Source organism: Hirundo rustica, chromosome 26 (genome assembly GCF_015227805.2).
Source record: "Hirundo rustica isolate bHirRus1 chromosome 26, bHirRus1.pri.v3, whole genome shotgun sequence".
NCBI lineage: Eukaryota > Metazoa > Chordata > Aves > Passeriformes > Hirundinidae > Hirundo > Hirundo rustica.
Window position 1 is genome coordinate 4,543,123 of NC_053475.1, and position 271,675 is coordinate 4,814,797.

Consider the following 271,675-nt stretch of genomic DNA (forward strand, 5'->3'; position numbering starts at 1 on the left):
GCACCCTCCCTCACCCCACACTCGTGTCCTGCTGTGCACACATGACCCCACAGCCCTCATGGCAGGGGCTCTGTGACAACCCATCCAGGGTGCACACACAGACCTGTGTGTGCAGGCACAGGGAATGGAGGGGGGGGGCATGGAGCCCCTCTGCTCTGGAGCCCGGCTGGGAGAACTGGGGGTGTTCATGTGGAGAAGAGAAGGATCCAGGGAGAGCTCCGAACCCCTGGCAGGGCCTGAAGGGGCTCCAGGAGAGCTGCAGAGGGACTGGGGACAAGGGCTGGAGGGACAGGACACAGGGAATGGCTCCCAGTGCCAGAGGGCAGGGCTGGATGGGAGATTGGGCAGGAATTGTTGGCTGTGAGGGTGTTGAGGCCCTAGCACAGGGTGCCCAGAGCAGCTGTGGCTGCCCCTGGATCCCTGGCAGTGCCCAAGGCCAGGCTGGACAGGGCTTGGAGCAGCCTGGGACAGTGGAAGGTGTCGCTGCCCATGATGCACTTTGAGGTCCCTCCCAACCCAAACCATTCCATGGGTTATGCACACACCCCCCAGCACCTGCCCGCGTGCAACTCGTGTGCACACAGCACATCCCTGCACACGTGTGGGTACGCATCAGTACACAAACACATGACCATGTACGTGTCATCTGTGGACACATACACGTTCACACACATATCGACACATGCAGAGCACACACACATCACACACACACACAGAGAGCACATATATACATACACATGTGGGGACACACACAGGGTCACACACACACACAGGATCTCACAAACACACATGATCACACACACTGGGTCACACAGAGTCACACACGTACACAGGGTCACACACACACAGGGTCACACACACACAGGATCTCACAAACACACATGATCACACACACTGGGTCACACAGAGTCACACACGTACACAGGGTCACACACACACAGGGTCACACACACACAGGATCTCACAAACACACATGATCACACACACGGTCACACAGAGTCACACACATACACATGGTGTCACACTCACAGACTCACACACACACTCACAGACTCACATACACACACAGGGTCACACACACACTCACAGACTCACATACACACACAGGGTCACTCACACACAAAGGGTCACACACACGGTCACTCACACACACACACAGGGTCACGGTCACACACACACACACACACACACACTCACACACACACACACGCACAATTTTTCTCTCTCTCTCTCCCCCCACACCTCCCTGAGCCCCACCCCCGCCGCGCAAGGCCCGCTCCCATTGGCTGTCCTGTCTAGGGGCACGGCGCACGGACCAATCATTTGCCTGCACCGCCGCTCGGCGGCCCCGCTCCCATTGGCTGTCCTGTCTCGGGGCACCGCGCACGGACCAATCATTTGCCTGCAGCGCCGCTCGGCGGCTCCGCTCCCATTGGCTGTCCTGTCTCGGGGCACCGCGCACGGACCAATCATTTGCCTGCAGCGCCGCTCGGCGGTCCCGCTCCGGGCGCGGCGCCGCCATGGCCGGTGATGGCGGCCGTTCCTGTGCTCCCGGCTCTCAGGACGCCTCTCCGGGAGAACGGGCGGGAGCAGCACTGGGCACCCCCGAACCCCCAAACCTGCTCCAGCCTCAGCTGTGGCGTCCCGCACCCCACAGCGGAGCCCACCCGCATCCCAGTGCCATCAGCGCTGCGGTTAGGTTTTTTCTCTCCTTTTTCTCCTCCTTTATAAAGTGCCGTTTGTACGTATTGACCTTACAAAAGCAGGTTAAAACCTCGGGCCGGGCGCCCCCTTCTCCTGGGGCCGCCCCGGTCTGGCCTAGGCCCTTCTAGTGTTCGTTGTGCAGGTGAGAGGTGACAGGTGACCCTGCACCAGTCACACCACACCATGGACAGCCTTCATCGGCCCGCTGGGGCCTGCGACACCAGAGTCCAGGAAGGGGACGTGAATCCAGCGTGGGAATACGAGTCCAGTGCAAGGAGACAGGGTGGGGGCCACTCCCCTCCCCGGAGCCCAGTGGTCCCCAGTGTGGGGGACCCTCCAGACTCAGAGTGTGGCACTGTCGTGGCCAAGGACACGGTGGCTTAGGACACAGTGGCCAAGGACACAACCCCAGTCAGTTGATGGTGCTGCTCTGGCTCTCTCCCTCAGCGCTCCCAGTGCCACTTTCAGGGGTGGTAATGCTGCTCAGCCCCTGCAGGCCCACAGCACCTGGAGGAAGAGGAGGAAGGGACAGGTCAGGAGAGATGGCAGCATGGGGTGACCCACATGTGCTAGCCTGGCCCTCCTGGACTCTTCTGCTAGAACCAGGAGCCTGACCCAACAGGGCCCCAGGCAGCACAAGGGGGGTCTGTCCTGTTCCCCTACCCCACAGCGAGGTGCTGGCACCCAGAGAGGCAGAGCAGGCACTGAGCAAGTGTGTTGGCTCCCCAGCCTGGCAAAGGTCACCCCACTGCCCCCCATGTTTGCTGCCAGTACATGGAGCTTCCCCTGACACCCTTCGGAGCCCCAGGGCCAGTGTGGCCATGACCACGCCAGGGGAGTGTTGCCCCTCAGAAGGGCACAGCAAGCAGACACAGCCCCTCTCTGGGGGCAGCAGTGGAGGCAGGACAATGGCCCTGCCCCATGTCCTATCAAGAGGGTTCCCCTGCAAGCGTGGCCACTGCCAGCCCAGCAACAACACTGCTGCCCCACTGGGGCCAGTGTTGACACTGTGGCTTTAGCCGAGGCTGGCACTTGACCACAGGGCTCCCAGTGCCCCCAGCCCCACACTGGGCCGCCCCCAAGCCCTCAGCCCCACTCACGGTAGCGGATCCGGATGGGCCACACCATGATGCAGCACAGCGTGGTGACAGCGGCAATGGCGATGCCGCCCGTGACCAGCACCATCACCCAGCGGTAGAAGTTGACACAGGCAGGGCAGCACAATTCAGTCCTGTGAGGACAGGCAGGAATGTGCTTGGAGGCCGGGACTGGAGTCCCAGGCTGCAGACAGTGGTCCCATGTCCTCACATCAGAGTCAGGACTGGTTTCCACTGGGATGCAAGGGAAAGGCCCAGAGCAAGGATATCCCCAGGGGATGGCTTGGGCCACCCTCATCCAAGTTCAGAAGAGAAGGTGAAGAAAGGTTTAAGACAAATCACAGCCAGAGAAGAGAAGGCTCCAGGGAGAGCTTACAGCCCCTTCCAGTGCCTATAGAAGCTTTAGGAGAGCTGGACATGGACTTTGGACAAGGGTCTGGAGGGACAGGACAAGGGGGAAAGGCTTCCAACTACCAGAGGGCAGGGTTAGATGGGATATTTGGAAGGAATTCCTCCCTGGGAGGGTGGTGAGGCCCTGGCACAGGTTGCTCAGAGCAGCTGTGGCTGCCCCTGGATCCTTGGAAGTGTTCCAGTCCAGGCTGGACACGGCTTGGAGCAACCTGGTGTAGTGGAAGGTGTTCCCTGCCCATGGCAGAGGGTGGAAGGAGATGAGCTTTACAGTCCCTTCCAACCCAAACCTTTCTGTCAGATTCTACCAATCTGAGCTGGTTCCCTCACGTACTCTTGCTCCAACCCTGGAATATTTCCTTATGGCCCCCAAGCTGTGGGGGCCCCAGCTCTGCAGAGATACTTACGGGCAGGGGTGCAGGCTCTGGATCATCATCACAGCCAGGCCATTGGCCATCTTGTCCGTGAAGCTCATGGCACCATAGACAAAGGCACTGCTGTGCTGCAGAAGGAGAGCGAATGGCGCTGTTGTGCCATGCTGGGCCACACAGCCGTGTGTGCCCTCTCATGGGCAGAGCCCTCACTGCAGCAGAGCAGCAGAGCACAGGGCACAGCACTCACAGGGCACAGCACACGGGGGCTGCCCAGCAGAGCCCCCTCTCAGCGTCTCCATCCCCTAACCCTAACCAGTGCCCACCCCAGACTGGGTTCTGTGCCTGCCATCACCCCCCAGTCCATCCCACCAGGAGCAGTGGCCGTACCGTGTTGGTGCCAATGAGATCTGCAGTCATAGACAGGGAGGTGACCAGGATGGTGGCTGAGCCGGCCCCAAGCAGCACTGCCAGCCCGTAGATCTCATCTCCCATTGGCCTGGCCACGGCCACCCAGGAGGCAAAGGCCAGGACCACCAGGATGCCCACAAAGTACGTCAGCTGTGATGGGGATGGGCAGAGGGAGAAGAGGGAGTTCAGACATCAGCTGGCACTCAGTGAGGGAGAAGCAAGTAAGGAGGGCACAGGGCCAGCATTGCCCAGGAACCATGGACAGCCCTGGCTCTGTCCCAGCTGTATTTAAACAAGGAGACCCCAAAAGCAGATCCTTGCTGTGCTCCAGGCTGTTCTGCAACCCAAGGGTTGAGCCCCGGGCAGAGTTGTGGGAATGTGTCTGTGAGGGCAGGGGACATTCCACTGGCACCCAACAGCGTGGAGGAGGCACACTGCGGGGGCAGGTCCTGCTGGCATTGCAGGCCTTGTGACCGCATTGCAGGCCAGTGTAGCCAGACCCCCCCTGTGCCCCTGATGGGCACCACAAGCCCAGTCAGGCCTGCATGGGACATGGTAACTCTGGGCCAGCATTGCCTTCCCCAGCCCCAGAGATGTACAAGACCCTGCCCCCATCCTTGCCCACAATCCGCAGACCCAGCAGGACTCAGATCCCTATCGGTGCCCCCCACCCCTAGTCCCAGAAGGACCCACACCCCCACTCCATACCCACCACTCCCAGTCCCAGTGGGACCCATGCTGCAGTTGCTTGCTGGCAGAAGGTCCATGAGGGGTCCCAGCCCTCCAGCTGAGGTGTGCCAGGAGCTTTGCTCACAGCCAGGATTTGGCCCCTGGGCCTCTCCTGGGGTCAAAATCCAACCTCTCCAGCACCCTGGACTCACATTCCGACCAATCCACTTGTTCACAGGCTTCATGAGGAATGAGGAGAGGAACCCACTGACGTACATCACTAGGGGAATGGTGGCAATGTACTTCTGCAAGGGACAAGGACAGGGAGGAGATGAGCCCCAGGCCATATCAGGACACCCTCCCACACGCCCCCAGGGCCTGCCCTGCGCCCACCTTGGAGAGCAGCAGCGAGTTGGTCAGGTACATGGCGATGTAGGTCTGGGACAGGTTGACAATGAGGCGGGTGGCCATGTAGAGCACTGCGACCTGGGAGGGGATAGGGCCAGGGCATCACCGCTCAGCCTCTGGGAAGGACCTTCCCTGCCCAGCTGTCATGGCACAGGTGCCCAGCAGGAAGGCGATGGCCCCTCAGAGATGGTGGATGGATGCCCAGAACAGCCTCTCTCTCCATCCCCACCTGCACTGGGGCAAGTCCTGTGGCTGCAGGACACGCAGGGTGCCCAGGCAGGGCAGCAGCCCAGGCAGGGGCGTTCTGCCCAGCCGTACCTGGTAGAAGGAGGGCTCCAGCAGCCAGTCCTTCCAGAGCAACAGTGGGAGCGTGGGGCCGGGGGGCTCCTTGTGCAGCAGCGGGGTGCTCTCCTCTGGCTCAGGCAGCACCCCTGGTGCGTATGGCTTCTCCTTGGTGCCCAGGTGGAAGATGAGGGAGAACACGGCCCCCAGCCCCACCACGATGAGGGCCAAGTTCTGGTGAGGCAGTGGGGGTGAGCACAGCAGTGGGGGCAGCCCCCATCAGCCCCCCAGCAGTCTGGAGGGTAAGGAGGGGTGCCCAAACCCCAGGGAGGGCTCAGTGTGGCTCTTGCCCAGTTGGTAAGGTTTTAGGGCACTGCCTCCAGCACCTCCCCAGCTGAGCCATGGGAAGAGGGAACCCCAGGGACTGTGCGTTGCCACTCACCCGAAATACAGGAATGTCCTGTGGGCCCAGGTGCTCCATGCGGTCAGGCTGATCCGTCTGGAAGTTCAGCAGGAGCCAGGTCAGGCCGTACACAGTGATGTTGGCCATGACAGTGAAGGCATACCTGAGCAGAAGGAAACCTTGGGGTGATGAGGACGAACATGGGGACAGCACAGCAGGACACCTCTGCCCACAGCTGCCCTCCGAGCCAGATGTGCTACAGCCTCTGCACCACAGTGTCATGGTTGAGGTGATAGCTCCGAGGGCACAAGGCACCTGGCCAGGCATCAGCCTTACTGCTGCAACTCCCAGTGTGCCCAGTCCAAGCCTTGGGGCATGACTGGGAGCAAACCAAGATCCCTACAGGTCAGTCCGTTCCCCCTCGAGGCACAGCTCACCTCTGCTTCAAGGATGCCATGAGCTGCCTGCCCCAGTACCCCAGAGTGGGACCACTTGGACCCATGGTTACCCCACATCTTCCCTGCTTACCCTGCTCCACAGGATAAACATCCCATCCCACATCTTGATCCTGACAGAGATGAGTCAAGTGCACTGCCCACCTGGCCCTGGGGACACCTCACCTCCAGAACAGTCCCCAGAGCCATGTCCAGCTTTCCTTCAGGGCATCTGGGAGGGACAGTCCCTCCCCTAAATGCCACCGTCCATTCCCAAAGGAGAAGTGTCCCCAGCTCAGGGAAGTGTCCCACAGGCTGTATCACTGACACCCTTGGCATCAAAACATTGCCTCCTGGCAGCAAAGGCTTTGGGCCACCAACGCAGGACCAGTGTCCTTTGGTACATCCCACATGGCGCAGTCCTTCTCCTGCCATGCAGAGGTCTCCAGCGCCCAGGGACCTTCTGTCACAGAGTGACGGGACCCAGCATGGGCAGGGCGGCTCCCCCAGGCCCAGGGGACTTCAGTTGTGCCTGTGCTCACCTGAAAGCCGTGAGCTCCACCTTCCCATGGTCACTGCTCACCAGCTCGGGAATGAGGGCCAGGTGGGACACCTGTGTGGCTGCCCAGCCAAACTGGAAGATGATGATGAAGGGGAGGTAGTAGATGAAGGCTGCCCACTGTGGAGTGCTCTCCCTGCAGGCCAGGCAGGGGCTGAAGACAAAGGGAAAGGACACAAGGACACAGGTGGTGCCTGGGGAGAGAGGGGAGCAGTGAGAGGCTGCACACCTGGCTGGGACTCCAATGTGACACTGACAGCCCTCTCCAGAACAGGTTCTACCCCAGGGCTGGGGAGGGAGGTGGGTCCCTTCCCCAGCCAGATGAGACACGTGGAGCTCCAGACACCCCCTCAGCCTGCCCTGCACAGGGAATGTCCTTCCCTCTGGCACCCAGCACAGACAGACACTCCCCAGTCTGTCCCCAGCACAGCGCTGCCACTGCTCTGTCCCCTCAAGACATCATGACAGACTCTCAGTGTCACACCCACAGACACCAAGAGGTTCTCACTGTCCCCAGGTGCAGATAACCCCTGCCTGCTGCCTGCCCGTGGTGATATGGCACTCCTAGGCTGGGAGGGCTCTGGCTGTCCCACGAGCACTGGCACCCCGTCTGTTTCCATGTCCCCTCTCCCGTGGGGCTGGCAGAGAGAGTCATGCTTCCACCACGCTCACAGACACCACCTGCAGCATGACAGGGTGACACAGAGCCATGGGGGGCTCTGGGAAGGCCCTGCTGAGTCAGGGACACCAGAGCCGGGCTCCTCCCTCTGCTGTGGCAGGACAGCACAGGGACGCAGCCTGGGGACGCTGCGTGTAGGAACCCTGTGTGGGGCAGGCAGGCCAGCCTGGCCTCTCCCTCCCCTTTCCCTGAGTTACAGACTTTATCTGCCAAGCGGCTCCACAGACCCCCAGGCCCCAACACACAGCCTCTGCCCTGTCCCACATGCTCCCCTGTACTGTCCTACATGCTCCCAGCCTCACTTTGTGCTGATGAACAGCTCTTCCTACAGCTGAGGGGAACCTGCTTTGCCAGGTCCCCAAGGTACCCTCTCCACTTTGCAAGAACCCCTCTTCCTGACTTCTCTTCCTCCCACCCATGAAGGGGAATTTCTCCTTGTCCTTGCTCCCACACAGCACAGCCACGCAGGCCAAGGCAAAGCCAAGGGCAAAGCCAAGGGCAGCGCCAAGGGCAGCAGTGACAATCCCAGCGCAGCCCCATCCATCCCACCAAGGGGTGCTCACCAGTGTGATCGCCACACTGGATCGCCGTCAGCCTTGGTGCTCCGGGGGTTCTGAAGGACAGGGAGCTCAGGCACACGTGGTGTCTGTGCCCCGGACAAAACACGGGCGTGGGAAGGTCCGTGAAGGCTCAAACCAGCCCAGATCTTTGTTCCTTGGGTTTTAACTGGGCCCAGATGAGGGGTGAGGGTCCCAGGACACCACAGGGTCAGGCACTACAACCCTGTGAGGGCTGTGAAGGCTCCCAGGGGAGCACTGGGGCAGGAGCTGTGGGACCCTGCTGCAGCCTCCAGGGCTGCTCCTGTGCCCACCCATGAGCCATCTCCACCAGCACAAGCACAGGAGTGTCACCTGCTCCTCGTGGCCCCCTAGGACAGGCAGTGTCCACCACCAGGGTCACCCCACTGTCCACCCCGTGGAGCTGTGCCCATCTGGCACGGGGCTGCACCCCAAAACCCTTGTACCCCACGTGCCCAGGATTGGCTGCACTGAGTCAGACGGGTCCTGGGGACCCCCTGCTCTCCCAAGCGGGGCCATGGGAGCCCCCCCAGACCATTCTGCCCCTGCAGCACCTCTGTGCAGGCAAAGGCTCAGGTTTTAATCTCCGGTCCCGAAGGGGCAGGATCACGAGAATGACAGGCTGCTGCCCAGGCGCCTGGGGCAGGGATTTTGGGACAGCACTGCCAGACAGGCAGAGACAGGCATCAAAGAGACGCTTACCCTTCCTCCCCACTGCCTCGGGAAGCTGGACCCCATAAAAGAGCTGGCGAGCAGGCAGAGATACCCGGGACCGCCTGTGGGAACACCCGGCACTGCGGCCGCGGTGGGAAGATGCCACTGATAGCAACTCGTGGTGTCTCCCCCGCCCCGAGGCTGCGGTTTCACAACATTTCCTCTGATCTGAGCACGGGTTCGCCACCGGACGGAACACCCTGCCCCCACACAACACCCCTGGCGTGGTCGAGGGAGCCGAGCGGCCCCGGCACAGCCAGCTCCCGTGGCTTTGCCACCACCACTGGTCACTCTGTGGTCAGCCAAGGTGGGCGCTGGGGAAGTCTTGGGAATAACCCATGCTCCAGCCTGGGAAACAGCTTGCATCCAGCCTGCCCTGGGCTGTGCTCTGCTCCCTGCAGCTCCCATGCAAAGCCTGAGTTAGGACTTCCCCTCTGTGCTGGCAGGGCAGCAGCCGGCTGGAGCAGGGGAGAAAACAGCTCGGGTCACTTCCCTAAATCCAGGGCGCCTGTGCAGCTGACAGTGAGGCAGGGGTGAAGCTGCCCCTTCAGCACTCCCTGACCCACCAAGCCAAGCTCCGGCGAGGTCAGACGCTTTATCAGGCTGCCGTCGGGTTGCATGAAGCAGTTGGTCGAGATAAATTTGGGATCAAGATAAGAGGACCCACACTGCAACTGTCCTCCCTCCACACGGGTCTGCTGTGCGTGAGGCAGTGCCCGGTTGTTACCGAGGGTTGTTATCAATGGCCATTTCTTGCACCAACTGCCCCGTTCCCAGTGCCAGCTAAGCAGGATGTGCAGGCTCCTGCACCACTCACAGCACCCACACCTCCATAGACGGGTCCCCACCAGCCCCTGCACTCCGTTGCATTTTTTGACCCAGGGCACAATGCAAGACAAACCTGTCAATAATTCCTGTGAGCGAGAGCCTCCTGTGCATCCCACGGCTATACCCCACTACTGGACCCCGGGGTGCACATCCCCAGCACAGCCAAGGGCCCCACGCCATAGGCTCCCTCCCTGGGGACACCGAGAGGTGCACAGGAAGCAGCTGGGCTTTTGGGAAAGCCCAGATTTTACTGCTGGTCTGGTTTTGCTGCAGCTCCAAGCTCTGAGCACGTGGCTCTCACCTCAGCTCACTGCCTCCCACACACACAAAGCCCGAGGGACAGCGGGGAGTCCCCCGGGGTGGGATGGTGCCCAGGCGGGACAGGTGCCCCTTCTCCATCCAGGCTCAGCATCCCACTGTCCCCCACACATGGAGCAGCTCTGTCCCCACCTCGCTGCTGGAGGGGATCCCAGAAAGGCATCTCCCAAGCTATCCTCTCCTCACAAGGCACCCCAGACCCATCTCCTGTCACCCACGGCACGGCACGGCAGAGCCCCTTCATCCTCACAGGGCACCCAAAAAGCCCCCAGGGCAACGCCCTGTTCCATGGAGGAGCTGCTCCCTTCCATCCCAGAGTACACAATTCTGCTCACCCCTGGGGCTGCCCTTCTCCAGCTAGGGGGACCCTGTCCCCACCTCACTGCCACATGATGGTCTCCCTCCCCAGAAAGGCTCCCACACCTTCAGGAAGACCTCCATGCCAAAAGGCACCCCGGCTCCTCCTTGCCCCAGCCTTGGGAACCCCCAAGGCTGATCCCCCAACCCAGAAAGGTGCTTTTGGTCTTGTTACTCCTCTTCCAGGGTGCCTCAGAAAGGTACCCTGGGGCTGATCCTGTACCCGAGAGAGGCTCCTCCAGGAGCGTCACCCATGTCCCCCAGCAGAGTGTCCCCCACCCACGTCCCCCAGCAGAGCTGCTTGGGGTTAATCTCCTCCACCCAGCATCCCCCACTGTCCCCCACTCTGGGCATCCTAGCAGGGTTCACCCAGGGTCATTCCTTTCTTCTCATGGCATCCCAGAAAGATTCCCCTGGGTATCTCCACTCAGGGCACCTTCAGAAGGGCTCCTTGGGGCCACCCTTCTCCCTTCTGGCCACCCCAGCAGGGTGTCTCCCACCCCTGGCATCCCAGAAAAGCTCCCCCAGGGTCACCCATTTTTACACATCACCTTGGATAGCCACCCTCGGTCCCCTCCCTCAGGGCACCCCACAAAGGCCCCCCTAGAGCCATCCTCTCCACCCAGAGCACCCCAGAAAGGCTACCCCAGGCGACCCCCGACCCAGAGCACCCCAGAAAGTCTCCCTCACAGCCACACTCCTTCCCTCTTCTCCCTTCCCCTAAAAGCCCCTTGGGGTTACCCATCTGTTATCTCTGGCAGCCCAGCAGTGTGTCCCACCCATGGCAGCCCAGAAAGGCTCCCCATGGCCATTCATCTCCACCACAGAAAGGCTACTCTGGGGCCGCCCATGTTCACCCCAGACACCTTGGATAGGTACCCTTGGGCCACCCCCTTCCGGGCATCCCAGAAAGGTTCTTCTGTGTCCTTCAACACAGAACAACACTGTAGGGTCCCCTGGGGCCACCCCTCCCCACTCAGAGCACCTTAGAAGGGCTCCGGATGTCCCCCAACACAGACACACAGAAAAGCTCTCCCGGCGTTCGGAGCATCTCAAAAAGGCTCCCCCGGGTGTCCTTCACCCAAAACATCCGAGCAAGGCCTCTCAGGGTCACCGCCCTCCACTCCGGGCACCCCAGAAAGGCTCTCCCGGCGTCAGCCCTCTCCACCCAGCTCCCCCCATCAAATCTCCCCGTCCCCCGCGCCCCCCGGCCAGGTGTCCCCGGTCCCTCCGGCCGCCCGCACCCACCGGCCAGGTGCCAGCCCTTCCTGCGTCCGCAGCGGCCGCAGCCGTGGGCCCGGTCGGCCTCGAAGCCGAGCAGCGGCGTGCAGAGCCCGTCGGCCGCCTGCCCGGCGAGGAGCAGCGCTCCGGCCGCGCCGTGCCCGTAGCCCAGCACGGCGTGCAGGAAGGGCAGCAGGTACGTGAACCACAGCGCCGAGCACGCGTCGTTCAGGAAGTGCCCGCACGCGAAGCTGAGCCGCGCCCGCAGCGGCAGCTCCGGGGCCGCCGGGGACTGCGGGGGCTCCGCCATGGCCCGGCCGGAGCCCGCGGGGACAGCGGCGGGACGGGCCCGGAGAGAGCGACCGGCGGGGAATGGGAGGGAGGGAATGGGAGGGGACAGGCCGGGAGGAGGGAGGAGATGGCAGGGACAGGGAGGGACCGGCCGGGAGCGGTGATGTCCCGCATCCCCCGGGGCCGCCGCGTCCTGGGCGGGGAGAGCGGCGGTGACTCGGGAGGGGGTGAGCGCCCAGTTACACCAGTGCCGTCCCCACACCGATCCCAGGGGCTGCGCTGCTGTCCCCACGCTGCTCTCAGACACATCGCAGCTGCCCCCACACCGTTCCCAGTCACGGCAGCAGTGGCCTCGTACTGCTCCCAGTCACACCAGTGCTGCCCCGCACTGCTCCCAGTCACATCGGTGCTGTCTCCATACTGCTCCCGGTCACACTAATAATGTCCCCAAAGTGCTCCCAGTCATACCAGTGCTGTCTCTGTACTGCTCACAGTCACACCAGTGCTCCCAGTGATCCCAGTATTACTCCCACACTTCCAGTCACTCCTGCCCTACCCATAACTGTCCCACAGACCCCAGTAACCCCACGCTGCTCCCAGTGACCTCAGTACCCACCCTAGCAAGGGAAAGGTCCCCATACTGCCAGCAGACACCCCAGAATTCCAGTGACACCAGTACACCCTCAGTGCTCCCAGCAACTCCAGTGTTCAAGTGAGGGGTCCCCATGATACCCACAGCTGCCCGAGTTCCAGTGATCTCAGTACACCATCACACTGCTCCCAGTCCCCCCAGTATCCCCTGTGAGGGAGTCAGACTGGGGAGTCTGACTACAGGAGTGAGGGTACGGGGCTGTGCACACTGGAACCAGTCAGATGGGAGTCACTGGGATGCTGGGATGACTACAGATGTCATGGACCCCCTGCTTGGATGGGCACTGGGATTAGTAGGAATCATGTGGAGTAGTGGGGTACTAGTGCCATTATGGGCACTACTGGGGTGGCTGGCGTGGGTGTGGGGGGAGTACTGGGGTCCCTGGGACTCTGGGGCAGCCACTGGAGTCATGGGACACCCCCTCTTGGGTGAATACTAGTGTCACTGAGAGAAGTGTGGGCTTACTTGGGCAACTGGGACCTCCTCTTGAGCAGGTACTGGTGTGACTGAGACCAGTATGAGCAGTTCTGGGGACACCGAGACCCTCTAGAGAGGTGTATTAGGGTCACTGGGACTCTGGTGACTACAGGCATCATGGAGATCCCCAGCTATGTGAATACTGGAGACACTGGGAGCAGACTGGAGGTCGTGGGGACCTCCCCTTGTGTATTTATTAATGGAGTCACTGGGACCAGTATGGCCTATGCTGGGGTGACAGGAAGCAGTGTTGGGGGAGTTCTGGGATCACTGGGACTCTGGGATAAGCACTGGTGTCATGGGTACCCTCTGCTGGGTGGTACTGGGGCTGCTGGGAGCGGTGGGGGAGGGTAGCTGAATCAGTGGATCAGCCCTGAGGTGGGCCCTGAGGTAACTGGGAGCGATGGGAAGATACTGGGGTCATTGGAATGGGGCGGTGCTGGTGGGACGCCGCCATGACGTTGCCCCTTTAAGGCGCTACCCACGGAGGGCCGCTGGACGTGCCCGCTGTCGTTGCCCCTTTAAGGCGCTGCCCTCTCCACAACACTTCCTCGTCCCCACGCTGGCTGCTGATTGGTCGGGTCCCAGCCGCGCGCGCGCGCCGCTCCCGCCAGCTCCGCCCCTCCTTCCGCCGCTTCCATCGACGTCATCGCCTCCAGCCAATCCGCGTGGGGCTGCGCTCATCGAGTCGGCACGGAGCGGCCAATCAGGGGCGGTGCGGCGGGAGCCTTATTTGCATAATAATAGAGGGGCGTGGTCAGGTGAGCGGCAGCAGCGGCGGCGGGTCCGGCCGGGGGATTCCATGGGGGTCCTATGGGGGATCCTGGGGGGGCCCGCGGTCCTGGGGGGCCGGGAATCGCGGGTAGAGGGCGGGTTCCGAGGGAGAGCTTGCTGGGGCCCGCGATGGGACCCCGAGAGGGGGGGCGAGACGGGGAGGGCCGGTGAGGGGGTGCCAGGGGGGCGCTGCGGTTGCGAGGGGGCGCGGAGTGTTCTGCGGATGAACCCGTGGGGCTGCGATGGGTCTCGGGGCGGGAGGGTTTCTGCAGGGGAGGGCTCAGGGGACGCTGGGGGTCGCGAGTGGGAGGGGGCCAGGGGGATGAGCCCGTGGGGGCTGAGATGGCACTCCCAGAAAGGGGGGGTGGGATCAGTGGGAGCGGGCTGGGAGGCTGGAACCGGGATCCTGGGGGCTTGGGGCGGTGGAGGGGCCGGTAGGAGGCTGGTTGGGGAGGAGATGCTATTCGGGGAGGCGTCCTGTGATTTCCCCAGGAGGGAGACACCTCCGAGGCGGGGTTCGGTAGGGAGACCCCGGTGGGCACCAGCGGCCTGATGCCAATGCCGGCTCTGCTCTGTCCGCAGGGCGCTCACCGAGACCCCGCTCATGGCCCACAGCACCAAGCCCGCTGCCCTGCTGTAAGTGCCACCACCTCCTCCAGCCACCCTGCGCTGTGCCAGTGCCCCTGGTGAAAGAGCAGCACAAACTCAGACCCTTCCAAGCCTTTCGGGTGGTCTGTGTGTGCTGGGGAGGGATTGTCCTGCTCTGCTCTGTGCTGGGGCAGCCTCACCTCCAGTGCTGGGGGCACTTTGGGCACCCCAAGATCAGAAGGATCCAAAGCTGTTGGAAAGCGTCCAAAGGAGGGACACGGAGCTGGGGAAGGGTCTGAGATGGGGCTGAGGGCGCTTGGCTCGTTCAGCTGGAGCGGAGGAGACTGAGGGGAGGCTCCTCGGGGGCTGCAGCTCCTCCCGAGGGGAGGCGGAGGGGCAGGGGCTGAGCTCTGCTCTGGGACAGGGACAGGAGCCCAGCAAGGGCTGGAGCTGTGCCAGGCCTTGGGATGGAGCTCAGGGAAAGGTTCTTCCCCCCGAGGGTGCTGGGCACTGCCCAGGCTCCCCAGGGAATGGTCCCAGCCCCGAGGCTGCCAGAGCTCCAGGGTGGGATTGTTGGGGTGTCTGTTCAGGGACAGGGGCTGGATCAGTGATCCTTGTGGGTCCCTTCCAGCTCTGGATATGTCAAGATTCTGTGATTCTAAGCATCTTGGGAGATCAGAACCAGCAAAGGCTGAATTCCCATGAGATTCATGCTGTCCTGAGCTGACCTTGGCCCTCCTGGCACAGAGGCTGGCGGATGGGGAAGCAACTCAGAGGCGGAGGGAGGTGGATGTCAGAGTGAACTGGCTGAGGAGAAATCTTGCCTGAGATAACTTTACTTTTTAAACCATCCTAAGGCATTCAAGGAATTCAAGTCACAAGGGGGGGGAGGGTGTCCCATCTGGTGCTGGAGGGTGTTGGTGTTCCTGGTGAACATGATGAACAGACATCACTGGCAACATTGCTCTTGGAGCTGGTAAAGACAAAGGCTGGCCATGACCCTGCGCAGCCTCGGGGGGTTCTTTTCCCCCTGGAGCTGGAAGAAGAGGTGGTCTCACACCTTCTTGTAGGATTTTTTGTGAGTGTGGCGGTGTAGGGCACTGATTGGCCTCCGATCCTGGTGCAGGGACTTGTCCCACTTTGTCTTCGAGGGTCGGTGCAGTGGCAGGCTCTGTGCTGGGGACTCACTAAATGAGCTGCAAGGATGGCTTGTCTGGGTGATAAATGGATGGCAATAGCTTGGGGTCCCTGCAGGGATTGGGGTTTGCTCCAGGTACATGATGTGGCAAACACAAGGAAATTCCAAGGTGCATCCGGAGCAGGTTGGGATCGCTGTGGCTTTTGGCACATGTCTCTGCCAGGGCTGCTTTTGGCCCTGGGCTGGTTCCCAAGTCTGGGGACCTGGTTGGAACCCAAGCAGGCATCATTTGGTGATACTCAGGAGTCCTTTGTGGTTCCCCCGATGTGGTGAGGACATTTCCAGCAGAACAGGGCTGGGGGATGAAGCCAGCTGGAGGAGGTGCCAGGGAGGCTTTGGGAGCTGCAGTGTGATGCTGTGGTGGGACATGGAGGCTCTGCATCCCCAGTGTGGGACCTGTGGGTGCTCAGTGGGGCGGGGAGGCTCTGCCCGAAGCGGCTGCTGCTCTGTAAAGCTGTGGCAGTGCCTGGGGAGTGGGGCTGGGCCGGGTGGTGCAGCCGCTCGAGGTGTCGGGGAGGTATCACAGCACAAACCTGCCGGGGTGGTTGTGGCTGGAGCAGGTCAAGCCAGTGCCCTGCCCTCACCCTCTGCCTCCAGGGTTCCTTGGGTGTGGGTGATGCTTCCAGGTGGTGCCCCTGGTGCCTGGATCCAAGCCCCTGTGGCTCCTCCTCCCTTGCAGAGTCCCCTGGGACTCCCAACCAAGGTGTGTCCCCAGCTCAGGTGACCGGCAGTGACCGTCAGTGTTGTCTGACCCCAAGAGCCAACCCTCATCCAAATGTCCCTGACGAGTCTCAAGGCAGCTTTAGTGTGCAGGGCTGCCCTGCTCACCCGGTGCTGGGCTCTGCTTCAGTGCCATCGCTCTGCTGTAGCCTCCCCTCACGGGAGCGAGGTCTCCATGGCCAGTGCCGGGTTTGGGGCTGTTTGAGCCAGGGGATTGGGGGAATCGGGTGAGCGTGTGGTCATACTGCTGGGGGATGTGTCACTGTGGTCCCCATGGTGTCCCAGCCCTCTCTGATGGTGCTCTCTGGCTGCAGACACGCCACGGGCAAGGCTCAGCATGGCAACTTCCTGGTGGCCATCAAACAGGAGAAGGGGGAGTCGGCGCGGGTGGGCGGCGAGAAGCCGGAGGAGGAGGTGAGTCCCAGAGCCCGTGTCCCTTCTCACATAGTACCTGAGAGTGGGGCCCAAGGTGCCCGGCCCCCACGTGAGTCTGTGGCTGTGGCCATGGGCCGAGGAAGGGCTGAGGCTTTTCCTTGAGGGCTGGGTGGGCCTGGGGGCTGCTCCCGTGTCCCGCTGATGCAACGGCTCTGATCCCTGACGGGCTGTCCCTTCCCCGTGGCTGCCAGCCAGTGAAGAAGAGGGGCTGGCCCAAGGGTAAGAAGAGGAAGAAGATCCTTCCCAACGGCCCCAAAGCCCCTGTGACGGGCTACGTGCGCTTCCTGAATGAGCGGCGCGAGCAGATCCGCACGCAGCATCCCGACCTGCCCTTCCCGGAGATCACGAAGATGTTGGGAGCAGAGTGGAGCAAACTGCAGCTCTCGGAGAAGCAGGTACTGCCCCCCAGGGGAGACCCCCCCAGGCTGGGCAGCTCCAGAGCCTGCTCCCCAGATCCCTGAGCTTACTTCAGGAAAGGTGCTGAGCCCGGTGCTGGGGAGTGGGAGCTGGGCAGGGAAGGATCAGCAGCTCCCAGGAGCCTGGGTTGGGTCAGGCTGAGGCCCCTCTGTGACCCACCACAGCGGTACCTGGACGAGGCGGAGCGGGAGAAGCAGCAGTACATGAAGGAGTTGCGGGAGTACCAGCAGTCAGAGGCCTACAAAATGTGCACAGAGAAGATCCAGGAGAAGAAGATCAAAAAAGGTGAGCTGTGGGAGCAGTGGCTGCCAGGATCCAGCCAGGGGCTGCCAGGATCCAGCCAGGGGCTGCCAGAGCCTTTGGGGGCTATGAGGCTGGCCCCTGGGGTGACCTCCTTCCTCCCCTGCAGAGGACGTGGGCACGGTGGCTGTGAACACCCTACTCAACGGGCACCCGCACAAGGTACGGCCCTGTCAGGTGTGTGGGGAAACTGAGGCACATCCCACTGCTGGGCAGGTGTGGGTGAGCAGAGGGAACTCTGGGGCTGTGAGTCCCAGGTTCCTGGAGGGGTGGGAAGCAGAGCATAGCTGTCCTCCCTCCCTGTTTGCCGGCCAGGGCCAGCCCTCACGCTGTCCTAGTGCCCTCCTCAGCCTGGCCCCAAGGTGCTGGGGTCCCCTCTGGTGGGCTCAGCCCTGCCCAACCCCTCCCTCTTGTCCCTCAGGCTGGCGAGTGCAGCGACACCTTCTCCACCTTTGACGTGCCCATCTTCACTGAGGAATTCTTGGACCAAAACAAGGGTAGGGGCTGTGGAAGGTCCTGCATGGAGGGACCCGCTCCTGGCTGGAGCCTGGGTGTTGGTGACACAGAGCTGCTTGGGAGAGCCGTGTGTGGGTCGGGGTTTGGGTTTGGAATGGGGGGGCCAGGGTCTGTCCCCACGGACACGGTGCTGTCCCGGCAGCCCGGGAGGCCGAGCTGCGGCGCCTGCGCAAGATGAACACGGAGTTCGAGGAGCAGAATGCCATCCTGCAGAAGCACACGGAGAGCATGAACTGTGCCAAGGAGAAGCTGGAGCAGGAGCTGGCGCAGGAGGAGCGGCAGACCCTGGCCCTGCAGCAGCAGCTCCAGTCCGTGCGGCAGGCCCTCACCGCCAGCTTCGCCTCGCTGCCCATCCCCGGTGAGTTGGGGGCAGCCATGGGCCCTGGAGCTCCAGCCTGGGCAGAGAGGCACTGGGGGGTCGCCCCATCCCATGCTGGGGAGCACTCTGGGGCAGTGGGGTGGTGGTGAGTGCCCATCTGCTGCTGGGATGGGATCCTGCAGCACTTGGGGAGCTTTCCAGGAAGCCCAGGGATGTGTCCTGTGTCCTGGGACAGGGCAGGCTGGGATCCCTCCTTCTTTGGAGCCACACTCACAGCTGCACCCCAGATTGACCCAAATCCATGTGTTCCTGGGCTTGTGCCACTGCAGGAGGTGGCATCTGGTGCTGGGGTCCCTTCTGCAGTCCCCAGCGCACGGGCAGGGCTGGGTGGGGACCTGCTGGCCCTGCTCACTGGGCTGTCACATCACAGGGACTGGGGAGACCCCCACGCTGAGCACCCTGGACTTCTACATGGCCAAACTGCACAGTGCCATCGAGAGCAACCCCCTGCAGCACGAGCCGCTGGTGCTGCGTGTCAAGGAGATCCTGTCCCGGATTGCCAGGTGAGTGCAGGGCTGGGACCGTGGCACAGGTGTCCCCATGGGGCTGCAGGGTTGAGCTGGAGCTGATGGTGATGGGAGCTGGGCAGGGAAGATGTGGACAGAGAGGTGTGGGCGAGGGAAGCCCAGTCCCTGAAGTCAGGAGGTCCCCATGTCCAAAGATGCTGATCTGCTGGAGCAAGTCCAGGGAAGGCCATGGAGCTGCTGCAAGGGCTGGAGCCCCTCTGCTCTGGGGACAGGCTGGCAGAGCTGGGGTTGCTCACCTGGAGAGGAGAAGGCTCCAGGGAGAGCTCCGAGCCCCTGGCAGGGCCTGAAGGGGCTCCAGGAGAGCTGCAGAGGGACTGGGGACAAGGGCTGGAGGGACAGGACACAGGGAATGGCTCCCAGTGCCAGAGGGCAGGGCTGGATGGGAGATTGGGCAGGAATTGTTGGCTGTGAGGGTGTTGAGGCCCTGGCACAGGGTGCCCAGAGCAGCTGTGGCTGCCCCTGGATCGCTGGATGTATGAAAGGCCAGACTGGATGGGGCTTGGAGCAGCCTGGGACAGTGGAAGCTGTCCCTGCCCATGGCACGGGGAGGAGCTGGATGAACTTGAGGACCCCTTCCAATCCAAACCTTTGTGGGTTTCTGTGACTCAGTTGTGCTTTTCTCCCTCCTCAGTGAACACTTGTGAGAGGACCAGTCCTTCCAGATCCCGGGCCTGGCTGGACCCTGGGCCTGTCCCTTGGAGCTCACTCAAGGGACAGTCTCTGGCTGCTCCCCCTGCCCCTTGCACCTTCCTGCAGCCGGGACCCCCCAGCCTGGACCGGCCAACGACCGCTGCACCAGCTCCAGGGACCTTGAGCTTCAGGGGCCAAGCGGTGCCAGGGCTGAGAGCCCAGCTGGGGCGGCGCTGGGAGAGGATCAGCATTGGTGTGAGCACCCCTGGCTCTCCCCTGCGCCCCCCAGCCCTGCCTCGCCAACCAGGGTTTCCCTGAAGCCTGGCTGGGGCAGGGGGGGCACTGGTGGGGTTGAGCCTGGAGTGAACACACCCCTTTAGGGTAACTGGGGCTGGGGGGCACGAGGGGGTGACCGGGACCCCCTTGGTGCCATCCCAGCAAGGGCACGAGGGCAGCTCCTTCCCACCGCCTGCCTCAGCTTTTATTGAATGGGTGCCTTCAGCCCCTGCCCCTGTCACCCTGCTTGGCTTCCCTCCTTCCCCTCCATAGCTGGGACCAGGCAGCAAGCTCCTTAAAGCAATAAAACTCTTCAGGCTAGAGGGGAGCTGGAACTGACCTCCTCCTGGGGCAGGGGGCAGGGGAGAGCTGGGACTGACCCCCTCCCATGGTGGGGACCCCTGGAAGAGGGGACCCGGGCCCCACCTTGTCCTGGGGTGGGGTCCCCTGTAGCGGAGGAGCTGTGACCGACTCCCTCCTGCTCGCAGGGACCCTGGGTGTGCTGCGCCGGCTTTTGCCTCCTGCCCCTTTTGCCTGAGCCACCCTGCTCTTGTGGGACCACTGTGCTGGCAACCGGGGTCGGGGCTGGTGTCCCCGGGGCTGCCTGTCATTAATCTCAGACTGTGTAATTAGAGAGTGTCTTATTTTCTTACTTAGCACTACATGGGCCTGGCCCTGGCTCGGACCGGGACCGGGGTGTTCCCACCCCTCCCTCGCTTGCCGGGCCTGCGCTGTGCATCTGCCCTTTGCCGTCTCCTGGTGCCGCTGGGCTGGGGATGGAGATGGGAGCAAATAAATGTGGGAGAAAACCACTCTGGTCCCCGTGTGTCTGTGCTCAGCGGGAGCTCTGGAGCCGATCCTGGGGTGGTTGGGGTGGGTCTGCGGGTGACAGCCCCGAGCCCAGCGCTGCAGCACCCAGCCTCAGCTGGGGAGGGTGGGACGGTGCCGGCTGCTCTCCCACCTCCGGCCCGGCAGGGTCTCTTCCTACGTGGCAGAGCTCACCCGATCCCCGCGGGTGACCTGCGCCACGGGCTCGGGTTTCCGGGCTCGGGCATCACCTTACGGCCGGCGGGGAGCCAGCCCCATCCATAATTCAGCAGCGGCGCAGGGATGCAGCGGGCGGGCAGGCACGGCCGGCAGCCCCCCGAGGGCGGCCCCATGGAGAACGGCGTGGGGCAGGAGCCGGGGACCCCCGAGCCGCCCGCAGCCCCCCGCGCTCCCCGCACCCGCCCCAGGCTGGTGTTCCACACGCAGCTGGCCCACGGCAGCCCCACGGGGCGCATCGAGGGCTTCACCAACGTCAAGGAGCTCTACGCCAAAATCGCCGAGGTCTTCGACATCTCGCCCACTGAGGTGAGGGGCTGCGGCCTGGGGAGGGGTCTTCGTGCCCCAGCAGGGAAACCCACCCTGTGGCACTGTCTGTGCTCACACACGCCCCCAGATGCTTGCAAATGTACTCCCCAAAATTTTCTGGAACGGTGTTAGGGCCTCAGGGTTGTTATCAGCTCCTCTGGGGAGGGCTGGGGGGCTCTGGGCCTCAGTTTCCCCCCTGTACGTGGGCAGGGAGCTGTCGCTTCCAGTTTCGTGGCTAATTCCAGCTGTCTGGAGCTGTGGAAAGGTGCACGGGGATGGGGCAGTGCAGGGTCCCCAGGCAGGCTGGGGGTCCCTGAGCCCCTCTGTTCCAGCAGTGTCCAGATCAAACCGAATCCCCCTGAACTGGCCGTGGCTCCCCTGACACCTCCTGCCCTACTGGGGCATCCCCAGTCCCTCCTGACGGGGTTCCCCGGGGCAGATCCTCTTCTGCACGCTCAACACGCACAAAGTGGACATGCAGAAGCTGCTGGGGGGGCAGATTGGCCTGGAGGATTTCATCTTCGCCCACGTCCGCGGTGAGACCAAGGAGGTGGAGGTGACCAAGACGGAGGACGCGCTCGGCCTCACCATCACAGACAATGGGGCTGGCTACGCCTTCATCAAGGTGAACCCCCGGGGACCCTGCTGCTCCCTGAGCCCCCACATCAGCCCTTCCCTGGGTGCACCCTGACCCTGGGGGTCTCCCCTGCCGTGGGGAGGTTTGGGAAGGCTTCCCTGCCTGACCTGGCTACCGAAGGGCGCGGGGCCGCTGAGGGGCTGCGTGTGGGTCGGGATGGGGGATGTGTCTGTCTGTCCCATTGTGCCGTGTGGCCGCTGTGTCCTTGTCCCACCGCGATCCCCAGAGGATCAAGGAGGGGAGCATCATCAACCGGCTGCAGACAGTGAGTGTGGGGGACAGCATCGAAGCCATCAATGACCACACCATCGTGGGCTGCCGGCACTACGAGGTGGCCCGGATGCTGCGGGAGCTGCCGCGGGCTCAGCCCTTCACCCTCCGCCTGGTCCAGCCCAAAAAGGCCTTTGGTGAGTTGGGAAGGCGCCCTGCTCTTGCCCTGAGGACCCTGGGATCTTCCCCAGCCCCCTGTGGCCCTGCAGCCCCTCCCCGGTGACCGAGTGCCTCCCGGGGTTCGCTGCCCCCTGTGTGCACCCCTCTGCACCCCGGCTGTGGGTGCGTGTACCCCACAGCCCTGGGGCACCCACACGGGGGTCCCCACGCCTGCTCGTGTCCCCCACGGGCACCCCCTTGCTCTGTGTGCGTTGTCCCGAGCATCTGCGAGTGCCCCACAACCGCGGGCATCCCCACCCTGCACCCCTGGGTGTCCCTGACACGCCGCCCCTGAACCCGGGGGGGACTGGGGGATGGCCGGGCAGCGAGCAGCGAGGGGCTGGGGATGCCAGGTCCTGCCTGTGCCCTCATCCCCCCACCCCGGGGCACAGACATGATCGGGCAGCGCACACGGACAGGCAAATCCCCGGGAGAAGGAAGAGTGGCCAGCGGGAAGGAAACGCTGCGGCTGCGGACACAGGGTCCGGCCGTGCTGGAGGAGGGGGTAAGGCCCACCCCGAGCCCCCCACGCCGAGCCTGTGGCTGCTCGCACTGTGCCAGGGTCGGGATAAGCATCCCCGCGCCCGTGGGTGCCCCCGGTGCTGCCCGGCGCTCACCCGCGGGCGCCTCGCCCCCAGCCCAGCCCCTCCGAGGAAGAAGCCGCCCGGCGGGTGGACGATCTGCTGGAGAGTTACATGGGCATCCGCGACAGCGAGCTGGGTGAGGAGAGAGCCTAGACCCTGTCCCGGAGCTGCCCTGTCCTGACCCTTACCCCTACCCCAACCCTGCCCTAGGCCCAGCCCCTGCTCTGACCCAGCTCCTGCCTCTTCCCCTGCTCCCGTCCCAAATCCTGACTCAGCCCCTGCTCCTGTCCCAGCCCCTCACACTGGCCCCGACCTCCCTCTTCTCCTCAACAGCCTCGACGATGGTGGAGGTGGCCAAGGACAGCCCCAGCGTGGCCCAGCTTGCCCAAGGGCTGGACTCAGTGCTGGGCGAGTTCGCCTTCCCCCCGGAGTTTGTGGCCGAGGTGTGGGCAGCCGTCTGCCACCCCAAGGGGGATAAGGAATAGCGGGGGGCAGGTGTTGCCCCTCATTCCGTCCCCTCCCCATGTCCCCAACTCAGCCCCACCCCATCTGGGGCTGAGGTGTTGGTGGGGGTCCCCACACTGCCCCCGAACACTCCTGAGCAGCAGTCCCTTGGTTTAGGGGGCAGAAAGCACCCAACCCACCCACCTTACTGAGGACCCCCCTTCCACACCCCCCAAATGCGGTTGGCAGCGGCTGTGGCGCATTAAAGGACAAACTGGAGGAGAAGGGCTGTTGCTCTGATTGTCCTGGGTTCCCCCAGGGTGGTTATCCCCAGCGGGCACCAGGAGCTTCACGAGCTGTGCTTTATTGGGGACGGGCAGGGGGAAGCGGCCCTGTGCCCCCAACAGCCCCTCGGGTATCGAGCTGGCAGTGGGGGGCAAACCCCTGGATCAGGTGATGAGGATCCACTGCAGGGTGGGATGGGGGGATGGCCACGTCCCCCCGCTCAGTGCCCGTCCCCGGGGCTGCTACTGCAGGACAGAGCCAGCCGTGAGCTTGCGGGGCAGGGAGGGCGCGAGGGAGACGATGGAGGGCCGGGGGTGCAGCCGGGGGTACACACGCTGCAGCACGGCCCGGCGGAACAGGATGTACACCCAGGGGTCCAGGATCTGGTTCCAAGTGACCATGCGGATGTAGATCAGAAGCATCTCCTGCGTGTCCGTGGGCAGCACCTGGGCCTGGCCAGGCAGGTGCTGCAGGGCCATCTGGACAATGAAGATCTGCGGGGAGAAGGGGGCAAAGTGTCAGCGGAGGGTCCATGAGATGCTCCAGGGTGGGGAAGTGTTGAAGGTCGAGGCACTGAGCGCCTTGGAGGAGTCCTGGTGGTGGGGCGTGGGGAGCACCTGCTCTGCCTGTCACCAGGGGCCAGCTTGGGGTGCAGAGAGGTGGCAGGGGGACACCAGCAGGGGAGGTCTTACCAAAGCAACACCTCCAGACCTGGGACCTCACTAGCAGGGACGTGGAGGGGACACAATGAAAGCTGGGACCTCGCTGTGAAGGGTGGGGGACACCAAGCCCCAGCAGGGACATGGAGGGAGGTGAGGGGAGCACCCCAAGACTGAGGCCCCACAAGGAGGAACGGGGGGACACGAAGACTCAGGAGGGACGTGGAGGGGTGGTGATGGGGCACACCAGGACAGGGGCCTCACCAGGAGGGGCATCCAGCAGATGGTGGCGATAATCATGATGCCCACGAGCTGCACCATCATCTCCACCTCGCTGTCTCGGCGCCGCTGCACCGACTCGCGGTCGTGGTAGACGCGGCAGAGCGTGACCACGCTGATGGTGTTGAGGACGAAGGAGAGCAGCACGGAGAGGATGCCCAGCAGTGCAAAGAGCAGGCAGAAGACGACATCACCAGTGTCAGGCAGGAGGGTGAGGAAGCACCAGGAGCCGGGGAACTGCAGCGTGTACCGCCCCAGCCCGAGCACCGGCAGCAGTCCCAGCAAGCAGGAGAAGCCCCACACCAGCCCCACGATGGCCCAGGCGCGGCGCTTGGAGAGGCTGGTGGAGCGGGAGAAGGGACGGTTGATGCCCAGGAACCTCTCCCCGGCCATGGTGGCCCCCAGCAGCAGCGGGCACTGCCCGAAGAAGACCATGGAAAAGCCGAGGAAGTTGCAGAGATGGCAGCCAGGGTCCACCTCGACCCAGGAGAACTTGGTGAAGTGGTAGGGGATGATGACCGAGGCCGTCACCAACAGTCCCATGAAGTCTGTGACCACCAGCCCACAGAGGAAGATGAGGAAGGAGGAGCGGGCCTGGCTGGAGAGCTTGCGGGAGGAGCTGACCAGGACGCAGAGGGCAAAGAGGTTGGAACAGAGGCCGATGAGGCCAAAGGCCGTGGAGAACCAGGGCGAGGCGATGCTGTTCCGTGCACTGGCACGGCCGTCGCTGGCATTGAACACCCCGAAGCACGAGTCCGCCTGCCTGGCCGTGCTGCTGTTGGGGGGCTCCATGTCCTGCACCCCCTCCTGCTCCTTCCAGCAGCCTCAGGCACTGTCCTGGCTCTGCTCCATGGCTGGAGCCCCCCCGCCGCTTCTGACACCAATCCTGTCTTGCCCTGCAGGGGAAACAGAGGAAATTTAAGGCTGTTGCCCATGGCCAAGCCCACCCATCATCCATCCTGAGCCTGCAGATATGGGGTCCTGCAGGGGCTGTGGAAGGCGACACCATGGTGGGGACACCAGGGCAGGACCCGGCTTGTGCCAGCCCCAGGCCAAGGGCTGCAGCCCTGCAGCTGCTGGGATTAACTGTTCCCGGCCATGAGCCACATGGAGCTGCAGCCATGAGGCTGAATCCCAGCACAGCGGGTGCTGCAGGAAATTCTTCATTGACAGCCTGGCTCCCTACTGCCCTGGGGTGGGGAGCATAGCCAGAGATCCCTGGGCCATCACCCTCCATCACGGTGAGGGACACACTCTGAAGGATTGCAGGCACAGAGTGGCTGCACCAGGGCATGATCCTGACACACTCTGCCTATCCCTGAGCATAAACCCCTGGCTCATGGGGAAGATTCTCCATTCCTTCAAAGTGCTGGGGGAACCTGAGGTACAGGTTTGAGGCTGTGCTGCAGCCCTGGAACCATTGCCAAACCCCAGCCAGTGTGGGTGACAGACCTGCTCTGCCCTCTCAGCATCCCTCACAGTGGGAGCTGTGTTTTGTCACCAGGACAGTGGCTGTGACAGGGTGTGACAGAGATGGCTGTGGTGGTGGACAGTCTGGTCAGTGCCACTCTGCCTCACTTGGGCCGGGAAGAAACTGGAAATCATAGAATCATGGGATATCCTGAGTTGGAAGGGACCCACATGGTTCTTCAACTCCATGGTCCTACATGGTCCTGTATTGCAAATTAGCCCAGGCTGCAAATGGGATGATGTGGGACAGGACAGAGACGTGGCAATAGTGGGGACTGGACAACCTGGGGACACAAGACCCCTGCAGGGACCAAACCCCTCCTCTCCTCCTGGGACCCATTTCTCCAGGCTGTGGATGTTCTCACCACCCCACCTGCCCCAGCCCACCCTCCTGACTGACACGATCCTCAGCCCAGGGGCCCCAGTAGAGCGCCCAGTGGGATGCCCAGCCCTACCCTAATACGCCACCCCTGCAAAGCGCCCTCCGTGGCGCCCCTCCTTTGTGCAGGGTGGCACTGCCACCTGTCTTCTGTCCCCGAGTTAACCTCACACCAACTCCGATCACTGCCAACCCCTCTCCAGCCCCTGCTGTGGGGGCGGTCACAGGGCTGGGAGCAGCTGCGCACACCCGAGGCGCGCTCGGATCCCTCAGCCCGGCCGGGCTGGGATGGGGCCAGGCATTGATTGCAACATCCTCTGGGGCCTGATCCCGGCAATGCGTGGGGTGAGGGTGCCAGCACCCCCCAGGGTGGCAGCGCCCCGGCCGTGTCATGGGATCTGCAGCCCTGGGGAGTGGGGAAGGGGCCAGCGATGGTGGTGGTGGCTTGTCCCCATCTCTCTCCTGTCCTGGTGCGGGGAGCTGGCAGAGCATGGTGGTGAATCACTGCAAGGGTGGGCCCAGCTTTTTCCATGAGCCCAGAGTGAAAACTTGCTGCTGTTTGTTCTCACTGGTCCCCGAGGGACTGCGTCAGCCCCAGAGGCGCTGGCCCTGCAGACACATGCTGAGGCCTCAGCGTGACATTCTAAGACCCTGAGGAGTGACCAGCCTTTCCCACGTCCTCTGAGACGTGACAAAGTCACCCCTGCCCCACAGTGATGCCACACGAGCGCCTGGTGTGCCAGTTCCACTCCAGCTGCCCCTTGTACCTGCCCACACTGTCAGGGTGCTGTCCCCAAACATGTCCTCCTTGTCCCAGGGGGCTCTCTCTGCTCACTGGGGCTCATGGGGCGATGCTGCCTCAGTGTCCCTGTTACCTGGCTACTCACAGCCACAGGACGCTCTTGGCTGCTCGCTGGCTCAGGGTGTGACCCCTCCCTACAGTATCCAGTGGGGGGATCTTCCCTGCTGTGGTACCTTGGCCAAGCAAGGAGGCAGCAGCCCCAGAAGCTCCAAATCCACCATCACCTGCATCCCCTCCCTGTCCTCCCTTCAACTCCTGCCCTGACACAGCCACAACCTGTTCCCTCATCCACTGGGCCTGGACAGGGACCCCGGGGGCTCGGAGGACTCTGAGTTGGGCTCAGGGGCTGAGCAGCTGGGAACCCCCTGTGCAGATCTGCCCCAGCTGGGCACAGCACTTAGAAGGAATCAAATATTTACAAGGGGCCACTTAGCAGCTGCAGGGCTGGGAGAGAGGGAACCCCTGCTGTACCAGAACACACCAGTGGTGCCTCCGGGATGGGGCTCATGTAGGGGTGCAGGGTCCCCACTTGCTATTTCCCCCCCATCACGGGCAGCCATTGCAGGAGGATGCATGTGGAGACAGCAGGTCCTGCAGAAGAGAAATCCTGAGCCCAGCTGACACTCTGCGCTCAGGTTTGGGGTTCTGGACCCAGCAAAATGGAAATGCCATGGGGAGCAAGGGTTTGGCGAGGTGTGCTGGGGTAAAATCCGGGAGGAGAAGAGCTAGATCTGAAATGTTCTGTTGGAGGCTGTGAGGCACTAATGGGGCTCCTGGCAGCCCCTGAGCCCGCGGTTTTGTGTCCTGCTGCAGATGCACCAAGGCTGCCCTGCCTCTGCTGGGCACTGCTTCCTGCCCTGGCCACATCCGTGGGGAGTGAGGGAAAGGCAGATGGGGAGTGTGGGAGGCTGCTCCTTATCAGCTTCTTCCCCAGCCCGTTGCTTCTCCAGGCTTCCCCAGGCAGGACTGAGCGTGGGGCCTGGACAGGGCTGGCAAGATCAGGCCAGGGTGGGGGCTGGAAGGGGAGAGGCACCACACACCTGCAAAGGGGCCCCCAAACCAGACAGCAGCGACTCCCCCCACGCCCCATGCCTACCCTTGACCAGGGGTCTGCCACTGGTTGTGGTGATTAGACACAGGGCAGCTGTGCACAAGCTGCAGGGCGTTTGTATTTATCCCTTGCATGGCCAGTTTCTGCTTGCTGGACCTCTCCAGGACGATGACTTTCCCTGCATGATCCCTTCTGTCTCCACAGCCTGACACCCCTGGTGCAGGTGGTCCCACGGGACACTGTGTCACTGTCAGGGATGGATGTGGTCCCACTGCCACCTCCCTCCAGGATGGGGCTCTGGGGTATCAGATCAGGTCGAGGCCATCAGCTGGGACAGGAAAGGCTGTGGGGATGAGGACTTAGCAGGGCATCAGTGTTCCTCCCTGGACCTACAAACACCACAGAGACCTGCTCCTGAGGAACTTGGCCTGGCCTAGAGCAGGGACATCCCTAGGACACCCAGGACAGAGGACATTCCTGGAAAGCAGTGACACACAGGATGGCTCCTGCCAGGCATGGTAACTGTCCTCGCCTGTCCCTGCTGTGGCCCAGGGCAGAGGTCCACAACCTCTCTGCTGACTGGGAAACAGCTGGCACCATTCCCATTCCAATCTCCAGGGCCCCGGAGCCGGCCAGGCGGTGGCTGGAGGACCAAACCCGGGTGCCCTGGAGTGCAGAAGCTGGGGCTCGGCAGCTCTGTGGGGCACCAGGGCCCCCGCCCCGCGCCTGCCCCCGCCCGCAGCGTCGTGACATCTCGAGGGCTTCGAGGCTGCTGGGCCGCCCACTGCGACAGCTCAAAATAGACCCTTCCTTTCCCGGCCCTTTCCTGAGCCTTTCCTAGTCTTTCTCCGGCTCTTCCCGGAGGAGCCAGCGGCACTCGGGGGCGGGGAGGACCCGTCCCGGCGGGAGAGACCCGAAAGCAAATTCTGGTTCCGACGGGAAGCCCCTGGTGACCCCAGGTCCCGGGGACAGACAGACAGTGGGGGGAGCAGGGACAACATGTGTCCGTCCCCCTCTATGGGGTCTCTGCTTCCCCTCCCCGAAACGCAGCCGATCCTTGGGGCTGTGCGCGAACCCGGCGGCTGAGCGCCCCGAGAGCCTTGGGAGCCCCCGGAGCCCCGGCCGTCCGCACAGCCCCGAGAGCCTCGCACAGCCTCTCCGTTCATCCCAACCCTGCGGTCTGCCCGCCCATCCCAGCCTCTGTCCGTCCATCCCAGCCTTCTGGGCTCTTTGTCCTTCACAGCCCCCTTGCCCCGTACCTCTGCCCTCCTCCAACGCCTCCCTCCCCGCGCAGATCCGAGCCCTACCTCGCTGCCGGAGGGACCCACCCGGCTCGGCTCTGCTCAGCCCGGCTCTGCTCAGCTCTGCTCAGCCCAGCCCGGCTGAGCTCTGCTCTGCTCGGCTCTGCTCAGCCCGGCTGAGCCCGGCTCTGCTCTGCTCGGCTCTGCTCAGCCCGGCTCACTCAGCTCTGCTCAACCCAGCCCAGCTCAGCTCTGCTCAGCCCAGCCCGGCTCAGCCCTGCTCAGCTCTGCTCAGCTAGGCTCTGCTCAGCCCGGCTCGGCTCAGCTCCGCGGCGGGGCGGGGGAAGGGCCGGGCTCGCCGCGCCCACCGGAACCGGCCCCGTCCCTCTCCGCTCCCTCCCTGCTCGGGACGTGCCTCCAGGAGGGGGTCGCCCCCCGGCCCCATGGCCCCCGGCCCGGGCAGCGCCCCGACCATCCGACACCGTCCCTAGGGCGCAGCCCCCCCGGTGCCGGCGCCCAAAGCCCCCCCGGCGGAGGCACCCGCGGCTGGGTCCGTGTCGGGACTGTGCCCCCGCCCCGTTACTCACTTGTTTACTCCAGCGAGTCCCTGCCCGGGCGCGCTTGAGGCGGGGGGGTCCGAGCGTAGCGCCCCTCCAGCGGGACCCGCACGGCGCTGGGGTCCAGAAGAGGGGGCGTCCCCGCCGAGCCCCGCAGCGACCCCGGGACCCGAGGACGGAGAGGCCGCTGCGGCGGCCGAGGGCCAGGGACTCTGTGTGCTCCCGCAGCCCCGGCCGTCTCTGCCCTGGAGGGATTCGCCTCTCGGGGGTTTTCCCAGCCCGGCAGCTCCGAGCTCGGGATGCCGCTACGCTGTCCAAAGCCCAGACCCGCGGGGGTGACACGTACCCAGGCACTGTTCCCTCCCGTGGTCTCAACCTCCGTTGCTGCTTCTTGTGCTCCGCCGAGGAGGGCACAGCTCGGCTCTGGCCGCGGCGTCTCCCTCATCTCCGAAGAGCTGGAAGCGCCTGAGCCCACGGGGGAGGAGGGGACATCCCGTCAAAGGCAAGCAAGGGCCATAGCGGCTCGGCGCTCACAGGCGGACACCCAGGCAGGTTTTCCTGGCACCGGCTCGGCAGTGAGGGGCTGCAGAGCCAATCATCCCGCCATCCCTCTGTTTGGAGCGAAGATTATCGCAGCGAAAGCCCGGGCGGAAGGCAGGGCCGGTCCGCAGAGCTGGATCGCGGCTGGCGCCGTGTGCTGGGAGCAGGAGCGGCCCCACCGCCAGCGAAACGCGCGGGGCTCGGCAGCCGCTGCTGTCCCGGGTGGGGCCGGGCTGTGCCCGGGAGCAGCTGCGCTCACGGACGATGGGACACGGGGCAGCTCCACCGACTGTGTCCCCCTGCACAGCTCAGGGCTGCGTCGTGACAGCTTTCCCCGAAACGTAGGGGAGATGTGGACAGGGAGCACTGAGAGCAGCCAGGTCAGGGAAAAGCCGTCAGGGGCTTCAGCCGGACCCAGCCCGACCTGACCCCGGCACACGCCCGGAGGTTGCAGCAGCTGTCGGGGCTCAGGCTCCTGCTCGGTGACACCATCCAGGGCCTGGAGTCAGGCGTGCAGCGAAACGCAGCGCCTCGGAGAGGACATGGACCCTGTTCCAGCTGGAGATACAGTGGGATGCTTTTGGGGGAGTTCCCCCACCTGTGTGTGTCCAGGAAGGAAAGGGATGGGCTATGGGAGAGAGGCTCTGCCTGGCAGCTGAGCAGGGAGGGCACCAACCACCAGCTTTAGGGTTTGGGTTTCTTTCTCGTTTCCTCCTCCCTGGCCAGGCCTTCACTCATTTCCTGCGCTGAGCCCTGAAACCCCCCTGCACAGGCAGCAGCTGGAAATAACACAGGAAGGAGAGGCCAGGGAATACGTCCGGTGCAGCTGCCGGCCCTGGGGATGTCTGGTGGGATGGGGAGGGGGTACCCATGTGCAGGACCAAGGCAGCTGAGGTCCCCCACCCCAATCTGCAGGCCTAGCCCCACAAGTGTGGGTGGCAGGGCAAGCACGGGAGCCTCCTCAACACCAGCTCCCACAAGGACTCTGGGGCTGGGTCCTGCCAGCAGAGTCAGTGAAGCCAGGAGCAGGACAAGACAACTTCCCTGAGCCATGGGGCAGCCCCCAAGGCCTTGGAGGCCTTTGCAAAGCAGGGTTGCCTCTGCCCTAGTGCTGGGGGACTTGGGCAGCCCCCTAAGTCCCTGCACCAGAGGCCTGTACTGGGGAGAGGGGGGATGCAGGTAGGAAATGGCCTCTCCGTGAAGCCAGGGCAGAGGTTTCCTGCACCCCTGGGCACTACTCACCAGCCCCCATCCTGCCTGCCTGAGCAGGCATACCCTGGGGTGTGGGGGCTCGTGGGGATGGCGCCACGTGGGGTGACCCCAGAGGAGTGTGGCTGTACCCATGGTCATCATCTGGTGGGACCAACACAGGCAAGTCCCAGCTCAACCCTGAAGTGCCCCTAAGATGCCCAAAACCCATCTGAACATCACTAGAGCCCCTCTGGAACCCCCATCTCCTCAAGAGGATACTGGGGAGTGCAGCTGCTTCTTGCCCAGGGCAGGGAGAGCCTCACAGGCATGGTGTGGGAGGGACTGCAGGCTCTGGAATCCGGATTTTCCCCTGTAAGGAAATATCTCCCAACCAGCATCTCTCTCCTCTGCTCCACCAGAGCAGGCGCCTGGCAGCACTAAAGCCTCCCATGCCACTGCCACGACTGAAGGATGTGGCAGTGCTCCCAGGCTGGGGAAGCCAGATCCCAGGGGAGGACATGCCAGGAATGGGGCCCAGGGCAGGGTGAGGGGCCCCTCGAGGAAGCAAGACACAGGGCAGTGCTGGGCTGGTGAAGTTAACGGGGCTGTGGCTCCAGCTGGGGAGCAGCAGCTGGACTGGTCCGGCACTGGGATTAGGAGGGGGCTGGAGTGGGACAAGGAGCACAGGGAGACTCTGTGGAGATGGGGTAACAAACCCCAGAGACACAGGGGTGAGAACCCCAAGCACTACCTAGTCCCCAGGGGAGCTCCCAGTGCGGTACTGGCTGGTGATGTCATGCAGGAGCCCTGGGGGTGCCCATGCCCAGGATCTCATGGCTAAAACAACCCTTATTTTATTTATCCCTAAGTCTCAGAGTCCTTCATGATAAATGCAAGGACAGAAAACAGCCTCAGGAGCATGTCCAACGCTGGGCCAGGCCTTGGGGCATTCATGGAACAGTGTCTGTGCTGTGGGATGAGACCCCCCACCCACCCCTGACAGGGGTCTGAGGGCGCTGAATAGCCCCTCACCGGCGGTAACGGTAACGCTTGAAGTGGAACCAGAGCTGGAAGATGCCATTGGCAAACTGGCAGCGGAAGCCGTGGCGGTGGGAATACTCCCACTCCCTGTTGACGATCTTGAAGGCGATGTCCTCATAGGGTGGCCCGGCGTGGAAGCGCAGGATGGCAAAGTCCTTGTTGTCCTGGCAGGCCTCCAGGAAGTATTCAGGCGTCGAGCGCTTGTCAATGAGGTCAGGGTAGAAGATGTTGAACTTATATCCCTGCACGATCTTGGGCGGGGGGTTGTCAAAGTCGTAGTGAGTCTGGTTGTACTTGTTCCACTCGAAGCCCGTGTGCACACGGTTGAAGAAGCGGGGCTTGCGTGGCCGGTACTTGTCAGCCCACAGATAGGCCTTGCCCGTGAGCGGCATCTCCACGCTGAACTGCGCCTCGTCCGCGCCCATGCCCTCCTTGGCCTTACGGAAGAAGATGTCATCGGTGCTCTCAGAAGCATCACCTATAGGGGAGGAGAGGTGACATCAGGGTTTGCAGCGTCAGCCAGGCCTGGGCCATGCCACACTGCTCCGAGGCATGCCGAGAGAAGGAGCTGCTGTGTGGAGGATGTAGAACTGGACATGGCAATACACAGGCTGCCCTGTGGCCTCTGAGCGGGCACCAGGCTGAGTTGTGCTGAAAACTCAACCAAAACACTCCTCCTGCTTGTCTGCACCCAAACACCTCGGTGGTAGTGAGGCAGGTCCCCCAGCGAGCACCAGCAGCCCGAACCTCCCTGCTCCTGCCCAGGTCACTGTGCCCTTTGCTCCAGTGGCACCCCTCTGCCAGGTCAGCTCTGGGTGCCTGCCCCAGATCCAGCTCTTGCCCTTTCCTGGGGACAGCGTTCCCTCCAGCCCTGCACCCCCCAATCACTGCACACCCTCCACGCCAGGCAGGCTGCAAAACTGGCACCTCACCTGTCACCTGGAGCTGCTGGCGCAGGAGCAGCAGCCGGTGCGTGTCCTCCTCGGCCTCCAGCACGTGGGCATCGAAGGGTAGCTCGTTGGGGCCCAGCAGCCGGGGGCTGTACTTGCCCGCATCATAGTCATCCAGGCTCTGCTGGATCAGATCCTCCTCCATCAGCACGGCCTCCCCCTCTGCCTCTCCCTTGGCCTCCGTGTCCTGCTCTGCCTCTGCCTCTGAGGATGGCCCTGGCTGTGCCTCAAGGCTCTCCTCGGGATCCAGCCTGCATGTAAGGGACAAGAGAGGACTGGGACGGGGATGGTACCCTCGTTTGCTGCTCACCTCAGCTCTGCCTTGGGAAGGGTGAGGGCACAAAACTACCTTTGTGCCTGGGGACAGGTTCCAGGTGTTTGCTCACCTGTCACTGGGGGAAGCTGGCTCCTGCTTGATGATGGGGAAGAGTGGTTCACTCTCCACACCCTGCTCCTGCTTCAGCTTGTACAGCTTCTGACGCAGCACGTCCTGATGCCGCTCCCGTAACCTGAGAGAGGAAAGGAGCCGTTGGGTCCTGCCCAGCAGAACCACCTCACTCCCACTGCCCAGAGCTGTGACATCCAGAAACCTGCTGGGCTTGGATGGCTTTGGGCTGAGCAAGGCCCAGTTCAGTTCCCTCTTGGAGACATCACTAAACATCACCACTGCAGAAGGGACTGGGGGTCCAGCCCTGCTCCCCTCTTGAAAATCAGCCATCCCAGATAAGGTAGAACATCCTCCTCCATTCCCTCCACCAACTGGGTTAATGCCTCCCCGGCTCTGCCCACAGCAGGGCCTGCAGTGCCCCCACTCCCTGCTCTCACCTGGCCCGAGCCATGTAAGCCTTCAGCTGCTGCAGCAGGCTCTCCCAGTACCCAATGTCCAGGTTGGGCCCTCCCGCCCGGATCTTGCTCTCGATGCCTTGGTACAGAGCTTGCAGCTGGTTGTATGTCTTCCCCTTGAACACAGACTGCACATCTGAGCTGACTGAGGCGTTGACACCATCCCGACGCTCCCCTGGACAGGTGAGGGCAGACGGTCACTTTCCAGGCACTCAGCTGCACTTGAATTCCAGTTCTGCCGACAGCAGGAGGCTGCATCCCAGCCAGGGACAGCTGCCAGATCCACAGCCTCCATCCAGCAGGTCCAAGAGAGCCCCTCTGAGCCTGAGCACACACGGCAGACCCTGAGCCCTACGGGACCCACCACTCACAGTCCCCAACTAGCACACCAGGCTCTGCTCTCCTGCTCACCTGGTCCTCCTTTCCCAGAGGCCTCCAGCTTGCGGAGCTTGGCTATCTCATCCTCTGTGATGATGGTCATGTCTCTCCAGAAGTCCACGTTCTTCCCCTGCTCCAGCTCCATATACACCTGCAGGCAGGAGACACATCAGACACCTGCTCCACACCATGGGCAGAAAAGCAGAGCTGGTAGAGAAGCCCTGAGCCCAGGCAAAGGGGCAGCAGAGCAGGCACCTGGATGTCCTCCACCAGGTCCTCCATGTCGGAGACAGTTAAGCCATTTAGGAAGGTGTAGGGCTCGTGCATCTCCACGGCCAGGTCATCGTCCTCTGCGCTGATGTACTTGGCCAGAAGATCAATGGGTTTTGCCCTCCCATCCCGAATTCGGATCTTAGACCTGGTGAAAGGACAGGAACAGAGGAACAGTGGAGGATACTGAGCAGTGCCATCCTCTGCCCCCTGCCAGGCCCAGCTCTGAGCAGATGCACACCTACCGCAGCTTGGCCTGCTGCAGGTGGAAGTTGTCCTCCTGCTCTTCCCAGGTTTTGAAGTGCTCTGCCTCCTTCTCCCGCTGCAGCATCTCCAGCTCCTGCTCCCGCATGGCTTTTTCCCGCTCCCGCTCCAGGCGCAGCTGCTTCACCTGCCCAGGGTGACAGAGCTGTGAGGCCACTGTGGATGGGCCACTGTGTAGACACCACAGACACCTGCTTGAGAACACAGCCATGTCAGACAGTGACATGGAAAAGACATCTTATCCCACCTTCTGCAGCTCCAGGCGATTGTCCTCCTGGATTCGCTTGTTCCTCTCCTTCAGGTCCTTCTCGTCCAGATGGCTGATCCCTTTCTTTTCCAGTGCCTTAAACAGAATGGCCAAGGGAAGCTGTGGAACCTAAGGAACTTCACAGCCTCTCAGTAGCCAGAAAATGCTACTCCATTCACCCATTTCTGCTGCTCCAATGAAGTCTGATCCTGCTGAAGGTCCCTAAATCACTCAAATGCTGCTCCTGAAGCCCCTCAGCAAACCCAGGCTCAGCCCACATAGCCCACTTGGCCTTGTGAGGTGAGTGCCAGCACAACAGTATCATGGAATCATGAGAGAAAGGACCCATCTTGTTCTACCTTCTGCCATGGCAGGGACACCTTCCACTATCCCAGGCTGCTCCAAGTCCCATCCAAGCTGGCCTTGGGCACTTCCAGGGATCCAGGGGCAGCCACAGCTGCTCTGGGCACCCTGTGCCAGGGCCTCCCCACCCTCCCAGGGAACAATTCCATCCCAACATCCCATCTAGCCCTACCCTCTGGCAGTGGGAAGCTGTTGCCTTTGTCCTGCCCCTCCAGGTCCTTGTAAAGTTCCTCTCCAGCCCTCCTTTGTAGCCACTGAAAGGAGCTCTGAGGTCTCCCCAGAGCCTTCTCTTCTCCAGAGAGCCTTCACTTCTCCCTAACCATGAGCACCTCTAGCTCCCTGACATTCCTATAGCAGAAATGCTGCATTCCCATGAACATCTCCATGTGCCTGACCCAGTAAATGCTGCCTAGCACTCAGCCTGGAGCTCACAGCAGCTCCAAGACCCTCTCCTACCCTCGACCCATCTTATCTCACCGCCCTGGATACCAGCCCCACCTAAAGCACAGATCCCCCTGACTCCTTCTGCCTGTTCCATTTGGCTGCAGGGACAGGGCAGAACTCACCTTGCTCCAGATGAATGTGCCTAGCAGGTTGTTGTCCCCAAAGGGATTGTCGGTGTTGGTGTAGCCCATGTACTCCTCACCCCAGCCCATTTTCTCCCGCTTCTTTCTCTCCTTGGCCTCCTTCTTGGCCAACCTCCGTGCTCGCTTCTCCTCGGGAGTCTCCAGGGCTTTCAGCAGAGCCGCCTGTTTCTTCTTCTCCTCCCTCAGCCTAAGCCGCTCCTGCAGACTCAGCTGCTGCCCCGGCTCCTCCCGGCCCCGGGATCGCGGCGGGGACGGGGAGCTGACGGAGGACACGGAGGATTTGGATCCATCCCTCCTGCGGCGCCGCTCCCGGCTCTGTGCCGCCCTGTCCCGCCTGTGCTCCGGGCTGGAGCCAGAGGAGCGACCCCGGGACCGTGAGCGCTGTTTCCTCCGGTCCTTACGGTGCCGGTCCCGACTGCTGCTTCTTTTCTTCTTTTTCCATTTCTGTCTCTCATCGCCGGAGTCCGAGCTAGCGGGGAGCACAGCCGGGCTTCAGAGAGGCGTGCACGGCCGTGACGGACACGGAGCGTCTCCGTGCCGCAGGTGAGGCCGGCCCAGCACCGGCGGCACCGGCGCCACCGGCACCGCCGAGACAGCGAAGTGTACCTGCACCCCCCACCCCTGATCGCCCCGGTGCCACAAGTAGCGCTTGGGACCGACCGCTCCCCCCAGCCCTCGGCGCCCGAGGCCGGCGGAACCGAGCACCGTCTCCCGTCCCCCGCCGGGCCCGGGGTGGAGACAGCGGCCGGTTCGGGCCGCGCGGGCCCCGGCACACCAGCCCCGCTTGCCCGGGCCCGCTTCCCCACAGACACGGCGCGGCCGCTCCGGGCCAGGGATCCACTCACCCCGAGCTCGGCTCCCGGCGTCGGCCCCGACTCCGGCTCTTGCTCCGGCTGCGGTGCCGCCGCCCGCGGCTCCCGGACCGCGAACGCCCCCGATCCCGATCCCGATCCCGATCCCGATCCCGATCCCGATCCCGATCCCGATCCCGATCCCGATCCCGGTCCCGGTCCCGGTCCCGCTCCCGGTCCTTTTCCCGCTCCGAGCGGCCTCCCCGGGCCGGGCTACGCGATCCGGAGCCCATCGGCAGCGGCGGCTCCGCCCAGGGGCCTCGCGGGGCCTCAGTGCACGGGGCTGCCCGCCGTCCGCCTGCGCCCACCCCGCCCCAGCAGCGGCCCCGGCGCAGGCAGGCGGGCGCGGGGCAGCCCCTGCCGGGGCGGAGCGCGGCAGCTCCCGCCCGTCCCGGGCCGTGCCCCTTTCCCCACGGCGGGCCGCGCCCCTTTCCCCACGGCGGGCCGTGCCCCTTTCCCCACGGCGGGCCGTGCCCCTGTCCCCACGGCGGGCCGCGCCCCTTTCCCCACGGCGGGCCGTGCCCCTTTCCCCACAGCGGGCCGTGCCCGCGCGGCGCCCACAGACGAGGCGGACACCCTGGAGAGCACAGCACAGACTGCAGAACGCTTTATCAGAGCGCGGTACAGACCTCTGGAAAAGGGGCTCCTTGGAGAAGGAGGAGGAAAACCCCTCAAAATAACCGAGAAGAGAAAAAAAGCGCCCGGGCCTCGAGTCCCCGGAACAGAGACGGGGTAACACCCCAGCATCGGCGTCCCCGTCCGGTCGCAGCGTCCGCGCCCCCTCTGCCGTACGTTCGCTCACGGTGCACGCGCAGTGCGGACACGGTTTGTGTGGGAACAGCGACATCCACGGGGACATCCACCGGGACACGCGTTGGGATAGGGCCAGCCACCAGGACAGACTGCGTGGGAACAGGGACAGCCACCAGGACAGACTTGGCGCGTGTAGACACGGACAGAAAAAACCCCTCAGACATGTCCCAAGACGCCTCAGCCCTGGCTTTCTCCTTGTCCATTCGGGAAGCGCTGGAGCAGTGGCTGGGAATGAGAAGGGGAACGCGGGGAGTGATGGAGCCCTGCGAACACCTCTGCCTGCCTTTGACCAAGGCCTGTGAGTGCTCTGGCTTCACTAAAAAGTCCCCAAAGTGCAATTTTGGTACACGTGGCCAGAGAGGCAGTGGCAACCAAAAGCTGCATCCCCCCTGTGTATGTTGAGGGTCTCTATGAGCTCCTGGGTTTTTTCCAGAGCCTTTAGAGGAGCCTGACTGCAAACTCGGACAGAGATGCCATTTTCTTCTGCCAGTCTCTTGCCTGGCAGGGAGAGCTCACTGCAGCCCCAGCAGCAGGCAATGGTCATGGCATGTCCCACAGTCTGAGATCCCAGCTGGGGACAATGGGGATGAAGGACTGCAGTGGCACACAGACATGTGTGGGAAGGGGCTGCCCTGCAGGGTTAAATCTCAGAGTACAGGACTCATGGTGCCTCCTTTAATGATGGAGAACCCGGACAGCACCTGCTGGGTCATTCAAGACAGTCCGGCAGAGAACAGCAACTCTGTCCAGAATGAGCTGAAGTGCAGATGGAGGAAAACTCAGACCAAGGATGCAATCTTTCCCATGGGCAAGTATTCCCCCTGCCCGGGTAGCACTGGCAGTACTTGTGGCGTGCTCCAGAGCTTTGGCTGCTCCCCTGCAGTGCCATGCAGAGGGAGCCAAGAGTGAGCTCTAAAATCCAAGGTCCTTTCAGCCTCCATGGGAAGCAGAGGCCGAACAGTTCCCCAGCAGAGAGCTGCTGGGACAGAAGGTGACACAGCAGGGACTGTGCCAGCCTGAACAGGGGCAGTTTCCATTCCAGATCAACATCTGCCTACAGGAAGGTTCCTCCTTTGTCCCCTTGACAAAGCTGTTCTAAGCCTTTGCCTGTGCTCTTACAGGACCACCCCACCCCATCCAGACCTGCTCCAAAGGGTCCAGCATTACAGAACTGCACAAGGATCATCTCAAAAAGGGAAGACAATTCTTTGAATGAACATGCTACAGGAGCTCTGGGTTCACCCCCTCTCTCAGGACCCAAGCCCAGCTCCAGCTCACAAAGCTCATTCTCTGCAACACTCCCTGCACAGAGGCCAAGCTTTAGAGACGCGTAGAAATGAGGGGAAGGAATAAAATTTCCATCAATGATACTTAAACCATCTCAAAAAAGATGCTCGATTTCAGGTGGCTGGAAAGTCCTGATGAGCCCAAACCCTCCAGCCCCTGAATGAGGTGGTCCCAGGGCAGGGGCCTGGGTCAGAACAGCTCAAGCCCACTCCAGTTTCCCTGTAAAGCCCCCTCCTCCAGCATAGCACCCAGCAGCAGGGATGTGTCTCTCTCTGGCTGTTCTACACACAGTGCTGGAAGAAAATTTTGAATTTTCAGCTTTTTGAAGCCCCTTCCCTTGAGCCCAAATGCAGGTGAGGCTATAGGTATTGCACAGCTCCCATTCCCCTCCACCAGTCCCCGAGCTCCCCCAGCCTGCAGAGCCCCCCAGATGGCACAGGAAGGAGAGATGGGGCAGGAGCTGCAGCTGGGAGAACAATCTGCCAAGCAGCAACAGAAATGGGAGATTTTCTTGAGAGACTTTTGATAGACTGTTTGGTAAATACATGGATACATGAACAGCAGCAACTTGCACAATCCCCGGACTGTGCTCCCAAGAAGCACAACTCACAGCCTTCTGCATCTACAGGCAGGGAAGGGAAGTCCAGGTCCTGTATTCCGTGCAAGAAAAAAACCATCAATTCATGAAGATTCTTACTAAGTTCAGTACAATACAGAAGGAAGAGCTTCTCATCAGCCCAGCTACCTTCTGGGACCCAACATAACTGCTCCTGAGTGCTACTGTGAAGACAGAGGGGGCTGAGGCCTGAGAGAGCAGGGTCCCTCTTCCCCACCCCTCTACATGGAATCCCAAGGACAGTGTAGATTGTAAAGGGAATAAAGAGATTTCAACCCTCTTAAGCGAGGTTCATAAAGCACACGAACAAGACCTGTCTCCCTCTGGTCTAAAGGATTTCCTGTTTTCTCTCAGGGAGATGAGGATGGGATTGCTGGATTCCAGACTATGCTGTGTGTCCTGCTGATGGATGAGCCTGAACACTACCCCGTGACGTCAAATTCTCTCACTTAGAGCCCGTAGCCTTCGCAAAGCAAACCCTCTCAGACACCCACAGCAGGGATTTCCACAATCAGTCGTGACCCCAGGCAACACCCCAGCCACCCAGCTTTTTGTCCAAGAGTCCATGAGCACAGCACTGCTGGCACAATTCCGTGGCAGAGCCAGGCTCCCATTCCTGCCTCCAGGTGTGGATGTGCCCTGGTCTCCCTGCTTGCCCTGAGGGGCAGAGGGGATGTGTGAATCCAGTGTCCGTGACCCCAGAGTACACCCATGAGCACGTGAGGGGCTGGGTGGCTCCAGAAGGATGCAGGGTGTGGACAAGCCCCATGTGGGCTGGGCAGAGTCAGGAACTCGCCCTCCAACGTGGCCGGGCTTGGGAGGAGCCCAGTTCCCATGTGTCCGCGACCGCGGGTCTGGAGCAGGCGGCAGCCGGTCGGATGAAGTGCTGACTCCAAGCACGGAGGGAGGGGCGCAGCAGTGCAGCACAGGGTGAAGGTGGAACCCATCGTGGCTTTGGGGAGAGCTGAGGAGTCCATGTCACTGTCACCAGGAACTGTGTGCTGCCCCGCACAGTGTTACAGACAGGAGAAGTCACTAGAGAATTTGGATCCTAGTGAATTGGCATGGTTACTTTGGACTATGGTAACATGGGAGCAATTCTATTCCATGGCCTTTAATACATTTCATTTTCATAGCACCTTTCATCCCAGGGTTTAAGTGCTGTAACAGAAGCAGGTACTGTGTACCCATTAGCATGGGGAAACCGAGGCACAGAGTGGTTTAGTGACTTGCCTTGGGCCACTTGGAAAAAACATGGCAGAGTCTGGACAGCCTTAAACTTCCTGACTCCCCCAGTTGATCAGACCACACTGCTGCCTCACATGAAGCCACTCCGCTCCCTGCCCTCCCCAGCAATGTGCTCCTACCCATTCTTCAGTGAAGTCTCATGCTTGTTTTTGATGCACAAATATATGAAAAAAAAAAAAAAAAAAAAAAAAAAAAAAAAAAAAGGAAAAAAAAAGAAAAAAAAAAAGAAAAAAAAAGTGCAGTAAACTAAATGTTTTAAAAAGCACATTTGTGCTGTCTCTGTGCAAAGATAAAAGAAATAAATACATGATTAAAAAATTAAAAAGGTTCACAGTATCACACATGGATAGGTAGCTGCGGTAGTGCACGTCTGGAAAACACTGTGTTACTACCCAGGATTCTCTACACCCAGCTGGAATTCTCTGCTGGGAGCTGCGGGTGAGTGGGTGGTTTCTTTGCTGCCCACATCTGGGGTAAGTAGAAATACATGGTTATAGTTTTGCTCCATTCTGAAACGCAGTGCCCGGAATCCTGCAGTGCAGCAATACTGGTGTCAGCAAGCTCTTCCCCATCCCACCGGAATGGCTGCATCAACGAAAAGGGAACACATCGACCTGCAGAGGGAATCACTGCTCTCTGGGACTTCTGTGTCTGCATAGAGATTACTGCAAGAGGCAGAGAGAAGAGAGTCACAGAATCATGGAATCATAAAGGTGGGAAAATACCTCCAAGAATACCAAGTTCAGCCATCAGCCCAGCACCACCATTATGTTCACCACTAACCCACGTCCTCAAGTGCCACAGCCACACATCATTTGAACACTTCCAGGACAGTCATGCCACCACTGCCCTGGGCAGCTTGTTCCAATACCTGATGACACCCTTCCAATCAAGAAATTTTACCCAATATCCAACCCAAACCATCCCTAGCACAGCTTGAGGCCATTTCCTCTTGTCCTGTCCCTTGTTCCCTGGGAGCAGAACCCAACCCCCACCTGGCTGCATCCTCCTGTTAGGGACTTGTGGAGAGCAAGGTTTCCCCTGAGCCTCCTTTTCTCCAGCTGAGCCCCTGCAGCTGCTCCTCATCACATTTGTACTCCAGCCCCTTCCCCAGATCCACTCCCTTCTCTGGACATGCTCCAGCCCCTCAATGTCTTTCTGGTCGTGAGGGGAAAGAGGATTAACTCCTGAGCACCAGTGCCCACATCAGTCAGGTCTGTGTCCCACCAACTTCCCAGCACAGCCAGAGACGCTGTTGTACATCCTCCAGAAATGGCAACACGTCTGGAAAACCTGAGCTCCCCAAAGCTTTCCCTGCACCAAACAGTAAGCCACAGCCCTTGCTGAGCAGGCCGAGGCTCTACCAGCACAGAGCTGACCCGAGAGGCAGCCGGGCTCTGCCGCAGCCATGCAGGAGCCCCATGCTGCCAGAGGCCAAGCTGACCTAGCAGAGGGAGCACAAACTCCAACCTCGACCCACCGGGCACACGGCTGTTGGACACTTACTGTATCGCTCTCCTCATCGGAGACAGAGTGGAGCTGAGCGCTATAGTGGAGCGGGGAGTAAACCCAACTCCTCTCGTCTGTCGGCTGCCAGAGTGGCCAGAGACGGCAGGGAGAATGCAGGGAGAGCAGCAGCAGAGCAAGGAGCAAAGGAGAGAAGAGGAAAAAATAAAAGGAGAAAATAAAAAGAGTAGGAAACAATACAGTAAGAACAGCTGTCCACCTGGAGGGAGACCACTGAGGCCAGAGCCAGCTCTCAGCAGAAGGGCCCTCCTCCTCCTCAGCACATACCTGCTCGCTGCCAACCGGGACACGCGACCTGTGCCAGATGCAGTGGGGGTGGCACAACCTCTCCTCTTGTGGGGACAGAGTTTTAGAGCTTTTGAGATGTGAGGGAAACCTCAGTTCCCTGCCATGGCATCACCTGGCTCCAGAGAAACTGAGAGATTGGGGAAGTGACTTACCTAAGAGCAGTGAGAGCCCTGGGTTCCTGCTACCCACTACCAGCTCTTACCCTCCCATTTCCAGAGCCCTGTGCATGCTATAAATTGATGTCCAGGAGGGCTTTTACAGGGAAACTGGATTGGTTTGCTGTGCCTTCCTCCTTCTCTGCAGAAGGCAGCAGAGCTGGGGTGAGACCATGGTGGATGGTGGCCACAGAAAGGAAACAGTTATTGGTGAGATTTTGGGGACAGTGGGGTGATGGGAACAAGTACAACACAGAAGGCAAAACACAACTGGACCCTGGAAAGAATGAGGGGAAGGAGGTGTGCCTTGAGGGACAGTTATCACAGCACTGGGCATTGGTGTGACACAGCACAGATCTAAGGGCTGGTCTCTGCTTCCAGGGTTCCCGGGGGCCATTTACATTGCAAACAGGCTCTTTTGTCTCCAGGGGAGCTCCCACAGAGAAGAAACTGCCCCCTTTGATCCAGCCTGGCATTTGCAAAGGAAGAGAAGCAGAACTGGGTGCTTGGAAGAAGCCTGTGGTGTTCCCAGCCCAGGAACTGAGCGTGACAGTCTACAATGTACAAGGAACTACAAGAAGCCAGAGAAGCTTTGAAGCACTGGGCTCCACATGCTGAACCCTTCAGTAACTGCAGCTCCATCTGTAGAGACTGCTGGGAGAAAGGAAGGTTGAGAAACCCCTGTCTGGAGCTTCTCAAAGGGCTCTGTCAGAGGTACAGGAAAGCTCCCCACCACATCAAGCTTGTCCCACATCCTCTTTCTCATCCATGATGGTTCATCCATCCTGACTGAACCACATGCTCCAGGCAGTCTCTTTCAGAGCCTTTTAAGAGCTTCAATGTGTGTGGGGAGCTGCAGGAGATAAAGGAGCATCCAGTGCTTGGCATTACCCCTCTCAGTGCCAGAGCAGCCAAACCCAGCTGAGGGGAAGGAGGAGCTGCAGAAGGAGTTCCCTATTTGCCCACAGAAGTGCAGCACCTTCCTCATGTCATCAGCCATGGCCAAGGGCATTCCTGCCCCTGCTTCCCCATGCACCCTGCCTGTAACCCAAATGGGAGCACCAGGCTGCACCATGGAGGCTCTGGCAGCACTGCCACCACCACTCCCTGGGAACAGCAGCTCTCCCAAAGCCTGAAAAGGTAAATGCTAAACCCCAGAACTATCTCAACTCTAGATTCAGCCCCTAAAAGCTCAAATGCCTCCCTGCACCTTTTGGAGAGGAAAATCCCCCCTGCTCAAAGAAGACCTTCAGTGAGGAGAGAGCACACTGGTGATGCTGAGAAGAGCTGGAGAGCTGAAACCAGCCCTAACTCAGCACCAGCTCCTGCCTCATTTGGTTTATGAGCTGCTCCCCACAAGCCAAAACAGTTCTGTTAGCAACTGGAGTTTTAGAAACTTCAAAACATCTTCATGGTGTCTTTAAATCCCTCTTCCTGGGCTGAGGGAGCTGAGCCTGACATCACCTATAGAGGCCCTGGTGCCTCTCTGGCTAGATCTGGTACTTAGAATCACAAAACAGTTTGGGTTGGAAGATCACCCAGTATCCCCCCTTGCCATGGGCAGGGACACCTTCCACTATCCCAGACTGCTTCAAGCCCATCCAATCTGACCTTGGACATCTCCAGGGAGAGGGCAACCATAGGTTCTCCGCACAACCTGTGCCAGGACCTCACTGCTCTCACTTTTCCTAAGGGCTGGGTGACACTACCGCCCATCCCAGGGCAGGAGCTGTGTCACCAGTCTGCAGAAAAGCAGGACAGAGCTCATGATTCTCTCAGATCCTACAAGGTGTCCCCTGGTGTCACTTCAATAAGCTTCCCCCATTTCTGCTCGGCTGGTTTCTAATGCCCATTCAATCCAGAGCCCCAAGTGTTGAGAGAAATGGGGTGCTGGCCCCAGTGTTTCAAAGCTGCAGCTCTGCTCCCCTACATGCTGTGCTGGCATGGTCACTTACAATCCCAGAGGAACGCGAGGTAGTTCGGAGTCTGCGCTGGCGGGGAGAGTAAATCCAGTACCTCCCATCTGTGAACTGGGTGGCCCCAGGACAAGTGAGGTGAGAAAGGAAACAGAGGAAAAAAAGGAGATGTGAAAGAGAGGATGAAGGAGAAAGCAAAAAACAAGGGGTTGGGAAACTCCAGGCCTGAATGGATGAGCAGGTGGGAAAGCCGTGCAGGGGAGAGCAGCACCCATGCCCTGCCACACTCTGCACTCTTATTCCCTGGGGATGAACAGGACAATGAAGTGCTCTCCACGAGCAGACTTCCAGTGATCAGATCACAGCCCCCTGAGACTGGCCAAATCCTCCTCTGCACACACCACCCCTTCAGCCACCATTGCCCCTCAGCACTCCTGTAGGAGTGGTGCTACTCGAGTGCACGTGTGCAGTCTCACCTGAGCTCCAGCTCAAGTGGCTTTCCAAGGAGAGCGCCCATGGGAACTCAAATCAGGTTCTCCCTTCATCCCAGCAGTGACAAACACTCCACAGCACACGACACACATTTAATGCAAGACTCAGATGAAGTATGAAATGCTGATGAGCAGTCAGTCACACTCTCTATGAACATACTCTGCAGAATTTTCTCTTGGATAGAGGTGCCCCTCAAGCTGGGAGGAGTCTCTGTGCCCAGGGCCAGGGAGGAAGAGCAGCTGACCCTCACTAGAAGACACTTCCCAGGGAAGCAGGCAGCATCTGCCTGCACACAGCTGCCATCCACAGACGAGGAGGGGGCAGCGGTGTTAGAGGAGCCGTTTGCATTTTGAACAGCATGCATCCAACACCAAACAAGCTGTAAATCAGGGCTGATTCCTTCCACAGCTCCCACGAGCCTCAGGGTGACTCAGCAATGAGTGAGCAGCTCTGCAGCAGAGTCACAAGAGCCCAGGGAAAGGCCAGTGCTGCATTTTAGTTTAGCCTGAAGGAGCTCATTGCATGGGCTCAGGTCACCTCCAGCACCAGAGAACCAACAGCAACAAGTCGGAGCAGGGAGAAGCCGGGCACCTCTTTTAATGAGGGTTCCAGTGCCCAGGCACAAGAGAGAACTCAGCTCTCATGGGACAGGCACTTGGCTCTGCTCTGGGAATCCATAGGACACGTATGTGTTGCTAAAAAATCTCTTCTCTGGTCTGCAGAAGTTGTTCAGCCATTGTGGGAGCTGAGTGAGGACCAGTGCCAGGCTCCACGGCACTCTGCTGCCAACCACCAACTTACTCCCTGGCTCAGCACTAGACTCCCACTGCATCACCTAATGCAGCCTGCAGGGAAAGGAAAAGCCGGAGATCACCAGAGCCCAAGGTCACCCTCTGCAACCACCTCCCTTTGGGTCTAGGCCATGTTTGTGTCAGGAAAGCAGCCAAGATCTCTGGCTGAGGAAGGAAGAACCTCTCTGTTGCACCCACATCACCTTGGCTTGTCCCAGGAGCAAATGTGCTGGCCTAGATAAGCATTTGTGCTTGGAAATAGAGCAGCACAGCTACAGCTACATCCACAGGAGGAGTGCCACCTGTGTGAGCCCCAGTAGATGCTGTTTTGAGTTCTCCAAGTTTAATCCAGCTCCCTGCATTCAAAAACCCACCCAGCACCGAGGTCTCAAGGTGCTCCACACTAAGATGGTCCAGGGCAGCCACTGCCCAGCACCCAATTGCCTGGAACGGATACTGACAGCCTCGTCCAACCCTTCCCATCACATCCCAAGGGCCAGGTGGAGAAGGTCTCTTACAAAGTAGATGTCTGTGACTGGCACGTCGTCTTCATCTGAGGCCTGGCTGGCTGGTTCCGAGGCCTGGCTGGCCGTCTCCACCTCTACGGTGGCTGTGGATGTGACAATGGCACAGGCTGAAGAAGCTGCCTCTCTGCAGAGGGGAAAGAAATGACAGTCTGGTCACTGCAGTCAGGACAGGAGCAAGCAAAACTGATTTATTACAGAGAAGCTGAAGATGCTATGCTGTCACATCCTGAAAGGTCACATCAGGGCAGGTCAGGTCAGAACCGTGCTCACTGAACACCCATGACTCCAGCAGAGCTGGAGCCCAGCAAACCCTCCAGCACAAGCAGCTACAGCTTAAAACCCACTGTGTGGGCTCTGCACGACACTCTAAAACACTCACTCTTTGACTTCTTCTTCTTCTTCAGGAGCTAGAATCTCAACATCACACTTGGGCTCCAGCTCGACACTGATCTGCTGAACCTCCTCCTCAACCCGCACCTCCTCGTGTGACCTGGAAACCAAAGAGACAGGCCCAAAGACTCAGCTGGGCATGAGTTATGCATAGCCCTCAATTTTAGGTCAGCCTGAATCAGTCCAGAGCCAGCTAAGCCTCTTGTGCAGCTCTGCCCCAGCATGCAGCTGCTGCTGCCTCCGTGGCACTGGGCTCCCAACACACACTCAGTGCCTGATTTCAGCTCAGAGGGAGCACTCAGACCTCCCAGGATTGAGGGTTTGGATAACCAAAACTCCGTGGAGAAAGAGTCAGTCCTGGAAGATTGCAGCACTCAGGAATAACAACGTGGGAAAAAGAGAAGAGCAAAGGAGTTAAACAGCCAGTGCTGCAGGGAAGATGGGCAGCATCAGATGGAGCATGGGAGCAAAGACAACTGGCCTCCAGGGAAAACTTGTGTCCAGAGTTAGCTGGCACCAAGCCAGAGCCTCTGACCTCTTCCAAGTCTCCCACCACACCAAAGCTGCTCCAGGATTGAGATCAGATTTATCTCCACACTCTGGAACTGTTTCTGACAATCTTCACTTTAATACCTCATGCTACTGAAGTAATGACTTGTGCCAGCAGGGCTGGCTCCACTGCCCCCATGGGAAGGAGGAGCAGGAACCTCTCAAGCCAAGAGGCAGCTGTCAGAGAGCAGCTGAGCTCTGGGTTCACTGACAGCACTGCCCTGCTCTGGGCTGGCTCTGACCACAGCTGGGGCCAGTGGGCAGCACTTCTGTCCAGCTCCAAGCAAGGAACTCACTACACTCTTCCTCACAGGGCTGGACCTCAAACCAGGAGTGAATTCCCCAGCAGACCAGAATAACCAGAGGTGTGACACATTCTAGGGCAAATTGGGTGAGGTTTTTTTCCATCTCAGCTCATGAATGTAAATTCTTGCTTTAATAAATTAGTGTCTGCACTGGTTTTCACCAGGGGATCCCAGAGAGCTCCACAAGTGCACAGGCCCCAGCTCTCCCAGGAATGACACATGGAGGCACCAGGGACAAATTAGGCAAAAACCAGCAAAGGTGGCCACACCTGCAGAGGGTCAGTATAGCTCTGGCAAATCTGTGACAGACCTATTCTGACCAAGCCACTGAACCCCCTGAATGCTCCCAGGTCACTCTGATCCACCTGACCTATTTCTGGATGAGCAGTCACTTCCTACAGCAGCTCCCCCACTCCAGAGGTACTGAACTATTTTGGATGAAGTCACTGCATTTGCCACATGGGCCCCACCACTGGGGCCTGGGTTTAAGTCTCAAATTTTCAGCAATTTCTAACACTGGATTCTGCAGGATATGAGGTGCTTCACAAGTCCCTGACACCTCACACAGTGAACAGGTCCCTGCCGTCCAGGGACAGGAATTTACCAGGATTCAGCAACATACAGCATCCAGAGGTATTTTCATAAGGAAATACCACAGAAAGGGATTTTTTCACAGTGCACGTCATCCAAACTCAGCAAATCACTCAAAGCTCAGAACAAGGGCAGATGCCTGCAACATGGGGCAAACCCTCATCTTCCAAAGACCTCTCCTTCCAAGCACCAAACACTGACTGCAGGGAGAGAGGACATCAGCCTGTCAGGCTTCTCTGGCTATGGCACATCCCAGGACTGAGTCTCTGATGTCATTTCAAAGCCTACTACACCTACACAATGTCCTGGAAAGTGAGAGCAGAGCCAGCAGCATCTGCTGGCTCCTCGTGCAGATCCTGCTGACACAGGCAATGGAGTAATTTTTACTGGTGCAAAATAATTCCACAATAATGCACAATAATTTCATGATATGAGCCTCCGAAATCAGACACCCCTCTGCAGCATAGCATTTCTGTCCTACCTTGCCCTTGGCCCTGAGACACCACAGGAGGGAAAAAGCCTCACAGATTTCTGAAAACACTGGAAGCTACTTCTGTAGTTTCTGTGGGGACTGAGGGTCATCAGTGCCTCACAAAGTCAAAGCCCTTTCACTTTGCCCAGGCCACAAGCAGATGCTCAGAGGAGGAATGTTCCTGCTGTCAGGGCTCACTTACTTGCTCAAAGGGACTTAAATGACCTTCCTTGACTCTGGTGTTGGGTGGGTGGGTAAATTTGGACAACATTGTTGTCCCCTTTCCCGTCAAATAACTGTGGTATTTTCCAAGCACTAAGAGATCTGCTTTGCAAGGAAAATTCTGTGTAAGAAATGGGGATAGTCTGACTGCAGGAGCAGCTCAGCAACCATGCCAAGATCTTGGAGCTACTGAAATTCCCACTCAGCCCTCTAAGAGACTTTTGCATGGGGAGAAATGTAAGGTCTCTGTGCAGCAGAGAGAAGATGAGATAAGAAGACAGGAGACCCATTTCTCACCTGCCATCCTGCCCTGAGGAGTGTGTACGCCTCCTGTGGAAAGAAAACAGAAGAGTTTGGAGGAGCAATTTAAGCCAGAAATCCTGCACTGTCCCCAAATCTACCTCTGCATCCCATAAGGGAGATGTTCTACTTAACAACTGACACTTCTTCCAGCAATAATTAATCCCATCAAAGCTGTGTCTGCTTGCTCCCAGGAGAGATTTAATTAAAATCGGTCATTAGCATTCCAGAGTGCAGGGCAGCCTGCCGGGATCTGCGGCACGGAGAGGAACAGCAGCCACTGGCTGCCAGTGGGAGCAGGGGAAGTGTCCTCACCTGTACCTGGGCTGCTCAGAGGTCTCCGAGGGGGATCGCTCGGGAACAGAGAGAGATGTTGATGATAGTGTCGTGGCTATGGAGGCCGTGGTAGCTTCTTCAAAGGAAGGAGGAGTGCAAGGGAGCAGGTCTGGCCTGCCTGCTGGCCCAGAGCAGGGGCAGGGGAGAGGCAGGAAGAAGAGATGAGTAAGTCAAACACCAACAGTTCACCTACACCAGCCCTTTGTGAGGCTGTACCACCATGAACCTGCACACCTGCACTGGGACTGGGCACTCAAACCACAGACAGGCAGGAAGTTTAGCTGGGTCCATGAGTGTGACAGCCTCTCCCAAGGCGTCCTCTGGAGAGAGCCAGTCAGCACCCCTTCTAGCACAACAGGCAGGGAGCAGAATGCCAGTGAAGACTTCTCAGTGATGACCAAAGCTGGATTAAAGGCTTGGATCACCAGGGATAGATATCCAAATTAATTAAGAGATGAACTGAGTGTCCAGTGCTTTGCACAGGGAGCAATCCAACACCAATGGAGGACTGAAGCTTGTCCTCCAGCATTCAGCTGTAAATGCAGCCAGATGGAAGTGAAGGAAAGGCAGCACAGAACCAGCCCATTCCCGTTTTCTAATGGCAAGATCCTGCCTGTTATAACTGCCCAAACACTGTCATTGGAGTGCTGCAGTTCCCAGTCACACACAGCCCCCCCAGCCCCCATTTTGTTTAAAGGGTAGAAAATGCAACTTTCTGTTGGCTTTTGGGCTATGACTTATGGTGCCCCTTGGAAGCATCTGTCTTGCAGCAGTGATGCAGGCGACCGTTTTTACTGCAGAACCCCACAGTGCTGCAAAGAAGGGATTTGGTCTCCTTTGATGTAGAGGTGTTGCATCAAGTACCTGCTGGTGCTGCGACAAAACAATGCACTCTTACCTTCTTCCCTGTCCTGGTTAGGTTTAGCACCTGCAAAGCACAGCAAGACATGCAATGAAGAGCTATCCATGAGGAAAGATCTGCAGTCGGTGCACAGCGGGGAACTTGATGAGAACAAGGGAGGATCCTAAGGAACTGCTAGGAAAGAGAGGCTAACCACAGAGCCAATACCCTGAGTGGGGCTGTCACCTTCATCGTCGAGCGTGGGGTAACTCCTGGCCGCCCGCAGGTCGTACTGGGTGTCATCCTTCTCGGAGGCCAGCTGGCTGGCCGAGAACGCCGCCGTGGGACCCGCTGTCTTCACGGCCAGCAAGGCACTGCGCCCTTTCTTCGAGGGGGATGACTTCAGAGCTGGAGGAGGGAGGGACACAGAAGGTACCACCACCAGCTACGGTCACACCAAAGGCATTTTTCCCCTCAAAAGGAGAGGCTCTGCCCTCACACACATCCCTCCCTCCTCGACTGAACTCAGGTCAGGTGCAAGAACTGGGTGGGAGCCTGAGCAGACCAAGGCAAGCTGTGACAATCTGAGGGCTCTGCAGTTCTTACTTCTGCTCTGTATCATGGAATGTTTTGGGTTGGAAGGGACCTTAAAAACCCATCTCATTCTACCCCCTGCATGGGCAGGGACATGGGCACTAGAGCAGGTTGCTGCAAACCCTGTCCAGCCTGGCCTTGGACCCTTCCAGGGATGGGGCAGCCACAGCTGCTCTGGGCACCCTGTGCCAGGGCCTGACTACCCCTCTGATTTCCTAACTTCTGCTCTAACCCTGCCACTCAAAACCATTGCCCCTTGCCTGTCACTATCTGCCTGTATAAGAAGTCCTTCCCCCTCCTTTTTCTAAGCCCTCTTTAAGTACTGGAAGGGACTCTAAAATCTCCCAAGGGCCTTTTTCAGGCTGAACACCCTCAGCTCTCTCAGCTGTACCACAGGAAAAAACCCTGCTCAGGCTCCAGCCCAGACTCCTTGTGAAGGCTGCAACAGCAAGGCCAAGATAAAGCCTCACAGCACAGCAGCCCCTGACCTTGGTACTTACAGGAATTCTTTCGAAACACCGTGTTGGTCATGAATTTGAAGAATCTCTCTGCATAAAAGCTGGGTCTGTGTACTGACACCGTGTCCTACAACAGCAAGAAGCAATTGTTTAATTTTAAAATGATCCCTCAAGGCAGAATTTCAGTAACAACCAACAGAGTCTTCTTTATTCCAGCATTTAGCACTGACAGAGCCTTAAAATGGAAAGGCTTAACTGAAACACTCTAATTAATGCTATAAATAACCCTGAAGCATTGCCTCTGATTGCATTTGATTATATTCTTGCTGTGATTTTATAATGAATTTTGGTGATTTTATTCCTTTCTAGACTTTCTGGATTTTTTTTAAACACTGGCCTGATTGCATACATGAAATTTCTTCTGGCTTTGCTGGCTGCCATTCCAAGCACACCTGGATACCTTTGCATGTCCCACAGATATCCAAATTTAACCAAGGGTCTCCATACATTTCAATTGTTTTGTTTAAAACAGTAAAACTGAAACTCTTTCTGCTTCTGACGTTTGATTGCGCTCCTGTGACTTGGCATCTCCACATTTCCTTTGCCACTTTAAGGGAAGCCAGGAAATGCAAGGCTGAAAAAGGGTTTCCACATCCAAGGTTGTTCTTTCAGAAACAAACACCTGGCTCCTGCAGGAATGAAGCCAGCAGGGAAACATGGAAAGGGATTTGCTGGCAGAGAGCTTGCTGACGTGGAAACAGCCAGTTACCAAAGAGAACAGCACGGGGCTCCTGCCAGCCCAGGAACACACACACCTGCGTGCACGCTCCTGGTGTCACGGGAGGAGGAGAGGAAAGCTGTGAGCACAGCAGCTCAACATGTGAGGAGCTGGACTGAGCAAGGACCCTGGCTGGGAACAAGTGGCACCACCCTGCTGTGAAGGAATGAGAGACAAGAACTGCTCCTTTCAGCTGCAGCTGTGCCAGGTCAGGCTCTATAAATAGCCACCAGGTAATCCTGCTAGGCTTGGACAACTCCTGCCTCTGCACAGGCACTCACCCCATCATGGACAAGGGCCTTCCAGGTGTGTTCTAACTTCTTGATGAACCTAATTCCAAGGAGAAATGGAGAGAAAAATAAAGATAAAGATTCAGGCATGCAACTCTGTAGCAAGCCCCCTTTCATACCAGATCCCTGAGCTGCCAATGTCACCAGGTCTGAGCTTTCTGCAGCATCTCCCCAGCCAGGTCAGGACTGCCTGGCAACACCACAGGGAAGGAGCAGCTGGGCTGGAAGAGGTGCACCTTCACCCCTGGAGAAATGCTTCCCACACTGAGGTGGGAAACTGCTTCTTTAGGAGCAGCTCATCATCCTGGACAAAGGGCTGTGTGTCCTCAGCTGTTCTAAGGACATGATGGAAGCAGCCATATCTCCTCATCCTCACAGTCTCCAGGAGAGGACATTCTCCCTGCTTTCGTTTGGTACTAGAAGAGATGCTATCAGCTAGAAAAGACACGCTGCCAGGTTACCTACCTGTATGATTGCAGGATATCTATGATGCCTACGTGCAGCAGGAGACGCTCTCCTTTGCCGTTCACTGCGGGGATCCCTCCCATCCTGCAGGTAAAGCAGAACTTCAGCAGGTGCAGCTTCAGCCAGAGCTCCTGTAACACCCAAGCTCTGGGGAAGGGCAACAGCAGCCACGCCAAGGGGCTCTGGTGTGGTGCCAGACACATTCTAAAATCAGTATAGTCACTTTGTGCACAGCCATGGGAGTCACCTGGCCTGACCCTAGGTGTCCCAGGGTCACTGCCTGCATGGCCAATCACCACTACAGTGACAGAATCTGCATATGTGGCACAGCTCTGCCTGGGCCAGAAAGCACGGTGGAGTTTTTTCCTGCCTGCTTCTGGGAATCAGGTTGTTTATTGGGTCAGTGAGGGCTGTCTGCCCTTAGGGCAGTAAATCCTTAAGGACAGCGTATTCCCAGTCCTGTCCACACTAACACCACCCTACCAAAGGTGCAGCAGCCATCGGCACCAGCACACAACCAAAGCACAGGAGCACCAGACACCCCTTCAAGCAGCCACTGCAATTATTGATGCTGCCTGAAGGACTGGAAACACCATGGTATTATCTGAGCTCTCAGCACTGACCCTCCATCAAACCTCCAGCAGCTGGTTTCAGATAGCAGCAAGCAGCAAACTCCACCATTCCCTGGCCCAAGAGCCAGGCAGAACCCCAGATCAAGCACAGCACAGGCTTGGGGCAACCCTCAGCCTCCAGCTCCAGCAGTGACTCCAGCACTTGGCTACACTGCTGTCTGCTAACCCCACTGGGATGGCCTGAGGGAACTGCCAGGGATTCCAAAGATGGAAGCTCCTAGGGACAGGCTGATCCCTACTTCTGCTCCAGTATCTGGGTGCTGAGCTAGAGTTTCCTCCCCAGGGCATGGGTGGATGTTTAGAGGCTATTACACAAGCTGACAACCTACAGCCTGGCCTAAGAAGAGAGACTGCTGTGAGGCCAGAGCCTTACAGAACTACTTCCCACCCTGCCATCCCTCTTCCCCACCACAACAGCAGCACTACCAAAACCCCAGGAGAGCTGCTGCCTTGAATGGTTCCTGTGGGCCTCACTAGGGATTTCCCACTCCAGCCTGCACCTCTGCCCCTCCCAGCAGCACAAGCAAGCCCAGGTTTCACCTACGTGTCGTCAGTGTCGATGGCCTCCCCCCGGGCAGCCCCTCCCTGGATGGACTCCATGGCTGTGGAGTACAGGGCCTTCTGCCCCACGGGACGCTTCTCATCCGACGTGCTGTGGGCTCCCTCTGACAGCTGCTCCCGCTCGTGCTGGTCTATGTTATGAACTCCAAGCAGGAGGCTGTAGTCCATGATTTTAAAACTTTCCAATACCTACAGGTTAGTATTGAGTTCAAGAACAAAGACAAAATATCAAGCCAGCAGCAGACATACAGAAGCATGGAATCAAAGCAATCAAAGCATCCCATCCACATCCCCACTAACATCTCCTTTGACAGAGCCTGAAAGTTTCTGAACCAACAGTCAGCTCTGGGTTTGACTGCACAGAGTTTGACCATCCCACAATCATGCCAAAAGCCTGAAGGCTTGCAAACAACACCATTGTATCTGCTGCACAGCGATTGGGAAAATGCTCCAGCAGAGCAGCTACAAGTGGAGCAGGCTGCCAAAGTGTGATGCACCAGGCAAAGGAGCACAGCCTCAGTCCTCAGAGGTTGCCATGAGATCCAACTCTACTGCTTGGCTTTCAAGGAAAAGGGCAGGAGAAAGGATTGATCCTACTCTGGGATCAGCAGATTAGCAAGGTTCTCAATCAATTACTCTTCCTCATGCTTGAGAGCCACAGAGTTTCCTTATCCTGTCCCTGAGCTGCCCCCTTCTTACCAGACAGTCTCGCTGCAACGTCTTCACCAAAGCACTGAAGGTGTCTGCATCCAACATCAGGCCCTCAGGCATGTCTTGGATGAAGTCCAGATCCTTGTACGTGGGGCTGGACTTTTCTTTTTCCTTCTTGGATGCCCGGCGTTTGTAGGTTGAACCTTTGAGGTCAAACTTCAGGTGCATTTTCACCACTCGAGGCAGGATGTTGTTCATTACGACCACGCGGATGTTTTTGCCCCCGGACTGCACACAGTACAGTCCATAAAACTTGGGCAGCAGCGTCCGGGGGTTTTGGTTCAGATTCTGTAGCAAGGGTGGAAAAAAGCATGGGGAAAGGTCACTTGAGCAGAAAATTCCGGCTGTGTTCACCATAAAGCACGTCAACAGTTGGATTAGGGATTCTTTGCTGAGAGGTTTTCTGAACCTAACAGGAGCTCAGTGTACACATTTGACAAAGTCCTGCATTTCAGTGGCTTTAGGACCTGAAAACACAAGGACTGAGATGTTCCCCACTCTCTGGGCAAATAACCAAGTCCGGAAATCCCCTGCTTTCCCCAAGTACAGCAGCTAAAAAAAGGAAACCAAACTGGGAGAGAAATAAACACAATAAGTGGGAACTTCAAGCTTAAAAATAACAGCTCTCTTTATCTCTCCACAAGTGTCAGAATCAAGAGCCATTCTCTGGCCCAGAATAAACCAGGGACAGGGTTATTTTTTAAACAAAACAACATAAATGTTCTCCTCCTGTTGCAGAGTTGCTTTATGAAGCAGTCAACCAGAGAGCACGGATATCCTGTTCTGCTGTCATCTCCTTTTTTTAGGCAGCAGAATAATTAGGAATGACATGACAGGCAGGATTTGCTTGTTCAGCTTTGGGTATGTTTGGGAAGGAAACAGAACTTCTCTGCACGCTGTGGCAGGAAGGACAGGCCTGACAGGTTCTGACAGACAGCAGAAATGTGACTGCATTAAAATTTCGTTCCCCTCAGCTCACCCACCTGGGCACAGCAGTGAGCCCCTCTTGGAGAGTGCCAAAAGTAATAGAGGCAGGTGAATGGAAACAGCTTTAAAGTAACTCAGGATGAAACCACCCTGCTTCCTTTGATATGGGTGGTTTCCCAGGAGCAGCAGAACTCTGCATCAGACAGGTAAATTCAGTTTAATTCACTGACTGATGATGGCAGGATTAACAGTGCAACTCCATTCCCACTCAAAACCTCACACCTGATTTACTACACGCATTAGGCAACAGGCAGTGCTTTCCAAGAAAATTCATCCTGTCCAGGAATGTGTGTCACCTGCAAAAGCAAGTGATTCACAGACTCTCAGGATGGTTTGGATTGGAAGGGACTGTAAAAACCATTTTGTTTCACCCCCTGCCATGGGCAGGGACACCTTCCACTGTCCCAGGTTGCTCCAAGCCCCATCCAACCTGGCCTGGAACATTCCCAGGGATGAGGCAGCCACAGAGCTGCTCTGAGCAACCTGTGCTCCATTTTCATAGGGAAGAATTTCTTCCCGGCTTGGCTTGGCTGCCGGTAACACACAGACATCCCATAACCTGCCTCTCTTGGGTAAATTTTCCCCAGTAAATATTGAGCAATGTAAGGATTTTCACAGAACCAGTGTAGGATCACATAAACCCACTGCAGCAGGCACAGATGGGGCAGCAGCGTTGCTTCTCACCATCTTCTCCTTGGCATCTTCACAGCAAACAAATCCCTGGTCACTGTAACTGAATGTCAGGAGTCCTCATCCACAAAGCTGGAGCCTCCAGCGCAGTTGTGCAGGGAGACCAGCCCCTAGTTTTTACACCAAAACAGAAGGTTTGGGTCCAATTTACTTGACCCAATGCAGGTCTCTGGATCTCCATATCCTGCCTTGCCAGACTAATGTGCAAAGCTGGCTGGTACCATGGGGGCCTCCAGCTTGGGATTGCAGCCAGGGGGAGGCAGGACAATCCTCGGAGTAACAGTCAAACAGCAGGAATGGGAGACATTCAGGGACAGCAGTGCTTTACCCACAAAACCGCAGTGGTTGTGATATTGCCTAGAGAAAAGGAGGCTCAAGGGGGACCTTTTGCCCTCCCCAAGTCCCTGCCAGGAATCCCCTCTCAAGGAGCAAGGGACAGAATGAGAGGAAATAGCCTCAAGTTGTACCAGGGGAAGTTTAGGTTGGTATTAGGGGAAATTTCTTCATGGAAAGGGTTGTAAAGGATTAGAACAAGCTGCTCAGGGCAGTGGTGGAGTCACCATTCCCGGAAGCATTCGAATAATGTGTGGCTGTGGCATTTGAGGACAAGGTTTAGTGGTGAACATAGTGATGGTGCTGAGCTGAAGGTCGGACCTAATGATCTTGGTGGTCTTTTCCAACATTAAGAGTTTTACTATTCTATGACTGCAATCAGCAGCCGTCCCCAAATGCAGGCTCAGGCAAATGCACGCTGCCAAGTGAAGAGGAATGAACTAGCTCTGGGAAAAGGACACTCAAAAACACACATCTGGGCAGCCATTCTGAGGCCAAAACATGCCTCCAGACTATGGCACAATCCTATGCCTCATGTGTACCCACAGAGTTTGCAAATAATCAGTAGAATTTGTGCTTCTGGGACTAATTCATGACATGCTGTTAACGCTGTCCCTGGCATGGGGGCAGCCCACAAGACAGCCAGGTGGAGGACATGCCCTGTGAGATGCTCTGCCATGACAAAGAGCTGGGTCTGAGCTCCTGGCTGATACACACCATGTAGTATCCAGGAAGGAGCTTCTGCAGGAATTCAGCTTCCTTGTGCATCACAGTTTTTATGATGAATTCATCGTCGCTGGTGACATAGAAGAGGGAGCCGCTGGCCCCAGGGTTGGACAGCTCGATCAGAGGCTCGTTACATAACGAATACTGGTGAGAAAAAGAAAAGAAGGTGATGTTTTATCCCCCATTTATTGCAGATTTGAGTTCTATGGCCTCAAGGAGTTCCCCCTAGTGTCACCTCCCTGGGAGATTAAGGGGTAGCAAAGCTCAGGTAAGAACTATTTTCATTATAGGTCAGGTCTGAGCAGCCAGACTGATGGACAATTTATAATTAGAGGCTAAAATTACAGTTCAGGGCATCCCAACTGCTCAGTATCCAACTAATCATCTGCTTTCAGGAACATCCAGCCTTCGTAATGACATCTTATCTGTTCCCATTGTGCCTGCACGCACGTATCGCACTCAGGCTCTTTGAGCGCAGCCCAGCACACGCTGATGGACACTGAGGATTTCAGGAGACACCACAGCCTGCTCAGGGAACCACATATCACCGTGCTGGAGGGAACACAATGCACTGGCTGTTCTCAGCAGCCTCCCCTGCCTTGTGCTCCCCTGTTCCCTGCAAAAGCCAGTGCCTGATTCACAGAATCCGAGGTTTGGGCTGGAAATGACCTTAAAGCTCATCTCATTCTGTACATGGGCAGGGACACCTTCCACTAGACTAGGCTGCTCCAAGCTCCATTCAACTTGGCTGTATTTTTACAGTCACACTTCATTCCATCAATCCTGCTGAAAACATGTGACAAGTCTTATCCCAGGTGTGCAGTCAAAAGGGATGAGCCCTGCTCAAGCACAGCAAAGAGTTCTGCCCTGGGGCCTGAACGGGGAGAACATGTCTGATCATCAGGATGCCAACAGCAGGTCCTCAAATAAGGACCTGCCCAGCAGCAGAGGAAAAAAAAACCAACCAAAAACCGAAGAAAGCAAAGCAGGCAGATGCACTTTTTAGCTCCGTGCCCACCCAGGTACTGCAGGGGTCAGGGGGGTTCAGGGCAGGATCACAGAACTGCCCAGTGAGAGGAGAGATGGGGAGAGTGAGGTGGGGCATGGGAGGGAGGTGATCAGAACAATAAACTAAATGCTCATCATTATGTAATGAAAACAGCTTTCAGCTCTGTGCAGATTAACAACCCCAGACTTGATCAACTTAATCATCTCATGCATAATTAAAGGCATTTGCTGCTGTGGTAGGCAAGAGACAATCAGGAGAAGCAGAAACAACATATCAGAGCCATTACCTTTGCAACTGAGGCAAACTCCTTGCCTGTCCTCAGTTCTGAACACTCATCCATCAGGCAGCATTGCCTTGGTGGCACAGGAGGGGATCATTGTTACCCTCCCACCAGGTACTGGCACAGGTTTGTTTCACTGGCAGGTGTTCAGCTGCAATCACCCCCATCTACAGGTGAAGTCGCACAAAAAGGGCTGTTCCAAAAGGGGAGGGTGTGCACTCATGGATGTGTTTCCTTCCCCAGTTCACATAGAACAGGATGTCACATAAAGGCAAGGACCCAAATTCAACCACAGTGCACTTTAAGCCCCAACAGCTTGTACTCCAAGGTATTTGAAAACCTGCCTTTCCAGCTCTGAGGAGCTTTTGAAGCACAAGAACAAGCTGTGGTTTATTCAGTCTTTTTAAGATGATTAAAATAACTACACTCACATAGCTCTCCAGTGAGTACACAAGAAAAAATTCCCATCTTTGTCCTTAGAGCCGCAGGGGACATCACAGGGTCGCACCCAGAAGAACACAACTCCTTTGGCTTGTAAACACAGCAAGTTGTTACTACAAGGACCAGAGAGGGAAGCCCATTGCAGGGCTTACACAGCTCCCACTGTGTGCAGGTCATGGCCCCCCTCCAGTACAGGCAGGCAGCTGCCGTTCTGCAAACTCACACTTGGAATCATGGAATGTTCTGGGTTGGAATGGATCTTAAAGCCCATCTCATTCCACCCCCTGCCATGGGCAGGGACACCTTCCACTACACCAGGCTGCCCAAGCCCCGTCCAACCTGTCTTGGAACACTCCCAGGGATGGGGCAGACAGAGCTTCTCTGGGCAGCTTGTGCCAGGGCCTGCCCACCCTCCTGGTAAAGGGAAATAAAGGAGGAAAAGATGGAGAAATCTGAAAATATATCCATACCAAATAATCATCTGGACGAATCCCAAAGAGCTCTCGGAAGTACCGGAAAGCCACTGGGGCATAGGTCTTGAACCTGAAGTCAGCGTAGTGGTGAGCCGGGGTGAGGTTACTGCCCTCGCTGCACAGAACAACACATGGGCAGGGCCTGTTAGCATTCACCAGACATGGACAGTCACACCAAAGCTACTGGGTACTTCAGATGCACTGAGCCTTGCAAAAAGACATCTTGGGAACAACAACCTTCACCTTTCTTCTGCGGTAGGTAAAAGGTTTCAAACTATCTGCCGAAATCTATTTCCAGAGATTAAAGGAACAACCACTTGCCAAGCAGAATATATTTACACAGAGAACGTAACTTTTATGAGCTTTGTTTATTCACAGTTAGAGAGCTCCCAGAAGGAGTTTCTACCATCTAAAACATGGTATGATTTTGTGGAAGAAATTCTAGATGGACAGCTAGAAAGACAAGCATGTAGGAAGGGTAACAAACTGGAGTGTACAGTACTGCATCTTGCACTGTGCCTCCCTGCAGGCTAATGCACTGCAGATTCCAACACTTCCCACTGTTCTGTTTGTATATCACAGAGCAGATTTAAAACATTCAGAGCATGCAACGCTGATCTAAAGACAGATGGAAGCTCTCTTGAAAAGTCACTGAGAGGAAAAGAAATAATTCATGCATTCATTCTTTTCCCCTTCTCCCTTACCTTGGGAAAAAAATGCTCTCCACCACGTAGAAGTCCTGCATCAGGACATCTCTTTCTGGCTTGGAGCTCAGATTGCCCACAGTATATCCAATCCCCAGCTGGATGGCCCCCTTCAGAGTGGATGAGGTGGTCTGGCAAAAGGAAAAGAGCAGTCAGTGAGCAACTGACAGCAGATATATCACAATAACATCCCCTGCAATACAACACAGTCATGTCTGGGACTTTTGTGGGCTCATCTCAGGCACCATGCACTGCTAACCAAGTTTACCCAGGTGCTGAAAGGTTGAATTAAAGCTTCAGATTTGCTGTTTGCAGGATTGCGCTGTCCAAGAGTGCTACATAAAAATCTCGACCAGATTAATAACTACTGAGCTGTATCTTCTCTGAGCCCATCACCCACACTTGGGTGCCACCCACCACTCCCCAAACTCAAACCTTTTTGTAGGTGGTTTCCCCAGAAGCATCCACGCCTCGATGGCCAATCTTCTTTCCTTGGCCTGGCTGTCCTGGCAGTGATGGGCCCTGCAAGGAGAGCACAAGGACAGTCAGGGCACAGGCTGAGCTGCCATCGGAGCAGCACAGCCACTCTCTCACACTGTACTGCACACAGGGATCGTGGTACTGCTGGAGAAAACCCTGCAGAGCTCCAACAGGTGAAATGGAAGCTCTTTGAATTATACTTCCACCCCTCAAGATGAGTTAGAATAGCAACACTCCACCTGACACCCCCACTGCTCACTGGCAGAGCCCTCAGCAAGGATGTCGAGCTTGGAAAAGATCCAGCTGCCAAGATTCCCCTGGTGCTTGACTGCAGTTTCCCATTGATTTAAACCAGTGATGTATTAAATCAAACAGCCACAGAGATTTATTCTTAAAATCTCATGCCCTCAGGTGTCACACTGACACCTTGGGTTTTGCTGGAGAGATCAGGGCCAGCTGATGGGGACAGCCCAGCCCTACTCTCATTGAGATAATCTATTTAAGCAAGATCTCATCTGTTTACAATTCCAAGGCTGAGCCCACACAGGGTGAGCCACAGGAATGCCTGTTCCATTTTGAAGTTGTTTTTTTTTCTCTTCCACTTGCAAGTTTTGAAGTTTACAGAAATGCTATAACTGCCAGAACTTCAGGGTGACAACAAACCTGCTCCTGCCCCCTTCTCTCCTACCTCTGAGTCTGCCCAGGCCTTTCTTTGCCAGCCCAGGAGGTAGCAGACTGCTCCTTTAACAGCATGATGTAACCAGGTGTTGAGAAGTTCCCTGCAGCTCCTTTTGCAGCCCTAGGGACTCTGTACTCCACCACCGATCAACACTGCACCCACAGCCAAGCTCTCTGCCAGCTGATCCCCATGGATCCTGGAGCCCACCAGCCAGCCAGGAATGCTGGTGAGAGACCAGCACCATTTCAGGGTTTGCTACACTGCAGAACAGCTTCGGATGTTCCTTTGAGCAGCATGCAGAGAGATCCAAGGTCACTTCCCAAGTGACACTGTTCTATCCCTGTCCCTCGAGTGCTGCACAGCCCCAGATCCAAACCAACGGCTCCGGCAGACAATGAATAATTTTGCCCAGACTATGAAGTTTTTTGTACTTTAGCTTTTGATCAAGAGCTTGCAGTTATTTCTGGTCAATCTGCTTGTACTTCTCGTACTAAGGCGTAGTCTGAGTTCTTCAAAAATCCCATTTCCCATCCTATTTTATTAGCAGGGCCAGCCTTGCTTCTGAGCACTCCTCCAGCAGCTGTGAGCAGCAGCAAAGCTCAGCCTCTCCTTCTGCTAACCCATTGGATCTGACTCCATGCAAGCCCAAGCTGTGCTGTGCTGCTTTGCCAGTGGCTCACCATCATCCTCCCAACATGATGAGCAGACACAGGCACGGGGAAGGGGCTGCACTGACAAAAGTCTCTTCCAGCCTCCTGCTCTGCCTGTGGCTGTTTCCAGGGCAAGAGAAAGTGGCCCAATTTCTGCATTGAACAATGCAAACCAACTTCCACAGAAGCTGAGCTTCCCACTACACATATTCCAGTACAAAAGAATCAAGTGGCACATTCCAGGCAATTTTATGGGAAGATTTTGCTTTTCATGAATACAAATGTCATCATCCCAGGTGAGGAATGGGAAGGGGCATATAAAAAAATTTGATCAAACAAAAATAATTTGAACATGATGCCCTAAACCATGAGTGTGCGTTTCAGGGAACAGCTTTCAGGCACAGAGCCTCCTACTAGATTCCCTGCTGCCAACTGTGGAGAGTTTTGCTCCAGAAGGTAACAATGACTCAGAACCTGTGACCTGGAGTATCTACATGAGAAGATGAGTCCCTGGAGATGTTCCCCTGTTTTAGGGCTTCACAAATCACAGCCTCCCTGACTTGTTCCCACCAGTGGTTAAGACCCACCAGAGAAGCCTGGAGATGCCCAGTAGATGCATTCTCCAGTTACCACCTCCAGGTGCTGGAAGAGGTGTCCACAGCCACTGATGGAGAGGCACCATGGATCACACACCCAAAGCAGCCACATGATGGGCACAATCCCTCCACAACCCTTCTGTAGCTGCAGTGATGCCAATGAAGGGACCCCACAGACCTGCCACTCATTTTATTTCTCCCAAGTAATCTCATAAATATTTTGAAATGCAGTTTGGTTCAAAAAAAGCAGGTGGAAGAGTTTCCTAGAGCTCTGTGTTCTCATCTCTCAACACAGGATTGTCAAACCCAGCTTTACCCATCTCACCTCAGTGATGGCAGTCTTCTTCAGGCCCAGACCTGCAGACAAAAGGGAAGAGCATCAGGAAAAGTAAGGACATCAAATAAAAACCCCCAACCCAACCACCAAAACCGAGAACACAGCTCAATGCTGTACTTTTCAAGTACAGCAGCCAGCCTCAAGAGCAGCTGGTTTTATTCAGTTTTCAGCTTCACTAGAGCAGGAATCTGATGGTACAGGTGTCACCCGAACGATTTCCTATTCAGAAGCACAAAAATGCACATTTTTTTTCCCAGGAATAGTATTTCCTAAAGGCTTCAGCAGAGAGGTCTTGCAAATCCCTGCTGCCCCATTAAGCAGTGGGTCCACATTATACTGAAGCCTGGAGAGACACTCCTGAAGCTGTTTTCTAGCCACTCAGAAGGCACTTGAAAAACTACATTGATAACTGAATATATTTATAGAATCCAGTGTCCAAATATATCACACAAATGAACGCATCATTTATCTTTATTGCTGCCTCAGGAGAAGCCACTGCTGCTCCATTACAGCCAGCGCTGGAAATCAGGCTTTGCCTCATGCTTTTAGGTTCATAATCAGAGCTGGAAACATAGGCCCAAACCCTCTGACATGAGGCCATCTCCCATTTCCTAGCCTGAGTTTGTTTTTCTGAGTTTTCCCAAACCTAAGTTTGCAAGAAGCCCCTTAATTTCAGACAGCAGGAAGCACAGGCTCCTGTGTGGAACGTGGGACCATGAGATCCAGCCCAGCTGGCTCCCAAGAGCTACCAGGGAGGATCAAGAGCTGCTGGAGAGGAGCTCCCCATGCCAGCCCAGCACCTCTGTGTGCACAGGCCAGTTCTCATGGGGGAGTCTCCTGCACACAACACAAACTCAAGGGACAGGTTTAAGGCCTTACTTCCACGTGTTCCTCCAGGCACAGATCCTTATCAACACATAATCCTGCAGAAAAGGCTTAATTTTGCAGGAGACCATCGAGTGCAGTTTTGAGTTCATTTGCACTCAAATGAGGGGGTGATCTTCTCTGGGGGGAGTGGATGTCCTCTGTTCCTCCTGGCTGGAGAGCAGGAAAAGCCCCAGAGCACCCCACTCAACTTCTGCTCCAGCACCTCCCCCATTCAGCAAAGGAAGAACTTCGATGGTTTACCCATAGCACCTGTTCAACTCCTTCCAAGAGAAGCAGTGATGCTGCTCCAGGGCTTGTTTGAGAAGGAGCCTGAGCAAGAACATGGGCATCAGTATCTGAAGGGGCTCCAAGTGAGCTGGAAAGGGACTTTGGACAAGGGCCTGGAGGGACAGAACACAGGGAATGGCTTCCAACTGCCACAGGGCAGGATTAGATGGGATACTGCGAAGAAATTCTCCCCTGTGAGGATGGTGAGGCCTCAGCACAGGGTGCCCAGAGCAGCTGCGGCTGCCCCTGGATCCCTGGAAGTGTCCAAGGCCAGGCTGGACAGGGCTTGGAGTAACCTGGTGTAATGGAAGGTGTCCCTTCCACAGCAGGGGGTGGAACAAGATGAGCTTTAAGGTCCCTTCCAACCCAAAACATTCCAAGATTCCATGATAATGGGATGACAACACCACGGAAGCGTGTGACTCAGTTAAATTTTGGAAAACGTTTCAGACTCTGGGAAGCAAATAAACAACAAGCCCAACAAAAAACCCTTGCTGATCACAGGGGAGATGAAGCTGCTCTGACTCAGAAGTGCTGCAGGTGTCTCACCACCCTGATCTCCACAAACCGGGCAGTCCCTCATGGGAAACAGGTCTTGTCACATTTGTCACGTGGCCTTTTGAGCTGCCTGCAGAGCACCCCTGGGCCTTCAGCCCGGCCTGAGGGGCAGAGCCAGGGTGGCACGGGAGAGTCACTTCTTGTTATTCTCTTTTAAACAGTTCCCAACTCCTGCCTCAGGAACAGTCCCTGAAATGCCTCTGTGTCGCACAATCCCATCACAGACAGGCCCAGGAAGTGAGCAGAGCGGGAAGCTGAGGGGGACAGAGCGGGAAGCTGAGGGGGACAGAGCGGGAAGCTGAGGGGGAAGCTGAGGGGGCAGAGCGGGAAACTGAGGGGGGCAGAGCGGGAAGCTGAGGGGGGGCAGAGCGGGAAACTGAGGGGGCAGAGTGGGAAGCTGAGGGGGGCAGAGTGGGAAGCTGAGGGGGAAGCTGAGGGGGAAGCTGAGGGGGGGCAGAGCGGGAAGCTGAGGGGGCAGAGCGGGAAGCTGAGGGGGGCAGAGCGGGAAACTGAGGGGGGCAGAGTGGGAAGCTGAGGGGGGGCAGAGCGGGAAGCTGAGGGGGCAGAGCGGGAAGCTGAGGGGGAAGCTGAGGGGGCAGAGCGGGAAGCTGAGGGGGGGCAGAGCGGGAAACTGAGGGGACAGAGTGGGAAACTGAGTGGGAAGCTGAGGGGCGCAGAGCGGGAAGCTGAGGGGGGGCAGAGTGGGAAACTGAGGGGGGCAGAGCGGGAAGCTGAAGGGACAGAGTGGGAAACTGAGTAGGAAGCTGAGGGGGCAGAGTGGGAAGCTGAGGGGCACAGAGTGGGAAGCTGAGGGGGCAGAGTGGGAAGCTGAGGGGCACAGAGTGGGAAGCTGAGGGGCGCAGAGCGGGAAGCTGAGGGGCGCAGAGCGGGAAGCTGAGGGGTGCAGAGTGGGAAGCTGAGGGGGGCAGAGTGGGAAGCTGAGGGGCGCAGAGCGGGAAGCTGAGGGGCGCAGAGCGGGAAGCTGAGAGGGGCAGAGCGGGAAGCTGAGAGGGGCAGAGCGGGAAGCTGAGGGGGGCAGAGCGGGAAGCTGAGGGGGGGCAGAGCGGGAAGCTGAGGGGGGGCAGAGCGGGAAGCTGAGGGGCACAGAGTGGGAAGCTGAGGGGCGCAGAGCAGGAAGCTGAGGGGGCAGAGTGGGAAGCTGAGGGGGCAGAGTGGGAAGCTGAGGGGCGCAGAGCGGGAAGCTGAGGGGCGCAGAGCGGGAAGCTGAGAGGGGCAGAGCGGGAAGCTGAGAGGGGCAGAGCGGGAAGCTGAGGGGGGCAGAGTGGGAAGCTGAGGGGGGGCAGAGCGGGAAGCTGAGGGGGGGCAGAGCGGGAAGCTGAGGGGGGGCAGAGCGGGAAGCTGAGGGGCACAGAGTGGGAAGCTGAGGGGCGCAGAGCAGGAAGCTGAGGGGGCAGAGCGGGAAGCTGAGGGGGGCTGAGTAGGAAGCCGAGGGGGGCTGAGTAGGAAGCTGAGGGGGGCAGAGCGGGAAGCTGAGGGGGCAGAGCGGGAAGCTGAGGGGGCAGAGCGGGAAGCTGAGTGGGAAGCTGAGGGGGGCAGAGCGGGATGCTGAGGGGCACAGAGTGGGAAGCTGAGGGGCGCAGAGTGGGAAGCTGAGGGGCGCAGAGCGGGAAGCTGAGGGGCGCAGAGCGGGAAGCTGAGGGGGGGCTGAGTAGGAAGCTGAGGGGGGCAGAGTGGGAAGCTGAGGGGGGCAGAGTGGGAAGCTGAGGGGGCAGAGTGGGAAGCTGAGCGGTGCAGAGTGGGAAGCTGAGGGGCGCAGAGTGGGAAGCTGAGGGGGGCTGAGTGGGAAGCTGAGGGGCGCAGAGCAGCTCCCCTCTGGCACACATCCAGGCCGGGTCCCCTCACTGACACTGGGCAGGTGACACCAGGAGTGACACGAATCCAGTCACTCCAGCGCTCAGACTGCAGCAGCACACGGCTCAGGACCACTGTGAGCGCAAACTGTGCTGAAAAATCCGTTCTTTGGCCTAAGCCAACACAATTTTGTGCTCGTTGAACAAAACAGCCTGCGATGGCCCAGAGAGCAGGAAATAAGACTCTGAGTGAGCATTCAGCTGATGAACTTCCAGAGCACAAACTGAAGCAGCACTTCCAGATCGTGGGGGGATCCAAAGGAGCTAATGCTGCTCCAGATTGAGCACTGGAAATCGCTGGGAACACAGCACAGCTGAGAGCCCTGGCCCGGGGGAATGCGCTCTCCCTGCACGGCTGCCACTGCTCTCCTGCTGCACTAATCTCGTTTCTGCACTTTGTCACAATTCCAGAGCAGGAGATTATCTTTAATTTTGTGATAATTACCACAAGCCACTTTCATTCCCAGCTTTTAAGTGTCTGCTGCTGTACACGTACCAAATGTGGAATCAATACCAACCGTCCGCACAAAGGAAAGATCTCAGAGGCAAGGAACCACAGATCTCTGGGAGAAATGATGCCCGATGTGGGCAAGAGCAAGCCCAACAAAACTTCCCCCTGCCCCCACCACTAATAAAAAGTAATCAGGTTTATAAAATCAACTTGTCTTGTCAGAAAATGTAAAAATCTTCCAGTGGCTCCTCCGTGCATGGCACACGGCTGGGCTCAGCTTAAACGAGGTGACAGATGGTCTGGCAAAATCTGATTTAACTCCAGCTCCAGGGGTTATTGAGCCACGAGGCAGCACTGGGGCTTGCAGGAGTGGGAGCACTGCTGCGGGAAGTTTTGACACTTACCATGCTAATTGAAATGATTCTTATCCTATTTGGTGTGGCTGATGAGGCTGTGCTCAGAAATGTGATGAGCGGCTCTGGAGGGGAAACGCAGAGATGAAACCCCAACTTTCTGCCCTGCCTCCAATCTGTGCCTGGGCTCTGCCAGGCACTTTATGCATGCCTGACCTGCTGCCTTCAGTTCTGTTCTCATCTGTGCATGGCTCTGAGTGACCCTGTCCCAATGCCTGAACTTCTGTGGAGCCTCTGAAATAAACACTTCAGTTGTGGCATTCAGTGATTCCCATCTTCATTTGTGTTTTTTTTCCATATTCACAGTCACATCGGCCATCTCCACCACTAAGCTGATGCCCTGCAGGCCAGGCAGGAATTTTCCTCCTGGAAAGCCTCTGCACAGGAAAGGGCTCAAGTTTCAGCTCTACCAGCCAGAGGAGCAAAACCCCGGCAAGGTGAGAGTGGGGAGGCCCTGGCACAGGTTGCCCAGAGAAGCTGTGGCTGCCCATCCCTGGAAGTGTTCCAGGCCAGGTTGGACGAGGCTTGGAGCAACACGGTCTCGTGGAATGTGTCCCTTCCACTCGCTCCAAACCAGCTGAGGCCGGCTGACTTGCCAAAACCCTTCATCATCAAAACAGGCATTAGAGGCTTCTGTCCACCAGAAAGGAATTTCTTAAAAGGTTTAAGAAAATCCAGCAGAAGCCTAATTTAAGATCACAGAATCCTAGAATATCCTGAGTAGGAAGGGACCCACAAGGACCATTGAGTCCAACCCCTGTCCCTGCACAGACACCCCAACAATCCCACCCTGAGCATCCCTGAGAGCGGTGTCCAAACGTTCCTGGAGCTCTGGCAGCCTTGGGGCTGGGACCATTCCCTGGGGAGCCTGGGCAGTGCCCACATGATCTAATAACTAAGTTTTCTTTATAAGACAGGTCTGTACACACACACACACACACATGTATTTATAAATTGCAAGTATTTGATGCTTTATGATGACCTAGAAATCAAAACAAATCTGAATAACCAGTGGACTCCCTTCTCTGATCACAACTGCTGCTGCATCTTTACTAAGAGCTTCACTTTATTTAAGGGTTTATAAGGATATACAATGTGACTGGAACCAAAAATACATGAAAATATAAATGCCATGTAAGCTCCTTGGCTGCAGGCTGCAATGGCATGACTCCCCCAGCAATCCAGCACACCAGAGACCTGCAGTTTTCCACTCACACCCAGCCTGGTCTAGTGGGAGGTGTTCCTGCCCATGGCAAAGGGCTGGAACTACACGAGCTTTAAGGTCCCTTTCAACCCAAACCATTCCAGGATTCTATGAAATGCTGACAAGTTACACACACCCCAAAGGAGTGTGTCTATCTCATTTTTTACTTTCTCCATTCAGAACAAGACAATGTGACACACGTGAGCAGCCCATTTGGACAATAAGGGGATGTGGAGACTGTAACCAGGACATGATTCCCTGTTCCATCAGACCCCTGACATTGACTCTCTGGGGCAATGCCTTACAAGCAAAGGCAGAAACAAGAATGCCAAGACAGGAGCTGCGGAAGTTAAAGCCCCTACACATGTATTGCTGTCAAAATACAGGCAGAAAGGATGGAAATTAAACACATCCATCAAAAGAGATGGCTGTTACTGCCTGTAAAGGACTGGTGGTAAAAACAAATCAAAATTAAGGGGGAGTGGGGGAAGGCGATTCAGCAAATCATGGAATGGTTTGGGTTGGAAGGGACCTTAATGCTCATCTCATTCCACCCCCTGCCACAGGCAGAGAAACCTTTCACTAGACCAGGGTGCCCTGAACCCCCTCCTTGGACACTTGCAGGGATCCAGGGGCACCACAGCTGCTCTGGGCACCCTGTGCCAGGGCCTCAGCACCCTCACAGGGAAGAATTTTTTTGCAATATCCCATCTAACTCTGCCCTCTGACAGGGCATTCCCCTTTTTCTATCCCTCCAGGCCTTTGTCCAGAGCACCTCTCCAGCTCTCCTGTAAGCCAGAAAACACTCCTGGGCTGGGAAGCAGCCCCTGAGCCAGAGCAGCAGCCAGCTGGGCTTCCCAAGGAACCAGCAGAAGCATCAGGCTGTTTCTCAAGGAACAGGCAAAAACAATCCCTGAATTTCTTCTTGCACTCCACTCGTGTGGCTTCAGCTCCCAGCAGACAGAACAACAACACAGGGCAGTCCTGGGAAGGGAGGGGACACCACAGGGAGCAGAAGCTGGCTTAGCCATCCCCCAGGGAAGGCAGCTGAATACAACCTGTCCTTCCCAGGCACCCACTTCTGGTCATTAAATGTATTTTCTTCCCAATAATTCAACACAATTTGATTCAGATGAGAATCATCAAGTAAGGCACAAAATTAAATTAAAATTTTGGGATTTTTTCCCCCTTAAATATGCCATCTCTTGGCAGAAAGAGCTGTGGCTGTTCTGCACCCTGGGCATGGATCACTGCTCCTGCCATCTGAGAGCTTGGAGAAACAATACAGAAATAAACAATCTGAGGTAAAATCTGCTTGTTATGTAGAACCTATGTAAAGATTTACATCTAAATGTATCTCTTTTTCGCTGGAGTACTGCCTGACTGGGATTATACACACAAAACTGGTGCTGGTCAAACCCAGCTGACCCTCTCCACGACCTGGTTCACCCCATTATTCATCGCAGTGCCCAGGCAAGGCCGGCTCCATCCCTATGGGCCAGCATACAGGGGAGGAGAGACCTGGCTCTGATGCACCTGCAGCACAGGTAGCTCAACATTCCTCAAGACACTTTAGCCAGCATCTGAAGTCCAGCAGCTATTTGCAGCAGAAATGCTGGCAGCACCAGGCAGCATCCAAACTGGGCTGCCAGGAGCAGCCAGATAAATAATCCTGTTTAATCCCACCTCAGCCACCCTGACCTCCTCCCTGCTCCTTCTCGTCACCCGCACGGGCTCCATGCCTCGACTGAAGCACACAGGAGCCACCTTCACATAAAATGATATTTGCACCCCAGCATCTGCTGCCCCAGCTCCATGTGCTGCGCTTTTCCCATGGCCTTTGCCTTGTTTTTCTCAGCAGAAATGCTGGGGATGGGAACAGCAAGGCTTGTACAAATAAATGGCTTGTACAAATGAAGGGAAGGAGATTAATGCACAGGCTGGGCCTTGGGGCACTGCTGTGGTACCTGCTGAGAGCAGTGACACAGCTGACCCCTCCTTTCCAGCCCAGGCATGGACATGCTCTTCCATTAAGTGGAGGTAGGCAGGCATGGGGAGCCCCAGTCCTGTCCCAGCCACCCCCTCAGGTTTCTGACCCCAGGCTCCAGAAGCTGCTGTCCTGATAGCTCCCAGAGATCAGCACTGAACCTGTATTTTACAGCCCAGCTCGGCTGATCAAAGCAGACTTCCAGCTTATGGACCATTGCCAGGGACTGCCACAAAAGGATGTTCTGCAGTAAAGGCATCTACCAGCCTGGTTTATTTTTGGGTTTATGCAGAAACTCTTTCTGCCTCAAAAATAAATCCATTTATCCCAGCTCAAGAGGCAGGGCAGAAGCTGAAGACGCAAGCAGGGAGTTAACACGTCCCTCATCATCAGCTGCAGGTGCCACCACATCCGGGGTGCAGCATCCCGGGTGCAGCCCTCCTCGGGGAGCTGAGCCAGGACATCACCAAGCTGGAACGTTTCCTTAACAACTCCCCGGAAAAGCACTTACAGCGCCAAAGCCCAATTACAGTGAGGAACGAGCAGGACAAGACCAGGGAAATGAAATTCAAAAAGAACTGATTTGTTTTCTTGTTTTGGATCAGCTGCATGTAGAAAAAGGACAATTTTGGAGTGCCGAGCCCGAAGCGTGTGACACAGTGACAAAAAAGCAAAAAAAAAAAAAAAACCTCATCAAAAGCAGCAGACAATAGCTGCCACCCAGCAGCAGAACAGGCTGCAGCCGCTCAGCTCAGTAATTATGCAATCCAGTGGGATGTTTGGGCAAACATCTGCTCCATGGGAAAGGTGCAGCCTTATCTGAACACGGTGTTCCTGCTCCCTTCCACGCGCTGCTCACAGGAGGATTGCGGAGTGGAAGCACACGCTCCCCAGCACGTCCCTGGCGGGCAGAGGGGGCAGGAAGGCGAGAGGCTCCCAAGGTCAGGCACCCAGCAGCGGCGCTGGAGACGCTGGCCTCTTCCCAGCTTCTGGCTTCTCTGTTTATTACAACCTGCAAGTCCAATCTGCCTACCAGCACTCACAGCAAAGCTTGAGCAGGATGAGAGACAGCAAACATGGGGCAAGGAGCGTCACCTCTGCCGGAGTGAGCCAGGTCGGTGCCTGTGAGGACACCCAGGCACAGAGGTGCCACGCTAAAACCACAACGCCAATTTAGAGCAGGGCCATAAAAGGCTGAAGGACTTTGAAGCCACATTCCTCACAATCATCCCGAAGAGCCAGAGCAACACTCAGCTGCCCTTACCTTTGTTCAAGGGTAGGATAAGCTTCAAATCCCCTCCTAGCAGGTTCCAACACACCGACTCCGCTCACTCAAGCATCTCCTGCCTGCCCAGAGCTTTGGTTTGGCAGCGAGAGGACACAGAACCTCCTGCTGCCTTTCTAGTTGTGTTGCAAAACCACTGGGAACCTGAATGTAGCACATGACCCCAGGCAGCCCCTGGGACTCTATTCTGTGTGTTCAGATGGAGTTTCCAGCTGCCACAAGGTCCCCGAGAGCCACTTCTCAAACCCAGGTCAGAGAAGCACAAGGCAGTGAAAGAATTCATTTCCCTCCTTCATTGTCCAAGCACCCCCATCCCTCTGTCTGCAGACTCCTGCCGAGAAGCACGTTCCAGGACCTTTAACATGTCCTACCTATGTGCAGGGAAGGAGGCTCACCTCCATCCTCCCATATGCTGCTCTCCAATATGCTTTATTAGTGCCACTAATAAAGAGGGAGAAGCTCGACCTGACTAATCCCAGGTTACACCCTATCTGCCGCAGCCAGAACAGTTGTTCTGTCCCAAATACCCAGGGTTTCCATCGTGGCACAGCTCAGGGCTTTGGCTGCTTGGGGTTTAGTGTCAGCCCATAGCACCTCCTAAGCAGTGATTAGTGTTGCTGGGGCCTCTTCACCAGCCAAGCTCCTTTTGGAACTGTTGGCTTTGTGAGGACACTTGCAAGATAGATGCCAGGCAAAAGGCAGAGAACCTGCTAGCTGGAAAATGGATATATTCACTGTGGTCAATCCCAAAATTTCTTATGCTGATAAACAGCACAGGATATATTGTTACTGAGAGGACAAACTCTGTTTAACTGGAGCAGGAGGATGCCTTTGCACATCAGCTTGGCTCCCTTTCCAATATTCCTTCTCTGAGTATCCTGCAAAGGATCTCAGCTTGTCTGGGAAGAGCACTGGCAATGCAAAGGAACCATTCCAGCTGCTTGCAGGAGCAGCAGCACAGCAGATACCAAGACAGCTGGACTGCAGGCTGCATGAGCCAGTAACAAACTCTTCCCCTGACTGTACCTCTCAGCCCTGTCTCACAGAGGGTTTTGCACCTCTGATCCAGGAGGGATCGGCCTGATAATTCATAACTTCCACTGTTCAAAAGTTTTTTCCTCAAACCAGACTGCCCCCCTTGCTCACTCACCAGCAGGAATTATTCTCATCTAATTCAGTCTGAGAATACAAGAATGCAACCTACAAAAGATATCCACCATTTTCTGACAGTCTAAAAAACATGTTGAAGTCCAATTACTACAGTCAAAGTTGAAGTTTCCCAATAACCACCTACCACAACACCAGGACACAGAGACATCACCACAGTCAGCACAGCTTTAAACCCTTGGGATCCCAACCAAGAGCAGCTTCCAAAGGGAAAACAGCTGCTCTGTCTGCAGGCCACCCTTCACAAGACATCCCAAAGATGCACCTGGATTTTTACCTAGTGGGGCATTTCCTGATTTATTCTGCAGCCAAAGCTGCTTGGCTAAATCCTGTAAGATTTAATTCCACTCCAGCTAATGTCACCTGACAGAGATTTTCTGAGAGTGCTCAAGCACTGGAGACCTGAAAGGGGATTTCAGAGCAAGGTTACATACAACATGCGTCACTGGAGATAAAGTCCTCGTATCCAGCCTGATGGGAGCAGCCAACAAACTCCTTCACCAAACACTTCCAGGTTGCCACAGGTGCTGCTGACAGCACTGCAATGTAGAGCTTTGCATCCCAAAACTGAGGACAAGGCCTGGGTGGGAAAGGAGGCAGGGACATCTCTAACTGCTACCTGTCTCAAAAACAGACGTCCAGGCAAAAAGCATTAAGTTGCACTTCCAATTTTTAGAGCGTGAGTTTGTGATACAGCCCTCCAAGAGCACGTCCTTTGCACAACTCAAACATGGTTTTCAAGGTAATCAGGTACTAGTGAAAACACACAGTTAAGAAAACATGCTCAGAAAAGCAGAGCAGTGACACATCCTTGTTTGAGAAACCAAAGGTTTGACTTGATAATCTTGCAGGTCTTTTCCAACCTTAACTGTTTCATGATTCTGTGACCTACTTCTAAATAAACCTGGGTCTTTGCTGATGTAAAAAGAAGAAACCCAAGCTCCCCTGGCTGCAGATACAGCTCATCTGAGCTGGTTTCTTGGCCTCATCCAAAAGTCAACTCTTCCAACTCTACTGCTTCCCATCAGCATGTCCTGTGCCTGCCTGGCACATCACCATCCTTGCTGCCTGTGCCTCTCCTGCACCAACCATCCAAACCCAAAGCACAAAAAAGTGAGGGCTTGTCAGCTCCTCAAGAGCAAACTCAAATCCAAATCCATCCCATCCAATCTCAAATCCATCCCACCTACTGCAAATTCTTTCTTGGAGGGAGATCCAGATGGATCCTGGGCTGCATAGAAAGAATTGTGACCAGCAGGTTGAGAAAGGGGATTCTGCCCCTCCACCCCAGTCGGGTGAGATCCCACCTGCAGAGCTGCCTCCAGGTCTGGGGTCCAACATCAACAGGATATGGAGCTGCTGGAGCAAGTCCAGAGGAAGCCATGGAGGCCCTCTGCTCTGAAGCTGAGGGTGTTCACCTGGACAAGGCTCCTGGGAGACTTCAGAGCCTCTTCCAGTGCCTAAAGGAGCACCAAGAGAGCCAGAGAGGAACTTTGCACAAGGGTTTAGAAGGACAGGACGAGGGGGAATGGCTTCCCTCTGCCAGAGGACAGGGTTAGATGGGATATTGGGAAGAAATTCTTAGCTGTGAAGGTGGTGAGGTCCTGGCACAGGTTGTCCACAGGAGCTGTGGCTGTCACAGCCCTGACAGTCTTCAAGCTCAAGTTGGATGGGTCTTGGAGCAACCTGGAGTAGTGGAAGGTGTCCCTGCCCACGGCAGGCGGTGGAACAAGATGAGCATTAAGGTCCCTTCCAGCCCAAACCGTTCTGTGATTCTATGATCCCTCCCCTCCCTGGACATGCCAACACCTCCTCTCTTCCCTAGACTGAGGGGCCTGGTACCCAGGAGGGGTCCTGAGCCTCCAGTCTCCTCCTCAAGTAGGGCCCCGTGTGCAAACATCCCCCAGAGCCACAGCAACTCTGGACAGACAGATCCCTGTGCTGTCAGACTCAGGAATGATCTCCAGAGCAAAAAGCTACTGACACAAAGTGTGGGGAGTTAGAGGTTAAGAATAAATTTACATTATTGCTCATTACCATGTTCTTTTCTCACTGGTCTAGCTAAGGTCTTCTGCTGTCTGTGACTCAAATGTCTTGGTTGGGTGCTCCTGCTCTGCTCTCACAAAGGCACCTGAACAGATGGAAGAAAACAAGCCACAGCAGAACAAGATGGAGTGGTGCTGCCAAAAATCATAACTCAAAGTTTCAGCAAGAAGTCTCTACTCTCCCTAGGATCCTGGCTGTAGCATGGCAGCCAGTGACTCAGCTAGCAGCTGAAAAGAAGGTACCTAAAAAACAATGACAGTTCAAAAAATACTTCTAGAGCTCTTACTAGGAAATTCAGACAGGTGGAGACACACAAAGAGGGCATAAAGAGATAACTTGTGCCCATGCTGGGCTACAGGGATGTCTCAGTTGTGTTACCCCAGCAATCAGGGACAGCCTCCTACAGCGCAGGCAGCCACAAGATGAAGGACAGGCTGGTTCTGGCACAGACCTACAGCCTGCTCAAAGCTGGGGCACAAAAGCAGCTTCTCCAGCTTGGCCTAGAAGACTTCCACTTAAGAGGCTGAGCCAGGAATTTATTACTTCTATTTAACCAAGTGCAACAATGCCCATTTATTTACTCATTTGGGAACCAGACCTCCAGACTCTGCACAGGGATGTGCCCAAACACAGATGCAAAAGAAGAAAGAGCAAAATCCAAAAGAGCATCCAGGCTGCCAAGGTGCTGCTCAGGCAGAACTGAGGCTGTTGCTGAGCTTGTTCTCCCAAAGCCCTGCAGGTCCCCAGGTGCTGAGGACCCTGCAGATTGCTGGCGCTGTTTTCCCCGAGGCTGAGCACACATTTATACCCAGCACAGCCACAAACCCCTCTGGGAGCAGCACCAGTTTGGGCTGAGCTTGCACGGGACATGAGATGTGCCTCACCCTTGGTATTCCTGCACTTGCACAGAGGAGTGGTCGAGGTCTCTCTGAAGTGATGTTGTGGTTTCTAGGATGTGTCTGATAGAAGACTCTTAATAGGTGAAAGACAAGAATTTACCTTGGAGTGAAGCCCCAGCCAGCTGGGTCAGCTCTCTTCCCAGCTTTCCAGAGCCTCCAGATCTTGAGCTGTGGATTTCAGAACAGCCCTTCTCCAGTGAGGGAGTGGAGGAAAGGCATGCCTTAAACAGAGAGAACTATAACTAAAGAATACTGGGTCTCCAAACACAAGTGACCACCTCAGGAAGAGCCCAGGCTGGCAGCTCACAAATGTGCACTGAAAACACTTCTAAGCTCCACATGCAACTGGGAACAATTTGTGGTCTCCAAGGTTCTCTAACAGAGCCCTAAACCATGAACAACTTGAACCCTTCTCAGGGCTTTACTCAGCGCCTGGAAAAAGGAGGAAACACACACAAGGAAAAACTTGGGATGCCATATGAATCACAGAATCATTAAGGTTGGAGAAGACCTCAAGCTCATCAAGCCCAAGCTCTGACTGAAGCCCATCATGCCCACTAAACCATACAGCAAAGTGCCATTCCTACTTGTTTTCTGAACACCTCCAGGGATATCACCACCACCACTGCCCTGGGTAGCCTGTTTCAAGGCCTGACCACTCTTTCAGTGAGGAAATTTTCCCAGTGTCCAACCTGAACCTCCCCTAGGCCACCTTGAGGCCGTTACCTTTCCTCCTGTTCCCTGGGAGCAGAGCCCGACCCCCCGGCTGTCCCCTCCTGTCAGGAGTTGTGCAGAGTCACAAGGGCCCCCTGAGCCTCCTTTTCTCCAGGCTGAGCCCCTTTCCAGCTCCCTCAGCCTCTCCTGGGGCTCCAGCCCCTTCCCCAGCTCTGTTCCCTTCTCTGGACACGCTCCAGCCTCTCAATGTCCTTCTTGTCACAAGGGACCCAAAACTGACCCCAGGATTCGAGGTGGGGCCTCAGCAGTGCCCAGCCCAGGGTACGGTCACTGCTCTGGTCCTGCTGGCCACACAACCCAAGCCAGCAGCATGGAGTGAACTTCAGCTTAGCATTTCTGAATTACACAGAAGAACTTTGTGAGTTCTTTAACATTATTTGCTAAGACTTCAATAAAACAAGAAATGGATTTGTTCCCCTGAACCAGAACGCTACAAGTTTGGATCAGCCAAACACACACTACCACTAACCTGCAAAAGAGAGGGGGAACAGCACAATCTGCTCCTCTCTTTGGAGAGAAACAGAAGCCATGGCCAGACACATTGACATCAAATATTCCCTCAGAAAAGCGTCTCCAGGAGGACAACCCAGCTGTGTTCTCAGCCTTCTCCTCCCAAGCACCAGCTTTCTGGTTTATGGTGGTGGTTGCAGGGAGGCAGGAAGTGACAGAGGTGTGTGCCGATGCTGGCCAGCACTTACACAACAGCTCTCAGTGGGGAATAAAGGATACCACAGCCTGACACAGGCAGTCTCAGGGCTTAAGGTCTATGCTTCCTGGCTCCCAATCCAGTAGCCTCCTTCCAAACCAGATGGCTTCAGCCTACAGCTCTGACCCCAGCAGGCAGTGGGGCTCCCCAGCCGTACTGAGGAAGCCAAGCAGGTTTGAGCGGAGGAGTTCTTTTCACAAAGCACAGCAGAAAGGCACTTGGAAGGCTCAGAGCAGCCAGGAGCTGAAGGGTATCTGTGGGAAGAGCAGAAGGCAGGTGTGATGAAGCAGAACCATCCTGCAGGTACCACAGCCCCTTTTAAGGATGGGCCTGACCAAGCTCTGCAGTTTTGGACGGGGCTTCTTGGCTTCCTCTTCACCAAAATGGGTGCACTGGTTTTGCCAGCACTTAAAGGTGAGTCATAAGGCAAAGCAGGTTTGGAGACTGTTTTCTTGCTAAGTCAAAAGCAGGAGCTCTAAGAGAAAACATGCAGTACCAGGCAGCACTTGCTACTTCTGCCTGCAACACACTCCTTTTTCCTTTAGATGAGCAGCTGCCATTCAGACGCATCTCATCCCTCCCTCCCACAGGTCTTGAATTAAGTGTTTTTCACCCCACCTCACCCTTACAGATGAAGTTTTTACCCCACTTCACAGCAAAACTTGCATTTAAATTTAATTTCTTCAGCTGCTGTAAAAACCCACCTTGTTTCTCTAGGTCATAGTTTGCTCTTCATGCTAAACACTTCCAGCCTCCTTGCATTCCCAGTTTTCAGTTTAGAAAAGATTAAAAATAAATCCAATCTTTGTGTTTTAAAACCTGGGAGTTCAGGGAGCCACAGTATCTCTCTGAGATTGTTATAAACCTTAAATCTCATCACCTGTGAAGCTTGTGCATTTCCATCCCATCCATACAAAAGCAGAGCCTGCACATACTAAACCAAGTTCCGCCCAAATTGCCATGTTTCTCATTTTCCTTAATAAGCATTTTCTGGCTTTATCAGTCCAGAAGGCACTTGCTCAAAAGAGTGTCCCAGATAGTTAATCCACCAGTGACTCTTGCCCAATACTGAAATGAAAACAAACTTCCAACCCTCTGAGACTACAGAGCAGAAAGACTGTCAGCAGTTCTCTACCATCAAAACTAATTTAAGCCTGAAGAGATGCTGGATTGGGAAGAAGTATCTTGGAATTAAAAAAATCTATATGCATATCAATCAGTATGAGGCTGCAGCCTCACCTTGAGTTCTGGAGGCAAGTTGGTCACCACACTGTCAGAGGGATCCAAAGCTGTTGGAGAGTGCCCAAAGGAGGGACACGGAGCTGGGGAAGGGTCTGAGGAGGGGCTGAGGGCACTTGGCTCGTTCAGCTGGAGCAGAGGAGACTGAGGGGAGGCTCCTCGGGGGCTGCAGCTCCTCCCGAGGGGAGGCGGAGGGGCAGGGGCTGAGCTCTGCTCTGGGACAGGGACAGGAGCCCAGCAAGGGCTGGAGCTGTGCCAGGCCTTGGGATGGAGCTCAGGGAAAGGTTCTTCCCCCCGAGGGTGCTGGGCACTGCCCAGGCTCCCCAGGGAATGGTCCCAGCCCCGAGGCTGCCAGAGCTGCAGGAGCGTTTGGACAGCGCTCTCAGGGGTGCTCAGGGTGGGATTGTTGGGGTGTCTGTGCAGGGACAGCGGCTGGACTGATCCTTGTGGGTCCCTTCCAGCTCAGGATGTTCCAGGAATCTATGAAAAGCTACAAAATGCAACATAATATCCACCTCCTGAAAAACCTCATTGCCTTGTAATGTAAGTCAGAATTACAGGGGAAAAAGGGGGGAAAAAAAGCATTAAGCAAAGGCAATTGTTATCCTTCCAGATTTCAGCTCTTATCACTGAACAGTCCTTACCAACCACAAAACCCACCCTATAACATGTGCTATTTAAACCCCCAAATAATCCCCACTTGTTAGGCAAGAGTGAAACCCAAGGCCTCATTTCTGAATTCCACCTCAGCAAGTGTCTGTAACTGAGCATGTCATTAACAGTCACAAGCACAGCTTTGAAACTTCAGCTTCATTTTCTGCTCTCTCTATTCCAGCTTTGAAGTCAGGGACTATTTTCCATCTCTACAGTTTGCATTTCTGCCAGCAAATGCTCGGCGTTTTGTACGCTGCCCCCGTCAACACACAGGCAGCCAGATGGAGAGAGCAGCACCCAACACGTACAGAGAAGAGGAAAACTGTCACTTTGCAGATGACACCCAGTTAAAAGTGACATTTAAAGAGAAGACAAATGGTTTCAGGTATTACATCTGCCCTCTCTGCTGCATGTGGGACTGAGCACACCACCCCTTCATCCTGGCACAGGGATGCAGAACTAGCTGCGCTGACAGAAACTACGGAATCAGGAATGCAGAGAGACAACCAAGTTCCACATCAGCATCCAAGTGGAGTGACTGTGACTGCTGAAGTGCCATAAGCACATTCAGAGAAGGAGCACTCAGCCAGAGGAGGATTTTAGCCAGCTCTCTCCCTTTGAAAAATTCAATAATGGCCAATTTTATATTGAAAAATCCAAAAAATCTGGTCCAGCAGATGTGCAAAGAAACTACAGAAAGAAAAACTACTGCAGCATCTTTGTCCTCAGCTGCTGCATCCTGCTCAAAGCAGAGGTCTTGGCAATATTTCCTTGTGTCTTAGCCCAGGTCACAGAATGTGCCAACCGTGACAAAGCAGCACAAAGACAGGCAGATCCTCCCTGATACTTTAGAGCAGTTAACAAAGTCCATCACTTTTGCATTGCACAGGACTCTTCCCTCTCCCCCTGCTAACCCAGGTGGTAAATGCCATCAGTGTCACAGAGCCAGGGTGAGCTCCAGTTCGCAGCTCTACACTGGGAAAAAGCTGCACATCCTACAGCAAGACCCAACCAGTGGCCATGGCAGGCTCCAGCTCATCACCTTCACTTTATTTTGCACAAAAAATGCACACAGTTTTTCTAGGCCTTATGCCAAGCCTTAAGGTTTTTCTTAAATCCTTCAGTTTTGCAGGACCTCAAGTAAAATCAACAGACACCAGAGGTGACAACTGACTTAAGATGGGCTGTCCCTTCTGTGGGATCCACTGTGGACAAAGTGGTAACAAAACCAAGCAGGCTGCAAGGGCAGAAACCAGCTACGTCCCATCTCAGCTGTTGTGACTCCCAAGATTTTATCAACGGTGTTGACAAAGCAGGATACGCCACTCTTGGTGGCTGAGGTCAGCTGAACTCTGCCAGAGTTCACAAGTGTTTGGACAATGCTCTCAGGCACTTTGTGAGATTCTTGGGGTTCTCCTGTGCAAGGCCACGAGCTAGACCTAATGATCCTTGGGGGCCCCTTCCAGCCCAGGAGATTCTATCATTTCCGGCACTGTGGTCTGCTGGGAGCCTCACAGGACTTGGGAGATGAGTCTTGAGCTTTGAAAGGACTTCAGGAAACCTCTCAAAACTTGCCAAATAAATAAAAATACTCAAGTGTTCTGAATCCCTTGTGAGCTGTTATCAATGCACCAACCCAAATTGCTCCCACTCAAGGTGCTCAAATTGGTGCCAAGTGGCCTAAATTACCTGAGCTCAGACAGCTTTGAATGAGGTAAAAATCCATACACAGCCATTCTGAGCCAAGAGCATCACTGGAGGGCTGACAGGACCAGCACTGAACAGCATCTGAAGCAGTGCTGTGACTGTACTGCTGCCCAGCTGGTGTAAAACCAGGTGAATTCCTAGAGCTCAGGAGGATGCTGTTAACTTGCCCTTATAACAGAATCACAGTTCTATCCACAAATCAGGAATTACACTCCAAAACATAATTGAAATAATTGAATTAAATCACCTTGAAGTTATTCATCTCATGCACAGAAACAAGACTGTTCCACTGTACTGTTGGAGAGCTATATTTGATTTTTTTGGTAGGTAATAAACAGGTAGAGAAGCCTCCCAAGGTCACAGAATGCTCCACAGGTCAACAGCAGCAAGATGAAGGTGATCCCTTCTCATCATCACCCTGCAGCACATGTGGCCAGGATATTCTCCCATCCCACAGGAAAGGGAAGAGGGAGAGCAGATTAAGGTAACTTACATTACTCCTGCTTTAAATATACAGGAGAATTGTTTTTATTCTACCTACCTCATTCCTCCCTGGCCCTCCTGTCCCATACAGGGTTGGCAAGACCCCTCTGCCCAGGTGGGAAGTGCAGGCTGGGTGAACTCAACCTTAACCAGGAAGGCAGAAAGCAAGTCTGGGCATCAAGCTTGAACTCCCAAGAGACTGACTTTGCAAACAATGCTCTTTCAATGGAGATGACACATGTTTCTGTGTGTCCTCAACTCCACCAAGTTGCAATTCATCGTTCTCAGTGGTTGTTTCAGCCACTGGAAATCTGGATCTTCACTCATTTGGAGGGACAGAATATAAAGCAGCGACTGAGAAGAGCAAACTCCAAGGGAAAGAAAAGTCTAACTAGCAATTTAAACAACATCTTGTCAGGCAGCAAATGAGCAGGCAAAACAATCTTGACTAATTCTACTCTTGCAGAAGCACAACATTGTCATCAGCACAGTCTGACACATCCAAGACACCCATTTTGAAGGGCAGCATCCTGATGTACCCAAAGTTTGGGTCACACTAAGGAGAGGCTGCTAAATGACTGTGAACTCAGGTCCCTGGCCCCAAAAGCAGCAGAACTCTTCTCCTATGGAAAAAAAAACATGAAACAGCTGGGGAATTACTCTGATTTGCTAAATTCAGTGAAGGAGTAAAGACCCGACTGGCTCCCAGCCCAGCACTCCCTTCCTCTGGTGAGCTGCATTTCCTCCAGGAGATGGATGAGGTCAAAGTGCTACCAGATCTGGAAAAGAAATTAGGAGGTGTCTGCCATGGTACAGGAACACAGACAAATTGAATGTGAAGAGTCAGCAGTTTGACAGAGCTTTGTCCAAAAAAGCATTACTGAGTTTAAATGACTGAGTTAACAGCTGTTGTGCCTAAAAAGGCCCTCAGAGCATGAAAACTCATTTCTTGCAGGAGCCACCAAAACCCATGCAAGAACTCCCAAAGGAGAGCAGAAGCAGGAAAGCTTTAACAGTGGCAGCCAGAGCACATGGCAGAAGCAGAACCAAACCTCATTCCCCTGCATTGCTGGGAGAGGTGGAACATTATGAGTAAAGTGGAAAGCAGCATTTGAGCTCTCTGTGGAGTCTGACCAGTCTGACCAAGCTCCCCACCAGCCACGGCATCAGTGGCACCGTCCCAGCAGCGCTGCTGCATTTTAATGACCACAAACAAGGCAAAGCTGCCCTTGTCTTGTAATCCATTAATTCCTCTCAGTTCAGGAGACTGAGCTGTTCCACCCAGAACAAAGACAGGAGCCTGCCTGCGCTGTTCCCATGCTCAGCTAATCTCCAGGCCCTTTCAGTCATGGATGTGGATCAGCCTGGGCTGGTCTTGTGACAAACCCCAGGCCATGACCTGGTTCCCTCTCCTGGATCAAGGACTGCCTTGGGTAGCAGCAGCTACAGCTGTGCTCCTGGAATGTAGGCCCCTCCCTTTCAAACACTCCTCATGCAACAGACAGGTCTTCAATGATGAAGACAAACAGCTGATTTACAACTTCTCTTTTCTCCCAGGAAGTCATCCCCACCCTCTCTGGTAGCAATTTCTGCTAAGAGAACATGCAGATTCTCCTGATTACAAAGGAGATGAGGACTGGGCCCCTTTGATGAGTCTGCAGAGCATTTACACTCCTCACACTGAATGCAAACCGCACAGGCAGTGGTTGGACACACAAAAGTTTGTTTCCTGCAACTCCAGATCCAAAGTTGAGCAGTTATCCAGAGGGACAGCACTCCTGATAGGCATCTGCCAGAGGTGCAGCTGTACAGAACACACCAGCTCCACGCTATAAAAGAACACAGCTCTTCTGTACATGTGGATTATTCCAGCCTGCTTCTGTGTAACAGTAAACATTCAAGAGAACCCTTCACATCACACACTGACTCCCTAGCTGTACACATTTGTGGTTTTTTCAATAGAATTAGGAAAGAGCAGTAGGATTGCTGCAGCTGAAAGCTCGCAGCTTTCAAAGAAAGCTGGAAGAGAAGCAAAGTTACTCGCAGCCTCTCCGCAGAGTTGTGAGATAAAAACATGTCAGGGTAAGTGGTGACCAGCAGCATGGGCAGGGCTGGGAACACTGGGGCAACCCAGCACATTGCCAGCTTCATATTTCCTCCCCACCACAGCATGTCCTCTGACTCAGTCTGGTAATTCACCACAAGCCGGTGCCAAAACCCACATGTAAGCTGAGGAAGCCACAAGAACACACCATGGAAGACGATGACACTTAATTAGGGATTGACAGCATTTTCTGCTAAATATGTGGGTGAGGAGACAAAGTAACAGAGAAGCTGCTCTAATAACTTTTAGATTTTTAATTACAAAAAATGCTTTTCAGAAAGTCTGGAGGCTAACCCAGCTATTGGCATCATGGAAAAAGTCAAACAAACAAGCGCCAGGCTGCTTAGGAACTGAGTATTTCAAAGACCTAAGAAGGAAAAGCCCCAACATCACCACATGATCACTGGCCGGTGCAGGGCTCGTGGAGAAGCCAGGCTCCTGTTCACAGACTCAGTCTGCAAGTTCTCCCCAGCGGAGGTGGAGATTCCGGGAGAGCCAGCAGCTGCTCTCCCTTTGGCACACGCTCCCCAGGCAGGCAGGTGAGCAACGCTGGGCTCTGCCGAGATTTCTGCTGGTGGGGTCCAAGAGCAAGCCCACTTCACACAGGACACAAACTGGTTTTTTACATGACCCTCTTCCTTCTTGTGCTTCTGTTTCATTTCAGCATTGAACAGTCTTTGGCTTTCAGGCCTTCGCAGTGCCTCGATTTCCCTCTCTGCTGGGCTCGTGTCTTTTCCTGTCTGTGAGTGCATTCCCCTGGCAGAACAGCTGGCAGCAGGGGCTCAGCATGGCATGTGTCCTTATCCCAGCATTAGAGGAAAACACAAGTGGCTGTACAGGCACCCTCAGCCAGCAGCAAACATCCAGGAATTCTGCTTTGCTAAAGACTTACCAAACACAACAGTACTTTTCTCCTTTGAGTTCTTGCAATCACCATGGATTTAGAAATAACAAAATACCACAGAGGTGTGTCTATGTATCTAACAGTAAGTACTTACAGGGAATCCACACCAAACCAGGGCTTTGCACCTGCACAGTGCTTCTGCCTGGTTCCACAGACATGATTAGGCAATCATTCTGATGTGACTAAAAAATTATATTGTTTCATGAGGTGACCCAGCTTGTAGGCATGGGAGATGGGTGAAGGACAGCAAAATGGTCACTGGGTTATTAAACAAATCAAAGGAGACTATCAGAGATAGTTAGAGACTGGGAAAGACTTAATGGGATGCCCCAATGCCCCACCTTGGCACCTGCTCTTCTGCTGCTATTTATGAGTTTCAAGGCCAATCTGGATGGGGCTTGGGAGCACCCTGGTCTAGTGGAAGGTGTCCCTGCACATAGTAGGGGGTTGGAATGAGATGGTCCATTCCCACCCAAACCATTCTTGGAGAAAAGAAGGTGCCAAGGCCTCTGGGACTCTGTGTTAAACCAGAGAGTGTGTCCCAAAACTGGCAGCCTGCTCCAATACCTGCTGCCTCCACTGCCTTCCCTGGGACCCAGGGGAGATCTGTGAGAGTGCACTCATGGGATGAGACCATCTAGGGAAGGCAGGACCTGCTTTGGCTCCCACTTTCCTGCAGCCAGGATGCCAGAGGGAGCATCCCCTGCTAATGACATGGCCAGCATCTCCCTCCCCATGCTGAGGATGAGAGCACTGAGCGTTCACCTCCACCTAAACAAAGCCAACCCTCCTTGCGCTGGGATTAGGAAATATTTGCCCCTCCCACAGTTTCTGACATTCCCCAGTGCAGTGATTGCTGCTTTTTGAGTTATAAGTTAATGACACCCCCATAACACCTGCAGTTCCCACGTACACAGATGAACAGATCTGGGACCAGTAGGTCCCAGCAAGCACATGGCACCGCATCCATGTCAGGAATGAGGAACCTGCCAGGCCTCTAGAGATTAATTATGGTACATGGGAATACACTTGGCAGCCCAAAAGAATGGATGGGAATAATCAGACTCTGAAGTTGAAGCAGCAAGTGATGAGAAGAGCTCACAAATCTTTGTCGGAGTATCACATAGCCATGGCAGGACTGTTTCTGGAGTCAACTGGTGCTAACTGAAAGATGTGTCCATGAAGGAAGCAAATGCTGGAATTCCAGCTGCTGCTTTTCAGGCTCTAACCACCTTATATGGGGAAAACCATATTTATTAAGATTGTGCATCTGCCAAGAGCCCATAATGGCCATGTCAATGAATCACTTCAATAACAGTTCCCAAATTATACACTGTTCATACCGAATCCACTCAGGTCATTCCCTGAGGAGCTCTTCCAGAGAGGCCCATGTGCCTCCCAAGTGGGACGAGGCAGTGGCAGCTCTGCCAGCCCCAGCAGTGGTGTGATGGGCTGCTATAGACAGATCAATGCCAAATGCTGGTAATGAAAATGAGACCAATCATTCCCTGCCCTGTGTGTTCTTGAGGACTCGTTCCCCAGCCTGCCCCGACACTGATACAGGCGGGCTCAGCATCCTTTGGGCACTGCCCACATTTCCCTGCTTTAAGCACTGCCCTTCCCAGCTTCCAAGCTCCATCATCCTAGCTTCCCTGCGTGCTTCCAGCCGATTCATATCTTAAAGAACAATTAATTTGCCAGAGCAGCCTGAATTCTATTTTCATTGCCCTCCTCCTTCCCCGCAGCTGAGCTGTGACTTATTGACTGTGAAGTAACTGCAGGGTCTTTAAGAGTTCAAGGCGCAGGGTGTTCTTCTGCCTGCTCCTGCCTGGCTGACTCCCTCTGTAATCATCCTCGCCAGCACCATTTCACGCCACAGAGGCATGTGACATCCAACTAAGCTGTGAACCATAATCATGCTGGGGATGATGTTTACATTTGATTTTTCCTCAAGCTGATAAGCTCTCTTCAATTTCCCCTCTCCATCGAGTTGGTATGAATTTAATTGCTTATGCCTCACAGGGTAGAATTCTTCTCTTATCTCTAATCTGCTCACTGAAAAAAATTGCTTCGAGCAACCCTCCAAAAGTCACTTCAAAATTATCACTGCTAAGAGGGAAGAGCTGCAATACTGTTCCTGGGCTGTTGCAATCAACGCTCTCTCAGTGCTTTTTGGAGACAGCCACACAGCACACAGCACACCTGGCTGGGGCCAGGATCTTCATTTCGCTCCTTCAGCCAGAGGTACAGTAAGACAGCTGTACACCATGAGTGTAAATACTTGTTAAATCATTTGAGCTCCCTAAAGCATTAGAATCCAGCCTTGAAGAACATCACTGGAGGCTTCTTCTCCAAGCTCTGGATCGTGATAGGCAGACTGCACCTGTGTAATAGGAGATCTGACCAACAGAAATAAATCCAATGTCAACTGTACTTCTCCATTAGACTGAGAATTCCCACTTTAGAAAGGAGATGGTGGAGGCCAGTTCTTCTTGCCCAACATTTGGACAGTGCCAGTTCTTCTGTAGTAACAACTCTCCCATAACTCAACCACCCTTGAATAAAAGGTTACCAGACCCTGTGTCTCCAGACTGCACCATTTGCTTACCCAACCATCCCTGGGGATCAGGGTACTCCAGCCTAAACAAACCCAGTACTCACCTGTCACCACACACCACCTCTGCTCCTGCCCACAGCTCACCCCAACCCTGGAGCAGCCCCTTACACTCCCTGCAGTCCCTCCCCAGGGCATGAGGGTACAGATTCAGGGAGAAGGCACAGCAAGCACCTACACCCGTTAGATTTTGAAACTCCATTGCAACTAGTTGGTCACAAAATTATTAAAACTTTGAAGCCAAGGTCTCAGGAAGGGACGATTTGGGGCTCTGTGTGCATGAATGAGCCCCGGTACTGGCAATAAGTGAGGTTTTCTTCCTCAAAGCATGAGATTTCCAGAAGTTCCCTTCAGAACACTCTGTACCTTAAGTCAACCTACTGCCAAGGCCTCCCCAACTTCCAGCCCTTCTCCATGCAGTTTTACTCCTGTACCAGACTAACTGGTAATTTTTCCATAATTACTGAGGGCTTGGGGAGGGTCTTTGCTGGCCTGACCCAGTCTGGATTAACCCTGCCATGTTGTTCAGGCAGAGCACAGCACCCAGATGCCTCCTCTCCAGCCAGGAACCAGGTAGCAGGTTTCAGCTGCACTGGTGATCCTTCATCAACAGCACACACAGAGCAGTGAGCACAAGGGGAGCAGCGCAAAGCACCTGTGTAGGTGGGTCATGGGCACTTCAACACCTCCACACAGCAGCAAAGGCACCAGCACTAGGGGATTTGTCACCCAGTTCAGACCACAGAGCACAGTGACACCCCCAGAACCTTCACCACAGCCTCCCCTGTGCGGGTGCAGCCATGCCTTCCTACAGCCCACCAAAGGCCATCTCCATCCCCCAGGCTTTGCTCTTCTCCAGCAAAAACTCATTTGCTGTTTTGCACATTGTCCCCAGCCCCCCGGGAGCTCCAGCTGCAAGTGCAGCTGAGGCCAAGTGACACAATTTGGATGCTACCCAAGTGAGGAGTAAGCAACTTGACTTGAGAAATCAAAGCATCGGTGAGATTACTGGCTCTGTTTCATCTTTTTTACTATCAGTGTAAGGTAAGACAGCCTACAGGTTCATAAATTCAGATTTACTTGCTCACAGAAGAAGAAAAACACATGCTCTCAGCTTAAACCCTTCTTGAGCAATAGTCTCCATAGACACTTTGCCTACTCCTGAGCAACAACCCTCCATCCTCCCCAAAAAACAGGTATTTGACAGAGAAATCAGAAGGAATAACAATATTTTAATTGTTTATTGGTGTCCCTCCCCATGGCAGAAGGGTGGAACAAGATGGGCTTTAAGGTCCCTTCCAGACCAAACTGTTCTGTGACTCTGATCAGCAAGAGGCTCTCTCTCTCCCTCCCTTGGCATCACTTGCCACCCCTGCCCGTGCTGGGAGAACACTCCCAAAAAGAGGTCCAAGGGTGTGTGGGAGCACAGCAAGTAGCCTTGGAAAGGCAGGCTGCAGGCTGCCAGCCCCTGCATTTCTTTGCAGGCTCGAGGAACTGCAGCAGGACAGCTGGGGACAGCTTCCCTCAGCCTAAAGCTCGGCACCTTACCCGACGTTACACGCTACACCCACACCCCGTCGCGGCAGATGACATCTGCGAAATGAGCACGGCTTCCACCGTAATTAGCTGTTTCTCAGAAGATCTAATGATTCTCATTTAAAGGCCTGATGACACGGAGGTCGCTGTCATCACACAGCCAAACCCTCTGAGCACCCCGGACTCTGGCAGGTGTCCGAAGCTCCGCACCCGATCTGCGGAGGAACGTGTCAGCCCGGCAGGAGCGAGGCTGAGCATCACGAGCACGGCTCAGCCAGCAATCCTGAGGCTGTTCATGAACTAGAAATAATTAGGCAGCAGAGGAGGCGGGGGCAGGTGCACAAGCACAGCCTCACGGATCCATCCTGCCACTCAGGAACCTTCAGCTAATGCCGCTGCCAGCCTCGGGCTGGCTCTGGGCCCCGACAAACGAGCTCCCTCCGCCGGGACGGACCCCGGCCGGCGGCAAAGCCCCCCGTACCCGCTGCCAGGGTCTGCCCGGCCCCCCGAGCAACCCCTCCACCCCGATCCTGCGATCGCCGGGGAACGACCCCCGAGAGCGGATGGGGCAGGACGGCCCCGCCACGGCCTTCCAGGCCCAGCCAGGCCCGGTTCCGATACTGGGAGTAGTGCCGGAGGTGGGCGGCCTGTGCCTCGCACGGGGGGTCTGGGCGTCGCCATTGCCCCTCGCAGCTTCAAGACTCCGCAGGGCAGAGGCGGGGAAGCCCCATCCCGCTGTGCCCCGGTGTCCCGGGAGTGCCGTGCCGGGAACGGAACCATCCCGGGCCCGGGGGAGAACGGGGGAAGGGAAGCAGCAGCTGGACGGGACCACGCGGTGTCTGGGGGGGCGCACTCCGGGGGGGGGGGGGGGGCCTGGACCGAACCACTCCGAGAGCCCTGCGGGGGGGCCCGGCCGGGCTGAACCACTGCGAGCCGGCGGGACACAGGGACACGCCGGGGCCCGGCCGGGTGGGGGACAGGCAGGGGCGGCCCCCGGTGCTCGCGGCGCGTTACCTCCTGACGCGTCCGGTCCCCCTACGCCGGCCTCCGGAGTGATGGCACCGGCACCCGCCGCGGCCGAGCCCTCCGCCTCCTCAGGCACCTCCAGCTCCATGGCGGCCGCGGGCAGGCGCAGCCCCGGGGCAAGACAGGCCCCGGACAGGCCAGCGCCCGCCGCCGCGCTCCTCCCGGGTACCGGCCGCGGCGCGGGGGACCCTGGGAGCGCCGCGGACCATAGAACGCGGGTGGCGCCGCGACCAGACACGCCCCGAACAGTGCCGGAAGCACAGCGGGGCTTTTCCGCCGGAGTTAATTGCGATGTGGCAGAGGGCTGTGGGATTCGACGGGACGGGGATAGGGGAGGCCGCAACAACTCCCGCCGCTCCCTCACGGTGCGGCGGCCGCGACCCCTCCGGTAGAGGGGGAAACACCGGAGGGTCGGGGGCGGGGCCTGTGGTCACCATGGCAGCGGGGCGGAGCTCCGCTAGGGGCGGGGCCTGCCTGCAGGGGCTCCGGCAGCGGAGGCGGGGCTCCCGGGGCGCGGAGGCTGCCGGTCGCCATGGCAGCGGAGGCGTGGTGCAGGCGGTGGGGCGGGGCTCCGGCGGGGGCGTGGCCGGCACGGCAGAGCCCCCGCCCCGCATCCCATCGCGGCTCGGTTCCCCCCGCTCTCCGCTGCGCCCCCGCTGGAGCGGGGCCCTTTAGGAGCCTTCCCGGTGCCGGCCGCCGCCTACCCCCTCCCCTTCCAATCCCGTCTCCAAGAGCTCCCGGTAGCTGCACAATCCGCCGGGCTGGACCGAGCCTGCCGTGCACCGGCACCCGGACACGCTTCCAGCCCCCTGCGCAGCCCCGGCGCCGTTCAGCGCCGCCGGTTCCCAGCCCGGGCCGAGACCGAGCTCCTCCCGGCCCCGCGGCACCATCTAGTGGCTCTGCCCGGGCCGGGTCAGCCCCGGGGCGCGGGTCAGCCCGGGCCGGCCCCGCCGGTTCTCGGAGCCCCGGGGCCACGCGTGTCCCGGATGGGTAGCCGCGGCTGGGAGGCAACGCTGGAGCCACCGACACTAATGAGCCTGCTCGGCGGCGCCGGCCCCTGCCAAAGGGGCTCCCGACTGCGGCTGGTCCTGGGGAGCGGCGGGAGCTGTTGTAGGCTCCCCGCGGAGCTTGGCCGGGAGCAGCCGGTGCTGAGGAGCGAGCGGAGGGGCAGGCGGCGGCATGGCTCCGGCTCCGGGGTGGCAGCTGTGGGCTGGGGGCTTCCGCAGAAACTGGTCCCCTCACGCCGCCTCGGCGCTGGGCTGGGAGCGGTACCGGCCCCGGCGGGAGGCGGAGAGCCGTGGCGCGGACCTGTTCGCTGTCACCACCGGAAAGCGGCCCCGCGGGACGAGGGATGACGGGGGCCCGGTCGTCAGGTGCGGACAGGGGCAAGGGAGGGGAAGGGGAGGAGAGGGGGCAGCAGCCATCACCATCTTCTCCCACACCTCCCAGGACAGGGATCCCCAGGCTGGCCCCTGTGCCTGTCCCGTCTTGGGACAGTAGGTAACGCTGGGAGGGTTTGGGGGTCTGGGACAGAGTCCCACTGCATCCCTGGACAGGGCAGAGACTGGGAGGGAGGGATCCCTATCTGCAGGCACCACCACCTCCAGCATCCTATGAGCCTGTCCCGTGCAGTGCTGGGAGGGCGATGAGTGCAGGTGGCTGAGCCACCGTCACGGTGGAGGACACCAGGGACGGCCCTCCGGGAGACCTGCTGTGCCCGGGAAGCTGCCCCGGGACCCCTTCCCGCTCCTTCCCCGCTGCAGGCAGAGTCTGGGCCACAAAGGGTTACGCAAGGCACCCTGGAGTGACACCACTGCCGCCAGCCCGGGAGCTCAGCTCCTTCCTGGTCGGATCCCAGGCTCGGTGAGTGCCTAATTCTGTCCCCCGGGATCTGTCGGCCGTGCTTTCTGGCTTTCAGCCGTGCTTCCACCTGGGGAACTGGCCATGCTTTGTCCTTCTCTGGGTGGCTCCAGGACCCAGTGACCCTCCTGGAGCTCTACCCCCGTTGCAGGGGATACCCCGAAGGATCCGAGCTCCACGCCCCAGGGCTGGAGGACATGCCTCGCTGCTGCTGATTTACACTCGGTCCGGAGCAACCCTTCCAAAGACCTTTTCCCAGAGCAGGGGGTCGGGATCATCGCTCTGTGGGTGGCGTTGGGATAGAGCAGCCTCTGGAGGGATCTGGGACTCAGTGCTCCATGGCCAGGACCAGCCAAGGGACAAGTGGTGTTGCAGCACTGTCTGAGAGCAGAGACTTCTCTGATCCTAGGAAAGTTTCGAGGCTCTCAGGATGAGGACTCCTGTCAGGGGAGGGGGGATTGGCTGTGTGCACAGCTGGGGTGGACAGCATGTGTCACTTTCTGATAAGTGATCCCCGACTCGTTGTTGTTCCCATGGCGGGCATTGTCGGTAGCATCACCTGGGGCCAGGCACAGCCCCGAACTGGGGGACCTGACAGTGAGATGAACTGCCCCAGCACAGCTTGGCTTTGGCTTCAAAACCCCTGGGACATGCTGCCACGGTACGTGTGGGGCAGTGTGGGGCTCCCAGTGCTGCCGGCGGCTGGTGCAGGGTGTGTCGGGCTGGGCCATGGTCAGCTCTGCCCAGATACTGCCTCTCCCTGCGGGGCCATTCCAGGTGCGGGCTGGTTTCTATCGGAAACCGGCTGAGCCGGCTCCTCCTGCTGCCAGCCTCGGCCTTTGGCTGCTGCAGGCCCTGTGCCAGCTCTTGGGGGGAGACTGGGGACAGGGCTTGATGGCACTGTGGGCACACTGCCTGTGCCACTGGAGCTGCTGCCATCCCCATGCTGCCCCAGCCACTGCCCGAGGACAGCAACGGGCAGCAGTGGAATGCGAATTTGTGGCCAGTTTGTGATACCATGGTGGTGGGACAATCGTGGGAGCCAGCCAGGGACAGTGAAGGGCTGTGTTGGGTGGCATCAGGGGTAGCTGTGGCACAACAGATGTCACCACTCTAGGGAGGGGGGTGATCTGGCTGCTCCAGGTTGGTGTCTCTTGGACCTATAGTTCACACCGTGTCACCTGCAGGCATCCAGGGAGCACAAACAACACTGATGACACAGCTGAAACCACCCCAATGCCACACTGGGAGTTCCTGTTTATTATCAGCTTTCCCAGTGCCAGGACAGTGGGTGCTGCCACGCCGGGGTCCTGCCCAGTCCCCCTGGTCCCACGTGTCCCTGGCGGCAGGGAGGCACTTGGGCTGGTTTCGGCAGCTGGTGACGCAGAGGGGACTCTGCCCTCCACACCCGTGGCTGCAGCCGGCCTGTCGGGTGAATGATTACCCCGGGCCTCCCCAGGGCTGCAGTGAGCTGGGTCTCATTTCACGGCCCCAGACTGGTCTCATTTTGGGGGCTCAGCCGGCTGCCTCCAGCCGGGGCTGCCCATGCGATGTCCTTGTGCGGGGCTGAGCTGCCTCCCTTGCCTGGGGCTGGCTGCCCACCGCCAGATCGCTGGTGTGGCATCACCCCGGCAGTGCCCACAAGGTGTCTCTGTGTCCCGCCAAAGCTGCCCCGTGGCCCGTTGCCAAACGCCTTGCCGAGGTTTTAAGCTGCCTGTGGCACCGCTGTGGGCATCCCTGGCTGGACTCGAGGGTGGCTGAGCTGCGCTGGGGGCTGACAGGAATGAGCACAGCCCCGGCACAGCCACTCCAGAGCCCTCGGACACCGTGGCTGTGTAGTGCCGTGGGAACTGGGGGTGCTCAGTTTGGAGAAGGGTGCTCAGGGGACTTCATTGCTCTCTACAGCTCCCAAAAAGAGATCGTAGTGAGATGGGGATCAGTCTCTTCTGTCAAGTGTCAGGACCAGAGGAAACAGCTTCAAGGTGTACCAACAGAGGTTCAGATTAGATACTAGATTTTTTTTTTTTTCACTGAGAGAGTGGTCAGGCAATGGAGTAAATTGCTCAGGGAGGTGCTAGAGTTGTCATCCCTGGAAGCATTCAAGAGGCATCTGGATGTGGCACTTGGGGCCATGGTTTAGGGGTGATTATGGTGGTTTTGGAGCGACGGTTGGATTTGATGGTCTTGAAGGTCTCTTCCTGCCTTGATGATTCTGTGATTCTGTGAGGCCTTGATCAAAGTGGCCTGTCCCTGTCCCACCCCATGGGAATGGGTGGGAGGCTCTGGTCCTGCTGTCTCCCACCATCATGAGAACCCATGTCTTTCTGGGTTCATGCTAACGTTCCCTCCAGGGAGATATGTGTAGATCCCTGGGCCCATCCCAGGAATTTCAGCCTCAAAGGGACATTATTCTGTCAGTCGGGCTCACCTGCCTTAGATGAAAAACATTGGATGTGGGGAAAACGCAGGGAAATCAAATGGTAAAACTGGGGCAGTAAACCATCTGGCAGAGCTGCTGAAGCCCAGAGTGGGTGGACAGGCACTGAAACACCATCCAGGGCAGCACCCCAAGGCCTGCTGGCGCCAGGACAGAGCAGAGTGAGACCAGGAGGATGGCATGGACAGCAGGTCCCAGCCATAGAGATGAATCCTGTCCTTGCCCTATGTACAAGCTCCGCTTCCATGGGCGCATGTCTGAGGGGATGGAGATGGAGATGGACCCCCAGGGGCTGATTTCATGGTGCACAGAGGCAGCTCGGGGTTCGCAGCCATGCAGGGTTAGCAGGGGTGTGACATAGCTGCCAGTCCTGGCACCACGGAGCTCTGCCCCTGCAGCCTCACAGTCCCTGGTGCTTATGGCTCAGTTTTGCTGATGTTCTTTGTTGCAGCCTGATGTTGGATTGAGGAAGGGACCAGCGGCTGCAAAGAGGAGCCGGAGCCGGTCAGAGTCCCCCGGCTGCCCGGCTGCCACCGTCACTCTCCCCAGCTTGTGCTGGTGGGTGCCCACCATGGAGGAGGTGGTGATCTGGGAGCAGCACACGGTGACACTGAGCAAGGTGAGTGGCCTAGGGTAGCCCCGCTGTGGGAGGGGATGGGGTCTGTGGGGTAAATTCTGCCTGACCCCCCTTCTGCCCATGCCCACTAGGACCCTCACCGAGGCTTTGGATTTGCTGTCTCCGGAGGCCGTGACCATCCCAACAGGATAACCGGGGACACAGCGGTGTTTGTTTCAGATGTGGTATCTGGGGGACCGGCAATGGGTCAGCTCCAGTGAGTGCCCAGGGACATGGGGCCATTGGGGGTGCTCACTGCCAGCAAGGGTGGGAAGGACGAAGAATCGCTCCTACTGGGACAGGGCCAGCACCTCTGTTGCCCTCCCTGGCTGGAATGGGATCCCTTGGGGTACACTCACCAGCTCCCTGGGCTGGGAGCTGTGCCTGGGACAGAGTCGCAGCTGCATTTTCCCTTCCAGGAGAAAGGATCACATTGTGATGGTGAACGGCCTTTCCATGGAGAATGTCCCATCCTCCGTCGCCATCCAGACACTTAAAACCTGTGGCAAGATCGCCAACATCGTGAGTGTGCTCTGTGGTGGGATGGTGCCACGTTCACGCTGCGCCTGTCCGCATCCCCGATCCCCTGTCACACATGCCCAGGGTTTGGGAATTGCTGCAGGGACATCTCCTGGCAGAGACAGCTGTACCCACCATCCTCTCCTGCTCACTTTGCACCTGCAGACGGTGAAAAGACCTAGGAAGATTCACCTCCCCGTGAGCAAGAGCAGCCCCGGGTCCCCTGCCGTGCCCCGGCACTATGACTCAGATGATGACTACAGGCTGCACCGCTCCCGGGATGACCTGGAGCACAGCCAGGGCTATGATGGAGACTCATCCAGCGAGAGGAGCTCTGGTCACCACCACGATGACCGTCGCCAGCACAAGGCGGTGTCAAGGAGCCGGAGGCGAAGCCAGGACAGCAGCCACTGGATGCAGAGTAGCTCAGATCGGAGAGGCCGTGGCCGACATAGCTCTGCCAATGCCTTTGGCCAGGACGGGGACACCAACGGGCTGGCCCTGGTGTCGGGCTTCAAGCGCCTGCCACCCCAGGATGTGCCGATGAAGCCCATCACGTCTGTCCTGGTGAAGCAGAAGCAGAATGAAGGTGAGGCCCTCCTGGTCCTGCTGTCCCTGGATCTTGTTGCCTGATTTTTGGCTGTGCCTTGCCCCAGGGAGGAGATGATAGCTGGGTGGGTGCCAGGGCCTGGCTGCAGCAAGGAGGCAGTGCATGCCATGCTGGGTGCACTAAACCTCCTGCCCTCAGCTGGGGGCTACAGAGCTCAGCTTTGGGGCTTGCCAGTACCCCAAGGGGAGCTGGGGCTTGTAGGGATGGGGGGGACCTTGAGAGGGTCTTGCATCTGCCTGACTGCTACCATCACGGCTCTCTCTGCTGCAGAGTACGGCCTGAAGCTGGGGAGTCAGCTCTTCATCAAGCACATAGTGGAGAGCGGGCTGGCAGCCAAGGGCAACTCCTTGCAGGAGGGAGACCTCATCCTGAAGGTATGGGGGCCCAGGGTGTAGAGCACTCACTGCCCCTCTTTAGAGGGCTTGTCCCTGGCTGGTGTCACTGCAGGGCCCAGCCATGCTGGAGGCAGTTCTGTCTGTGCCCACTCCCTGCCCCAGCCCCCCTGGCTGTCCCAGGGACCCTGCAGGGACTCTTGGGGCCCAGATCCTTGCTGCCAGGGCTGGTGGCATGTCCTGCTGGCACAGTGGGGTTGTGTCCACCCCACTGTCCCCACAATGTGTGGTCCCCCACTGTGTGTCTGTGTCCCCACTGGATAAGAATCACAGGTGTTTGTCAGATAAAACTGTTTCAAGTATTTGGGGAGGGGGAAACAGAAGGGAGGGAGACCCTTTGTTTGCACACCTGGTCCAGGCAGACCTGTGGCTGCTGGGAATTGGTGCCAAAGTGACTCTGGAGTAAACAGAAGGGATTACATCCCACAATCTGTTGGGAAAAGCAGCTACCACTCAGGGACATCCCAGCCCCAGGGCTTGCTTGGGGCCTGACTCCCTGAACCAGGCCAGGGCATGGAAGGACAGTGCTGGGCCCAGGGCAAAGGAAAATGAGCTTCATGTGTCTCTGAGGGGTCCATGCAATCTTGCCTCTGGGCAGAGCCCCAGGATAGTGGAAGTTGGTGTTAACAAACCATGCTAACGTTTCCTCTGTACAGAATGAGGTCCCACTGGGAAGCAGCCAGGAACAGGGACACAGAATAGGTGAAGCTGCAGGAGCTGGGGCTGGGCTGGAGCAGCTGAGAAGGGACCAGGAAGATGGCAGTCAGAGCATCCCATCCCAGTGGGGTGTTCCTGGGGGTGGCCTTCCTGCTAAGGCCTCCCACTCTGCCCCTCCAGATCAATGGGGTAGCCAGCCAGGACATGTCCTTGGCTGAAACCCAGCAGCTCATCGAGCGGACAGAGGGGATCCTGACCCTGCTCATCCTCCGTGACCACCGACAGTTCCTGGTGAACATCCCTGACGCTGACAGCCAGAGCGACAGCTCCCGGATGGACGGTGAGGAGACGTGGTGGTGGGGCCAGGGTCAGATACACAGCACAGGGGCTGCATGGCCACTGATGCATCTCCCCTCCTGTGGCTGCAGATATCTCGGACATCAATTCTGAGCTGTCCCATCCGCCATCTCCAGAGGCCTCCCCACGACCTCCAGCTGCTGCCAGGACAAATTCACCGTAAGGCCCGCACTGTCCCCATGGGTCCCTCTGTCCCCTGGCAGATCCTGCTGTGTGCTCCACCTGTCTGGGGATGCCCGTTCTCCATTCCCAAGCCCATATCCCTGGAGGTGGTACTGCCATTCCCAGATTTCTCTGCTGTCCTCACTGCCCATGTGCCCTGCTTAAATCCTGCTTGACCTTGTTCCAGGGAGAGGAGACGATCGAACAGGGAGCCTGTGCCCGGGGTGACTGTACCTGATGCTCAGGGCCCTGGTGAGTGGACTGGGCACTGAGGGGGCTCCCCAGGCTCCTGTGCCATCTCCACTGCCCAAAGCCCGGGCAGAACTATGCCAGGGCTCCCTGTGCCTCAGCACAGCCACTGCTGCTCCTAGACCAGCTCTCCTTCCTGCAGACCTTCTGGAAGCCGTGGAGTGGGACGGCCACAGCCCCCACACCAGCCCCAGTGCCCGAGCTGCCCACAAGGACAGGTATGTCTGCAAGAGGCAGGGGGCAATGGCTGGAGGAGCTGCTGTGTCACAGGGTTGGGGTGACAGGGTCAGCGCTTCCCTGTTGTGTCCTTGCATGTCACCACTGGGCTGACTGTACTTCCCTGTGACAGGTACAGCACCAGCTCCAGGGTCGTGCGGTTTGTGAAGGCCAAGAGCGTGGGGCTGCGGCTGACGGGTGGGAACGATGTGGGCATCTTCGTGTCCAGTGTGCAGGAGGGGAGCCTAGCTGACAGCCAGGGCGTTCGGGAAGGTGACCAGATCCTGCAGGTACTTGGGGCTGAAAATGCACCATATGCTGCTGCACCTGGACTGGCCCCAGCCTTTTTGGGTCCAATATCTCCCCAGGGTATCACCTGCAGGGTGACAGGGACCAGTTCCCTCTCCCTCTCTGCCCTGGGCACTGCTGTCCCTGTGTCCCCTGCTGCTGCCCATGCCTTCTGTCCTGCTGGCAGGACCATGTCCAAGTGCTTTTCTGTGGCAGGTGAATGACACCAGTTTCCAGAACCTGACCCGTGAGGAGGCTGTGGAATATCTCATGGCCCTGCCCCCAGGCGAGGAGGTCACGCTGAGGACCCAGAGCAAGCAGGACAGTGAGTGGTGACCAGGCTCATCCTGGGCTCTTGCTTCTCCATCCTTTGCCGCTTCTGGGCAAGCATCAGACCTACTGGACTTGCCATGGCCCTTCCTGTCCCTGCAGGGTGGTCCTTCTTCCCCTCTCCTCCTCCTGCAGAGAGCTGATGGGAGGGGACCAGACCATCCCAGCCCTGTTTGTGCCTCGGCTTCCTGGAGCACAGGGGCTTTCTGGCATCATGGCTCAGCCTGGAGAGGCCAGTATGTGCTGAGGAGTCAGATCCTACTGTCCCCAGCATGCCTGAGAGTGCCATGGGAGGAAAAGGTGTCCCCAACACCCTCCTTAGCAGCAAGAGCTCCTGTGCAGCCTAGTGCCAGTCTAGTGCCTTCCAAAATCTCTCCAGCATCTTCTTCCTCAGCCAGCTCTTCCCCTGATGATCCCTCTTTCCCTGGGTTTCAGTTTACAGGAAGATGATCTCATCCAATGTGGGTGACTCGTTCTACATCCGGACACACTTTGACTTTGAGAAGGATACGCCATCAGGGCTCAGCTTTGTCCGTGGGGACGTGTTCCACGTGGTGGACACCATGTACCGGGGCAGGCTGGGGAGCTGGCTGGCTGTGCGCATGGGCAGGGACCTGCAGGAGCAGGACAAGGGCATCATCCCCAACCGGAGAAGGTAGGGATGGAGACAGGAGCAGCCCCTAGACAAGCAGAGCCAGGGAAGTGAGCTGGGGACATGGATGGTGGGCTCAGTGAGAGGCAGGGCAAGGGCTGGTGGGACAGCGGTGGGAAGCGTGAGCTGATGAAATCCCTCCTCAGGGTGGTGGGGCAGCTGATGGTCAGGTTGTCTGAAGTCCCAGAGAGAGAAGTCTACCACAACCTCACCTGGCTGTGCCACCTAGCAGGGGTGCCAGCTTCTCCTGACCTGCTCCTCTAACTCAGAGGCTGCAGGTCCTGAGCCCTCTCCTCTCCCAGGGCCGAGCAGATTGCCAGCCTGGAGTCGGTGCTGAAAGCCACATCTGGGGCCAACCCCTCCGGGGCAAGGGCTGAGTTTTGGAAGCTGCGGGGCTTACGGGGAGCCAAGAAGATGCTGCGGAAGAGCCGGGAGGACCTGTCCGCCCTCACAAAGCAGGGGCACTACCCACCGTATGAGAGGGTGGTCCTCAAGGAAGGTGGGCACCAGGACAGCCTGACCCACAGTGGGGACATTGGTCCTGGGGCTGCCCTGCTGTGGATGCTGATGGGCCCCCCTCTCCTGGAAGGAGCAGGGCGAGTTGCAGCCTGTGGGCACCTTGAGGGGTGGGGCTGGCTGCTCGGGTGCTGGGAGCTCTGGCCTTGCCCCCAGCTGCCCTGAGTACCTCTGTCCTCCCACAGCCAGCTTCAAGCGGCCGGTGGTGATCCTGGGCCCCATCGCAGACATCGCTGTGCAGAAGCTGAGCAGGGAGCTGCCCAAGCTGTTTGAAATCGCCCGTAAGTGCCCCCACACCGGGGAGAAAATGATATCCAGCAGCCAGACCCTGTGATAGTTCTTCAGCTTTGGCTGCCTCCCTATGACAGCCCAACACCTTCCTGGGCTCATTCGCCCTCTCCCCTCCTCTGCCTGAGGGACACAGCACTGGGGCCGGGCATGGCCGTGCCCAGGCTGGGGCTGTCAGGGGTGCAGCCCCTCTCATGCACCATCTCTGTGCCCTGCAGCGAGTGTGCCCCGAGACGGGGCATCATCCAAGGTCATCAAGCTGGACTCGGTGCGGCAGATCGCAGAAAAGGTGAGACCCTTCCCGTATGCCTGGAGCCACCTGGGGCCTGTGGAAAGCCCGTGGCCACCATCCCTGCTCCCAGCAGGGCTGATGGCTGTGCCCTGCCCCAGAACAAGCACGCCTTGCTGGACATCACGCCCTCGGCTGTGGAGCGCCTCAATTACGTGCAGTACTACCCAGTGGTGGTGTTCTGCGAGCCTGAGAGCCGGCAGGGCATCAAGGCCATGCGGCAGTGGCTGGCGCCCGACTCCAGGAAGAGTTCCCGGCGCCTCTTTGCCCAGGCCAACAAGATGAAGAAATATTGCAGCCACCTCTTCACGGCCACCATCAGCCTCAGTGGAAGTGGCAATGCCTGGTACGAGCAGATACAGGACATCATAAGGACACAGCAAAACCAGCCTGTCTGGACAACAGCAGAGCAGGTATGGGGCACGGGCTCTCTGTGGCAAGGCTTGGCCTCCTGGAGCTGCTGCCAGGCCAGTGATGGGGCTGCACACAGCCCCCCATGGCTGGGGTCCCATGATCTCTGTCATCCCCACCCCTCAGGCAGATGTAGCACCCGAGGACAATCTGGACCTGCTGAACCCACCGAGCACGGTGGCCTCAGGCTACCTGACGTGTGACAGCCATGCCAACAGTGACTACGATGACACGGATGGAGAGGCGGGTGCCTACACTGACGGCGAGGCAGAGGACGCCTGTGAGCAGCCCGGGCTGGCCCGTTCCTCTGAGCCAACACACCTGGCCCCCAGCCATGGCCTGGACTCCTCCGAGCCAACGCAGCTGGCCCCAAGCCACAGCCAGAGTGAGCAGGTGGGTTGTCCCAGATTGCTACAAGAGCCTGGTGGGACAGACGGGGGTGGCACCGTGCCTGGCTCTGGAGTGTCATTCCCATCCTCTTGGCACAGGCAGGGTGTCACCTCTGGCTGCTGCAGGGTCCAGCTGTGCGCCTGTGCCCAGCTCTGGGTGTCCAGGGGCAAACGCCCCAGGCTGGGGCACAGTCCCTGCCCTGCCCCTGACCCCTCCCACCTCCTCCTTCCCAGGTGCCCGAACGGCCACGGCAGGGCAGGCGCTATGACAGCATCAGGTACCCTGTGCCCCGGGGTGGGGATGGCAGCTGCCCAGGGCTGGGATGGCAGCTGCCCAGGGCTGGGGACAGTCCCGGAAGGGCACTGTCCCTGTCATGCAGAGCCATCACCCCCCTTCTGTCCCCCAGGGAATATGAGCACGAAGCGGTGAAGAGGAGGTTCACACGGGCCAGGGATGACTCGGACCAGGATGAAGGCTATGAGTGGGGCCCAGCCACAGATGTGTAGCGGCACTGCTGGCCTGTCCCTCCAGGCCAGCCCTCCCACAGCCCTGCACAACGGGGTGCAGGTGATGGCTCAGGTAGTGCCCCTGTGGCCAGGCTGGGCTGGGCCCAATCCTGCTAGACCTGCATCACCAAGTGCCTGCACTACCATGTGCCTCCTTCCCTTCCGGCCACAGCCACTACGACAGAATAAAAGGGATGTTTGGATGAGGACGGGCTGTTTCTGGGGGTGCTGGGTGGCAGCATACAGGGGACACCCGGTGCAGCAGCGTGGCCTTGCTGGCACCCAGGCACCTCCCTGGCCAGTGGCCTTGCGTACAAGGAGGCATCACAGGGGGAGTTGGGGCCTGGCTCCACTGCAGGCCTGGGATGTGGCCCCCAGAGCTGAGCCTCCTCTGCTGCAGTCCCCTGGCAGCTCCTCAGATGTAGCCTCCCATATTTCTCAAAATGTTTATTTTTAGAGCAACCAAGCACACAGGCACAGCCAGGTCAGCACTGCTGCAGCCCTGGGGGCCCAGAGAGCTGCTCACAAAAGGCCCACAGCCCCAAGCTCCCCAGCTGTGGGGCTGGGCAATGCCATGTTCCCTCCTGCTGCTCCAAGGGCTGTAGCTCTGGGCCGGGCTGTGCATGCAGAGCGACTCAAGGCAGCACCAGGGAAAAGCTGAGGCAGGTTCCCAGCTTGGTGCAATGGTGTCTAATGGAGAGTTTGCACCCCAACAGGCCTCCGGCCAAGCCAAGGGAGAAGAAGAGGTGTCAAGAGTGCTTCTGCCCTTGAGTCTGGGAGCTGCTGGGTATCCCTCAGGGGTGCCAGTGTGCACCCACACATGGGTGTGCAGGCTCAGTGCTGCTCTGGGGCTGTGCTGGCTGAGCTCTGGAGTTGAGCTGTGCTTCCAGCACCATCCCCACCTCGGCAAAGGCACTGGTGGTGAGTGTAAAAGTACAACAGTCAGTGACTGGACGGGGAGAACTTTCACACAGGGCCCCCTCTCCTCCCACTAGCACAAGGCCAATGTGAGGGACCCTGTGCAGCAGCAGGGCAGGCACTGTGAGGTGGGGAGAGGTGATTAGAGGGGGAGAGGTGCCCAAAGCATGGCACCACAGGCCCTGATGCTGCTCAGGCTGGGTATCAGCCCCCAGTGTCCCACTGTGTCCTGAGTAAAACCAAAGAGGTGCAGATGTCAGCCCTGCTGAGGGCTCTGATGCAGGACTGGGGCAGAAGGCAGAGCCAGTCCTGCCCCTGCAGCCCCGGGCTCGCTCCTGCCTGCCCCAGTGGTGGCTCAGAGGAAGAGAGGCTGCTCCTGCCCTGTCAGCAGACGATACGTGGGGGCCGGCATGGTCTTGATGTGGACCTAGGCAGAGAGGCACAGATTAGAAACCCCAGCCTGGGCTGGAGGGTGCTGGTGCACAGCTCTGAGCCCAGCAGCTCAGTGGGGGCCCGGCTCACCTCGCTGACCGCCTCAGTGAGGATCTGGATGATCTTCTCATGCGGCGTGGCCACCACGCTCTGCCCATTGATCTCGATGATGCGGTGCCCCACGCGGATGCCACCACGCTCCGCGATGCCCCCGCGCATCAGGCTGCAGATCTGGGAGCGGGGAGTGCTGTGAGAGCAGTGCTGTGCCCACAGCCCAGCCCTGCGTCACCGCTGCTCCAGCCCTCCCAGCCCCCCAGTGCTCTTGCCTGGGGGTACATCTCCATCAGCCCCTGGGCACGCAGTGAGGGCAGGGATGTCCCTGTGCATTGCTGCCAGCACAGTGATGTGCTGAGCAGGGTTTTGTCCTCTGGCTGCCAAGGCTATGGCTGCCCCGCTCACCGAACCCTCCTGCTCCCCTCAGGCCTGGGCTGCAGAGACTGAGCTTCTCCCTGGGGCATCAGGAGAGACCCTCATCTCCAGCCCTTGGGGGGAGCAGCAGCTGGTGTGAGAGGTGGCTGTGCCACCCACCCAACCAGCTCCCACTGAGCCTAGGAACGCCCCTCTCTGCCTTCCCAACACAGCCACAGGAGAGCCCAGGGCAGGGAGTGGCTCAGGCACAGGGGACAGCAACAACTGTCACTGGGGTCATGCCCAGAAACCTGGAAGAGGCCACCACCCTGAAAACAAACAGCTACAGAGCACCAGGGAAAGGGATAAAACCACCAGTGCTGCAGAAAGGCTGTGAGGAGCTTTTTGCTGTGCACAGCAGAACCCTGTGACCTCTCAGCCCAGGCGGGCACATGGTCCCCGGACACAGCCAGCTCTGCCTATCCCTCAGGGAGACCCTGGCCCAGCTCCCATCCCACGGGCACTCACCACACCATTCTCAACACAGAAGCCCAGCTGGTACTTGGAGTCAGGGCGTCGGATGACAGCCGTGGTGACAGGGGGACAGTGCACAATGTTCAGTGTCACCTCAGTCTGGTGCTTCAGCTCCTGGAAGGTGGCATGGGGCTTGGTCAGATTTTAGAGAGCTATTCAGACTGGTTGAGGGGCAATGCAGCCACATTGTTCGTGTGAGGATTAGCAACCTGTTTTCAGTGGGGAAACTGAGACACACAAAGGGATACTGCAAATACAAATCCCGGGACAAGAACTTACAAATCCAGCCCAAGACATCCCTGCCTCTGAGGCAGTGCTGTCCTTGCTTTCAACTCCCTCCCATCCTACCGAGAGGTAGATGATGCAACAGGCTCCTCTCATGACAGCCGCCTGCCTCCTCCTCCACCCTCCTGTTCAGGGAGGGCCACAGCAAGTACAGTCCCCAGCTTTGTCCCTGCCTTACTCTGAGCACGAACTGTCACAGCCTGCAGGACAGGTATGACCTCTGCACACCTGCCTCCAAAGTTGGGTGCCTGAGGGAATCCCAGTGTCACAGACACTCCCAAACCATTCAGGCCAGTCCCCATCTCCCTCCTGGGGTGAGGCAGGAGGTCACGCTGCCCTGGCTTACCCGGATGATGCTCTGGCAGGTGCCCAGGGGCAGCCCCACCAGGCTGGTGCCATTGACCGACATGAGGCGGTCCCCGATGCTCAGCTCCCCCGAGCGCTCCGCGGGGCCGCCATGCATCAGGTTGGCGATGACCACGGTGGGCAGGATGGAGCCCCAGCCTGACTCCACAATGGCAATGCCCAAGATCTCCCCCTTCTGCTTCCGGATGCAGACCTGGGGGGAGAACAGGTAGGTTACAGTCGTGATCTCCACCGGAGTCATGGAGCACATCCCAGCCCACAGCTGTGCTCACAGCTGGCTGGGATGGGGTCTGCTTTTGTAGGGAGCACCTCAGCTGCACAGGGAGCCACAGAGTGGATGACACAGAGGTGCCAGTGCGTTCCCCACATTGTCCCCAGCCCCCGGAGCAGCTCTTACGTCCTTGCAGTTCTCCTGCCGGGAGAAGTGTGTCAGCTCTGCGTTGTACTGCTCCTGGTCCTCCAGGGCACGGCTGTACTGGTGCGGGCTCAGCTGGCTCGGGTCGATGCTGTTGGCCTCCAGGAAGCGCTGGTAGGCCACGCCAAATGCCTGCCCGATGGCCTGGGCGATGACCTGGGCCTGGGGAACGACAGGGGCTGCTCCTGCCTATGGCTCAGGGCTGGAGCCAACAGCTCCCAGTGCCCTGCAGTGCCCAGCACAGGAACTGTCCTCGGGAGCTCTGGGGTGTTCTGACTCCTTCTCTGCATGAATGGGCCCCTGTATGGAGCCAACCCTTCCCTCCACTTTGCTTGCTGGGACTCTGTGTGTCACAGAGATGCTCAGGCTGGGCTCTGACCCTCTCCCTTGTGGTGGGGGAGGGGTCCCTGCTGCAGCCCCAGTTATTACAGTGGGATGGGACTCAGGTCCCCAGAGCCAGCCACCCACCCCAGGGACCCGTGTGTTGCCTCACATCAGCTGAGTGGAAGACATGGCAGATCATCTTGTACAGCCGCTTCTCCTCCGCCGCCTCCGAGCGCCGCGGCAGCTTCCGGCGCGCCATGAGCACCACCAGGGAGCCGATGTCGGCAATGTAGGAGATGGTCTGGAGGGAGTGATCCATCATGGCCTCCTGACAAGGGGAACAGGCAGAGAGTTCAGGCCTCTCAGAGCTGTCAGACTACGTGAGCAGCCGTGAGCCCGCTGGAACTGCAAGCAGGAAGAGTTTGGCCACGGCGCTGGGATGTGGCGCAGCTGCCCAGCACATGCTGGGCAGAAATCACATCTGTGCCAAAGGGGGCAAACAGATCCTTCATCAAGGACTTGTTTGTGTCTCTGGGTGCTGCCCATGGACAGTTCCCCTCTTGCTATAATGTAGAAACTAATCCTAAGGCAAAGAGCTCCCCAGATTTCAAGCTTGGGTTCCCCAGAGCTCAGTCTGGGATCCCAGCAGCTCCACAGGGTGTAGGTCGCATGGGAAGCTTTGTGCAGCCACACAGAGAGGTGAGGACATGACACAGGACAGCTATGAAGTGACACGTCCCTTCCCAGACACGTGTCCATAGGCCATCACTGGGCAAGACCCTGCTGATGTGGGAGCAAAGCTGAGACCCTGAGACCAAACAGGAATGTTGAAGCAGCCACAGAGCCAAGTGTTTACTGCTGTTCCTGCTCACCTGAGTGTCAGCAGTGAGCACCTTGATCCTCTGTGTGGAGACAAACAGATCCACCTCCGTCATGGGCTGCGACTCCCCTTCGGGTGCCTGCAGGAGAACGGAGAGGTGACAGGACCCTGCTGGGACCCAGCCCCACAGCCAGGTGCCCTCAGGCAGATCCTGAGCGCTGCCCCACGCCCATAGGGCACAAGGCTCGGGTCAGCCATGCCCCCCATCCCTCCTGCACCTTGATCCTGTCCACCGCCTCCTGGGCCTGCGCCATGCGGACGCTGGTCGGGGGGTTCCTCTCCGAGGCCAGCTGTGTGGAGCCCAGGTACTTGGCCCCAAAAATCACACCATCCAGCAAGTCCTCTGGGTCACAAGGGCCTGGAACTGAGGCGTTGGGAGGGACTGAGCAAGAAGCTGCTCCCCCAATTCTGAAACTGGGGGCACCAACTCCTGCTGCCTGTTAGCTGCATTCCTACACATGATGAAGCAGCTCAGTGCTTGATACATGGGCACCTGGCATCACCACGGGACCAGGGCTGCCTCCTCCTTCCTTTGGGAACATTTGGCATCCCTTTCCCCCAATGATCCCCATCCACCCTGATCCCTGGTGCTCCTCCATTTCCCCAGCAGACACTCAAACAAGCCACATGGAGCCTGGTGCACCCACTCTGGATGGGTGCAGAGCTGGCTGTTCCCTCTGACTGGGACCCCAGACCACCCCCATTCAGGGTCAGAGCAGGTGGGTCAGGACCCCTGGATGCTTTTGCTGCTCAAGAACAGAAGCAACTCACCCTCTTTGAAGGCTGAGCAGGATGATGGGGATTTCCTATTCTGGAAAGCAATAAGAGAGCAAGTGAGGCTGTGGCTGGAACCTCAGGGATTCAGCCTACCTGGCCCTGGAGCAGTGGGACAGCAAGGGCAGAGCATCCCTGGGCATGGGAGAAATGGCATAGGGTCCCAGGGTTGGACAGGGGGACCAGGATCCTAGGCCTGTGGGGGTGCTGGTGCAGGGTCCTGGGGCTGGAGGGGAGGATGGCACAGGATCCCAGGACCAGAGGGACTGTTCAGACCCACCAGCCCCTGCCCCAGGGCACACACAGATCAGCCAGCCACACAAGCATGCACTCAGGGTCAAAGCTCATACTGAGGGTTTTGTCTGGGCAATCTCGCAGCATGAGGCCCTGTAAGACCTGAGGAAAGTTGCCCCTGGCTCTCTTTCACCCGTATCCCAGACCCCAGGAGGGATCAGAGCCAAAGGACATGTCCTGGCTCCTGCTGCCCCATCGCAGCCCAAGGCACAGTGCACTCACGATCACAGCGCCCTGAGGCGGCTGCTCTGTCCCGGGGGCCAGAGTGGAAGGCAGGGCTGCCCACGCCGGCTCTGGGGAACCTTCCCGAGCACCCTCACAGGCAGAATCGTCCTCGCAAAGCCCCTCTCCATAACACCAGCTACCAGAAGGTTCTTCCTCTGAGCTCTCTGGCCTCCCCAGCCCTTCAGGTTTCTCCACAGTGGCCGGTTCCTCCTGAGCCTGCAGCATCTCCAGGTTGGTCCCAGCCAGGACATCGGAGCGGGCCAAGGGGGTCTCGGCACCAGCCTCGGGCAAGCCGCCCTCGTAGCACAGGAGGCTCAGCAAGTCCTCCCGGTCAGCCTCGGCGAAGAGCAGCCCGTGGGAGGGCCGGTCGCAGGCGGAGTGCTGGGGGCAGCAGGGACGCATGGCCAGGCCCCGGCCCGTGGCCACGTGCAGCGGGCACGGCCGACACCTGCCCGGGCACCGCCCGCGGCCCCGCCGGCCACCAGCGCCCGAGGGGGATGGCGAGCGCTGCCCTGGGTCGCGGAGGTTGGGGTCGAGGGTCTCGAGCTGAGCCAGCAGCCCCTGGATCTCCGAGGGCTCGTCCTCCACATCCTCGGTCCACTGGGCGCTGCCCGAGCGCTCGCCAGGCTCGGGGGTCTCATCCAGCTCCATGCCCGCGGGGTCGGCGCTGCTGGGAGCGCTCCGAGGGGCGCTCCCGGAGCCGGGCTCCCAGCGGGCAGAGCCCTGCGGAACCTCGGGCACCGCCTCCGCTTCCATCGCTCTTCCCGAGCCCCGGCACGGCTCGGTCCGTCCGCCCGCGTCTCCCGCGAGCTCCGAGGCTACGGCGGGCCCTGAGCCCTCCGGCCCCGAGCCGCTGCCGGGCTGCGGGGCGCTACGGGAGGGCTCCTCCGGACGCTTCCCCCCAGCACAGCGCCCGGGGGCGTCCGGCCCGTCCTCCGTGTCCATGGCCCGCGGCTCCGCGGTCTCGTCGCTGCCGCCGCCGGGGGCGGGGAGCGCGGCCGCCTGGAAGTCCATGGCGGTGCCGCTCTCCATGGGGCCGGCGGCCCGGGAGGGGCTCTGGCCGGGCGGACGCGGTCACTACCGGCGCCTCCGGCCGGGCCGGGCCGGTCCCGCGGCCGTTTCCGTTCTCCCCGCGCAGGCGCGGCCGCGGCCCCGCCCCGCTCCCGCCGTGCCCCGCGCCCATGGCCGCCCGAGGGCTGCTGCGGGCGGCGGGAGCCGTGCTCCGCGCTCCGGCCCGCGGCTACGCCAAGAAACCCGGTGAGGCCCGCACGGGCACCGGCGCTGGCCCGCGCTCCTCGGTCCCGGCCCCGTGCGTCCCCCCTTGTGTCACTCCTTCCCTCCGTGCCCCGATCCCGCGCTTCTTGCCGCTGGTACCGGCCCTGCCCTCACCGCGTTCCGGGCCCCCTGTCCCGGCCCCGCGCCCTCCCCGGTTGTGCCGCCGCCCCAGCTCCGTTCCTCGTGCCCCCGCTCCCGCCCGGCCCCTGCCCCTGTTCCCGCCCCGCGATGCCCTTGCCCTCGAGTCCCCATCCCTTCCCCTGACTGCGTCCTTGTCGCCCGGCACACTCCCTGCCCTCACCCTGCCCTTTTCCCCACAGCCGCAAAGTCCAAAGGCAAGGGTGCGCCGAAGGAGGCGTTGAAGGGGCCGGAGGTGTGCACGGACCCCACCATGCTTGCCACCCACGCCATTGGAGTCAACTACTTCAAGGAGGGTCCCGAGGTGGCCCTGAAGCCCGACTCCGAGTACCCTGACTGGTGCGTGCTGCCCCACTCCCCTCTGTGTCCCAAGAGATGTACCATCCCAGGGGCAAGAGCTGTGTTCTTACACATAGAGAACACAGGATAGAGAAGTGTTCTGTGAGGAGGCAGACTGCCCTTCTGCAACTCAGACACCTTCCCCAGGGTCAGGAGTGGGTGTACTGTGGATGTGGGGTGAGGGATCTGCACATCCTGGTCGCTCATGTCCATTGCTCCATCCCTTGCTTGTCCCTTTGTCCTCCTTCCCGCAGCCTCACATCCTCTGCATTCACCCCCAGGCTCTTTAAGATCCACCTCGGGCCCCCCAAGAAGCTGGAGGAGCTGGACCCCGACTCGCTCGAGTATTGGAGGCGCCTGCGGAAGTACAACACATGGCAGCGCAACAGGTTGAAGAAGGGCAAGAAGCTGTAGGTCCTGCTGAGCTTGGGGCTTCCTCGTGTGCCAGCACAGGTGGCACTGGGACCTGCCCTGGTTTTGGTCTCCTCTTTGCTGTAAATAAAAAATAAATCTCTGGTGAGGCTGATATCTGTTACAAGGGCTGCAACAAACCCAGACCCTTTGCAAGCTTGGTGCAGGTCCCCTCCATGCCAAGGGCTGAGGCAACACAGGCCACAAGGGCTCAGTGTGTTTGTTAAGACAGAAGCTCAGGTTTTGCTTGGTAGGGAGAGCCCACGCTGCACTCGCGTCCCGCTCCCTGCTCCATCACCAGCTGTACCACAGCGGCTGGGGCTGAGGGCTCTGTGGGGAATGACCCACCCGTGTCCCTGGCCGGTAGATCTTCGGGCTTGAGCAGCCTGTGCTCCCCGGGGCTGGAAGGATGGGGGCCAGGTTTTGTCAGTGCTGTGGAGCAGCAGGCAAGGTGAGGGAGAGGACATGGTGGCTCTTTGCCATGCTGCCCTGGCACCATGCTCTCCTTTCGTCCTCCAGCAGCAGGAGCAGGGGTGCTGGGATGGCAGGACTTGGCTGGGCTGCATGGTGAAAGCAGGGTCTTCCCCACAGCAGTGGGGGCCTCACTGCCCTATCTTTGCTTCTTCTTGGGCATCTGCAGCTTGGCAAAGCCCAGCATCTTCCCCTGGCCTCAATTCTGCCTGTGTGTTGGGTACACCTGGCTGAGAGGTGCCTCTGTCACCTCAGTTCATCTCCACCCTGGACTCACTGCCCTGCAGCTCCTTCTGGGCTCGAGCTGGGTTCTGGGAAAAAGAGGTGCCTCCAGCAGTGAGGAGGGGACAGGGGAGCCTCTGCCTGGCCTGGCGGTGGCACCAGTGCCGTGTGCCCTGTGACAGGGCCGGGCTGTGCCCAGCTCCCCCGGGGCTGTGGGCAGGGGGGTGGCAGCTCTGCGCCCACGTGCTACACAGCAGACAGGAAGGAAGAAGGAGGGAAGCAGAAGTGCTGTGCTGCAGCACGGAGGCCTGGGGGAGATTTTGGGCTGAACCCTCATTTCCTCTGTGTGGGGCTCAGTGCACACCCTTGGAGCTGATGGGGCTTGGTCATACCCTGCGGTGAGTGCCCATCCCTGCTGGACCTGCAGCCCCTTCCTCCTCCTCTCACCATCCCTGGCGTGTCCAGATCCCAAATCCAGCAGCAGGTGAGCAGACGGAGCACCTGGGTCCCTGTCCTCTGTCTTGGAGCCCTCTGCTTGGGTGAGTGTCACCCAGCTGCTCTGGGCAGCTCAGTCCCGGGGACAAGGGCCCTTCTGGGGTGGGTGGTTGGGGAGGAGCCTGAGGGGAGGAGGAGGGAGCTGCCCCTGTCCAGGTGGTTCATACCACACTGAAACCTTTACCAGGATTCAGGGCAAGCTGAGCTGGCTCCCAGTCCCAAGACCCCCATGTACCCTATGCTGATCCCCCTGGAGGCCCCTCGTGCAGAGGCCTGGTGACGGCAGGGGAGCTGCTGCTGCCCCCCTGGGACCTCTGCCAGAAAGAGAGGGGGACGGGGGCCCCATTTGCTGCATCACCTGACAGGGAGGGTGACGGGGCCATCCCCTCTTTCTAGTTCTCTGGACCCCCTTTCCATGAAGGTCCTTTTCCTGGAGCTGGGCTAAAGTACCCTGGCTCCTTGCCCAAGGCTGGTGGGGTGAGCAGCGTCCCCTGTGCCATCCAGCTCCCAGAGTGGGAGTTTGTGTCATTCCGGGCTGGCTGCTGGTGGCCAGATCCAGCAGCGCTGCCCAGCCAGGTCCCAGCACCTCCTCAGGCTCCTGCTCGGAGGTGTCCCGACACCAGGGATCTCACTGTTACACCAGGGATCTCACTGTTACACCAGGGATCTCATTGTTACACCGGGGATCTCACTGTTACACCGGGGATCTCTTTGTTCTCCCCTCTAAGTCACCCGGTGCCCAGAGGGGTCCGGTGGGACACGGGTGCCCGTCATCCCGTCACCCACTGACAGCTGGTCCCGTCGGCGTCCCCAGGAGGGATGGGGGACTGGAGCATGCCCGTCGGCTCGCTGGGCGAGGAAGTGGTGGCCCGGCTGTGTGAACTGCTGGATAACGCGGGCCGGGGCTGGCGCAAGCTGGCCGAGCTGGCCGGGGCCGAGAAGCGCTTCAAGTGCAGGTAGGGCCGGGGGAGCCTTGCCGGGTACAAAACGCTCTGGATTGAGCGTGGGGAGCACGGGTCGGTTCCCCCGGGCTGGGGCACCGCCGCGGCCCCTGGCAGGGTCCCATCCGCCCCGAGGAGGGGGAGCTGTGGCTCTGACGGCTGCGGGCGCTTGCAGCGCGGAGGAGCTGGAGATGTGCTCGCTGAAGGTGCTGGAGCCCCGCGGCAGCCCCACGCAGTGCCTGCTACAGCTCCTGGCAGAGCGCGACTGCACCCTCAGGTACCTGCTGGGCTGCCTGGAGCGCATGGGGCACGAACAGGCCTGCCGGGTCCTCAGCTCCGCCGGTACGGACCGGGCAGCGGGAACCGGGGGGCTGGACCGGAGCACCGGGGGGCAGGGGCTCAGCAAGAGGAAATGGGCACGGGGGTGAAGAACAGCAATTCCTGCCGGGGGCCTTGCTCTGGTAGCGAGGTCCTGGGCAGTCAGCTGGAGTGGGATGGATGCAACAGGATGAGATAGGATGGGATGTGGTCTGATTGGATGGGACAGGACAGATTTGGACGGGATGGGATGGGATGGGACGGGACAGGACAGGATAGGGCAGGGCAGAGTGGGATGGGATAGACTGAAACAAGATGATATGCATAGATGGGATAGCACTGAATATGCCAACGTGACAAGATGGTTGGGACCGGGACAGGACAGAGGAGTGGGATGTGACAGGATGGGCTGGGCTGGGAGAGGAGAATCTGTTGTGGGTGAGGATGGGGAAGGGTAGGGTGGGACTGGATGGTATGGGGTGGTGCAGGACAGGGGCCTCAGCCAGCCCAGGCTGGTCTCTCCTCTCCTGCAGTCCAGGATGTGATTCGCATCATGGTGCAGCCGGAGTCTCAGGTGGTGGCAGAGGGGACACAGGTGTCCCTGACCTGCAATGCGACCGGCCCACCAGGGCTTGCATACCAGTGGTTCTGTGGGAGGCAGGAGGTGAGGTCCCACTGTGCCACACTGAGCAGGGCCCCTGCACCCCGTGCATGGTGAGGCACCCACACAGGTAAGAGGGAGTCCATTACTCCTTGGCCTCCTTCTGCCTTGTAGGTGCCTGGAGCCACATCCCCAGAGCTGGTGATCGACACAGCCGCCTCAGCGGGCCAGCCTGAATGGTACATCTGCCGGGTGAACTGTGGAGCCACCTTCACCTTCTCCAGGTGGGCTCATGTCCAGGTGGAGAAGAGCAGCAGCCCCAGCTCAGGTGAGTCTCGAGATCTCTGTCAGCCTGACGGGCATTTCCTGCAGGGCGCCTCTTGTCCCCATCAGGACAAGGATGGGTCCTGAGTGGTATCGTTTACCATGTAATGCCCTGGCTCAGCTGTGAAGGTCTCTGGGCTTGCTGTGGATGATGGTGCCCACAGAGGAGCCACATGCTCTATGTCCTCCTTGTGCCTTGTGCCTCATGCCATCCGTAGGTGCCAGGGCCTGTGGGTGAAGAACGTGGGTCCTGGAGCAGCTCTGTAAAGTGCTGCCATGGCTGGGTGCCCAATTTGCCACCCCGTCTCTTCCCCAGGCAGTGGCTACTGCGCGACCATGGCAGGGCTGCAGATCCTGCGGCAGCCGCGGCCGTGCTGCCTGGCCGAGGGGGACACGCTGGCGCTGGAGTGTAGAGCCATTGGCAACCCCCCGCCCCAGTACCAGTGGTTCAGGAACCGGCGCCCCTTGGAAGGAGCACAGGCACCCCAGCTCCAGGTATGGAGGGACCTCTGGCATGGCACAGCATGGCACAGCATGGCACAGCCTGGCACAGCGGCACGCTGCAGCACGGTCTGGCACACTGCCCCAACCTCCTGCTTTGTCCTGCTGGCAGGTGAAGCTGGTGACAACGGCCGAGCGGGGCAGCTACTCCTGCCGTGTGTTCAACCTCTTCCACGAGGTGTGGAGCCAGGAGGTGGATGTGGAAATTGGTGAGGGCCCCACACAAACCTCTGTGACCCCCTACCTGCTCTGTTCCCAGTAAAGCCCTCATGGCTGCTCCAGTTTTGGGGGGACTACAGCCCATGCTGGGAGGTGATGCCATGCATAGAGTCCCTGACATCCCCTCTCCCACAGGCCCACGGCTCTCCACCTCTGGAGGCTCCTGGCAGGAGGGGGATGGAGGTAGGTGGGGGCAGAGTGGACAGGTCTGTGCTGCTCTGGCCCCTGTGCACCCCTGGCACTGGAGGACCTTGGCACAGCATTTCTCTCTTCCCAGGCACCCTAGAGCATGGCAGCCCTGTACAGCTGTACGGTAAGAGTCTGCCCAGGATGGGCTGGTGGACCTGGGGGGCTCTGACTCTCACCAGTGTCACCACTGTCACCCCATAAGGCTTTGCTTGGCCAGGAATGCTTTGGGTGCAGCATACTGGAAGAGTGAAACAACAACCCAGCCCCAACCCGAATTAGAAGAGCTGATCAGCACCTTAACCCTCAATCCAAATCCCCAACCCTAACCTTTACCTGTAACCTGAGGGTTCAGGGATCAGCGAGGCAGGGATGCCACAGGGTACCTTGGTACCCAGGGACAGCGGTGCTGGCCAGAGTTGAGTGTCACCTCTGCAAGCTGTGGGCAGCATGGAGAGCAGGTGTGTCCCACTCTGTAACAGCACCTCCCTCTCCCCTCCTTGCAGCCACGGACAAAGTGGCGCTGCTGATCGGCAACATGCACTACCTGCACCACAAGCAGCTGCAGGCGCCCGTTGTGGATGTTCACGCCCTTGGTGCCCTCCTCAGCCAGCTGGACTTCAAGGTGGTGTCACTGCTGGACCTGTGCAAGGCCGAGATGCAGATGGCCGTCGATGAGTTCCTCCTCCTCCTTGACCAGGGCGTCTACGGTGCGACAACACCCGCCAGGGTGGCTCCAGCCCAGGGGGAGCTGTGTGGTTTTATGCTGGTGAAGTCTTGGAGTGCAGCCAGGCAAGAGGCAGGTGCTGGCAGGTCAGGGGATGTCACCATGTCACCTGCCCTCTGTTCCCTCAACAGGTTTGCTCTACTATGCCGGGCATGGCTATGAAAATTTTGGCAACAGCTTCATGGTGCCCATTGATGCGCCCAGCGCCTACACGTCCGAGCACTGCCTGTGTGTGCAGTGGGTGCTGCGGGAGATGCAGCAGCGCCGCACCGGCCTCAACATCTTCCTGCTTGACATGTGCCGCAAGAGGTGACCCGGCCCTGCCACCCACCCGGGGACAAGCTGCCACTCAGGGAGAGCCAGCACAGGGACCTGCGGGTGGTGGCTCCCAGGGGAGGGCAGCGGGGCACCCCCAGGGTCCCATCTAAACCCGTTGTCTTTGTCTAAATGCCCCAAGACTTCACTGCCCCTGTGAGCTAGCAAACGCTGTGATGGGTGGGCAGAGGGGCACAGAGCAGCCCTCGAGGTCTGGTGTGCTTTGGGGTGGGTTTTGGGGGAGGACAGGTTCTCACTCTGTCCAGCTTCTCTTCTCTTGCAGGAACCTCAATGATGACATCATTCCGCAGGTTGGGGCGCTGGAGGTCACGGCCAACATCGTCTTTGGCTATGCCACGTGGGTCCCCTCTCACCATCCCCTGGCACAGGCAGTGGGGCTGAGTATCCCTGCCTGGCTCAGGGTGGGGCAGGGGCTCAGATCCCCACACCTGCATTCCTCCACCCTCCATCCTGGAGGGCCTGGGCAAGCAGCAGCCCCCAGTCCTTCACAGGGCAGGGAGGGTCCCATGGCACTGCTTGGCTTCAGGCAGTACATGCTGGCATGAAGCTTCAAGGCTCCCCCAGAGCACAGGGGTTTGTGCTGGTGATGCTTTAAGCATCCAGGATCTGGCCATGCTCTCACCTGTCCCTAGCACAGCAGCCAGATGCTGTGATGGGAACAGGAAGAGCACTGGGCACCCAGCTCTGGCTTCCCTAGGGCTGTCATCCTGTTGGGCCCTATTCCCAGGGAGTGCCAGACCTCATGACAGATGCAACCACTGCCCTGTCGCCGCAGGTGCGCAGATGCCGAAGCCTACGAGCTGAGCCAGGGTGAGCTCTCCAATGGCATCTTCGTCACCTTCCTCAAGCGCTGGCTGCTGGAGGATGAGAAGATCACGGTGCTGCTGGACAAGGTGGCCGAGGGTGAGTGAGGAGCAGTGGGGAACATTGACATGCCCTCCCCCCCCCAGTGCCCCCTGCCAACCCCCTGTGCCCCCACAGACATGGGCACTCTGGAGATCACACGGGGCCGGCAGGCACTGGAGCTTCGCAGCAACCTCTCAGAGAGACGGGCTCTGACAGACCCCATCTGCCCCCCGGGCCAGGATGAGTCCTCTGCCAGGAATCTGCAGTGGGCCAAGGCTCACGGTGAGTCATTGCCACCCTGTCCCAAGCTGGCATCTAGAGGGGGGACAGCCCCAGGAGCAGAGAGAGGCTGTGAGCAACATTTGCTGGGTTCCTCCTACCTGGATGAGAAACTGCCAGCACAGACACACCAGCCTGGAGAAGGGAACAACCTGTTGGCAGCCCTGCTCTGGGGTGACCCAGCAGCCACCTTGCCTGTGGGCACGGCTCCAGCCCTGAGCCCCTGCAGGTCCCAGCTCTGTGCTCTCTGTGCCCTCCCCAGTCCTGCCAGAGAGCCGGCACCTCTGCTTCGACTGCGGTGTCACCATCCAGCTGGGCTTTGCAGCCGAGTTCTCCAACATTATGATCATCTACACACGTGTGGTGGCTGCCCCCAAGGACATCACGAAGTGTGAGGCCCGGCTCACTGATATTCCTGAGGTGGGAGCAGCTGCTGAAGCACCCACCAGGGCAACACTGGGGAACGGGGGTGAAACCCGTGGTTTTCACATGGATGCCATCCATGGCAGGAGCTGGATGTGGACCTCAAGTTCACCAACAAGGAGAGCCCAGAGGAGCTGGGCAGCCCACTGGTGCCCATCTGGAGCCTCAACTGCCCCCCCTGCTGCCTCTACAGCCGCATCTGTGGCTTGCAGAAGCTGCGGGTAAGAGCCATGGTGGGCAGGGGCTGGTGTCGGGCACAGCGTGACCGTGGCCATGCCGGGACGGGAGCCCACGTCCTGGTGTCCCTGCAGCAGGAGCTGGCCTTCACCGTGTGCCTGCAGTACCGCTACCAGGGCATGGATGACTTTGTGGAGGAGCGGCAGCGGGTGAACGTGGGGCGGCCGCTCATCGCCAAGCTCAACCTGCAGGCCTCCCCCTCACCGCCCCACAGCCCCCTCTTCTCCTCCATCCCCGGGAGCTGGGGGCTGGTGGAGAGCTCATGGGTCAACACCCCTGAGGAGAACCTGAGCCCCGAGAGTCCCAGCTCCCACACCCTGTAGAGGGACAGTGAGGCCCCTGTCACCACGGTGCCCTGGTGCCACGTCTGTCCTGCTGGGGGCCAGGGGATGGAGGGGGTGGAGGTGGCGTGCACAGAGGCTGGGCTCCATCCTGACCTGTACCAAGGGGAGCGGGTCTCACAGCACAGCACAGCACAGCACAGCACAGCACAGCACCACTGGGATGTGCCCCAGCAGCATGTCCCTGGCATGGCAATGCCACCCCCACATCCCTTGGCAGTGCCAGTCCCACATCCCGGGCATGGCAGTGCCAGCCTCGTGTGCCAGGTCACCACCGGGCAGCGCCAGGGGCAGAGTGCCCGGAGACCGCGGCTCAGCGGGCTCGAGGCGTCGTGCTGGGGCAGGGCCAGGCTCGTTCAGGCCTGGGAGAAATAGAGAGAAATAAGCAGCTTAGGGGGAAAATCCCGCGGGAGAAGATTACAGGGGTGGGAGTGGGAGGGCTCCTGTTCGGCCACGAGGGGGTGGGAGCATCCCCTGGTACCCGCAGCGCTCCTAGTAGCACCCACTCCTCACGGCACAACGCCAGGAACCGGCCCCATCTGGGCAGTGAGCGATTTCAGGACAGGATTGGGATCTAAAGAGGGAAAAAAGCATTTTTGCTTGGAATTTTCCCACACAAACCCCCACATGCTGGGACAGGCTCCAGTGGGTATCCACCGGGGAAAGGTGGACACCCACTGGAGTATACCCACCAATAAAGTGGTCCAGCCAGGCGGCTCGGCGCTTCAGCACCCTCCCTGCGTTTAAATGGCATTTTTGGGGTCAGAAATCCTGCCCGTTCCTGCGGGAGGTGCAGCGCAGCACCGGCGGCACCCACGTGAGGGAAGGGGGGTACCAAGCAAGGGTACCCCGACACTCCCTGTGCCACCCCATGGAAAACGGCTTATTTCCATCATTCTCACAACTCTCAGCCCCAAGGACCAGGGGAAGAGCATCCTCATCGCGGGGCCCCTCGGCGCTCCCGGGCGGCGGTTGCGGGGCCGTGCTGGGGGAGCACCCTCGCCCCAATTAGGCTCCGATCAAACGAGCCGGGGGTGCGGCGCTGCCGCTCCCAGCGCCAGCCGGCCTTTGTTGGCGCTCGGGAGGCCGAGGGGAGCCCCGGGCTGGCGCCAGCCTCGGCAATTATGTCATGTGAAAAGCGCAGCCCCCATTGAGCGCGTCCCGTCCCCCGGATCAAACCCCATTACTTCCGCAGCCGTTGTTTCATTATCTGCCGGCCGGAGCCCGCCTGGGCCGGGGCGCTTCACCCCATTAGCTGGGCCGGGGAGCCGGGGAGCATCGATTATGCGTTTAATGGGTTGTTAAAGGTTTAATTGTCGCTAACGAAACAGACGAGCAGCAGCAGCCGGGGTACGGGGCACAAGGAGAAGGGTCTCGACGGGGTCAGCGCCTCGCCGGGCCCGCTGGCATCCCGGCCACACCCGCCCGACCCCGGGGCTCTGGAGACGTCAGAGTCCGGCCCCGGGGGGTTTGGATCGGGCTGAGACCTCGGGCGGGGCCGGTGGCACTGAGCGGGGGCTGGGCCGGGGGGACGCGGTGGGGATGGGGCTGACACAGCCCAGCCCCCGCTGGGGGCTCCTGTCGGGTCCCAAGTGGGAAGATTTTTCCTGGGAAACGTTTTGTTGGCGGGAGGGTTTTCTGTCCATCGTCCGGCTTCTCCAGGGACTGGGGCATGCCAGGAACCTAGGACACCTCAGGGTATCCCAGGGGCATCTGCTCACCCGAGGATAAACCCCCCTGTTTTGCTGTCCCAGCTGTGCTTAAGCACCTCAAAGCCGCTGCGGACTCAGCCGTGGGCTGGAGCCATGCTGGCCTTTGCCATCACTGAGAGTGCCGGTGGCACTGGCCGTGCCCCGAGCTCCACTGGGTGGTTAGAGGGAGTCCCCCAGAGCTGCAAAGCCACTCTGGGCACCCCTGAGGACACGGCACCTTTCACCACCCATCTCCCACTTGGCAGGAGACACTGGCAGGGGATAAGCCAGGTGTTGGTGTGCCCCAACAACCCTGCCGTGGTGACCCCAGGGTCCACAGCTGGCCCCCTCCGCTCACCAGCCCCGGCCAGGGGCCTCGGGGCTCCCGCTGCTACCTGTCCTCCCACCAGCACAATTCCGGCAGCCCTCTGCCACTGGCACCTCTGGGGGTGTCAGGGTGGGGGGCAGCAGACACAAGGCCCCCAGGGACGGTCGAGCAGGGGACCTGTGGCAAACGGTGCAGCACAAGCCAGTCCCAGCTGGGGCTGGATCAGCTCACCGGTGCCTGGACCTGGCCCAGCCCTGCAGCAGCATGCCAAGGGAGCAGGGCAGGAGGGTGTGCAGGGGTGATGCCTCCATGCTCCCACGGAAAGCTCCTTCCTGGCAGAGGTGTGGCAGCCACAGAGTGCTAAGGAGGGCACAGCACGACCGAGGCCCCGGCAACACCCGACTCCAGCATGAGGCAGCTGTCCAGAGTATCTCTTTACTCACAATACACCCGTGCTCCCGGCGCCGGCACATCTCCCGGCACGACCGGCAGCGTGCCCCAACACAGCTAAAACATCCCCCCAAGTACTCCCTACAAAACTAGAGCTTTCTGTTCAGTTTTGTTTAAATCTGCAGCATTAAAAAAAAGAATTAATAATAATGGAAAGGGGAGAGGGTGTGGAGAAAGGAGGTGTCCGGCTGGGGTGTGGTGGGTGGCCTGGTGGCACAGTCGGATGCCTGAGCCTCAGCCAGGTCCTCAGTTATCTTGGTGCCTCAGAGAGGCAAAGAGGAGCTCCGGGAGTGCTTCCCCCCGGCCGTGGGGTCCTGCCAGCACCCCGACACGCTCCCCTGACACCACCAGTGCTGGGTCAGTGTGGGGAAGATGCAGCCTGGCATCCCTGCCCGGTGCCAGCTTTGGTCCTGCTGAGCACCCACCGTCCTCCCTCACCCACCGCGGGGCAGAGCCAGCGCCGGGGGCAGGAGCGGCAGCCGGGGAGCTCGGAGGGGAGCGTTCATCAAATGGGCTGCCAGGTCTTGTCAATGGTCTGAATGTGCTCCTTGGCTTTCATGCGGAGCGAGGCGATGCTGGAGCTCCTCTGGTCCACCTCCTCCAGCGGGTACTTGTCCACAAAGGGGGTGCTGCACTGGTAGGGCGCGGGAGCCATGGGCTGCATGCCCTGCGCCATGGGCGGCGGGGTGTTGAGGAAGGAGTGCCCGGCATAGGGGGGCTGCAGGGCCTGGGGGGCTCCCATGAAGCCGGGGATGCTGTGGACCGTGGTGGCACTGGAGATGGGGGACGTCAGCCATGGGTCGAGTGGGAGGGAGTTGCTCATGGGCCCCACGTTGGGGGTCATGGGGGGCCGGTTGAAGGAGAGCACGGGGGTATCGTGGAGCTTCATGGAACTGGCCTCCATCTTCTCCTGCCTCCTCCACTTGGCTCGTCGGTTCTGGAACCAGACCTGCGAGGGGAGAGCCAAGGTGAGCTCACTGTGCCCAGCTGGACCCTTGCAGTGTGCCCCACGCAGGGTGCCCCATGTCTCTGCCCCAGGCAGGGTGCCCCGTTCTGCAGTATCCCTTGTGGGGCGCCCCACAGGGAGTGCTCGAGGTGGGAGCATCCTGTAGGAGGTTCCCATCCCATGAGGGCTGTCCTGCAGGGCTCCAGCAATCCCAGCACCTCTGCCAGATCTCTCCCACAAGCCCCAGAGACCAAGAACATCTCCAAGGTGTGGAAAGTGAGAGGTATAAGCACATAGCTCCTTCTGCTCCATGGCAACATCCACCCAGGCCCTGCAGACTCCCAGCAGTCCATGAGACGATGTTATTTGACCTCCCCTGCCCCTCGGTTGCAGCTTTTATAAGTTAAACAGCCACAGTTGCGCCAAAACCCAGCAGGAACGACAGGGACCTGCGACCCAAATCCAGCAGTGACGTCTGGCCCCATGGGAGCTGCTCATTAAAGAGCTGGTCCCCGTGTCCCCGGAGCAGCACAGGGCACAGGGGCCTGCTGCAGGAGGCAAAGATGAATGGCTCGGTGGGAAATGGGAGGGTTCCACGGGCTGCTCACAGCTTTTGGTGGACACTGGGCTGCACTGGTGCAAACTGCATGTCCAGAGAAGGGACCTGAGCTGGGGAAAGAGCTGGAGCACAAGTTGGATGAGGGGCAGCTGAGGAAGCCAGGGGAGCTCAGCCTGGAGAAAAGGAGGCTCAGGGGGAACCCTCTACAACTCTCTGACAGGACAGTGGAGCCTGGTGGGGGTTGGGCTCTGCTCCCAGGGAGCAAGGGACAGGACAGGAGGAAACAGCCTCAAGCTGTGCCAGAGGAGAGTTAGGTTGGAGATTAGTGGAAACTTCTTCCCTAGGGTAGTGGAGTCCCCATTCCTGGAGGGACTTCCAAGACATGTGGATGAGGCACTTAGGGACATGGATTGGTGGGAGCCTTGGCAGTGCTGGGGCAGCAGTTGGACTCTATAGTCTCAAAGCACTTTTCCAACCTGAACAATTCTGTCATCCTATGAAACCAGCTGTTGCTCAGAGAGCTCAGCAGAGCTGTCTTTATGGTTTGGACCCTCTCAAAAAAGGTCCCATTGTCTTCACTGAGACTGAGACCTGGGGAATTCAGTTCATTTGTTTGGTTCACAGCAGGTTTGTTACTTAAGCTCCTTGACCCTTTCTCCCTCCCTGATCTCACCCCGTCAGTCCAGGCACGGTGGGGAGAAGACTCATGGGACCCCGGGCTCTCCCCAGGCTCTGCAGAGATGCTGCTCCCACCTTGAGCAATGGGGAAACTGAGGCACAGAGGGGGGCATTGGCACTAGAGCTGAGAGCTGAGCAGAGCTCCCCAGTACCTTGGGGTCCCTCTGATACTGCTCAGGGACAGATCCAGGGTGCTGGGGCGCTGCCTTCCCTACCTGCACGCGGACCTCCGGCAGGTTGACCTTCATGGCCAGCTCCTCGCGGCTGTACACGTCGGGGTAGTGGGACTTCTCGAAGGCACGCTCCAGCTCGTGCAGCTGATACGTGGTGAAGGTGGTGCGGTTCCGCCGGTGCTTCTTCTTGGGCTGCTCCTCCTCAGTGGCAGCCGGTGGGGTGCCCTCGCCGTCCCCTGGCTTCCGCAGCTCACCCAGGTCCCCCTCGCACTTATTCAGGAACATGGTGGCACCTGCAGGGGCACGGCAGAGTTAGAGGGGCGTGGGGGCCTTGGACCCCGCGTGTGTCCCCAGTCCAGGGACGGACGGACAAGTAAACGGAGGGATGGCAGGATAGGGTGGCCCTAGGAACAGGTTATGCAAAGGCATAATCCTCTCTGCCACAGCAGAGGATCTCAGGGTTGTGGTGTCCTGGGGACTGATCCACAGCGCTGGGGACTGAGCCAGGGTCCTGGGGGCTGACCCGGAATGCAAGGGATGCCTCACACTTGGCTCTGCTGTCCAATGCCACCGGGCCAATGAAACCACTGGTGCTAAAAGTCAGATTTCCTCTAAAATGGAGGATTTTATGAAAGTGCCATCACAGAGAGCTAACCTGATCTCTCTCTGCCCTGGCCTGGAGGGGACCAAGCCTGGCTTAATTCCCTCCTTCATCCCCAGCTCCTCTTCTCTGGCCTCTTCCATGGTGAAGGCTGGCCCTAGAATGCTGGATGACCCAGTGTTAGCCCCGGGCTGGGCGGGAGTGACCCAGCACTGTCCTCTGGCTAATAGCCGTTTCGGTGACGCTTATAAGCATTTTCAACCCTTGCAACATTTCATCTTTAAGCTTTTTATCCGGCATCTGAAATCTTCCTGCAGTATTTGCAGGGGATTAAGGGTCTCCTTCCACCATGAGGATGTCAGCAGACGTGGAAATGGGGCAGAAAACTGTAATCCTGGGGCAAGGGGAAGGCACTGCATTGCCCAGACCCACCAGCAAAGACTCACCTAATGCCTCAGTGGGAGTGGGGAGGGAAAAGGAGAGTGGGCTCATGCTGGGAGGGGTAAATGGGGGTCCTAGAGGGCAGCAGGCAGGGGGTGGGTGTCGGGTGTTGCCCAGGCTGTGCACACGGGGTTGTCGGTGTGGGCATGCTGTGTGTGCAGCGGGGGTGTGTGCAGTGAGCCCGCGGTGGCTGTGCTTGTGCCTGGGCAGGGGCCCAGGGGTGCTCAGGTGCTCCCAGTGAGGCACAGGGGTGTGGGGGAATGTGCAGTGGGCTGAGCAGGCAGTGGGAGGTGTGCAGCATGTACTCAGGGTGGATGTGTTTGTGTGCAGGTGGTTTGTGCCATGGGAGCCGTGCTAGGGTGCAGTGTCTGTGTGCCATGCATGCAGCACACATCATGCAGTGTCTGCACTACTGCATGCAGGGCACAGTGTGTGTGCACAGTGCTTGTGCAGGGCGTGCACCGCTCCGTGGGTGTGCAGGGCGCATGGTGTGTGGGGGCACAGGAGCTGTGGGCACCCAGTGCGTGTGTGTGCAGTGTGTGCAATGTCTACAGTGTGTGCAGTGTGTGCAGTGTGTGCAGTGTGTGCAGTGTGTGCAGTGTGTACAGTGTGTGCAGTGTGTGCAGTGTGTGCAATGTCTACAATGTGTACAGTGTGTGCAGTGTGTGCTGTGTGTGCCGTGTGTGCTGTGTGTGCAGTGTGTGCTGTGTGTGCTGTGTGTGCAGTGTGCTGTGTGTGCAGTGTGTGCCGTGTGTGCTGTGTGTGCAGTGTGTGCAGGGTGTGCAGGGTGTGCTGTGTGTGCAGGGTGTGCAGGGTGTGCCGTGTGTGCAGTGTGTGCAGGGTGTGCCATGTGTGCTGTGTGTGCAATGTGTGCAATGTGTGCAGTGTGTGCAGTGTGTGCCATGTGTGCAATGTGTGCTGTGTGTACAATGTGTGCAGTGTGTGCAGTGTGTGCAGTGTGTTGTGTGTGCCATGTGTGCTGTGTTTGCAGTGTGTACAATGTGTGCAGGGTGTGCTGTGTGTGCCGTGTGTGCAATGTGTGCTGTGTGTGCTGTGTGTGCAGGGTGTGCAGGGTGTGCAGTGTGTGTTGTGTGTGCCATGTGTGCAGTGTGTTTTGTGTGTTGTGTGTGCTGTGTTTGCAGTGTGTGCAGTGTGTGCAGTGTGTGCAGTGTGTGCAGTGTGTTTTGTGTGTTGTGTGTGCAGTGTGTGCCGTGTTTGCAGTGTGTGCAGGGTGTGCAGGGTGTGCAGGGTGTGCAGTGTGTGCTGTGTGTGCCATGTGTGCAGTGTGTGCAGTGTGTTTTGTGTGTTGTGTGTGCTGTGTTTGCAGTGTGTGCAGTGTGTGCAGTGTGTGCAGTGTGTGCAGGGTGTGCAGGGTGTGCAGTGCACATGGCACATGCAGCAGGCTCTGCCCGTGCCACACACCATGCGGTGCAGCACGTGCAGTGTGTGCATGTGTGTGGCAGTGTGCAGGGCCTGTGCAGCGTGTGCTGTGTTTGTGTGCAGTGCACCCAACACAAGCAGCCTGTGCTGGTGCTGCTGTGATGTGCTCAGAGTGTGTGCTGTGGCTGTGTGCTGTGGGCAGCGTGTCCAGTGCCATCAGTGCCTGCCCAGGGGCTGCATGTGCAGCGTGTGCAGCGTGTGCAGCGTGTGCAGTGTGTGCAGCGTGTGTTGCACACCCAGTGGGTGCTGTGCTCACAGAGGGGCTGTGCACGTGCAGTGCTGTGTGTGCAGGGAGTGCAGCATGGTGTGTGTTCCTTCAGGAGCTGCACGCCCTCCCCGATGCCCCACAGCCCCTTGCGGGGTGTCAGCAGCCCCAGGGGCTCTGGGTCCAGCCCGACAGTCTCAGGGTGCCTCAGGGGAGCCACAAGTCAGGGCAGCAGTGTTGGGTGCTGCACCCTGGGGTGGCCCAAGGCAGCAGGGGTGGGGGGCTGGGGGGAGCTGGGGCCCTGTGGTCACTGTGTGAGCATCACAGTGTGTTCTGGGGTTGGGGACACAGGGAAGGGATGGGATCCCCCACTGCCATCCTGCTCTCACTTACCTGCTTCTCATTTGCGCAGCTCCACACCTGCAAGGAGAGGAGAGAGGGGGACTGAGCACCTAGAGCACCCTCCTGGGGCACAGACCCCCCAAGGGACCCAGCACCCCATCAGGATCCCCATCTGCCCTGTCCAGCCATGTCCCACGGTCCCATGGAGCAATGGGGGGGAGCTGGAAGGAGCTGGGACAATGGGAATGGGTGAGATGGGCACTGGGGGGGATGAGTGAGGCTGGGGGGGCTGGGGATAAGATGGGGTAAGTTGGAGAAGAAGTGGGGCAATGGTGGGGGGACAGGGGTAAGGTGTGGAGAGGGAGCCCCGTGGTTCATCCCCTGACCCCATCAGAAAGCAAAGGAGGCAAAAACTCCCCAGGGAGCAGCAAACCCTGACCTGGGAGCACAGATGGGCCAAGAACAGCAAAATACCGGAGCAGCAGTGACCTGGCAGCAGGGCAGCAGCACCGGACCTGGCAGGATGGAGGCAAGGGCAGGACTCCCACCCCAGTCTGCCTCAGCCTGGCCAGGGGGGCACGGATGTCCCTGAGTGGGGAAGGGGGGAGCATTACAGATCAGGCTGGGGGACATCAGCACCAACCAACCACCCCACATTCCCTGTCCTCCAGGGACTGGCCTCAGGACTCCCAAGCCTTTGCCACCAGTGTTTGGAAAATCCTGCCTGGACACAGGCCTGGGCGTGGGGGAACCGCTAAACTCTGGCTCCTGAAGGACATCTCCCTGCAGCCACTGTCATGCTAGCAACAAATTTTAGGTTTAAGCCCTTAAGCTGCAAACTTGTGCTGGGAACCATCAGGACCCAGTACCTCAGGAGAGTTCTTTCCACCCTCTCCTCGATGCCTCAGCCCAGTAGGGGCTGCTAGCTGGGGGGAGGGGACGGCTGCTGGTAAAGATGCCCAAAAAAGCAACAGAAACAACATTGATCCCTGCTCAAAGTGGGTAAATAACCTCACTTCCTGAGGGCTGCAAAGCAGCAGAACATCAGTGAGGACAAACGGCCTCCCCTGGCAGCAGGGGATGTGGAAGAGACAGTCCAGGGACAGCCCCAGCTTCCACTGGCACCCCATTCCCTGCCTTTGGAAGCCCATCTGGGTGCCAGAATTTGGCTCCCCAGGCTCAAGCCACCTGGGACAGGTGGTAGGAGCACGGGTGGCTCCTGCCCCTGGCTCTGTGTGATTCGGGGCGAGAGACACTGGCGGGTGCCCGCACCCGCTCCTGAGTCCCCAGGGAATGGTGCCAGCCCCATCCCCAACACCAGCCCCGGGCACACCCTGGGGACACCCACACCCTTAATCAGCATCTTCCCTCTGCGCTTTGTCCCGAATTGGAAAAAAACGGCGTTACCTGCTGGGCCCAACTCGGCTTTTCCAGGAGTATTTAACTTTGCTGGTCCCTCCGGGGAACCAAACAAGCGGCTCAACCTCACCAATCTCGCAGCTTTGGCAGCCAAAGTTGCCTCTAGTCTTCTTATTTGTCACAGAACCGCCGTGCTAAGGCTCGGGAGAATCTTTATTTAGTGTTGCAGATGTCACCAAGGCACCGCAGATTGGAAATGAGTCCAAAGGATTAAGACGAGGTTATTAATTGGAGGCCTTCCCCTTTAAGAATGATTGACAGTTACTTTCTGGACAAGTAATTGCTCTAAATGTCCCCCCAGCACGGGTCCGGGGGGGCAGCAGCGGACAAAGCCCCGAACTGCCTTCCCCACTCGGATTGTCTCCCCACAAAGGCGTCCTGCTGGAGTTTGCCGTGTAATCCCCTCATTACAGGCAAGGAGAAAGAATTAGAAACAGGGGGAGCGGAGAAGAAAGGATGGAGGGGGAGGGGGCAGGATTTCCTTGGGCTGTGGAGGCTCTGCCCCAGGGATGGGGTCTGGGGCAGATGCCCCAAGCCTCGGTGGGATGGGGATGCTGCAGTGATGGGTGTAGTCCCCCCTGGGTAAGGATGGCGGGCCTGGGGGTGGCCCTCTGACAGCGTGGGTGGCCCTGTGGCTCCCAGTGATGCTGCCTGCAGAGCCCTGCCCATGTGGAGAGCAGAGGTGGGTACAGGTGTAGGGACAGGGATGGGGACCAGGCATGGGGTCCAGCTGTGATCACCCAGGGTGTGGACATAGTCTGGGGACCTGGTCTAGGGTCTGGTTGTGGGCCCAGGTGTAGGGCCCAGCCATAGAGACAGTGCCCCTGAACAGCCTTGGGGACCTGTGATGAAGACCAGGCAGGGAACACTCACGGGGACCAGAGCAGGGCACCAGGCAGGAGGGTCAGGTGTGGGGAGCAGCCATGGGGCAGTGCCATGGGACCAGGTGTGGGGTGAATCATGGACATGGGACTGAGCTCTGGGGCCAGGCATGGGAACACCCTGTGGGGACCAGCTGTGGGATCCAGCCAAGGGGACAATCCCTGGCCTAAGGGGGCGAGGGACAAAGGCCGCCAGGCTGAGGGGCAGGACTACCATTTTCTCCTCCCCAATCCCACTGCTGCCCTGGGCCCCAGAGAATGGTGGAAACATCATGGTGGGCATCCTGGGCTGTGCTGCGGGATGTGCTCGGTGCTGCCCACAGCCCCCATCATGTGGGGTGGATTTTGCCCTTTTCTTTCTTTGCTCACTTTTACTTTCTCCCAAAACCATTTTCCTGCCACCTGCAACTGCCACCGCCCCCGGACCTGTCTAGGCTTCCTCCCACTCCCTTCCCCTCCTTGCCACGCTTCCCCTTTCGGATGGCAAACGTCACTGCGGGGGTTTTGGACCCCAGCACCCTGTGCCAGGTGGCTGCTGGTCCCTGAGTGAGTCTGTGCCCCACAGACCCCACAGCCCCCTCTGTGTCCTGGTCTGGGCCCCATCCTGTTGTCCCCCACTGGGGTTGTGAGGCTTCACCTCAGGCCCTTGTGTCACAGCTCTTTGAGGACAGCGTGATGTTGTCTCGGGGATGGCACGCCACCACGCTGGGGACAGCGTGCCACCACCCCAGGGACAGGCTGGCACCAAGACCACACCCCAGGGATGGCATGACATGCACAGGTGGGCCATGCAGCCCCTGGGGATGGGGTGACACCCCCAGGCCACGCAGCGCTGCAGGGGACAGCGGGGAGGTGCTGCCTGTGGAGGCACTGGGGACATCCCCAGGGCAGGGGCGATGTGTGGGGTCAGGGCTGCAAACCAGACCCGTCTCGTGTTGGCCAGTGACGAGCGCAGGAGCAGTGTACCCACCCCGAGGCTCTTCGGCAGGTTTCCCCAGCGTGCCCCTCTGGCCCGGGGGTGCAGGGAGGTTCCCAGGGCGCCGGGTTTGGGGGCGGGGGACTGCCCAGCTGCCCGGCCCCGGCGCTGTGTGCGCCCCGCCGGCCCCGCGGCCGCCGCAAGGTGTTGCCTCGCCCGGGGGGAGGCGGCAGGCTGATTTGCCAAATGATTATAATTGCCTTTTAGGAGCAGATAGCAAATTGATTTGCTTCCTTGTCCAAGGCCCGTAATCGCTTCATCACTTTAAAATATTAATGCTATACTTCTTTGCTAGTTTCCCAATTACCCTAATTGAAGGCAAATTGGTTAAGAAGGTGCAATGCAGAGTATCAGGGGGTTTAGTTCACTCAAATGACAGTTTTAAACCTCCCTAATCCTATTAGCGCGCAAAGCTGCTAACGCTTAGAGACGCTGCGTCAGCTTACCGGGGTGGTGGGGCCGGAGGCGGGGGTCGGGCCGGGGGACGGCCGGGGGCCACCGGCCTCACGTGACCAGCTCGGCCGGGGATTTATCACTTTTTTAGTTCATTAAGAGGCCTTGGGCAGGCGGGGAGGCAGCAGGGGTGACCCAAAAGGGTGCTGAGCGGGAGGCAGGTGGCAGCATGGGGAGGGCGGCGGGGGAGGGCAGGACGATTAGCCAAGGAGACCTGGCAGAGGGTCCTGACCCGAATCCCAGCTGGTGCTGGGTGTCCCCATGCAGCCCTACTGGGAACACTGGGAGAGGGCTGCCCGTGGGGGCAGGATGGGGCCCTGATGTGGAGCGGGGATGGAGGACTGAGGTGATGGTGGCAGACAGAGCTCGTTGGGGATCTCAGTACCATCCCAGCAGCTGGCAGTTGGCAGTGAGCACAGTGATGTGCGGTGGGATCGGCGTTGTGCTGGGTGCCACAGCTGCTCCCTGTCAGAGACCTAAGTTCCTAACAAAAGCTGGTGAACGGGGATGGGAAGATGGCAGAGACATCACGGATGATGAGGACAGCAGGGACGGTAGGGCCACCAAACATCAGGAGGCTTCCCCGCGTCAGGCCCAGGCGAGCTTGTCTCGTTCCCTAGGATGATCCAGCAGCCACCAGCCCCTGGACCGGTACCTGGAGGAGTTCTGGGGGGAGAACTGAGCACCTCGTGCATCCAGAGACCTCCTCGCTCCGTGCGCTCCAGCTCCTGAGCAGCGGCTTGAGCCCGATGGCTCCGGTGGCAGCGCTGAGCTCGGTGACAGCTCCCAGCCCACGCTGGGTCCCAGCCCGGCCACGGCGGGCGTGGGCAGCCCGGGCAGGCCCGTCCCCGCAGCCTTTCCGGAGCAGATGGCAGCGGCGTGGGGAGCACGGAGGCGGCTCAGCGCGTCCTTCCTTTCATGCACACACAGCGTGATTCCCGGCGGCTCCGGCTCCGGCGGGAGGTGCCGCTGGGGCCAGCGCTGGCCGTACATTTCACACGGGTTCAGCGAGCTTAGTCCTCGGGGACAGGCGACTCAGGAAGATTAGACCTCGCTAAAATAGGCAGGTATTAGTGATCTCAGCAGCCCCCGGCCTTCCGGCGCGGCGGCATTTAAGTCAGCGCTGCTGCCAGGCGCCCAGGACAGAGTCCCCGGCGGGACAAGAGGCAGCCGGGCACCCTGGCCCAGCCAAAGGGATGCCCCTGCTGTCCGCATTGCCAGGGGATGCTCGAGCACGGGAGTCAATCCTCCACACCCCCTCCCGGTGCTGTCCCCAAGGGATCGCCAGGGTGATCACTGGTCCCGGCGGGGGCGGCTGCAGAAGGCGGGGACGGAGCCGAGCATCCCGGGCTGGTTGGTGGCTCAGGGGACACGGGGCAGCCCGGCTCCGGCACAGTCATTGTGTCCTCTCACCAACCAGGACAGAGACTGTGTGGGTGTGGGATATGGCAGGACGACCAGAATGGTGCCGGCAAATGCTGTATTTATTGAGCCATGTGATGCACAGTGTTGAGGGGGGGGTAACAGTGTCAGCCCCCATAGGGGGGCTCACACCAGGAGCACCACGAGAGGGACCTGACCATAACAGCTGGAGGGGACCCAGGCATTCTGCAGCCCTGCACACCCTGGGAAAGCAGCTGGGAACGGTTTAGGGAAGAAAACCCACACCTAACGTGTACTGGGACCCGCACCCCAAATAAAGGCGCCCAGAGCCTCCGCATTCCGTGGCTCCCGGGGCCAGGGGCTGCCGATGCCACCTGCGGTGGTGCGGGCAGCGGTGCTACATCAGGACACACTTCTCCTTCACCTGGTCCACGCCGCCCAACGCGCGGTCCCGCAGCGCCGGCAGCTCCACCTCCCTCAGCTTCGCCAGGACGGCGAAGGGCCCGGCGCTGCCATCCTCCTCCTCCTCCTCGCTGTGCACCATCGCTGCCAGGTCCTGCGGCAGCTCCACCGCACCTCCGGCCACGTGCACCTGGGCATCGTCCCTCTCGTCCTAAACGCGGGTGGGAGAGGGTGTCGGGTGGGGACACTGTGGGTAGACACGATGCCTACCGGGGGTAGAGCGGGGGACGGGGGACAGAGAACAGCCGGTCCCAGGGTGCTGGGGACGCGGGGGGATTCCAGGACTGCCCAGTGCCAGACCCGGACGCTGGCTGGACAGGGGCGGCAGATAGTCAGATGGAGACAGTGGCCGTCTGCTGCCCTCTTCAGGAATCCCTCCCATCCAGGGGAGCACGGCAGCCGTGGGCCTGGGGCTGTTCCGGGGGACGTAGGGTCGAGGGGAACGCCCCAGGTGCGCAGACAGGCCGGTTCTTACCTGAGCCAGGTGGTACTTGTCTCGAAGGTGCATCCGCACCGTGGCCCGTTCTGCCTTCCTCTGTGCAAACGCCTTGTCCCGCTCGATCCTGCGGCAGGTGCCACATAATCACCCCATCTCACCGAGCCCCCCAGACCACCCCGACATCACCCTGGTCCTCCTGTGGAGCAGGTCTAGGAAAGGAGGGAGAAGGTCTGAGACCCACAAGAGGGTTAAAGTGGGGATCTGGGAGCAGGAGCCACATCCTGTCCACCCGGCTCAGCGCTCATATTCAGAGGTGCTCAATGAAGGCGCCCATTGCAGGAACTCACTCCCCCTGCAGCCTCTCATCTCCCTGGTGCTGAGCCTCTGGGTTCCCACACACCCAGTCCTGGGGAGGTGGGACCTTAATCCAATCCCGTGCTGACCCCCCAATCCGTTGGCTCCAAGGGTGCTGGGCTGGAACCATCCTGGGGCTCTGACACCTGAGGGTTCCCTTTGTCACCTGTGGTGCACAAAGGTGCTATCACAGCCCTGTGCCAGCCCCTCCATGGACTTCCCATGCTGTGGGGGGACCCACTGAAGGGCACCTGCTCTGCACTGTCTCTTGCCCCAGCTGCCTCCCTGTCCCTGTCCTGTGCCACCCTGGGGAAAGCCCACAGCAGGTGAGATCCTGATTTTGGTGTATTAGGGGACCCTAGTGACCCGCCAAGCCCCGGAAAAGCCTTACTTCTCTTCCAGCAGCTGCCGCTGGTACTCCTCAAACTCCTCGCGGGCCATGCCGTTGGGCAGCGCAGCTGCCTTGTCATCCTTGGGGGCCCCCTTGGGTGACTCGTCCTTGCCCCCCTGGAAGCTCTTCAGGGCAGCCATGAAGAAGGAGGCCATGGTGGGTGGTGGTGGCAGCTCTTGCCCCAAGGTGCCCACCAGCTCCCTGTGCCTGCAAGGTCAGTGGGACCAGCCCCAGGGGCACTGTGGATCAGGTGCGGATTAAGGCATTAGGAGGGGAAGCCACAGCCAGGGTGGAAAGACCTTCCCTTTGCTGCACCCAAGGGTGCTTGCAGGAGACAGCGGCAGTGCAGGGGGACAGCAGGTGCTGCCACATCAGAGTGATGGGGAGGTGGAAAGAGTCATTGAACTGCAGCACATACTGGGTCAGGCTGAAATACCCCCCACTACGTGGGTCCCAGACTGGGGCAGCACCCATGGGGCTGCGGCAAATCCTCAGGAAAGCCCCATGCCATGGGCACCCAGAACCACCCACAGGGGGACTGGGGGTTCTGGAAGTCAGCACAGAGGAGACACAAGAGGATTAGCCAAAAAAACCCAACCGAGGGACTGGCAGCAGATGAGGCAGTGGCGAGCGCACACCCACCCGCGCCGCAGCCTCGTCCCCCCGCTAATCCCTGCTCCACTGAGACTCGAGATTGCTTGGGAGCTTGCAGGGCTGGGGCCTCACCACTGCTGGGGATCTCCCCCATACCCATAATCTATAGGAAAGCAATTCCCATACAGCTTCTGATTAAAGCATAATCCCCTGCTGCACAGAGCCCCGATGGGAGAGGGGCTGGATGGTGTGGGGGGCTCCGAGGGCCAGAGCTCCTGGTCCCACCACAGCCTTTCACTGGGCTTTGTCAGGCCCCAAGTGACAGACAGGCCTAATTTCACCCCAGAAGCTTAAAGATGCTGTTGAACTAATTTCTTTGGTTTAATCAAAAAGCCCAAATCCATGTGGTTTAGCTGGCTGTGCGGCATCCCCGTGTGGGGCTGGGCAATGGGGCAGGGCTGAGTCAGGGTGGAGTCTCATCCTCCTGTGAGTGGAGATGTCCAGTCCTGTCTCCCATCACTGGGAGTCACAGCTTGAAGGAACCCCACATGCAGCATCTGCTCCTGGGGCTGAGCACAGGGGGTGTGGGCATGGCTCCCTTGGGGTGTGTGCTCCCCGCTCTGGTGGGTCAGGGGAGATCAATCCCATGGCAACCTTCTCTGGGCTGTGTGGTGGGTAGAAGGACCATGCTCAGATGGAGGGAGGCTGCTGCCCCATCTCCACAGGGAGAGAGCAGCACCACAGGCCATCCTGGTCCTGGCCCCTCTTGTCCTATACTCCCAACCCTGGAGGGTCTAGGGGCTTCAGGTCCTGGGTCCTGGTAGCAGGATGGGAGTTAAATGTCCCTCAGGTGCTTCAGCTCTTTCTGCAGCTTCTCTGTAAGTTTCTTGAAGGACGGGCGCTTGCCTGGCTCCAGCTCCCAGCAGCTCTTCATCAGGGCATAGACGGTGGGTGGGCAGCCCTCAGGGGGGTCCATGCGGTACCCCTGCTCCAGCAGCTCTGTCACCTGCTTCAGGGCCTGCCAGGATGGAGAAGCCAGCTGGGAACCCCCTCCCCTGCTCTGGTCAGGGAGCAGTGGGATGTCCCTGTCCCGTCAGTGCCAGTGGGGTGTAACCTGTGGGGCTCTCTAGCACAGTGCTCACCAGCTTGGGGTAGGGTGCCCTTCCAAAGGAAAAGGTTTCCCACAGGAGGATCCCGTAGCTCCACACATCCGACTTGGAGGAAAATTTCTGTGGCGGCAGGAGAAGGGGAGGCTGAAGCCAGCCGAAGGCTCTGCTGGGTCCCCGTTGCTTTCCGAGGGCAGGACAGAGAACAGTGACTGCCCCCTGCCCCCCCTCAGTCCCCCAGGGTGTGAACACCCCCCAGTCCCATCATCCTGCCCCAATTCCCACTGCAGGCCTGCTCAGGACAGACAGAATTTTGGGAGATGCAGGGCTGACCATGCCAGAGACCACTGTGGGGCAGGGATGGGTCAGTGGCAATGGGAACAAGCAGGGGCAACCCAAGGGAGTGAGATGCTTTGGAAGGACCCCCTGGCCAGCCCCTTCCCTCTCACTGTCACTCACATTGTGTTTCAGGGCCTCTGGTGCTGTCCACTTCACAGGGAGCAATGTGGCATCTGCACCCTTGGGGTTGACTCGAGCCAAGCCGAAGTCGCTCACTTTGGCCACGTTCTCCTCAGAGATGAGGATGTTGCGGGCAGCCAGGTCCCGGTGCACCAACTTCTTGGACTCAAGGTAGTCCATGCCTTGAGCCACATCCCTGCCACAACCGAGTGAGACAGGGCCATGTCACCGTGTGTCCCCCGGGGCTGCACAGGGGCATGCAGAGCCCTGGATCCCAGCCCAGAGGAGAGAGAGGGACTTACAGGGCGAACAGGAGGAGCTGCTGGGTCGGGACGAGCGCCCGGCCCCGCGTGCGCAGGAAGTTCACCAGGTTGCCCTGACAGAGAAGGATAAAATGAGTCAGGACCAAGAGGACGGGGCTGCCAGGAGACTTTGCCTTCTGCAGGTGCTGCAGTGCCTGGCATCTGTGGTGACTCAGCCCCTAGACAGGGACATTGTCCCCAAATCTAAGTGCTGATGGGTCCCACTGGCTGAGGAGCAGCCAGGTGCTCTCACCTTGCTCATGAACTCCATGACAATGTAGAGGCCATTGTGCAGGATCACTCCCAGCAAACACACAAGGTTTTTGTGCCGTACCTTCCTGGAATGGAGGATATCCAAGTCAAGGAGGTGCCTTCTCCTCCCGGGCAACGGGTAGGGTTGGGCCACACCTCCATGGAGCACTCACGTCATGGCAGCTGTTTCAGCGAGGAAGGCCTGGGCAGTCACATCGCACTTGATGTTCTTCACAGCCACCCTCTGCCCCATGTACTCGCCCTGCAGGACATCTGAGAGCATGGGAGAGTCAAGCTGAGCCCGACACTCAGCCTCCTGCACCCCAGGCTGAGCCCCCACGCCATGAGATGGGCAGGGGGACCAGGCGGTGGCATCTGGGGAAGCTGCACCTGGAGAACATTCAGCCCCATCCTCTCACCTACCTCCAAACTCTCCTTGCCCAATGCGGTCTCCCAGTGTGAGGTGCTTCAGGTTCAGCAACCAGCCAGCTGGGCATGGGCACAAGGGTAGGTTAGGAGGGGCCACAGTGGGGCCCTGTCCCTAAAATGCAGACCACAGCCCCCTCCCACCATCCCCTACCTTTGGCCAACTCCTCCTCAGCTGACTTCATCCCAGATTTTGGTTTAGGCTTCACCAGCTTGGTGCAGATGGCTCCCTGCTCCTTCATGTAATGCTGCCAAGGGATGAACAGATGGAAGTAACGCCAGCTCTTACTCTCAGGCTCAGAGTGTGAGTCCAGGGAACAGCTTTGCGATGCTCCACAAGACTGCACCATCACCACCCTTGAGGGCAGCCCATGTCTCAGCCTTGCTCCCCTCTGGGCACAGCCAGAGGAACATCCATGGTGGACCACAGGGGTATGGGATGCTACTGGTGTGGTTGAACCCCCGGCAGGTGCTGCAGCAGCTGAGGGCAGTTTGCAGAGGCAATGGGAGCAGAAGCAGCCAGACAGGATGGGACAGGACGGGACAGGATGGGACAAGATGGGATGGGACAGGACAACCTTTGGAGTTTTAAAGTGGGGCTGGGGCAGCTGGGAAGAAAAAGGAGTCACCCAAAAGTTGTGTCTAAAAAGAGAACACAAGAGTGCAACTCCCTGGAGAGGAGACAGGGTGAGGGATGGAGCACCAAGAAAAACTCACTGGAAGGGCGAGAGCTCACACAACAACCTGGGAGCCATGTGGGGTCATCAGGGGACAGGGGGCTTTGAGTGGAGGGAGACACGACAAAATGCCTCAAAGTCCAGGGAAGGCAAAGGCCACCAGGGTCTTTCTGCTATGTGAAGCACTGCATAAGCAGGGATAGGGGTAACGTGGCCATTGGCTGAGGACTGGGACTGCAGCCGGCACAGCTGGTTTTCAGAGACATCCTTGAGGTATCCCAGATCCACTCATTGCACCCCAAACTGACTGGGAATTACAAGCCTTTGAACAGAATTACATAACCTATAGAATAAAATAGAGAATTACATCAGGTAACAAACACCAATGAAAACCACACAGAACAGGACAGGGGTCTTCCTCTGTGTGAGCCCATGAGGTCCTTGCCCTTCTGACACTGGTAGGACCCTTTGCCTGGGGGGTCTCACCTCAATCATGTCAATCTCACCTCAATCATGTCAATGAGGTTGGAGAAGTACTGCTGGCTGTCGATGCTGAGTGTGTTCTCCTCGTGCACCACGCGGTAGTGGATCACCTCCTTGCCAAAGCTCACGCACAGCACGTAATCACCGGGGTGCCGGACAGACTCACGCACCAGGAACAGCCCGTCCTCAGGGGGCTGCAGCTCCTGCACTGCCTCCAACCCTGAGATCTTCCCGTGGAACCAGCTGAGGAGAGGGGCATTGGAGAGGGAGCTGAGCCAGGGGGCTTCCCCCAGAGGCAGCAGCGAGATGGGGAAAGCAGAGCCCCTGCCAAAGCTACACAGACCCTACTGCGTGAAACCTCTCTCCATGGGGTCCATCCAAGTGGGAACAACTAGGGTTCCTTAAAGCCAGGTACTGACTTTTGTACCTAGCAAATCCCTCCATTGCCAGGGCACGGCTACAGGTTGCTCTGTCCCCAGCTGCCCACCCAAAACATGGATGGGGAAAGCACATTGGATTCAGCACACTGGATTCTCTCAGGTAAGCACCTGAGAGGGTCCCCTGCCCCCCGCCCCTGGTCACCCCAGCTGTACTCACGGCATCAGGCTGAGCTTGGGATCGGCACGGATTGCCCCACGCTCCCGCAGGGCGCTGGCTGCCAGCAGCCCCTCCTGCCCCGTCTCGTTGTGCCTGGCACGGTACCAGCCTTTGCCCTGGGGATGAGAGGGTCTCAGAGCAAGGGAAGGAAGGGGGAGATCCCTCTGGGAAGGAAGGGACTGGCTCCGGCAGCTGAGCTGATGGCACTGGAGTCCCATTCCCTCCATGCCCTCTCAGTGCAGCATGTTCCTGAGCACCCATAGGTCTCACCTCCACGGCCTCGATGATGGTGACCATGTCACCCTTGCGGAAGGCCAGCTCCCGGGGCTTGGGCTTGGTGTGGTCATGCTTGGCAACACACTGTGTCCCGGGGGGCCAGTGCTTCTGCAAGTAGAAAACAGTGTCAGTAGGGACAGTGAGAGCTGGACCCCTCTGCTTCCCACCGGCACCAGGGCCAGCCCCAAGGACCAACTGAAACCCTGGCTGGGGACCAGGGGCACTGGGCATGAGCCCTCCTCCACCCCACTCCGGTCCTGGGGGCACACATCCCCTGGTGTCAGCTGGCTTTGCTGGTGTCCCTGCGCAGCCCCGCTCACCCCAGACATGGCCAACCGTCAGCGCATCAGGGACTCCCTGTCCTCTCCTGCTGCCACCTGCAGAAGAAACCAAAGGGGCTGTGGAGGAACGGGGCTGAGCTGGCTTGTCCCAGGTCACAGCTGCTATCCCACAGGCTCCCCTGGCCAGTGCAGCTCCTGCCCCTCACACAGCCTTGCACCACGGGATGGGGGAAGAAGCTGCAAACTGCCTCTGCCAGCAGTGTCCTGGGGACACTACTGTCCCACACACGGATGGGAGCAGGACCCAGTGCTCCTGCTCTCTGCCTCTGCCACCAAAGAGGGGCCCCAGCTCCCACCAGCTCTGCTGGAACAGCAGGAACCCAACACCACAGCTGTGAGAGAATAGTGTGGTTTTATCAGGAACTTGCTTTTTCACCTCCTCTTTCAGGAGCTCTGAGTCACCAGGGCCCTGAGAGGCACTAGCCATGGCCCTGCTGGTGTGGGATGCAGGAGGGCTGATGCGGGGGCTGCCTGGCAGCAGGGACACAGGCCAGGCTGGGCTGAGATGGGCCTGTCACATGCATTGGCTGTGGGATGATTGCACAATGTCCCTGTGCTGCCCTTGACACCTAATGGTCATGCTGGGATGCATATGACAGCTTTGTAATTCAAAATTGTGGGTCTTTTCCTCCTGGATTCCTTCATCCCCACTGTCACCCCCTTGGGAGGATAATAGAATCAGGGAATGGTATCGTTTGGGAGGGACCTTATAACTCATTTCATTCAACTCCCTGCCATGGCAGGGACACCTTCCACTATCCCAGGCTGCTCCAAGCCCCAATGTCCAACCTGGCCTTGGACATTTCCAGGGATCCAGGAGCAGCCACAGCTGCTCTGGGCACCCTGTGCCAGGGCCTGCCCACCCTCACAGCCAACAATTCCTGCCCAATCTCCCATCCAGCCCTGCCCTCTGGCACTGGGAGCCATTCCCTGTGTCCTGTCCCTCCAGCCCTTGTCCCCAGTCCCTCTGCAGCTCTCCTGGAGCCCCTTCAGGCCCTGCCAGGGGCTCGGAGCTCTCCCTGGAGCCTTCTCCTCTCCAGCTGAGCACCCCCAGCTCTCCCAGCCTGTCCTCAGAGCAGAGGGGCTCCAGCCCTTGCAGCAGCTCTGTGCCTCCTCTGCCCTGGCTCCAGCAGCTCCACATCCTCCTGATGTTGGGGGTCTCAGAGCTGGAGACAGCTCTGCAGCTGGGGTCTAATCAGAGCAGAGGCACAGAATCCCCCCCTTGCCTGCTGCCCACACTGTGGGATGAGCTCCTTGGAGCAGAGATGACTTTGCCTCTTCGGAAGGTGAGTCACAATCACTGCTCTGCATCACTGCTGGTAAGCTTGTCTCTGTAGCAGTGCGGATCCTAGGACTATCTGACTAGGCCAGCCCATATCCACAACAAAACAATTGCAGCTGCTACAAGGTTAGTATCAGAAGGCAGCAGTTTTGTCTCTACCAGAAGCCACTGTTAGCCAGCACTGCCATCCCCCTCGCCTTGCAGCCCATCCATGGCACACATGTTCTCACGGTGAAGCTGGGGCTGCAAAGGCAGCTGCTGGTCCCCAGCAGGCACGGCCAAAGGCTGATGTGACTGGGTGCAGCTCAGATCACTTCCAGGATGGTCCTCACCATGAACACAGAGCTTCAGAATCCCTGCTCTGGTATGTCCTGGTCCAAAAAGAGACGTTCTGGCTGAACCAGGAGGGCTGATGGCAGCTCTGACAACTGTCCTTTTCTGCTCCTCCAGGACAGAAATTTTGGTTGAAAAGTAGCAACTGTTTGGTCAGTCCTGCCCCTGTGTGCAGACAGCAGTTGGTGCTGGGAAGAGACAGATCCTCCACTCAAGTACCAAAGTGAAGAGCTTCTCCTCTGCCCAGCTGGCCCTGGGGCGGGGGGTGATGGACACACACCCCCACATGGACACCTGCCACGGGCAGAGCCTGGACACCAGCCAGTGCCTCACCCAAGCACCAGCAGGGACAGCAGTGAATCACCTCCCTCCTGGTGACACTCACATGCCTTGTCCTAAAGCAGCTCTTTGTTCCTGGAGGTGTTTGATCCATGACATTCCCATCACTGGAATGAATGTTCCCACAAGCAGAGTGTGCAGCAGAAAGCCTGAGACGAGATATTTGCTCCCTTCATTTTGGGGCTGTCCTGTACTTTTGTGTATTGGTAAACCCGAGTAGTTGCAATGAGGTTGAAAAGCACAGAAACATAGCAGGGGTTGGTAAGAGCCGTCCCAACCCTGGGCTGGAGGGCTCAAGCTTATTCCCAGAGCACAGAGTTACTCCAGCTGAGAAGGTGGCAGACCTGACAGCACTGTAACAGGAGAGGACACTGCCTGCAGGCTGCACCCCTGGACACTGACACGCTGCGCACTCCCCTCCGGAGCACAAACACCCAGCTGCACTGGGTGTCACTCGGACAAAGGGCAGGTACAGTTGCTCTGCTGGAAAACCGGTGACACCGGGGCATCCCCCCCACTGCCCACCATGCTCAGCACCGTGCCCGTCCTTCCCTGGTACCAGAGTGGACGGGAGGACACCTCATCTGCCCTCAGCGCCTCTCGGACCTCGCTCTTACCTCAGTGGTGGCCATGTGTGGCTGGGGGCAGCGATGTCAGGGGAAGCTCACAGCTGAGCCTGAACTTGGATTCCTGAACTCCTGGAGAGTCTCTTTCCTACACAGAGCCAAACGCTACGTTCAAGGGTAGCTCCCAGACAGAGCCAGGGCCCAGTTTCCTGATTTCTCTGCTGGTGAGGCTGTGATGCAGCGTCCGGGCGGTCCCTGTGCCGGCACCGCCTGCGCCCTCAAACCTCCATCAGAAATGACTCATTATTTGACAACACTTAGAGCAAGTTCTGCCCTTTGAGGGCACAGTTACACACACTCGCTAGAACAGAACTGGAGCTCACCAGATCCTGTCCCCTGTGGCGCTGTGGGGGAATCAGTATCCCCCTGCAAACAGGGACACTTGCTGTCACCACTGCTGGCCTGGCCAGAGCAGTGACAATGGAATGAGTGCCTGAGGCAGCAACAGCTCTCCAGGGAGGCTGAGTGTCAGGAAAGGAAGAGCTGGGATCAGGGATCCCCAAGTGTAACCTTGTCTCAGCATTGACTCTGTGAGCCTCAGAGCAGGTTGATCCCAGAGCACGGCCACTCTGGGCTGTTCCTCTGGGAACACTCTGGGGGGTGACAATGCAGAGGCATCGTGGGTTGGGGCACAATGGCAGAGAGACCTTTAAATGAGTGCCACTGTCGAAGAGAAGCAGCTTATCTGTATCCTGCAGCATCCACAATGAGTCGGGAGGGAATAACCGCCTCCGCAGTTCATCGTCCCAGCCTGAAAACCAGACACAGTTCTGCACTAATGTTCAGCATTTCCAATATTCTGAGCAAAATGATGAAAAAGAAGAAAATGCAGTTGTAGGCAAACACCAGACTTAATTCAGGGGTCTTGGGATCTTTTTGGGTGTACTTAAAAAAAAAAAAAAAAAAAATTAAATGGTGTTTAAGCCTTCAGAAAACATTGGCAATTCAAGGGCAAAGGCAGTGTAGAAGAAAACTAATCCAAACTAGCTGGTACTTTCAGGTCCTGGTTATATCTTTTGATCTACAAACAACTTCCCCAAGCCATTCAAGCCAGACTGTTCATAGGATTCTTGGGGTGAGTTTCTCCAGAAGTACTCCTTGCATTATTTCCTGTATTTGTAGGGATGGATCCTGGTCTGTTCAGGCTGGAGAATAAACATATGAGTTCATCCTTACAGCTCTGCACTGCACTCCCAGGATCTGCACAAGGCTCCCTGTGACAAACAGAAATGTTTTGTACTTCTGGTTTTTGCCACATCCGGCCATTGTCACAGACATGACCACAGGCCAAAGAACTCGGCGTCACACACAGGGAGCCACTCCCTCAGATGTAATAAATTGGCTTTCCCTGTATTGCTGCACAGCAAGCAGAGATTGCCACGTGCTTCTGCCTGAGTTGGTGTCCCCTTTACACCCTGGTGCATGCCACCCAGCCAGAGCCCGAGCCTTTAACACATGGAACCTCAGCACTGCTTTCTCCCTTCCCTGGTGCAGCAAAGCCAATGCCCACCTCAGGGGGTACAGCTGAACCACTGCATGCCTGGGTGCCTCCAAAAGCTACAGAGCCAAAAACTGGCACTGTGCAGCCCTTCCCAAGGCACTGAGTAAATGGGCAATACCATGGGAATTGTCTCACATTCTGGGCTGAGGTTCTGCCTACTCCCTAGTCTTCCTCCTGGCATCCTGCATTTGGGCCAAGGAGAGTGAGGCTCAACATCCTACTGAGCAGTGCCATTCATGGCAAAAATCAAAGTTATCCAAAGGAGCAGAGTTTGGATGTGGAGAGATGGGCAACAATACTTGTTAGGAGCAGCACACATTTTGTACAAAAAAACCAGCTCCTGTCATCTCAGCAGTCCCAAACACACAGGCTCTCTTTTGCCAACTTAACCCCTTTTGGTCCTCTTGGACCATACCATTGGATTCACCAGAAATGTACCTTCCAGCCTGAGGAGTCTGCCCTGCATTTCAAACCTTCAAAAAGGGAACCAGAAAATGGCAATAAGTCGTAAAAGCAGACCTGTCTTTGACATCCAATCTCTGTCATTTAAAGGGAACGTCACTGAGTTAAAACATGCTTTATCACAGCAAAGTTTTATATTTCCACCCAGAAATATAGAATTACTGAATCCCTGAATGGTTGATTTTGGAAGAGGCCTTGAATAGCATCCCTTTCTAAACCCTTGCCATGGGCAGGGACACCTTCCACTATCCCAGGTTGCTCCAAGCCCCAGTGTCCAACCTGGCCTTAGACATTTCCAGGGAACCAGGAGCAGCCACAGCTGCTCTGGGCACCCTGTGCCAGGGCCTCAACACCCTCACAGCCAACAATTCCTGCCCAATCTCCCATCCAGCCCTGCCCTCTGGCAGTGGGAGCCATTCCCTGTGTCCTATCCCTCCAGTCCTTGTCCCCAGTCCCTCTGCAGCTCTCCTGGAGCCCCTTCAGGCCCTGCCAGGGGCTCTGAGCTCCCCCTGGAGCCTTCTCCTCTCCAGCTGAGCACCCCCAGCTCTCCCAGCCTGTCCCCAGAGCAGAAGGGCTCCAACCCTTGGAGCAGCTCTGTGGCCTCCTCTGGACTGATTCCAGCAGCTCCACATCCTTCTGGTATTGGGGGCCACAGAGTTGGAGGCAGCTCTGCAGGTAATTGTTGGTTCATGTGCAGAGAGGATCATTTGAAAGGGTCTTTCAGCTTGAATAAGCTTTAAGTGATGCCTTAATCTCGCCCTTCTGTGAGCGGCTGTGCCCAGCCCTGGTTCAGGCACAGCTGCATCTTTGTCTCTGCATCACCATCCTGATGTCTCCAGGAGCAATTCCCCTCTGTCCCCAGTAGCCCCACAGAACAGTGCTGACAGAAGAGGTATTTTCCCTAAACCTGTGCAGAGCAAATAACAATGCCCAAATCTCTGTCCCAGCAAGAAAGCAGAGCCTGGGCACGCTTAAGGGACAAGTGGAAGATGCTCAGCTGCAGCTGAACTTGCGAGTTGGTGACACCCAGTCCCAATGTCAGGGTAGCTGTTTTTTGGGGACACATCAGGCCTTGGCTGCAGTGTCCATGCTAGTGGACATGCAGCATACAGAGGCTTGTCCCACATTTGGTTCTTGATTTTTTCAGGCATATGTGTCACTTGCCCTGAATGAGGACTGCTCCATCAGTTAAAATCTTTAGTATCTGGTACCAAAACTTGGCTCCCATTACTAGCAGCACTTGTGGCATTATCCAATGGCTTTACTTCCTAATTTCTAATGAGGAAATCTTTTTGCAGCAGATGATCCTTTTCATCCTCTTTTGATCTGACTAAGGTCAGGGTAGAAAGCGCTCATGATATTTCAGCACTTCCCAATCTTTCTGATTTACCAGTAACAGAGGATGATAACTGGATGGCAAAACAAAGATCATAATCAAGGCACGAGGTTATGGCAGCACTAAGTGTACAGGGGGACAGTATGAGCTCCAGCAGAGCTAAGAACATGCTTCACTGGGTTAGTTCATACAGCCATCATGTAGTGATGGGACAAGGGGGAAAGGCTTTTAACTGAATGAGGGTGGGTTTTGATGGGATATTAGGAAGAAATATTTTTGGTTGTGAAGGTAGGGAGGCCCTGGCACAGGGTGCTCAGAGCAGCTGTGGCTGCCCCTCCCTGGAAGTGTCCAAGGCCAGGTTGCATGGGGTTTGGAGCAGCCTGGGACAGTGGAAGGTGTTCCTGTCCAGGGGGTGGAACTGGATGAGCTTTAAGGTCCCTTCCAGCCCAGCCATTCTGGGATTCTGATTCTATAAAACAATGCATTTATGTAAACTTCTATGGAAGCTTTGAAATACATGCCTTTCCAAGACATTTTTGTATGGTCTATGACCTTTATCCCAGAACATCTAAACAGAACTTTCTTTACACCTCCCAGAAGTGTACTTAAAGAAGAAACAGCCTTATTTCACAATAATGCAGAAACAGTGTTTTTCAGTCAGTTCTAAAAAACACTCAAAATACCCCAAAAAGCCTGAAGGAATGTGAAGAGTGATTTGAAATTGAACTTTAAATAAAGAATCACAGTATTCCACAATGGTTTTGGATATGAGGGACCTTAAAGGTCATCCAGTCCCACGCCCTGCCATGGGCAGGGACAGCTTCCACTATCCCCGGTTGCTCCAAGCCCTGTCCTTCCTTGAGCACTTCCAGGGATGGGACAGCCACAGGCAACCTGGGAGCCAAGAATTCCTTCCCATCTAACCCTGCCCTCTGGCAGTGGAAGCCATTCCCTATGTCCTGTCCCTCCAGGCCCTTGTCCCCAGTCACTCTCCAGCTCTCCTGGAGCCCCTTTAGGCACTGGAAGGGGCTCTGAGGTCTCTCCAGCCCCTTCCCTTCCCTAGGCTGAACACCCCTAGTTCTCCCAGACTTCAACAAATACATGAAGCTGAAGCCTGTGGCAATTTTCTTGCTGTCTGGTGGTGTCACATCCAACAGCCTGTGTCCAGCTCTGGTTCTCTCCATTGCACTCCTTTTCCAGGTACAACTATGACAACACCAAAGCTGTGTTACAGCTTGGTCAACTTTGTTCAAAACCACCAAGAAGGAAATGTCTCCATATGCCTGTGCCACACTGCTGCTCCCAAACAGCAGCTCCTGGAGCCCAGGATCACTGCTCCAAAGGGTGGGGGAAAACTCCAAACTCACACAACAAAACCTGGCAGCTTCAGGCACTTCAGGACAGAGGACAGAAGTCTGAAGTGATAAAATGTTTAAAGGATACACATTATACCAGAGTGTGTGTGGGATTTTTTTTTTTTTTTTTAATATATATCTCTATATGTTATGCTGTGGGAAGAGTTTCTTCTAGAGCAAGGAGTAGGAGGGAAGGAAACATAACAGAAGGAAAGGAACTGTTGCTACAGGCAACTCAACTCTTACACAATGGTGCAATTTCTGTAGTGATTATGGAATCACAGAATCACAGAATTGTTAAGGTGGGAAAAGACCTCCAGGATGATCAAGTCCAACCATCAGCCCAGCACCACCTCCATGTTCACCACTAACCCATGTCCCCAAGTGCCACAGCCACACATCATTTGAGCACTTCCAGGGATGGTGACTCCACCACTGCCCCAGACAGCTTGTGCCAGTGCCTGACCACCATCTCCATGAAGGAATTTTCCCCTATATCCAACCTAGCATCCCCTGCTGCAATTTGAGGCCATTTCTTCTCGTCCCATCATTTGTTACCTGGGAAAGAGACCGATCCCCACCTGGCTCCACTGTCCCATCAGGGGTGGGAGAACCACCCCCAACCAGGGGTCTCCCAATTATGGAGAATTATAGTACAACAAAACTACCTGCAATGGATTATTTAAAATACAAGATATCAGACTAAATGAGAACTTATTACAGGCAGAAATTGCAATCATATGAGTGTTATTTCATACATGCAATATAATTACTATGCAGCATCTCGTTTGCAATTTTTCCACCTCCTTCACACTCTGCTCTTCTACCTGTCTCTCATCTTTTTACTGTGTGCATCAAATGTATTCTTTTGAGATTTTAAGTGCCCTGTTTATCTTTTTTCCCCTCAAAGCCATCATTTTTAAACCATGCCAGGAGAAGCAGATAAAATGGTAACAACCCAATAGAAATCAAGGCAGCTATATGGAGGAAATACACAGAAATCTGCAGTTCTTCCCACACACTATGAAAGATGGAATTTTAAGTTATTTAGAAGTTCATCACCACCAACAAACCATACACAGAAATGAAGCTTATATTACAAAACCTCACCTAAAGCTTCAGTAGCCAGTGTTTTTAAAATACGAAACCAAGAATTTGATGTCCAAGCTGAAGCCTTCATCAAACTTCTGCCCTGAGCCACAGAGATTTCAGGCAAGACTGGCTGCTGTAATTTTAATTTAATCTCAAAGTGAGTTCTCTTTCATCAGATTTAACATGAGTAACTGTAGGATTTTAATGTTTGCTTATTTGATATTGATCAAAAAAGTCAATGCTCTCATCACACAGTCAAGAAAACTGCAACTTTAATTAAAAAAAAAGGTAGCTTCATGTAAATGACCTTTCCTGCTGTGTGTCAAACCAAGAACAACTGAGCAAACAGAATGGGAGAGGGCTTGAGTCATGCACTGTACAATTTTACGTGCTACAATAAAATCTGTGGTTTTCCACATAGGCAATAAAAAATGGGACAGACGAGTCAATGGCACAGAGAAACACTGAGGACAGGGAGCATTTCATTTATAGACAGTGGGACTCTCATTTGGTGGGATGCCCCAACATCTCACTGTCAATGTGGAGAACCAAATTAACGAGGACCCTCATGTCAGGAGGCTGGGATGGAGCTCAGGGAAAGGTTCTTCCCCCCGAGGGTGCTGGGCACTGCCCAGGCTCCCCAGGGAATGGTCCCAGCCCCGAGGCTGCCAGAGCTGCAGGAGCGTTTGGACAGCGCTCTCAGGGGTGCTCAGGGTGGGATTGCTGGGGTGCCTGTGCAGGGACAGGGGTTGGACTTTATGATCCTTGTGGGCCCCTTCCAGCTCAGGATTTTCTATGGCTCTATGCTCAGCTCACTTTGATGAATCCTTCACTTAAATCTGAGCAACATCAACTCAGTTTGTGGTGTTACTAATGATAGAAGTATAATAACAAATGAGATGTAATCCACATCTCTCAGTAGTTTAAAAGTGTTAATTGCAGTGAGAATCTTCAGTATCCCACTGTCAGGGACATTCAGCAAACTGGTATTAACTGCACTTCTCTACCTGTGCATCATTTGATTACAGATTCACTGAATCCCAGAATGGTTTGGGTTGGGAGGGACCTTAAAACCCGTCCCATTCCACTCCTGCCATGGGAAGAGACACCTTCCACTATCCCAGGTTGCTCCATCCAACCTGGCCTTGGACACTTCCAGGGATCCAGGAGCAGCCACAGCTGCTCTGGGCACCCTCACCACCCTCACAGAGAAGAATTTATCTTTCTACAGTAAAGAGTTCTTGGCAACTTACAGTCTCTAAAGCATCCAACTTACCTTCCTAACAGGGATCTTGCAGTCCAGGTTCATCTGTCAATGGAAGAAATGAGAAAGGAAACCCATCACAAAAATAAATACATTGCAGTCAGGTTTTTAACAGCAAACATCATCAGGCAAAGAATTAAAAACATGTTTAAAAACTATTTAAATAATTCTGAAATCTTGCTTTACCTGAAGTAAGAAAATGTGAGAAGCTGATCAACTGAGCTTTAGATTCTCTGGAATGAGCCCACAGTTACAGCATCTGAGACTTCCCTTAAAAGCTTTTCTATAAATAACAACTGTGAGTGTTCTGAAAAGCAACATGAGCTTTGTGGAAGTCGAGTGGGAGTGCCTGAGGCTGGAAATACAGTTCTGAAAAATCCATAGAATCACAGAATTCCAGAATGGTTAGGGTTGGAAGGGATCTTAAAGCTCCTCTTATTCCACACCCCTGGGCAGGGATACCTTCCAGGAAGAATTCCTTCCCCAAATCCCATCTATCCCTGCCCTCTGTCAGTGGGAAGCCATCCCCCCTTGTCCTGTCCCTCCAGGCTCTTGTCTAAACTTCCCCTCCAGCTCTCCTGGTGCCCCTTTAGGCACTGGAAGGGGCTCTGAGGTCTCCCTGGAGCCTTCTTTTAAATCCTTGTTTACAAAAAGTCCCATTGTCTCTGCAGAGGATTAAAGTGACATGTTAGAAAATAAAAACAAACATGCTTTCCCTTTAACCAAAACTTGCTACTTCTCTGGACATTTGCCCATTCTTGGGAGTCTGCCTTGGGGTTTGCAGCGCTTTGAAATTAATTACTAGACTGCTTTGTCACAGGTAATCAAACTACCAGGAAGGTGTCCACTTTTGTGGGAATTTTGATTACATAAATAGCCAAGTAAGAAATTGTATTTGCTCTTTTATCACCAAAATGCAGACACCCGCAACAGATCAGCTCTGCAACCTGACCTTGGTGGCAGAGCTTCCTTGTTGGGAAGAACACCAGGAGAAAGAAGAGTTGATTTCATAGCTCCTTTCTAAAAATGTTAATGATCTCAGACATCTGAGTGCACGCAGGATTCTACAGCTGCCTGGTAATCTTAACTGCAGTAATCATAAAGAAATTCTACCTCAAATGCATTACCAAGAGCTGAATATATCACCTGTCACTGAGACCGAGTCTTCGGGGGTCTCCATGGATATTTCAGCTCTGTACTGGCATTTTCCCATCACTCACCTGCTGCAGTTTTATGGCCATGTGCAAGAGGAGAAATATTTTCCCCACCTCCTTGTCACATCTTTTATCTGGGTGTAGGACTCTGGCATTACTCCCTGAATACTAAACACAAACCCACTGCAGCTGCACTCAGAGCATACAGGGAATTTTAACCTTCACCATTTCCAATCTGAGACACAAAGCACATCCTTCAGGATAACTAACCATGACAGTAACTGCAGGAATTTCTCCCCAGAAGGCAGTTTCTCACGGTGTACATACTTATTCCTTAATAAAATGTTGCCACCCTGTTGAGTAACAGTGACTTTAAAAGCTCCCAGCCACCTTACACCACAATTCAAGACAGGAAGGAAATGCAACATCCACTGAATCTGCAAACAGCTCTAGAATGAGCCAATTGAAAACCCCTCAGAGAAATTTAACTGGAGCACAATTCATTCACATACACTGTTGCCTCAAAGGACATCTTAATTTTAAAGCATATGGGAAGTAGCAATCATTTAGCAAAGAATTAACTTATAGCAGATTGTTTTGCATCCATTGTGCACTCAGCTATGTTCTCTTGAAGATTATCACCCCTTCCTGGGGCCAGCCTGTGTTATCATGGGCATTTTCCAGGTATAAATAGTACTTACATTTGGGGTTTTTTTCTTTTTATCTGCCCTGCTCATAGTACGAATGGGAAGAACAAAACCTGATCTCACTGGAAATGAAGATTTAATTTAGATTTTGAATCTAAATGTATGATTTCATAAGTAAAAGCAAAGTGACGTTTTCAGGAATTCACAAAATAATAGCAATGCAAATAATCTAAATGTGTCATCATCTGTCCCAGCATTGAAAACAGTATTTGCACACAGAAGAAAAAAAGCCTGACAAAACCCAACATGAAAGCCCATAAATGTGTATTTGAAAAAATATAGTAAGGTAAGGTAATTATGCACAAAATAAACCAGCATCGCATAAGTTCAATAGCTTGATCAAGCATTGTTGAAAAATAATGTTGTGAAAAATTAAAAATCATGATGAATATATCTGAAATCATAAGCCTCACACAGTGTCAACCTCTTCTACTCAGTCCTGTCAAACAGGATGTACACCCAGCAGGCCTCAAGGTACACTTTCAGAGACAGCTGTAGTCTCCTGCAGTTTTGTCACTTTCTCTTTCACAAGTTTGCTGCTTCTTTCCTCTACTTTTAGCAGTTTGTGGATGAAGAAAACTGGCTTAGTAGCCCAATTCTTAGCTATTTAGGAATACATCCTTAATAGCATTTTAGCTAAAAAATCCTTCATAATACTGCCAGCTGTTTGTTCCTATGAACTCATCCCCGACTTGTTCTATTCCTTCTCATTAGAGCAATTATTAGAGCAGCTGGCAGTGGTGGATTGAATTTATTACTGACATTTGCATCTCTAACTCAACCCTGAAGCAATGCCTTTGCTAAAAGCTTTGCTTTATTAAGCAAAAGCTTCTGCCTGAGCACCTGGCTGGCACTCAGCTTCCCCAGCGTCCAACAGGTAATGCTCAAAAGGCACAGCCGGCAAAGCTGGAACCTCTGCACAGATGGGCTGCAGAGGCAGGTCTGTGTCAATCACATGAAGTTCACCAAGGCCAAGCACAACTCCTGCACCTGGGTCAGGGCAAACACAAACCCAGGCTGGGCAGAGAATGGATCAGGAGCAGCCCTGGGGAGAGGGACTGGGGGGTATTGGTGGGCAGGAAACTCAACCTGCCCTGGCCATGGGCACTGACCCCAGAAACCCCCCTGTGCTGGGCTGAGCCCCCAGCGTGGGCAGCAGGGGAGGGGGGATTCTGCCCCTCTGCCCACCCAGGTGAGACCCCAGCTGCAGAGCTGCCCCAGCCCTGGGGAACAACAGCAGGAGCACGTGGAGCTTCTGGAGCCAGGGCAGAGGAGGCACAGAGCTGCTGCAAGGGCTGGAGCCCCTCTGCTCTGGGGCCAGGCTGGGAGAGCTGGGGGTGCTCAGCTGGAGAGGAGAAGGCTCCAGGGAGAGCTCCGAGCCCCTGGCAGGGCCTGAAGGGGCTCCAGGAGAGCTGCAGAGGGACTGGGGACAAGGGCTGGAGGGACAGGACACAGGGAATGGCTCCCAGTGCCAGAGGGCAGGGCTGGATGGGATAACTGGGAAGGAATTGTTGGCTGGGAGGGTGGGCAGGCCCCGGCACAGGGTGCCCAGAGCAGCTGTGGCTGCCCCTGGATCCCTGGAAATGTCCAAGACCAGGTCGGACATTGGGGCTTGAAGCAACCTGGGATAGTGGAAGGTGTCCCTACCCAGGGTTGTGGAACAAGATGAGCTTCAAAATCCCTTCCAACCCAAACCGTTCCATGATTCCAAATTTTTCTAATGGTAAGAAGTCTTTCAAAACAAAAGGCAATTAAAGATTCTCCTAGAATCTTTGTGTGCTGCAAATCCAAATTTAATTGTAATTTTTTCTTTGATGGTGGTTATATCAACTACAAAACTGTAGTTAGGCTTGAGAGATTTTAAGCTTTTTCTCACAAGCGGACATCAATGTCTCCATGATGCTATACATCAAATGCTTTCAATATTGCAGAATATTTCTGAATATAGCCACTTTCTGAATATTTCTGAATATAGCCCCTTTCTTCACCCTTAGCACCCCTTCTCTGTGCAGTTCTCAGGATCACCTGCTGCTAAACTTCTATTCCTGCCATGTTTCCAGCCTCAGCCAAGAACAGTAACTGCTGAATAACTTCAGATGCTCAGCTGGTCCCACAGACAAACACACCTGTAATAGCCTCCCTAAGAGTGAGGACTAAGTACTGGCACCCTGCTGTAAGTACTCTGGGATAGAAGTAGACATTGGGAAAAACACCAATAAAGAAAACACTGAATGACCACACTGTGATCATGTGCATGATCTTCTTCCCAGGCCACATGAAAAATCTGACAATTCTCATGCTCAGACATTTTCAAAGCCATAACTCAGAGAAGACATGAAGTACAATGTCCAAAGATGAGCAAAAGGTTTTCAGAGATATCAAGGTGAACAGTAAAAACTAATTGTGAAATAATTTTCAGGACTATTTTAAGAAATAACACTTGAGGTTTGATTGTGCTCTGCTTAAGTTGTTGGGTTTTTCTGAAGTGTTAACTTTATTTCCCTGTTAATTGTAACATCAGCCTAACTTCAGAAAAATGTGGCAGGAAACCTTTGTCAAATGGTTTGGTTTCACAGCATAGATAACAACTTTAAGCTAGGAACTTTTGGCAAAGCTAAGCAACACAGATCATGCAAGGTTGTCGCAAGAGCTTGTTTACTGTTGGGAACTGACTTAAAGCATAAACTTCTATTACAGTTTTTATTTCAGAAATGTTTCTGAAAGAGCTTTTCCTTGATGTCCACTCTTCTTAATCATAAACAGGCTCTGTGGCATTCATGACACTACAAACGTGTCCCGCCTCCTGAGGCTCCCCGGATACACATCGCACCTGCTCCTGCGAGCCACGGAGCAGACACCACAGAGCCCACACTGACGTGGTTTGCATCCTGCAGGGCTCGTGTTTCCTCGGCTTCCTGCCGGCTGAACAACGTCTTTCTTGTTGCACTTTTGTCATTCTAAGTGCCCCTGGTACGACAGACCAACATATTCATTTCCCTTTCAATGAAAGTACTGTTTTTCTATTAAACATCGCGTCCTCTGAACATAAATGGAAAATTTTCCTAAACACTCAGATCAAAACCAAAAAAACACCCTTTGGAGTCACATTCAAACCTGCAATGTATAAAGCTCACTGGTGGTTTGATGAGTTTCTCCTTCACTGCCTCACACTGCTGGTGTCCCTAAAACAGGGCTCTGTCACCCCATGTGCAACAGCCAAGCCACACACCAAGTCAGGATACTGGGTTTTATCACAATTCTGCAGAACAAGGTGGCAGGCCCCCCACAATGCTGACACACCTGGGAAACAAGCACAGGCTTGTATACAAAATGGTAAAACAGAAAAATGACACAGAAACAGGTCACTCACACTTCCATCACACAATTCTTAATGTGCATCTTATGTCTTAATCCAGCTCATTACACACTCATTCACACAGACAATTTCCCTGAGGGGCAGTTTTTTAGCATTATAATAATCTAAGGTAACTTCAGGCTATATTTTCATCCTATCAGCTACCACCAAGTTAATATTTAACCTTACAATTGATTACAGTTTCTGCATGAATCTGTATGAACAATTGTCAACAAAACAGAGATTTCAGGTGTTCTGTCCCTGGGGGCTCCATTGCTTTGCACCCTGTTCTCATGGTGTCAAGTTGATGTGAACTTTCTGTGAATTTTTTAAACTTCATCTGACATCACCACTGCAAGAATTCACACAGAACCCATTAATTTTAAGCTTCTTACTCAACCAGCCCAGTCTTGGCTGCAAGACTTGCATGTGGCATGGACTGAGTGGGTCCCTTCCCACTCAGGATATCCCAGGAATCTGTGATTCCCCATATCGAAACATCAGCAGCTCTTTGCTGTCTGCAGAGCACACCTAAGGTAGCTGGTTTGGATCCAGGTGACAACAGTGTTGGCACATGCATGTGGCTGGAGGCACTGACCTTACCAAGTACAAAGAACTGAAGATCCTTTTCCCCCAACCTGTTTGTCATTTAAGTTTTCAGTAAGGGAGAGACTGAACACTACAACAAGCGTAGAGCAAAGTTCAAAGAGGCCAGGCAGTTACTGGTACATCACGTAACTTGCTCTGAAAAATGGGCAGTTTTAGATGTGGTAACTCCTGGGTTTAACACCTGTGAGATGTAGCTCTCTGCAAAAAGCCCTTTGAAGAATAGATCCCTTTTGCTCCACCACAACCACCACGCTGTCACTCAGGTGGCAAATGGGCACAGTCACACAGGTGAGGGAGAAATCCCCCCTCGAGTTTTGTGTCCTTCAGCTGGCTGAGCTCCACACACGCCTCCAAGGGGGAGCCTGGCCCTGCTTCTTGGCATCAATGGACACATCAACAACCAGCTGCTGGACTGAGGGCATCCCAGAAGACGTATTCCCATACTTTCAAACAAATTAAGTTAGGAAAGAGATGTTTAGCACATCAATATACATTGCTTCTTAAAACAAAAGGATGTTATGTAACAAAAATTGTAAGAATTCAGGTGAAAAAAGAAAAGCTATGTAACTGTAAGTTCTAAAATGGCACATAATCATTCCACAAAAATACACTTATAGAAATATTTGCGTTTTACCTGGAGAAGAAAATTTTTCTCATAATTAAAAATAAATCTAAGAGGAAAAGAGAAATGCGAGCCAGATTTTAGCACGTCTGGCTTCCTCAACAGGACAAATACAGCAATTTTAGTTACAAATATACTGCTCACTATCTCCTATTTTTTCAATATATACACGCTAAGGAAGGTATTTTTAGAGTCCCTCAAAGACTGTACCTGTTGAAACCTGCCCCTCCCTGCCCACCCCACATCAAAAACAAAACAGTGATGAAGTCAGATAAAATACATCACACCTTAAAAGGTGAAATGCTAATTCTGTAACAGTTTAATTTCTCAAATTCAGTGCTACAGGAATATCACCTAGCATAATTTCAAGAAATTAATGAAGAATACTTACAGTTCACAGTTCATCTCATCATATTCTCTCAACCAATAAATATGGAAAGCTATTGCTTATGCACCCAAGGTACTTCAAATCCTGTTTGGAGACAAGATTATCACAGAATCATAGAATCATGGAATCATGGGATGGTTTGGATTGGAAGGGACCTTAAAGTCCATCCAGTTCCCCACAGGTAGGGTTACCTTCCACTACACCAGGTTGCTCCAAGTCCTGTCCAGCAGATTTACTGCAGAACATGCATTAAACACAGTCTATTTATGAGAACTGAATTTCTGACAGGAAGCAGTTGTTTGAGCAAGAAGGTTGCAATTTCACACTGAATAAATTCTTTTTCTCTTTACGCAGAGAAAGGCTACTCCAGAAAGAACCTCTGGGCAGGAAGCTCACCCCCTTCCGTGACTGAAGGAAGTTGTTTGAAGTGTCTAATTTAAGAACCAACTACCTGTACTGCAAGAACTTTCAGATGAAACATAGACATAGAGGTGCCATGGATGCTGGATTCCAGCAGCAGTGGTCCTGCTTCCTCTTCACAGTTGCTCGCAGATGTTTGTTGTTCATAACTAATTATCCTGTATACAGAATTCCAACAGAAAAACAGAAAAAAAGAGGAATTAAGCCAACTGTTATAAACAATAGTTGTTTTTATTTGACGTGGCAGACAGCAGACAATTAATAAATTAAATTTCTTGTTCTGCCTCAAATATTGCATAATTCTTTCTAGAAAAATACTTGAGGACATCTTTGTGGTGTTAGAATGGAATGGGTGGGGAGTGGGAGCAAGAGCAGGAGCAGGAACAGGGTAATTGTGCTCACTCCAGGGGAACAGGGAAACAAGGAATCACTGACAGCAACTCTGAGCAAGAAGGTAGTTTTAATTCATTCCCATAAGAAGTCCATTCCATTTCCAAATGGTTTCCAGTTTGAGTAAACCCAAAATTAGATTATGTTGCAAGCTTCTAAAGCAAGATATACCACCTCATTAAAACTTACGCAATCCAATGTTCTGGCCAGCATGACAGCTAAATAGGTAATTTTGCAGTGGGGGAAAATAAAAAGTAAGATTTGTTAATTTTGACTCTAGAAATAATGAGGTCTGGAACACTGATAAAAGAGAAACATCATTTCACCATTCAAAGGAAGCAGGTGAAGTGCTGAAGTCTAAAAGCACTTCTGACATTTACTAAAGATCAAAGCTGATTCATTAACTCATTATCACTCATTAACTGGCAATGTGTAGAGATATTTATCCATTGTATTACTGAAAAAAGCTCATCCCTCAAAAACGGAGGTCTCAGATCAATCCCACACACAACAACTCTTTTAATCATTTCCGTCAAGGATGGGGATTGTCCCCCTCTGCTCTGCACTGGGGCAGCCTCACCTCCAGTGCTGGAGGCACTTTGGGCACCGCAAGATCAGAAGGATCCAAAGCTGTTGGAGAGTGTCCAAAGGAGGGACACGGAGCTGGGGAAGGGTCTGAGGAGGGGCTGAGGGCACTTGGCTCGTTCAGCCGGAGCAGAGGAGACTGAGGGGAGGCTCCTCGGGGGCTGCAGCTCCTCCCGAGGGGAGGCGGAGGGGCAGGGGCTGAGCTCTGCTCTGGGACAGGGACAGGAGCCCAGCAAGGGCTGGAGCTGTGCCAGGCCTTGGGATGGAGCTCAGGGAAAGGTTCTTCCCCCCGAGGGTGCTGGGCACTGCCCAGGCTCCCCAGGGAATGGTCCCAGCCCCGAGGCTGCCAGAGCTGCAGGAGCGTTTGGACAGCGCTCTCAGGGATGCTCAGGGTGGGATTGTTGGGGTGTCTGTGCAAGGACAGGAGTTGGACTGATGATCCCTGTGGGTTCCTTCTAGCTCAGGAGATCCTGACGCAGGTACCCTGACAGCTGACATGGAGCCAGAGGCTTCACACAGGCTGCAGTGCCAAGACAAAGCAAAGCCCTGGCACCTTGACTCTCTGTTGGCCACCAGCCTGAAAACAACAGCCACCAACATCTGTGTGTCTGCAGAGGCCTGGGAGCCACAGACACTGGACAGGTACCTCACCAGGGCCACTGCGTTCTGCTGCCTAAAGAGGGAATCAAGACTGGATGATGTGGGCCTGACATTTCTAAGTCTGAAGAGATTTTAGCTTGCTAGCAGTGCTAGCTGTTTCCCAAGGGAAAGGTTCTCGAGAAAGCTTCTTCTCAAAACAATCTTGGCAAAACAACTATCTTTCCCAAAAGAATCCTTCTCCAGGTGGTGTTTTGCTGTTTCTCTACTTTCACCAAGGGATTAGAGAGGTGTCATTCTAGTCACCAGTATCAGAACACCTTACATAAAGGTGGTAAGAATTAGACAATAAAGCCTTCTATAGTCTTTGCCTTCTGAAAAACACTTGGAGCTTTTCGTCTTTCGTGTCCTACAGCCGACAGGATGACACAGGAGTCGGGAAACCGCAGCAATGCCCACACGGAGGAGAAAATCATGCAATGGTGATAAAGCGACTGTGTGAAGTCTGTCACAGAGGTACTACCTGGCAATAAGCATATTGTTGGAGGTTAGAATCTTTCCTTTTATTTTTCTTTCTCTCAAGGAATTTTCTCCCATTTGTTGCCTGATGGTTAGTGACAATATTTTAGAGACACAAGACGTGCTGAGAGGAAAAGGGGGAAGGGTGCAGTTTGCTACCATCCCTTAGGCTGGGGGCCTTTCTCTCGGCACCGGAGGTGACCCGGTCAGGCTGTGGCTGTGGGGAGAAATAACTGCGACCGCGGAGTTCTGACCTGCTCTGCTTTCTCCTTACCGTGGGTGAGCTTCTGCTTGCAAGAGCAGCTGTTGAACTGGGACCTTTCCAACACCCGACCTCACTGGGAAGAGGACCCCGACCCTCAGGCTGCTTGCGGCAGCTGCTTGTGGGAGCCCGCCTGCCTCTGCCCAGCCCGGCAGCTTTCTGCGGCTGCTTCGGCCCTTTCGGCTACACTTTAACTCAACATCCCTCGCCCGTCCGGGCATCCCGCGGCTCCTGGCACAGATCCTGAGCTTTTGCTACACTTTGTTTGCCAGCCTGGGTGTGCCTGCCTCTGCTGTGCCAGTTTGCTGCACCGTGCTGCAGTCCATTCAGCTTCTCAAGTGCTCCTAAGACTGGCTGCCCGCTGAGGGTTTGCAAACGAAGTATCGCTCTCAGCCGCCATTGCCCTGTGGAGAGGCGGCTGAACTCGCACCACAGCGCCCCCTGCAGCCGCGGGGGAATCATCGCACCCGCCCTGCCCAGCTGGGAGCCCCCAGCGCCCCTGCCGGCTGTGCCCGGAACTGCACCAAAGGGGAAAGGGGAAAGTGCCTGAGGCCGAGAGACGGCTGCGACTGGGGCTGTGGTTCTGCTGGGGCTGGGGCTGTGGTTCTGCTGGGGCTGGGGCTGTGGTTCTGCTGGGGCTGTGGTTCTGCTGGGGCTGTGGTTCTGCTGGGGCTGGGGCTGTGGTTCTGCTGGGACTGGGGCTGTGGTTCTGCTGGGGCTGGGGCTGTGGTTCTGCTGGGACTGGGGCTGTGGTTCTGCTGGGGCTGGGGCTGTGGTTCTGCTGGGGCTGGGGCTGTGGTTCTGCTGGGACTGGGGCTGTGGTTCTGCTGGGACTGGGGCTGTGGTTCTGCTGGGGCTGTGGTTCTGCTGGGGCTGGGGCTGTGGTTCTGCTGGGGCTGGGGCTGTGGTTCTGCTGGGGCTGTGGTTCTGCTGGGGCTGGGGCTGTGGTTCTGCTGGGGCTGGGGCTGTGGTTCTGCTGGGGCTGGGGCTGTGGTTCTGCTGGGGCTGGGGCTGTGGTTCTGCTGGGACTGGGGCTGTGGTTCTGCTGGGGCTGGGGCTGTGGTTCTGCTGGGGCTGGGGCTGTGGTTCTGCTGGGACTGGGGCTGTGGTTCTGCTGGGGCTGGGGCTGTGGTTCTGCTGGGGCTGTGGTTCTGCTGGGGCTGTGGTTCTGCTGGGGCTGGGGCTGTGGTTCTGCTGGGGCTGGGGCTGTGGTTCTGCTGGGGCTGGGGCTGTGGTTCTGCTGGGGCTGGAGCTGTGGTTCTGCTGGGGCTGGGGCTGTGGTTCTGCTGGGGCTGGGGCTGTGGTTCTGCTGGGACTAGGGCTGTGGTTCTGCTGGGGCTGGGGCTGTGGTTCTGCTGGGGCTGGGGCTGTGGTTCTGCTGGGGCTGGGGCTGTGGTTCTGCTGGGGCTGGGGCTGTGGTTCTGCTGGGACTAGGACAGCTGGGGCTGGGGCTGTGGTTCTGCTGGGGCTGGGGCTGTGGTTCTGCTGAGGCTGTGGTTCTGCTGGGGCTGGGGCTGTGGTTCTGCTGGGGCTGGGGCTGTGGTTCTGCTGGGGCTGGGGCTGTGGTTCTGCTGGGGCTGTGGTTCTGCTGGGGCTGGGGCTGTGGTTCTGCTGGGGCTGGGGCTGTGGTTCTGCTGGGGCTGGGGCTGTGGTTCTGCTGGGGCTGGGGCTGTGGTTCTGCTGGGACTGGCGCTGTGGTTCTTGCTGTCATTTGTTCTGTGGTTCTGGCTGTTGCTGGGTCTGTGGTTCTGTTTGTTGCTGCTGCTGTTGTTTGCTTTGCTATACACATATATATACTGGTTACGAACTGTTATTTCTTTTCCCATATCTTTGCCTGAACGCCCCATAATTTCAAAGTAATAATAATTTGGAGGGAAGGAGGTCACATTTTCCATTCCAAGGGAGGTTCCTGCTTTCCTTGGCAGACACACCTTTCAAACTAAGACACACATTCAGGTGTGTCCAGCAGGATATCCTGTCTCAAATGGTGCCTATAAGCAAATGCTGAGTAAAGAGGCAGCACAGAATCCTCCTTTGCAAGTCTCTCTGCTTCAACTGTCAGCCCCCAGAATAACCCAAGCCTGTCATAATTTGTCCTTTGGTAAAGTGCAAAACATCTCTAAGTACAAGCTCAGCCTGGTTTTTTTTTTCCCTGTTTAACTTTCTGTAGGCGCAACATCCTTGAGCATCCCACGGTTACAGTGCCTATTCCCAGGATCCTCTCCTCCTCCATCTGCGTTGAAGCCATCTCCTCACAGCCTCACTGGCAACCCAAGTTTGTGCAGTGCAGGAAGAGACAGCAAACAATCAGTTCCTATTCAGTGGCTTTCTGCCACTTCAGATCCAGTATTTGCTTTGAATAATCTCTGCAGGCTGAAGAGTTCCAGCCTGCTCAGTCATTCTTGCAATGGCAGCTCTGCTCTGCTCTTGATTATCAAAAATATTTTTTGTTATTGTCACCAGCCCCAGGCCCTCCCCACTTCCTACGTATCTTCTCCAAGAATCATGGAATTGCTGAGGCTGGAAAAGGCATCTAAGACCATTAAGTCCAACAATCTACCCAGCACCACCACCGTGCTCCCCACTAACCCATGTCCTCAGGTGCCACATCCAAAAAGTTTTTGACCAGTTCTAGGGATGGAGACTCCACCTCTGCCCGGGACAGCCTGTGCCAGGGCCTGACAACCTCTTCTGTGAAAGAAATGTCTTGAAGACAAGAGGAACAGAACTGCATACCATCTGTATCCTGAGCACAGGTGAATCACTATCGCTACACAAAACAGCACATAATGTTCTCTGTCCTCTATTTTTGTTCTTAATGTCTGACATTTTATAAGCTAATGCTCTGCAACATCATGAACTCCAATATTTTGCTCTTGAGAGGTGATGGCCAGCATAGCTTCTCACCTTGTGGAAAAGCCAGGAGAGTTTCCCCCAGGTTTTCTGTTAGCCACTCAGTCATGGATGATGGCTTCCTGTAACTCCTCATGTCTGGCCTACAGAACCGTGGGTTATGCCACATCCCTGCTCATCTATTTTTCAGATAATGAATATACTGACCCAGACTTCACTGTGAAGTTTAAAACACACTGTGTGACTCATGCCACACCATATCACCAGCTTCAGTTGCTGTAATCTGGCAGAAATCCCTCCTCACTCAAGAGGGAGAATTCAACATAAAACCTACCAGAAACAACCCAAATATCTTAATCTCCAACCAATTAATTTCAAATTTCACCGTGGTTCTAACAGACATGAATGCATAGAGCCAGTTGTGTCCTGGATCCCAGCACGTCTTACAGCTCTGTAATAGTATGACATTAATTGAATCTTCATTTCTTGGCTGTAAGTGATGTATTCCAAGAACAAAATATGTACAACTCTGTTTTCGTAGTGGTCCATGAAAACTATGGGAATTGAAGTTTCAGTCCTAGAAGGGATTGCTCCCTGTATGAACCACACAGTTTATTCCAAGAGGTAATCTGGTGGCCCCGTGGTTCTCACCCTTCTCTACACTGCACCGGGTACAGGCAGCATGTCAAACAACCTTTCCTAGCTTAAAACCCTTACTGACAATCTTGATTTGGAGCAAGGATAACAAAAGGCCTTTATGTTTGGCACATCAGGACTACAGTCTTGCTATCAGTGGCATTAAACATTGACCAGGTAAAGAATTGCCACTGTGGGCAAGGAGAGTTTATCATTGAGAAGTGTGTTTATTATGGGGCTTGGATAATGATCCTGTTCTTCCCCTGTCCTCTGGAGAATAACTCCTCACTGCTGTGACCATGGAGCATCCAACAAAGTTTATGAGCATTTTCTGATACAGCACAGTATCTCTACCTTTGACTGGAGCTCCTTGACAGCTCACAGGACTCCTTCCTCCTCCAATCATCCCATCCTACACTTGGCAGTAATTTGCTACTTGCCCTTAGAAGTAAATCCTTTGGTTTGAGACAAATATCTAACCTGTATTTTCCTTTCATTTTACTTCTTTTTATAACTCTGCTTTGTGATCTTCATGACAAAGATGAAGTAGGTCATTAGTAGATATGTCAAATTAGCCTGGAGAAATTAGCCTGGGGAAAAGGAGGCTCAGGGAGGACCTTGTGGCTCTCCACAACTCCCTGGCAGGAGGATGCAGCCAGGCAGGCATCAGGCTGTGCTCCCAGGGAACAACGGACAGGAGGAGAGAAACAGCTCCAACTTGTTCCAGGGGAGGTTCATGTTGGATATTAGGGGGATATTCTGCCTGGAAAGGGTTGTCAAGCCGTTACACAGGCTGCCCAATGCATTGGTGGAGTCACCATCCCTGGAAATGTCTGAAAAACATGTGGATGTGGTACTTAGGGACACAGACTTGATGGTCTAAAAAGTCTTTTTCAACCAAAACAATTCTGTGATTCTAGGAAATGCTAATGACAGAGTGGGTTGTAGATGTTACAGCACCGTGTGTACTGCTAGTCAGTCTAGGCAGTATTCTACTCTCCCAAAGCTTCACAAACTGACAATTTTTACTCCCAATTTGAAGAAAAAATCATCTCCTTTATCAGAGCTCCCAGACAAGCCTCATGCTTTCAGAAAGAGAACAAACCATTGATTTATCCTTATGGACTAAAAGCTGCTGATGAATTTATTCATCCTCGATGCCAAAGCAGAGATATTCCTATGAAACTGATCAAAAACATTCTACGAACTCCATTGTCTGCTGAAGTGCTCTCAGTACTTAGATTAAAAGAGCAAATCAAAGCAACTCCCTAGTAATGCAAACTCCCAACCAGCCTGCTAATTCAAAGCCAAAAGTCTGAACAAAAGGTCTGTTTTTTAATTTGGAAAGCATTAGCAATGTATGTCTGTAACAAATCACATGATATGTAAAGACAATGACTCACTTCATTATCTTCAAAGTATGAGAACACAATATTCTGCTGAGACAAAAGTTCCTCAGAAATGCTGATACCCACTGCACTTTGCTCTCTGGTGGCAGCAAGGAACAGTAAAACAATTCCAATAAACCTCCGCAAAAACAGAACTGTAGAGATTACAGGATTTTAGTCTGGATTTCTGTCTTATACACGCTCATCTTACAGCTCCAAAAAGGCTCCCTTTGAGAAACAGGCCTGCAAATTAAACCTAAAGTCTTAAAACTAAATATGTGCAGAGCTGAGGAGCAAACATGCCAGCAGTAAAAGTTCTGGTGGCCAGAGGAAAGGAACCCCGTGGGAAATGGCAGTTGTTTCTGTGGATAATCATGTGGGTTAGTTCAATACATTCCAAAACTGATGACTACAAGCAATAAAAACCTGCATAATCTTCATAACTTGACACTATGCCATACCAGGAAATTTCTAATTTAATTCACCCAGAGCCCTACTGCCCACAAGCCACATCCCTTCCTTCTTGAAGCTGCCTGAGTACTTATGTTGGACAGATCTGTTTTATCTGCTCTATCAGGCAGCCACAGGTGACACTAACCAATTTCTCCTAAAATGATCAAAAATCCTCACTCTAATCCAGGAAATAAATGTAGTTGGTGAAAGCTCAGAAATACAACCACAGTGCAACAAAGCCCCTGCCCAAGGATTCAGTGCTGCTGGTGAGGCATTCCTGACAGGAGTCCCAGGGAACTACTTGGAATAACCTAGATCAAAAGCTGAGATTTATTAATCCTGATGCACTATTACTTCCGGAGTTACACAAGGAAATTTGCAGCAGTAAAATTCAAACTGTATTAAACTGCGGTGTAGCAAAGGAAGTTCCAAAGTTGGGTTTTCTTTTAATTATCTCATCATCCAAAATCCACATTGGAATGCCAGGATGAATTGTGAAGGCATGGAGGTTAACACTGAAGTTAGCAACAACTGAGTCTTTTTAATTAAACATTCACCACACAAATCATAGAGAATCTCAGTCCTTACTGTCTTGACTGTGTAACTGGCATACAAGAAACACTGAGGGGCTGGACTGTGTCCAGACATGAGAATGGAGCTGGAGAAGGGTTTGGAGCACCAGGAGGGGCTGAGGGAGCTGGAAAGGGGCTCAGCCTGGAGAAAAGGAGGCTCAGGGGGAACCCTGTGGCTCTGCACAACTCCCTGACAGGAGGGGACAGCCCGGTGGGGGTCAGGATCTGCTCCTAGGAACAAGTTATAGACGAAAGGAAACAGCCTCAAGCAGTGCCAGGGAAGGTTTAGGTTGGACATCAGGAAGAGTTTCTTCCCTGGAAGAGTGGTGAAGAGTTAGAACAGGCTGCCCAGAGCAGTGGTAGAGATACCAGCCCTGGAAGTATTCAAAAAATGAGTTGACATGGCACTTGGAGCTAAGGATTAGTGAGCATGGGGGGGATTAGCTTAAAGGTTGGATTTGATGGTTCTGAAAGTCTTCTAAAGTGCTAATGATTCTATGATAAGCAAATACCATCAATACTGGTTGCCAACTAAAACCGCCCCAAGTGTTAACCCATGTCCCCTTCCTGAATGTTTGCTGTTAGGACAGGCTGGGGAATAAGTTCCTGTGCTGCCAGGCAGGACCACAGCCTGGCCCATACTAGACAGGGCCAGAAGGGACAATTCACTTGGGCCAGCAGCCACAGATGCTTACATGGGAATTTGCTCTCTGGTAGAGCTCACTCCACAAATGAATTAGGCTTAAACTGTACATGACTGAGTGCTTAAAAAAACCCCAAAAACCAGCAAGTCAAAAAAAGTTGTATTTAACAGACCCAGCATCCAGGCAGAGAATGTAGTGATATACCAGTTTAGTATCACTCTGCACCCAGGCAGTTTGTAAAGACAGACTAACGCAAGTCAATCCATGATATAACACTGAGGTTACAGCTGATTAGACTTGGAACTAAGATTAAGTCATACAAATCAGACAGAAAATGCCAAGCAAATAAACAAATAGCTCTTGAATTCCTAGCAATTAAGGGTTTTAAATTGCTAAAATGCTTCTGCCCAGCATGACCAACTTAATTCTGTAATCTTAGTATGCTACAAAATAACAACACTGAATTTTTGTAGGTATTGTTTCAGTTACTGTCTTGGTCTGGAGACAAATTGAGGAGAAAACACTCTGAAATGAGTGTTTCCTCTAAAGAGAAGGGCTCCAGTAATCCCTTTTGCCAATGAGTAATGAAAACCAGTGGGTGAAAGTGAAAAAAACCCCAAACTGTTTATTAACAGAAAAAAACCCAAAACCAAACCAAACCAAAAGGGTGCCCCCAAGGCACAGAAAAGGTTACACTAAATGCTAGATATGGAAGTTTCAAAACCTTAACCCCCACCCCCCACCAGAGCGCTGGCTGGGAGGCAGAGGTGGCAGCTGCCTCTCTCTGTCTCAGGGAACGGAGGAACACGAGATCACACAGCCACTGGGGCAGAATAGATGGGAACCTTTCTGGCATTAGTCTCTTCCTCACAGCAAGAAAAACTGGTGGGCTTTAGGATCCTTTCTTGTGTTGGTTCAGCTTTTCCAAGATCGGTTCAGGGCGGCCCTCCACCAGCTCCCTGGACAGACCATAAAAAACCTCAAAATCAAAACAGTTTAAGAAAAAAAAAAAACCAAAAAAAGCTGCCAAGAGGATTCCTAGTACAGCCTGCAGGCTAGGGAAAAACAACAACAACAACAACACAAAACCCAAAAAACACAAAACCCCACAAACTTCTTGCTTCAAGCTGGCAAAAAACGAATCCAACGAAAGGAACAATGTAGTGTCCTGGTCCATGCTGCAGCCCAAGCACCCTGAGAGAGAGGGTTTGAACCCAACCACGCAGGAGCCCGAGGCTCCCTGCCCCACCCCGGGTCCATCTTAGAGCTACAGCAGCCATTTTTGGGCATAAAGCAGATGATTAGGGAATAAAGTAGCATCATAAAATCACCCGACAACAATTACCAAAAAAAGCTGCTCCTTTGTGTATGTGGACAAACTGGCAGCAGCTCAGACCCCAGGAGTTACCACAACTATGCTGAGCATTCCTGAAAGAAAATATAACCCTGCAGTTGCTACCTTGGAAATTGTATGGCAGAGCTGATTTAGAAAGCAAATAAATGATCTTTTCATGTGTCCCTAAGTCATTAACTCAAAATCCTACTTCGGCATTTATCAGGAGTTTGCTGTTAGATTAAAATTAAAGCCATACCATGCAGATCAGCTGGGTCATGGCAGTGGGGAAGCTCATGTAGGAACCCAAAACTGAAGGATGGAAAAGTATTAAGCCAACAGAACAAGGTCCCTAAATTGATGCTGTTAAATTGCATGAGGAAAACTGATACAAGAACCTGCTCTAAAAGTCTTTATCACATCATACAGTCTCTCACTACTGAGGAAGACAGAAAACTATTACAGCATTCCTCCTCTTGCTTTACCTCCATCTCTGAGGCCATGGTTCACCACAACATTCAAATAATAGAGTTTTTATTTTTAAAAAGTCACCATTTGCAAAGATTTTACAAATATTTTATAATGCCATTTGTTTCCATGCTTGGTTATTTCACTTGTAAAGGTGAAGTTACAGCAAAAGTTACTTCTTCCAGCTTCAGAAATTATTGAAATTGGGTCACTAGCAAAAAGTTACATTTAAAACAAATAATTTAAAAATTTGATACTTGTATTACTGTAATCATTGCAAGCATTAGTTTCCATTCATAAGACGAGCCTTGAAGACAGAAACAAGAATCATCATGCCTTGTAAAGAGACTTCAAAAGGTATAGAAAAATTTGTACCCCAAAATCCATAAACTCAAAAAGCACTGTGCTGTAAGTCTTTAAAACCCTGACAGCTTTCTATCTTCCCCAGATACAGGATTCTGTCATTTGAAAAGAAATCTGAGTCTACATCCTGTCCTTGGCTTCAGTTTATCATCGGATTTAGCTCTTCAAATAAACCAAACCTTGAAGTGCAGGTGTCTTCTAATGAGCAGAGTAGCACCTTAAAAAATTAAAGCAATGCAGAGGTGAAGATCTTGTCACTTTTATAAAGAGAAATTATTTAATCACATTGGCTTTTTTCACTCCCCTTTTACACAGCACTCTTATTAAAAGCTGTTTTAGAGCTTTATCTAATAGCTAGGTAAGTAGCAAAGATACAAACGTCAAATGCATGAGCTTCACCTATAAAGTAGGGGAAAAGTATGCTTTATTGCTCTCAGGCAGATCCTGAGGCATTGTGATGTCACAGGAGAGAGTCTGACTTTCTTCAGCAGCCCAGTGCTCACCTGGTTCAAACTGCATTGCACCTTTTCCCACACCACGTCCTCCAGGCAGGAGCAGTAACATCCACATCCACTGCTGAACTCTGGCTGAAACACGAGAGGTCATGTTGGGGCACAGCAGGCCAATAGTACAGGACAATTAATTATCATATAGCTGTTATATGACAGGTTACAGTTACCCACATCACAGCCAGCTCAGCAAGCTGTGGAGGAAGGATGGGAAGGGCCTGTCAGCATCAGCACTGGGATGTGACACCATCACATCGTGTGAAGGCCATGTCAGAGGCCTGGGGTCATTCGGAATCAGTCAGGGCCACAGCTGAGTGCTCACACATGACCATGGTGGCTGACATGCCTCAGCTTCAACCGGGGATAAATTTTCCCCAGGAGCTCCAGTGCTTTGCAGCATCTCCAAGCGGTTCTTGTGAGGGATTTTTGAGAGATTGTGCTTGGCTTCTGACATGGAATCTTATAAAATTTTGTCAGAGGAGGTTTGGATTTGATATTAGGGAAAGTTTCTTCCCCCTGAGGGTGGTTGGGCACTGAACAGACTCCTGAACAGGAAATGGTCACGGGCCCAAGGTTGCCAGAGCTCTGTGAGTATTTGGACAACAGACCTCAGGGAGGGATTGTTGAGGTGCCCTGTGCAGAGCCAGGAGTTGGACTTGATCCTTTTGGTCCCTTCCTACTCAGGAGATTCTATGAATCTATGATGTTATGAAATAGTATATTCAAATTATATTTATTTTGCAACCCATTTAAAGCAGATAAATCAATTAAGTATGGGCCAGCCTTTGAATACAAATTCATGATGTCAGATGAAGCTGGTGCTGCCCAACTAACTTGAGAACTCCAAAGATTTTAGACACTTAGTCCAGATATGGAATCCCTCACACACTGAGACAAGGGCTCTCAGCCTCCAGGAGTTCCCTTGGGCATCCCAACCCACAGGAAGAGTCCTTGACAGCAGACCTACTGCTTCAAGGAGTGACCCCACTGACAGCCCCGGCATTCCACCATAACCCAGTCAGATCTGACCTCTGAGCAGGTATGGTCATGCTCACGCTCCCTGGTGGGCTCTGACCTGCTGCCCCTCACAGCCATTTAGAAATGTGATGGGGTCCAGCCTGCACAGAACGGTCAGTGATTCACCTCTGAAGCTGCACAACAGCTCAGGCCAATCCCAGGTTCCTGCTGGGGGGAGCATCTGCACAGGTGCTGAGGACGTGCATCTCCTGACTGCTCTAACACCCAGCTCATGACTGGAATTTCTGAAGTGAACCCCTTTGAGGGGCACAACTAATGTGGGTCATCCTTAAGACACCCCACCTATTCAGAAAAGTGCTGAGTGTGTAAACACAAAGCATATTGTTGGAAATAGGAACAAAGTATCCCAACCACCAGCAGTACCACTGGACAGTTACACACACGTGACACAGCAACCAGCACAGCCACAAACTGACCGGCACTGCGTCCTCCTGCTGTTGTTCCCCAGGGCTGGGGCAGCTCTGCAGCTGGGGTTTCACCTGGGTGGGCAGAGGGGCAGAATCCCCCCTCCCCTGCTGCCCACGCTGGGGGCTCAGCCCAGCACAGGGGGGTTTCTGGGGTCAGTGCCCATGGCCGGGGCAGCCTGAGCCCCGCACCCACCAATACGCCTGTGCTGGTTCTCCATTTATTGACATTTTGTGAGGAAAGGAAGACACCTATGGAAGTGATTTTTTTCTAAGAAAAGCTGTGATTAAAGATGATTAAACCGATCAGTAACTAGGTTTGAATATTGACATCTGGTTAAACCACTGGAAAACTGATACACCTCTGGGAATACCTGTTAAGAATCGGGGAAAAGCCCGGGAAGTTGTTTTTGTTTTTTTTTCCTTCCGACCTGGGGAGAGGTAACAAGCAGGCCCGGCTCCCTCCTTGCCACGCGGGGCGGGCCGGGGGGACCTTGCCGAGGGGCCGGGGGAGCCTTGCCGAGGGGCCGGGGGGACCTTGCCGAGGGGCCGGGGGAGCCTTGCCGAGGGGCCGGGGGAGCCTTGCCGAGGGGTCGGGGGGACCTTGCCGAGGGGCCGGGGGAGCCTTGCCGAGGGGCCGGGGGGATCTTGCCGAGGGGTCGGGGGAGCCTTGCCGAGGGGCCGGGGGAGCCTTGCCGAGGGGCCGGGGGAGCCTTGCCGAGGGGTCGGGGGGACCTTGCCGAGGGGCCGGGGGAGCCTTGCCGAGGGGCCGGGGGGATCTTGCCGAGGGACCGGGGCGGCCTTGCCGAGGGGCTGGGGGAGCCTTGCCGAGGGGCCGGGGAAGCCTTGCCGAGGGGCCGGGGAAGCCTTGCCGAGGGACCGGGGAAGCCTTGCCGAGGGACCGGGCCGGGGGAGCCTTGCCGAGGGGCCGGGGGAGCCTTGCCGAGGGGCCGGGGAAGCCTTGCCGAGGGACCGGGGGGACCTTGCCGAGGGGCCGGGGGAGCCTTGCCGAGGGGCTGGGGGGACCTTGCCGAGGAGCCGGGGCGGCCTTGCCGAGGGGTCGGGGGAGCCTTGCCGAGGGGTCGGGGGAGCCTTGCCGAGGGGCCGGGCCCCTTCCCGGGAAGCCCACCAAGTCTCGGGTCGGGGCCGGGCCCGGCGGCTGCCGGGCACGGAGAGGGGAGGAGAGAATGTCCCGTCCCGGCCGGATCGGGTCCCCAGCGGCTGTCGACATCCTGCTGCTCAGCCGCTGCCCTCCCCATCGCCGGGCCGGGCCCCAGCGGCGGCCAGGCAGAGGAACCGGGGAAGCCCCGCCGCGGGCAGGCACTGCTGAGATCCCAGCCGCTTCCCCCCAGCGCAGCTTTTGAAGAATCCGCTGCTATAAACAGCTCCAGCCACCGTTACCAAAACCCCTTGCCAAGAGAAGAGCCCCAGCCTCGAAAGAGATCATGCAGCTTGAGACCAGGGGCGGCTCTGCACGGCCTGGAAGAAACACCATCGTGGCCTCTGCAGGCATCGGGTGAGAATATTCAACTATTTCCTTGCACGGATGAAACTTGCAAAATATTGAATCCTCTCTGAGTGAGAGAAAAGGGCAGAGTGAAGACATGTAGAGAGACAATATGAAGACATTAAGGTCAGTGAAGAATGAGTTATATCCTAGATGGAGAACAAGGAGATGGCTGCTTTTTAGGCCGAAATTTTTTTGTAAGGCCATGGTGATGGACTGTGATATACTACAATATCCCTTTAAGTTGTGGACGCCATGGGCCAGGAGATGAGTGTTGAAATTGCAGATAAGAGCAAAGGTATTTGAGTTAAAGCAAATAAATGTTGAAGTAGCTGTGATCTTACAAGAAGCTTAGACAGAGAGAGAGAGAGAGAGCGAGAGAGATAAGATGAAGATGAAGACCTGCCCCCAGGAAGAGAAGACCTCTGTTCTCAGAGATAAAATGATCTGAGAGATGAAGAGAACCTTTGCTTTTGAACTGCTCATCCTTAAAATGGTACCCTATGAGTTTACACGGCCCTAATGCAGCTGTGGGAAGGCTGCTTGATGTGGGAGGGACTTCACAAATGCAGATTCCTGGGCAGCTGCTATTTGTGAGAATTAAAAGCCACACGAGAACTGTTTTTCTTGTGGGGAAGTTTCCATGGCTGACCAAAGGAGACTTCTCTCTCTAAAAGAACTGATGAAAGACTATTTTTAGAGATGATAAAATGACCTAAGTTTTATCTCTGCACACTGTCATGAGAAAGTAAATAAGTTGCTGGGGGAGAGGAGAAGGTTTTATTCTGATTCTTATTATTTTTTTCTCACTTGTAGTTTTGTTAATAAAGCTTTCTTTACACCCTTCAAAGTTTGAGCCTGCTTTGCTTTTTCTTGTAATCCTATCTCACAGCAGAAAAAGAGTAAATAATTCTAGTGGGTGCTCAACCCACTACAACCCCCAAGTCCTCCCCAGGGCTGCTTCCGATGCATTCTCTGGGTTTGTGCTTGGAATGCTTGAACTCAATGATGCCTTAAGTTTTACCTTTCATGTTTTTCAGATTCTGTGTTGCCTAGGGGTCTAGTTCTGAGCCTCATATTAAGTGCTACTAAGCTCTCTTCACAGAGGAGGTAGACAAAACAAATCCTTTTCCTGCTGAAGACCAAGGACAGTGAGTACAACTTTCAGGCCAAAAGCACAGACAACAGTGGACTGAAGAAGGAAAACAAGAAAGGATGGGACTTTACAACCTGGAGCTGTAATTGGACAATTAAACCCCAATATGCAAATGGGCCAAAACTTATAAAAGTGTAAGACCTCACGACTGGTCCATTTTTTGAGCATTTTAAGTGCACCTTGGGTGTAGTTCTGGTCAGGCTCTTGCCCTGCTCAAGGTGTACCCTGAAAGCCTTTCAGTTAATATCTACTTAATTCTCTAGTTCTGTCCAGTCTCTGAGTGATAGGTTTTGTCAAACATTCAAAAATACTGAAAAAACCCTAAGCCGTTGGGGAAACAAAAAAAGTTAATTAGTGTGCTTACTGTGCATTTTACTACTGCTTAATATCTTGCTGGAAAATGGGGACTGGAAAATGATGATAAATGTAATTAATATTGTCTGACAGTCTGACAAAATGTTTTTCACACCAGCAGCTCACTGGACAGATACAACTACACTACAAATTCATGCACTACCAGAATAAAACCACACATAACCATAGGCTTCATAAATTATGAGCTTGGAATAAAGATGACTCCTGGCAACCAGGAAAGCTTCTGACTTGCTTCCTTACATTTTGTTGTTTTTCTGTTAAATCTTTTACCTACTGATAAATTTTAAAGGAGATCATTTCAGAAACTAGGCTAATAGATAGTGGCTGCTGCACTACAAACATCAAGGGGGGAACTTATACAGAAGTCATACATAAAGGAAAAGAAAAACCAAATAAAGAGTGAGCGAAAAATCAGCTTCAATAACAGCTTATAATAAATGCACATTTAAATGGAATTAAAACTTTTCCACCTCTATCCATAAATGATTGTGTCTAGTTTAATTAGAGCAGCTCAGTGCAGAGAAACCTGAACTGACACGTTCCTCAGCCAATGTGCTGCTGGTGGCAGTGCTGCTTCAGAGCTCACATGGCCATGCCTGGTGTTTTCTGCACTGACCTCAAGAAATCAAGAAAAAGTTCTCCTACAAATCACTGGGAATGTAAATGGGGGTGATCTTTCTGCAGCACAACTTGAGACAAACATGCTCCAGGTGACATAATTCACCTCACAAGTGAAATGACACAGAGGCAGAACAAGAACAGCAGTTACAGGTAACCTCAGGGAAGGTGACTCCCATGGGAGTAAAGTAGCAAGGGTGAGTTCATCCTTCTGCATATGGCCAGAAGGGAATTCCAAAGAGGGCAAACTGCTCCTGACAGTGGATATTATTCCTCCTCAGGGGAGGAAATGACACTTGGAACAAAGACAGAAGCATCAAGGAACAGGACACCAGGAAGACTTAAGGAGATCACAAGGGAGTACCAAAGAAAGAAAAAACAGGGTTACCTAGAAGGATGCTGCCAGTGAAGCATTAGAGAAGCCCTCAAGTCTGGGTGATGGACCCACAAACCCAAAGATGAGGGATCAGAAAGTGTCGATAAACAAAGCCTTGGAACAGAGCTGGGGCATGTGTTGAGAGAGACAGGGGTGAACCAGAAGATAATGGAGCACAGGAGCTGAAAGCTGGTGGAGAGGAAGACACAGGAGAGTGAAGGTGATCTCATAGAGGTGAAAAATCAGAGAACAACATGTGAAACCCTGAAGAAGGGAAAGAAATCCAGACACTGAGGAGCCAAGGAAGGATGGCTGGAGGGTGCCGGGACACCTTTCCAGGGGGGAATCATAGAATCAGGGAATGGTTTGGGCTGGAAGGGACCTTAAAGCCCATCCCATTCCACTCCCTGCCATGGGCAGGAATACCTTCCTCTATCCCAGCGTGCTCCAAGCCCCATCCAGCCTGGCCTGGAACATGTCCAGGGATGAGGCAGACAGAGCTGCTCCAGGCAACCTGTGCCAGGGCCTCACAACCCTCTCAGGGAACAATTCCTTCCCAATGTCCCATCTAACCCAGCCTTGTGGCAGAGGGAAGCCATTCCCCTTGTGCTGGCACACCAGGCTCTTGTTCAAAATCCTTCTCTAGCTCTCTTGGAGCCCCCTTGGGCTCTGGAAGGAGCTCTGAGATCTCCCCTTCTCCAGGCCGAACATCCCCAGCTGCCTCCTACTGAACAAGGGCGAGAGATCAGGGCAGTGGCAGCTGCTCAGGATGCTCCAGCACTCGCAATACCCGCAACATCGCGGTGCCGCGGAGTCAGCAGCCTGTGCGGGGCCACACGAAGAGCGCCCGCAGCATCCCACCCGAAGCCGCCCGGCGCCGCCATTTTACCCCTGAGAGCCCGAGGGAAGCGGGCCGGGCCGTGGGCGGGCTCATGGCGGACTCCGCCCCCTCCCGCGGCCCCCGCACTTCCGGCCGCCATTTCAGGGCCGCGCCGAGGCAGCGGGTTCGGGTTGTTCGGCGGCTGCGGAACGGCGTCACCGGCGTTTAACGGCACCGGCGGGGCGGAACGGCGCTGCTTTCTGGAACCTCACAGAGCGGCCGGAGCCTGGGGCCCCAGGGACTGCAGAGCCGGCACTGCCCAACGCGAGCGTGGGCGGCCGCTCACGGCTGTGCGGGAGAGTGCACCAGAGGTGGGATGGCTCCTGGGGCCTCCCTGCTGTTCTCTGTGGCGTCGGCGCCGTTAGGAAGCTATCCATCCATCCATCCATCCATCCATCCATCCATCCATCCATCCATCCATCCATCATCCATCCTCCCCCTCTCCTCCTGTAATCTGAGATGCCCAGCTGGGGGCACTTGGCTCGTTCAGCTGGAGCAGAGGAGACTGAGGGGAGGCTCCTCGGGGGCTGCAGCTCCTCCCGAGGGGAGGCGGAGGGGCAGGGGCTGAGCTCTGCTCTGGGACAGGGACAGGAGCCCAGCAAGGGCTGGAGCTGTGCCAGGCCTTGGGATGGAGCTCAGGGAAAGGTTCTTCCCCCCGAGGGTGCTGGGCACTGCCCAGGCTCCCCAGGGAATGGTCCCAGCCCCGAGGCTGCCAGAGCTGCAGGAGCGTTTGGACAGCGCTCTCAGGGGTGCTCAGGGTGGGATTGTTGGGGTGTCTGTGCAGGGACAGGAGTTGGAATCAGAATCCCTGTAGGTTCCTTCCAGTTCAGGACATTGGGAATTTATGATTCCACGTTTATTCATAGCCAGGTACAATTATTTGTCCTTTTGCTGCTGCTTCTACGTGTCAATTACTGTTGCACATTTCCCTCCTATGTCAAAATCACGTTCATCAAGGGCTTCCTGGGTCACCCTGTTTGTAGAGCTTTTTTCATGTCTCAAGATATCCCTAGAAATGTTATGATCAAACATACCTGGGGCATTCATGTTGCATCATCTTGAGACGATTTCAGACATGACAAGTGGCTAAAATTCCACATCATAAAGCCTCCGGGGGATGTTTTCATATTGAACTGAAACACTGTAACAGACCAATAATATATTTAGCAAAAAGACAATACATTTAAAAATTGACACACTGTTTCAAAGGACAACACCTTTTAATTGCCAGGACATCTTACATAAGTGTTTATGGTGATAGATGAAATTATGAGATTGCAAATATGCTGTCAGAAGATAAAGGCATCAATGCTTTGTGCTCATGGCCTCAGTTTTTGAAGCTTTGAGACCCACCTCATTGTCTAAGAATGGAATTATTAATAAAAACCTGGATGATACAAAGAAAACATCAAATTTACAGTAAAAGAAAGCTGCCACTGATGTGAATGACAATATTGTGATTTTGGGGTTGGCAGGATGAGCAAATAACAGATGCACAAACATCTTTAATCTTTTATGAGGCCTTGAAGGATATTTCCAAACCTGTCAGGCTTGGAATTTTCCTGTAAGGATTCTCCATCTGGCACTGAGAGCTATTGTAGATAGGAAAAGAAAATGGCAAAGTTTTTAACATTACTCTTAATCTAATACCCTGAGTGGGCTCTTCATGGAGCTGAACATTAGGATCTCTGTCACGCTGTGCCCGTTGGATATGGCAGAGGCTGGGCTGCCCCTGGCTGTCACGTGTGGAAGATTAGGACATGGCCCAATGTAACAGGGCCACTTGGAGGGGTTTCTGGAATGGGTTTCTGGGCAGTTAAACCAGAAAACAGTGCAACCATGTTGGAAATTTACCAGACAAGGTCTTCCTAGAGGCCACATCAGCATAGGCAGAGAAAAGATATTTATATTTTCATTATGTAATTTGCCACGTATTCCAGTAGACAGAGTATTTCCACATGTGTACACGGAAATTCCAGAGAACACAAACTCCTGTCTTGCTGCAATTCCCATCCTTCAGGTGAGACCTCACTCTTATAGACTCGAAAAAGGAGCTAGAGAAGGAGAAATTTGATTTTCAGGTATGTCACTCAACTAAGTAAAACTCAAATCATGAGTCATCTGTGAATGAAAAGGAACATCACGTATTGTAATGCAGAAGTTTTCTGATTTTTTCCCCTCAAAGCTGAGTACTTTAACACAGGATTTACAGACTTGAAGCTTACATGTCACACACTAAGCATGCTGCTTTGTACCAGGGTATTATTGCAGAGTACTGCTGGCAATGACAAGACGACTTCTTTTTCTGCAGAATAGTGGAATTTTACTCTCACAGATGACTCCTGTGCAATGGAAATACGTGCAGATACAAAGGGATGCCCTTGGCTACGTAAACTAGAAACGGAAGACAGAAAACTCTTGGCAGCTGGTCCCTTCAGGGCGCTGCAGAATTTCTCAGAGCACGGGGAAGCGCTGGCCACCAGTTTCTTTGACAGATCATCATTTGCATCTCATTTATACAGGAAGCATTTAATCTCTTAACCAGTCACCAGCATTCCTTGGGTTGTGCCCGGGCTCCGGCTGACACTGGCCCTCAGGCGAGGAGAGGCTCGGCTACCGGGAGCGCTGCCCGCAGCTGGCGGGCCCAGGGCTGCCGTGCTCCATCCTCCCCCCCGAGCCAGGCTCCCTGGCACAGGGCACCACTAGCGTTTCTCCTTCTCCAAGAGCCCAGCTGGCCACAGGACGCACGTTCTCCTCCGGGCTCCTTTCCACAGGATCAGCCGGACCCGGGCCGCACCGAGCCTTCCTGAAGGCCCGAGCTGTCCGGGGGGATCGCTCTGGTTACGCGGCCAGGCCCCTCCAGCCTCTGAAGCGCCCCCGGCCGCGGCCCCCGGCCCCGCTCCCCTCCCCCCACGGCGCGCGGCAGGCTCCGCCCCCGGCCGGCACTTGACGGGCGGGCGGAGTAGCCAATGGCGCGCGGGGCACGTGCGCCCGGCAGCCAATGGGTATCGGCGGGCGGTGCGGGGGCGGGGCGGTGGCGCTGGAGCGGCTCGTTGTGCGCTGCGGACCGATCGCCTCCCGCTGCCCGGGCCCGGCCGCCGCCGCCGCAGGTGAGGCCGCGCGCGGGGCCGCGGGCCTCGCCTGAACAGCCCCGGCGGCACCCGCGGCGCCGGCGCGGGAGGGAGAGCCGGCGACGGGGCCCGGGCGGCCGGGCCGAGGCCTGGGCCTGGCGGGGTAGCCCGGGCCTGTGGGGGGAGGGGCCGCGGGGCAGCGCGGGCCTGGGGCGGCGGGCGCTCGGCGGGGCCGCGGCCTGCGGGGCCCGCAGGGGCCGGATGGGGCGCGGGCGGGGAGCGGGTCCCGAGGCCGCCGCGCTCGCGGCGGGAAGGCCGCGGGTCGCGGTGCCGCGATGCGCCGCGGGTCCGCGCCGCCTCGCAGGGCCTTTCTCCGTCCGGTTAATGGCCTCATATTTCATGTTTATTTTTCCCGTGTCTGTGCGGATGCAGCTTTTAAATCTCCCACGTTGGTTAGGACTGGCACGTCCTCGTTGACTGGCGGTACTCGAGGGTCCATGCCGGCGCGGTCGGTGCCGATTGCCTTCAGTGCTAGCAGCGGATCCGGTGATGGTGTTGCGAGTGCTTGGAGCTGCAGGAACCATGGCTAAAGCAGCAGCCACTGTTTGTGCTCTGGGAGCAATTCAAAATAGAGCGTTAGCTCTGCTTTAGCGGTTGGAAGAGGCGGGACTGTCCTAGGGGCCGGTTCACGGCAGTGCGCATGAGGGGCATGCCGTGAGGAGGCGAGTGCTCCTGCTGGGTTCTGCGCTGCTGGGGGTGCACGAGCGTTTGTTGGGCGCAGAGTTGTATTCGAGACTTGCTGGGAAAGGAATCACGGTTGCATGAGGACTTGTGCTGGGATCCTGTTATCACTTAGTGAGACACCTGTGGAAGACAAAAGAGGAAAGAGTTGGGAAGGGATAAATTCCTTTTGTTAACACCTCTTGTTATATTTGATCACTTTTTGAGGTCTTTGCATTTTTTTTCATTTTACTCCTTTATTTTTGGGTCTTGGCAGCTCATATTGCTCGGCTCTCACCTCTCCAAGTTGTTTCCACGTACTTATGTTTTAACCACTTTTTTTCTGGAACTGTGTGAACAGTTCTGTGACTTGTGTATTCCCCATTACAACTAGGATGATGCACGTGTTCTGTAGTCTTTATCAAACCTGTAGAGTTGATGGGATTTCTTCCTGTTGAGTCCTGGGTTATGTTTGTGTGCATGATGAATAATAGAATCAAGAGTCCTGAGGCTATCAGGATGTTGCCGTAAGTGTCCTGGTTTTTGTTCTGAAGCAGAGTAACTGTGTGTATAATGATCTTGGTGCTCCTGTGGTTTCCATGATTCAAGGCGTTCATTGGTCCAGAGTTACGGCTGTGATTGCAGTAGGCTCTCCCCAGGCCTGACTGGAATATGAACAGGAACATCTTAAGATGGTGTGTTTGTTAATTGTGTTGTACAGTTAGTTTATTGCCCTGCTGTGGGTGGTTTTGCAGGACCAGATTAACTCCTTAGGGAGTTGTCTTGTGCAGTAGTAAGTTTGCAAAATCAGTAGGGGCAGTAAGCACAGTCTGAATGGAAATGTGAGTGTTGTGTGTAGAAGCTTATCCATGTTTGTTGAAAATTGTCTGGTACTAACGTGAACTTAATGTGAAATATATTCTATGTTCTGAATTCAAGCACTCTTCTTTCTGTTTCTTGCATATTCTATCACTTTTTTTTTTTTTTTTTTTTTTTTTTTTTTTTTCTTCCCCTGGAAAAAGCCCTCCTTGTCTTGAGGCATGACATTTTACCTGAGACATGCCATTTTATTTTCAGAATCCATTTCTTCCAGCTGTTGTACCAGCCTACTTTCTCTCCTGAAGCTTTGGTCTCTGTCTTGTTTCTTGCTTATTTGTTGTGAGCTCTCTGATTTGATTCCCAAAGTTATTGGCTGTCACTCTGACCACATGTGAATAAGCTGCCTGTGAAGTTGGTAGACATTTAGTCACCAACTTTAGAAAGCTCAAACTTGCTATGTTTTCAGACTGGAAGAAGTTTAGAGAAGCTGTTCTTCCTGCACTTGCAGATACTTTAGAAGCAGCCTGGAAGGCAGCAGCAGGAAAGTCCTGCCAATTTAAGCATGAAGGGAGAGTGACAGAGTTCAGCAAAGGAGAGGTGATACATTTTGGCTAGAGCTGAAAATGATCAGGACACTTCTCGTGTCTGATGTGCAGTTCTATACTCAGGCACCTGCAAACTTCATACTGCTGGCCTAAATGATCCATTTGATTACACAACCTTGTTATATGTAGGTGATGTATGCAAAAATAGATTTTAATTTTTTTTTTTTTTTCTGAAGGGATAGGTGGAAATAAGCTGTACTAAGAAGGCAGAGATGTTCTTCATGTATGTGGGTTTGCTGCCTTTGGCTTTTTTTGTTTTGTTTTTAATATTAGTAGCAGTGGCATAGTACTACAAAGGTATAGTTTTCCTGTCTCCTACTGCTTCCATGCCCTCCATGTAGGAACACAGCAGCTAACCACTGTGTCTCATCAGGTCCTCAGAGATGGATTTTCAGCTAGTTGTTTTGTGCTGGTGAAGTTGGATGTTGTCTTTTCCTTCTGCTATTCACTTGCCTTCCTGCTCCATCAAGGTGAAAGTATCTGAAGATGGGTCAGTGTTATCCAGGGTTGGATCAATGTGTGGAGTAGCTGTTGTCAGAAAGTGTCTGGAATCTCTAGTTCTTTTGTCCAATTCTTCCTATCTCCTGCCTTCTCTCTCAGAAAGGAATCATTTCCTCACAAGCACAGATGTCTCCAGATGTCTTTTGTATAGGTGAAAAAATTGCCAAAGGCAATTTATGGACAATCTGACACTGTCTAGAAAAAAGAAGGTAATAAATTATTTTTTTTTAAATTATCTCTTTTTTAAAAATACCAGTGTAGAAGGTGAGATAGTCCAGGCTGCACAAAGTAAAGTTCTTCACTATCTCTTCCCTGAGTAAGAACTTGGTGGTGTTAACTGGCAGCATCTTTGACCTGGGGCAAAGAGCTGTGGAATCACAGAATCCCGGAATGGCTGGAGTTGGAAGGAACCTTAGAGATCATCTTGTTCCTCCGCCTGCTGTAGTCATGAACACCTTCCACTATCCCAGGTTGTTCCAATCCCCAAGGTCCAGCCTGGCCTTGGACATTTCCAGGGAACCAGGGGCAGCCACAGCTGCTCTGGGCACCCTGTGCCAGGGCCTGCCCACCCTCACAGCCAACAATTCCTGCCCAATCTCCCATCCAACCCTGCCCTCTGGCACTGGGAGCCATTCCCTGTGTCCTGTCCCTCCAGCCCTTGTCCCCAGCTCCTCTGCAGCTCTCCTGGAGCCCCTTCAGGCCCTGCCAGGGGCTCTGAGCTCTCCCTGGAGCCTTCTCCTCTCCAGCTGAGCACCCCCAGCTCTCCCAGCCTGTCCCCAGAGCAGAGGGGCTCCAGCCCTTGGAGCAGCTCTGGTGCCTCCTCTGGACTCGCTCCAGCAGCTCCATGGTGCTGAGGAGTATTTTGTGCTGCTTTGAGGGTGTGGATGTGAAATTCTGAACAGAGCCTGGTGTCTTCTATCTGTCAGGGCTGGCTGTTAACCTGGGAAGATGGTGAAATCTGGATCTGGCAGCAGAAATTCAGTGTCTCAGCCACAGGTTTGTGATTGCTCTTGTTCCTACAGCTTGAGCTGAAAGTGGCCTCGATCGCTGCCGTCTGTTGGACCAGCAGCAGATGGTTATTGTGGCCAGCCTGTATCTGATTTCTCACAGCATCCCAATGGTGATTAATTTTGTTCCTTGGAACTGAGTATAGTTCATCAGACTGGTAAAGTAAGGTCATTGCTCTGAAGAATGCAGCTTATATTTTTTTGGCCTCAAATGCTTTTGTCTCTGAATGGCAATATAAGCATTGACAAAAACACCTTGATGATATTATTATATGGACGTGAATATAAATGCAGCTAAGGGAAGCAGTTAAAACCCTTCCAGACAAATCGGATTGCCAAGGAACATCTAAAACTCCTTTGCTGAAATATTAAAATTATGACAGTTGAGATTTGCTAGACCAAAGATATGCTTAAAACTAAATTTATACTTAGTGTTTATAAAACAATATAATAATCAAATAAAAGCTTAAATTATGTTGTACTGAAATCAGTGATTAAGCATATGGCAATAGAATTTGTGGAAGTGCACCATCAGATTTTAGTAATGGCCACTTTTGGAGCTGAGCTGTTTTTATTGGCAGTAACGTTGGAATCTTAGGTGCAGTCGAGCTGAGGAGAACAAGGTTAGTGTCCTTGTTTCAGGTGTGCAAAGGGGAAAAGAATCAAAGAGATGAGATCTGTTACCTCTGGAAAACCCAAAGGGCTGGCAAGTAGAAAGGGTTTGCTTGGTTGCCAAATTTACAAACAGAATTTACATATCATTGTGGAAGGATCATATATGTACAGCATCTGTGACAACATTCTGAGTTTAAGGGTAAAAGAATCTTCCTGTCTAAAAACAAACTTTTTTTTTAGTGACTTCCAATAGCATGTGTCAGCACCGAGTTAGTTTCATTTTTTGGGGAGAGAGGAGAGTTAAAATGCCAATTGAATCAAGCTGAATATTGAATTTGAAGTTTTCTTGTTTACTGATTTAAAATATTGTGGCTGCAGAGAGAGTTCAGATAAGCCAGAGAATATTGACCTAATTGCTTTGGGACAGTAGAATGAGAACTAGGGTAACTAGTTTGGGGAAAGAATCTGTGACGATTCACTTTCTGTCTTTAAATTTCCATGTATATCCAATCATCATGGTCACACTTCAGGAAGGTGGCTTTTCCAGCAGAGTTTAGGATTCATACTCATGAAACACAGCTGCCACTCATCCTTAGCAAGGACAGATGAGACCAAGGCTCTTGGATTGTGGTCACAGACTTTCGGAAAGAGCATCAGTCACCTCTCAGAACCAGGCACACTCCCTCATACCTGATTTGGTTTTATTCATAAGAAAAGCATTACCCTCTGCCCTCCCAAATGTACAGCTTTAATCTGTTGGAAGACTTGATGCTTGGATCTGAGTTGAGGCAGTGAAGTGCGTGACCTGCACACGCTGGGATGACCTTCAGTTCTCAACTTCATGCTGTTTTCCCTCATACACTGTCTAAGGGCTGTTCTTGAATTTAAGAGGCAATCTGGATTTTGTGATTTCTCCCTTCCCCCAAATGGTTTTTGATGTTTGGTCAAGATCTAACGGGAATTTGAAGGACTAGTGCATGAATATACAGTGACTCAAACACCAGCACTTGTGCTGCGCTGTCCTTGTCCTGTGGTCTGTCTCTGTGTTCATGGAGAGCTGTGTGCCCTTGGGGTGTAATATGGAGAGCTGTTGGGGACATGAAAAGAGTTTATATAAAGAATAAAATGTGTTTTCTTCTACATTATGGAGAAAGACTTTGTGATGAAGAGAAGTCTGGATTAAGTAATTGAGAGAGATGTGTTCTGACTGTGGAGCGCTAGGAAACTTTCCTTTTTCTTGGGAGGCAGGTTGGCCTAGGGGAGGGTTTTCTGCTGGAGTGGCTATTCAGGTGAAACCTGTTCTGTTCTTTACAGTGATTTCAGAGAAGAAAGTTTGTTGCTTTTACTTCCCCCAATGTCTATCCTTCTCTGTTGTGATTAAGCTCTTGCTTCTCAATCCTGGCATGACAGCTACCTACAAAGCAAGTTTTTGCATGACAACAGTGTGTTGAATAGTTCTTGAAAACTGTTTTCCAAAAGCAGTTTAAATTCATGGCATCTTTTCAGGCCCTTCTACATGTGTGGCATTGGTTTTGACATGTGTTCCAGCCTGGACATCTCAGCACCTCCGCACCTGCCTTCTGGATTGTTCTGGCACTTGCCTGAATGTGGTAGTGTCCTTTTTGTTCTTTTTTCAGGTGTGGTCTCCAATAAACAGCTCAGAAAGGCTGTTGCTTCTTAGTCAGCCACGACTCTGGCATGTCAACAAATATCTGTGCTAGAGAAGCAGAAGGGCTCTAATAGCCTTGAGGTTCTACTTGAAGCACCCCATTTATATCCTTAAATACATAGGCCGAGCTCAAGAGTAAACCTATGAGACTGAAGTGCAGCCTGATGAAACAGCTCATAGGCAGAACTCTGCAGCATCACTGGTTACAGAGTTCCTGTTCATTTGCCACTGGCAGCACCAACAGGGAGATTTCACCAGTTCAGGGACTGTCAGTTGTCAGGCACTGTCCACTGTAGCTCTTCCTGTATAGAGTGTTCTGGGTGATGTTGACTTGCATTTCATTGCAAAGAAAGATGGAGGTTTTGGGTGAGTGGCTGGGTGAGCAGCCTCAGGTCTGCTGTGGTTTAAACACCATGTTGCACTCACTGTGGCTCATTGCCAGTGCCAGTCAAGGTGCTACGAGCTCTGTGCCACAGAGCTTGTTGTTCCAGGAAGAATTTCCATCCTCTGCATTAGCGGATCTACCATCCATCCCACCTGAGGAGCTGCCTCCATCTCTGGGGACCGCAGCACAAGAAAGACATGGACCTCTTGGAGTGAGACCAGAGGAGACCATGGAGATGCTCCAAGGGCTGGAGCCCCTGTGCTCTGGGGACAGGCTGGGAGAGCTGGGGGTGCTCACCTGGAGAGGAGAAGGCTCCAGGGAGAGCTCAAAGCCCCTTGCAGGGCCTGAAGGGGCTCCAGGAGAGCTGCAGAGGGACTGGGGACAAGGGCTGGAGGGACAGGACACAGGGAATGGCTCCCAGTGCCAGAGGGCAGGGCTGGATGGGAGATTGGGCAGGAATTGTTGGCTGTGAGGGTGTTGAGGCCCTGGCACAGGGTGCCCAGAGCAGCTGTGGCTGCCCCTGGATCCCTGGCAGTGTCCAAGGTCAGGTGGGACACTGGGGCTTGGAGCAACCTGGGACAGTGTTTAGGTATCCGTGCCCTTGGCAGGGAGTGGAATGAAATGATCTCTAAGGTTCCTTCCAGCCCAAGTATCCTGGGATTCTGTGAGCATCTGTTTAGGTGTCTACATGCTAATTTGTGACCCCAGTATTGGTCTGGTGCCTTTTTAGTCCTGTGAACAAGGTGAAGGTAGGCAAAACTTCTTGTCTGATGTTGAAGACAGACAGTTCTTGCCAGTGTTCTCGCTTCACGTCATCTCCACAGATCCATACAGGTTTTTCTTCTTAGCAAACACCTTGCAGTGCTAAGAAATAATTAATAGCAGTGATTCCTAGAATTCTGTATAGAGATACAGAGTGTCATTGGGAAAAGAAAAAAAACTTTTATTGGTCTGCTGCCAGAGCCATTAAACCTGTGGGATCTGGTGCGCTTTTATGAGATGGTGATTGTCATGGTCAGTGCATGAGAGCTTTTCAGTCCAGTCCTGGGAGTGCTGGCCTGGCTGAGGGTGCCTGAACAGTCATTGGCACAGGTGGTGAAGTGTTGGGCTTCACCAGAATTAGTGGAAGATTTGGACACAGCAAATACAGTTCCTGTTGTTGCTCTGTGCACCCTTGGTATTGTAAGTTCTAGGACATTTTACCCAAGGAAGACGGTGGCTGCTGCCTTTTCAAACAAGCTTCTGCAGCACTTGGTTATTTAAAAAAAAAAAAAAAAAGTCGTTTTAGGAAGTGCAGTGCAGTGGAACCTAATCTTAAAGTTTTAGCTTTTTGGGACATAAAAATGAAAGCCTGTTTTGGAAAGGTTGCAAACTACCAATCTCTTTTCAGTCAGCCTTCCCAAATGGGGCTGTTGGGCCTTCTTGCCATCATTGACCTCTCCACTGGGAATAGAAATGCATTCAGTCTTTTGATTAATATAATTGTGGATTGACAAATGTCAATAAATGAAGTTCTAGATTACAGACACAAATTAGTGTCTAGGCCTTGCCCTCAAATCTGAAATATTTACTGATAGAAATGGATTGTTATCTCTTTGGTAAAGAAAGATCAGGATATCCCTCAGCATATTGCAGTGATAGCAGAATAAAAATTTGTTGTCCAGTGTAGCATTGCTGGTTTCACCCATCATATCTTATCTCTCCTTTTCTTTTTATACATCCTTGCAGTAGGTAGAGGTTACATTTCTTCAGGGGCTCTTTTTAACTTTGCTGGCATGAGAACTGTTAGTTTGTTGAGGAATACACCTGGTGCAGGTAGGCAGCGGCAGTGTGAGCTGCTGGTTGTTTTGGGAGGGAGTTCTTCAACTCTGACAGACTTGGGGCTGTGACGTGGGCCTGGGGAGCCTCTTCCAGAACCTTTCCTAATATCCAGCCTAAGCCTCTGCTGACACATTGAGAAGATCCTGGATTAAGCATCAGTATCAGGATGGGCTCAGACTGTGGGGGGCACAGCCCAGGGGGGCTTTGTCTGGGGTCCCTCCCCAGGGGCTCCAGCTCGAGCTGTTTTGTGTCACTGCACCACAAAGGAACCGGAGTCTGGGACTGTGCTATGGGAACCATGGGGCTGAGCCGGTGAGAGGAGCTGGTCTGATTGAGAGTGTGGGGTGTGTGGGGAGTCACACGGGGTCTGTGTGGTCACTGGAGCCACCACTGCAAAGGGACTTTCTTCCTGGCAGTGCCAGTCTGGGGCAGTGCCAGTCAAATGGGGAAGTTTCCTTAACACCTCACCAGCAGAGGAAGTGGTTTCCCACTAACTTCCAGGCTGGCTGGACAGTGTTAGTCCTGCAGCAGATTGTGTAAGTGCTCAGAATGAGATTAGGAAGAAAGAAGCATCTTCCCTCTCAGTGCTCTGCTCCTTTAGCTCTGCATTCTGCCTTTATTGCTCCTGCATGTTTTGTTCCTGGTATCCCATGGAAATGTTTGCTAGGCCTGTATGCCAGGGCTTCCTATGTTGGCTTTCTGAAAGCCTGAAGAAAAGCAGGTGGAAGCTTCCTTCCCACCTTCTAATGGCTCTGAATCAGCACTGCCCAGACACTGCTAGAGTATCCTGGGAGATGCAGACTGTGAGTATTGCAGGCAGGTTAGAGGATGTGGGACAGTAATGGAAAGTTAGTAGCTACTTGCCAAACTCTTGTCAATTCTGCTTTATGCCAAATATGAGTGTGGTAGCTTGCCATCATGGTGTGCTGGGAAGGTTTTTCTTCTTGGTATCTGACTGTGGTGCTTCCTTTTCAGGCAGCAGATACACCCTGGAAAATTAAGCCCAACCCCCCAATCTTTTAAGTGTCTGTTCTTGAAATCATTACAATATATAGCAATTTCTTAATCTCAGCAGGAAGGATTTATATCATAAGTAAATGTCAATAAGGGGCAAATTTGGTTAAAATGGAGGAAATTTTAACCTTTTCCTCTTAAAGGTGGAAAAATCTCAAAGTTTTTTCCTTTGCTTAAATATTCTATTTGTGCCATACAGCTTGCACTCATCAATATATTGGTGTGTTCTGCTTGTAAGGCTTGAATTTTGTAGAGGGCACAGGCAAGCAAAGTTGCCTTCTATTCAAATAATTCTGAAAATGTGTGTTACCTGGTTTTATAACTTAGACATGGTGACCAGAGATGGTTCAGCTGTTTGAGTGTTGTTTACCAGAACAGGAAACTTCTCTGAGATTGTGCTTAGCAAGTTCTGACAGAGCCAGGAAGGAGTGTGTATTTAATGACAGAATTTGCAGTACAACTGAGATGACTTGGCAGCTTAAAAATTGTCTGCTGAGGGGAGCCTCTTCCCCTGCTTCCAGCTTTTCAGTGCCTCCCCCTATTCTCCTATCCTGTGGCATTAACTGGTGCTTATCTTGCCGCAAGGAAAGCAGATTAAAACTGCTGACACAACAAAAAGGGCTTCCCCGTGTGGTTTTCCATTGCTTTCACAGTACAGATTGGTTATCCCATGGGCAGAGGGGTGCTGGAATGGGTTTGTGTGGACATTTGAAACACAGAAATGAGGGTAGAACCTGATCTGTGGGTGAAGGGGAGCAAGAGCTGCCAGCTCTTAATGCTTCAACACATTGAAAAGATAAAGATTCAAGTCAAATCCTTACTGTGTTAAATCTCAAATTTAACATAAGTCTTTTCATGGTTTACTCTATAATGATATGCTCAGGTATTTGTTTAAAAATTTAACTTTCACTGTCAGGCATGAATTAAGAGGAGCTGCTGGTGAAGGGCCTGGAAGTCCCTTCATGCAGGGAGCATTCCCTTTCTAGACTGAGGATTTCTGGTTGCTGTTTCTGACTTCTATTATTCAGCTTCTGGCTGTCAGTAGTTCTGCAGTCCCTGGAAAGGCTTATCCTTTAGCAGATCCAGATATTTAGATCCTGTTGCAGAAATGGGGTATAGATATCCTGATTTTAACCATTTCAAACTAGTTAAGTGCTTGAAAAACCAAGATTCTGGCAAGCCATGAGCAGGATTCAGTCCCTGATGGTGGATTGAGGCAGAGAGTATCTTCCTGTGATTGGAATTCTGGATGTTTTCTCAAGGCTTTCTTCAAAAAGCTGCAAAAATCGAAACTCTTCCACTTGATATGCCCTCAAGTCAGTGTGCAGCACTTACCCTGTTTCATACACACAGTTAAGCACCAAGGGCAGCATTAAACAGCAGCAGGCCTTGAGGTGCAGAATCGACAACATTTCCAGGGGAAAACATTCCGAAAATTACTAATCCCCAGTTGAAACACTGAACTGGTTCAGATCTTGCTGTTTCTTGTCTCCCTGTCTGAAAGTGTTCTGGGCTTAACGTTGGAATTCAGGTTGAGGTGGCAGTTGGGTTGTGGCTGGTCAAGTACCTGGACATGGGATACCTGATTTTTTACCTTGGCTGTTGGGAATACTTTGGTGTTTACAGGAATGTCTTCAAAATCTATCTTAATGCTGTTAATTAATGTAAAAAAAATAGAAATCCCGAGGAGGTCTTTAATGGTACATAGTTCCATAAAATGTCATATTTGTGCATTTGAAAGAATGAAGTGTCCTGGAATTTTCTACAAAAAGTGTTTTGTTTTCTGAGTTAAAAAAATGCATTGCTGAAGCAGTGGCTTGTTCTCGGTTTTTTAAACAAACATTCAAACTTATTTCAGGTGGAGGAAGTTTGGTTTCTGGAAATGTGAAGATCTAAACCTCACTCAGGATTTTTTCATTTTGCAGATATATTGTAAAATGTCCAATGGTTATGAAGATCACATGGCTGAAGATTGCAGGGATGATATTGGTAGGACAAATTTAATTGTGAACTACCTCCCTCAGAACATGACACAGGATGAATTACGGAGTCTGTTCAGCAGCATCGGCGAAGTGGAATCTGCAAAACTTATTCGGGACAAAGTTGCAGGTATGATTTAGTATTTCAGGAATTGTCACCTTGTTCTAGACTGCTCGAGCAAATACTTGGTTGAATACAACTTAATGTAGAAATACTAAATATTTGTGTGTATGTAATCAGACTATTGACAAGTTTACTTGGAACTCCAGGAATGCCAGGATTGGGTATTAGGAGGATGGAATGCTCAAGGCTAATTTAAGGAGTATTGTGTGTATGACTAAGAATTCCAAGAAGTACAGTTCTCAAATTTGGACATTAAGAGACAGGTCTAAAACTGATTTAGATTAGGTACCCAGCTGATTTATTCTTCCTACAGTCTGAGTGTTTTTGACTCCACCTGAACTCTGAATATACAAACAAACCTTTTGTTCTGATTTTGATCACTAAAATAAAGGTGTGCTCAGGTTCTGAAGTGGCGGTAGGTCTTATCACTGTTGTGGAATTTAACTTGTAAGTTCCTTAAATAGGAATGGTAGTAGTAGCTTTAAAATATGAGAGGAATGAATTGTTCTGACTTGTGAAACTTAATGGTTCCTTGAAGCATAACAAAAGCTGACAGAGCAACTGCTTCCATATCTGTTTAGTTGCAGGAGGTTTTAATCCTTGCACTGTTAAAATACTTCATTTACAGGTATTGGTTATTCTTGTTAAGAATTTGCAGAATCTTGGATTCAGTGAGAGCATTTGGTTGTTTCTGGAGGGGAAAAAAAAGTGTTGTTAACTAGCTGTGCACTGGTGTTTGTTTCCAGCCTTCAGCTCACTGCTCGTGGAGCTCCCTGCTGTGCATGCTCAGTGTTGTATTTCAGAATCCAGCGATACTGATTGTTATCTAATCAGTAACGGATCCGGCCTGAGACTGCTCCCCAGTCTGTAAAAGCTGCATGGGAGCTGCTGAAATGCATGAGAACTCTTTGTGCATCATCTTTTAGTACTTTATTTGCTTGATAATACCCATGAGAAATGAATAATTAAAAACTTCAGAATTTCCCTTCCAAGTAGCCTCTCTGGTTTCCATGTCTGGCTTCCCTGATATCTTACAGGTGAAGTATCTCATCATGTCTGTGTGTCTATATCTGTACTTAAGGGATACATATGTTCAGTCATGATAAAGTAGTTACATAAATACTGATTTCTTTGGATGTTTTGGTCGGTGTGTGTTCTTCCCAGACGTTGTGTGCTTTGCAGCACTTAGAAGTTGAAGCTTACTCTGAGGGTTGGTTTTGCAAGGAATCAGACCCCTTGCTTAATGATAGCAAGTCATAGCTGACCCACACCTTAGCCTGTAAAATAAGCACAGTGTGGGAGGGAAGGATATTTTCAGTGGGAAACAAGAGACTCATCAGTGCGTGAAGTTGAGAGCCTGCTTCACACTGTTACTGTAGCATCAAGCCCTCTGATAAAATCTGGTTAACTTTAACTTGAAACTTGACAGTGCTGGGTAGTTCAATGTCCAAAACATACACTTGTGTGCTCAAGGTTGTTCTTACCCTCAAGAATCAAAAGTGAAATTGCTGTAATTGTTGCAGAGAGTCCTTGAGTGCCTGTGGACAGAACACTGGCTTTTCTCTAAGTGTTTGCAGGTGCTGGATTCTGTGTGGCTGCTGTGGTCATGCCATTGAATTTTGTTGCTACTAATTTTTTCATTTTACCAATCATCTCCATGCTTACTGATAGTTCTGGAATATCAAAGAACTGGCTCCTTCTGAGCATTTTTTCTTCCTTTTGCTTTTGTTTCTGTCCCTTGATGTTCATATTATTCTGTGTTCTCAGACTGTTAAATAGGTGGCTGTGCAGCACTGAACAGAAAAATCCTGTGGCACAGTTCTGCTTTCCTTGTGCCTCCGCTTGAATTTCTCTGACCACGTGGCAGACAGCAGGCAACTGGAGCTGCAGGAAAACCTGTTCAGCTCCCTGACCTTGGTTTCTGGTCAGATAAGTCATAATATTGGCATGTGAGATAGAACGGGTTGAGTGGCCTGGGCAGGAGGGAGGGAACCTTTTACTTTTATTGGAATTAGACATTTTGGATCAGCTTAGTTCTTTCCAGTGAAGTCATAGCTTTTGGTGCCCCCATAAAGTTTTAATAATCAGAGTACTTTGTCTTTGAAGTTCCCTTTATTGTTTGTGTTGCAGAGATAAAATCAACATTTAGTTGATAATGCTTGCTTTTTCTATGCCATTGAATGATACATACGTTTCTTCTCAGTTTATTGTCTGTTAATGAAATTCTGCCTGGAATGCATCTTTTCATGGCTTACTGAACTGGCATAAGCTGGAGACTGATTACTGGGATTCAAGAATTGATTTGAAAGCAAAGTTTGGGTTTCTTGGAGCAAAGTATTTTATTATGATCATTACATATGTTGTTGCATTTTGCTTCAAATGCAGCAGAGTATTGAATAATCTGTGTTCCATGTGTTAGGTTGTGGTTATAAAATGTAGAGAAACTCCTTGAAGCTTCTAGACTGCTTACTCTTTATCTCAGTACCAATGAGCATTACAGGGAGGTGAAAGTAACAGCAAACCATGGTGTCAGTTCACATTCCTTACCAGGAGCTTTTGGGTTTGTGTACATATGGGTTATAACTATTGATAAAGGTATGGCAGTGTGTCTGGTTTATTGTTTGAGGTGTGACGGCTTCCTTTTCTGTTTGTTTTTGGGTTTTTAAATTTATTTATTTTTTCAGTACCTATATTGAGAAACTTGTGCACAGTAGGTGAGCATTAGAAAGATGCAGGGCTCCTCTTGATCATACTGGAGGAATAGAGTACTGGGCTTTGTATTCCCAAATGTTGTTGTAGTGCATTCCTCAGCACTTCCAGACATGGCTTTGCTTGACTTGTGATGAGTGAATCAGTACTGGGGGTCAGCAGGCAGATACTGGATTGTTGCTATGCTGCTCACTGTACTTGTGTTTATGGCAACTTTCATAAGAGAAATATAGAATTCTTTGGAATGAGTTCTATAATTCTCTTATGAAAATTAAGAAAATTCACTGTTCTGTCAGATCTTAATTGGATTAGCCACGCCTTGGGGCTTTGAACCTTAGCAGAATATTGGAAGGCTGATTCTCACTTCCCAATGTAGTATGACACAGTATCCAGCCTGCAGTGTAACTTTTCACCGGTGCATCTCCTGGCCTGTCATGGTGATTGCTGAGGTCTGTGAGTAGCCATTGACCTGATTCCATCAATGAATCCTCTCTTCCTGTGGCTCTGGCTCATGAGGCTGAGGGCAAGAAGTCTGGGGTTGGTCCTCTTGGCCTCCTCTGATCAGACAGTATCCCTGCAGCACTGTCTGCAGACAGCAGGACCAGACTTGTACTCTGCACTGATTTCCTCTCCAGGGATGTGTATGATGTTAAATGTCCACTTCCTTGGAGCAGCTTCATGCTGGATATGATCCAACAGAAGAAATCTGTTGTGTGCTGTATTTTGCATGGTGAGTGTTTGACTTTGCCAAGACATCCAGGTTCTGGGATCTGGCTTCCAGCCATTGTGCTGGGCTGGACTCCTCTAACAGGTGAGTTTTTAAAAAGAACTCTCCTTCAGTATCTGTTAATGCAGGAGTCCAGGCCTCTGGGCTCGCTCAATTTCTTGCAGTGCAGATGTGATGGCTCGTTGTGTCAGGATATCTGACTGCACAGCACAGATGCTTCTTCTCAATAGCACTAAATTTTCCATGAGAGCCTGGTCATCTTTAGCCTGCTGTCCATGCAGCTGTGCACAGGTTGTTAGTCCTTCTGGATCAAATACCGAAGCTGAAAGTTAGTCAGTCACATGTGTTTTAGTTTCTCTGTTTTCCCCTTACTCTGCTGAAGTATTGGTACTTTCAGACTCAACTGTCCTAAAGCTCTGAAAAGGTTGAGTTAAACTACTTTTTTTGTGGAATTATTTAAAACAAGAAACTATTACACTCATGTGTAATGGCAGCACATGGTAATATTAAAAGTAATACTCCTGCTTTTTGGAATATTTGTGTGAGCTGTGGGGTGCTCCTGCCTGTGATATTGTATGTAACTGTCTTCAGAGTGCAAGGGAAAAGAATTCAGCAAAACTACCACAAAGCTGTGTTGGGGGAATTTAAACTGGATATTAGGGAAAGGTTCTTCCCCCCGAGGGTGCTGGGCACTGCCCAGGCTCCCCAGGGAATGGTCCCAGCCCCGAGGCTGCCAGAGCTGCAGGAGCGTTTGGACAGCGCTCTCAGGGATGCTCAGGGTGGGATTGCTGGGCTGTCTGTGCAGGGACGGGAGTTGGAAGAGCCCCACAAGAACCATCAGTCCAACTCAGAATATTCTGAGGTTCTGTTCTAGGATTCTGTGAACCTTTTTCCCCATGCGTTCATGGTCTCAGACTTACATGGGATCTATTTCTTGCTCCTGACACCATATCCCTGCTCTGAGTTTCTGGTGGCAGGTTGCTGTGCACACCTCACTCTGTGAGGGTTCCTTCTTTCTAACAGTGATTGATTTTGTAAAGGAGGCATCCAACTTCCTGGGAGTTCCTGTCCCTTCCCTCACACCCTCTGTACTGCCTGAGCAGGGAGTATTCTCTCTGGTACCCATGACTTCCAACTCTAGGAAGTGTAGGATGTGATCCTTCACGCTGTTCCAAAGGTTCTGTATGTACCTGGGCTTCCTCTGCACTCTCTGCATTTCCTTGTGTCAGTGTGAGTTCTGATGGAACTCGCTAAAGTCAAACTGTGATCAGCAGCTGTCCAGGCAAAGGGATCTCTCCGCTGCTGCTGGCAATTGTGGAGCAGAAAGGACATTTTGGGATAACTTGTTGAGGTTGTATACAGGAATTTGGGGTTCACCTCAAACATGCTGTTGTGGTGTATCCCTCTGCAGGTGTGTGCCTGGGACATGTTGCTTACAGGATCAAAAGAAGTTACTTTAAGATAGTTGTAATTCTTCAGGAATGGATGTAAAGTTTTACTCTTTCCCTGCCTTTTTATTTTCATGTCTTCTCCAGAAGACTCACTCTCAGAAATTTTGCTGCTAAAAAAGAAATTAATGTCCTTGTCCATGTGAGCTTTTCAAGCAGAAAGGGGAGGAGGATTTTATTGCCCAGCTGTCAGGTGCTGCAGGTAGATGGGTAGCTCAAGTTCACGTCACAGGGCAACCACTCATATCACTAGTGCAGTGAACTCAGTCTAGAAACACAATTCTGAAGTGTTCTTGTTTGTGGAAAATACTTAAGCATTCTCTTTGGCTAAAATAGTTTCCTTTTACATACAAAACACCCACGAAATTGTTTATGCAGTTTTGCTGTTAACTGTGGAATTGGAATGCATCATTACCTCTGGGGTTTTTTTCCTGGCTCTTTAATCACATTTGATGGTATGTGATTTCTTTAAACGTGCATTCAAGAATGCCTTGTGGCAATGGTTAACTTAATGAGAAGTGCAAATGATTTGCAGACAAATTGCCCAAATACTGAAAATGTGAACACCAGCTTTGCCAGCTCCACTTACCACTTTGTCATAAACATGGCCACATAAACTGCCTTGGAGGTAGTAACTGAGTCCTCTCAGAGGTATAGGAATACAGTTAACCTAAATCAGAGAATCCTGTACTAACCTGGGCTGGAAGGGACCCACAAGGATCAGTCCAGTCCCTGTCCCTGCACAGACACCCCAACAACCCACCCTGAGCATCCCTGAGAGCGGTGTCCAAACGCCCCTGCAGCTCTGGCAGCCTCGGGGCTGGGACCATTCCCTGGGGAGCCTGGGCAGTGCCCAGCACCCTCGGGGTGAAGAACCTTTCCCTGAGCTCCATCCCAAGACCTGGCACAGCTCCAGCCCTTGCTGGGCTCCTGTCCCTGTCCCAGAGCAGAGCTCAGCCCCTGCCCCTCCGCCTCCCCTCGGGAGGAGCTGCAGCCCCCGAGGAGCCTCCCCTCAGTCTCCTCTGCTCCAGCTGAACGAGCCAAGTGCCCTCAGACCCTTCCCCTCCAGACTCTTCCCCATCTTTCTAGCCCTAAAGGTTGCCTGGGTTCTTTCAGAGGGATCAGAGCACAGCCAGCAGAAGCAATGGCTGTAGCAGCAGGTTTTGGCCTCTGCTTCTCAATATTTGGGGCCTATCTGGGGTTGTCAGGGGATTTTCGGTACCTGTCTTATGACCTGGAGTGCTGGCTGCTGTCAGGGTGAGATAGCTGCAGGATACCTGGACTTGGAGCAGGTTGTTCTGAGCTTTGTCAGGTGTACTTGACTAAAAGGAGGTTGGAGTTTTTGTTCTGACCCCTACTTGGGGACAGTCAAGCACTTGGTCAGCTGCTGCTTGGGCTAGGTCTGTGTAGTAGTCTGGCCAAGAGCAGAGCTTCCAGAGCACTGTGAGCAGGGCAGGGACCAGGCAGTCTGCTGTGTTCAGCCCATGTGCCCTCAGGGCTGGTGATCTTCAGCAGTTGTGTGGCAGCACCTGTTCCTGGAACAGCAGAGGCCCTGGCCAGAGAAAAGGTGCTTTGGCTGAAAAGGGTGGCAGAGTTGTGTAGGGAGTGCCTGGGGCCTCTCACTCAGGCGGGGCAGATGTGTTCTTAGTGCCGTGAGTGAGGTGACCTGTGTCACCAGGTGAAGGGATTGTGGGTGTGTTTGAAAACCAGTCCTTGAGTTTGGGGATCATCAGCACATCAGCTGGTGGGGAGTCCCTAGTGAGGTACCCAAAGGTTTGACATCAGTGCCAAATCTGTTAGAGATGTTGGTCTTTGAGCTGGCTGCACACTCAGTGTGTGCACAGTGATGCAAGAGTGGGAGCAGTGCCTGGTCACCAAGTGGTGGTGCTGCCACTCAGAGGGACCCAGAGAGTTCTCTGAAAATTTTGAGGCAGGGCTGGCGCAACAGGCAGTGACTCCCTGCTGTTTTGGGGTCATGGGTGTCCTTCCACTCTGTCTGGATACGCTGAGAGGGTTAAGTATATCCCTCCTTACAGTACAAAAGTCAAAAAGGCCAAGAGAGCTCTACAGACCATTCCATGGCTGTGCTTCCTTTGCTTTTTTTTTTCCTCCTCATCAAGCTATACAAATGAGCCATATGGCAACATCTTTGGTTGTGTTATAATATTTTTCAGCATGTTTTTAGTGGGAATTACCATTCCACATCTTACAATACTTTCATTCTCTTCCAATGGAGCAGCTGCATTTCTGCAGTGTAAAAGATGGGTTCAGCTCAGCCTGTGATCAAGGTGACTGAGCACTCACTGAGGTTTTTTTACTGTAATGTTTGCAGCTAAAGAAGTGTCATTATTTGAAAGTTGAAGTTTCTTCCTCAAGAGAAGGAAGAAGTGAATTTTTGAGCCCTCAGCATCTTTAACAGTCAGATTCTTGTTCCAACAACAGGTGAACAAATTTTGTTCCGTTTAAAGAAATGAAGGCTTGCAGGAGGTAGGCAGGCATTTTCCTCCCAGACTCCATCAAAAAAACAGCCTGTGGTATTTCTGCACAGTTTTGCACCTGGTGTTTTCTGTGTTCACTTTACAAATCCTTTTCACTTCACAGAATCTGAGATGTTGGCAGTTCATCTGGAAAAGGAGCCCTGGAGCATCTGAAATTAAATCTCAATAGAGAAAAAGTAAAAAATAAAAAGAGAACATGTAGAAATAATAACTATGCAGAGAGGCTTTGTGAAATAAAATTAATTACTAAAATAATCCCCACCCTTTTATTTTCAGGATTTAAAGCTGGTACTCTTATGGTTGAATTTCTGCAATATTGTGGGGATGGTGAGATCCCTGTGAACTCTCTGAACCAGGGTTGACAACAGACTTTTGTCAAGTTATCTTTGAAGCTTTTGACTTCTTCCTAAAGAGGTGTCTTTTTGAGTTGCTTGTATTCATCTTGTATTCATCTTGTATTCACTCAAGGCAAATACCACTGATTTAACACAAGAAGGAGAGGCAGCTTTATTTGTAATTTGTAATGTTTTGCTGAGTTGTTTGAAGGTCAGGCTTTCCAAATCAGTTAAATGTACTTTTGCCTTTAAACTACTACAAATGAGACTCTTCACTGTTTGGCCATGAACAGAGAGTTGTGTCCTACAGTCATGGGGAGCAGTGGGGACACATTCTGGACTGGAAAGACATTAGCAGTGTAACTTGATGTTTTCTTCTTTTCCTTGCTAGTTACTTTCTGTTGCTATCAAGTGTCTGTTCAGTAGGGTGTGCTGCTTTGAAGGCTCCAGCGGAAGCGGGAATTGGCTCAGTGAGCAGGCTGGGTCTTAGTTCCAGGAGCTGCATCAAAGCTGGGTTCAGGTCCCGTAGAAGGGAGATCCTGAGCTGCTGCACGGACTAACAATAAAGGGTGAAATGTCACGGGAATGTTTATATTTAAACCTAAACTTTCAGCTCTGTGTAGGTGGAGCATGGTGCAGTAATTGCCAGTGCAGTGTTGGTCTGACTGAGCCAGCCCCACCCCAGCACAGTGCTTCCCAGGGCTCTCTCTAGGCTGGGCACAGACAGGACTCTGTGGGGTTTCTGGTGCTGTCTTGGTGTTTTAGGGACTAAAGGATAGTTTTGGGCAATATTTATGACTTAACTGGAGATCAGGCAGATGAAAGTATTTCAGAATAATTAATTGTTGCTTCAACAAACTCTTTGGGTAAACAAAAAAATACTTGCTTCCATTTCCCAAAATCTCCATAGGAAAATACTTTCGGTAGACAAAGTAAAAGTGAAATTTACTATTAACTGCTTCAGTGCCTGCACTGAAGTTCCTGTACTCAGTTCTGTCTCCAGTAGTGTGTTTTCTGGAACTCACTGTGGTCGCCACAGCACAAATGGTTGTGTCAGAGACACAGCAGCTGCTCAGTGTCACTGGTGGGGCAGATGAGAGGACATCACTGAACTGCAGGCTAGGGGACCGGATAAGAGAAAATTTTTGGTTCAAGCTATGGGTTTTAGCTTCAGCTTCACGTGTTTCCAGAGTAGCTGAGATGTATCAATCCTATACCATTAATGAAGGTTTGAGTGCAAGGCTTGAGCCCCTCTGCTCTGGGGGCAGGCTGGGAGAGCTGGGGGTGCTCAGCTGGAGAGGAGAAGGCTCCAGGGAGAGCTGCGAGCCCCTGGCAGGGCCTGAAGGGGCTCCAGGAGAGCTGTAGAGGGACTGGGGACAAGGGCTGGAGGGACAGGACACAGGGAATGGCTCCCAGTGCCAGAGGGCAGGGCTGGATGGGAGATTGGGCAGGAATTGGCTGTGAGGGTGGGCAGGCCCTGGCACAGGGGCTGTGGCTGTTCCTGGATCCCTGGCAGTGCCCAAGGCCAGGTTGGAGGGAGCTTGGAGCACCTTGGTGTAGTGGAAGGTGTCTCCCCAGGGCACAGGTAGGGTCGAATGAAATGGCCTCTAAGGTGCCTCCCAACCCAAACCATTCCATGATTCCATAATGTAGTGGTTTCGCATTCACCTGTCTGTCACCAAATTTAGTGTAGTGGTTTAAGTGGCTTTTCTGCTGTGAGATAGGATTAGGAGAAAAAGTCAAAACAGGCCCAACTTAAAGGTAAACGAGTAGATTTATTAACACACACAAAACAAAACAATAAGAAAAAAATCAAAATGAAACTTCCAAAACACCCTTCCTCCCACCACAAACTGTTCACTTTCCCACAAACAACAAAGAGACAAAACCTGTCATTTTTCAGTCAGTTTCAGCATTTTAAAAATACTCTTTCATCAGTTCTTTAGGAGAGGAGTCTCAGAGTCCCATGGAGACATCACCACAAGAGAAACAGTCCTCTGGTGGCTCCCATGTCACAAATCTGCAGGTGCCTGAAAGAAACCTCTGCAAACTGTGAAATCCTACCCATTAGTAGCCTTTCCCATGGCTTCATATGGGTCTGTCAGCTTATTAGGGGTACTGTTTAAGGAGGCATCTTCTAGTATAAAACAAAAATTCTCTTCTTCCATTCCCCAAATCTAGTCTCCCCCCCCCAGACAGCATTCATATGTTACAGGAAATAACATGTTCTCCATGGTTTCACCAGATAAGTCCAGCCAAATGAGGCCACTCCTCACTCCACTGTCCCACTTAGGACTTTCACTCTCTCTTACATCACTTGATGCTGTGTCTCCTCATGGTTTAATCACTTTGTTCTCACTCAGGGAAGGTGCAGTGCTTTTGTAGCTCTCATCCATCAGAGAAAGAGTTAACATCTCCCAGGTCTGCAGGGGCAGGAGAGTTCTCCGCAGCGGTGACCAGAGGAGGCAGGGTCAGGCCTCAAGGGCTGGGCCAGAGCCTTTGGCTTCTGGCTGCTGCAGGGCCGCTTGCCCAGCTGCCAAGCTGCCTTTGATCTCTCCAGCAGGCTGGGCTTTCCTCCCCCCTTTTCCTTCGGCAGGCTCCCTTACAGCTGCTGGAAACGTGCCCGGGGGCATACTCTCATCCCCTCCGTGCCCGGGGGCATACTCTCATCCCCTCCGTGCCCGGGGGCATACTCTCATCCCCTCCGTGCCCAGGGGCATACTCTCATCCCCTCCGTGCCCGGGGGCATACTCTCATCCCCTCCGTGCCTGGGGGCATACTCTCAGCCCCTCCGTGCCCGGGAGTCACCGGGCCGGGCCGCGCCATCCCGGCCCCCACAGGGACAGAGCCGGGACTGCCGCCTCACCTCCTCAGAGGCCGGAAGGAAAAGCGCCGCCTCAAACGCAGCCTCAGCTTTTTATTTGTGTTCACAAAGTCGTTCCTCAGTGGTTAACCAATATGTCAGTATCTAAAAATGGTCTCTGATAGGTGCCTGGCCCTTCCAAAACAATTCCGAGGTCCTGACAGGGAACTGTTTCCGCTTCAACTAAAAATGAAGCTGTGTTAATCTATTACATGTTCTTATATTTTAAAAAACTTACTGTGAATTATATGCTAGAAGTTATTCTATTTATTACTCTCTATGTTGTGATGATGGAATTTGATCAACATAGACATGGAATGGAAAATCATGCCCTTAACTGTTAGTTTTGAAAATTGGTCATTAACTACTTAATATGTTTGTTCCCATTCAAAAATGTGTTTTGACAGAAATCCTTCATGAAGCTGATTTCTTTTTGATGTAAGCACACTGCAGTGTGAGAACAAAACCTGCTAAGGATGTAGCAAATAGCAAGTGCTTGTCTCCGGAGTCAAGTGTTCTGTCTTCTGGCTGTGCAGGATGCCGTTACCCTTCTCCCTTGGGGCACTGCTGGCTCATGCTCCATACCCTGATTCCCCGCTCATTTTCCATCAAACAGGCTCCAGCCAGCAAGTGTCCAGTCTGTTGTTGCCAGGGTATCTTCCTCCCCACGGTCAGGGTTCTGCATCTGTCTTGCTGCATTCCATGAGGTGCTGTTGTCCTGTCCCCTGTGGTAGCCTGACCCTTCAGTCTATGATGGGTTCTTCCCAGCCTGGTGATCTCTACGGCCTTGGTGAGAGCACGTTCCCATCACCTCCTCCACAGCATGAATCACGAGGTAAACTGCAGGTCCCAGTAGAGACCCTGCAAACTCCACTTGTTCCAGGTGTACAGCTAGAGTGTGTTTTTGTCTCCTTTTGAAGATGGATGCGGTGCTTACCGTTCTTCTTCCAATTTCCTGATCATTCAAAGGTAAAACAGTTTTGGCAGGGACATGAGCCTGGTGCCTCATCACCCTTACAAAGAGCCCATTTCATCCCCCCATGGTTTTTAACTGGGACCAGTTCACTCAACCAGTCAGTCCCTGGCTCAGTCTTCATCTGCTGGCCTTTCTCTGGGAGCTCTTTCCAAAGTGCAGAGGCCTGTTAGACTCTGCTGGTGAAGTGAGGCGCAGAAAGCATCCTGTGCCCCTCTGCTCAGATCACATGTTAAATCTGCTGCCATAGTTCCAGCCTTGTGCTGCTGGGACAGCAATAAAACATTTTCTTGTTATCCTTGATACTATTCTTTTGTTTCTTTCCATTCTTTTCAAGTCTGAACTGCATTTGAGCTCTGCCATTCCTCAGACACAGTGGACAGTGTTTCCAAATTCCTCCTTTTGTAGCTGTCACTTCTATCTCCTGTGCTCTCTGTTTCCCTTGGAGCTCAGCCATGGCTCCCTGCTCAGCCAGGCTGCTCTGCTCACACATCTGTGTGTTTTCCTGGCTGTTAGGAAACAGAGGATGCTGTATGTGTGCTGTGACTTGCTTGGCAGTTAGGGTGCAGTCTCTTGATCACCTGCTCTGCCAGTCCTACCTTGCTGCACTTCTCCATTGTTGTAAGGCTTTTTGGGAAGTTTGATGCAGCATGCTTGTGTTTTTCTCAGGGCTGATGTGGTTTTGTAGCCCCGGTGGTACAACAGTGTAACTGTGTTAAAGAAGCCCACATAAGGCACGTCTGAGCACGTTGATCTGTTCTTATCCTCAGAAACTATAGCCACTGCTTTGAATTCTGCTGATGGCTGGTATTTTGTGTGGTACTTCTCAATGCATTCACATGTATTTAGGCTCTCCGGTTATCACTCATGGCAGTTTGTAAACCCAAACAAAAAACTCAAACCCAACTTGTGTCCTCCAAAAACTGATTCCTAGTTCAGAAAACAAGTTCTAAATGAAGTTGCTATTGTGCTGAGGTGCCTTGACATAACAGGAGCCAGGTTTGATTTTGGGGTTTCTAATGGAGGACAGGATGGGGAGGATCTTAGCTGCTCTCAGTCAAGTGTTGATCAGACTCCTCAGTGAAGCTGGAGCTGTCAGCACTGGGCTGGGAATAAGGAGGGAGCTGGTGACTGAAGCCGTGTGTCTTGGGAGCTGGGAAAGGAAGCAGGGACATGGACAGAAACCCAAGTGATGCACGGAAAGAAAACCAATGCCCTCTCTCCTGAAAAGGCCTTTTATCATGGAAACAAAACTTGATTATTTCTGCTGAAGGACTGTAGTATTCTGCTTAAAACTAGGTTTTGTAGTTACTTTGTTAATTATTCGTCTAGATAAGGACCTGCTTGTTGCTCTTTTTTAACTTTGTCTCTTGCATAAATTTGTACTTATGTATATGCAAACTTCTAAAAATATTTTTTGATTCCTACCCACTAAAATGTTTTCAAAACTCTTACAGCACCAGTTTCCTTTGCACTACAGGTTTCTATAGAAGGCTGGGAAGATCAGGAGAAAGCAAAAAAACCTTCTGTCCTTGCCTGAGGTGAACACTTGACAGCAATCATAATGCTGTGTAAATGCCCATTCCTTATCTTTTTCCTGGCATCCCTAGCAGATAGGTAGATTGTACTGTTTTGGAGTAAAACTGTGAAGCAAAGACCATTCCTGCAAAGGCATCCGTGAGGTAGAAATGTCTCCTGCAGTGACAGGACTGTTGTGTTGGCCCAGCCTGTGTGGAGATAAACACTAGGCACTGAGTGAGAGGAGGTGGCTGAGGCTGATGCTGTTGGGTATTTTAGAGCAAGATAAATTAATATATACTGTCAGTTTTGCATGGGTTGGGTTTTTCTAGCACTTAAGGATTATAAGGTCATGTTATACTACTGTAGTTTAAAGGTGGTGAGTACAGACTAAGAGGGATGGTCTGTATTCTAGGTTATTGTGGAGAAATACAGGTAATTGATAGTTTCTTACTTATTGTCAGGTAAAAGTTGATAGGACTGTAATATTTGGGTTCAGTACAAACTTACTGTCAGATACCTAGAGGGAATATGAGCATGAACCTTTTTTATGCTGTCACTTTCAGAGCCTTCTTTTTTTAAGCAGTGTTTGTTTGAGTAAAGCCCATTATGTCCCTGCCCCTCATTTTCCAGGACATTCAAACTTTGGATAAGGAATAGTCATTGAGGAACCTGTATAAAACTGGAAGTGAAAAAGATGCAGAATTTTGCTCTGACAGAAAGAAGGCCAAAAGGTTACAGTCACTGTGTGAGAGTACAAGGGGACAGACGCCTGGAAGGAGAAGCGTGTGTAAGGTGCAGGATAGGACTTGTACAGGAACAAGTGGATACAGAATATGCAAACCTCAGTTTGTAAAGGATAACGTTGGCTGGAGGCTGTAGAATGTGGTTTCAGTCAGAATGCCTGGGACAAAAATCAGAACTGCTTTTAATGTGAGCTTGCATGTGTGTTAGGGCAGTTTCTGATTCCAGGGACTGGACCCAGGTCACATGGTGCCTTTTAGTTATGGGTCTCCATGAGTGCTGCAACTTAGGTTTGGTTTTATCCTGGATATAAGTAATTTAAAATTCCTTGTCACTGATCTCAGGTGGTGCATAAACACATAACTTGTGTGATGCTTTGAAAGGAAACACAGTAGTGTGGACAGCAAGGGAGAGAGGGATTCTGTCCCTCTGCTCCACTCTGGTGAGACCACATCTGCGGAGCTGTGTCCAGCCTTGGAGACCCCAGTGCAAGAAAGACATGGACCTGCTGGAATGACTCCAGGGAAGGCCATGGAGATGTGCTGAAGGCTGGAGCCCCTCGTCTCTGGAGCCAGGCTGGAAGAGTTTGGGATGTTCACCTGGAGGGGAGAGGGCTCCAGGGAGAGCTCAGAGCCCCTGGCAGGGCCTGGAAAGGGACTGGGGGCAAGGGCTGGAGGGACAGGACACAGGGAATGGCTCCCAGTGCCAGAGGGCAGGGCTGGATGGGAGATTGGGCAGGAATTGTTGGCTGTGAGGGTGTTGAGGCCCTGACACAGGGTGCCCAGAGCAGCTGTGGCTGCCCCTGGATCCCTGGCAGTGTCCAAGGTCAGGTTGGACAGGGCTTGGAGCAACCTTGGGATAGTGGAAGGTGCACCTGCCCAAGGGCAGGGAGGGGAATGAAATATTAAGGTCCTTTCAAAACCATATCATTCCACGATCTACAATTCTGTGCCTGCTGTGTTCTCTGGGGACTTGTTGCAAGGGAAGGATACTCATTGTACTGAAGACAGCATAATAAATTTGAGTGGAATCCAGGAGAATAGTCCTCCAGTCCTCCCCAGTGACAGGAAGTGACTGTGGGTCACACTTGGAGGAATTGGTCTTGTTTGGAGTATATAGTCCCTGATCTTTAAGGGCCCATTTCCATAAGTTTTATTAGGACCTGGTTCTGTTTTTGTAGTTTGCTGGAATATTCAAGTTTTTGTGACAATGGGGACAGACTGAAAATATCCATAAAGCAGCTGTTGCTCTGAGCCTTTAGAGCAGGGCTGGACCTGTGAGGGATATTGGATCCTTCTCACCCTGGAAAAAATCATTGCCAGCTCTCCACCTGGTATTTTTTTCCCCTCTTAGACTTACTCTTGTGGTGGTGGGTTGTTTTTTTAGTCTGGAGAAATAAGGTAAGGTCCAGGTGCTCAACATTTTTCTAATTGCTCAATTACTCATTTGCTCAATCAGAGGTAAATAATGTCAATAGGTAAGTGGGTGTGAACCAACCATATTTGTTCTAAATGACTGACCATCTTTGACTAATAAAACAAAAGGAATGTCATAAAGAAATCACAAAATCCGTGCTGTGGATACATGTTAGAAACATTGATCAGGATTTTGCAGGCGTTATCTCCAAAAGATGGAGTTAAATCCTACTCGGTCGGCACAGGGCCGTTTGCCATTACTTGTGTGCTGTGTCTGGTGTCTTGAGAGGCAGACTGGAGCTGGTTTAACAGCAGCTCTCGAAGGGAACAGGATGTTGTTTCTGTGTGGGACTTGAACACAGGGGATCTGGCTGCTTCTGAGAGTTTTAGCAGACAGCAGAAATTACCTGTGAGTGTTTATACAAACGGTGTGTTAGACAAGAGGCTGTGACATTGTCTGAGTTCAGCTGAGTTACTTCTGGATTAGGTTTCAAAAGGAAGCAGCCAAAGGCAGAGGCTGTGCCAGGAGCTGGTGCAGTTCTGCAGTCAGTCTGTTGGCATGAAAACACTGAGGGTTATTTGGGGTTTCCTTCCTTTCCCTTGTAGATTTAATACTTGAAATCTCGATGTCTCACCAGACTGGGCATCCTTTTTTTCTGTATCTGAAGTTAATCTCCAGTTCTCTTGCAGCCCTTTTCTTCTTTTCCTCTGACGTTTGTGCCAGGATATCATCATACAGACATGTGTCTGTATTTGGTGTTCTGAAATGTCTGGAAAGCATAAGGAAACTTCCTTGTCAGCTAAGACCATTGAAGAGCCAAGCAGTGTGGTTAAAAAAGGGCTATTTCACCACAGAATCCTTTACCATAACAATTAGCTTTGTCTTCTAGTGTCCTTAAGCATAACAGTAGAATTTAATAACTTTGAAGTAGTATACAGTTGGAGGAAAATAGCACATTTTCCTATGCATGCTTACAATATTCTTTAGAAAATCCCACAGATCTGACAGAGACATGGAGAAGTTGGCTGAAAGAGGTGTGTCTTGTGTTGAATTGCAGTTGTTATATTGCTCTGAGACAGTCTTGAAAGTACTTTAGTTATTTTTAGGCCTGCATTGATCAGAGCTTGTAATTTTTGGGAAATTGAAACACAAAACGATCTTAGTTTGTAATGTTAATTGATAGTAGCAGTTGGGGAAATTGGAGATAGAAGCAGAGCAAGTAAGTATCCAAATAAATATCCTTTTCCATAAATATTTTAAGGATTTTTATTATTAATATCATATTCTTCCTGTAAGAGTTAAGAGTAAACTTAAATAAATCGGCAGTACATAAATTGTCTGTCTTAAAGAGAGTTTTTCATTATGATGCTATGTTTGGAATACTGGCTACATGTTAGTTGCATTACTGAAGTATTGGAAATGTCTTTTTCCCTCTTGTCCCCAGGGTTGGAGGTTGGAATAACCAAAGAAATCACGAGGGTCATTTCATACCTGACAGTTTACCCATTGGTCTTTTCCCACTTTCTGCTCCCTGTCCACAAGACTTTGTACTGATGAACTTGGTTAAGTGATTGCCTTTGTCCCACACCCATGAATTTTGCAAGACTGGTCAGAGTTGGTGTTTTAGTCCTAAATTTCTTGCTGTTGATGGGTGCTCTGTCCAATGCCTGCTGTCTGTGAAGGAGGAGGGATGTCCAAAGTGGAAATAAAAAACCTCTGAGTTGCTCTTGATGGGTGCCAGCCTTGAGAAACCTCCTTGGCTTACTGAAATACTTGCTGTGTGGATTGTGTATGCTGAGTTCACTTCTTGTTTGCATTTCCTTTCATTTCGGTTGTGATAACATTCTTTTGTTAGCATTAATTTTAAAAAATGTTCTTCCCTTTAGGACACAGCTTAGGCTACGGCTTCGTGAACTACGTAACTGCAAAAGATGCTGAAAGAGCAATAAACACACTGAATGGCCTCAGACTTCAGTCAAAAACAATCAAGGTAGGAGCTCTCCAGTCTTCTGTGAAAACAACGTTGTAATGAACTTCATTCTGATGGTAAAGTTTGTGTGCTCCTAGCTGCAGCAAGCATGAATCTGGGAGGAGAGTAGTGGAGTGTTTTGAAACAGCTTAGTATTTGAAGATTCCCTTTCTTTATATTCCCACCATTTTTACAGTATAGGTAGTTGCCAGGCTTCTAAACTCATGCATGTCTTGGATACTTCATAATATTTGTTGTAAATATTGTTAATACACATGCACTCCTTTCCTTATACAAAACAACAGCCTGTGCTCTGCGTTTGTGATTTCACTCCTCCAGTAGCAGAAATTGGGACAGAAAACTGCACTCTACTCGTGCCATCTTTTTAGGAAGCTTTAGAAAATACGCTGGCAGGACAAGTTCCTGATGGAAGCTATGGCAGGTCCAGTGGCTGAGTCAGAGCTCGGGATTCTTCATGTGGCAAAAGTGTTTGTTGGGAGTGTTGGTGTTGGTCTGCTGGTCTCTCCTCACAGCAGTGCTATATAGTTGGTATCTCTTGGGTAAGCCCCAAATGAATGTTGTTATGTAGGGTCGTGCCCTTTCTCCTGTTTGGTGGATTTTGCCTTACCCTTCTCCTGGTTCAAAAATGGTTCCATTTTTTTGAACTCCAGTAAAATTCATGTGTTGGTAATGGGGGAGTTAATTAAATTGGCTCATGACAATGAATTGACCTTCCCTGTTAACACCCTGAGTATGTCTTTTTATTTCTTTTCAAGGTTTCCTATGCCCGCCCAAGTTCTGAAGTTATCAAAGATGCTAACTTATATATCAGTGGCCTGCCCCGGTCCATGACACAGAAGGATGTAGAAGATATGTTTTCCCGTTTTGGGCGCATCATCAACTCACGTGTGCTTGTGGATCAAACCACAGGTGAGTTCTGGGGCCTTGGCTGCAGGAAACTGGAGTGTACAGCCTGTGTTTGGTGTTTTTCTGAGACTGGCAGTAGCTAAACTTAAGTAAATTAGGCTTCCACAAGCTAATCATGATATCTGATGTCAACCAGTGATAGAATTCTAACAGGATATCCATGTTTGGTGATTTTTTTTTTAAACACAGAGTGATTCACGCTGCCTTTTTGCCAGCTTACAGCCCAAACCTCAGACCATTTTAAGATAGGATTATTGTCATTTTTATCAGCTACTGATTTGCCAAATCTACTTTCTTACTCTGACGCTTGCTGGCACAGCAATGCACTGTGTTTCTGGGCCATGTGTGTAAGCTAACTTACCTTGACTTTGCACATGTGCAGCTTTTATCCACAGGTCAATTCCAGGCCATAGTTACAGATTTAAAGCAAAACAAAAATGTATTTTGTCTTTTGTACCAGTCTGGAACTCATCCACTCAATTTTCTCATATTTTAAACCCTTTGAGATGTTTTACAGGCCTCTGTGTTTACTGCTAAGCAAAGGAATTAATTTAATGCACTTAGTGCTGCCCTGAAAATTCTAAATGTATTTTGTGTATTAAAAAAAGAAAAAAGAAATAAAAAAGATAAATGGGAGAAGTTACTTACTTAGGCACTTAGGGGAGACCAGAGTTAAGGTTTTCTTTATGATGGTAATTCTGACTCTGTGTTACACTGTGTTTTCCAAGTTTTAATTTCTTACCCCATTATTTCAAGCAGTGTAACTGTCTGGCTTATCCTGTCACCCAGGTGTTCTGTGGTTTTACTGGTAGCCCATATGTCATTTATTAATCTGGAGAGAGCTTTTACAAATGCATTATTTCATTGATTATGCCATCTGCTGTATTGGAATAAAAGACATTCTAATTCTAGCAATTCCACATTTAACATTTATAACTGAGATGTACATTTATATGCATCAGTTCAGAAGCAGCTTTCCTGCTCTGTAAAGAATCTGCTTTAGTCTGGAGCGGGCCACCAGCAGCTCCTGGTGGGCTCAGTCAGAGTGCAGGCTGAGGTGTGCAGGGCTGTGTCCCCATCGTAGCCAGCTGCTGGTGCAGGCGCCACTTGCAGGTGTTTGGTCAGATCGTGCTGCAAACGTGACTGCATCTGAGAAACCTGAGGTGTCTTGGTGACATCTGGGGCCTGACGTGGCAGACACTCCATCACTGAGTGAGGAAAATCCCATCCTGCCTTTCCTGGAGAAAATGATTTGTTTTGCCCAACTCTGATATCGGCATAGTTCTGTCTCTAGAGCTGGTTGTGTAGGATGCAGCTGTAATGAGAAAGAAAAAGACTTGTGGAGCACAGCAAACTTATTAATGCAAGTGTCCAAAGCAGTCGTCCCTCTCTGGCTGTCCGTGGGGTCTGGATTTGACAGAGCTGTAATACGAGATGACAGAAGTCATGCAAATCTCCCCAAGGATAATCTAGTATTCATGGCTGTGCTGAGGCCTGATGCTGTGTCATTCAGCTCAGAACACATTGCCTGTTTTCCAGTAGCCTTAATAATGCATGGACTGAAGAGTGGGTTCTGTTACATCTTACAGTTAATGCCTGCAGGGCCTGGGCTTGCCGTCCCACCAGGAATGTAGCTGTGCCTTGGCTTTAAGCCTGCCTTTCATATCTTGATCTACTCCCACTCAAGACATGTTTTCATTTGTACTTAGCTGTACCTTCTCACAGAGGTGGTGCTCCAGCTTTTGAAAATTATTCTGTTGAGAATACGCTTTCTGCAATATTTGTTTTAAATTAGTGCTTTGAGAAGCACCAGGATGAGCAGCATGAAAGTGGAGGAGTCACAGTAAGCTGAGCTCTAGGACAGGCCTTGCTGAGTTCTGAGTGATGCTGCTACTCTGGGCTTTCCCAGGTGGGACACAGCCTTCCCCTGGCATGGGAGGCTGATCTCAGTGGTACCTGAGCATGCAGTGCTGTCAGCTCTACTCTGGTGAGCCCATCTGTTGTTATTTATCAAAATGCAAACGCACCTTGCTTGCTGCAGGCCCAGGTTTTGACATGTTGCATTTCCTTCTGTGAAACTGAGAAAATGATCCTCAACTGTTACCTATAACCTTGTGATTTATGATAAGCTTAACTTCTGTACCTGGCATTGAAGATAGTCCTGGGTGGATGTGAAGAAAACATGAAAGTATCTGACATGTCCCTTTCTGAATCAGAGCTAATGAAGTCCTACGTTTAGTCTGGCCACAACACCTGCTTTGGAATGGCATTTCAACAAAACGTGCCCTTTTAGCTTCACTGTGATAAAAAGTGTTTTCAGCTTTCAGTCACAGATGAGAAGGGAGGGGAGGAGAGGAGACCTCACAAGGCATAACTTGTACCTCAGTCAGAAGGATAGCATCCAGGGGCTGGGACTAGGAAAAAATACAGAAATTTTTAACAGCTGTGATATTGGTAAAGCTACCAAGAGGTAATTCTTCACTGATTTTAATAAATAAGAATAATTTATGTGCCAGCTGGAAATAGCATATGTGGTGCAGGTGGAATTGTGATCTCTCCATTAAAAAAGGCAAAAGTCCTCTATTATAGTCAGACATTTGCTCCTTCATCTCTGAGTGTGTTTCTAGCATGGAAAAATGAAAACATTTGCAAAAATATATCAATTCTGTGTTTGTGGGTGCTCTTTAGTAATAAAGCAATTGAAACTAAGAGGTTTGGGTTTGTTTTTAACCAACTGGAATTAATTCCTTTTTTTACTTAATTTAAAATGTTGAGGAGTTTTCTGTAAAGGGAAATGTCAGTTAGTGATGAGTATAATGGAATTCTACCACTTATTTTTTTAAGCGTATAGTCACTGTGGTTGTTATGGCTGAAATGAGTATGCTAATTTGTCTTCAGTTTCTTAATCTTGAACTTTATCTTCCAGCTGCTGAAGAAATGTAAATGTAGAGAACTTGAAAGCTGTGACCGTAGAAATACTGAACTTTTTTGGGTTTTGTTTTCAAAGTTATTTTGAGTTTATCCTGAACTTCAATTGTTTTTGTTTGTTTGTTTGTTTGTTTTTTTATTGGTTTGGTTACAAGGTTTGTCCAGAGGGGTCGCATTTATCCGGTTTGACAAAAGGTCAGAAGCAGAAGAGGCAATTACAAATTTCAATGGTCACAAACCCCCGGGTTCCTCCGAGCCCATTACAGTGAAGTTTGCAGCCAACCCTAACCAGAACAAAAATGTGGCACTGTTGTCGCAGCTGTGTCATTCACCAGCTAGACGGTTTGGAGGGCCAGTGCATCACCAGGCGCAGAGATTCAGGTAGGTTAGGAAGAATAAATGCATTTAAGGCTGTGCTCCTGTTCCCCTGTCTGTCTGGGGAGCTGTGCCTCTGCAGATGGGCAGGGATATCATTGCAGCATGTGTGAATGAATACATAGTGCACTATGTGTCCTCGGTGTTATGTAAAGAAACTGTTACATTAAAATATGATTAAAGAAAAATCTTACTTGGAAAACTTATATTGAAATTAGTATCTAAAGGGACCTGCACTCTGGTGTCTGTTTCCACTGCTGGGTTACAGTGAGGGGACAGCAGCAGCAGGTTCCAGGTGTTGGTAGGTGCCTGTCTCAACAGATCCCCATTCTGTGGTCTATATATCTGAACAAAGATAGAATTTGGCAACTTAATTAAAGCTCTGAATGGTTGGTTCCAGCAGGGAGGTGTTAAAGTAAGAGAAGAAAATGTTATTTCTGACGAGGAGGTTCCGTGGGATTCCTGCCTGCATTGCAACCTCTGCAGGGTTCTGCCTTCCCTCGAGGCCTCACGAGTTTACTGATGAGAATATTAAGTAGTTGCAGCATCCTGTCTGCTTCCAGGGCTGTGGAAGACACTGTGCTTTGCCATAGAAAATTGCTTTGGTTGCTTTGAATAGGAATTGTTTGAACTGGAAATGCCTTGGTTCTTCATGGAGGAAGCTGATGACTGAAGGGTTGCTCTGGAAAATGCAGTGTATTGACTGTCTTGGAGAGAAGCAATGGGCTTTAAGATGATATATGTTTCTGAGAGTAGTGCTTCCCTGTTGAGAATTTGCTCCTTTATTTATTTATTTATTTATTTATTTATTTATTTATTTATTTTTCTCCTGTGAGGGATGCAATGAGCTCAGTAAACTTGGACAAAAATCCCAGCCACCTTTTAGCTGTGCTGCTGTTCCAGTGTTGCTGATTTCTGTCCATGGTGTTGTAGCTCAGCATTTTGAGCACAACTCTTTGTAATGGGTCTCCAGAGAAAATTTGTACTTTGTAGTCAGCTGTGGTTTTATACTGAGAGTGGTTGAACAGTTTGCCCAAGGAGACAGTGAAGTTTCTGTCCTTGGAGATGCTGAAACCTGTCTGGAACTGATTCCAGAAGGATTAATGTAATTTCTACTGTGCCTGTGTAGTTTTAGCAGGAAACAGGGTATTCAGGATCTGCTTTCTCAGCAGGGATGGTTGGAAGATAAGGGGAAGACATCTGGCTTAGGGATGCAGCCACAGCTAAAACAAGGACTGAACCTGGGAAATTGGGGAGAGCTTTATGGTAATGAGCAAAATATGCCCGTGGTGACTGTGTATGAGCAACACACTTACAGAAGATGGTGGGCACACAAGGTGGAGTTACCCCTGTGCGAGCAGGCCTGTAGTGAGTAATGCCCTTCTGAATGATACATTGGTGTTAAGGAGTTCTATTTCACCAGTTTTTGGTGAGTTTCAGTGACAGAATGACCCTAAGCACCCTGCTCCAGGTGCCCTGCTTGAGCAGCGGGGTTTGTTAGTGCATTTCCAGAGCTCCCTGCCGGCCGCAGGCGTTCTCCAGCTCTCTTCAGCTGTAGCCCAGGGAAGTTTAGCTCAGGCAGCTCCTCGTTTCCCTGAAGCAGTCACAGAGATCTCCACACCAAGCCTTCTGAGCCACACCAAGGAATGAATTTCTGCATTGTTTGCATTTAGGTGAGTTATTAAAAAATTAACACATCTGCCCTTTGTCTCAGCCAGGGCTTCAGTGTGTCCTGATCCTAGTAAAATCTTTTTCATTCTTAACGTTCTTAATTTAACTGGACTTTTTCATCATCATTCTTCCCCCTAAAATTTATGCCAGGATCAAAATGCATCAGAATAAGCAGTGCAAATAATTTTCACATCCATAATTAAGAGACCAAATAAATACTTTTAATTCAGTCCTGTGAAGATCACTCAGGAACAATTAAAATGACTAATATATTTGTGTTTAGAGTTGCTGGTGAAACTGAATTTTGATAACCAGTTTGTTCATTATTCTCTTAGTGTAGTATTTAGAGCAGCATTAACTCAGCTGTGTGAATCTCATAGAACCAGAGACTGGTTTGGATTGGAAGGGACCTTAAAGCTCATCTCCTCCCAGCCCTGCCATGGGCAAGGACACCTTCCACTCTCCCAGGGTGCTCCAAGCCCTGTCCAGCCTGGCCTGGAACACTTCCAGGGAGTGTTTCTGTAGGCTTGGGATATCCCAGTGTGGGGGTTCAGATGTTCCATTGTCTCTGTTCCGTTCTGCTGCCGTGGGAGCTGTGTCCTCGTGGATATCTGTGCCCCATGCTTGTTTGTTAGTACATTTTGGCTGGCTGCTGCTCCTAGTGACAGACCTGCTGGTGGGGAAGGAGCTGCAGATTTTGAGGTCCCACAGCCTGGCAGAGATGGAATAGAGCAGTTATGGGTCAGGCTGTGCTTTGAGGAAAATGCTGTGGACACAAGAGCTGCCAGTTGATTTGCAAACACAAGCATCTTGCAATTTTTTTTGTGTTTGCAATTCGAAACACAGTCACATCTCTACCTCATCACAGACTTGTGAGAACTTCAGCACTTCCAAAGCCTCCTTCCTTCAGTCACTCATGCAGGCATCTGTGCACGTATGCACAACACTTAACGCCATGGAGACGTGGAATGAGTAAGGTTGGAAAGGACCTCCAAACATCAACAAGTCTGTCCCACAACCCTTTGTATTTTTCTTCCCACCTTTAGTGTTAGCTGCAAGTTTTTGTGGTGAGTCTGTCTTCCTTGAAGGATGCTGAACTGAAGGACTTGTGATTACTCATGGAAAGCTCAGGAGCCTGAGTTTGGGCTGAGTCTTGTTTGTTTTGGTAGTGAGGACGATGTGATGAACGGCTAAGCAGCTTCCACAGAGCCCACAGTGTATAAATTAAAGTTGTGATCTCTGCTCCACAGAGGTTGAATACTTAACCTGATATTTTGATTACATTTCATCTCATTTCATCATAATCCCTGTAAATCCAGGATTAAGCCTTTAGTATCTAATTTGTAATTATTAATTTCCTGCAGATATTTCTCCAACCCTTTGTTTAATGTTCTTTTAATCCTTTCAGGTTCCTGTGGTGCTTGTGGCTCACATCAGGAACTGGTCTTAGTGCAGTGTCCCATGGATTCCTGGGCTGATTCAAAGACCCAGGCTCTCTGCTTTCATCCAGAGGGAATGATGCCACAGCATGGGGTTGTGTCTGGAGGACAGATACGACATCTGGGGCTGGGGTTTCTTTGGAGTGTAAGATTTGTTTACTTAAAGAGGATAGATCTCCATGTGCTGAACTGTGATGAAATGGAGAGATTTAGCTCCTGAAACACGAGGAGGCTGTCCAGGGCCCCTGGAAGTCCTGTGCTTTTGCAGCTCACCGGAGCTTTATAGTTGAACAACATTGTTTCAAATCTCAATTATTGCTAGTTCAGCTGATTTTGCTTTCAGACTTGTTCAGAGTTGGAGCTAGTTCCTGGAATGGGCATAACTCTACCAGCATCAGCCCGTGAGTTCTGCCCTGAGTGACTGAAGGGGAGCCGTTTCTGATAGTTACTTGATCCAAGGAGAAATGCAAGAAGACTTTTAACCCTGTCAGTGATAGTTACTCAGACAGCTCCTGTAGACCTGCTTGTTTTCTCTCCAGTGAAATTGTTTAATTGTTTTCAGTTTTTAGACCAATTTGTAATTTGGATGCAAGCTGTGTATTGAGTAGAAACCATTTCATCCAGAGTAGTACTATATCATCAAAGTTCTGGAAGAATATGGGAGTGAAATCCCAGTTGCTTCTGTTCTTCCTTACGTGGTTGCTTGACACAGCACCCTGATTTATTTCAGGCTTAGAGCTTGTGTCACTTGAGTTCTCAACAAGATTTGTGTTGGCCACAGCAGATCATTTCCATCTGTAACAGAGACAGCAGAAAAATTGCTTGTTAGAAGGACACGGTCAGTGTAGCTGAACTCCTGCTCTTTGTGGAACAGGTAAAAAAATAAAAAGCTGCCAAGCTCAAGTGCAATGGCAACACAAACTGGTATTAAAACTACAATATAAAATATTCCTGCTTATTGCCATCCCACCTGTAGTGCTCTATGTAACTGTCCTCAGAGTGCAGAGAAAAGAGTTCAGCAAAACCAGCACAAAGCTTTGTTAGGGGAGGTTTAGGTTGGCTGTTAGGGAAAGGTTCTTCCCCCCGAGGGTGCTGGGCACTGCCCAGGCTCCCCAGGGAATGGTCCCAGCCCCGAGGCTGCCAGAGCTGCAGGAGCGTTTGGACAGCGCTCTCAGGGATGCTCAGGGTGGGATTGTTGGGGTGTCTGTGCAGGGACAGAGGCTGGACTTTATGATCCTTGTGGGTCCCTTCCAGTTCAGGAGTTTCTGTGATACTATGAAAAGAATTTATAGGACTTGCTTTCATTTAGGAGTGTAATTTCTGGGATTACATCCTCCAGTGGGTTAAACTAATCCCAGGATCTGTTAAGTGAAGCAGTCTATCTGTCTAATGGCAGAGGGAGCAAAAGGTCATTAACAGAAATGAGAAGCTTATAAAGTGAAAAAGAGTTATGATTGAAAATACACTGTTGTTGATACTTAATGCCCCAAGATGTTGGAGTAATAGGTTAGCATGGGTTCAAAGAGCCATCCACAAATAACACTGGCTACAGACTCTTCAGGAGGGTTGAAAAAGCAGTGTGGAGGAGACAGTATAAAAATAATTACAACAGAAATGAGGACACTGGCTGTAAGTGTGCTAAGACTAAGATTGTTCAAATTACAATATTAAAGGAATTCTAAAGTCACTTTCTCCGAGACATCCTGGATCTCTGTTGGCCTTAGTGTTTGCCTTGGTAGGACATTCATTAAAACATCCTTAATAAGTATAACTTCCTTAAAGGTCATCTGAAATTGGCGTGGCCACAAAAATCTGTCCTGGTAGGGCAGAGAGCTGTGTGTCAGCTGCTCCAGGCCCTGCTCATGCAGGCTGTTACCCTGGGGAACAGTATTTCCTACGGAGGAGTTTTTGAAATTACTTTTCTAATCTTTTAGGGGACTTTTTTTTTTTTTTTTTTTTTTTTTTTTTTTTTTTAAACCCTGTTTTGTTTGGATTGGGTTAACATTTTTGTGAGTCAAAGCAGGAAGAGAGGACAATCTGTTTGAAGATAAGTGTATCCAAAGAGCAGAGGTACTTGCTATTTTAAATTACTTTGCCTATAACAAGCATTTAGATTTGTTGTTTTTCTTGCAATTAGCGCTAGTTGCTCTTCTACAACTGATTGCAGTCCTTGATGTGATGTTACCTGGGCTAGGCTGGGGCAGAGTCTGAGCCTCTGGAGCAGGCAGGGGCAGAGCTTTACTGACTGCTGGAACCAACATCAGGCAATTCTGAGCTCAGTGGGTTGAGCAGGGACTTAGGACTGGTGATCTGTTGAGATGAAAACTTGACAGATATTAAGATAAATTCATCCTACCAGACCATTACTCACTTGGAAAGAAGCTACAGAACTGAAGGTATCTGTCAGAACAAGTAAGTGTACCACGCATGCAAGCACAGGAACATTTTTATACAAAGCCAAAAGAAATAGCAGACGTGTCACCTCATCATCAGATCACACTGGTTGGTATGTCTCATTCACCTTGTGGTACTTCTAACTGCTTTTTCAGTTTGGCTGTAGTACCAGGCTTCCCAAACTTGGATTTTCTTGGGGCTGGCTGTCAGGGGGTCGGTGGAGCTCAGGAGTGTCCCCCTGTGCTCTGGGAGCCCCTGGGCTGCAGAGCAGCAGCGAGGGAGGGATGGAGTGATGCTTGCTCTGGGGACAGAAGAGTCCAGGAGCTCAGGTGTCCAAGGTCTGAGCACCAGAGAGCCTGGGGGAGATGGGCACTGAGTGCTTCTTGTGTCTGAGTGCACTGTGTGTGTGTGTGTGTGTGTGCTCTGCTGCCCTCTGCTCCCTTCCCTCCCCATGCACCTCCTCGAGCCCTCCCTCCTCGAGAAAGGCAGCAGCAGCTCCTTAATGCAGGGCAAGAAAGAGTCAGAGGGGAAGTGTTTGGCACTTACTGCAGCATTCACTGCCCAGACATCCCTTCCCTGTTTCCTCCAGGTCAGCAGAGAATCAGGATCTGCCACCGCCCTGCTCTTGGCAGAGAGCAGCTCGTGTACCGCTTTTAAGGGGTTTGCAAATCACCAGTGGTACACCTCAATTTGGGAACCCCTGGTATAGTATCATTATATTTCTATGATCACATGACCTCATATTTTTAAATAAAAAATAAGCACAAGGGTTCAAAGTGAGTTTTTAACCTTAACTGTCACATTTCTGGCCTTTGAGTGCTTAGCTGTGCAATCCCAGTATTGCACTAAAATATTGAGAAGCTCTGATTTTCTGGAGTGTAGGCCAGAAATAGAATTAAGGGGAATTAGAAATGTGGGTTATAGGGAAAATAAATTAATACAAAGAAAGACATAAAAAGGAGAAGATTTTTGCTTTTTATTATGAATGAATCCTGCTGAGGTATTGTGAAGGAGGCAGGACTCAGGAAGAGCGGCTAGGTGACTTTTAAAATCCAGTCCAGTAAAGTCAGATCTAAGTTTTCTTGGAAAAATTAAGAAAACCACCCATACACACTGGAATAATAAAACTACACTGGGCCTGCTCACGTTGGGAGTGTTTGCCTGCACCTGCTGCCTTTGGGTGGAAAGAGAATAGGTTTTGTTTTGTTTCACAAAAGCAATTAATACATGCAGTCTCTACTCCTAAGAACCCAGCACACTCATCCCCTGCCCCAGCAAACCCAAAGAAACTCTGACTTAAGAGTTTCCCAACATGTTCTTGTAGAGGCAAGAAAAGGACCATGGGGTGACAAAAATCTCCTGTGAAATAAGTGGGAGATGCCTGGGGGTGTCTGGGCCTCTGGGGAGGTGCTGCCTGTGCCCCCAACTCGAGCAGCAATGCCCTGGACACTGAGCAGCCTGGCTGAGTTCAGAGATCCATCCAGGTCCCCTGGGAAGGTGATCATGTAATCTTGCCTTGCCTGTTCCTTGCCTATTTCTAAGGATAGTTCCCTGTTGATAAAGCAGTTGGAATACTTAACTTTTTTTTTCCCTGGCGGCTGTCAATTTGATTGTCAATTTGAATGGGGAAACATTTATGTGGCGGTTTTGATGTGCCATGTATAAAATATTCATTCTCAGTTGCTTCCCATTCAAGTTAATTTGCTTAATTGAATTGAACTTTTACATGAAATATTGTGCTTTTTATTTGCTAGGTTCTCTCCTATGGGTGTAGATCACATGAGTGGGCTTTCTGGTGTAAATGTTCCAGGAAACGCATCTTCTGGCTGGTGTATCTTCATCTACAACCTTGGTCAAGATGCTGATGAGGGAATCCTCTGGCAGATGTTTGGCCCCTTTGGTGCGGTTACCAATGTGAAAGTTATTCGAGATTTCAACACCAACAAGTGCAAAGGTTTTGGTTTTGTGACCATGACAAACTATGAAGAAGCTGCAATGGCCATAGCAAGTCTTAATGGCTACCGCCTGGGGGACAAAATCTTACAGGTTTCCTTCAAAACCAACAAGTCCCACAAATAACTTGCTCGTGCTTTTTGTATGGAATAGATAATGGAGTGACAGAAGTTGAAACATTTTTGTTAGTGTAAAACTCATTTTGCGCCAATTTTCACAAGTGTTTGTCTTAGTCTAAATGAGAAGTGAAAAGGTTTTATATTCTGGGATGCAACTGACATGTTCAAATGTTTGAAATCCCACAATGTTAGACCAATTTTAAGTTCCTTTAAGTTATTTCATTTAAAACATGTTAAAAATCCCCTGAAATCTTAAGTAGATTGCATTAACTAGACCCTCTGGATGGTGGTAAAATTGAAGCATGCTTTCACTTATGAGACTAACATTTGTTTCATTGAATGTTGTCTGCAAAAACTGGAATTTTCTGAAAAATATCAGATTGAATTAATTGATTTTCTTTGGTTTGATGTTGTTCTTCCTACCCATCCCCCTGGCCTTTTGTTTCCCCCCAGTTTCAGTAATATGGAAGAAAAGTTGAGAAATACTAATGTTTTAGTTGACAGTAACTTGTTTGATCAATTAATATTCATTACTTTGTGTCTAGTTGAGGATCAAGCTTTTTAAAGTGAAGGTCTTGTAAGTAGTAGCATGCCAGCCTAACTTTAACACCATTGAGGAGGTAAGTTACACACTGAGCAGTGGCCAAGCTGTCCAATTCACAGGTTTTAGAAATGTGACTTTTAAAGCCCACTTTGAGAGGAATGGACCAAAGAGTTTCAAAGAAACTCCGGGAAGATTTCAGAGTCAAAATGAAACTCCAAAAAAGCAAGTGTGAATATATGTTGCTACTTTATCAGACTGAATCTCTTCTGTCCAAATATTTAATGCATGGTGCACTACTTACTGGTACATTATAATGCAACAAGATACTTACTCATTTTCCAAGATCATTGTAGTTGGAATTCCTTTGGCAGTTCTATTTTATAAAGAAAAACCAGTTATAAACATTTGAGCATTGTATTTCTCGCATCCCTTCTAATGAGTGGTAGTTTTTCTATTTTAATAGGATTTTGTTTTGACAACTAGCTTTACTTACTGAACACTCAGCAGAAAAGTACTTACAACTTGCAAGTTAGATATTAACCAAAAAACCCCTTTGATTTGTAGATTTAAAGATTAATCCCCCAGGTTTTCTGCAGACTGCCTTGAAACTTTGAGTTGTTCTGTTTCTGTTAATTTTCTTTTGCTTTTTTGTGTTTTTTGTTTGTTTTTACTTTTGCATTTAAGAACATTAAATTTGATTTTGTTTTGCTCAAATTTTGTTTTGTTTTTTATTTTCTGTTCTTTTTTTTGCTAAGTATTGCACAAAGTGTCCAGCTTTCAGAGTGTTGTTTTATGGAACTGTAGCTCCTCTTTAAGAGAATTTTAATTTACTGCTTTGACAGATGAGTAGAAAACAAAGAGTTTTGAAGCAAGCCCCACAATAAATCTGTCACACAGAAATGATGTGTCACAGACTGACGTTACCCTCAGGTGTGCTTGGGTAGGAAATTGGGAAGGCTGACCCTGCCTGTACAGGTGTGTGAGCTGCTGTGCACAGCTAGAGACTTGGCTCTGGTGTTTATGTAGCTAGAGCAGGTGTGGAAATGACTTCTGTGGCAGTTTAACGCAGTGTCTCCTTGTTTTGCCTGAACCTCTACCAGCCCCAGAGTTCATTTCCAAACTCCAGAGGCCAGTCCATGCTGCCTGCTCGTCTCGCTCCATCCCCAGCTGCCCTTGCCTTGTGCTCGCTGCCGTTTGTCCTCCCCTTGCCATGGGATCTGCACGGCCCGAGGGCTCCCTCAGCCTCCACAGGTGGCTGAGCTGCTGCCCAGCTCCAGGGAGGACCTGTGGGAGCTGCTGATGTTCCTGGACCTGCCCAGGACACGTCTAAACCCTACAGACAGGCCTTCTCCAACGAGCAGCCTCTTGCTGAGCTTGAGCTTGTGTGCAGTGAATGCAGGTGGGATTTTTCCTGTTAAAACATCCAGCCTTGCCTCTCCTGCCGGTCCGTTCCCTCCCCATCTCTTGAGAAGCTCAGTGGTCGATGAAAACAGTGACACAGCAGCCAGCCCACTCCCACCCCCCAAAGCTGCTCTTGGCTGTCAGAGATTTCCTTTTCCAATTCATCACCATCCATTTATCACATCAATGATTTTTTCTGCGTACAAGGAGAGCTTGGGAAGCATTCTGGGGGTTCTCCCAAGTTAAAGCTGTGTAGTACAGAGAATTTCTCTTACCCTGTCCCATCATTGTTTAACCTGCACTGTCCTGTTCCACAGGAGTGGGCTGTCGTCATTCCCAGTTCCTGTCATTCTCTCTTGCTTTATTCCATTTAAGATAAATTTGCTGCTAAACTAAATGGGAGTTGCTGTTTATCACAATATCTAGCTGGGGCTCACACTTCCCAGTGAGTGGCCCATAAACAAAACTTGGTATCAGTACTGGTTCAAGCACACTGGCTGTGGCAGCAGCACATTGCTGTGCTGCCACTTCTGAAAAAGCCCCCCTTCTCTTGGATGCTTTCTGGCATCACTGTTCCTTGCTTTTTCCACCGCTTCCCTATTTTTCCATCTCTCATTCTTTGCTAAATAAGAAGGAAATGCAGGGTATGGTTTTATACCGCTGCTACAACAATCTCTTCTAGGAGAGGTCTGATTCCAGCTTTCTTTGGTAATTGCTCTGATAATAATTTTCAGGCAATTGATATGAGCAAAGCACTGCTGCTGGAGTCAGGAAAAGATGAAAACTCCTAATATCCAGAGCTGATACCAGAAGTAGTGTATGATCTGTGCTGTTCTAACAGTCAATAAAACCTTGGCATAAATAGCTGAAATCCAGAAAAAATTGTGTATGTATTCTTGATGCTTTTGGTCTCAAACAGCAGCTTGTGCATCCTACTAGTAAAGACCAAAAGGAAGCTTCTGGGGGTGGAAACTAAATTCTAACAAGACATCTGCCCGGAGTTTTTCTGCCCAAAAAGCAGAAGCAACTGGTTTCCTCCTGACACCCTGCTTTGAAGCTCTCAGTTGAACAGACATGTTTCAGGAGAGGTTTTGGCCTCTTAATTCTCAAAGAGTGCTCTGCTTTTTCACCCATCGGTTTGATGGAATCCAGGTGTTTCTGTCAGGTGATGCTTCAATTAGTGCTTACAGGATCTTGTAGAATCAAAGAGCTGTCTCAAAGCAGAGGTCTCACATTGCTTTTGAGATGCAGTGGTCTCACTGAGGTAGAGAGTTCTGGAAAGTCTTCATTGCTGGATTAGGATATGATGATCAGATTTTGGAGACCTGGATATGTTGGTCTGTACTGGAGATGCGCTACAGGAACAGCTGAGATGGGAGTGTTCTGGAGTCCTTTAGAGTAGGTTAAGAGTCTCTTGGGACAGCCCCAGGTGTAGCTTCTGAAGAACCAGGTGTAATTCCTGCTGAAAACACAGTTGTCCATGCTGCTGTCCCAGAGTCTCATGCTGAGGGAAGTTACTGCATTTGCTTCCCAGAAGTCCACGTGAATGGAATTCACCCTGTGCCGAATGCTGGCCACAAGCCTCATCACCTATAAACCCCCTGTCAATCATTAGCAGATAGGGAAATCCCACATAAATATGGAAGAGGAGTCTCTGATGTTGCTGTATGTACTTGGTGTGAGCTGGCAAAGGCACGTGCAGATCCTTCAGGTGAGGGGATGGCAACACCAGAAATCCAGACATGAGCGGAATCAGAGCAGCTCAGTGTGCTCAGTTCTTGGTGATTTCCCTGATGGTGTCTGTGCACTGAAGTGTTGGATTTATTTTATTTTATTCTTCAAGCTGCATTATCATAAAATTTGGTTTACTTCAGCTGCTCCACTCTCCTGTCAGAGACTGGCCGGTGCAATTACTGTTGCCTCCTGAGCTCTCCTGTGCCAATCCCTGCATCTCTTCTAGCTCTGGGACTGGGAGAGGCTCGAGGATCCAGCTCTTAGGGTGAGGGGAGAAGTCACCATCGGCACAGTGGCGTGTGTGGCTGCACAGCTTTTCCTTCCCTTTGCTTGGGTACGTTTTTTGTACATCTGTATCATGTGAGCATGAAAACCACTGCAAATCCAGAGACAAGTCACTGGAGCAGGATAAATTGTTACCGCAGTGAACGCTGGTTGGTCAGTGTGTGGTCACTTGCCCTTGTCCAGATGACCAAAGGGTGTTTGCACGGAGAGGACACCTATTTTTTATAGGGGTATTGAACATTCTAGTAATATTGTTTATACAAAGCAGTTAAAAATCTTTTTTAAAAAAGTTTTTTTTAAAAAAGTGGTATCATTTATAGAAAGAATATCCAGCAGTCAAAACCAAAATGAAGAACTAACTGTAAAGTCATCCATTATTTTAAGGCTGAGTTTGAAAAATGAATAGTCCTTAAGGTCCTTCAACATTTGTTACAATTCTGTGTTGCTTTAATGTTCCGGGTAAGGTCAATAAAGTAGAGATTCTTCAAATATTTCAGGAGAGATTTTTTTTTAGTGCGTTTTAAATGGCAATAACTCAAGTTCCTTTTTGGGTAGTTTATTGTTACATACATACTTCAAAAAACCCCAAACTTGGAGAATGTCCCCACGTTTGCTTTTCTAACAACATACAGATCATCTGATAAAATAAACTGTTTATTCAGAGTAGCTCCTCTGATAGCTCTGCCTGCAGAAGGTTAGAGTTTGTGGGAGGTTTTTAACACATGGCTCTTGTGAGCTGCTGGTAGCCTGGTTCAATCACATAAACATGGAGCAGTTTGTCTGGATGCCGCCTCTGTCAGAAGGTCACCATATTTTTTATTGTCCTTTATAACCCTGAAGAAATGTGTCCTTTATAACTCTGTCAGTGAAGCACCTTATTGCTGCATTTCTACATTTAGGCATCTACAAATAGCTTTAGAGGGAAGGGACGAAATTCACCTTTAGCATAAGAAAACACCAACCCCTTGAGCTTCCTGAGTGGAGTTGCACTTGTGTTTTGGCTTTTTTTTTTCATTTTGTTTTTATTTTCCAAGAGCTGAATTTGTCACCTGAGGTATTTTAATCTCTGTTTGGAAGCAGGAGAATCTTTTTGTGCCTTTGGCAAGTTCTTCTAATGTAGCTCTGCACTTCTCAAGGTCGGCTGCTGAGCACAGTAGAATGGATAAATCCAGAGCTCAAGAGGCCAGTGGTTATTTTCTCAGATTATTCTATTTGTTATTACTGGGTTTCTCCTTTCTCATATAAAAAATAAAAAATGTGGAGTTCATAAAAAGGGTCTCAATTCCCTCCCTCTCACTTGGAAGAGGTGGCACGTCCATGGCAACCAGTGGATTGAAAATCGCCGTTAATTTCTAAGCATCCACTCGTAGGTTGATCAGGTACGGCATCATTTCAGTGTTTCCTGTTTGTAGTAGTCTCACATAGTCAAACAAAACCGAACTCAAAGTGTTGCTTTCTCGTCCTGCATGATTTAAAACCAGTCCAAGCCTTTATGATCTCTAAAGCATAGCCCACCACCCCGTGGGTGGGTTTGACATTCAACTCTGGTGATTCCTTCTAGATCACACTCGATCAAACAGCAACGAAGGTTTACAAATATTTTTCTGTTGAGTGGAGTTTTCAGCACTGAAATTCTCTTTTGTTGCTAATGATGGGAAAACAGTCATGGTAGAACTGCCACCTGAAACCTTGTTTCTGTGTTCACATTTTAGAATCTCAATATTCTCCTACTGTTCCTTATTTCTAAACATTTTTGAGCAAGTTTTTAGTGGTATGGCTGAACTTTTTCACTTGGTCATTGAGAAGAAAATTACTTGAGACATTTGAAACATAAGTTGGGATAAACCTTTATTTGATGAGTAATTTGAATAATATTGTACTTCTAGGCTTTTTATTGATTTCCTTTCCTTTAACTTATGTAATCTTTTGTTTATAAATCAATCTGTTTGTGGGACAGAAGGTTTTATCTATTGCTTTCCATACTGTACAGTATATGGTTACACATTTTGTATATTTAGTGTGTTTTTAAGTTATTGATTTGTTTTATATCAAATAATTTATTTTTCAGGTACCATTTTCATTTAAACTTTGTTTTTACATGGGTTTACTTTAAATAAAGTATGACACTGCTTTCCAAATGTCTAAAATGTAGTTGAATCCTATTGTGTTATTTTGAGATGATTTATGTAAATTTATTTTAGAAATAACTGCAAAAATGTACCAAGTTCGTACTTCGGTTTGCTTCAGCTCAAGTGCTTGGAAATTCTCTGCAATGATTTTTGAGCAGTTTGAAAAAATGGAATTTTCATATTGAAACAGTTCAAAGATTTGTTGATGAAGCAGCAGCTTTGTAGAATCCTGTGGATGGAGTTATGAACATTGTTTTCTATATGGATTTTCAAAATTAAATGAAACAACTCATAGATATTTTACACTGGTGTTAAGACTTAAATTACATTATCTGTGTTAATAGTGAAGAGGAGTTTTGTACTTTTTTTCACATGTTCATGGCTGGTTTTGTTGAGCACTTGTTTGGAACATACTTGGGATGCTTTTACTTGAGCCCTGCTGAAGGGTGATGTACTTCAAAATAGAATTAGGCTTTTACTTAATTGTTCATATTTTGTCTTTTTTTCCCTGCAGGAATTGGATTATTATTGTGCAGTTTGGAATTTCACATGTTTTCAGAAGAACCTGAACTCTGTTCAGGAATAGGCCAATCAAGGTTCCTCCACTAAAGATTTTGTAACTTGTGGCCTTGTTAGAAAGATGGAATTAAAAGAGGGGGCTTAGTTTCCTTTTTATTTTTCAGGAAAAACGTTGTTGTCTTTATCTTCCATTTTTCTTCCTGAGCAAAGCTAATCCAAAGCCCAGCTACACCGTTACACAGAAAACGTGTAGTGAGACAGGGAGCTCCTGGGGAAACAGCCTCAAGTTGGCCCATTGGAGATTTAGACTGGATGAAGGTTTCTGCAAATCGTGCCAGGGTTGGCAAGCCCTGGCACAAGCTGCCCAGGGCAGTGGTGGAGTCACCATCCCTGGAAGTGTCCAGAAAACGTGGCTGTGGCACAGGGGATCCTGGGCTAGTGGTGAACATGGTGGTGCTGCCGGGTTGGTGGTTGGACTTGATTACCTTAGAGGGCTTTTCCAACCTAACAACTGTAATTCCGTAAGAAGGGACCATCAGTGCAGGTCAGGCTCCCTGGTTGCTTGGGTGAGGCTGGGGCAGGGCAGATATCCCCAGTAAAACCCTGGAGGAGGTTTTATAAGGGGCATTTTTCAGAAATGCTTCTGAGAGCACATCCTTTTGGTTGAAAGAGCACGTAACCGTGCTGGCACTACATACACTGTGTTTCAGTCTTCGTGCTTTTTCCACCAACACAAGCCTTTAGTTTTGGTAAGCTGAAGTCTGTCCTGCTGCATTATAGCAGATGCCTCCTGTCCTTTAGTCACAGAAATAATCCCTCTGAGAGCTCAGCTAGTTGTACCTTTGAGACATTGCCTCTGATTTTTCTCATAAAGTTTTACAGTAAAAAGTGATGTAAAGTGAGAGCTATAAATAGTGTTTCATGTATTATGTCATGGAACATGTGGCAGTGCTGCCTCAGCTCAGGATCTCTTCCAACTTAGGAGTATTTAGATTTGCAGTTATTTTTCTGTGATGGGAATTTCTCAGTTCAGCACTGTTCACCATATGGAATTATTAGTTGAGCTAAATTGGTGAAGAAGTGAGAATTTCTGTTCCTGCCATTGTATCAGTGGATTGTTGAATGTGCAGCATCTGGTGTGTTCAGGAATGCTTCATGAGGATTTAGACCTTTCCTGGGTTTTCCTTTGCATGGAGCTGGAACACCTTCTCCATTCTTGCTCCCACCAGAGTTCATCCCATGTGGTTCACTTCGCTCATGTTCGTTTTCACCACTCTTGTGTTTTCCGTGCTTTTCTTCTATGAAAAATCATGAGGGAAATAATATATTAAATTCCAAAAGCTTAATAACAGACACGGGCATGTGAAGTTCTAGCCCCTCAGAAATGGCTCTTTTTTTAAAAGCAAACCAAAAAGCTTAGAGTAGGCCCATTAACACACAGACAGGGACTCTGGTTTTTGCAGAATTCCTGGCAGACTCCCTGGCTTTTGACTGTTCCCCCTCCTCGCCCTGCTGTTTGTGATATCCTGCTTCCAAATGTCACCCCCTTCATTTCCAGTACAGTGAAAGAGGGAGAGGAGGGGAGAAAAAAAAGGTGTTAAACTGGTATGTCAGAGAAAGATGTCTGAATCCTTTTCTCTGTATTTCCCATCCTTAAAAAAAAGGGAAGAATATGACTGTAAAAAATGTCCTGAGTCATGCTAACCATGCACTTGCTCTAGATTCTGTCCCAGCAGTGGCAGGGAGCAGCTATTTAAGGAAAGCCTGGCTGCCACCCCCACCCCCTTCATTCCCCTTGTGCTTTCTCAGCTCGGCAGAGGGGCCCTGCCTGTTCCCCAAATACCTCCTCTTTAGAATCCTGATTTTTGCCTTGCTTTTCCCTAAACTGTCCTCTGCTTCCTGACAGCAGGAAGGGGAAGTGGAACATTTACACACTTTCTTTTTTGTCCCTTTTTTTTTTTTTTTTTTTTTTAAAAGTGTTTACATATAGAAGCAGTGATGAGCAAAATGGGACTCTGAATCTAGTTTGTCAGAATATTACTTTTACTAACATCTCATTAGCAAATAATATTTCATTGCAACAAAACTAATTTAAACCAAATTTGGCACAGTTAAAATACAGACTTTCTTTATTTGAATTTTAAGTGTGGCTTATAATGTTCTAAAAGTTGACCTTTCCAGAATGGATGGATTTCTCTTTGCAGGACTGGAGCTCCATGCTTATGAAAGAGCATGTGCTCAAAGTAGAGCTTACAAAGGACTGAGAATAATAAAGTTAAGTTTGAGGCTTCCTGTGTTCTCGGAGTAGGGATCAGAGGAGCTGTTAAATCTACTTTAACAAACCTGTTAAACCTACTGTTTGAATGTGTTGGAACAGATTCTGCCCCAAGAGAAGGCTCATAGAGGAGAGCAGAGCAGGAGTGGTTTGGCTTGGGAGCAGAGTTGGGGCAGTGTAAGCAGTGCTGAGCTGCTTCCTGCCATGGGCTCCAGCTTTGGTGTCACGGGAGGAGGAGGCACTGGCACTGGCACTGGCACTGGCACTGGCACTGGCAGGACCCCAAGGCTGTCTTGCAGCCCATGAACAGCTGTGGTAAGTAGCTCGTGCTTCTCAGTCCTGGCACACAGGGGCTTGGTCTTGGTCCAACCAGACTTGCAGAATTCATGCTGAAACACTCTTGTGACCATGTATCCTGCTTTACCTTGCTGTCCCAGCTTGTTCCTTCCGCTTTGCATCTTTCAAGAGATGCAGAGTACATACACATTTGTATGTGTGTGTACACACGTGTAATAAAACATATATAGACTGCATTTATACATTGTTTAGAGTACGTATGTACCTGTCAGTCATGTGTTACTGTGTCTCTGCTGTACAGGTGCTGTATATAGCACACGTGGAATGGCACATCTCCACTGTCCCACATCCTGCGCAGTGCAGGTAATTCACGCAGAGATGTATGTCCTGAAAAAAAACCAAGATTACGTCAAGTTTTCTAAGGCATTGGTCACAACTGTACAGTGATGTGAGGAGTGAGCTGTGAAGGTTTAAGAAAATCAATGTCCACCTTGGAGAGAATTTAACACCCACATTTTTCTAACTCTAGAAAACTGCCATATGTGTATATGATGTCTTAATATTTTTCAGCAGTGGTTCTGTACTGTACCATATCACTGCTAATCAGGGAGCATCTCCCATTCCCTTCTCCCTGTGAGATACAGTGCTGTCACTCCATGGGAGTCAGTGACTTCGGAAATCAGTGATTTTGTTTTAAGCCACCTTTACTCTATATTATCCCCCTTTCTGTTTTTACTGTATTCCATGGGGTTTAATGTTTTAATCTTTTCTTACTGCAGGAATGGAGGAAGGAAGACAATTCAGCTGCAAGAAGGACTGTGGTTCTAGAGAGATGGCAGTGACTGCGCATGCCACGGCACACGGCACGATAGCCTGGGCTGCATGGCCAGGCCCCTCTGCCCCCATCACTGGATTTCCACAGGGACATCAGGGCTGCTCTTGCTTTTTTAGATAAAACATAGCAAAGCTTTGTTCCAGTGTGTTCAGAGCTGCTTTTCTGAACAACACAAAGTTCAGATTTGAGGTTTGACTCTCCGTGACATCTGTGCCTTGTTCAGTCACTCAGGTAGCTCGTAAAAACTTGCACCAGGTGTTTTATTCCAGGGCAGTGGTACCTCCAACACTGTAATAGTTTCTGGAGAACATTCTGGCTGCCCTGGTCTGCACCTTATCTTGCTTAAACACAGTGATGCTCAAAGGCAGGACAAGAGCTGTAAGATGGAAACTGGTTGAGAAGCTTTGTGCTTCCCTCCCAGTCTTGGTGCTCTGTGCTCAGCTGGGCACGTGTGAGATTTGTGTCCTGTTGGACTGCTGGGGGCCTTGAAGAATCAATGTTTCAATGGAATATTTGCCCTGGCCTTTCCATGTTCACATGACAAATCCTGATGTTACAGAAGAACACCTCTAATGTCTGCTCCATGGAATTGGATATCCAGCTTCTTTTGTCGTTATCCATTCTGGGTTTGGGTGAGGGAATAATGAAGGCTGGTTGTATCCAAGAAGGAATAAAAGAAGAAAAGGACAGACTTGTTGAATTGGTGAAATTAAGGCAGTCTGGTGTAATTTGTGAAACATGACAGGAAGGATCCCTGTGGGAATGTTGGGATCAGCACAGGGTAAGGAATTTGTTGAGAGGAACTGTCAGCCCTTTGCTCAGTGAGGACGATGAGCAGCATCTAGTCCTAACAAAAGGTTTGTTTAGTTTGCTGCACAAACAGAAGGAAGGAAAGAAGTGTGATGTCCTAATGTGGGCAAGGATTAAGTGGTTTTGCTCAGAAATACTTAAGTGTTTTGTAGTTTTATGTGCTACAGCTGGGAGGCAGTGGGGCCTGTGGGCCAGTGCTGCTGACAGAGATGTCAGCTGAGCACTGTTCATCTGCTGTTCCTTACTGAAGATGGAGGAGGAATTCCTTGCACGGATGGGTGCATTTTCATCCTTTGTGAAGGCTTAATAGGTTATTAAAATAATGTTACATGGTACAGCTTCATAAATATTTTTGTATTAGGAGACTTTAGGTATTGAGGTCCTAAAGAAAACCCCCATAATCATCATCATCATCAGATGTCTTTGAAGATGTACATAAGGCTCCAAAGGTGAGCTCTGGTTGTATTTTAGGTGCTGGTGTTGTTCCAGTGTCCAACATCTTGTACCAACCCTCCACCGTCATCTTACTTGTGCTGATAAAGCTCTTGGTAGGCATTTCTTTAATTAAAAGAAAGATAAGTTTTGCCAGTGGTTCCTTTAGACCTGGATCAGTTGTTGGATCTGGTTCCCTTGTAGTCCCCATTCCAGCCATGCTAAAGGGGCAGTTAAAGGGTGGGATCAGGCTGCATAATACGGCACTTGTATCAAAAAGTGCGCTGGATTGTGCTTGAGGTCAGCTGGGGGCTCAAGAAAACTGTAGAAATTAATTCTGGGAAGCCAGCTAGACTGCAGGGTGGACTGTGGATGAGAAGGACAGTCCTTGGAGTCACTCCTTAGTCAAAACTGCTGATACAATCATAAGTCCATGTACCCTGGCAAAAGCCAAAAAACCTGCACTGGCAAAAATCCAACCCAAGGTATTAAAATCGGAGTAAATGGAGTAGTGGAGGACTAATGAGAGACCAAAGGTACTTGTCAAAGGTCAGGAAGGAAAGGAGCTATTTGGAAGCTGTGAAGTGGGGAAGGAAACAGCTCCATGTTCAGCTGAGGGAGGAAGGACATGGTGTGTTGGTTGCAGAAGGCTGGGCAGTGGAAGTGCAAGGACCTGCAAGGGAATGGCCATGCTAAAACCAGGAGAGATGTGATCTTGAACAGAAGTGCATGGTCAGCACGAGAGTTCTGGTAGGAAATACATTACCTTGTCCCTCCTGGCAGTGGGGAAAACGGCACATCACAGACAGGTGTGTGTTAGGGGTGCATGGCACGGGCTGTACAACCCTGTTAAACTGATCTTTGTGCTGCACGGTGTTTTTCCATAGACAGGACACTTATCCCTGCAAAGTGCTAAAGCAGGGAGCGAAGGCTGTGGCAGCATCTTCCAAGAGGTTCTGGACTGAGGAGGCTCCGTTCCACCAAGGCATCATCTAAAAAACTGTTCTAAAGCCATATACTTCAATTTCTGAATAACAGAATTTAAAGATACAGAGCTAAGTGAAAATGTTCAAATACACTTCATCACAGAATAATTAATCTGGTGGGTTACTTTGAGAATAGTAAATAAATAGATTTTTAAAATTCAGTAACTCCCATTTACATGGACTTTCGTAAAGTATTTGATACGGTGTTAGATACCACTAAATAAACTTTGGTGGTTGCAAATACAGGGAATTTAGGGTGGAAGTTGCTTTAAAGAAGGAAGGCAGCATGGAAGGGTTAGCAGGAGGTTTTCAACTGCTGGGATATTACTAATTTTCCAGATCTTTGGGATGCATTTTCAGCATTTGCCTATGTTGAAGTATCATGTATGTGCTATGGCATCCTCTGCTGGAAATTGTGGAGAGATGCTGTGGCTCTTCCCTGACTCCCCTGTTCTCTCTCTGCTGTATGAGGAGAGGTTTTGGAGATGCAGAAGGAGTGTAAATGCTCTTGGCCCAGGGCATGGGTTGGGCATTATGCATGGCAGTGCACAGACACAGGAATGTTTAGGAGCCAGGTGCGTCTGAGCTATGACAGGGATAACAAGGATGTGGACACAGCTGTGAGAGGGAGCTTTGGGTGCAGACTTTTGAGGGCTTGTGGGAGTAGGAGAGTCCAGGTGAGTCCTGTACTTCAGGCATGGGCTTTGTAGCATCTTGTGACACAGGATTGAAGGTCTCCAGAAAAGCTTCTTGCTGGGTAGTCCATTTACGTCTGTGTGCCACCAGTCTGTATCCTCTGGCTGGGAGATACACAGTGCTGGGAGTGGGGAAATCCTTCCAGGACGGGATTTGGCAATCTGCTGTCAATATTTTCCACTGAAAATGCAGTGGAAGGCTGTTGATGTGAAGTTCAAAATATCTTTGCCTGTGTTGTTCAGGGGTTGGTCACACAGGTGGAATAGCAGGCTCAGAATGGGCAGATAGTGAATTTTTCTCCCAAAGAAACTGGAGTAGAGAAGCTTTTTGGATGTCCCGTTCCCAGGTGCAGCATGTGGCACTGCTGTTGAGCTCTTTTTGCTGACAAGGAAATAGTTGGAGAGGTCCAAACCTTGTGAAATGTGTTTGTACTGAACGGAACCATCCTGCCTTGCTTATTCTGACAGGGAACCAGCTGAGCAGTTTGGTGGTTTTCCTCATGGGGGTGGGAGATGAGAGAAGTGAGTGTGCCATGTAGGGTAATGATGCAGTGATAAGAAAGAACACCAGAAACCTGCTGTTGATAACTTTGACCAGCTCAACACGTTTCTCCGTTACCGTCACTGCAGCAATGATGGACACAACTATTTGTTGTCCAGAGCCAGCCAGGGAGTTGTAGGGGTTGTCACTGAATCAGTATCCTCTTCAGAGCTCTCTTGGCAATCCTGGGTTAAAGCAGTGTGTTCCTGATGGCTGCAGGTGAAATCCAGCTGCTGGGTGGTTTGGTGAGGAGGGCAGAGCTTCCCTGCCGAGTGTGGCTGCCAGGAGCATCAGGGCTCTCCAGCCCCATGAGCTGTGCACACAGGAGGGGTTTCTCTCTGCCCTGGGCTCACTGCCGCAGGTGTGTTGATACAGGCACCCAGCCCTGGGATCTTCCTTACAGAACAGGGTGTTGCTACAAGGCCACCTGCTTTGGGCACCAGGATGTGCTGGTCCTTGTCCCCAGCCCAGTTCAGAGTAGGTGGAATCACGTGGCCGTTGGTGCTGGCAGCAGCAGATGTTCCTGGTGGGAGCATTTTCTTTTTAGCTGTGTTTGAGCTTTGGACAGTGGAAGAGGAGTCTTGATTGTTCCTCTCTGCTCATTTGCAGGCTTCTTGTGTCTCTGGTTGTTTTATCTGCCAATTTTGGGGGGTTAATGCCCCTGTAGAGCTGCTGGGGGATGTGTGGTGTTCACCCTGAGCAGTAGGAATCACCAGGTTGTTTCTGTTCTGCTGTTAGGCTGTGTCACTGCTGAGACTTACCTTGGCTCCTGCTCACTGAGCTCCTGCCCTTGCTGGATCGTGAGGGGAAAGGCAGGTTTTTTGATTTTGGGTTCGAAAGGGGAAATAAGTCAGATCCATAGGTGAACTCAGAGCCTGAGCAGTTCCCTGTGTGTTTGGTTTGCACTGGGGTCGAAAGGTGAGAGGGTGAATTAGAACAGGGTTCTGCTTTGGTGTAGTTGTGAGCAAGTGGGTAATTGCTGGTTGGGAAGGATACATATGGATGTTTTATTTCCTACTTAAGGCTTGATGTCTGGGAAGTGCAGATTGGTGCTCAGCTTAGAGGGAAGTATGGTTGGGCAGAGCAGCTCGTAACTCTGAACAGCAGCTGGGTAAATGCTGCATCCTGAGGGGAAGAATCACTTGATACATGAGCAGTAAAAACCAACAATTAAAGGTCAGGATTGCAATTTTGTTGGCATTAGGAGGAGAATTGTGAGGAAGTTAGCCTGGCTTGAGCTGTGACACCACCAGGAGATGTCTGCCCAGCTCTAAGTTCAAAGAGCATGCGCTTTGTCTGTCTCTAGTGATTGCAGCTGTAACTGCTTGGGTGGAGAAAGCAGGACAGACAAATGGAGTGACATGTCTAGAGACAACAGAGTGTCTTCAGAGTGTTCTGAAGCTGGGGTCATGATGCTGCTCTTCTCAATGTTTTAACACCAGAATCTGGTTTAAAATCCTGCTTTGCTGATGGTTGAAGACTCCAGGAATATTGAAAGGGAAAGGAGGAGGAGAATGGCCAAATACCCATTTTATTGTGTTTCAGGGAAGGACAGTGAGTAGAAGATCTCTGAGGTGAAATGGCCAGGTAAGTGGAGCAGCAAGTTTTGGGTTGGGTGTAATGTTTCAGCCTTACCGTTCTTTCCTGTCTGTGCTGAGCTGTGGTTTGCCTAAGTCCATGGCTCAGAGTGAAAACTAAAATCTGTCCTTTTAGAGTTTGAAGGCTCGGGATTCTAAAAATAGGTCTCTTGCTCAGACATGTTATTTAGGGTTGGATTCATCCTACTGACTTGAACTATTAAAGTCTTAGCATCCAGTCCAAACCCATCAGTAAGAGTCTTCTGAAGACATCTACTCCTAAAGCCTGAGATGTACTGCTCAGGAAGGTGCCTGGCTCTCACTGTTGGCTCCAGGGCACTTCACATGTGCAGTCCAAATGAGACACGAAGCTTCTAGAAAACAAAGGTAAGTGTACATTGCACACCTGGGTGCCAGGACCTCTGCACCTGCAAAAGTCTGGCTACTCCTGACATGGATTTTGGAGCATCTTACACAGGGATGCTACAGCTTCCTCCCCACACTGAATCCTGGGAAGTTTCCATCTGGAGAATGTCGAACACGGTGAGGTGGAACACGCTGCAGAATTGCCCAGACTGGTGGAGGCCCAAGGTAACGAGTCCATGGGGCACCTCTGCACCCTGTGCTGTGCATGGCTGGGGGCTGATGGGATCTGACGGGTGCTGGGGGTCTAAACACGGGACCTGAGAGCCCAGCATAGGTGCAGATGCAACTTTCAGGGAGCCTGCAGGATGTCCCGAGAGGGACTTGAGACAAGGGCCTGAAGTGCCAGGATAAGGGAGAATGGCTTCCCACTGCCAGAGGGCAGGGTTAGATGGGATATTGGGAAGAGATTCTTGCCTGTGAGGGTGGGCAGGCCCTGGCACAGGCTGCTTAGAGAAGCTGTGGCTACCCCTGGATCCCTGGAAATGTTCCAGGCCAGGTTGGACACTGGGGCTTGGGGCCCCCTGGGGTAGCAGTGTCCCTGCCTGTGGCAGGAGGTGGGATGAGATTCTCTCCATGTGAACACAGGATGCCAATTCACGAGCTAGATCTGAACTGGCAGCTGGTGCCATGAACACGGGCACTGACGTGCTGTGCTCTGAGCGGGATGTGCCCTCTCCCTGCACTCTGTGTCACCCCTGGTGATGGACTGAGCTGCACCTCACTGCAGGAACCACTGAAATAACTCATGCAGATTTTCTAGAAAGTTTCATTATCACATCAGACGAGATGAGGAATTCCTCAAGGAAACAAATGCACACAGTGAATTGGAAAGGAAGAAGCAGAAAACACATCCCCAGGGAGACATTCACTCCTTAGAGGAGCATGTAGTGGAGGTTGCATACTGTGATTGTCAAAAAACACCCAAATTACTTGAGCTTATCTGTTGTTCAGAGCTGCTTTGGAAATACGGTTTTACAGAGAAACCTGGGGTTTTAATAGATTTAAATAATTACCTTCAAAGCAATTTGTGGAAAGAAATTTTCAAAATTATTCTAGAAAACTTCCAGACTAATTTTGAAGTGGGTAGAATTTTAAATTGAAAGAGAGCTTTGGGCTGGTTTTCACATCTGTTTGGACTGTATTTTGCTACATTCTACAGCATTGGGTTTTGTTACTATTTTCAGTTTTAGTAAAACGCAAACTGAGACACATTGTGATCCAAAGGAATGATGGTAGCAGTGTTCTGCTGACAGTGCCCTTCCAACTCCATTTATGCATCCTAAAAAGGTGTGAAAATAATCTAAAAGCCAAAGTCCCTAATCAAAACTCACAGTTTTATAAATTCAGGTATGTAAAAAACTTGTGCTCTGGAGGACAACTGATGCACAGAAAAGAACCAATCTCTTAAGATTGAGGACACTTATCCATGGGCTTGTAGGAATAAGCCAATGTATTTTGAGTAAAGTACTCACTCCAGTCATTCTGTTCGATGAAAATTCATTTAAGCTTAGTGTTTATGGTCAGTCACATCCTCAAATTCCTGAATACCATTGTGGAAATGTCATTCCCAGTCAAGGCACATGTGGCCAACAGATGGGTTTTCTGCCCGTGTCTGGGGGTGCCCCAAGTCCAAGGGCTGCTTCAACTTTTCCTTTTGTTTAATAACCACAGACCCCCATCAATACCTTTCACGTGGATTTTAGTTATCAAAGTAGCTTTCCTTGAATTTCTTTTTCAGTAAAATAACACTTGTCAAACAGCCAAATTCCTTCACCCTATTGCTCTCCAGCTTTATTACAATATTATACACAGCAGCCGTAACCTAGGTCACCCACAGCAGCTGAGATTTTTGTTTGCATGGAAAACGAGGATTTCCAAGGAAGAAATGCACGTTTGAGCTTGTGTGCTTTCTGTACACCAGATTTCTGTGCTGTGGGGTGTGTACCTTGCACTGCCTGTACTTCTCCAGTTGCATGGAAATAACAGAGGTAGATTTTCAGTCCTAGAACAGAGAGAGGCATTTCTTTTTCTTACAGGTACCTGGGAAAATAGTTTAAAATACTTTGAAGATGCAATGTATCAGTCTGTAGAATTTAATTATGGAACCACAGAATATCCTGAACTCAAAGGGACTCTCAGGGATCATCAGTCCAACCCCTGTTCCTGCACAGACACCCCAACAATCCCACCCTGAGCATCCCTGAGAGCGGTGTCCAAATGCTCCTGCAGCTCTGGCAGCCTCGGGGCTGGGGCCATTCCCTGGGGAGCCTGGGCAGTGCCCCAGCTCCCTTGTTTTTACTTTTTTGAGGCTGAATAGACAGGTTTCAGTTTGCCAAGCAGACACCTCAGTTTTCTTGCTGTAGGACACGTGGAACTTCGCCTCCCTCCCGTCCTGAATACGGTTGGTACAGAATAAAGCTCCTCCAGGGAATGCCCAGTGATTTTGTCCAGAATCTGCTACTTCCTTGTCTTCCAGAAATCCCTTGTTCCTCACCCACAATGAGTTTGTGTTGCTCTCTACAAAAGCCCTGCTGACATTCTGGGGTTCCCTGGGTTCCCCTGGCTCTCAGGGCTAGCAGAGGAAGGCTGCTGTTCCCCCCTGAGCAGCAGATGAGCACTGGTGTCAGTGTTTCCCCTGCAGCAGGTTATTGAAAACACAGGTGGGGTTGGGATGCTGTCATCCCAAGGACATAGTCTGGGACAGTGGGTCCCTCACCAGCTGGGGCATCCTGTAAATCTGCTTCATTTACTTTTCCACAGTTTCCACCCTGTTAAAGGTGTTTGGGTGCCTCCTGTGCCTGTGTGCAGTGCTGAAGATGGATTGTCCTTGCTGCCTTTGGGTTTTCTCCATCAATAATGATGCCTTCCCTCTATACCAGACCACAAGGGGATTTTCAGAAGCACTTGAATTATTTTTTTGCCTTTGTTTTATCTTGTTAGAGGGGCACAGAGATGACAGCCCAGTTTTGAAGCTGCTGGACTCGGAGGACTCCCTTGCTGTATTTGTCACAAGGACAAGGCTGTGTGGACTCTGGCATGACACTTAACCAAAATACTTCCTGCTGATTTCCAAAATCAAAACGTCCCTGTTAACGTGAATCTCGCCAGTAGTAAGAGATGTTACCAACACTTTCAAGGTCAGGTTGAATAGGGCTTGGAGCAGCCTGGCTTACTGGAAGGTGCCCCTGCCCATGGGAGATGAGCTTTGAGTTCCTTTCTAATCCAGCCATTCTGGGATTGATAAAGCACAGGACTTGCAGCTCCTGGGGCAAGTTGTACAGGGTAGGATTGGCTTTACCAGCTCTAGATTTATTACTGATGTATAATATTCAGGTTTTTTTCAGTAATCTTTTTTTCTTTGTTGCAGTGAGTTCGAGGATGTGCTGTTGAAGTTGTTTTAGTATGACTTGCAGTTTCTGGGCCAGGGAATAATGTGGTCTGATCTGCAGCAGCCAGAGCCCAGTGATGGGAGTGACTGTGCAGAGGTTCATCCTGCAGCCCCAGCACTTGCTCAAGGACCTTTGCCATGGATGTTCTATCCTGCCTTTTGTTGCAGGATTAATTGTGTGCAGTAATATCCAGCGCTCATTAATGAGAGGAGAATGGATGTGGAAGTGGGGCTCATCTCTGCTGCCTGTGCTGGTGTCTGCTGGTCAGCCTGGACTCTCCTGGACATCCAGTGAGGGATGTGGGCACTCTCATATGCCAGTGACTGACCAGAAAGGTCTCATAAATCTTGCCTGGTTTAATTACTGTGTTGGACTGTGTCTGCAGGATGTGGGTAACTTGCAGACAGATGGGGTACTTGGATCCTTGTCCAGAGCTGGGGCTGTCTGTAGTCTCCCGTGTTCACCAGCAGCTCCCAGGGGGTTTGGGTATCTGAGCTCACTCCTGGTAAAGAGGAGCAACCACAAAACCTTTCAGAGCCAGTGATGCTGAACCAGCCTGTGATGTATCAAGGTGATCATAAATGATATGTGAAGGAGGGAGGGATGTCTGGGGAACGTGCAGAGATTTGAAATGTCATTATTTTGGGTTTGCGAGTGATGTGACTGCTCCTTGAGGAGCAGTTGGGCTGTAATGTTTCAGAAGGTATTAATTAACCTCACCAAGGAGAAGGGCTGAAAAAGGCCAAAGATAGCAGCAGTGTCTTAAGCTTACATTGCCCAGGATTCTAATTATGTGAAGGCTTTTGTAAGTTAATAGAAGACAAATCTTGTGCAAAAGCTGATTTATGATATTTAATAGTTTCTGCTTTTCATTTGGCAAAACTGGAATGAATATTTCTTCTGAATTAGAAAATTTTTTACAACCTCTGACTTCAGCTTGAAACAATTCTGCACAGAAAATGTTTTCTTTATGTGCAATTGGAGAACAGTTCAGTGATGTGAGTGGGAGTCTGAGCTGTGTTCTGAGTCCCAATTCTGTGGCAGGAAAGATCAAGAAAGAGAAAAGGGATGAGGTGACATTTGAGAGACAAATTAATTCAGTGACATGAATTGTTGGTATAAAAGGCTCTTGTGTAGAAGGCTGCCCTGGGAAGCCTGGATTTTAAGGCTGTAATTGGAATTTGAGCTTGGGGACAGATCCTTAGCTGGGAAAACCAACACAGTTGCAATTGGACTTGGTTAATTAGTTCTCTGTAATAAAACAGCTGTAGAAACAGGTGTACAGCTGGTCTTTCCTTCCTTCCAGCCAGTGAATCCCACTGTCCCTGAGAGAGTGCAGCAGCTCAGGCGTCCTGTCTGTAACCTGACAGCTGGGAAATCCAGTTATGTCCAGCTTGGATTTGGAACTCTAGACAAAAACTCACTTAATCTTAGTTTTCAGATGAGAGCCCCATAGTAAAATAAAAAGCAATGATTTTAAAAAATTATCTCTATAATAACAAAAACAAAAGCTTCTGGAGCACAGCCTGGCCTTCAGGGAAGAGCTGCTGGCCAGAGGGTTCAGTGTTACATCCCATCCCTATTGCATTCTCACCAAATCCAGTCTGCTAGCACCTGCTCACCTCCCTACCTTTCAAATATAGGTGAGTTTGGAAAAATGGGAATTATCAGTCCTTCGAACCCAGCCATTTAAGGCAGGGCAGCGAGCTTCCAGATGTGTCCTCAGGTGCAGGGCAGAGCTGGCTCCCTGTCCCAGTGGCAGAGCCATGCTCTTTGGGTGTCTGCTGGGTGTCCCAGTGTTTCCAAAGGATGAGAGGATTTTCCCACTTTCTGTGCCGAGTAAGGCCTTTGTCTTGCAGAACATCCATATGCGACACTCAGGATGTCAGTGTTTAGCACCAAGATGCCATTCCTGGGAGCAGGAACGCTGTTACCTACACCTGGCAGATGTTATAGTGAACTCCTGTCTTATGCAACAGGGTTTCTTCAATCATTTCAATCCCATTGTCTTTGGGATGCAGGTGTGAGGTCTCTGCAGAAGGAGATTTGCCTGTGTTGCTCGCCGGGTCTTGCTGCAAAAAGAAAAGAGCACAGTTTTAATTTCTGAAGTGAGCAGGTGCCTTGTGCCTGTCCTGCCGTGTCCCGTGAGCCCCTGCCCTCCCACCATGCCATACATACTGGGGGGGCCTTTGGGGCAAAGTCCTTCTCGCAGACGTGTGCTATGATGCCAGCAGCCAGGGCGTCGCCAAGGACGTTGGTCATCGTTCGTAGTCGGTCCCTGCGGAGAGACAGCACCAGGATGCAGGGGGTGGCCACAGCCAGTGTGCCCGGGGTGTTGATGGCTTTGGAACGTGTCAGCCCCCATCCTGAACGTCCCTCCCACTGGTGTTGCCAAGTGCTGTGTTGGTTTTGCAGATGCAGAGAGAAAACAGACTCTATGTGAGCTGGGCAGCATCTGTCTCACACTGCTGGTGTGAGCAGTGCAGGGACCTGCCAGTGCCACCTCCCAAACTGGGACAGGCACTGTTGTGCTAAGTGCAGGGAGAGCTGTCTCAGCAAGTCATAAAACTCCTTGAAATGCCTCTTGAGGAGAAATCCTGTAGATCCAGCCACTGTTTTTCTCTTGTCTATCCAGGCACCTCTCACAGTAGTAGATGATGCCAGTGGTGTTGGGTACCCTGTGATGCTGAAAGGTTGGACTGGTGGTGTGTTAACCTTTGTGGGGAAAAGAGAAAACCTGGAGGGAAAGGGAAAAGCAGCCATGATACTTGGCACTGTTCCCTCTTCTCCCTGGGGGACTGGGAAGTACAAACAGCCACCTGTGTGTCGGTTCTGTAACTCAGCATCTGCTCTCTGTGGTTTCTCACCTAATGGCTCTGGTTTTATCTTGGTACTTTAGAATGGCACATTTCACAAGCTGTGTGTTTGTTTGTCTGTGACAAGTGTAATCCAGCATCGGTTTCTGTCTGGAGAGCAATCAGTTCATCCATCAAGATGAACATCGCCATGAACTGACGCTGGGCATCGCCCACAGCAGTGTCCTGAAGAGCACTTACAGAGCCCAGTCGACGGCGATGATGAGGGTGATGTCCTCGGTGGGCAGCCCCACGGAGGTGAGCACAATGACCATGGTGACGAGCCCGGACTGCGGGATCCCGGCGGCGCCGATGCTGGCTGCCGACGCCGTGATGCTGCAAAGAGGAGGTGGCTGTGCAATTCAAACGGGCGTCTTTGCATGGCAAAGTAATTTATTGCTGTGTGGAAGGACTGGATTGGAGCTGACTTCCTCCTCCTTCCTGTTCCCAGGTGCTATCACAAATTCCCCTGCGCACGGCAGGGGCTGGCAGTGGGTCCCCTGGTTCTGTGCTCTCCTCCGCCTTCAGGGTAGGGACTTCCTCCTTAAAATTGCTAAATATTTGTAAATGTACTTAATTATTATTTAGTTACGTGCTTTATTTCCCATCTTATAAAATGAGAGCATCCCATTCCAGAAGGGGAGTAAATGACACCTGCACAAATCCTTCTGTGCTCAGCCCTGCAGTGCTGACCTGCTCCAGCCACATGTCTGTGCAGCTATGCTTATCCTTTTCCTTTTCCCAAGTCCTTGATTTGCAGCAGATTCTGGGGTGTGGAGCCAGCCCAGCTTTCCCTGGCACACAGCACAGGGACTGGGACATGCTGCACCCTCCCCTGCTCCTCAGCTTCCCCCAGCAAAGGTCACTGTGCATTAACAAGATCTCTGCAAACAGGAAAAATGCAAAAGGTTGTCCTAATGTCTGTAATAGGAGTAGAGAGAAATGGAATCTAACTGCTGCAGAGAAGCTTTTACCTTATAGTTATAATTTGTCCCAAATCCAGTTCATACTCATTGACCTGGGCAATGAAGATGGTAGCGACCGCCTCGTAGAGCGCAGTGCCGTCCATGTTGATGGTGGCCCCGACGGGGAGCACGAACCGCGCCACGCGTCTGTCGATGCCGTTGTTCTCCAGGAGACACTTGAGGGTGATGGGCAGGGTGGCTGAGCTGCAGGGCAAGAAACAAGCAGTAATTGCTGTTTGTGTTGAGCTTTCTGAGCTGGAGTCAGTGTGATGGGACAGAAATACCAGCCCTGCTGAGGGTGGATGCTGCAATGGTGCACAAACTGCTGTAGCAATGAAAATCTCTTCAGCCCTCACCACCTGGGGATTAAACACCTTCAGCAAAGTGAGCTGCAGGCTGAGAATATGTCAGAATGTCATTTCAGTGGCTGAAGGCACCACTTTAACCACCTGTGTGCCACGGCTGCAGCTCTGTTGAACATCCCTGGTGCCCACGTTAATCCTGCCGCAGCTCCTGGAGTGTGAGACTGTGTGTGCCAGCAGTGGCTGTGCTGGGGTTCATCCTCACTTGTCTCCTCCATGAGGGATGCCTGCCTCACTTCATGCTCCCCTGACCTCTCTCTCTTGTTTCTGTCTAGCATGAAGACAACAAATGCCCCACAGGAACTGGGATGAGGAATGGAGGAAGAAGAACGGGTTGAAGAAAGGAAACCACAGAAAAGTCGATGGGATTGCGACAGACTCTGGAAGGCAGAGACTGTACTTGGGAAAGGCAGAGCAGTGGCCCCAGCCCTGGGCACAGACCATGAGGCTGGGACAAGGAACAGGATGTTCTCTCTGTGACAGTTCTCCCCCCATTAGCTGGCTGCAGAGCAGAGGGAGGAGAAGCCTGATGGAGACAGAGCTGGAGATCCAGGTTGAGGAGGACACCAGGTCATTAAGAGCTGCAGAAGCAACAGTTGCAGCCGTGGGCACTGGGGAAGGGAGGCACAGTTCAGGTTGTTTTATTGGGATTATGTGGAGAAGCAACAGAGAGGCCAGAAAAATCCTTTGCCTGGTCAGATGTGCTCCAGGAAAATGTTTGAATTTGTGTGCTTTCTGAAAAGGATGGTAGTTTATAGTGACGTTTTTTTCATTGTTATAAGGAATGTATTGCAATGAAAATAGAATAGATAAATATAATCTAAAATAATCAAAATCTTTTTAAAGTAGGCAAGATTTTTCTGTGGATGCACTTGGGATACACTGTAGTTGATTTTAGATTGTCAGTAAAGTGTTCAGAAGAGCTTTTGATATTTTCAATTATACTCCAGGATCATAACCCCATGCAGTTTATAAAGCACCTACAACAGTCCTAGTTTGAATTTATGGAAAGAAAAGTGCAGCAATCGAATAAATTGTGCACACGGACACAAAAACATTGCTGGTTTGCTCTGGGAAAACCCTGGGAGAGGGTTGGGTGGAAGAGCACCACGAGCTGCCCAGCTCTGCTGACCAGGGCAGGGCCAAGCATCTGCTTCCTCCGAAAACCAGGAGCATTCTCATTTCTAATCGTGCTGGAGCACAGTTTTCCTTTTTACAGCTGTCCCCCCAGAGCTCGCCTGCCCACTCACAGCCACGTCTCCTGTGCTAAACCAGATCCCTGCTCTGCAGTATCTGCAGGTTCCAGCCACGTTTTCCTACCTGGAGGATGTAGCTAAGGCGATCAGCAAGGCTTGCAGTGTCCCCTGAATGAAAGCAAAGGGGTTTTTCTTGGTGATGAGCGCAAAAAGCAGAGGTAAGAGGATGATTGCATGGACGGCAAGCCCTGACACTACTGTAATGACATACAGCCCCAGCTTCTCTCCTGTAACCGAGGGATCTTCCATCTCCAAGATCTTCCCAGCTATGAGAAATACAATGCCAAAGGGGAAGTACCTGCAAAGAATAAGCATAAAACATTATGAGGATGTAATCCTCAATCACTGTAGCACTGCCTGATAGACATGGCAGTGTTTGTACTGTGCAGTACAGTCATACAAAAGCAAATTCAGTGCTTGCAACAGACACTTGCAGACATGTGGCCAGCATTGCCATTAGATAGCAGGAAAGAAAATCAATCAATCAATGAATCAATCAAAACCAAGTTTACCAAACGGCCATCGAGACGATTTTCATAACTGCTTCATTCAGACACTGGCACACGTTAACCAGCGGAGCTCCTCGCTCGCCCATTTTTCCCAGGAGAAGTCCTGCAGCCAAGCACAGCAGGTTACATTACTGGGGAGCCCCACAGGAGCAGCACCCGACTGGCCAAGTGTCCTGAGGGAATGGGGGTCACCAGGCAAACCCTGATTGAGTTCTGGTTGCCCTGTGCTCTTATGAGTCACGAGTTCTCTGTTCCAAGCAAACACAAGCATCTGGCTTTTTCTCACAAAGCCACAGCAGACCCAAATCCAGGGTTTGGATTCTTCCTTGCACGTAAAACAGATAAACTTCACTGCTGCTCAGTGCTGGAAGAATTATTTCCTGGGGTGGATAAACTGGATTAGGTGGATATCTGGATTGCTATTTGGTAATACATGAATAATGAACTCTGGAAATAAAAAAGGAATTTTTTTAAGGATAAGGAATGGTAGGGCTCTCTGTAGCTGAGGATGTGATGCTGAGCTGCATCGCTGCCCTGCTGTGGAGTGAAAGGGGCCCTGGCTGCCCCAGTGACTAAGCAGTGCTCGCACCCCTGTCCCATGGTGGTGACAACACATGTGGCTGTACAGTGATATGTCAGGAAGGATCTGAGTGAGCTGCTTAGATACAGGCATTAAGCCTTCTCTCCTAAGCCTGTTTTTTTCCTTTGATGTTGCATTAACCTAATCCAGCCTAATTTTCTGTTGAAGGAATGCTAGAGCAGAAATACAGGTTATGGTTTGAATGGCTAGAAGGGTTATGGTCCTGTTCTGCCTGCCAGTGCTAAACCCCTTTTACTGGCTGGGAGGCTTTCCAGGAACACATCAGACAAAGGGAAAAGGAACCTCTGAGCATTTGCCTGTCTTGTTTCCAGCTTGGTGCAAGTCCTTCTTCCTGTGTTGGCTAAAATTAATTTTGAAGCACAGTGCAGGTGTCTGTTTTATCTTGGAAAAGAAGCACATAGACAGGGTCTTGTGCTACTTATCCCTCTTCAGTCTTCAGGGCTGAGGACTCCAAGAGGTCCTTGGTTGGATCTCTTGCCTTGCTCAAAAGAGAGATGAGGTAGGGTCATGTTTGCCAGAACTTTCAGAAATGAGACAAGGTTTGCCATGTTTAAATCTCAGCTCTGTGGATATTTGTCCAATATTTGGTGGCCACAACCGCTGCTTTGGAAGAAAGCAAATTTCTCTTCAGGTCCTACAGAGCTGATTTGGGAGACATGGCCCAAGTGAATGGACAGATTTCTGCAAGGATCTTGAAAGCTCTGCCCTCTCATGGGTTTCAAAAGCAACAGAGAGGCCTTCAGTGACAGTGAAGAGCTGTCAGAGCTGGGGCAGCTGTGTGGGGACACCCCAAAGGCAAAGGCACTCTGGGTACTTAGTGGGTGCTGCATGGATGCCTTGGTCTCAGCCCCACACCCACCCAGTTTTGGTGTTGAACATAAATGCACTTTGCTGAGAGCTCCACCAGCTTCCCTCTGCCCTCCCCCACTTTGCTGCACGGAGGAGGTGATCCCTATTTCCCAAGGCATGGGGCTCTGGTGCCCTGCCTGTCCCTCTCCTGTTCTCTGCCAGGCAAACCGAATTCAGCCTCTGCTCCTAAGAGAAGAATCCTGTGGGTGTTTGAATTCCCTTTATCAAGCTGCCGGTGCCTGGTGCAGTGATGCTCTGCCAGTCTGTGGCTTTGTGGAGCTCTGATCCTGGGCAAAACATGGGAGGTGCAGCTGGTGCCTGGGGCTGGCTCAGGTGATCTCCCACTGCCTCCTAACTCAGGCTGATCCCACTCCCACGCTGGAGGGGTTGTGAAGTGTCATCTTAGAAGAGAAAAGCAGCTCCTCCTTGCAGGTTTGGCAGGGCTGGGGAGGGGCACATGTCCTGTGGGCAGGAGCTCAGCACCTTTTCTGGGTGTCCAAGGTGTGCAGAGGGTGTTGGCCGCTGGGACAGGAGATTGCCAGAGACATTCTGGCTGTAGGGATCTGTAACTGGGTCTGACTCTGCCCAGTCTTGCTGTGGCCAGCTCCTCTGAGGTCTCACTTTTAGAACTGGCTGCTCTCCGTGGCTCTGCAGTCCAGCGCACTCCGGTGCTGTGCCAGCTGTGCTGCCTCTACACCTCAAATCCTCTAATTGGCTTTTTGGTTCCTTATACACAAAGTTCAAGCTCCTTGCCCTCACCTCTTAATCTACACATAATCCTGCCACCGTGCTCATCTCCCTCTTTTTCCTTCCTCATTCCTCCCTCCTCCCTTTCTCCCTCAGCCTTGCACCCGTGTCCTCTTATGCTTTGAGCCAGCTTCAAGTTCCTCCTTTCAAGGACTTTCTCTTCTTTAAACCTCTCTTGCATGTGTCTCTCTACGACTTCTGCTCCTTCTTCCTTCCCAAAATTGCCGCCAAGCACCTTTTCCACACAGGACTGCAAGCTGTTCAATGCAGAATGCTGCCCTACCTCCTTCACAGGGTCCTGTTGGGAATCCTCATATATCTGTAACAGCATCAAGTCTGACCCTGCTGTCACGTCCTGCCTGCTCAGGGGCTGAACTCAGCATGAAGGGTTTGGGTCATTGTGGTGTGCTGTGTCCCAGGCAGCCTCTGCAAAATTACACCTCACTTCAGACTTCATTAAAAGGACACCCCAGCTTAAGTAATGGTTTGAAAACCCTCAGGACCTGCACATGAGCTGTGAAGGAAATACGAGGTAAGAACAGCCTTCCCTGTGCCTACAGCCTTAGTGAGCTCTACCATGGCCGGTGCTGACAGGGACCTTGGTACAAATTCCATGCTGGGCCCAGTTCCCAGGGACTGGGGAAATTAAAGCTGAAAGACCCTTGTCCTACATCTTTCACTCTGTAAAGTGTGGTGACCGCAGCAGCGGCCGCCCTGGGCCCGTGGAGGAGCAGGTACCTATGGTTGCTGAGAAGATGACAATCCCCAGGACATTCATCTCATTGCTGGTCCCAGCCAGGGTCCTGTAGGTCATCTCAGGTGAGGGTGTCAGCTCAAGGAACACAGGCTGATGGATTTCAGGGTTTTTGTCATCAGGTGCAAAGTAAATAAAATTGACAGGTTTTCCTGGGATCTTTGGAAAACCGGGAGACTTCACCACTGGGACGAGAACAGTTCGATACTGGAACAGAAGCAAAGGAGGGAGGTTAGTGTGCTGCTGCCATGAGCTCATCCTGCTCCCAACACAGAGGCCAAGCCAGCCCTAGGCTGGGTGCTCCTGGAGGTTAAAGCTTTGGTTTCCAGGCAGTAAAACGCTGCTGGAAATAAGGAGTGAGAGTCAGGCAAGGGGAGCTGTGGCTGTTGGCTTCACACCATCCTCAGCCAAGGCTGCAGAGCATGCTCATGGTGTTGGTGAGCTGGGTCCCTGTGGGATGCCAGCACAGCGCTGGGGTCCCTCTGATCCCTCCATCCCTCCTCTGGGAGCTTTATCCATGCTTTCCCAATGCCATCAGTTTGCTTATTTTCCCTGTCCCTCCACCCTACCTGGCCACTCTGTCTGTCCCCTTTGACCACTCTACCTTCCCTCAAGCATCCCTTCTTTGTGTCCCTCTCCCTGCCTGCTGCCTGCCCACCCCACCGCTGGCTCTCCCCAGGGATTAAGAAGCTGCTGCACAGGAGCAGAATCTGAGGGAAGGGATGTGCACTGCTTCCCGACAGGAGCCTCGCAGGCAGAGGGAAGGCACGGGGTCCCTGTGAGCCTGTGCCCCCCCAGCACCTTCCTGCCTTCGAGTGCCTGCCCTGGGTGGGTGTGGGGGGATGCAGGGGAAGGGGAAGGGCTCCTGTCCAGGCTGTGGGTGGGCAAAGAGGCAGCCCCGTGTGGAGGCTGCATGCAGAGGGGTCAGGTGAACTCACCTGCTGGAACGAAGCTTCAACCAGGTTAGAAGGAAACATGTTTCTGTAAGAGACCAGTGACACAGGGTTAAAGTGTGTTGAGAGGACACAGGGAGCATCCTGGGAAGCACTTCTTGTGGGCACAATGTCTGGGAGAGGACAAGAAAGCCAACAACAGCTTATGATAGCTGTGCAAGATGCAAAGCAGGACTGAGAACCACGTGTGAACGGGATTGGTGGAAAGCCTGAGCCTGGGATGGATATCTGCCATCTGCAGCCCCCCACTCAGAGCCTGGTCCAGTCAATCCAGAAATGGAGATTCTCCCCCAGCTCCTGGGTGTGTGCTGCAACCCCTCCCCAGGTAACCTCATCCACTGCCCTAACCCAGCCCTGGGCCAGCTCCAGGCTTGGCACGTCCCAGCCAGGGCTGCAGAGAAGAAGCCAAGCCTTGCAGGAAACACAACTCTCTCTGATCTCTGCTGCAGTGCATCTCTTTGTTGACGGCTCTGGGAGAGCTCTGGTGGTGACAGAGTGGCCAGAGGGACATGGACAGGGACAAATGAACCCCACGTTGCTGGGCTTGGAGGTACCAGCACCTGGCCAGTGGTTCTCCTGTTTCCCTTGAGATCTCAGGGACTTCTGGGAACTCAGAACCTTCTGGGAAGGTTTTGTTATCATGACATTGGCTCCTGCTGAATGCCTGTGACACACCTGATTAAATCCAGTAACGCATCGGCGGAGCTGAGCACCACTTTCCCCGCAGAGCTGTTGTCCTTCTGGGCAGCTGCACCAGGATGAATGCTGACCGCGAGGATGATCCCCACAGTCACTGCCATGAAGGTTGTCCACAGGTAGTAGGTGATGGTGATCACCCCCATCTTCCCACAGGCCTTGGAGTCCATGGTGGCCAGCCCAGACATGAGGCTGCAGCACAGAACAGAGTGGTCACTGTCTGCTCCCCAAACCGCACAAGACGCACCTGATGGGCAGAATCTCCAAGGTGGAAATGGTTCCCGTGGGTTTTTTTAAATCAAAGCTTAAGGGCATCCCTGAGCTCTTGCACATTCCTGTGCCAGCACCCATAGGATCTCACACTCAGGATGAGCTTGTGACAACCCAAGCTGAGCTGAGAAGGGCAGGAGACACCTCCAAGCCCCTTCTCAAGGTCTGGCTGTGTTTTCTGCTTTCTACAAGGGTTAAGAAGTTTATATTCTTGTGTATTTTTATGTTGAATAACTGATGCTGCTCCTTTGTTAGATACTGTTATATCTCCATTGCTTCGTGCCACTGCTGCGTGTCACTGTGACGAGCAAAGGAAGGTACCAGCAAGGTTCATAAAATCCTGGTGGGGATGGACCCCATGCCCCCAGGAGAGACCTGCAGGTTCAGATTTCATGCACACATAAGCTTTTCTAAGAAGTAACCCATAAGCTACTTCTCAGCAAAACTGGGCTAAAAATAGAGAGGGCATTACAGGCTGCCCCAGCAGGGAGAGCAGTGCTGGTGGTGAGGACAAGTTGGGTGCAGGACTGGGTTTGCTGAGGCCACTCACTTGGGAGGAACTGCTGACATGCTCAAGGGCAGAGAGGCCCCACTGAGAGACCCTGACAAATGGGAGGATTGGGAAATCCCCAACCATGTGACAAGTGACACGGGCAGGTGTCACACCCTGCCCCTTTGATGGGGCAGCCCTGGATGCAGGGACAGGCTGGGAATGAGAGGCTGCAGAGCAGCGCTGGGGGAAGGGACCTGGGGGTCCTGCTCCATGGCAAGTTGGATCTGAGCCACTGCTGAGTCCTGGCAGCCCAAAGGGCCACCGTGTCCTGGGGGCACCAGGCCCAGGGAGGGATTGTCCTGCTCTGCTCTGCACTGGGGCAGCCTCACCTCCAGTGCTGGGGGCACTTTGGGCACCACAAGATCAGAAGGATCCAAAGCTGTTGGAGAGCGTCCAAAGGAGGGACACGGAGCTGGGGAAGGGTCTGAGGAGGGGCTGAGGGCACTTGGCTCGTTCAGCTGGAGCAGAGGAGACTGAGGGGAGGCTCCTCGGGGGCTGCAGCTCCTCCCGAGGGGAGGCGGAGGGGCAGGGGCTGAGCTCTGCTCTGGGACAGGGACAGGAGCCCAGCAAGGGCTGGAGCTGTGCCAGGCCTTGGGATGGAGCTCAGGGCAAGGTTCTTCCCCCCGAGGGTGCTGGGCACTGCCCAGGCTCCCCAGGGAATGGTCCCAGCCCCGAGGCTGCCAGAGCTGCAGGAGCGTTTGGACAGCGCTCTCAGGGGTGCTCAGGGTGGGATTGTTGGGGTGTCTGGGTAGGGTTGGACTGATGATCCCTGTAGGTCCCTTCCAACTCAGGATATTCCAGAATTCTGTGAAATGTGAGTGGGGGCTGCAGTGTGCCCCACTGCTGATTCCTTATTTCTAGGTCTGTATGGGCCAATAAAATGAGAATTTGCAAACATGGAAACAGCACTGGGGAATGCTTATGCTTTTTACCTGAACTTTCTCAAATCCCTCTAAGGAAATCTGCTTTGAGGTTAAACAGCCCACCACAACTGCCCGTGGGTGGTCCTGGCATCACCAGTGGCCCAAAAGAAGGGAAACACTGCCAGTGCAGGTGGCTGGCCTGGGTGCAAGTGCCTACCAACTCCAGGTGAGGATTTGTCCCAGACTATTGCTGGGAAATCATGGGGTTTGATGGACACCAACCCAGGGGATGTTGCTGCTTGGAGCCAGGGTTATTCTCACCCCATGCAGTTTTGGGGTTATCTCCTCCATGGGGGATCACAGGGTGATCATTTCAGCATGATGGGAGGATGGTGTTTTAGAGCAGAAGGTGATGTCGTACCTGGAGGTGATCAAGGGCAGGATCAGCATCTTCAGCATCCTCATGAGGAGCTCTCCAGGAAAGGAAAAATACTGCTTCGCCTGCACATAGAGCAGAGCATGTGTCAGGTAAATGGTTGTGGGTTAAGGGCTCAAACTTGATCAATCTGCCATTTTCCCAACCAGACCCAGCTCTGAGCTTGGTTCTGAACTGGCAGCTGCTCCCTGAGGCACTCCATAACTCTATTTCTCTGCTGTCCCTTACTGGGAGTTGGCTCAGGGATGGAGAATACTGGCCACATGGCCAGCTTGGCTGTAAACAAGGGAGGGACATGTGGGGTTGGTCTCCTCCCCAAAATGTCCTTGGTTCTGTAGCCTTCTGGGGAATGGTCCACATGGCCCCACCACTGGCTCCTCCCAAAACTCATTGCACTCATTATCAAGGAGCAGAGGCTTGGCTGCATCTACTTTGGGGCAAAAGTGCCTCAAAGCTGTTGTCAGCAACAAAAGGTGGGAATATCTCGTGGCTGCAGGTGGAAAAGAGGAGCTCAGGAAGAGCCCAGGTGTCTGGCCCATCCACGGGACAATCTTGGTGCCATGGCATCTCTCAACACCTTACACTCCTCACATGGACATGGGGAAGGACTGCAGAGACATCCCCCAAAGTCTGGATCCCACAGCCATGACCAAGGGGAGAGTGAGGGGTCTGTGGGGTCAGCGGCCTGGCCAGCATCCCTCCTTCCCTCCATCCCTATCTCTACCCACCATCCATCCCCCATGCATGCATGCATGCATCCATCTCCCATGCATGCATGCATCCATCCATGCATCCCTCCATCCATCCATCCATCCATCCCTCCGTCCATCCATCATCCATCCATCCATCATCCATCCATCATCCATCCATCCATCCATCCATCCATCCATCATCCATCCATCCATCAGCCATCATCCATCCCTCCCTCCATCCATCCCTCCATCCATCCATCATCCATCCATCCCTCCCTCCCTCCATCCATCCATCCATCCATCCATCCATCCATCCATCCATCCCCCATCCATCCATCCATCCATCATCCATCCATCCATCCATCCATCCATCATCCATCCATCCATCCATCCATCCCCCATCCATCCATCCATCCATCCATCCCTATCTCTACTCACCATCCATCCCCCATGCATGCATCCAGGTTTTGTGACATTATTCTCCAGTGGGGACAGTCTCTAGCGGCTGCCAGGCCCACAGCAGAGGTGGCAATAGGGCAGGATGGGGCTGGAGCAGAGGATGGATAAAACTGATGCATGGCAGGACAGGGGCTGGAGCCCCAAGACTCTGCGAGCCTCATGCCCAGTGTGGGCGGCTGCTGGGCTCTCACGGGTGTGTGCACTGGGATGCAGGGAGATTACATCCAGCTTCACTTAAGTAACAAGATCATCCCCGCTGTGCTGATGCTGAAGGGCCTAATTGAAATGACAAGACTTTGCTAAATCCTAGTGGGCAACACAGGGATGTTCCAGCATCAGCCGAGCTCTCCCGGAGCAGCATTCCCCCTCCTGCCTCAGCAGCCTGGCTGAGGATCAGGGCTGAGCCGTGGCCCGGCTGCCCGAAGTCAGAGGATCTCAGCTCAGTGCCGCTTTGCAGCACAATGCTCCTGGGAAATGCTGAGCCAACTTGCTTTTCTTGTGCGTTTTCTCCAGTGCATTTGTCTCCAAGGCTTCTCAAAGGAAGGCAATTCCTCTAAGCCCTCCAGGCTTCCCACCAGCCCTCTATTTATTTGCTGGGTCCTCTCCAGAGCATAGAAATGTGCTTTGATTGCACACAGCTGGGGAGAGTGCTGGGAGGAGCCCATCCCTTGGACCTCATCCCTCAGACCTCATCCCTCAAACCCCATCTCCTGGAACGCCATCTCCTGCACCCCATCCCTCAGATCCCAACACTGCTGCTGGTGTTGGGGGAAGCCTGTGTACTGAGCATCTGTTTACCCTGAGTAAACATTCCTCCATTTCTCATCCTCATCCCACCTCAAGGCTCCTGCAGACCCATGGGTCCAACCCAGAGCTCTCCACTCCCATTGGAGGAAGGCAGAATTTGTTCTATGGCTTGGACATTTGTTGGCACCTTCCTGGTGAAAAAAGAGAAGAGAAGAGAAGAGAAGAGAAGAGAAGAGAAGAGAAGAGAAGAGAAGAGAAGAGAAGAGAAGAGAAGAGAAGAGAAGAGAAGAGAAGAGAAGAGAAGAGAAGGAAAAGAAAGGAAAGGAAAGGAAAGAAAAGAAAAGAAAAGAAAAGAAAAGAAAAGAAAAGAAAAGAAAAGAAAAGAAAAGAAAAGAAAAGAAAAGAAAAGGAAAGAAAAAGAAAAAAGAAAAGAAAAGAAAAGCCATAGGTGGAAACATGTCTTGAAGTGGTTTTCTTGGGCAGGAGCTTTTGCTTTTGGGCCTGTGCCCATCTGGACCCTTACTGGCACCAGGGCTTGCCCCCTGCCCCACTCCATCCCCCTCACTCCCATCCCCATCCCAGCCAAGCTTACCAGGTCTGTCAGCTCCAGCGCCCGCAGCAGGAACCCCAGGAGACATCCTGTGACAACCGACAGCATGGAAAGAGTCAAGAGGCCATTTTTGTACCAGAAAGCTCGCACCCACTTCCAGAGGCGCAGGAGGGCTGTGGACAGCGAGTGCAGCACAGCTCTTCTGACCCACTCCCACATGGTCGTTCTCAGCCACCCAGATGATGCCCCTGGGAGCAGCTCCCAGCCCCACTCATGGCCACGGGCCCCGCAGCGCCGAGGGTCCCCTGCTCTGTGCCGGGAGCTGAGTGTGCTGGTGGCTAATCCCCAGAACCAAAAGCTTCAGGGATATTTGGGAGCCTTTCCCATAATGGAAAGTGACGTCTTCAACTGGTTAATCTGGGCTTGGCATCCCACCAGTGAGGTGCTGAACCCTCCCAGTTTAACCCTCCAGCCCCTGGGATGGGTGCCAGCATGCAGACTGAGAGCAGGGACTCAGCCCCAGAACTTCTCACTGTTTCTGATCTAAAAGGATTTGGGTCCTGCCACCAGATCTGGGTCCTGCACTAGATTTGTGCTCCCCACTGACTGCTAGTGCACCCTGATCCTGCCCCCACCTGGGAGCGCTTCATGAGGGCAGGGTCTGCAGAGGGAAACCGGCAGTGAATGGGAGAATTTCCCAGAGCACCTGTAGACACCAGCCCAGGGCACCAAGAGATGATGCTGAATATTCCCACACAAATATCTGCTCCAACAGATCCAACCTCCTGCCAGCCCTCCAGGGAAGCTGCCCCAAGGCCATGAGATGCTGCTGGAGCACCTGGTCCATAATTAATGATATTTTAGAGTATCTCTCTGTCCAGTTTGCCTCTGGTTCAGGCCAGGAGTGTCACTGGGGCCAGGGTGTGGTGCAGAACGAAAGGGCAGGTGGGTCTCTGTGAACAGCCGTGGAGTCTGTGGTGTGACCCGGATAGCTGAAATCTTCCCAGAGAGAGAGGTCTTGCTAGAGACAGCCATTCCAGGGACTCGGGCATGCATCCATCCATCCCCCATCCAACCGGCCGCTGGGCACAGCCAGGGGCTGCCAGTGATCAGCTCTCAGCAGTGATTTCAGCTCTCAGCAATGATTTCAGCTCTCAGCAGTGATTTCAGCTCTCAGCAATGATTTCAGCTCTCAGCAATGATTTCAGCTCTCAGCAGTGATTTCAGCTCTCAGCATTGATTTCAGCTCTCAGCAGTGATTTCAGCTCTCAGCAGTGATTTCAGCTCTCAGCAGTGATTTCAGCTCTCAGCATTGATTTCAGCTCTCAGCAGTGATTTCAGCTCTCAGCAATGATTTCAGCTCTCAGCAGTGATTTCAGCTCTCAGCAGTGATTTCAGCTCTCAGCACTGATTTCAGCTCTCAGCAATGATTTCAGCTCTCAGCAGTGATTCCAGCTCTCAGCAATGATTTCAGCTCCCAGCAGTGATTTCAGCTCTCAGCATTGATTTCAGCTCCCAGCAGTGATTCCAGCTCTCAGCAATGATTTCAGCTCTACCTTGTGAGGTTGTCCCAGGCTGACTCAGGGACAGAGAGACAGGAATATCGTATAGCGAGAGCCGTAGCCTTTATTATCCAGCACCCTGCAAAGGTAACCAGGGACGACAGCTCCCTCCCACGCAGGGTAAACTCTGGGGTATTTATGGGGGAAAGCAGGGGTGGTACCAAAGGGTTGGAAAGGCATATCAAAGCACTATGGGTGCCTTTCCTTGACCTGAGAGAGAACTGCCTCGTGTAGGTTCTCTCTCCCAAGGGGAGGGGCTTTGAGATGAGCTTATCATATTCCATTCAAGGCTGCCTCCGCAGGTCCCAGGCTGAAGATGCTCTGGGAATGGGAAAACACTAAAACCTTCATGGGCCTGATTTTACCCCTCTCTCCCCAACCAGAAAAAAAAAAAAAAAAAAAGACCATGAGACCCTCTTGAACCATTGCTATATTTCACACAGACAAAACAGAGCTACAGTGATGGTGTGACTTGAGGATCTGGGACCCCTGCCCTGTGGGACAGGATCTGTGCAGCTCCACGTGCTGAGCAGCCATGCCACTGTTCAGGCAGGGACACAGTGGGTTTGCAGGGGAAGCAGAGGTTCTTCACAAAAGGAGCCTGGTGTCTGGTGCTGTTGATGTTTTAGCCCTTGGGGAGGTCCCTGTGGTGCTGTCTTGTGCCTTTGGCCTTAGCATGGTTGGCTCAGCCTGCCAGAATTAAATAAAATGTGCTCATGAGCAGAGCTGGAACTCAGTTGTCTCTATTCAGCTTCATCTTCAGAGCCAACTGCCAGCCAGGGGTGGAGTTTGCACGTCAGGAGAGAGCAACTGCTTCGAAAGGGAAGTGTGAGCTCTCTGGGGGATCAGGGACACCACAGATGACATTGAAGGGGCTCTGGTGCTGGCAGCAAGTGAAGGGAGCAAGCTGAGAACAGGGTGTAAAGAAGTCCAAATAATTGGGAAGAGAGGAACATGAAGACTTTTAGGGAACTGTAAGTAAGCAAATACCTCAGGGAGAGAAAGAGGAATTGCACAGAGGGAAGGGAGAGAGGGAAGGCAGCAAAACAGCAAAGGGTCAGGAGGAAGGGAATCCTGGTGCTGGTGTGTTGGTCACTGTGGCCAGTGAAGGGGTATGGCAGCAGCTCTGTGCACCTACCATAAATCTCAACATCGTCATAGATGTCAGTGTCCCTGCAAGGACAAAGATGGGTGCTGTAGGCAGTGTGGTCTCCCATGTCCCACCAACTCCCAACCCCGAGGCAAGGGCCAGCTCCTGCTGCTATATCTGTCTCATCTCCTCCTGACCTGTCTGTGGACTCTGGGGTCCAGCTGCAGCCCTGTTTCCCCCTCCCAGTGCTCTGCTCTCCCTGCCTGGCTGGGACCATCTGGCCCCTCTCAGGTTGCTGGCCTCGCTCCAGGCTGCCAGGAGCTGCAGACCTGGCCATGCAGAGGAGCTGCACCCTCATCCTGTGCCAGCAGAACCTCTGAGCAGTGTTTGGGCAGGTCCCACACGAGAGACCACAGCTTGGGGAGTGCTTCCAGTGCCCCTGTGACAGAATCTCTGCTGACACCAGAAATGGCAGATTCCACCCCAGAGGGACCAGCTGGTGTTAGGCTTGTGGTCACAGCCTGAGCTGGGTAGTTTTGAGTTGTCAGCCAGGACTAGTTTAGTACTGGCCACTCACTGTTGCAGCTCATGGAGTGGAGATGAAGGGGCTCAAAAGGGTACTCACAGAGGCAGCATCACGGCCTGGGGCACATAGCCATCTGAAACAGAGTGAAGAAAAACAGGTCAGGTTGTGCTGGGAACCAGGGCATAAGCGGGAATCACCCCAGCACCCACCCCTGCCCAGGGTTTAGCAACAGCTCATGTTCCCTGAAAGAGCTGGGACAAGGAGGAATCCAGCTCTGGGCAGTCAAGCTGGACCCTGTGGAGGATCTTGGTCTGGGCAGTGTCAGGCTGAATGGAGCCTGCCAGGCTGAATGGAGCCTGATACCGTCCTCTCTGCCTGAGGGATCTGCACCCTGTTCCACCCGAGCATCCCTCAGCGCAGACACAGCTTTGTGGAGTTTAAGCCCGGTGTGCCAGGCTGGTGGCCTGGAGGCTTTGAGGACTGCAAATGCTTTTAGCAGAGGGAAAGGACGAGCCAAACTCGCAGCAAAAATGCTGCTGCTGAGTGGAAGGAAGAGCAGAACATTTGTGCAGAGAAAAGTGGGAACCTTCTCAGGGTAGCAGAGTACCTGTCAGATCTAACAGGTGGGGGAGATCTGTCAGGAGATCTGTCAGGTGGTGTTTGCATGAAGAAGCTTCCTCCTAAAACCGCGCTGTGGGCGAACCCCATCCCCCTCCAGACTTACACCTCCTCTGGCTGTTCCGGCAGAGGATTTGCTCCTCATTTGTAAACTGAATGACATCAAGGATTTCTCCCCTTCTCAGTGGCAGGTTCTTCGCTCCGCCCCTCTTCTCTGTTATTGCAGGATCGACCATCATCCGAGTCAGGACATTGATGCTGCCTTCGAACTGAAACACAAACAGCAGTGCCCATGAGGAGTTAAATCAGGTGGGTCTGACCCTCCTTGAAAAAAAGCAGATTCCTCTCTGGCCAAAAGGTCTGTGGGACTGGACTGATCTGGGGGAATGGGGCTGGTGTGACCTGGGGAACAAGGCAGGGTGTGATCTGGATATCACTGGTCCCTGTGGAGAAGAGCTCCTTCCTGCCATTGCATTGCACCCTTCCCTGGAGGGTGATCACTCACTGCTGCTCACCTTGAATTTCTTCTGAAACTCCTTGTCTATCTTCTCTTCCTTCTTGCATGACTTGAGTGTCATGGTCTTCATCTTCTGGGAGACCTGGGGTTCTCTGCAGTCATTGAAAGCCATGGGAAGGTTCAGATGAGCTCACGCTCTGCTCCCTCCCATCCCCTTCTCCTTGAAAGCTGCTCCCCATCACATTTCCCTGCATCAGCTCTGGGGCTGTTGGGGGCTCTCAGAGCCAGGTGTACAGCCTGCAGCTTGTATTCTCCACCACAGACCCTTCCTCTTGCTAGCCCAGCAGAGAGCTTTGTCTGAGCAGCAAGGAGCCCTGGCCATTTTGGGACCCTTAGAAAGAGTAAAAAAGCCCCGTTACCTGTGTGTAGTTGGCAGCAAGGTAACCCTGTTAGAGGCTCGGCCAGCATTTGCACCTGTAAAACCAAACCCCGGGAGACATGCTGCCATGAGGCTGCTGTGAGGTGTAAACACCTGCCAACACAGGCTGCAAACAGCAGCAGGAGCTTTCTCCTCCTGGGGGCAAATCCTGAGTTTGCCCCCAGCTGTGGGGGGATCAGGGTTTCCTGTGCCCATTTACAAGAGGAACCCATTGCCCTCCTGTGTGGGGAGCAGCAGGCTTAGCACAGGCCCTGCTGCTGCCCATGGCTCATTGGGGCCTCACAGCTCTTGGAGCTGCAGGTCTCACCCCAAACTGCACCCAAGCCCACCCTGTACTCACCTCCTCTGGGGGAGGGATGCACTGGCAGCTGGGACACAGAAGGCAGCAGAAGGCCTGGGCTTCTCCTGGCCAGCCCAACAGGCTCAACGTCATCATATATCTCATCTTCATCCCTGCAGCGAGGCAGAGCACGGTCAGGGAGTGCCGCTGCAATGACGGCGCCGGGGGCTGAGGGCAGAATCAGGGCTGCCAGGAGGAGGGTGGGAACAAGCTCCTGGGCTGGCCATGGACTGGCCCTGGCTCTGGGGCAGAGCTGGACCGCGGCTCCGTGCCCTGTGCCAGCAGCTCCTCACACAGCTGGGTGTGGACAGGCAGCGGGGTGCAATGGCCACAGTGAGGTAACACAGCCTCAGGGGATGGCCATGCTTCACATTGGGAGAGCTGCTTGCACACCCTGGGCTCCAGCAGCAGGCAGGAAAACCCAAATATTCTCTTGCTGTCATGTCTCGTGCCCCTCCCAGTGGCTTGGCACAGCCTGCAAGCCACCTGGAATAGCAGTGCTGCCTCAGTCCTTACCCTGTGCCACTCGGAGCATCCCGCAGTGGGAACCGTGCGGGCACTGATGCAGCGCAGCCTGGTTGCAGGTGACCTGTGACAAACAGCAGAACAGGAGGGAGCAAGGAGGGATTATTTCGTATTTTCTCCTCAGCTCTATCAGCCACCCTGAGGTCAGAGCTACTCCAGGCTGGAATTAGTGCAGGGGGACGTGGGGAGATAAAACTGACTATGCATCTTGATAGAGGAAGGAGTTTTTACTCCATAGCCCATCTAGGGATTTTCTTCCAGCACACTGCTGCACAGCTCATCAGGTTCTTCACTGAGGACCCTGAATATGTATTTTTCCATTTGCATATTTCTAATGTTACTTTCTTCCTGGACAAATGATGGAAGCAGAGAGGAAGAGGCCCAAACAGGTATAATGAATGTGGAAAACCGCTAAATTTCAGGTATGTATCAGAGTCAGGGCAAACCCTGGATATCTCCATGTTCTCAGGAGCATCATCAGCCAGAATGGTGCCTCTTTTATGATTTGTGAGCATGACCACACCCCTGCTAACATGCTATTAGTTGTATCACAAGCCTTGTCTCCAGCCTGGTCAACCAGACCAACCAAAAATGGGCACGAAGACCGGAGCACAACATCAAATCTCTGCTGGTTTATGGTACCAAGTAATACACAATCAGATACTTGGCCCTCATAATCATAAGACTGCCCTAAAAATTAACAAAAATTATCAAATCAAGGCAAGGTGTAATTCTAGATGTTGCAGCTTGCCTCAGGACCCATGAGACAAATAGGTACTTGTAGGCAGCCATGTGAGAATCCCCCAGTACAACAGCGTGGCCAACCTTTCAATTATAACATATACCAGCTCAATTTTGCGGTTCTCTTAAGGAAAGGAGGGAACTCTACTCTCATGGTTAGAGAATTTGAGCAAGAAATGGTATTCAAAACAGCTTTCATCACCTGGAGTGTGGATTAGTAGAACAGCAGCTGTGAGGAACCACTGCAGCAGCCTGGAAGGCCACTGTGGAGCGTGGCAGGGCAATGTCTGACTGGCACCTCCCCTACTGCTCATGCCCATCACCCCCAGGCCTGCCCCTGGGCACCTCTGGGAAGAGTCTGGCCCCATTTTCTCCCCGTTAGGTAGCTGCGGGCAGTGAGATCTCCCCTTCCTCCCTCTCCTCTCAGCTGAACAAGCCTGAGTCTCAGCCTTTCTTTCTCCATGTGCTCCAGTCCCCAGCCATCTTGGGCTCACTCCAGTGGCTCACTCCAGTTTGGCAATATCTCTTGCGTTACTTACTCCAGCCTTGCTTCCTACAAACACTCCAGAGATGGAAACTCGTGCCCAGCCAGGGGCACTCTCTCATCCTCATGCTATTGCCTATAAAAGCCCCTTTGGTAGCACAAGCCCCCACCTCTTCATCATCCCTCCCAGTATTTCCATCTCCCATGAGCCACAGGCTCTAACTGGGGAGATTTTCCTCCCTGAATGAGCAGCACCCTTCCCTGAGGGACTTTCATGTGTCTGGCCATACCCAGCTGAGCGCTCCTTGGTGGTGCCATGGCAGGACAGATGGATGACCCAGGATGTGCAGCTGCTCTGAACTTTGCCAAATCCACATCAGGAGGGCGCCGGGGCTTGCCTGGTTTCACTCCCAGTTCCCTGATGTGAGGCAAAGGCTTCCTCCGGGGCAGAGCCGGGTGCTCTGTCCTTTGGGGGCTTCCCACAAGCAGCGGGGCTACAACAGCTGCGCCTTTGGCAGGAACTGCTGGAGCTCTCTTGTCTTTGGCAGGTGGCCGTGTCTGCTGGGCTGGCTTCCTGTGGGGAGGATCAGAACCTGCTTCCACCTTCTTGTTCAACACATCTCCTCCTGGCTTTGCAGGCACTGGCTGGAAGTTGGCATCTTGAGACATCCCTTTCTTCCGGCACACCATTCGTGCTGGGGTCTCACAGGAAGAATGAGGTGAACGCTGTCCCAAACTCTGACCTGTACTGTGAGATGGAGAGGCCCTGCTCCAGGGGGACTGCTGAGGAGGATCACCCTTGGAGGCCATGGCAGGGGTCTGTCCTGGCTCTGGTCCATGAGAGGCTGCACGGCGGCTCTCTGGCCAGCCCACCACTTTGGGAGGTTCTTTCGTGTTCTGTTGGAACTTTGCCCGAAGGTGCCTCACCACGGTGTCTCTCCCCTCCAGATGTGTCTGCAACCATTAAGAAAAATAGTTCCAGTTAAAACACCATGGAGGAAAATGAGTCAAAAATCTCCCAGGGAATGTGGTATTCCTTCAACATGGTCTCACACTCTCTTCTCCACAAAACAAAAGGTTCTCCCTAACCTTTGCTCAGAAAGGTCCTGAAACATATCTGAGAAAACAATGTGGAGCTGCACCAAACTGGGACCAGGTTACCCCACCACAAGGGCATTCAGGAGACCTTCCATGGAGTGTTTTTGTCTGATCCACCCTCTGTCTACTAGCAGGGACCATCAAATCAGAGGGATTGGGTAGTAGTAGCAAAGCTCCTGAGGGCAGAATCTGAGATCCAAAGATTTTCCAGAGCTCAGATGGGAGCAACCTGCCTTGCCCTGGTCCTGTTTTCCATGATGAGTTGGTGGGGGTGACCACACAGGGCCATTGGATCCCTCCCTGGAGAAAAGGCTGGGATGGCACTGCTGAGACTCATCCCACCAAAGCCTGAGCGCAGAAAAAACAAGACCAAGAGGCAGACGACTGTCCTACTTTTCTGACATGTGTCTTTCCTGTGTGGTTCATGCTGCACATACAAACCAGGACGTATCTGCTCCAGCACAGAACTAGCTGCCTTTAGCTTCTTCAGTGACCAAAATTCAACTTTTTCTAGAGTCTCCAGAGAAAAGCTGCCTGGAGGAGGCTGTGAATGAATCTTGGAGGAAGACTGCCAGGTTGGAGGTATGACACAAAGCTACTGGATGGGGCTATATTTTTCCTAAGCTTCTCAGATGGACCTTGTAAAAGGAGAGGGATCACCTTACCCTCTCCATCTTTCTCCCATGCCCTTGTCCCTGGATCACAGTGTCCCTTTGCACCAGAGCTGGCTGCTTCAATGGAGCTGTACGTGTCAATTTTGGAGTTCTCCTTCTGGGATTTCAGTTTTGGTTTGTGATTGCATAATTTTTATTTTCACAAGGGAAGGGGTGATATGGAGAAAAGTTGATGCAATGTTTTTAGACATAACCCATCAAATGTATATATACAGACTTACAAAAGTGCAAGTTTCCCAGGCAAACACCCCAGTTTTCCTGGTAAACCCTCAAATGCAGCACTTGGCATAGCAGTGCTGAATCAGCATGAATGTGCCGTTCCCTGTATACCAGCAGTGGGGCTTTCACTCAAATTAGTGCAAAAAGCAACATTTTCCAGATCCCCAAACATACCATTGGGATTTTTGGCACCTGAATGATCTGGTGGTCTGTAACGATCAGTGTGGGGCCTGTTCCATGAGCTGGGACTTGCCCAGAGCCCTTGGATGTACAGCACTGCCTTCACTGTGGTAAGTTCCAGGTTTTCCAATCCATTTTGTGCTGGTATGTGTTCTCGTGGACTCGGTGGGAGTGTGGCCTCCTCCTTTCACAGATGTTTATAAGCCTAAGTTCACCAAGCAAACCTTCCTCTGAGCCCAGAAAGTGGTCAGAGACCTCTGAAGCTCCTTCCAGCTCAGATGTACAGGAGGACTTTGTACAGGAGCGAGGGTCTTGGCCAGATCCCACCCCTCACAAGGACATCTCTAAAACCCATCCAACCAGGACACACAGCTCCCAGTGTCCCATCCCCACGTCCACTACAACCCAGGTCGGCTCTTACTCACCATCTTCCATCAGTGGATGCTTGCCTCCTTGCTAAAGACCACCCAAAGCATTCTGGACAAGGCTCTCTGAGGCCCCCTCCCTTGGAACCAGAAGCTCTTTCCTAACCGCTGGTGAGGTGCTGTGTGCAATACCAGGAAGTTGCTTTTGCCTGATGGTGAGACCGCACAAAGAGGAGGAGAAAGAGGAGGAGGAGCAGCTCTTGGTACACCACTAGTTTGGCTCTGCTGCTGTTTGACACTTGCAGCCCACCAAGTCCTGCTGCCCATAAGAGTCATATCCGGAGGAGAGCCTCAGTTTTGGGAACTGACTGCGGGATACGAGGGGATGGGCCCAGGACGGTTGGCAATGTCCTTGTCTGATGGTAGCCCAGGATTCTTCTGTAGGTCAGGTCTCAAAGCTGCACATGACTTGCAGAGCGGGGAGATGCAGAGGGTACACAGCTGAGCTCTGTGGGAGCACAGAAAAGCTGGGTGAGGGCTATGGCTTCCTGGAGTATCCAAAACTGCAGGACATGAGCTCTGCTGAAGAGCCTAATTTCCCTGGGAAGCAAGGGGAAGCTCTGCACAGCGGGGTGCTGTGTCAGGCCATCGAAGTGTCTAAATTGTCCTGGTGTCACTGTTTACTGCCTCTGAGGCAGGAATGAACTGACAGGTCGAGTCACACCCTGGCAGGGGTGCTGCTTGGTGCAGGTGTCCCTGCTCCAGGGTTGGTACGCCCCTGCAGCCCTTAGAGAAGGTGTCCCACCAGCAGTGCCCGAGGTGGCTCCCGCCTGCAGATGGTTTAAGGATAAGACAGAGTTTGAGGACATGGGGTAGGCTGGGGTGGGCACCTGTTGGCCAAGGGAGGTGGTCCTGGGGGTCTTGTGGAGGATGGTGGGTGCCCAAGGGGTGCACCGGAGAGCTTGATTCCACCCGCTGGAGAAGGGATGGAGAGGGGGCGCCGGGAGGTCCCACCCTGGACCCGCGGGGAGCTGACCCTGGAGCACAGGATGGGCAGACAGCAGTGACACCTCCCACTGCACTGCTGCACCGCTCCTGCCGCTGCAGCGGAGAGGGCACGTCCCTGTCTGTGGGGAGAGGGAGGCCCGAGAGGCGCGTTGGGGCACGGCGGGTGGCAGAGAGGCACTGAGGGGCAGCTTTGGGGAGGACAGGGATGGGCGTGTGGGGGCTGTACTAGAGGACGTGGTGACGGGGAGGATGAAGGGCCGTGTGTGGGGATGGGATGAAGGGGAAAATGAGGGGCTGCTTTTGCCGATGTGGCGAGAGGGAGGACGAGGAGCCGCGTTCGGCGACCGCGGGAGCTGGAGGAGGAGGGGCCGCTCTGGGCCCGGCCCCGCGGCCCCGCGCAGGCGCGGCGCTCGGGCGGGATGGCGGCGGCGGCCGTGCCGGGGCCCGGGCCTGTGGAGGCGGCGGCGCCCGGGGACGAGGCGGCGGGCGCGGGGCCGCTGGGCTCGGGTCCGGCCCGCCTGGCCCGGCTGCCGCTGGCGCGGGTGAAGGCGCTGGTGAAGGCGGACCCGGACGTCACCCTGGCCAGCCAGGAGGCCGTGTTCGTGCTGGCGCGGGCCACGGTGAGCGGCGGCCCCTGCAGGTCCTGCAAGCCGGAACGCTGCGGGGTGCTGCTCGGTCTTCCCCAGCACGTTTTTCCTTCTCTCCCGGGCGGCGGGTCACTGACTCACGGGGGGGTAGCGACCGGCCCGAGCTGGGGAAGGGTCTGGAGCTCCAGGAGCAGCTGAGGGAGCTGGGAAAGGGGCTCAGCCTGGAGGAAAGGAGGCTCGGGGGGACCTGTCTCTGCACAACTCCTGACAGGAGGGGGCCAGGTGGAACGGGTTCGATCGCTTCTCCCAAGCAAGAAAGCACAGGACGAGAGGAAACGGCCTCGGGGGATGTTTAAGATATTGGTGAAATTCCTTCATGGAGGGAGTTGTCAAGCTCTGGCACAGGCTGCTCAGGGCAGTCACCGTCCCTGGAACTGTTAAAAAAAAAAATGTGGCACCTGGGGACATGGGGTGGTGGTGACCATGGAGGTAATGCTGGGTTGATGGTTGGACACAATGATCTTAGACGTATTTCTCCAACTGAAGGATTTCATTATTCATCTCCTGAGCACAGGACACCTTTTCCCCTTCAGAAGGTGCCCTGGGAGCCCCTGGTGTGGAGCAGGTCTCCAGAGAATGTGGCTTTTGAGGAACCCACATTCCTAGCTTTCTCCTTCATTGCTTGTCCTGTGCATCTCTGTGCAGCCATTTCCTCTGCTCTTTTCAGACCTGTTTACTGGGAACAGGTAATGTTAGGATGAAGATTCTGATTTAATCCTGAAGCCTTGTAGGACCTTTCTTTTTCCTCAGGATACTCTCTGTCTCATCTCCTATGTGAACCTGTCCTGTTCTGCTTTGCAGGAGCTGTTTGTTGAAACCATAGCCAAAGATGCTTACGTGTATGCCCAGCAAGGAAAAAGGAAAACCCTGCAAAGAAAAGACCTGGGTATGGGAGCATGTTCTGTGTTGGCCTTAGCAAAGGGGTCCTGCAATGGGGGATTTTTCCACCTGTCTGGAGGTGCTGAAGTAATTATGGATTTGTTCTTTCTTCCTCTGAAGATGGGAGAGAAAAACTTCTACCAAAGACTACACTAATAATTTCACGCACTGTCTCCAAAATAAGTAAATCTCTTTGAAATTGGTCACTGTGCTGTGATGTAATTTCAAATGCTGCAGTTTGAAGCAGATGAAAAGTGGAGTTGGTTTATCTATTTTAATCGGTCTCAATTTGCTTTTCAGATAATGCCATTGAAGCTATTGATGAATTTGCTTTTTTGGAAGGTGAGTTCCTACTTGATTTCAGTATTTTGTGTAATTGCCTACTTAGGAGAGAAAGAACTGAATCATTTGCAAAGCCCTCTGCTTCCACATCCTGAATAATTCCTAATGTAGATTGCAGTGCCCCTCTGAGCACTGGAATGGCTCAGCTGGACCCTGAGGCATGTGCAGTAGTTTTTTTGGTGAGATTTGGTTTTACCTGTGTATGATTTGCTTAAACTTTAAAGTTACTGCACTTTCTTTTGCCAGCTTGTAAACAAGATTTATTTGTTCACAGAACCACACTTCTGATTCCTGAGACTATAATGTGTTTTTCATTTTCAGGTACTTTGGACTGACCTGGACAGAGACAGAGCTCTCTGGAGAAAGAGACTGCAGAGGTGGTGTGAGATGAAAAACAGGATGCTCAGAGTTCAAAAATAATTCCTAGAATTGAGATGTTGAAGTTGAGACATGGCAACCGTGATATTTTTGTATAAAGTTGAAGTTGTTGTAAGTTCTTTATTTAAAATGCACATTTTTTCATAACTATTTTGTATGTCCCTTCCCATGTGGCTGTAGTGCAGCTCTCTGCTCTGGTCAGGTTACTCAGCAGTTACTCCCAGGAGCAGTCCCAGTCTCTTTGGGTACTCAGCAGCACCACAGAGCTGTGAACAGAGAGTGGCTTGGCTCAGGTGCCCAGGCACAAGGAATTTTTTAAACCTGTGGGTTTTGTTATATATGTTTGTCTCTTAACACAATTAAATTGTTGTTGTTGTTGCTGAGCAGCTGTGTTGATTTCTGCTCTGGGCTGGGGTTCCTGTAACGTGATGGTAAATGGTGTGGTTTTGATAGGATGCCTTCTCTGGCATTTTGGTTTTGCCCATTGTTTTCACAAGGCATCCATTCCAGAGAAACCCAGCTGTCCTCCAGGAACTGGGGATGAGCTCCAGGGGAACTCGGCTTGTTCCAAGGGCTGTGCAGCTTCTGTAAGTGTCTGAGATTGTTACACTTGTAGTAATTGTAGGAAAAAACCCAACTGTACCAAACCTCATTTTGAATGCCAGAGAAGTGTCCATACTGCTATCACTGTTCTCTTGCGTGTTCTCACTCCTGAATCTGGCAGAAACATTTTCGCTGGGAACTGGATCTGTTCCCTGCACTGTGTCCCTGGATGAGTTAGTGTGGAGTTCCTGAGTTCTGTGCTGAGGGGCCGTGTGCTCAGGAGTGCTGTGCTCAGGAATGCTGTGCTCGGGAGTGCTGTGCTCAGGAGTGCTGTACTCAGGAGTGCTGTGCTCAGGAGTGCTGTGCTCAGGAGTGCTGTGCTCGGGAATGCTGTGCTCGGGAGTGCTGTACTCAGGAGTGCTGTGCTCAGAAGTGCTGTGCTCAGGAATGCTGTGCTCAGGAGTGCTGTGCTCAGAAGTGCTGTGCTCAGGAATGCTGTGCTCAGGAGTGCTGTGCTCGGGAGTGCTGTACTCAGGAGTGCTGTGCTCGGGAGTGCTGTACTCAGGAGTGCTGTGCTCAGGAGTGCTGTGCTCGGGAGTGCTGTACTCAGGAGTGCTGTGCTCAGGAGTGCTGTCCTCAGGAGTGCTGTACTCGGGAGTGCTGTGCTCAGGAGTGCTGTACTCAGGAGTGCTGTGCTCGGGAGTGCTGTGCTCAAGAGTGCTGTACTCAGGAGTGCTGTGCTCGGGAGTGCTGTACTCAGGAGTGCTGTGCTCGGGAGTGCTGTGCTCGGGAGTGCTGTGCTCGGGAGTGCTGTACTCAGGAGTGCTGTGCTCGGGAGTGCTGTGCTCGGGAGTGCTGTGCTCAAGAGTGCTGTACTCAGGAATGCTGTGCTCGGGAGTGCTGTACTCAGGAGTGCTGTGCTCGGGAGTGCTGTGCTCGGGAGTGCTGTGCTCGGGAGTGCTGTACTCAGGAGTGCTGTGCTCGGGAATGCTGTGCTCAGGAGTGCTGTGCTCGGGAGTGCTGTGCTCGGGAGTGCTGTACTCAGGAGTGCTGTGCTCAGGAGTGCTGTGCTCAGGAGTGCTGTGCTCGGGAGTGCTGTGCCCAGGAGTGCTGTGCTCAGGAGTGCTGTGCTCAGGAGTGGTGTACTCAGGAGTGCTGTGCTCGGGAGTGCTGTACTCAGGAGTGCTGTGCTCAGGAATGCTGTGCTCAGGAGTGCTGTGCTCGGGAGTGCTGTACTCAGGAGTGCTGTGCTCGGGAGTGCTGTGCTCAGGAGTGCTGTGCTCGGGAGTGCTGTGCTCGGGAGTGCTGTGCTCGGGAGTGCTGTACTCAGGAATGCTGTGCTCAGGAATGCTGTGCTCAGGAGTGCTGTGCTCGGGAATGCTGCGCTCAGGAGTGCTGTACTCAGGAGTGCTGTGCTCGGGAGTGCTGTGCTCGGGAGTGCTGTGCTCGGGAGTGCTGTGCTCGGGAGTGCTGTGCTCAGGAGTGCTGTGCTCAGGAGCGCTGTGCTCAGGAGCGCTGTGCTCAGGAGTGCTGTGCTCAGGAGCGCTGTGCTCGGGAGCGCTGTGCTCGGGAGCGCTGTGCTCAGGAGCGCTGTCCTCAGGAGTGCTGTGCTCAGGAGTGCTGCTGCCATCGGCCATGTCTGAGCACCCCGACAGCACAAGGGCACCAGTGCTGCCTCTGGTGCTTCCAGAACTCTATTGTATAGAGCTTCCCTACTTTAACTACTGCTTTCCTATGTGAAGATAACAGCAGAACCGTGTGGCTGTGGGGGACACGCTGCCGGCACTGCTGTGACACGTCCTGCTGTGTTGCCAGCGTTCTTCAAGTGCCAGCTCTGACTCTGTTTGGTGTGGGGAGGGACAGGACTGGTTATCCCCAGATAAAACCACTGAGTGGGATGGAGGAGGATGAAGGATGCATGTTCTTTCAAATGAGGGTATTTGAGAGTGGCTCCGAGTCACCACAAACTTAAATTAGTTTGGAAGCAGTGGTAAGAACAAAGACCCTCAAGGGAGCTTCCCCAGTCTGTCAGCAAATCCAGTGGCTCTCAAGAAACACTTCGAAGTTTGCTGGGTCCGTGATCCAAGCCTGATCGTGCTGGGAGCACAATCCTGGTCATGTGGGAGAGATACTCATTTCCCAGGCTGCTGTGTTTGTTCAGATCACAGTCAAGGGACGTTTGCTGAGCCATGCAAACCCGTTTGGCTCGGAGCTGTTCACCTTCTCACTGCCAGGGAGAGCAGGTGTAAGTGTCAGAGGTGCTTTTCCTGTGCTTCCCAGGGTGCAGCATGCAGAGCCCACGAGCTGTGATCTTCCTCACAGGGGTCTTGCAGGCTCCCATCTTTGCCAGTAAAGCACTTTAAAGCTCTGCTCGCATTTGATGCTGCTGTGGTTGGTGTGTGCTTTCCACAGTGAACAGCACGGAGGAGTGTCCACTTGGCAAGCAGTGTGGGGTTTGTGTCAGGGGAAGCTGCTGTGCATGAATCTGGGGCGGCTTAGTGCCCATGGACTCCTTTGTGGTGGGGAGGGGACTCCTTTTACTCAGCTCTGCAGTAAGGTGGAAGTAGAAGAGAGCAGAAAAAGAGTGAAATAACAGTGCCAGAGTGTTTTCCTGGAGTAACTAAACAGGGTGTTCAGCCCACCTGGCCACGGTCAGGTGTGTCATGTCCATCTATAAAAAAATCTCTTCTGTGTGTTGGAGATATTTAATTCAGGATAGAGAACAGCTGGAGCTGTGCTGGGCACTCGGTGACCGAGCAGAAAAGGTGGGGAATTGTAACTGGGGTAATGCTGGGCTCGGTAGTTTGTGACCACAGGTGCAGGAGCCGTTGGCAGAGTGGAGGAGCAAGGGAATGTGTTTGCAGAGAGGGGCTGCTGCAGGAGGCAGAGCCATTTCCTCCACATTAGGCATGGTGAGTTCATAGAATCATGGAGTTCTTTGGATTGGAAGGGACCTTAAAGCTCATCCTGTTCCACCTCCTGTCAGAGGCAGGGACACTTTCCATTAGACCAGGTCACTCTAAGCCCTGTCCAACCTGACCTTGAACACTTCCAGGGATGGGACAGCCACAGCTCCTCTGAGTTCCCCTTCACCCTCCCGAAACCAAGGTTCTGACATGTCCACACTCACATCCTGCCCATCCCTTGATTGTTTTTTTAATGTTGAACTTTTCCAAGTGGCTTTTCCCTAAAGGGATTAAGGACAGAAATGTGCTGGGGACCTGTTGCCCAGATAATCCAACACTTAAACATCTTTTGTAGCACAGGAACTGATGAGTAGTCTGACCCCTGGGTCTGTTCCTTTGCACAGAGGAGCTCAGTTTCCTGGACCTGAGCTGCACCATGGTTGAATCTGTGTTTGAATTCCCTGTTTATTGCTGCCTAAGTTCAGGACGACTGCAGACTTTTGCTTCCCAGGATTGATGTTGTAAGTGCTATCAGCAGTACAATAAGCTGCCCTGTAAAAGTAGAGAAAGCAGAGGCAGTAGAAAGTAGCTCTATTTGTTCATGAAAAAAAAGTCTATGGCCTTCAGGAGCAGCCTGTGGGCCCAGTTCCGCTTTGCATTGGCTGTAAGGATACAACAGCTTCTCACTCTGAGGTTTTTTAGGTTTTTCAGTGCATGAGAGTAGCACTTGTACAGATTTAACCTTTAGGGTTTGCCAAATACCAGCTTCTTGTGAACGGTAGGAATGATAAAATTATCATATCCAAATTAAGAGCTGTTACAAGCAGTGATAGCTTGTCAGCTCCAGAGGCATCAACTTTAGAAGAATAAATAATGATGAAAATATAATCACAGAAACACAGAATATGCTGAGTTGGAAGGCACCCACAAAGATCATCAAGTCCAACTCCCTGCCCTCCACAGAGCCATCTCCAAGAGTCACATCATGTGCCCCAGAGAATTGTCCAAATGCTTCTTGAGCTCTGTCAGGTTTGGTGCTGTGACCATTCCCTGGGGAGCTTGTTGCAGTCTCTGTCCACTGTCTGGGGGAAGGACATTTTTCTAATACCCAGCCTCAACCTCCCCATCATGACTTCAGCCCATTCCCTCTGGTCATGTCGTTGTCACCACAGAGGAGATGTCAGTATCTGCCCCTTCTCCTCCTTTCCTTGGAAGGTATAACTGGAATGAGGTCTCTCTTCAGTCTCCTGCATGCTGAACAGACCAAATGCCCTCAAGCTGCTCCTCAAATGGCTTCCCCTCAAGCCCTTCACTATCTGTTGCTCCCCTTTGGACACTCTCCAACAGCTTTGGATCCTTCTGACCTTGGGGTGCCCAAAGTGCCCCCAGCACTGGAGGTGAGGCTGCCCCAGTGCAGAGCAGGACAATCCCTCCCTGGGCCTGGTGCCCCCAGGACACGGTGGCCCTTTGGGCTGCCAGGACTCAGCAGTGGCTCAGATCCAACTTGCCATGGAGCAGGAGCCCCAGGTCCCTTCCCACAGCGCTGCTCTGCAGCCTCTCATTCCCAGCCTGTCCCTGCATCCAGGGCTGCCCCATCCAAGGGCAGGGTGTGGCACTTGCCCTTGTTGAGCTTTGTATGGTTGGTGATGCTCTAGTCCTCTCATTTACTGAGGTCTCTCTGCAGCACCTCCCTGCCTTTGAGGGAGTCAGCAACTCCTCCCAGTTTTGTATTCTCTGTGAACATGCTCAGTGTCCCTTCCAGTCCTGCATCCAGGACATTTATGAAGATGTTGAAGAGCACAGGACAGAGCATGGAGCCCTGCAGAATTGCACTGGTGACTAGTGCCAGCCTGATGTCACCCCAGTCACTGTCACCCTTTGTGCCTGACCTGTGAGCTCGTTGCTTACCCATCCCAGAATATGTTTATCCAGCTATAGGATGGACCATAACTTGTGCATAAGGATCCTGGGAGAGACAGTATCGAAACCTTTACTGAAATTCAAAAATATTACATCAGCTGGCTTTCCTGGGTCAACCAGGAGGGTCATCTTGTCATAAAAGGTATGACAAGCAGGACTTTCCTCTCAGGAAGCTGTGCTGGCTGTGGCCAGTGACTGTGTTCTCTTCCAGGTGTTTTTCAACACCTTCCAGAATAATCTTCTCCATAACTTTATTACTGAAATGACACTGACAGGCCTGTAGTTTTTGGGATTCTCCTTGTTCATGAAAATCAGGACAACATTCACCAGCTTTCAGTCAGCTGCAACCTCTTTGGGCTCCCAAGAATGCTCAAAAATCATTGAGAATATATATATAAAAAATATTTGCCTAAAAAATAAAAATCACAGCTTGTATGGGAGCAGGGCTGGGAGAACAGGGGTTAACAGTGTCTTCAGTTGCCGCAGTGTCCTTTGCCAAGTGCCAGCTGTCTGCGCCCTGCTGTGGGTGAGGAGCATCCACAGGGGTCACCACTGGAATGGCTGATAAGCTGGGAATTGCTGCCTGGCTTCCTGCTCACTCCTTCCCTGAGCACAGGGACCCTCAGGCAGCCAGCAGCAGCTGTACCCCAAGTGTGAGTTCTAAATGTCCCTTCCTGTTTCCTGGTCCCCTGCAGCCCGCACTGGGTACACTGAAAATCCATTTTTAAGTCAAATGCAAAATTTACATTTTTGCTGCACACACTGGGTCTGTGACTTCAGCAGGTCAAAGCAAATGGATTACAGTGGTGGCTGATGCTGTGGGCACTATTTGTGCAAATTTTCTTCCCTGTTATCTGATGAAATAAGGATTTACATCAATAAATCTTGGCATATAGACACTGCTATTGGGGAAAGCCAGCTCGTTCTAAAAGGATTTCCAGAAGAAACAGCCTTTAGCCAATGAACACTGATAATTTGTAAACTCAAAATACAGCAGAGCAAACCAATCCAAACCTGTATGCCGTGGTCCTGCACCTGCCCTGCTCCCACACCTGATCCCACTTTCGCATCCTGAGACGCGGAGCTGATGTGCCAATGCAGGAGGAGTGGAGAGCTGGGAAATTGGGGTTTGGCCAGGGGAGACAGGTTTGTTTCCAGCTTGAGCAGCTTCACTGGGCTCCAGGAGAGACAGAGAGACTCTGCCCTGGACCTGCTGGGCTGAGTCTTGCTCAGTATGTGCAAGATCTGCAGTTCAGCCGTGGCTGAGCATCCCCTTTTCCCTTTGCTACTCAGGGCACTCACCTGTTTGCACCCCATTCCTCATGTGCACGCTTAAGGAAAAGCCTGTGATTTCCTAGTAAAATTTTAATGATTTTTTAGTCTGTGTGCACTGACCAGTCTAATATCAAGTGTTTTATTCCTGGTCTGTAAACGCTAGTTTGATGTGAGAGCACTGCTACTGCCAGACTCCCTTAGGAATTTCCACCTCAGACTGAAGGAATCTGTCTCCCAGGCAGACTTCCCAGGGGTGGGCCATGTCTTTTTTGCAATGTTTGTGTGGTACTCAGCCCTGGTTTGGGCCTCGGTAACACACAATACACGAGTGGTAACCCTTGGTGGATCCGGTGTTTCGCAGACGTCTCTGGCGGTCCTGTCAGCGTGGACGTTGCGGAGTGCTGCTCCAGCGGAGCAGGAGCCTCCACCTCAGCATCCCAGGGCTCTCCAGATAGTCCTCCATGCTTGATTTCCTAAGGAGCAGGAAGGTGAGTCCTTGGGGCAGTGGGAGGGTCAGTGCTGGTGACTGGAGCTGTGGTTTTACATATGTTTTAAAAGACTTTCTTTTGGCTTCTGAGAAAACCCGTCACCGAGTCTCTCATCCTCCCCTGGCCCGAGCAGTGGCCTGTGCAGGCAAGGCAGATGGAAACTCCAGCAGGGCTGGATACCTTGGGGCAGAGAAAAGGCCAGAGCTCAGCCGGGGAAGAGGCTGTGGCAGTGTCCCCCCAGCTGCCCTGGCAGCATCTGAGCGCAGTTTTGGCTGCTCACAGCCCAGCAGCTCTTTCAGCCACCTCTGCTGTACCTGAGAGCTGCTCTCCTGTGTGCAGAGAGGTTGGAGGCCTGTTTCGGCCTCTTTGAGCAGGACTGACAGGATGTCTGTCACTCCCACATGATGTGCCACGTGTCACTCTTAGGAGGGACATTTAAATTTGTCATTTAGGAAGGAGCCTGTGCATTTGGGGACATGACTGTGGTGCTCTTCTCATTCCAGGAGACCTGACATTTCCTGAAGTCCCATCTCCCCTGGAGGAGGGTGGAGACTGTGTGTGTGCTGCACGTGTGTGTGTCCTGTGAGGGGTCACCTGTAGCTAAGACAAATCTTACCATCTGTCCTATTGTTATCATCACCGTGGCACTGCTGGTGCAGCGTCCTCCAGGCAGGCAGGGCAAGAGTGAGAGAGGAGTAAAACCTGAGCCAGTTCCAGAGCAGGGGAGGTTTGTGTCAGGAGCTGATGCTGGAGGCTGTTCCCTGTACTGTGTTTTTGTGTGTCCCCTGGCCCTGTCCTGTACCTCTGCAGGTGAGAGCCCCGTGCTCCTGCCCCAGGGGTCCTGCTGTGAGCCGGCCCAGCTCACCTGGAGCAGCTCCTGCTCCTCAAAGGCTTTAGGGAGGTGGAAGTGGTTGAGGGCTGTTACTGCAGCACTTGTCCCGAGGGATGTCTTTGGCTCCCAGCCCTGAAAATCTTTCCAGGCTCTCCCTGAGAGGTCACAATGAGGGAAAAGCTCTGACCCAACCTGCAGTGCAGGTATGAACAAGGGAGAGCTCCTCACCCTCCCTCTGGGAACATGTGAACGAGCCCTCTTGTGTGACCAGCACCAATATCCAAGCTCAGGGCACCCAGTCTGCTGAGCAGAGCCTCTGCCTTTGGGAGTATTGGAATTGTGTTTTGAGGTTGAGTTTCCTGTTGCTGGACCTTTTCCACACAGGTCTGCAAGCACAGTGACAGTTCTCTGCTGTGTGCATGGCTGAGGATGGTGATACAAACACCTCATGTGCAGGGAAACGTCCTCTAGCCAGAGAGCATGGAATCAGAGTAACCCAGGCTGGGAGGGACCTCAGGGGTCCAACCCTGCTCTGCTCCAACCCTCCCAGTTAAAGCAAGGAAACCAACCTGATGATAAAAGCTCTGCTGGAAGCAGAGCCCTGGAAAATGCCATCTCCTTTCTGACAGTCTAAAATGATCTTTTAGTACCAGTGAACTACACTGATGGTTCAAAAATCATTCGGAAATGGAAACTCCAAACTAAATCATTCCAGACAGGTCAAAACCTCCCACTGGGACTAAGCTGAACTCCTTCATTGTGAACTGGTGAGCTGTCTTGTGAGTTCACTCATAAAATAACCCAAGACACGTCAGTGGGGATGAACTGATTTTATCAGAATTGAAAGTGGTGTTGAAATGATTTACCACAACTGTTTGACAAATTCCATTGTCCTGAATTTGCTGATGTAATTTTTTTGGCATTTCTAAAACCCAGCCGGCTCAAACCTCCCGGCAGCTGCTGTGGCAGGGCTGTGGCACCGCCGCTAGAGAGGGACAGAGACCGCGGGAGCGCTGAAGTGAGTGCGGAGAGCAGCGCAGGGACCGAGGAATTCATTCCACGATCCCGTGAACTGGAGGGGCCGG

At 53.2% G+C, this 271,675-nt stretch overlaps 17 protein-coding genes and 1 long non-coding RNA gene across 39 annotated transcripts; 8 read left to right on the forward strand and 10 right to left on the reverse strand.

The window, feature by feature from the left end:
* Positions 1 to 1,695: 1,695 nt before the first annotated feature.
* MFSD12 (major facilitator superfamily domain containing 12) lies at positions 1,696 to 11,751 on the reverse strand. The gene is made up of 10 exons (XM_040086924.1): positions 11,469 to 11,751; positions 6,730 to 6,940; positions 5,793 to 5,916; positions 5,387 to 5,584; positions 5,054 to 5,146; positions 4,873 to 4,965; positions 3,971 to 4,141; positions 3,617 to 3,711; positions 2,805 to 2,935; positions 1,696 to 2,211 (listed from the first exon to the last, which is right to left on the reverse strand). Exons 1-10 carry the CDS (start codon positions 11,749 to 11,751, stop codon positions 2,117 to 2,119), a joined length of 1,494 nt encoding a protein of 497 aa, XP_039942858.1. The 3' UTR covers positions 1,696 to 2,116.
* Positions 11,752 to 13,495: 1,744 nt separating this feature from the next.
* Positions 13,496 to 20,433, forward strand: HMG20B (high mobility group 20B). Of its 2 annotated transcripts, none has more exons than XM_040086940.2 (10): positions 13,496 to 13,622; positions 14,218 to 14,271; positions 16,456 to 16,555; positions 16,768 to 16,971; positions 17,158 to 17,278; positions 17,403 to 17,455; positions 17,715 to 17,790; positions 17,952 to 18,167; positions 18,559 to 18,691; positions 19,347 to 20,433. In XM_040086940.2, exons 2-10 carry the CDS (start codon positions 14,240 to 14,242, stop codon positions 19,357 to 19,359), a joined length of 948 nt encoding a protein of 315 aa, XP_039942874.1. In that variant the 5' UTR covers positions 13,496 to 13,622; positions 14,218 to 14,239; the 3' UTR covers positions 19,360 to 20,433. The 2 variants fall into 2 exon arrangements, with proteins under 2 accessions (XP_039942874.1, XP_039942873.1); XM_040086939.1 differs by lacking the exon at positions 13,496 to 13,622 and adding an exon at positions 13,628 to 13,645.
* A 298-nt stretch (positions 20,434 to 20,731) lies between these two features.
* On the forward strand, positions 20,732 to 23,109 carry GIPC3 (GIPC PDZ domain containing family member 3). The gene is made up of 6 exons (XM_040086944.2): positions 20,732 to 20,974; positions 21,414 to 21,599; positions 21,838 to 22,018; positions 22,433 to 22,545; positions 22,679 to 22,760; positions 22,958 to 23,109. Exons 1-6 carry the CDS (start codon positions 20,732 to 20,734, stop codon positions 23,107 to 23,109), a joined length of 957 nt encoding a protein of 318 aa, XP_039942878.1.
* Positions 23,110 to 23,413: 304 nt separating this feature from the next.
* On the reverse strand, positions 23,414 to 30,414 carry TBXA2R (thromboxane A2 receptor). 2 transcript variants are annotated; one of them, XM_040086936.1, is made up of 3 exons: positions 30,138 to 30,414; positions 24,277 to 25,187; positions 23,414 to 23,847 (listed from the first exon to the last, which is right to left on the reverse strand). In XM_040086936.1, the coding sequence occupies exons 2-3, from the start codon at positions 25,081 to 25,083 to the stop codon at positions 23,596 to 23,598; spliced, it is 1,059 nt and encodes a 352-aa protein (XP_039942870.1). In that variant the 5' UTR covers positions 25,084 to 25,187; positions 30,138 to 30,414; the 3' UTR covers positions 23,414 to 23,595. The 2 variants fall into 2 exon arrangements, with proteins under 2 accessions (XP_039942870.1, XP_039942869.1); XM_040086935.2 differs by lacking the exon at positions 30,138 to 30,414 and adding an exon at positions 29,301 to 29,549.
* Positions 30,415 to 32,353: 1,939 nt separating this feature from the next.
* On the reverse strand, positions 32,354 to 37,549 carry CACTIN (cactin, spliceosome C complex subunit). The gene is made up of 10 exons (XM_040086892.1): positions 37,311 to 37,549; positions 36,445 to 36,934; positions 35,516 to 35,611; positions 35,250 to 35,395; positions 34,990 to 35,152; positions 34,768 to 34,885; positions 34,339 to 34,531; positions 33,900 to 34,022; positions 33,496 to 33,764; positions 32,354 to 33,041 (listed from the first exon to the last, which is right to left on the reverse strand). Exons 1-10 carry the CDS (start codon positions 37,547 to 37,549, stop codon positions 32,551 to 32,553), a joined length of 2,328 nt encoding a protein of 775 aa, XP_039942826.1. The 3' UTR covers positions 32,354 to 32,550.
* A 349-nt stretch (positions 37,550 to 37,898) lies between these two features.
* Positions 37,899 to 90,755, reverse strand: PIP5K1C (phosphatidylinositol-4-phosphate 5-kinase type 1 gamma). Of its 14 annotated transcripts, none has more exons than XM_040086896.2 (20): positions 90,589 to 90,755; positions 63,845 to 63,876; positions 61,550 to 61,636; positions 61,115 to 61,245; positions 60,408 to 60,525; positions 58,199 to 58,351; positions 55,460 to 55,759; positions 54,744 to 54,949; positions 53,568 to 53,651; positions 53,094 to 53,142; positions 52,077 to 52,161; positions 51,229 to 51,390; positions 51,040 to 51,069; positions 50,121 to 50,259; positions 49,803 to 49,835; positions 47,356 to 47,466; positions 46,968 to 47,100; positions 45,206 to 45,280; positions 42,787 to 42,870; positions 37,899 to 41,945 (listed from the first exon to the last, which is right to left on the reverse strand). In XM_040086896.2, the coding sequence occupies exons 1-20, from the start codon at positions 90,686 to 90,688 to the stop codon at positions 41,943 to 41,945; spliced, it is 2,115 nt and encodes a 704-aa protein (XP_039942830.1). In that variant the 5' UTR covers positions 90,689 to 90,755; the 3' UTR covers positions 37,899 to 41,942. The 14 variants fall into 14 exon arrangements, 13 of the variants coding, with proteins under 13 accessions (XP_039942830.1, XP_039942829.1, XP_039942828.1 ...); XM_040086895.2 differs by having other exon boundaries at positions 50,121 to 50,262; XM_040086894.2 differs by having other exon boundaries at positions 51,211 to 51,390.
* A 1,608-nt stretch (positions 90,756 to 92,363) lies between these two features.
* On the forward strand, positions 92,364 to 102,531 carry TJP3 (tight junction protein 3). 2 transcript variants are annotated; one of them, XM_040086747.2, is made up of 20 exons: positions 92,364 to 92,463; positions 95,349 to 95,516; positions 95,606 to 95,730; positions 95,933 to 96,035; positions 96,198 to 96,621; positions 96,913 to 97,016; positions 97,872 to 98,031; positions 98,120 to 98,207; positions 98,398 to 98,462; positions 98,602 to 98,677; positions 98,809 to 98,965; positions 99,180 to 99,288; positions 99,729 to 99,948; positions 100,248 to 100,444; positions 100,647 to 100,742; positions 100,968 to 101,038; positions 101,140 to 101,451; positions 101,576 to 101,842; positions 102,073 to 102,116; positions 102,246 to 102,531. In XM_040086747.2, exons 2-20 carry the CDS (start codon positions 95,469 to 95,471, stop codon positions 102,343 to 102,345), a joined length of 2,766 nt encoding a protein of 921 aa, XP_039942681.1. In that variant the 5' UTR covers positions 92,364 to 92,463; positions 95,349 to 95,468; the 3' UTR covers positions 102,346 to 102,531. The 2 variants fall into 2 exon arrangements, with proteins under 2 accessions (XP_039942681.1, XP_039942680.1); XM_040086746.2 differs by lacking the exons at positions 92,364 to 92,463; positions 95,349 to 95,516 and having other exon boundaries at positions 95,679 to 96,035.
* A 248-nt stretch (positions 102,532 to 102,779) lies between these two features.
* On the reverse strand, positions 102,780 to 109,232 carry APBA3 (amyloid beta precursor protein binding family A member 3). The gene is made up of 10 exons (XM_040086748.1): positions 108,198 to 109,232; positions 107,679 to 107,718; positions 107,126 to 107,271; positions 106,900 to 106,986; positions 106,197 to 106,355; positions 105,686 to 105,865; positions 105,269 to 105,481; positions 104,632 to 104,751; positions 103,786 to 103,926; positions 102,780 to 103,690 (listed from the first exon to the last, which is right to left on the reverse strand). Exons 1-10 carry the CDS (start codon positions 109,230 to 109,232, stop codon positions 103,619 to 103,621), a joined length of 2,193 nt encoding a protein of 730 aa, XP_039942682.1. The 3' UTR covers positions 102,780 to 103,618.
* A 131-nt stretch (positions 109,233 to 109,363) lies between these two features.
* Positions 109,364 to 110,467, forward strand: MRPL54 (mitochondrial ribosomal protein L54). Its single transcript, XM_040086749.2, has 3 exons — positions 109,364 to 109,457; positions 109,796 to 109,952; positions 110,234 to 110,467. The coding sequence occupies exons 1-3, from the start codon at positions 109,382 to 109,384 to the stop codon at positions 110,364 to 110,366; spliced, it is 366 nt and encodes a 121-aa protein (XP_039942683.1). The 5' UTR covers positions 109,364 to 109,381; the 3' UTR covers positions 110,367 to 110,467.
* A 972-nt stretch (positions 110,468 to 111,439) lies between these two features.
* Positions 111,440 to 118,495, forward strand: LOC120763396 (mucosa-associated lymphoid tissue lymphoma translocation protein 1-like). The gene is given in 18 exon segments (XM_040086677.2): positions 111,440 to 111,540; positions 112,366 to 112,507; positions 112,668 to 112,834; positions 113,344 to 113,474; positions 113,586 to 113,743; positions 114,052 to 114,136; positions 114,138 to 114,230; positions 114,349 to 114,445; positions 114,591 to 114,638; positions 114,733 to 114,768; positions 115,148 to 115,351; positions 115,500 to 115,677; positions 115,967 to 116,041; positions 116,480 to 116,607; positions 116,686 to 116,832; positions 117,092 to 117,249; positions 117,339 to 117,473; positions 117,564 to 118,495. Coding segments are annotated over 17 exon segments (2,226 nt in total). The 5' UTR covers positions 111,440 to 111,540; positions 112,366 to 112,370; the 3' UTR covers positions 117,813 to 118,495.
* A 2,209-nt stretch (positions 118,496 to 120,704) lies between these two features.
* Positions 120,705 to 127,271, reverse strand: RAX2 (retina and anterior neural fold homeobox 2). 2 transcript variants are annotated; one of them, XM_040086675.1, is made up of 4 exons: positions 127,092 to 127,271; positions 125,736 to 125,762; positions 122,698 to 122,948; positions 120,782 to 121,248 (listed from the first exon to the last, which is right to left on the reverse strand). In XM_040086675.1, the coding sequence occupies exons 3-4, from the start codon at positions 122,938 to 122,940 to the stop codon at positions 120,805 to 120,807; spliced, it is 687 nt and encodes a 228-aa protein (XP_039942609.1). In that variant the 5' UTR covers positions 122,941 to 122,948; positions 125,736 to 125,762; positions 127,092 to 127,271; the 3' UTR covers positions 120,782 to 120,804. The 2 variants fall into 2 exon arrangements, with proteins under 2 accessions (XP_039942610.1, XP_039942609.1); XM_040086676.1 differs by lacking the exon at positions 127,092 to 127,271 and having other exon boundaries at positions 120,705 to 121,248; positions 125,736 to 125,770.
* A 3,922-nt stretch (positions 127,272 to 131,193) lies between these two features.
* On the reverse strand, positions 131,194 to 132,777 carry LOC120763480 (complexin-3-like). The gene is made up of 3 exons (XM_040086815.1): positions 132,443 to 132,777; positions 131,734 to 131,821; positions 131,194 to 131,409 (listed from the first exon to the last, which is right to left on the reverse strand). Exons 1-3 carry the CDS (start codon positions 132,595 to 132,597, stop codon positions 131,194 to 131,196), a joined length of 459 nt encoding a protein of 152 aa, XP_039942749.1. The 5' UTR covers positions 132,598 to 132,777.
* A 658-nt stretch (positions 132,778 to 133,435) lies between these two features.
* MATK (megakaryocyte-associated tyrosine kinase) lies at positions 133,436 to 157,546 on the reverse strand. 3 transcript variants are annotated; one of them, XM_040086998.2, is made up of 14 exons: positions 157,166 to 157,546; positions 154,832 to 154,958; positions 147,558 to 147,590; positions 137,609 to 137,722; positions 137,339 to 137,454; positions 136,765 to 136,984; positions 135,736 to 135,829; positions 135,579 to 135,644; positions 135,329 to 135,428; positions 135,157 to 135,241; positions 134,904 to 134,977; positions 134,602 to 134,797; positions 134,179 to 134,265; positions 133,436 to 134,054 (listed from the first exon to the last, which is right to left on the reverse strand). In XM_040086998.2, exons 1-14 carry the CDS (start codon positions 157,372 to 157,374, stop codon positions 133,872 to 133,874), a joined length of 1,704 nt encoding a protein of 567 aa, XP_039942932.1. In that variant the 5' UTR covers positions 157,375 to 157,546; the 3' UTR covers positions 133,436 to 133,871. The 3 variants fall into 3 exon arrangements, with proteins under 3 accessions (XP_039942932.1, XP_039942937.1, XP_039942934.1); XM_040087003.2 differs by lacking the exons at positions 154,832 to 154,958; positions 157,166 to 157,546 and adding an exon at positions 137,935 to 137,991 and having other exon boundaries at positions 147,558 to 147,593; XM_040087000.2 differs by lacking the exons at positions 147,558 to 147,590; positions 154,832 to 154,958; positions 157,166 to 157,546 and adding exons at positions 137,935 to 137,991; positions 140,527 to 140,656.
* An 18,213-nt stretch (positions 157,547 to 175,759) lies between these two features.
* ELAVL1 (ELAV like RNA binding protein 1) lies at positions 175,760 to 217,320 on the forward strand. Of its 2 annotated transcripts, XM_040086515.1 has the most exons (7): positions 175,760 to 175,836; positions 186,879 to 187,062; positions 204,174 to 204,277; positions 205,033 to 205,186; positions 208,267 to 208,492; positions 214,580 to 214,693; positions 215,745 to 217,320. In XM_040086515.1, the coding sequence occupies exons 2-7, from the start codon at positions 186,891 to 186,893 to the stop codon at positions 216,067 to 216,069; spliced, it is 1,095 nt and encodes a 364-aa protein (XP_039942449.1). In that variant the 5' UTR covers positions 175,760 to 175,836; positions 186,879 to 186,890; the 3' UTR covers positions 216,070 to 217,320. The 2 variants fall into 2 exon arrangements, with proteins under 2 accessions (XP_039942449.1, XP_039942450.1); XM_040086516.2 differs by lacking the exon at positions 214,580 to 214,693.
* Positions 217,321 to 224,540: 7,220 nt separating this feature from the next.
* On the forward strand, positions 224,541 to 226,770 carry LOC120763436 (uncharacterized). Its single transcript, XR_005704096.2, has 2 exons — positions 224,541 to 225,264; positions 226,026 to 226,770. It is a non-coding gene; the product is annotated as an uncharacterized LOC120763436 (long non-coding RNA).
* A 10,101-nt stretch (positions 226,771 to 236,871) lies between these two features.
* LOC120763484 (excitatory amino acid transporter 5-like) lies at positions 236,872 to 250,273 on the reverse strand. Its single transcript, XM_040086822.1, has 11 exons — positions 250,097 to 250,273; positions 247,592 to 247,671; positions 245,464 to 245,676; positions 244,774 to 244,816; positions 243,820 to 244,042; positions 240,888 to 240,987; positions 240,440 to 240,673; positions 238,767 to 238,961; positions 237,994 to 238,128; positions 237,116 to 237,215; positions 236,872 to 237,009 (listed from the first exon to the last, which is right to left on the reverse strand). The coding sequence occupies exons 1-11, from the start codon at positions 250,271 to 250,273 to the stop codon at positions 236,872 to 236,874; spliced, it is 1,638 nt and encodes a 545-aa protein (XP_039942756.1).
* A 1,762-nt stretch (positions 250,274 to 252,035) lies between these two features.
* Positions 252,036 to 260,432, reverse strand: PRAM1 (PML-RARA regulated adaptor molecule 1). The gene is made up of 11 exons (XM_040086648.1): positions 260,263 to 260,432; positions 259,433 to 259,880; positions 257,127 to 257,790; positions 255,603 to 255,675; positions 255,087 to 255,199; positions 254,727 to 254,781; positions 254,366 to 254,459; positions 253,957 to 254,119; positions 253,332 to 253,365; positions 252,755 to 252,789; positions 252,036 to 252,306 (listed from the first exon to the last, which is right to left on the reverse strand). Exons 2-11 carry the CDS (start codon positions 259,433 to 259,435, stop codon positions 252,302 to 252,304), a joined length of 1,239 nt encoding a protein of 412 aa, XP_039942582.1. The 5' UTR covers positions 259,436 to 259,880; positions 260,263 to 260,432; the 3' UTR covers positions 252,036 to 252,301.
* Positions 260,433 to 260,748: 316 nt separating this feature from the next.
* POLE4 (DNA polymerase epsilon 4, accessory subunit) lies at positions 260,749 to 263,009 on the forward strand. 2 transcript variants are annotated; one of them, XM_040086650.1, is made up of 4 exons: positions 260,749 to 261,000; positions 261,829 to 261,913; positions 262,207 to 262,248; positions 262,570 to 263,009. In XM_040086650.1, the coding sequence occupies exons 1-4, from the start codon at positions 260,800 to 260,802 to the stop codon at positions 262,581 to 262,583; spliced, it is 342 nt and encodes a 113-aa protein (XP_039942584.1). In that variant the 5' UTR covers positions 260,749 to 260,799; the 3' UTR covers positions 262,584 to 263,009. The 2 variants fall into 2 exon arrangements, with proteins under 2 accessions (XP_039942584.1, XP_039942583.2); XM_040086649.2 differs by lacking the exon at positions 260,749 to 261,000 and adding an exon at positions 261,456 to 261,713.
* Positions 263,010 to 271,675: the final 8,666 nt, after the last annotated feature.

Excerpts from the sequence above, each read along its gene's own strand:
- MRPL54 (XM_040086749.2), top strand. The coding sequence starts at position 109,382 with ATGGCCGCCCGAGGGCTGCTGCGGGCGGCGGGAGCCGTGCTCCGCGCT. Across the intron at positions 109,458-109,795 it reads CGGCTACGCCAAGAAACCCG|CCGCAAAGTCCAAAGGCAAG; the intron begins GTGAGGCCCGCA and ends TTTTCCCCACAG. Across the intron at positions 109,953-110,233 it reads GACTCCGAGTACCCTGACTG|GCTCTTTAAGATCCACCTCG; the intron begins GTGCGTGCTGCC and ends ATTCACCCCCAG.
- APBA3 (XM_040086748.1), bottom strand. The coding sequence starts at position 109,232 with ATGGAGAGCGGCACCGCCATGGACTTCCAGGCGGCCGCGCTCCCCGCC. Across the intron at positions 106,987-107,125 it reads AGGCGGTGGACAGGATCAAG|GCACCCGAAGGGGAGTCGCA; the intron begins GTGCAGGAGGGA and ends GTTCTCCTGCAG. Across the intron at positions 104,752-105,268 it reads CCTGCCAGAGCATCATCCGG|GAGCTGAAGCACCAGACTGA; the intron begins GTAAGCCAGGGC and ends GCCACCTTCCAG.
- GIPC3 (XM_040086944.2), top strand. The coding sequence starts at position 20,732 with ATGCAGCGGGCGGGCAGGCACGGCCGGCAGCCCCCCGAGGGCGGCCCC. Across the intron at positions 22,019-22,432 it reads CCAGCCCAAAAAGGCCTTTG|ACATGATCGGGCAGCGCACA; the intron begins GTGAGTTGGGAA and ends CCCGGGGCACAG. Across the intron at positions 22,761-22,957 it reads CATCCGCGACAGCGAGCTGG|CCTCGACGATGGTGGAGGTG; the intron begins GTGAGGAGAGAG and ends TCTCCTCAACAG.
- MFSD12 (XM_040086924.1), bottom strand. The coding sequence starts at position 11,751 with ATGGCGGAGCCCCCGCAGTCCCCGGCGGCCCCGGAGCTGCCGCTGCGG. Across the intron at positions 5,147-5,386 it reads TGGAGCCCTCCTTCTACCAG|GTCGCAGTGCTCTACATGGC; the intron begins GTACGGCTGGGC and ends ATCCCCTCCCAG. Across the intron at positions 4,966-5,053 it reads ACTCGCTGCTGCTCTCCAAG|AAGTACATTGCCACCATTCC; the intron begins GTGGGCGCAGGG and ends TGTCCCTTGCAG.
- HMG20B (XM_040086940.2), top strand. The coding sequence starts at position 14,240 with ATGGCCCACAGCACCAAGCCCGCTGCCCTGCT. Across the intron at positions 16,972-17,157 it reads TGCAGCTCTCGGAGAAGCAG|CGGTACCTGGACGAGGCGGA; the intron begins GTACTGCCCCCC and ends GACCCACCACAG. Across the intron at positions 17,456-17,714 it reads TCAACGGGCACCCGCACAAG|GCTGGCGAGTGCAGCGACAC; the intron begins GTACGGCCCTGT and ends CTTGTCCCTCAG.
- TBXA2R (XM_040086936.1), bottom strand. The coding sequence starts at position 25,083 with ATGGAGCCCCCCAACAGCAGCACGGCCAGGCAGGCGGACTCGTGCTTC. Across the intron at positions 23,848-24,276 it reads TCTGCTGGATGCCCCTCCTG|ATCTTCATTGTCCAGATGGC; the intron begins GTGAGGCCCCTG and ends TTCTCCCCGCAG.
- POLE4 (XM_040086649.2), top strand. The coding sequence starts at position 261,471 with ATGGTTGGACACAATGATCTTAGACGTATTTCTCCAACTGAAGGATTT. Across the intron at positions 261,714-261,828 it reads GACCTGTTTACTGGGAACAG|GAGCTGTTTGTTGAAACCAT; the intron begins GTAATGTTAGGA and ends TCTGCTTTGCAG. Across the intron at positions 261,914-262,206 it reads CCTGCAAAGAAAAGACCTGG|ATAATGCCATTGAAGCTATT; the intron begins GTATGGGAGCAT and ends TTTGCTTTTCAG.
- LOC120763480 (XM_040086815.1), bottom strand. The coding sequence starts at position 132,597 with ATGGCCTCCTTCTTCATGGCTGCCCTGAAGAGCTTCCAGGGGGGCAAG. Across the intron at positions 131,822-132,442 it reads CGGCAGCTGCTGGAAGAGAA|GATCGAGCGGGACAAGGCGT; the intron begins GTAAGGCTTTTC and ends CACCTGCCGCAG. Across the intron at positions 131,410-131,733 it reads ACAAGTACCACCTGGCTCAG|GACGAGAGGGACGATGCCCA; the intron begins GTAAGAACCGGC and ends ACCCGCGTTTAG.
- ELAVL1 (XM_040086515.1), top strand. The coding sequence starts at position 186,891 with ATGTCCAATGGTTATGAAGATCACATGGCTGAAGATTGCAGGGATGAT. Across the intron at positions 205,187-208,266 it reads GCTTGTGGATCAAACCACAG|GTTTGTCCAGAGGGGTCGCA; the intron begins GTGAGTTCTGGG and ends TTTGGTTACAAG. Across the intron at positions 208,493-214,579 it reads CACCAGGCGCAGAGATTCAG|GTCAGCAGAGAATCAGGATC; the intron begins GTAGGTTAGGAA and ends TGTTTCCTCCAG.
- TJP3 (XM_040086746.2), top strand. The coding sequence starts at position 95,694 with ATGTGGTATCTGGGGGACCGGCAATGGGTCAGCTCCAGTGAGTGCCCA. Across the intron at positions 96,622-96,912 it reads GAAGCAGAAGCAGAATGAAG|AGTACGGCCTGAAGCTGGGG; the intron begins GTGAGGCCCTCC and ends TCTCTGCTGCAG. Across the intron at positions 98,208-98,397 it reads GCTGCCAGGACAAATTCACC|GGAGAGGAGACGATCGAACA; the intron begins GTAAGGCCCGCA and ends ACCTTGTTCCAG.
- LOC120763484 (XM_040086822.1), bottom strand. The coding sequence starts at position 250,273 with ATGTGGGAGTGGGTCAGAAGAGCTGTGCTGCACTCGCTGTCCACAGCC. Across the intron at positions 240,674-240,887 it reads ATCGTCTCGATGGCCGTTTG|GTACTTCCCCTTTGGCATTG; the intron begins GTAAACTTGGTT and ends TATTCTTTGCAG. Across the intron at positions 238,129-238,766 it reads GGACAAATTATAACTATAAG|CATCACGGCGTCGGCAGCCA; the intron begins GTAAAAGCTTCT and ends TCCTCTTTGCAG.
- PIP5K1C (XM_040086893.2), bottom strand. The coding sequence starts at position 90,688 with ATGGAGCTGGAGGTGCCTGAGGAGGCGGAGGGCTCGGCCGCGGCGGGT. Across the intron at positions 54,950-55,459 it reads CGTTGCAGCGAGACTGTCTG|GTATTGGAAAGTTTTAAAAT; the intron begins GTAAGAAGGGGG and ends ACTAACCTGTAG. Across the intron at positions 47,101-47,355 it reads GAAGAAGAAGAAGTCAAAGA|AGAGGCAGCTTCTTCAGCCT; the intron begins GTGAGTGTTTTA and ends TCCCCTCTGCAG.
- CACTIN (XM_040086892.1), bottom strand. The coding sequence starts at position 37,549 with ATGGGCTCCGGATCGCGTAGCCCGGCCCGGGGAGGCCGCTCGGAGCGG. Across the intron at positions 35,396-35,515 it reads ATCGCCTGGAGCTGCAGAAG|GTGAAGCAGCTGCGCCTGGA; the intron begins GTGGGATAAGAT and ends CACCCTGGGCAG. Across the intron at positions 33,042-33,495 it reads CCAGCAGCTCCAGGTGACAG|GTGATGCTTCTGAGAGCACC; the intron begins GTGAGGTGCCAG and ends CCTCCCCTATAG.
- PRAM1 (XM_040086648.1), bottom strand. Across the intron at positions 254,782-255,086 it reads GCATCCCTCCCCCAGAGGAG|GTGCAAATGCTGGCCGAGCC; the intron begins GTGAGTACAGGG and ends TTGGTTTTACAG. Across the intron at positions 252,790-253,331 it reads CAGGCCGTGATGCTGCCTCT|GGACACTGACATCTATGACG; the intron begins GTGAGTACCCTT and ends TTGTCCTTGCAG.
- RAX2 (XM_040086676.1), bottom strand. The coding sequence starts at position 122,940 with ATGTTCCTGAATAAGTGCGAGGGGGACCTGGGTGAGCTGCGGAAGCCA. Across the intron at positions 121,249-122,697 it reads TGCCGGAGGTCCGCGTGCAG|GTCTGGTTCCAGAACCGACG; the intron begins GTAGGGAAGGCA and ends CTCCCCTCGCAG.
- MATK (XM_040086998.2), bottom strand. The coding sequence starts at position 157,374 with ATGCCCGGACGGGCGAGGGATGTTGAGTTAAAGTGTAGCCGAAAGGGC. Across the intron at positions 154,959-157,165 it reads CAAGCAGAAGCTCACCCACG|GATAATTAGTTATGAACAAC; the intron begins GTAAGGAGAAAG and ends TTCTGTATACAG. Across the intron at positions 134,055-134,178 it reads GGGCACCCTACCCCAAGCTG|GCCCTGAAGCAGGTGACAGA; the intron begins GTGAGCACTGTG and ends CCATCCTGGCAG.